Genomic DNA, 288,358 nt, shown 5'->3' with positions numbered 1-288,358 from the left:
ACCAGTCCTCTATGCTCGTGTCCAAAATTCAGTCTTACCAGCTCTACACGAGCATTCACTTGCGGAATAATGTGAAGCAACTGGCGGACTTGGTCGATCAGCTCCCTTCGGAGCAGGCCAAGCCTTTTCAGCAGATGGTCAGGCAGCTGAAGGCGTATTGTAAATTCCTGTCCAGGGGTGCTTACGACTCTTTTGATGTGATGTCCAGAGCCGCTGCTCAAGGTATAGTGATGCGCAGACTCTCATGGCTGCATGCCTCTGACCTGGAAAATCGAATCCAGCAGCGGCTTACGGATGTTCCTTGCCAGGGGGATAATATTTTCGGCGAGAAGGTCGAGCAGGTGGTTGAGCAGTTGCACCAGCGGGAAACTGCACTCAACAAACTCTCCCACCGGGCGCCTTCAGCATCTACCTCATCAGGTAGATGTTTTTCCGGGGAAGGAGGAATGCTCCCTGTACTTCTCATAAGCATAGGTACAATCCACCTTCCCGCCAACCTGCTCAGGCTCAACCCCAGCGCGCTCGTTCACGTCAACAGCGTGCGCCTCGACAGGCCCCTGCAGCTCCCCAGCAAAAGCAAGGGGCGGGCTTTTGACAGGCTCCAGGCGAGCATAGCCGCAATCAAAGTGTCCGTGCCGGACGATCTACCGGTCGGGGGGAGGTTAACATTTTTTCACCAAAGGTGGCCTCTTGTAACCTCCGATCGGTGGGGTCTTCAAATAGTCCAGTGGGGATACTCCCTCAATTTGATCTCCAAACCTCCAAATTGCCCACCGGGAGCTCAGTCCTTCAGCTTCCAGCACAGGCAGGTATTTGCAGAGGAACTCTCCGTTCTTCTCAGCACCAATGCGGTCGAGCCCGTGCCACCGGGGCAAGAAGGGCTGGGATTCTATTCCAGGTACTTCCTTGTGCAAAAGAAAACAGGGGAGATGCGTCCCATCCTAGACCTAAGGGCCCTGAACATATATCTGATTCGAGAAAAGTTCAGGATGCTTTCCCTGGCACCCTTCTTCCCATGATTCAGAAAAACGACTGGCTATGCTCCCTGGACTTAAAGGATGCTTATACACACATCCCGATACTGCCAGCTCACAGGCAGTATCTTCGATTCTGTCTGGGAACACAGCACTTTCAGTATTGTGTACTGCCCTTTGTGGTCGCCTCAGCTGTCCAATCAAATTATCCAAATTCAGACAGACAACCAGGTTGCCATGTACTATGTCAACAAGCAGGGGGCACTAGATCTCGCCCCCTGTGTCGGGAAGCTGCTCAGATGTGGCTTTGGGCTCACCGTCACGGCATGTTTCTCCAGGCCACCTATCTGGCAGGCGTAAACAGTGTGGCCGACAGGTTGAGCAGGATAATGCAACCTCACGAGTGGTCTCTCAACAGGGCAGTTGTCCACAAGATCTTCCGAGTGTGGGGCACCCCCTCGGTGGATCTCTTTGCCACTCGGATCAATCACAAGGTCCCTCAGTTCTGTTCCAGACTTCAGGCCCCCGACAGGCTAGCCTCAGATGCCTTTCTCCTACATTGGGGGTCAGGCTTTCTGTATGCGTATCCTCCCATACATCTTTCACAGAGGCTTTGAAGCAGGTAGATTTAGAGAGGCTTTCCTTCCCAGGAGATGATTTATCTATCAGTAGGTTTAGGACACAATTCAGTCCCCAGTATCATGTGATGTATATCGAGGGATTCTAAATGATGCATGAGGTCATTCCAAAATAAAATTTCAGTCAGGCATATCTGTATATGCATTACACAGGATTTTATTTTCCCCTTACACAACTTCCCATAAAGGATAATGAATTTGCCTATGGGAATCTCACTTGCCTCCCCAGTTTGAAAGCTGTCCATTTGCAAAAGAAATTAATCCACGCGTGCTTCCTTACACCCGGATGAGGTGCCAAACACATAACCCACCCACCTGCTCAGCTTAGCATATTCTGTAGCATCCATGTGAGTCTCCTGTAAGTTAGCTATATCAGCTCTCTGGTTGCATAATGCTCTTAGGATTTTGTTAGGCTTAACTGGAGATTGCAGCTTGTATATCTTTCCATGTTACACACTTCAAACTCTTTATCATCCATGTCCCACTTCAGAGCAATTGGCTTAACCCATGATGGGCAGAGATTCCCCAACCTAGAAACCCCTCTCTGATTTGCATTTACACATCCCTCCCCCTGCTTCTCTGTTGCTCCATCACTCCCCCACAATCTCACATATTCCCTCTTTGCCTTGTGGTCATTAGGGCTCTCTCCCAACCCCCCCCCCCCCCCCCCCCCCCCGGATTTCATTCCAGTGCTGTAACCCCTCATTGCCTTTACAATCTCCTATCTCAAAGATTCCCCATCCTGCTGACACTAACTTAGTTCCCACACAAGCACCCTCGCACACAGCTCTCCCACTAACTCATATACTCTCAGCCCACTAGACATCTTAGTGCCTCCAGTCTTCCTGTGGAAGGTTCAAAAGTCATTTTATTTGATATACCACCTATATAATAAGTCTAAGCAATTTAAAATATCATGATAAAATAAGGGAATCAAGTAGACAATATGAAACAGCGTAAACAAAACAGTAAAACAATGGGGCACTAGGCAGAGCTAAAAATAACAGCATATTCTGAGAAGGAATGATGGGGAAAAGCTAGAACAAGGGGGAAGTAAGATATCTCAATTGGGAAATGAAGGCCATTCTGTAAGGAAATGAAAATTGGTGGAGGAAACAATTGTAAGCTTTAAGCAAGGCTTTAAATTTGGTGAAGGAGCTCTGTAAATAAGGTGTGGGGAAGAGGAGGTTCCAGAGAAAAAGGTGCTGAGACACACTAAAACAAGAGTTTTGGATAGTATAAAGATGGCGAAAGGATGGGATAATTTTTCTGGAAAGAACAAAGAATTCTAATGGGACAGTGGAATGAGATGGTTAGCTAAAGAATGCTGGAGAACCTAAGAACTGAATCTTCTGACTTAATGATAGATTTTTAAAGGGTATTCTATATGCAGAGGGGAGCCTGTGCTCTCCTAAGAAGAGAAGTTATGTGATCAAACATCTTGTGGCCATCAAGTTCAGAATTCAGCTATTATAACTACAAGTTCTTGTCTGATAACTTTCACACTTAAACACCCTCCTCCCCAGTCCCGTCCAATCTTAACCAATACACTTAGGAATCTTCAGGCTATTGACCCTTCTACTCTGTCCTCCAATGTTTCAAAGCTCTTCTCTACCACTATGTTATCCGTTAATGAGGTTGTCTCTTCCTATAATACTATTCTCTCCTCTGCTCTGGATACTCTCGTTCCTCTCATTCCCCGTTCTGTAAAACGTACCAAACCCCAACCTTGGCTGACCTCTAGAATCCACTACCTACGTTCCTGTGCCCGCTCTGCCGAACGCCTTTGGCTGAAATCCCGTGCCCATGCTGACTTCATACATTTCAAATTCTTGCTGACCTCCTTCCAGTCTGCTCTTTTACTTGCCAAACAGGACTATTACATCCAGTTGACTAATTCTCTTGGCTCAAACCCTCGTCGTCTCTTTGCCACACTGAACTCTCTCCTCAAAGTGCCTTCACCTCCAACCCCCCCCCCCCCCCCCCCTTCACTTTCTCCCCAGACTCTGGCTGAGTTCTTTCATGATAAGGTTCACAAGATTAAACTTGAATTCTCAACCAGGTCACCTCCACCTCTCCTTCCCTTAGTCCATTCTCTCAACCCTCCAACCCCTGCCTCCTTTTCTTCCTTTTCTGAAGTCACTGAAGAGGAAACTACACTTCCATATCATCAAGCAGATCAATCCATAGACTGGTGGGTTGTGTCCATCTACCAGCAGGTGGAGATAGAGAGCAATCTTTTGCCTCTCTATATGTGGTCATGTGCTACCAGGAAATCCTCAGTATTCTCTCTATCTAGCAGGTGCGTAGTCACACGCAGCAGCTCTGGCTTGGTCTCCATGCCTATTAGGCTTTGTTGAGTACCTGGGGTTGAGGGCTCTTCATGAGCAAGTGCAAACCTGGTGGTGCCAGGTCCCTCCTTTTCTCCCCCCTCCCGCTGGCTCTGTTAAAAACAAAACATAACAATCTTGAAGCAGAAAAGATTTTACTTGCAGCTGCTCACTGGGATCGGCTGTCTCTGAAGGACCTGATGTTGAAAGCGGGCTTTTTGGTGGCAGTCGCTTCAGCCAGGAGGGTTTCCGAGCTCCAGGCGCTCTCGTGTAGAGAGCCGTTCCTGCGGTTCACGGAGGCAGGAGTGTCTATTCGCCCAGTGCCTTCCTTCCTGCCCAAGATTGTTTCTCGCTTCCATGTGAATCAGCAGCTTTGTCCACCCTCCTTCCTTAGGGAGGATTATCCAAAGGAGTATCGTTCTCTCAGATGCCTGGATGTTAGACGAGTTATCAGATACTTAGAAGTGACCAACGATTTCCGGAAGTCGGATCACCTGTTCGTGCTGTTCGCGGGCCCCCGTACAGGTCTGCAGGCATCTAAACCTACCGTGGCACATTGGGTCAAGGAAACGATTGCGGCGGCTTATGTGGCCGCAGGGAAGGTGCCGCCTATCCAGCTGAAGGCTCATTCTACTAGAGCACAGGCGGCTTCGATGGCAGAGTCCAGGTCCGTTTCCTTGGAGGAGATTTGCGATTTGCAGATTGGCGACTTGGGTGTGGGCTCATACCTTTTCATGGCATTATCACTTGGGCGTGGCAGCACGGGCCGAGGCCCAGTTTGGAGCTTCAGTGTTGTGTTCTGGGATTTCCATGTCCCGCCCTGGGTGAGTACTGTTTGGGTACATCCCACCAGTCTATGGATTGATATGCTTGATGATATGGAAGGTAAAATTATGTATCATACCTGATAATTTTCTTTCCATTAATCATAGCAGATCAATCCATAGTCCCTCCCAGATATCTGTACTGTTTGTTCTAGTTCAGTTATATTTCAGGTTCAAGTTTAGACTTCAGTTCCTGTTCACGAGGACTTCGAGTTCAAGTTCTTCCACTTGGATTTCCCTGGAGTTGGGAAGACTTTGTGTTACAGTGAGCTGCTGCTTCTTTCCCCCCGTTTCGATGGTGGTTGGATTCATAACTAAATTATGCCAGTGCTCCCTCCTGCTTCGTGCGGTAGTAGGGTAGCTTTGTTTCCCTCTCGCTTTGGCGGTGATGGGTTAAGCCAGCTCCTCCCGCGGTTGCAGGACATGCCAGTTCCCTCCGCGTCGGAGGGTGTGGGTGGCCCCCCCCCCCCCCCCCCCGCTTCGGCAGTGGTTGGGTGGCGGAGTGTCCCTTTGTGGGTGTAATTCTCTGTTTGGTGATTCCTGAGGATGGAGCTTTGATATCGACTATACTGAGGATTTCCTGGTAGCACATGACCACATATAGAGAGGCAAAAGATTGCTCTTTATCTCCACCTGCTGGTAGATGGACACAACCCACCAGTCTATGGATTGATCTGCTATGATTAATGGAAAGAAAATTATCAGGTATGATACATAATTTTACCATCTTCTTTCCTCCTCGAAACTAACTACCTGTTCCTCTGATCCTATTCCCACCCATCTACTTAACACTATCTCTCCTCCCTTTTATCTGTCATATCCTCAATCTTTCACTGTCCACTGCGACTGTTCGTGATGCCTTCAAACATGCCGTAGTCACACCACTCCTTAAAAAAACCTTCATTGGACCCTACCTGTGCTTCTTCCAACTATCGCCCCATCTCCCTCCTCCCTTTCCTATCCAAGATACTTGAACGTGTGCTGTTCACCGCCGTTGCCTTGACTTTCTTTCATCTCAAGCTATTCTTGATCCACTTCAATCTGGCTTTCGCCCCCTTCATTCAACTGAAACAACGCTTGCTAAAGTCTCCAATGATCTGTTCCTACCCAGATCCAAAGGTCTCTATTCTATCCTCATCCTTCTCGATCTATCTGCTGCTTTTGACACTTGATCACAGCCTACTCCTTGATACACTGTCCTCACTTGGATTTCAGGGCTCTGTTCTTTCCTGGTTTTCTTCTTATCTCTCCCAGCGTACCTTTAGTGTATACTCTAGTGGATCCTCTTCTACTTCTATCCCACTGTCAGTTGGTGTACCTCAGGGATCTGTCCTGGGACCTCTTCTCTTCTCCATCTATACTTCTTCCCTTGGTACTCTGATCTCATCCCATGGTTTTCAGTATCATCTTTACGCTGAAGACTCCCAGATCTACCTCTCCACACCAGAAATCTCAGCTGAAATCCAGTCCAAAGTATCAGCCTGCCTGTCTGACATTGTTGCCTGGATGTCTCAGCACCATCTGAAACTAAACATGACCAAGACTGAGCTGCTTATCTTTCCCCCTAAACCAACCTCTCCTCCTCCCTCATTCTCTATTTCTGTGGATAACACTCTCATCCTTCCTATCTCATCAGCTCGTAACCTTGGGGTCATCTTCGACTCCTCCCTCTCCTTCTCTGCACATATTCAACAGACTGCTAAAACCTGTCGTTTCTTTCTCTATAATATCAGCAAAATTCGCCCTTTCCTTTCTGAGCACACTACCAGAACCCTCATCCACACTCTTATTACATCTCGCTTAGACTATTGCAACTTGCTTCTCACAGGTCTCCCACTTAGCCATCTCTCTCCTTCAATCTGTTCAAAATTCTGCTGCATGACTAATATTCCGCCAGGGTCGTTATGTTCATATTAGCCCTCTCCTCAAGTCACTTCACTGGCTTCCTATCCGCAAACTCCTCTTATTGACCTATAAGTGCATTCAATCTGCAGCTCCTCAGTACCTCTCCACTCTCATCTCTCCCTACATTCCTCCCAGGGAACTCTGTTCACTGGGTAAATCTCTCGTATCTGCACCCTTCTCCTCCACTGCTAACTCCAGACTCTGTTCCTTTTATCTTGCTGCACCATATGCCTAGAATAGACTTCCTGAGCCAGTACGTCAAGCTCCATCTCTGACTGTCTTCAAATCTAAGCTAAAAGCCCACCTTTTTGATGCTGCTTTTAACTCCTAACCCTTGTTCACTTGTTCAGAACCCTTATTTTATCATCCTCAGTTTAATATTCCCTTATCTCTTGTTTGTCCTGTTTGTCTGTCCTAATTAGATTGTAAGCTCTGTCAAGCAGGGACTGTCTCTTCGTGTTCAAGTGTACAGCGCTGCATACGTCTAGTAGCGCTATAGAAATGATAAGTAGTAGTAGTAGTCTGTACACCTTGGTATTTGGAAGTCCAGTGAGAAGAAGATGAACTTAGTGATGACTAGGGCCAAAAGTAGTGTGTGAAACAATACAAGCTCCAATGAAGTGTGAAACAATTTAATTTTAAGTGTAAAGAAACAAGATGACATTACCTGTGAGATATGAAGATGAAAGGAGAGATCTTTCAGGAGTGATTACTGTGACCCTCTGCTTGGGACTAACCATCTAGCGTGCCAACATTTTCCCTGCTTGTCTGCAAAGAAAGCAAAACCTGTAATGGAGTTTTTCTGTAGACTGCAGAGAAGTGCAACCCCACTCATCTACCCTCCTTCCTTGGAGGAGAGAGAGAGAGAATTTTTAAATGCTGAAGCTAGGGTTAAAAAAATATCTTGCCAACCACTGCTTTTGAAAAATGACCTCTTTATTCCTGGAATGACCAATTTAATCATCTTTGAGGTTTTTTTTTTTTTATATAAGCAAAAAGACACAAAAAATTAACCTTCTGGACTTTGAAACAGTCATAGGAAAGCCAACAAAGGTTAGGCACACCAGCAGAAAAAGTTCAGCTCATAATGCCAGTGTTTTGGTGACTTTTTAATTTGACTAGACTTTATTTTTTGCTTTTTATTTTACTATTATTATTATTAACATTTGTATAGTGCTACCAGACGCACGCAGCGCTGAACACCTGACACAGAGAGACAGTCCCTGCTCAATAGAGCTTACAATCTAAAACATATACAGACAAACAAAACAATTAAGGGCGAGGGAAGTACTGGGTGAGAAGGAACAAGGGGAGGTAATTGAGTAGTGGTTAGGAGCCAAAAGCAGTGATGATAAGGTGGGTTTTCAGCATAGACTTGAAAACAGGTAGAGATGGAGCTAGACGTATAGGCTCAGGAAGTCTATTCCAGGCATAAGGTGCCGCGAGGGAAAAGGAACGAAGCCTGGAGTTAGCAGTGGAGGAGAAGAGGGATGACAAGAGAGATTTGTCCAGTGAGCAGAGTTCACGGGGAGGAATGCAGGGAGAGATGAGAGTGGAGAGGTAATGAGGTGCTGCAGAATGGATGCATTTTAATTCCCTTCTTGTTGGCTGTGATTGTCACCTAGGACATAAATTTGGTTAGATGACCCAGTGATTAAAAAAAAAAAGGCAGTAGAACCTAATTGGTCAATATTCAGCCAACAGAAGTCGTTTTTTTTTTTTTTTTTTTTTTTATGCTGACCGTCTCGCCAGCTAAATTAGCCTAGTTGTCCTGTGGAGCCTCTCCTGGCCATTTAAATCTCTTTGAGTATCATGCCCAATGTGTTAAAAAATGACTTAACAGGAAAAGGGGATTATGGATTTGATATAGTGCCTATCTGTGGTACAGCCAAAGTGGTTTACATACTGTATTAAACAATTTCTCTTTCCGTTGTTCCTTTCCTTACTTGTTTCCTTTCTCATCCTCAGGCCCAGAAGATTGCTGAGCATCGGAGAAAGTATGAACGAAAACGAGAAGAGAAGGAGATACAGGATCGGATGGAAAGAATGAAAAAGGCTCGAGAGGAACATGAAAAAGCTCAGAGGGTTTGTTTTTGTTTTTACACAAAACATACCATTTATTTTCATGTGACTGCTCACTTAGTGCTTCACATTTATGGCATAAAATAAACTTTCACTCTACCCTTTAACCAATATCCTCATTACAGACTAAAAGCAAAATGCCTTTGTATCGCTCCGTGGTGCATCCGTACCTTGAGTATTGTTTTCAATTCTGGTCGTCGTATCTCAAAAAAAGATATAGCGGAATTAGAAAAGGTTCAAAGAAGAGCGACCAAAATGATAAAAGGGATGGAACTCCTCTCGTATAAGGAAAGGATAAAGAGGTTGGGGCTCTTCAGCTTGGAAAAGAGACGAAGGGAGATATGATTGAGGTGTACAAAATCCTGAGTGGTGTAGAACGAGTAGAAGTAAATCGATTTTTTTTAACTCGCTGCAAAGGTACAAAGACTAGGGGACACTCGAGGAAGTTACATGGAAATACTTTAAAAAAAATAGGAGGAAATATTTTTTCACTCAACAAATAGTTAAGCTCTCAAACTCTTTGCCGGAGGATATGGTAACAGCAGTTGGTATATCTGGGTTTAAAAAAGGATTGGACAAATTCCTGGAGGAAAAGTCCATAGTCTGCTTGAGAAAGACAAGGGAAGCAACTGCTTGCCCTGAGATTTGTAGTATGGAGTGTTGCCATACTTGTGACCTGGCTCGGCCACTCTTTGGAAAATAGGATACTGGGCTAGATGGACCATTGGTCTGACCCAGCATGGCTACACTTTTCTTATGACAAGTCGGCCAACCCAGCTCATACAAATCCAGTTATTCTGCTCCCTTCCCAAGCCTCACAATGTTCAGTAGTCATATGCCTCTTTTGACCATGTGGGACCTACCAATTTGATTTCTCCCAGCTAGCATTAAAAAGTAAAAGACCTGTTTGAAAGCCATGTCTTCACCTTTTTCTTAATTGAGAGGAAGCATCCCTGTCATATCATCTCTGGTAGTATATTCCACATTTTAGAGGTGAATACTGAAAGAAGTTTGTCTAATGGAAGAACAATCTAATAGACTGGAGATCTGGCTTGCTTACTCTCTGCTGTGAGAAACAGTGCTCTTACATATAATTTGTACTGGATTGAGAATTCCAGGTTTAAAAAGTCTTATGTTTCACTCTTTATAAGACTCTTTAAACCAGGAATTCTCAATCGAGTCCTTAGGATACACAACTTACCAGGTGGGTCTTCAGGGTAGCTACAATGAATATGCATGACACAGGTTTGTTTACCCCACCTCCCTTATATACAAATCTCGTGTGTATATGTATTGTGGCTCTCCTGAAAACACAATTGACTTGGTTGATAATGGCTTTAACTGAGACCTTTGTTCAGACAGCAGCCAATCTAGAACCTGAAAAATATGAACAACAGTAACTTTTCATCCAGAAATATGGCCACAGTATTCTGGATTAAATGAAGCTTGTGTATTTGTTCAAAAAGGTAATCTGTTTTATCGATGAATGCAAAACAGATGGCAGATCCCAGATCTTCCATAGAAATTATAAGTTAGTTAATGTCATCCTAATTCCGAACATCTGCATTCTGTTGTAAGAGTAACTGTTTAATAATTGGGATTATAAAACTAAAATGCAGATCGAAGAACAAGAGGTCCAACCCCTGTGGAATTCTACATTTCAAATCTAACTGACTTGATCTATTCCCCCCCTCCCCCCCCCCCCCCAAATGTGCTCAAGTCAGTCCTTCAAAAATAACAACACAAATCCTTGATGGTGCCTCCTGCTCACAAGACCTGCAATTGTTCAACATTATCCTTGGTTGCTTGCTTCTTTTCCTCTCCTTTACTGGTCCTTTTCGTACTTCCCGAAACCACTATGCACTACAGTCATACATGGCCTTTTCGTTCATTTTATTACCTCATCATCTCTCTTGTCCTCTTCCTCCCTCCTTTCTTTCTGCCTTCAACACTTCATCCCTTCCATTGTACCTTCCCCATGCTATCTGAACTCATCTCACCTTTGTCGCCTTCATCGCCACTCTTCTCCTACTCTCCTCCGTACTCTCTTACTCCTTCTTCTTCTCTGTGTTGGAGATATCAATCCCAATCCTGGTCCCCCCCACCAATCCTCATCCTATTTGTGCAGGTCACACCGTGACCTCTCCAGTCTCATCTCTATTCCTCTCCTTCCCCCCTCTTCTTTGCCCTTCTCATGCGCCCTATGGAATGCCCGCTCCATCTGCAACAAACTTTCCTTTATCCACAACCTTTTTATCACTCGTAGCCTCCTTCTGCTCGCAATAACTGAAACTTGGCTCTGCCCTGATGACTCTGCTTCAGTCGCAGCCCTCTGCCATGGTGGTTATCTCTTCTCCCATACTTCTCGCCCTATTGGCCGCGGTGGTGGTGTTGGTCTATTACTCTCACCCTCTTCCAAATGTCAATCTCTTCTACCACCTCAGTCTCTCTGTTTTTCTTCCTTTGAAGTCCACTCTGTCCGCCTATTCACTCCTCTGCCTCTTCGAATTGCAGTTATTTATCATCCCCCTAATAAATCCCTTTCATCCTTTCTCAGCGACTTTGACACTTGGCTTTCCTTCTTTCATGATCCTTCCTCCCCCTCCCTCATCCTTGGCGACTTTAACATTCATGCTGATGATCCCCCCAACTCTTCCGTATCCCAGTTCCTCACCTTAACATCCTCCTTCAATCTTCAACTATGCTCCACTTCCCCTACCCACCAAAATGGTCACTATCTTGATCTTATCTTCTATAACTGCTCTCCCTCCAATTCCTTTACCTCAGATCCTCCCCTCTCTGACCATCATCTAATAACCATCACACTTAAACTTCTTCCCGTCCAATCTTAACCAATTTATCTAGGAACTTCCAGGCCATTGACCCTACTACCCTATCCTCCAATGTCTCAAACCTCTTCTCTACCACTGCACCATCCAAATCTGTCAATGATGCCGGCTCTTCCTACAATACTATTCTATCCTCTGCCTTAGACACTCTTGCGCCTCTCATGCCCCGTCCTATAAGACGTACCAAACCCCAGCCCTGGCTGACCCCTAAAATCCGCTACCTACGTTCCTGTACCTGTTCCGCCGAACGCCTCTAGCTGAAATCTCGTCCCTTGCTGACTTCACACAATTCAAGTTCATGTTGACCTCCTTCCAATCTGCGCTCTTGCTTGCCAAACAGGACTACTACCTCCAGCTGACTGATTCTCTCTGCTCAAACCCTCGACTTCTCTTCGCCACACTAAACTCTCTCCTCAAGGTGCCTCCACCCCCAAGTCCCCCCTCACTATCTCCCCAGACCCTAGCTGAGTTCTTCCACAACAAGGTTCAGAAGAAAATCCTCGAATTCTCTACCAAACCACCCCACCTGTCCCTCCCCTTGTCCCTCCCCTTGTCCATTCTCCTATTTCCTCAACCCCTCCGTTCTTTTCCTCCTTTCCTGAAGTCACTAATGAAGAAACATCACATCTCTCCTCCTCCTCAAAATGAACTATCTGTTCCTCTGATCCCATTCCTACCCACCTTCTTAACACCATCTCTCCTACTCTCACCCCTTTTATCTGTCATATCCTCAATCTCTCTCTCCACTGCGACCGTTCCTGATGCCTTCAAACATGCTGTGGTCACACCGCTCCTGAAGAAGCCTTCACTTGACCCTACCTGTCCTTCCAACTATCAACCCATCTCCCTCCTCCCCTTCCTTTCCAAATTACTTGAACGCGCGCTGTTCACCGCCGCTGCCTTGACTTTCTCTCATCTCAAAGCTGTTCTTGACCCACTCCAATCTGGCTTTCGCCCTCTTCATTCAACTGAAACTGCACTTAAGTTTCCAACGACCTGTCCCTGACCAATTCCAAAGGTCTCTATTCTATCCTCATCCTTCTCGATCTATCCGCCGCTTTTGACACTGTTGATCACAACCTACTCCTTGATACGCTGTCTTCATTTGGATTCCAGGGCTCTGTTCTTTCCTGGTTCTCCTCCTACCTCTAGCTTCGCACCTTTAGTGTACACTCTGGTGATCCTCTTCCACTTCTATCCCTCTACCAGTCAGTGTGCCTCAGGGTTCTGTTCTTGGTCCTCTCCTGTTCTCGATCTACACTTCTTCCCTTGGCTCTCTGATATCATCCCATGGCTTTCAATAACCATCTCTATGCTGATGACTCCCAAATCTACCTTTCTACCCCCAAAATCTCAACCAGCATCCAGACCAATGTTTCAGCCTGCCTATCTGATATCGCTGCCTGGATGTCTCAACGTCATCTGAAACTTAACATGGTCAAAACCGAGCTTCTTATCTTTCCCCCTAAACCTACCTCTCCTCTCCCCCCCTTTCTGTAGATAACACTATCATTCTTCCTGTCTCATCAGCTCGTAACCTTGGGGTCATCTTTGACTCCTCTCTCTCCTTCTCTGCTCACATTCAGCAGATTGCCAAAACCTGTCGTTTCTTTCTGTATAACATCCGCAAAAGCCGTCCCTTCATCTCTGAGCACTCTACCAGAACCCTTATCCACACTCTTATCACCTCTCGTCTTGATTATTGTAACCTGCTTCTCACTGGCCTCCCTCTTAGCCATCTCTCTCCTCTTCAATCAGTCCAAAACTGTGCTGCGCGACTCATTTTCCACCAAAGTCACTATGCTCACATTAGCGCTCTCCTTAAGTCACTTCACTGGCTCCCTATCCGTTTCCGCATTCAATTCAAACTTCTCTTATTGACCTATAAGTGCATTCACTTTGCTGCTCCCCAATACCTCTCCACTCTTGTCTCTCCCTACGCCCCCCCTCGGGTACTCCGTTCTGTAGATAAATCTCTCTTATCTGTCTCCTTCTCCTCTACTGCTGATTCCAGACTCCGTTCCTTTTATCTTGCTGCACCTCACTCCTGGAACAGACTACCCGAGCCTGTACGTCTAGCCCCGTCTTTGGCCGTTTTCAAGTTCAAACTTAAAGCCCACCTTTTATCTACTTGTTAGATGTAATCAGAACGGTTTGTCAGTTCTACATTTGTTACTTTGTGAGCCACATTGAACTTGAATTCTGTTTGAGATAATGTGGGATATAAATGTCATAAATAAAATAATCAGTGCATTTGTTTTTGCATTTCAGTTCTTTTGGCCTAATCTATGTTCTGTTGAATTTAGCAGATTTGATATTGAAACAGGCTAGTTGGGATACAGGAGCAACACAACTGAGGAGCAGTTTAGACATGAAAGGAAAGCATTAGGAGAGTTCCTTGCAGGCAAGAGATTTCCCACAGCAAAGGACAAGAATTCTGGCAGCGACAAACACATGGCACTTATAGCTTTTAAGATCCAGCTGAAAGGATCAAATGGCCAGGTTTTTTTTTTTTTTTTAATTGGAAAAGCTCCTAAGCTTCATGAAATTATCTGGTGGGCAGACTCTGTAATACTTATGGGCTCAGTGTGGGTTAGAGCAAGGTGCTTTCCTGTTCAGGAAAGTCTTGTCATTTGAAGATCACATGTATACGAGTTTGTTCGAGGTTGATACTCACAATGATGCTGCCTTCATAGCTGCAATGAAAGATACTTAGGAAAAGCTCTTTCCTGCCATAATCGTATTAAGATTCTCTCTTCAGAAAACATCAATTGGAGGTGAATAAATTACTCTTTATCTTGATTTCTTTTAGGAAGAAGAAGCTAGACGACAGGCAGATGGAGCTCAGTTTGGAGGATTTCCAGGTGCGTACGTCCATTTCATTTTGTTTTAGGTTTTGTTTCATTTGTTTTTCAGTGCTGTCAAAGTATTACAGCAATGTTAGTGAGATATTTATTGGTAATGGATATCAAAAACATCAAGCACTCCTTAAACAGATCCACTTGGGTAGGAGAAAGGGCAACAAATTAAATTGGGTGGAGTCTGAGCTACAGTATAAGGGTTCTTCAGGGAGTATTATCTTTGTCCTAAATTTAATTTCTTAGTACAAAACCTAGATTGTAAGTCCATTAGGGATAGAGAATATACCTGCATATATCGTGTATGGCCTCAGAGCTACATCTAATAGCTCTGTAGAGCTACATCTAATAGCTCTGTAGAAATAAGGAGTATTAGTAGTAAAAAGGTTTTTTTGGTGGTATTTATTTTTGAGTATCTTGTGAATTGATTTTAGCTGTCTGGAATTATACTAACATAGTCACATGATGGAAAGGGAAATGGGACTTGATATACCGCCTTTCTGAGGGTTTTGCAACTACATTCAAAACGGTTTACATATATTAAGGTACTTATTTTGTACCATGGGCAATGGAGGGTTAAGTGACTTGCCCAGAGTAACAAGGAGCTGCAGTGGGAATCGAACTCAGTTCCTCAGGATCAAAGTCCACTGCACTAACCACTAGGTCACTCCTCCACTAGGCTACTCCACTCCACTACTCCTCCACAAGGAAGAGCCGTGCATTCAAAATTGCAATAAACAGAAAGTAATTGAATGTATTCATAATTCTCCGAGGACAAGCAGGCTGCTTGTTCTCACTGATGGGTGACGTCCACGGCAGCCCCTCCAATCGGAATCTTCACTAGCAAAAGCCTTTGCTAACCCTCGCGCGCCGATGCGCACCGCGCATGCGCGGCCGTCTTCCCGCCCGAAACTGGCTCGTGCCGGCCAGTCTTCTTTTCTCCGCGCTCGGTACGGTTGTGTTTTGCCGTTCGTGCCCCGAAAAGTCGACCTCGCGCGTCGTTTTCGACTCGTTTCCGTGAGAAACTTTGAAAATTGTTTCGGAAAGACCTCTTTTGGTTTTTCCCTTCCTGTACTTCGAGTTTTTTTTTTCGCCCCGGTAAGTTTTCTTTCGTCGTCGGGGTAGGCCTTAATTAGGCCCCGGTCGAAATTTCCTTCTTGCTATTTTTCTGGTGCCAAATTTCGCCATTTCGACTTTTGATCTCGCCGGCGTGATTTTTCCGCCCATGACATCGAAGCCTTCCAGCGGCTTCAAGAAGTGCACCCAGTGCGCCCGGGTAATCTCGCTCACTGACAGGCACGCGTCGTGTCTTCAGTGTCTGGGGGCTGGGCACCGCCCTCAGGCCTGTAGTCTGTGTTCCCTTTTACAAAAGCGGACTCAGGTAGCGAGGTTAGCCCAGTGGAACATTTTGTTCTCGGGCTCTTCGTCGGCATCGGCACCGGGGGTATCGAGTGCATCGACGTCTTCAGCGTCCAGACCTTCATCCTCGGCTGCCAGTGCATCGAGGCATCAGCCCTCTGCATCGGCGCTGAGACATCGGACGACTGTATCGACGTCGGTGGTACCGGGACCTCGTCTGCTGATGTCGTCGGACGGTGGTGCTTCGTCTGGAGTGCAGGTGAGGGCTGTCCATTCCCCTGCTGGTGGCGGTGAGCCTTCGGGTGGGTCTCCCCCTACCCTGAGGGCTCCTGCGGTACAGCCCCCCCGAGACCGACCTTCTTCGGTCTCGGCCCCGAGGAAGCGACGGCTGGATTCTACGTCCTCCTCGTCTGTGCCGGGAAGCTCCGGTGACATGCTTCGTTCCAAGAAGTCGAAGAAGCATCGTCATCGGTCCCCTTCCCGTGTCGGCACCGAGAGCTCTGGGTCGCCGAGGGAGTCGGCACCCAGCAGGCATCGGCACCGAGAGGACCGCTCACCCTCTGTTCAGGAGGTGTCGATGCGCTCCACTCTGGACAGCCCGGAACAGCCTCCACGCCCGGAACAGGTTCTGACGTCGACGCCTGCATCGACCTCCATGCCTTTCTCTGCAGCCGCTCTGAACGAGAGCCTCCGGGCCGTTCTCCCAGAGATTCTGGGAGAGCTGTTGCGCCCTAACCCTCCGGTACCGGCGGTGCTTGCGCCACCGGTACCGTCGAGCGTGGCGCCGGCTGGCCCATTGCCCGAGGTGAGGTCTCCGGCGTCGGTGCCGCGTGCGGTACCGGCTGCCGCCGCCTCCCAGGAAGGCTCCCCGACTACGTCGGCGGAGGGAGCTTAGCCGATGCGGGCCAGGGAGTCTACCTCTCGACGCCCCCATCGTGGACGTGGCTCCACAGAGTCGAGTCGGGCGAGGTTGCAGACACAGGTCCGTGAACTTGTGTCTGACACCTAGGGTGAGGCCTCGTGGGAAGAGGAAGAAGACCCCAGATATTTCTCTGACGAGGAGTCTGAAGGTCTTCCTTCCGATCCCACTCCCTCTCCTAAGAGACAGCTTTCTCCTCCCGAGAGTCTGTCTTTTGCTTCCTTTGTCCGGGAGATGTCTACGGCCATCCCCTTCCCGGTGGTTGTGGAGGACGAGCCCAGGGCTGAAATGTTTGAGCTCCTGGACTACCCTTCTCCACCTAAGGAAGCGTCCACTGTACCCATGCACCATGTCCTAAAAAAGATATTGCTGGCGAACTGGACCAAGCCTTTAACTAACCCCCACATTCCCAAGAAGATCGAGTCCCAGTACCGGATCCATGGGGACCCAGAGCTGATGCGCACTCAGTTGACTCACGACTCTGGAGTTGTGGATTTGGCCCTAAAGAAGGCCAAGAGTTCTAGGGAGCATGCTTCGGCGCCCCCGGGCAAGGACTCTAGAACCTTGGACTCCTTTGGGAGGAAGGCCTACCATTCTTCTATGCTCGTGGCCAAAATTCAGTCTTACCAGCTCTACACGAGCATACACATGCGGAACAATGTGCGGCAGTTGGCGGGCTTGGTGGATGCGCTCCCCCCTGAGCAAGCCAAGCCATTTCAGGAGGTGGTCAGGCAGCTGAAGGCGTGCAGAAAATTCCTGGCCAGAGGGGTGTATGACACCTTTGATGTTGCGTCCAGGGCCGCTGCTCAAGGTGTGGTGATGCGCAGGCTCTCATGGCTGCGTGCCTCCGACCTGGAGAATAGAATCCAGCAGCGGATTGCGGACTTACCTTGCCGTGCGGATAATATTTTTGGAGAGAAAGTCGAACAGGTGGTAGAGCAGCTCCACCAGCGGGACACCGCATTCGACAAGTTCTCCCGCCGGCAGCCTTCAGCCTCTATCTCTACAGGTAGAAGATTTTTTGGGGGAAGGAAGACTGTTCCCTACTCTTCTGGCAAGCGTAGGTACAATCCTCCTTCTCGACAGCCTGCGGCCCAGGCTAAGCCCCAGCGCGCTCGCTCTCGTCAGCAGCGTGCGCCTCAGCAAGGCCCCTCGGCTCCCCAGCAAAAGCAAGGGGCGAGCTTTTGACTGGCTCCAGCAGAGCATAGCCGACATCCAAGTGTCAGTGCCGGGTGACCTGCCAGTCGGAGGGAGGTTGAAAGCTTTTCACCAAAGGTGGCCTCTCATAACCTCCGATCAGTGGGTTCTCCAAATAGTCCAGCAGGGATACACCCTCAATTTGGCCTCAGAACCTCCAAATTGTCCACCGGGAGCTCAGTCTTACAGCTTCCAGCACAAGCAGGTACTTGCAGAGGAACTCTCCGCCCTTCTCAGCGCCAATGCGGTTGAGCTCGTGCCATCCGGGCAAGAAGGGCTGGGATTCTATTCCAGGTACTTCCTTGTGGAAAAGAAAACGGGGGGGATGCGTCCCATCCTAGACCTAAGGGCCCTGAACAAATATCTGGTCAAAGAAAAGTTCAGGATGCTTTCCCTGGGCACCCTTCTTCCCATGATTCAGGAAAACGATTGGCTATGCTCTCTGGACTTAAAGGATGCCTACACACACATCCCGATACTGCCAGCTCACAGACAGTATCTGCGATTTCAGCTGGGAACACGTCACTTCCAGTACTGTGTGCTACCCTTTGGGCTCGCCTCTGCGCCCAGGGTGTTCACAAAGTGCTTGGCTGTAGTAGCAGCGGCACTTCGCAGGCTGGGGGTGCACGTGTTCCCATATCTCGACGATTGGCTGGTGAAGAACACATCCGAGGCAGGAGCCCTGCAGTCCATGCAAATGACTATTCGCCTCCTGGAGCTACTGGGGTTTGTGATAAATTATCCAAAGTCCCATCTTCTCCCAGTGCAGAAACTCGAATTCATAGGAGCTCTGCTGGATTCTCGGACGGCTCGCGCCTATCTCCCAGAGGCGAGAGCCAACAACTTGTTGTCCCTCGTCTCGCGGGTGCGAGCGTCACAGCAGATCACAGCTCGGCAGATGTTGAGATTGCTGGGCCACATGGCCTCCACAGTCCATGTGACTCCCATGGCCCGTCTTCACATGAGATCTGCTCAATGGACCCTAGCTTCCCAGTGGTTTCAGGCTGCTGGGGATCTAGAAGACGTGATCCACCTGTCCACGAGTTTTCTCAAATCCCTGTATTGGTGGACGATTTGGTCCAATTTGACTCTGGGACGTCCTTTCCATATTCCTCAGCCACAAAAAGTGCTGACCACGGATGCGTCTCTCCTGGGATGGGGAGCTCATGTCGATGGGCTTCACACCCAAGGAAGCTGGTCCCTCCAGGAACGCGATCTGCAGATCAATCTTCTGGAGTTACGAGCGATCTGGAACGCTCTGAAGGCTTTCAGAGATCAACTGTCCCACCAAATTATTCAAATTCAGACAGACAACCAGGTTGCCATGTACTACGTCAACAAGCAGGGGGGCACCGGATCTCGCCCCCTGTGTCAGGAAGCCGTCAGCATGTGGCTCTGGGCTCGCCGTCACGGCATGGTGCTCCAAGCCACATATCTGGCAGGCGTAAACAACAGTCTGGCCGACAGGTTGAGCAGGATTATGCAACCTCACGAGTGGTCGCTCAATTCCCGTGTAGTGCGACAGATCTTCCAGGTGTGGGGCACCCCCTTGGTAGACCTCTTCGCATCTCGAGCCAACCACAAAGTCCCTCAGTTCTGTTCCAGGCTTCAGGCCCACGGCAGACTGGCATCGGATGCCTTCCTCCTGGATTGGGGGGAGGGCCTGCTGTATGCTTATCCTCCCATACCTCTGGTGGGGAAGACTTTGTTGAAACTCAAGCAAGACCGAGGCACCATGATTCTGATTGCTCCTTTTTGGCCGCGTCAGATCTGGTTCCCTCTTCTTCTGGAGTTGTTCTCAAAAGAACCGTGGAGATTGGAGTGTTTTCCGACCCTCATCACGCAGGACGAAGGGGCGCTTCTGCATCCCAACCTCCGGTCCCTGGCTCTCACGGCCTGGATGTTGAGAGCGTAGACTTTGCCTCTTCGGGTCTGTCAGAGGGTGTCTCCTGCGTCTTGCTTGCTTCCAGGAAAGATTCCACTAAGAGGAGTTACTTCTTTCTGTGGAGGAGGTTTGCCGTCTGGTGTGACAGCAAGGCCCTAGATCCTCGCTCTTGTCCTACACAGACCCTGCTTGAGTACCTTCTGCACTTGTCTGAGTCCGGTCTCAAGACCAACTCTGTAAGGGTTCACCTTAGTGCAATCAGTGCATACCATTACCGTGTGGAAGGTAAGCCGATCTCGGGACAGCCTTTAGTTGTTCGCTTTATGAGAGGTTTGCTTTTGTCAAAGCCCCCTGTCAAGCCTCCTACAGTGTCATGGGATCTCAATGTCGTTCTCACCCAGCTGATGAAGCCTCCTTTTGAGCCACTGAATTCCTGCCATCTGAAGTACTTGACCTGGAAGGTCATTTTCTTGGTGGCTGTTACTTCAGCTCGTAGAGTCAGTGAGCTTCAGGCCCTGGTAGCCCAGGCCCCTTACACCAAATTTCATCATAACAGAGTAGTCCTCCGCACTCACCCTAAGTTCTTGCCAAAGGTTGTGTCGGAGTTCCATCTTAACCAGTCAGTTGTCTTGCCAACATTCTTTCCCCGTCCTCATTCCTGCCCTGCTGAACGTCAGCTGCACACATTGGACTGCAAGAGAGCATTGGCCTTCTACCTGGAGCGGACACAGCCCAACAGACAGTCCGCCCAATTGTTTGTTTCTTTTGATACCAATAGGAGGGGAGTGGCTGTAGGGAAACGCACCATATCCAATTGGCTAGCAGATTGCATTTCCTTCACTTACGCCCAGGCTGGGCTGGCTCTTGAGGGTCATGTCACGGCTCATAATGTTAGAGCCATGGCAGCGTCGGTAGCCCACTTGAAGTCAGCTACCATTGAAGAGATTTGCAAAGCTGCGACCGTGGTCATCTGTCCACACATTCACATCTCATTACTGCCTGCAGCAGGATACCCGACGCGACAGTCGGTTCAGGCAGTCAGTTCTTCAGAACCTGTTTAGGCTTTAGGATCCAACTCCACCCCCCGAGGGCCCTGTTTGTTCTGTTCCAGGCTGCACTCTCAGTTAGTTGGTAAATTTTTTAGGTCAATCTCAGTTATGTCCTCGCCGTTGCGAGGCCCAATTGACCATGGTTGTTGTTTTGAGTGAGCCTGGGGGCTAGGGATACCCCATCAGTGAGAACAAGCAGCCTGCTTGTCCTCGGAGAAAGCGAATGCTACATACCTGTAGAAGGTATTCTCCGAGGACAGCAGGCTGATTGTTCTCACAAACCCGCCCGCCTCCCCTTTGGAGTTGTGTCTTCCCTTCTCTTTGTCTTGCTACATATGAGACTGGCCGGCACGAGCTGGTTTCGGGCGGGAAGACGGCCGCACATGCGCGGTGCGCATCGGCGCGCGAGGGCTAGCAAAGGCTTTTGCTAGTGAAGATTCCGATTGGAGGGGCTGCCGTGGACGTCACCCATCAGTGAGAACAATCAGCCTGCTGTCCTCGGAGAATACCTTCTACAGGTATGTAGCATTCGCTTTCAGTGTGTTAGTCCTAATACGGGACCAACTGTTCTGTAATTTTGGTCATTGCACAGCATTTAATGCGAACTGCATCCAATTCCTTCATATTCTTTTATGACCTTGGTAGACCTTTTTTTATAGTGATCTCGTGAAAATACACATCTGCATGTTTTCTCCATGCACATATGATTTGAGTCAGTCCCACTGGGAGGAGGAGTGGGGACTAGAGCAGCAGAGAAATTTGACATACACCGTGCTTAAACTAAAAAGGGCTATGCAGCCTTATGCCTGCGTGTGGCTGGTACCACCCAAGATCATGTACTGTGAAGCCACTGGATAAGGAGGGTAGATCCTATTCTCCGAGGACATGCAGGCTGCTTGTTCTCACATGTGGGTTGACGTCTGCGGCCCAGGAATCGAAATTTTGCAAACAAAATAAAAGGTTTTGCCAGAGAGTTCTGGTGTGCGAGTCGCGGACGACTTCCCGCCCGTCGCATGAGTGTCCTTCAGTTCTTTTTTTTCTCCGCGGTAAGGTGCGGCAGTTTTTTCTCTGTTCAGGCCCAGGAAGAGAACTTCTCTACGCGACTTAGTTTTGCTTTATTTTTGTTGTTCTTTTTTCAATATTAATATATATATATATATATATATATATATATATATATATATATATAATTCCTGTAGTTTCCTTGTTTCTTTTTGCCACCTTTAAAGTTTCGGCGAGGTCGGCCTTTGGGCCGCACGATCGGGTTTACTCCCTTTTGTGCCTTCTCTTTTTGGCACAATTGCGTCATTTGATTTTGCCGAGGCTGTTTTTCCTTCCATGTCATTGAAGACACCCAGCGGCTTAAAACGTTGTACTCTCAAGTACCGATACCCATGCCTGGTGTATCCAGTGCCTTGGGCCCAACCATAGCCCAGCCGCTTATAGTCTGTATCTTTGTATGAAGAAACTGACCCAGGCATCTCGAGAAGCCCAATGAGAAAAGCTTTTGGGGGCTTTGTCCGGTCCTTCGACATTAGTACCGAGGTCATCGACGTCGACAGGAGCATCAACATCAGGAGTAAAGGTAATGGCTGCTCAGAGACCAGTTCATGGTGGGAGCAGTGAGGCGGACCCGGCCCCGAGGAGGCATGAGGATTCCACGTCTTCCTCATCGGTAGCGAGGAGTCTCGATGATGGATGTCGAGCGAAGGCGAAGAAGCACCGTCCTCGTTCTCTTTCAGCAACACATGGTATTTGGAGCTCCGGGGCGACGAGAGAGTCGGCACCCGAGAAGCGTCGACGCCGAGAGGATTGCTCCCCCTCGATACAGGAGGTGCCGATGCGTCGGTCTCCTAGCAGCCCGGTACCTGCTCCCGAGCCTCCACGGATTCTGACACCATCTGGTCCACCGACCCCGTAGCCTTCTCCGATGGCGGCTCTCGACAAGCGCATCCGGGCCTTGTTTCCAGAACTTCTGGAGGGACTGCTGCATCAGTCATCTTCGGTGTCGGGAGTGCTTGCACCTTTTCTACCATCTGCTTCAGCGGTGTCTGGCCCTTTACCTGTGGTGAGGTCCCATCGACCTCAGCTGCCACCCAGGTCGACTCCCCTTTGACGTCGGTGGAGGGAGCTTCAACACAGTTGGACCGGGCATCGGCCTCTCGACATCGCCACAGAGGACATCGTTCCTCGGCGTCGAAGCACCTTAACTCAGGTTTTATCTGACACTGAGCAGGAGCGTTCGTGGGAGTCAGATGAGGATCCCAGGTACTTCTCTTTTGATGAGTCCTTTGGGATTCCCTCTGATCCTTCCCCTCCACTAGAAAGGAGACTATCTCCACCGGAGTGTCTGTCCTTCTTCTCTTTTGTCTGCGAAATGGCTATGGCTATTCCTTTCCCTGTGGAGATTGAGGATGTGCCCAGGACTGAGATGCTCAAGGTCCTGGATTATTCTTCTCCACCTAAAGAGGCTGTGACAGTTCCTCTGCATAAGGTACTGAAGGAAGTCCTTACGCGAAACTGGTCAGCCCCTCTGTCTGGCCCCTGTGGTCCTGAAAAAAGCTGCATCCCAGTATTGAATCCATGGTGAACCTGGGTTGATGAGGTCTCAGTTACCCCACAATTCCATGGTGGTGGACTCCATCCTCAAGAGAGCCAGGAGTACTAGAGACTATGCTTTGGCGCCCCCAGGCAGAGAAGCTAGGACTCTTGATTCTTTTGGGAGGAAGACGTATCAGGCCGCTATGCTTGCTGCCAAGATCCAGTCATACCAGCTCTTCATGAGCGTCCACTTGCAGGACTCGATACGTCAACTGTCCAGCTTGGTTGATGCACTCCCTACGGAGCTGGCCGAGCCTTTTCGCCAGGTGGTCAGGCAGCAGAAGGCATGTCGCAAGTTCCTGGCCAGAGGTACTTTTGACATGGCATCCAGGATTGCTGCTCAAGGTATAGTGATGCGCATACTCTCATGGCTGCGTGTCTGTGACCTGGATCATTCTGTCCCGCAGCGGATGGCAGATGTCCCTTGCTGGGGGGACAACCTTTTTGGAGAAAAAGTAGAGGATCTTGTTGATCAGATCAAGAAGCATAATGATGCTATGGATTCTCTCTCCCACCGGGTGCCTTCTGCTACTGCCTCCTCATCTAGGAGTTTTTTGGGGGGAAGAGGAGTGCTCCCTGTTCCTATTCTAGGCGTAGGTACACTCCTGCTTCTCAGCAGCCTGCCCAGGCTCAGCCCCAGCGTGCTCATTCTCGTCAACAGCGTGCGTCTAAGGCCCTTATACTGCTCCCCAGCAAAAGCAAGGGATGGGCTTTTGACTGGCTCCAGTTAAGCATAGCCTCAATAAAAGTATCCGTGCCAGACGACTTGCCGGTTGGAGGGAGGTTTATATTTTTTCACCAAATGTGGCCTCTTATAACCTCCAACCGGTGGGTTCTTCAAATAGTCCGGTTAGGATACACCCTCAATCTGGAATCCAAACCTCCAAATTGCCCACCGGGAGCTCATTCTTACAGCTCCCAGCACAAGCAGGTACTTGCAGAAGAACTCTCCGCCCGTCTAAAGGCCAGTGCGGTTGAACCCGTTCCACCAGGGGCAGAAGGGCTAGGATTCTATTCTAGGTACTTCCTTGTGCAGAAAAAGGCAGGGGGGGTGCGTCCCATCGTAGACCTAAGGGGCCTGAACAAATTTCTGGTTCGAGAAAAGTTCAGAATGGTTTCTCTGGGCACCCTTTTTCCCATGATTCTAGAGAACGATTGGCTATGCTCTCTGGACTTAAAGGATGCTTACACACACATCTCGATACTTCCACCTCACAGGAAGTATCTTCGATTTCGGCTGGGAACACAGCACTTTCAGTACTGTGTACTGCCCTTTGGTCTGGCGTACAGTAGGTCTTGGGGGTTGAAGAGGGCTTCTACAGTTCAGGGGAGAGGGAGAGCTAGGGGACACAGCATAAAGTTTTAGCCAAAATTGCACCAACATTTTCAGCTAAACCTAAACAAGGCCAAATGCGAATTTCAGGCCAGTTTCGGTGCAAAAACCAAAACTGTCAGTATCTAGCACAGGAGCCTTCTTATAGTGCCCACGCTTCCAAACTGCCTGCACAGAACTAAATACACCCTCTGAGGCCCTTGCAAAGACTAAGATCTTCCTCTGCCATTGTCACGTGGAAGAAGGTCTGCAACTGTCACAAAACGCCTAGCACCCACCTGGGACTAACTCTGTGGCCACCTAAAGGGTATATCCCAGCACTGCTCAGGCCTGCCTTTATGCCAAAAAAATCTGGGAATGTGAGACCAAATCCTGAGAGTTTTGAAGAGATTTTTTTTTAATGGTAAAATTTCTGGGGAACACGTGGACTCTGAGCATGATGGACATGCACAGATTGAGCTCCGTCTCCTGCGTCAAAACTTTCCTTTACCATGCATGTAAACCCCCGCTTTGTTCAATATATTACTATTGCTGGCATCTTCAAACATCATGGCTTCCTCCAAAAGCAACAAACAGGATTCACAGCCCACAGGTCAAGGAATTAAGTGCTCGAAAAACAAGCTGCCATCGCCATGCAAGTCTAAGCCTGAAGCCAGGGAGGATCTTTTGCTGAACTCACTCATGCATGAACTCCTGCAAATTCTCTTCAAGGACAATACGGAATCCTTTGCAGAACTAAAATCTGAAGTATTAACTATCGAACAACAAAGCGCAGCCCATTCCTCTCACCTTGATATATCTGAAAATAGGCTCGATGCACACGATTCTCAGTTGCAGGCCATTACCAAAACCACATGAAAGAAACAAAACCTAGAAAGAGACCTCGAGGATCTCAACAATCGTTCCAGGCGCAACAATATTAAAATTTTGGGATTACCTGAAAAATGCGAAGGCAATGATGCAATTTCTTTAAAGATGGCTTACCAAAACGCTACAACTTTTTTTTCAAGACTGATAAAATTCGAATGAGCTCATAGAACGCCATCTTCTCTGTCTACTGGAGCCACGAGGCCTTGCCCGATCACCATGCATCTTCTCCAATACCAGCATGCAATGCAAATACTTCAAATTGCCAAAGCTAAAGCTTTTTTAAAATTTGAAGGCCAGAATATTCTGATAGTGTCAGAATAAATTCTTGGCATATATATCTAAAATGTCACCTGACATCTTTCTACAATAAACATATGTTAACTCTAAACATACACATTTATTGAAATACCCCTCATCACTAGTAGAGGAGTGTGGTAGCCGTGTTAGTCCACTCTTAAGGTTATCAATAGAAATCAAACAAAATAAAACATGGAAAAGAAAATAAGATGATACCTTTTTTATTGGACATAACTTAATACATTTCTTGATTAGCTTTCGAAGGTCGCCCTTCTTCCTCAGATCGGAAATAAGCAAATGTGCTAGCTGACAGTGTATATAAGTGAAAACATTCGAGCATTACTATGACAGTCTGACAGGGTGGGAGGATGGGGGTGGGTAGGAGATATGCATAGGGACATCAAAGCATATCATTGATATTCTAACAGGATGGGTGTGGATAGGTGAGGGGAGGGTGATCAACAGAGACATACAGCTTAATGGTTTATAATGGGCTAGTGACTTCACAGTGAGAATCCTGAAAGGTAACTTTAAAACCATACAAGAACGTAAGACCTTTGAAGTCAGAATGATTGAATACTTTAACACCCAACAGAAAGGACTTAACAAGGATCTGGGGTTCCTAGCCCATAAAGCTGTATGTCTCTGTTGATCACCCTCCCCTCACCTATCCACACCCATCCTTTTAGAATATCAATGATATGCTTTGATGTCCCCATGCATACCTCCTACCCACCCCCATCCTCCCACTCTGTCAGACTGTCATAGTAATGCTCGAATGTTTTCACTTATATACACTGTCAGCTAGCACATTTGCTTATTTCCGATCTGAGGAAGAAGGGCGACCTTCGAAAGCTAATCAAGAAATGTATTAAGTTATGTCCAATAAAAAAGGTATCATCTTATTTTCTTTCCCATGTTTTATTTTGTTTGATTTCTATTGATAACCCTCATCACTAGAAATTGCTTCCCCAGCCTTGGGGGGGGGGGGGGGGTGGTACTGCTATTTTCACTAGATTAGCACTATCGCTTCCTGTTATCTCTTCTGTTCACAAAGCAGAGGGCAGATGGTCATATATGGAAACAAAAGTTGGCTCCTCTGTATAATTCTGTGCTGTATTTATGCTCCTAATTGTGATTCTCCGCTATTTTTTTTACTAATATAGCTGAAACCCTTACCCCCTTTTTACCTTCTTCCTTCATACTCGGCGGAGATTTTAATCTAGTTTTAGATTCCATTGTGGATAGACAGTCACAATGTGCTGCACCTTCTTCTAAGAGCAGACCAGTTAAAAAAAAGTATAGTTCAATCTTTGGAATTACATGATACATTACATCCATGTAAAAATGACTATACTTTCTTCTCTGCACCTCATAAATCCCATTCAAGAATAGACTATTTTTTAGTATCCCAAGACATTGTATCTACCACTGAATCAGCTGATATCCTATCGACCACCATCTCGGACCATGCACCTTATCGATTTGATTTTTTTTCTCCATCTGGATTAGAAATCTTTGAGCTTAGAGATTTATTTCAAAATTGATTGGTGTACCAGGATTTCAAAAGGCTATATCAAAAGGGATCTTGTTGCTTTTTTAATAAACCTTCAGACACATCTACATTAATTTGGTGGGATGCCCTAAAATCATATATATGAGGTGTTATCATCGGGTTCACCTCTTAGTGGCATAAGTTAAACAACACTAATTTGATTCATCTAGAATCTGAAATCAGAAACTTAGGAATACAATATGCTTCTAACCACAATTATAGGACATTTCAAGCACTATGTACTTGGAGATCTGAATACAATGGTATGTTTAACAAATTATCTTCACATCAAGCTATCTCTTTAGGCACCCTGTATTATTCAGAAAACAATGATTGGACGGCTACTAACTTCATATTTAAAAGGTAAGACACAGAAATCACATTCAAACCGTCAAAAATCCTCAATCTCAAATTATAACAGACCACATTGATGAAAGTTAAAAACAAATTTCCAATATTTTTATTCTTCACTATATTCATCTGAAATACATTCCCACGATGAGAATATTTCAGTTTCTTAAAAAGCTTCCCATACCACAACTTACACCATCTCAAATTAAGAAATTGGAGGACCCTATACACCTTCCCGTGAAGGTCCAGATGGATTTTCTGCTGAATATTATAAAACCTTATCTACCCAATTAGCACCACTATTGCTACAATTCTCTACTCACATAGTGGATAATGACACAGTCGGTAGTACATTCACTGAAGCAAAGATAGTAGTTCTGCTCAAACCAGGTAGAGAGCCCACATTAGTACCCAATTATAGGCCCATATCATTAATTAACCTAGACATCTATGCAAAAATCCTCGCCAACAGATTGGCCCCTGTTATGCCCACTATCATTCACCCTGATCAATGTGGATTTATGTCTAGCAGAGCCACCAGTGACAATGCACGCCTGTTTTGCAATATTTTTCTTTTGGTGTACAAATCATCGGACAGATTTGTTGCATTGGATTTGGAAAAAGCATTTGATCGGGTTGAATGGAGATATCTTTTTCTTACACTTGGATTTGAGCCCAAGGTTATCAAAACGGTTTATTTATTATAGCAATGTCTTAAGGCATTTATTTTAGTGAACAATAAAACATCACAATATTTTTTGCTTTCTAGAGGAAAAAAAGACAGGGTTGTGTTGTCCCCTCTTGCTGATCTTATTTAATAGTAGTAAAAAAAAGGCCCGTTTCTGACACAAATGAAACGGGCGCTAGCAAGGTTTTCCTCGGCTCCCCTGCAGCCGCCCATGTCCAGCGACCCTCCTCTCCCCCTGCAGCCACCCATGTCCAGCGACCCTCCTCTCTCCCCTGCCCCCCCTCCTGCCACCCATGTCCAGTGACCCTCCTCTCTCCCCTGCCCCCCCTCCAGCCACCCATGTCCAGCGACCCTCCTCTCTCCCCTGCCCCCCCTCCAGTCACCCATGTCCAGCGACCCTCCTCTGGACATGGATCAGCTGTGAGGCATGTGTCCCCCGCCCCCGGGTTCTGAAGTTAACATCATAATGGCTACGGTGATGTCAGTCTGATCTACGGAGCCTAGCAGACCATCTCGGAATGAGCCGCGTTCCCAGGCAGCAAGTCAGAACGTTGGAGGTGAGAATTATTATATAGGATAGCCATAGAACCTTTAGCTATAGCATCACGATCTAATGGCTCTATTAAAGGAATCACTGTGGAGGATTGTGAAGTTAAACTATCCTTATACACAGATGATCTGCTGATATACACCACAATCCCCTCCGTTCCCTGTGTTTATTCTATAATTGACAAATTCTTATTAATAAGGTACAAAATTAGCTGGGGAAAAAATGAATGTTTGCCTTTACATGATATGTGTTCCACCCAAGATTTGTCACATTTTCAATTTAAGATCCATCTATTTCATATTAAGTATTTAGACATATATTTATTCAGAACTATCCTGGACATTATTCAGACAAACACAGATTTCCTTATACAGAATTTAAAATTGTCCATAGCTAAATGGTCCCCTCTCCATCTTAGCTGGTAGGGCAGATTAGAGGCAATAAAAATGACAGCCCCCAGAATTAACTATTTACGTAGCATTCCACCAATTCCATTACCTCAATCCTTTTTCAGAACTTTGAATTCTTTACTTTCTCGCTTCTTAGGAATTCCAAACCTGCTAGGATTTCTAGCATGGACCCTTAAATTACCAAAAAAACAAAGGAAGAGTCAACTTTCCTGATTATGCTTTATACCACAACTCTTACATTTCTCTCCTAAGGTTATTGCTGGTGTAACACTGGTCACAAATTTGACACTCCCATCTGACTCAAAATTGAAGCCAATTTGAACAACCCTTACCCATTGCACATACTAGCCAATACTTCCCCTAAGAATTTCACCATACCTATCTCTTCTACACCCATTGTAATTGCAACCAGGAGGACATTCTGTTATTTGTCCAAGTCCATACCAAAAACAGGTAATACTAGTGAGGATATAGTTCTCCGAGGACAAGCTTGTTCTCGCATGTGGGTGACGTCCATGGCAGCCCCAGGTCCGGAAAATCTTCCTAGCAACAAAGGTTGCTAAAAAGCCTTCAAGCGTGCAGGTGCAGTCGGCTTCCCGCCCGTCGCGCGAGAGTCCCGCTTCAGTCTTCTTTTTTCCGCGGTTAGGATCGGCTGTTTCGCAGTTGCTATGTGCCCCAGAAAAGAGCCTTCATTTTTCAACGTTTTTTTTCTCCGATTCCCTTCGTCTTCGGCTCGCGTTTGTGCTGTGTCTTCGAAAAAAGAAAAAAAAAAGTTTGTTTTCCTTTATTTCTTAGTTTTTCTCCATTTAAGTTTCCTTTTGTTTGCGTGTGCGGCCTGTTTGGCCACCCGTACGGGTTTTCCATTTTTTGTGTGCCCTTCTTTTGTCACCATCGCGAGTTTTGATTTCGCCACCGCTATTTTCTGTCGATGACATCGAGGATCGCCAGCGGCTTGAAGAAGTGCACTCGGTGCAACTGGGCAATCTCAGGCACCGACTCTGACACGTGGTTTATCCAGTGCCTTGGGGCCGATCATTGCCCCAATGCTTATATATTGTGTCTTAGCCTTAAAAAGCGGACGCAAGCATCGAGACAAGCTCAACGGGAACGTCTGTTTGGAGCTTTGCCCGCTACTTCGGTGTCGATGTTGACAGCGGTACCGAGATCGGCGGCAGTGTCGCTGTCGGCACCGGAGAGTGCATCGACGTAAGCAGCGCAGGTAATGGCTGTCCAGAGACCATCACATGCTGGCAGTAGTGAACCATCGAGTGGGTCTCCACCTGCCTCGAGGGCTCCTGCTGTACAGGCCCATCGGGACCGACCTCTTTCGGACCTGACCCCGAGGAGATGTGTGGATTCCACGTCCTCCTCGTCGGTACCGAAGGGTACCGGTGACGTGCCTCGAGAGAAGGCGAAGAAGCACCGTCATCGGTCCCCTTCTCGTCACAGTACCGAGTGCTCCGGGGTGGCGAGGGATTCGGCACCCGGGAAGCATCGAAGCCGGGAGGACCGCTTACCCTCCGTACAAGAGGTGTCGATGTGCCTGTCTCCAGACAGCCCAGTACCGCGTCCTCGGCAGATCCTGGCTTCGACTCTTGCACCGATCCCAGTCTTTCTCGATAGACACTCTTGACGAGCGCCTCCGAGCCATTCTTCCAGGGATCCTGGAAGGGCTGCTGAGACCGTCTGTTCCAGTACCGGCGGTGCTTGCGCCTACGGTACCGTCGATGGATGTGGCGGCTGGCTTCGATGTCGGTGCCGCTTGCGGCATCGGCCTCAGCTGCCACCCAAGTTCACTCCCCGTCGACATCGATGGAGGGAGCTTCATTGCCGCCAACACGGGAGTCAGCTTCTCGGCATCGCCATCGGGGCCATAGCTCCTCGGCGTTGAGACGGGCTCGGCTTCAGATCACATCACTTCCCCATCTCCCCCATATGCATGACTAATTTATTCTGCTGTACATAGAGAACACCAGTTACAGGTAAGCTACTTTGTTTTCTAATGTTATCTTTTTTTCTTCATCTTGGCTTCATTTACCTTGTAACTTGCTTCCTTTTATCTTGTTCTGCAGAGCCTTTCTGGCAAATGGTCAGCTGTCATTACAAAGCTGTCCTTCATGAAAATTTGAATGATTCCACTTCATGCACATCAGTGTCCATTTGCTCATCTGCTTGCAGCACTGTTCTCTGACCAAAGGAACAGTGTCCAGCTGCCTTAATACTGCTTTGATCAGCCACAGACTAGAAATCATAAAAGCCTTGGGTTTTAGGTTGTTAAACTTCTATTACCTTCTTTCTAGAAGTTTGAATCAGGAATCAACTCAGTCTCCTCCTATGCTAGCAAAATGTAGAAAGCAAGGGACCAACGTTCTTGGCTCCATAAGTGTTTCCTTAAATACTTATTCTTGTCTTTCTGCAGGTGGTTTTCCTGGTGGAATGGGAGGAATGCCTGGCATGGGAGGGATGCCTGGGCTCAACGAGATACTCAGTAACCCTGAAGTTCTTGCAGCCATGCAGGTAAAACCTTGGAACAGATGTCTAGAAGTGATTTTGCGTAGAAGGTTTAATCCTCCTTTAGCAGTGATGGTTAAATCATGTCTCTGGGGTTGGGTGACAGGGCATTAACTCCCATATTTGGTAGCATTTAATTCCAACAAAAGGCCAACAAAAGACCCTCCTTTTCTCCCAGGACAAGCAGGCTTATGTTCTCACAAGGGGGTAGACGATCCGCGTCGCCCAGGGTCGGCATGATAGCCAGCAAAGAAGTTTGCAAGAGCCTTCTGGAGCGTGAGGGGCGTCCCAGTGCGCATGTAAACAGTGCTTTCCCATCCGGTGCGACAGTGCCTCTAGTTCTTTTTTTTCTCCGCGTGAGTAACGGCGGTGTTTTTCTCGTCGCTCCTCACACGCACCCGGGAAAGAGCCTTTTTGTGCCTCAGTGCTATTTTTTATTTATTTTTTTTGTTTAAAACAAAAAATTCCCTTATTTCTTAGTTTTTCTGGCCAGCATTAGTTTCCTTTCTTTTTCCGGTGCGGGCCGTTTTTCAGGCCTGCTCGGACGGGTCTCTCTCCTTTTTTGTGCCTTTTTCTTTTTTTTTAGGCACAATCGCGACTTTTGGTTTTGCTGAAGCAATTTTTCCTTCTATGTCATCGAAGACTCCCAGTGGCTTCAAGTGTTGTAGTCTGTGCAACCGGACCATCTCGGGTACTGATGCACACTCTTGGTGTATTCAGTGTCTTGGATAGCCCGGCAAATTGTGTCCTTTGGAGGACCCAAATTTCCTGAGAAGCTCAACATGAGAAACATTTTGGAGCTTGATCCGGTTCTTCGGCATCGAGGGCGGCTGCGTCGATGTAGAAGGAAGCATCGACATCGGGAGTTGAGGTAGAAATGGCTGCTGAGAGATAGAGACACTGGGAGCAGTGAGGCTGCATCGAGGCCTCCTTCTGTACAGGCTCCCTGGGGTCGTCCATTGTCAGACCCAACCCCGAGGAGACATGAGGATTCGACGTCGTCCTTGTTGGCACCGAGGAACTTGGATGAGGTGCATCGGTCAACGGCCAAGAAGCACTGACACCAATCTCCTTCAAAGCACGGTGCTGGGAGCTCTGGTACACCGAGGGACTCCACTCCTGAGAAGTGTCGACACCAGGAAGATCGCTTCCTCTCCATTCAAGAGGTGCCGATGCATATCTCTCCCAGCAGCCAAGATCCTGCTCCCGCATCCCGATAGATTCGCAACCTGAGCTCCAACCAGCCCCTCAGCCTTTACCGATGGCAGCTCTCGATGAGTGTATCCAGGCCTTGCTTCCAAAGCTTCTGGAAGGATTGATGCAGCAATGTGCATCGGCATGGGAGGTTCCTGCCATGCCTTCTGCTGTGGCCCTGCCTGGCCCCCAGCCCACTGTGCCAGTTTCGATTGCCACCCAGGCCAGTACTCCGACGTCAGTGGAGGAAGCTCCACCAGAGTTGAAGCGGGAGCCTGCTCCTCGATGCTGTTCTTGAGGGCAAGGGTTCTCAATGTCGAGGTGGTCTCGGACATCCCTGAGGGAAGTACTGTCTGATACTGAAGAACAGCGCTTGTGGGAATCGGAGGAGGATCCCAGGTACTTCTCCGATGAGCCCTATGGGATCCCTTCTGAGCCTTCCCCTCCACCTGAGAGGAGACCGTTTCCACCGGAGAGCCTCTTGTTCACCTCTTTCATTCGGGAAATGGCTGAGGTCATTCCCCGTAGAAGTGGAGGATGATCCCAGGGCCAAGATGCTCAAGGTCCTGGACTACACCTCCCCTCCTAAGGAGGCAGTGAGGGCTCCTCTCCACGAGGTACTCAAGGAAGTCCTCGTTAGGAACTGGTGTCCCTTTTCTCTGTACGTCCCTGTGGTCCCTAAGAAAATTGATACCCAATATTGGATCCACAGGGAACCTGGGTTGGTGAGGTCTCAGTTACCCCACGGCTCCATGGTGTTGGATGCTGCTCTCAAAGCCAGGAGTTCTAGGGACTATGTCTCAGCTCCCCAAGGCAGAGAAGCTATAACCCTGTACTCTTTTGGGAGAAAGATGTATCAGGCCTCTATGCTCATTGTCCGTATTCAGTCTTACCAGCTCTTCACGAGTGTTTACTTGTGGAACTTGGTGAGGCAGCTGTCTGATTTGGGTGATTCGCTCCAGAGCAGGCTGAGCCTTTTCGCCAGTTCTTCAAGCAGCAGAAGGTGTGTCGCAAGTTCTTGGCCAGGGGCACTTTATGACACTTTTGACGTAGCATCCAGAATCTCTGCTCAAGGTATAGCAATGTGCTGACTCTCATGGCTGCGTGTTTCTGATCTGGAACATTCGGTCCAGCAGCAGATGGCGGATGCTCCTTGCCGGGGGGGATAATCTTTTCAGATTAAGAAACACACCGAGGCTATGTCCTCTCTCCCGCCAGATGTCTTCTGCAGCTACCTCCTCATCCAGGAGGTTTTTTGGTAAGTCGCGGAGTGCCACCTATTCCTATTCTAGGCGTAAGTACACCCCTGCTGCTCGCCAGCCTGCACAGGCTCAGCCCCATATCGCTTGTTCTCGTCAACAGCGTGCACTCGGGGCCCCTGCTACTCCCCAGCAAAAGCAAGGGACGAGCTTTTGACTGGCTTCAGCTGCGCATAGCCACTATCAAAGTGTCCGTTCCGGACGACTTGCCAATCGGGGGATATAAGAAATAGGTTTCAGATAACCTGAGAACCTATACAAAGAAAGAACTTCAAAAACAAATTTGTGAAGCAAGTCTTAATTAATTTATTATTTCAAAATACAGTCTTGCAAGAATGGGTGTCTCTTATGGTAAGCAGGCACACACATCCTTTAACTTTTACAGCTTATATTCCTTTCCCTTGTAACATAGGTTTCTGCCCCTAAATTCTTCATTGGATATTGATTTCATATCTATAACCTATTACATTAGTTCTACACATCGTATGTCAACCTCCACCCCTCATTGGCGTTCCTCTTTTTCTTCTGAAAACTTTCCATAGTTAGAGTCTCTGTTTCTGGTGTTACCTTTGCATGTGTCCATCCAGTGGTAACTTTTGGACCATGTTTGGGTGAAGTTGGGGTGGTCGTTGGGAGGTGCCTTGCCCCGTGGGGGTCAATGGGTGTTTCCGCTGGAATTGTACAAAGATTTAGGATTTCAAGACCGCCGTTTAACATGCTGGAAGGCATACAAGGCCCACAATGCGCTTCATGAGGCGGATCCGGTATTGTACTGGGAAGCTGCAAAGACGGTTTTGAGGGGAGAGATCATAAGTTACTCTCATTATGTGAGGAAAATGAGGGACAGAGAAATTCTGAGGCTAAGTTTGCAACTATGTAAGGCCCGGCAGCAGTGGGGGGCATGCCCATCGCCTGAATGACACCAACAACTCCTTGATCTTCAGGCAGCGCTGAATTCTCTCATCCACTAAAGAGCCCTTAAATTGCAGGTGTATTATAGATATGTTATATCATCATGGCAGTAAAACAGGGAGGTTGTTGGCCCGTTTGATTCATTTGAAAGGGGGCCCCCAAAAAGTCTTTACTCTCCGGGGGGGGGGGGGGGGGATTAGAGGCCTCGCAGATGAGGCTATAAGTGATATTTTTTATAATTACTATCGGCGACTTTATGCCTCGCCTCCAGAGGAGGGACTCCCCAGATCTTTATATATAGAGAGTTTGATCTTGCCTTCAATTGATCAAGCTGATCGCGAGGTTTTAAGCGAGCCTATACAAGAGAATAAGGTGGCTTTAGCTATTGCCCGTAGCCCCCTGCTGAAAGCCCCTGGGCCAGATGGCTTTAGGGCAGAATTTTATAAGCCAAAGGATGGGAGAGGTGGTACCCCCCCCCCTTACTTGCTTGTTCAATAAGATTGTGGAGTTAGAGGCCATGCCAGAATCCTTGGATATGGCTCACATCATTGTTTTGCCTAAGCCAGATCGGGACCCCATGCTCCCGGAATCATATCGTCCAATTTAGCTTCTGAATTATGAAGCTAAGCTATTGGCAAAAATCATGGCTAATCATTTGGCGCGAGTTTTGCCCAGTATTATTCATGAAGTGCAGGTGGGCTTTGTACAAGGGCGATCAGTGGCTAAAAATATTCACAAAATACTCACGACGTTGGAATATAGGCGTCAGAAAGAGATGCAATCCATTCTAGTTAGTTTTGATGCAGAAAAAGCTTTTGATAGGGTGCATAGAGATTTTATTTTCGCATCGCTGGAAACTTGTGGGTTTATTGGGTGCTTCATCTCAGTCATAAAGGCGCTGTACTCGTCGCCTAAGGCAGGTGTGTTGGTGAATGGGCATATCTCCCAGGAATTTCCGGTGCTCAGGGGTACTAGGCAGGGGTGTCTCTGTCGCCTCTCCTGTTTGTGTTGACATTGGATCCCCTTATTAAGGACATTATGGCGAATCCTGAGATTAGGGGTATTCAGGTGGGTTCTTGTTTTAAATTGGCAGCGTTTGCTAATGACCTTTTGGTTCATATAGCAAATCCGAAGGGGTCCCTTGCCACCCTGCTGGATTTCATATTAATTTTGACAAATCGGAGGCTCTGCCATCTTCGCCGCAGCTTCAGAGAGTTGGGGGGAGGGAGTTTCCATTAAAGTGGGCGGGAGATTCCTTTAAGTACTTAGGTATTCGTTTAGCAATGGATGTTGCATCCCTGTACCGGCTCAATATTGGAATACTCATGGACAATACCAAACGGTGTTTAGAGGCGTGGAAAGATCTCCCTCTGTCCCTGTTAGGGCAGGTGAACTTAATAAAGATGGTTCAGTTTCCATGGTGGTTGTATGTTCTCCAATCGTTGTTGCTTAGGATTACAAAAAGAGACCTGAGGGGCCTGTGTCAGCTTTTTAGCGGTTTTTGTTGGAGGGGGGAAAAGCCCCAAAATGTGCCTTTCAGTCCTGATGGGGGGCATGGGTCTCCCCAACTTACTGTCACCCACCTGTTCTGCGAACAACACACAGTTCAATTATCCCTTTGATATGTAGTCGCGTGAGCCGAGGTTTACTGTGTGCAGCTCACAAAAAGGCGAAATGAACATAAACAAACATCATCCTGAGAAAGATGTTACCGGATGAATGCATTAAAAATAAGTATTAATTTCTATGAATAGAATCAATTTGATTTACATCAAATTCAAAACCACACACTTTAGTAAAAAAATAAATATATTATTTATTTTAGTGCAAATTAAGGATTATATTGCACTTGCTAATTTATAACCATTAGTAAAAGTTAAATGTTATCAATGTTTCAGTATCCTACTGGATCTAGTTATCACACTCTAAACTATTTTTCTTTTCAGTAAGAATAAACAGAATTATTTCTAATCACAAATAAGAATTACCCAACTACTGACACGTTTTGCATAAATTTTCCTAATATAACTATTTTAGATTTTTTTCTTTCCTCAAGATTCTCAGTCCCTTAAGATAAGTATGTAAATGCAGTGCCAATGCAACGTGTCTCTCTCTCTCTGTCCAGAGTCCAGTTATCCTTATTTTTCCTGTAGTACTTAGCTGGATTCCTGCTTTCTTGACCTTGGGATCAATTCTTCTTTCTTGGTTGACTTTACTTTGGTCTTCTTCCTAAACCTTAAGAAATAAAAGGAGAGATTCTGCCTCCCTGCAGTGTATGTACTCTAATATTAGCCTGCCTGCAACAGGAACCTAAACTGTAATCTAAAATAAGCAAAATAAATTAAAATAAAGTCTCTGAGTCTGATTTCCTAACTTGACATAATACACATTTATTTCTTTTCCCTGACTAGGAAAGAGCAGTTGCTGAAATTGCAGTTCATCACTGATCATGTCATGTCATTCACACACACACAGTCAAACTGAATTCACTCAGCTCTAAGAGGTTCTATTTCAGTTAAGCCTTTACTTTTACCCTTCTACATCCAATGTTTTTCTACTTGGCAGAATAAAATATCTTTAAATAGGATTCCAACTATCTTTCAGCTTAAATAATACCAATATCCCAATTAAAGCCTATGAAGCAGCAGCTTTCCTTTTTAAAGAACTAAATCAAAACTGCTTAACTCACAGTACAAACCTCTTATACCTTTAGTACTCCCAATCAGTATATTCCCAGTCAGTCTTTTATTATTACTCTCAATGTTTGTCAGCTATTCCTTCCTCACAGACCTCTCACACACAGACACACTTAAGCAGGTCTTCTCTCATGGAAATCTTCTGTTGCTCTCTGTAACTGTCACCAAGCACAAACAGTAACAGGAGTAGTGCAGCCAATCAGGCATCTCTATTTGAGACCATATTTCCATACAGAAATTCCATCAGGTATTTTAGGATAAAAACAATATATAAACCCTTCGTTTTGGACTCAAACTTCACAATTTAGGTCATAGCCATGGCCTAATGTTTATTCTCTAAAACTTCCCAAGAAAATTGAACCTTAAATACCCAAACTAGAATCCTTCAAAAATGGACTCATTTGCATGAATTCTAAACTTCAAAAACCTTATAGCTAATAAGTAAAAGTTTCCAGCATCTGAACTCTAATCTTGAAATGCATGTAATCCCCTTTTAAAATATATTTTCAGTATTTTTCAACTTGCCAGTGTCAGTGCAGGTCTCCGTTGACACTACTGTGCGTGCGTCCCAGAGCCTCCTTCAGCTCCCAGATGCCAGGTACTAAATAAATAAAAAATTCTTCCACTGGTTACATTACAACAATACAACCAGGCGTGCTTATTACGTCACTTGGGGGACTGGTGTGGTCGGACACAGATTTTTACACCTACAGAATTAGAAAGTGAATATTTTGCACCCTATAGATTTTTTTCATTGCTCAACTTGTCTAAGGCACAAACGCCTCCTCATTTGAAAGGAAGCATGCTATTAAGGCCGTTGCAGGAAGTGTGGTGTTTTCTAGTGGAGCAACTGGGAGCTAATCCGGCTGTGTCTGATCTACTCACTCTCAGGGGTAATGAGTTTTTTCAGCCAGGCATGGATAATCCGATTTTGGTTGAGTGGGAAAGGAGGGGTATTTATAATTTGGAACACGTTTTGGAAAGAGAGGGAGGGTTGATCTTCTTTGAAAGGTTACAAGAACAAGTGGGACATCTGTGGGGTAACCGATTTGCCTATGCGCAACTTAAACATTACGTTTCAACCTTGGATAAGACGCAGTTGGCGATGCATTTAGGTGCTCAGCTCCGGGAGTTTTTTCAAGGGATTGAGATTAGAGGCCTGTCGGTTTCGAGTCTTCGCAAGGTCCTGATGAAGGATATCCCTGAAAGAGACTTTTCTTGGTTGAGGGCTAGTTGGGAAGAGGATCTGGGGATGCCATTGGGGGATTGGGATGTCGCTGCTACGTTACGGCGGATCCTTTCGCTCATTACAGAGGCGAGGCTTAGAGAATGTGGATTCCAGGTAATTATGCATACCTATTGGACTAAAGTTAATATTGCGCACGTGGTGGGCAATGGGGAGTTGGGCTGCCCTAAATGTAATCATCAGAGACATACTTATTTTCATGCTTTTTGGCTCTGCCCTAAAATCAAACCCTTCTGGGGGAGGATTAAGGGTTTGTTAGAGCATATGCTGGTCTGCCACCTTCAAGGGACAGTGGAACAATTTTTATTAGACAAGCTGGGTGCATTTCGTCCCCTGGGTAAATTTAGCATCCTGCTGTGTCGCAAGTTTAGTTTGGTGGCCAAAAAAGTAATCTTGCAATATTGGACATCAGCAGACTCCCCAGCATTTTGGCACTGGCGGAATCAGATTCATCTTCTGGCCACTTGGGAGGCCAAGGAGGCTTGTGGGTCCCATAAACGTAAACAATTTTTTTTAAGCTTTGGAATCCCTATTTGCAGCAGTTGAGTCCACAGGGATGAAGTTTCCTTATTAATAATTTATAAAGTTAGAAAATGATAGTTACAGCTCTTCCGAGTCGCTCATTGTAATAGGAGGTGGGAAGATTGGGTTAAGGAGGTGGGATGGAGGTGGTGAGAGGGAAGGGAAGGAGGAGGGGAGAGGGGAACTGGGTTACACTGAGTTGATAATACCATTTTCTTGTTACTATGCAGATCATTGGCTGGTTGTAACGGCTCCTGTTGTTCCTTGGGAGGGATACAGGAATCAGGTCCCTTCGAGACAAGGGAGTTGTGCGTTATTGGGGAGGGAAGTTTCAGTTTAGAAGGTTGGTTAGTTGGGGGGAGGTTGGGGTGTGTATCGCTCTTTGGACGGGGGGGGGGGGGGTGTGGATAGGGGTAGGGGGCAGAAAAAGTAAAACGTTGATGGAGTATTTTCTTGCTATTACTATGTTGGTGTATTTTAACGGGTTGTTTCCTGAGATTATTGTCAGTTTGCCCTGATGTACCATCAATAAAAGTGTTGAACTATAAAAATCCTCTTCCCCTCTTACCTCTTTGTTCCTTAATGTCTATTTTCTTCTTAACTACTTCATTTAGAGTATTCATCATTATTGTAGCCTTATGCTTTTGTTTTCTTCTTCCCTCCTCACAATCACCTTCCGTGCCTCTGTAAGAAGAGTCTCTATAGATTCCTCATTCCATCCCTCAATCTTCTGCAATTTCTTTTGAATAGCGGGCTAGGATTTAGTCACAAGATGTATTTTCAGGAGACCCTGTCCCATAAGATCTTCTGAGGTCAGCCCTGAGTATTGTCTCATTCTCTCCCTTAATCTTTAGAGAAAGGCAGATGGGGTTTCATCCTTTTCCTGATGGACCACAAAAGCCTTTGTTATATTCTGATATTTAGGAACTGCCTCTTTTATTCCTGCTATTATCAGGTTTCTGAGATCTGACACCTTTACGATCGCCCTTGTTATTATTCCATCCTGGATCTATATTAGGGTTTTTCTGCTCTACAGGTACATTCCCTCCCCCTTTCTCCTCCGGGGGGATGTTCTCATTCCCATATTTTCAAGGCAGCGGTTCTTATCATAGGCCTTTCTTCCCCTGTAAAGAGGATTCCTAATATGGACATCAGCTCTTCCCATGTATATATATTTGGTCCCAGGAATTGATCAAACTGTTCTGCTAGACCTGCCGGGTCATTTAATAGGGGCTTCATTTCTTTTTTAAAGTTTCTTACTTCCCAACTTGTGAGAGGACTACTTACATACCCTACAGTATTCCCCATGGGCACCTCCCTCAAGGGGAACATATTCTCCTTGTCCTTCTTAATGCTTAATTTTGAGGCAAGAGGGAAACTGTCTAGGTCTCTTTTTAGCCAATCCACTTCATTCATCCGTGGTTTATGTGCTACTGATTGGTGAGGTGCTTTACTAATGGGTGTAATTGACCCGGAAGCCTCGGGCTGTTCTTTTTCTAATACCGGTTCTGTGGCGGGCTGTCCAACTTGAACTAGAGCATTGGGTTCAATATGCTGTTCCAAAGAGTCAGGGACATAGGGTGGGGGTACGATTTCTAAGGGGTTCCATTTATTGGGGGGGGGGGGGGGGGAGGTTATATCTAGCTCCTCATCCTTCTTCCCTTCCCTTTGTCTTAAGTGGCATTAGTACTTCTACATTCCCCACCAAACATGAGGCATATTCTGACTCTTCTTTAGAGGGTGGTTCCTTGCTGCTAACATATAAATTAAGAGCCTGACATATCCAGCTTTCCTGTGTTCCATATTTGGGCCAGAAGACGGCTGGAGGCAAAATACTCCATTTTTGGCCATTCAGAACATCAGTAGTGAATAATTTTCTTCCTGTCCTTATCTTTTGTACAAGATACATCATTCCAATATTTTAACATTCTCCCTAAGGGACTATTTGGAGGAATGTCTGAGGGCAAGGATTCCACCTTCCCTTTTCCTTTATCCCTGGCTAGCCTATTTCCCATTGTGAATACCCAGAAGTCTTTCAGCTTTCAACTCGCACTTCGTCCCATCTCCGGCCGTTCTCATAGAGGAACGGAACCGCGGACCAGAACTCTACACTCGCTTCATGTCTATGACACGTCTCACTTCATACATCTGCTTTCACAATTCCAGCTACCAAGGTAGTACTTTTATTAGTCAGTTTTTCCTTACCTTGGTCCATGCACGCAGTTCCCTGGCGGGTGTGCCTACTTTAAATCTATGCCTTGATTCACCAATTCTAATGTCTCAGGACCATGTGTCAGTCAGGACCTCGATCCCTCGCTACAGACCTAGGGACTATTGAAATCAATAGGACGCGTCTTCCCGAGGTCAGCAGCCAGCCACCGATGCCTCTGATTATGCCATCCCGGATGAGCCCCCAAGCTGTAAGAAATAGGTTCCAGATAACCGGAGAACCGATAGAAAGAAAGAACTTCAAAAACAAATTGGTGATGCAAGTCTTAATTTGTTATTTCAAAATTCTTGCAAGAATGGGTGTCTCTTATGGTAAGCAGGCACACACATTCCTTAATTCTTACAATTTATATTCCTTTCCCATGTAACATAGGTTTCTGCCCTTAAATTTTTCATTGGATATTGATTTCATATCTATAACCAATTACATTAGTTCTACACATCGTATGTCAACCTCCACCCCTCATTGGCGTTCCCCTTTTTCTTCTGAAAACTTTCCATAGTTAGAGTCTCTCTTTCTGGTGTTATCTTTGCATGTGTCCATCCAGTGGTAACTTTCATGCTTGGCTTACATTTTCTTATCTCAGCCTTCAGACCTTTGTGTCTTAAGGCCTTACATAAATTTCTGCATCATTAGTTTCAGGCATGGTAGACTGCATCCTCCCCCCCCCCCCGCCTACTGGTTATAGCTTATCTTGCTTTTCACATTGCCTGCTAGCTAGCAACACTCTGTCTTTCAAACTTCCATTCCTTCTGTTAGTATTTTAAAGCAACCTAAAATGTTATATTAATCCTTTATTTCTATGTATTAATGTGGTGGTCCTTATTAGAAAGGGCCTGCAATATTAGTATACACACACTCGTACACAAGTATAGTTACACCGCTTATCTGCAAAGGTTTCCTTTCTACAAGGGCATAAGCTATGTATTTTACTTCTGTAATTTTGTTAATGAAAAAGCAATTCTCTTGTGGACAATTCAATCAAATTTCATGGTAGGACTACTTTTCTAAATTCCGCCTCCTCAGACACTGTTGACATATGCATCCAACCTTGGCTTTTGTGAGTGAAAGTGTAGCCTAGTGATTAGTGCAGCGGACTTTGATGTTGGTGAACTGGGTTCGATACCCACTGCAGCTCATTGTGACTCTGGGCAAGTCACTTAACCCTCCATTGCCCCAGGTACAAATAAGTACCTGTACATACTATTTAAACCGCTTTGAATGTAGTTGCAAAAAACACAGAAAGGCAGTATATGAAGTCCCATTTCACAGCCCGGCATAGGAGCCGACTCCGTGGGTGCTCGAGCACCCCCAATATTTCACCCACCGGAAGTTCATTCCTTCCCTCCCTTCGAGTTCCAGGCCCCCTCCCTCCGAATTTTAAGTCATCTACAGTGGTGGAAATAAGTATTTGATCCCTTGCTGATTTTGTAAGTTTGCCCACTGACAAAGACATGAGCAGCCCATAATTGAAGGGTAGGTTATTGGTAACAGTGAGAGATAGCACATCACAAATTAAATCCGGAAAATCACATTGTGGAAAGTATATGAATTTATTTGCATTCTGCAGAGGGAAATAAGTATTTGATCCCCCACCAACCAGTAAGAGATCTGGCCCCTACAGACCAGGTAGATGCTCCAAATCAACTCGTTACCTGCATGACAGACAGCTGTCGGCAATGGTCACCTGTATGAAAGACACCTGTCCACAGACTCAGTGAATCAGTCAGACTCTAACCTCTACAAAATGGCCAAGAGCAAGGAGCTGTCTAAGGATGTCAGGGACAAGATCATACACCTGCACAAGGCTGGAATGGGCTACAAAACCATCAGTAAGACGCTGGGCGAGAAGGAGACAACTGTTGGTGCCATAGTAAGAAAATGGAAGAAGTACAAAATGACTGTCAATCGACAAAGATCTGGGGCTCCACGCAAAATCTCACCTCGTGGGGTATCCTTGATCATGAGGAAGGTTAGAAATCAGCCTACAACTACAAGGGGGGAACTTGTCAATGATCTCAAGGCAGCTGGGACCACTGTCACCACGAAAACCATTGGTAACACATTACAACATAACGGATTGCAATCCTGCAGTGCCCGCAAGGTCCCCCTGCTCCGGAAGGCACATGTGACGGCCCGTCTGAAGTTTGCCAGTGAACACCTGGATGATGCCGAGAGTGATTGGGAGAAGGTGCTGTGGTCAGATGAGACAAAAATTGAGCTCTTTGGCATGAACTCAACTCGCCGTGTTTGGAGGAAGAGAAATGCTGCCTATGACCCAAAGAACACCGTCCCCACTGTCAAGCATGGAGGTGGAAATGTTATGTTTTGGGGGTGTTTCTCTGCTAAGGGCACAGGACTACTTCACCGCATCAATGGGAGAATGGATGGGGCCATGTACCGTACAATTCTGAGTGACAACCTCCTTCCCTCCGCCAGGGCCTTAAAAATGGGTCGTGGCTGGGTCTTCCAGCACGACAATGACCCAAAACATACAGCCAAGGCAACAAAGGAGTGGCTCAGGAAGAAGCACATTAGGGTCATGGAGTGGCCTAGCCAGTCACCAGACCTTAATCCCATTGAAAACTTATGGAGGGAGCTGAAGCTGCGAGTTGCCAAGCGACAGCCCAGAACTCTTAATGATTTAGAGATGATCTGCAAAGAGGAGTGGACCAAAATTCCTCCTGACATGTGTGCAAACCTCATCATCAACTACAGAAGACGTCTGACCGCTGTGCTTGCCAACAAGGGTTTTGCCACCAAGTATTAGGTCTTGTTTGCCAGAGGGATTAAATACTTATTTCCCTCTGCAGAATGCAAATAAATTCATATACTTTCCACAATGTGATTTTCCGGATTTAATTTGTGATGTGCTATCTCTCACTGTTACCAATAACCTACCCTTCAATTATGGGCTGCTCATGTCTTTGTCAGTGGGCAAACTTACAAAATCAGCAAGGGATCAAATACTTATTTCCACCACTGTATCTTACTTCGTCAGGGTTATGGCGGCAGCAGCGGTAAAAAGCGTGCAGGCTCGCTTAGTTCAGTTTTCCTTTCTCTCAGCTCTGGTCCCGCCTTCATTTCCTGTTTACGCAAGGGCGGGACCAGAGCTGAGAGAGAGAAGGGAAAACTGAACTAAGCGAGCCTGCATGCTTTTTACCGCTGCTGCTGCCGCCGTAACCCCGACGAGGTAAGATAGATTACTTTTAAAATTCGGAGGGAGGGGGTCTGGAGAAAGGGAGGGATGACGACTCTGGAACTGGGAGGGAGGGAGGGAGGGGGAGGGAAAGGAGGGGGGCCTGGAACTCGAAGGGAGGGAGGAGGGCCTGGAACTCGGAGGGATGGGGGGAGGGAGGGGGGACAAGGGAGAATGCATGTAAAAAAATTTCAGCTCCCCCAATCATTTTGAAAAGTTGGCTCCTATGCACCCCGGGGACTTGGTCTGCTCAGAAAACAGATCTTCATATCAACCTCCTTGAGCTGAGGGCCATTTGGAACACCCTAAAGTCTTTCAGAGATCGGCTACAGAACCAAATTATTCTCATTCAAGCGGACAATCAGTTTGCAGTGTACAGCATAAACAAGCAGAGGGTACCAGTTTCTACCCCTTGTGTCAGGAAGCAGTGGGAATGTGGCAGTGGACCCTCTTTCACAGAATGGTACTTTGAGCCACTTACCTACTAGGAAAGCACAACTGCCTGTTGCACTGACTGAGCAGGGTTCTGCAAACCGCATGAGTGGTCCTTCTACTTGGGCATAGCCTGCAAGATCTTCCAAGCATGGAGCACCCCCTTGATGGATCTTTTTGCCATTCATCTCAACAACAAAGTCCCCCAGTTCTGTTCCCAGCTCAGATAAAATGGTGGACTAGCATTAGATGCCTTTATCCTACATTGGGAGAAGGTAGTTCTGTATGCATATTCTCAGATACCTCTCATAGAGAAGACTTTGCTGAAACTCGAGCAAGACTAGGGCGCTATGATCCTAATTGCACCTTATTGGCTGAGGCAGATCTGGTTTCCTCTTCTGGAGTTGTACTCCAAACGTCCATGGACGTTGAGAGCACAGAATTTATGTCCATGGACGTTGAGAGCACAGAATTTATATCCTTGGACTTGCTTGAGTGTCCCGCATCTTTCTGGCTACCAGGAAAGACTCCACTAAACGATGGATTTACCTTGAACAGAATATGTTAGGTGCACGTCTTTTGAAGCATCTTATTTGGTTGTCTCACAAGTATCTCTTTTTGCCACCGGACCTGTGTCCCTTGATTCTCTCCACCCTTCACTGTTGGGATTTCCTGTTTGTTAATTCTAGAGCTATCTTATCGCATCACACACCCATTGCAGGAAACCCTTTGTTCCCTCCGGGGGTTGGTGCTGGAGTTTTTGTCTCGCTGGGCACGCTTGGGACACCTGGGGGTCAGCTTTTTGATGATGAAGACTGTATATCTTTTCAATCTTTAGCAGCCACGTATCAGCTCTCGCCCTCTGACCAATATGCTTACGTTCAGCTGTAGCACTTTTTGACTAGCCCCACTATTTGATCTTGTATTGTGAGAGACAATTCCTACTTGGAAGATTTATGTGAAGATTCAAGGAGTACTAAAGGCCTCATTACCTGCCTATATTTGCACTTGAGTAACATAAATCAGTCCCATTGTATCACCTTCACAGGACTAATTGGGAGCGGGAACTGGGGGTAGTTATATCTCTTGATGATTGGCTTACTATGGAAAAAGCTTTATTGAAGACATCTATTGCTGTGCCTATTATGGAAAATTCTATTAAGGTGTTTTACCGTTGGTATCTCACCCCAGTTAGACTGCACCACATGTTTCAGGCTGCTTCGCCTTACTGTTGGCACGGCTGCCTAGAGAAGGGTCCCATGGTTCACCTTTGGTGGACCTGTCCTAAGGTACGAGCTTACTGGAAGGCGGTTGAGGCCCGTTTGCAAGGTTGGCTGGGTTACAGTGTTCAGTGGCACCCTGCTGTGTTTTTGTTTGTTAGAAAGCCGCAGGGGCTCACTCGTAGCCAGTCAAGTGGCTCGCCTGAACTTGGCTAAGCACTGGAAGCATGTGTCAGTTCCTCCATTGGTGCGGTGGATTTCCAAACTATGGTATGTCTGTGATATGGAACGTTTGACTGAGACTAAGAGACGAGCTCAAGCAAGGTGGGAGGAAATTTGGGCTCCATTCTAACTGATCTCTGGTTTGTATATTGTATTTTGTTTGGGGGGGGGGGGTCTTTTATTTTGATGAGTGCTAGCTGCTGTCTATGTATTGTCTTCATCCACGGGTTAGGGAGATGGAGGGTGTGGGGTGGGGAATATCTTCCAAAGGTCTGCTGCACAGTCTGGTTTGTTTCATTATATATTGATCTGATTTTCAAAAAGACAGGAAAATTGTCAGTCTTAGTCAGTTTGTTGGAGTGATTGGACACTGTACTTTGTTCTTGTGGTTCTATTGGTTCTTGTTCTTAGAAATTTGTGTCTGATTTCTCAATAAACTTCGTATAACGATTAATTGCTCACCCCTTGTTTTTTCTCGTATTCCCAAACAAGAGAATTTGGAGACCATTTTATGCTGAAATGTATGTCTTTTAACTTCATTTGTCTTTTCTCGGGAGCTACTAAGTTAATAATTGCTACACTAAATCAGACCAAAGGTCCATCAAGCACAATATACTGTTTCTAACAATGGCCACTCCAAGTCAGAAGTAACCTAGCAGGATTTGAAAAAAATAAGCCTTTTCTACACCTAGCCATAAGGTAAATACAAAATAAAGTCATAATAAAAGCCCGTGCTGCCTCTGATGTACTTTATAAATTTAAGTGCGAGTTGTTAAACGGGGGGGGGGGGGGGACTTAGTAAGTGGTGGTGAGCTACTTTTTCTGTTTGAAACCACCTAGAATGTCAAATATGTAAAGAGAACAAAGTTCAGATGACCCCTTCACCTGCAATCTAGTTTCTTGAGTATTGATTGAACCTGGATTTTGAGATCATGTGCTAGTACCCTGTATAAGCTTTCATTGAGTTTTTGCTCACTTGTTTTGGTTTTGTTTCTCTGTGGCAGGATCCAGAAGTTATGGCAGCATTCCAGGATGTGGCACAGAATCCTGCTAACCTGTCAAAGTACCAGAACAATCCCAAGATAATGAACCTGATCAGTAAACTCTCCGGCAGCTTTGGCCATCAAGGATAGAGTGGACAAGGACAGAAGCCTATGAAGATGAGCTGGGATGTTGATAGCCAATAGAGATATTGCAATAACAAGGAGAGCCCATAGTACCTCTGACTGTTTAGAGAAAAGCAATAGGGTGTTCTGTGGAAATGCTGTGCATCTGAATCCTATATTGTGGTGACTAATTTTTGATTATTCAGTATGATTAAAACAATTATAATCATATGAATTGTCCCCTTCTGAAATGGTACTCTACCCTGTTAAGTGTTAGAGTAATCAAAAGGCATCTGCATCTTATACATAAAACATATGAACCTAATTAAAGATTTTAAAAAGTATCCCCTCCCCCTCATTTTATTTAAATTAGCCATAAACTGGTATATTAGGTTTCTTTGCCTCCAGTGAAGTACATTTTCATTTTGCTTGTGGAATTCAGACTCTAAAAGGATTTGGAAGGTTATACATTAGCATAAAGATGCCCATGCTTAAAAAATATGTAGGCCTGAATTTAGAAATACATGTAAATGAAAAGATTTAGATTGTTTCTTCTGTACATACTTAGAGAAACCTGCTAGGGTGAACTAAATGAGAAAAGCAAAGCTATGAAGTGGGTCTGATAATTTGAGGCACTCATCCTCTCTGCCACCTTTGCATGTTTCACATTTTAAGCTGTCTGTAATAGGTAAGATTGCATTCACAGCTGGTGTTGACAATGTCTTTAACACAAACTGATTTAGTTTGAGAGGTCCCCTGCTATGCCCCAAACAACTGTGCTTATTCTTTGTAAGAGGCCCTATTAGCAAAAGAAGAAACTTGTGTACAGAAAAGCATGAAAGGTGCTAAATATAAACTCATCCTTGTCCCCCAGTTACTGTCTTGAGCCTAGGCATTAAGCTTCTTTATGTTCACAGAGCAGATATACCTTCCACTTGCATTACATCCTTGTCTTGTCCCCTGAAATATAGCTAGATTACTAAGTAATCCACAAGGCCATGCTGTCTTCCCTGGCTGTGCTATAATGTTGTATAAGTATACCAGAAAAGCAGCTTATATAGAGCAGCATTGTGCAATTGTGGTTACACCATTAATTTCCCCTGTATTAGAGTTATTGAAGATGGAGTAAATACAATGTTATGCAAGCACTAACATTTTTGAGTTCTAACAGGTTTTACCCATAGCAATTCCACATTATATAATTCGTACATCTCTTTACATCTGTGATTAAACAACATTCAAATTTATTTCACTGCCCAAAGTATAATTCTTTTCAGGACTTAGCATTGTTCCACTTCTTTTGTCTTTACAGAGTAACAGGGGTGAGGGGCAGGGAGAGTGGATATGAACTGTCCAGAGTGGCAGGACCCCAGGGGTAGGATATTAACTCATTCTTCAAAAACATGCACACACCTGCTAAACCAGGCCAGATAAGTGGGTTATGTTCTATCAGCAGATGGAGGCAGAGAATCTGGAACTTATCAGTATTCTCTGCCTCCAGGAGATGGGAGCAACATGGACTAGTACATCACATTTTTTGTTGTAATTCCCATGGGCATCGTGTATGGCCTGTAGCCATCAGATTGAGTCCCAGTCACTGGTATGAGGTCTCAGGAATCAGTCTGCAGAAATATATAGCAATTGAAATTTTAGTCCAATTCTGCCCCAAAGCCCCATCACTTGGCTTGGTTAGGTTTAAGGGTCCTCTAGGATACTTTCTAGTAGGGTGAGCACCTCTTCTACCTACCTTGATTTATGTTTGTTAGAATTTACTGAATCTTTTTTTTTTTAACATGTAAAAGTGGTGTACATCATGAAAATAAAATTAGGAAAGGAATACCATTAATTTAGAGGAAAACTTATATTCATCCTATTGTAAACCAAAATGTACTGATCACCTGTCTTCCATGGAAGCTAAAATGTTATTAATAAAATACCTCAGCAAAAAAATGAATCTTAAGGTAATTACATTTGCTGATCACACAGTTATTCAAAGTTGTTAAATTGCAAGAGGAGCCTGGGCAAATGGCAGATGACTTTTAATGTGAGCAAGTGCAAAGTGATGCATGTGGGAAAGAGGAACCCAAACCATGATGCAAGGTTCCAAATTAGGAGTCACCGCCCAGGAAAATAATCTAGGTGTTGTCATTGATATGTTGAAACCCTCTGCTCAATGTGCAGTGGCGGCTAAGAAAGCAAGTAGAATGTTAGGTGGTATTAGGAAAGGAATGAAAAACAAAACTGAGTGTGTTATAATGCCTTTGTATCGCTCCATGGTGTGACCGCACCTTGAGTACTGTGTGCAGTTCTGGTCACCTCACCTCAAAAAAAGATATAGTGGAATTATAAAAGGTACTACTACTACTATTAAACATTTCTATAGCGCTACCAGACTTACGCAGCGCTGTACAGAGAAGGGCAACAAAAATAATAAAAGGGGATGGATGACTTCCCTATGAGGAATGGCTAAAATGGCTAGGGCTTTTCAGCTTGGAGAAGATACGACTGAAGGGAGATATGAGGTATATAAAATACTGAGTGGAGTGGAACGGGTAGATGTGAATCGCTTATTTACTCTTTCCAAAAATATTAGGACTAGGGGCCATGCAAAGAAGCTAGTGAGTAGTACATTTAAAACAAATCAAAGAAAATATTTCTTCACTCAACAAGTAGTTAAACTCTGGAATTTGTTGCCAGAGAATGTGGTAAAAGCAGTTAGCAGAGTTTTAAAAAGGTTTGAATAATTTCCTAAAAGAAAAGTCCATAAGCTATTATTAAGATGGACTTGGGAAAATCCACTGTATATTCTAGGATCTTGCCAGGTCCTTGTGACCTGGATTGACCGCTGTTGGAAACAGGTTTGATGGACCTTTGGTTTGTCTCAGTACGGCAGTTCTTTTTTTTTTTTTAATAGCTTTTATTGAAGGAAGAAAAAAAATACCACTTCATACAGCATATCATAATTCACTGTAAACATAACATCAACTGTGTACAAAGAATCGTACTACCAAAATGAGCCATCTAGCAGTAATCCATACTATTCTATAAATTACCCCTACCCCACCCCATCCATGCTCCCTAACCCTCTTATGTAAGAAGGAGGGAAGAGTCCGGACAGGAGGACCACTTCACATAACTATCCCACACTTTATGATAAGATACCAATTGACCAGGTCGCATGGCCGTCAATTTAGACGTCAAATGTATAGAGTCCAATCTCCACAACTGCTTCCAGTCCTGGGAGGGTAGTTTGCTTCCATGTCGCAGCTAACACCATTTTGCTAGCCACCAAAACAAAAGTTATGAAATTATGTATAGGTGGTGGCATCCCCCTTGCTTTCACAGAGCAGACAGATGTGAAGCGTTTGTTTACACTTTCAAACAACAACAAAACCAGGGGACACAAGATGAAGCTAGAATATGGTAGATTTAAAACAAATAGGAGAAAGTTTTTCTTTACTCAGCATGTAGTTAGACTCTGGAACTCGTTGCCAGAAAATGTAGTGACAGCAGCTGGCCTTATGAAATTTAAAGGTGGTTTGGACCGATTCATGAGGGAAAAGTCCATTGAACATTATTAATTTTTTTTTTGGAGGGGGGGGGGGGTTGCTGGGTTCTTGAAGCCTGGATTGACCGCTGTCGGAGACAGGATGCTGGGCTTGATGGACCCTTGGTCTTTTCCTAGTATGGCGGTGCTTATGTAAAAGACAATATTCCATCTTCAGGGGGTATGTAAGCTGAATAAGGCTTTGAACCAGTTGCAAAATATTAGACCAATATTCCTGGACTATAGGACAAGTCCTCCAAATATGATACATATCACTCTCAGATCCACATTGCCGCTGACACAGATGGAAACATTTTATGCAAGCGTTGGGGTGTATAATACCAGTTATAGAGGATCTTCTAGCCATTTATGGCAGTTCTTATGTTAAATTTCTTTAGAGATAGTGCAGATCTAATGGTTAACACAAGATTATTTGAGACAAAAGGGACCATGAAATAAAAAGCACTCTTTCATATAGCTTTGTAAAAGGCCTGTTTTGGATTCGGCATGATTAGTTAAGTTAACCAAATATTGTGGGAGACCAGTATGAACTGCTTTGAGGCAAAGTAAATTGAATTCATAAGTACATAAGTAATGCCACACTGGGAAAAGACCAAGGGTCCATCGAGCCCAGCATCCTGTCCACGACAGCGGCCAATATAATTTTCAAATGAGTGAAGTAATGTGGTCATTGTCAGACTCGTGAGTCCTTATACAGAGTAACACCTGGAGAAATCCTGGTTCTGACTCTGCGGTCGGGCGACCCTGAAACATCACCTGTGATGACTGCCGTTTCCCAGAGGTTGAGCCCCTAGGTGCGGGCGGCTGACAGGACCAGAGAACAGGGGCTGAGAGGCAGAGAAGGATGGGTTTGGATCCAACAGGCGCCCTGAGGGCAAGCAGCAGGCACAGAGAGTAGTCAGAAACATGCTGGGTCAAAAGGCAGGGAGCAGGCACAGAGTAGTCAGGAACACGCTGGGTCAAAAAGCAGGCAGCAGGCACAGAGAGTAGGAACACGCTGGGTCAAAAGGCAGACAGCAGGCACAGAGAGCAGTCAGGAACTCGCTGGGTCAAAAGGCAGGCAAACGGCCAAAACACAGTGGAGTAAGCAAAACCTACCAGAGTAGAAGCCAAAGCATGGAGTCCAGGAAGAGCTCGGCTGATAAAGTGCTTGCGTCTGATAGCAGGAACTAGCAGGAGAAGGCGCACAGCCATAGGATAAGAGCAGGAGGAGGAGAAAAACCAGGAGACCAATAGGAGAGAAGCAAGGGAAGACAGGAAAACCAAACAAAGAATGTTCCCACAAGAACTCAGCCAGCACACACAGCTGACAGGGAAAGGGAAGCCAGGCAGAGAGAGAGAGCAGACACTGCTGCATGGAAACAAAGCAATCAAGGAAAGGAGCCTGCAACCACCGTCTCACTGAACAAACCCAGAGAAGGACTACACAGAGCTCAGGGCAGTGCCAGTCAAGTGTGCGTGTCGACGCTGCTTGCGTTGAGGTAGGGGACATGACAGTCATGAATATAGCATGGGTGAAGCAGTATTTTGGAGTCTTTTCTGTATTGGGAATACCAGCATAGGTGACATTATAGGAGTCCAATCATGAACCAACAAAGGCATGGAACAGGGTATGCAATGAATTGAAATCAAGAATACCCCAAACCAATTTTAATTTACAGAGGACAAAAAACTTGGACTTCAAAACTGAAGAAATATGGATTGAAAACATTAAATTGGTCAACAAGCTTTGTTTTTTTTTTTCCTCTGAGGTGGCAGTATTTTTGCTGCTATTTATTTTTTCTTCCCGTGCAACTGCCACAGGCAGAAGTAGGTTCCCTTTAGCTGAAGGACTGGTATAGAGTTGCTGAGGCCACCATGGCAGTGAGGGATTACTGCTTCAAGCATCATCAATTATCCAGAGACAGCTTTGGAGCTGAACACATCCCCGCCTCATTGACAGACCATTGGAGTGCCAATGATGAACGGCAGGTCCTGTACGGAATCCTCACAGAGGGAGAGCTGTTCCCCAGCATGAAACAGAAGAATGATCAGTTTGTTCCATAAGGAGGAACTAGTTTTGCTTGTTGCCCTAGAGATGGTGTTCTTGCCCTAAGAGACCCTATGCCAGAGAAGGCTTGGAGAGATGGGAGCTATTTTGGACCTTCCACTTCACAAAGCTCTGAGAAAGCTGGTCCTCTCGAAGTAGGATCCCCCAGAGGTTATTTGATAGAACTTGCCCATAATCCAGAACCTAATCCCTGCCTTTGAACAGGATCTGTTGCTGATGTGGTGGTTACAGCTGTCATTCAGAAGGCCAAGAGGCATAGTCACCAAATTTTCAAACTATTTTAGGGCGCTAAACACAAATTACCTTTCTCTGGACAAATTTAAAGCACTTGCTCAATATTGTGGGGTGCTCAGCACCCACAGAACTGGAACTTATGGGTGAGGGGGGTCTAGCAGTGAAGGATTTTCTGGATGAAAAGTGGGTAAATTGCCTGCAGCTTGGTAAGGTGAATCTAGCAATCTTCCGAAAGTCTAGAAATAAGGCCAGTTAGGATCTGGAGCTGCCTTTTCGGATGTCATTTGACCTTGTTTACATTAGTTTACACTCTAGCCTTGGTAAGAGTAATACAGATGTAGTTATGGTTTCATAACTAGTTTGCAGACTTAGATGTATTTTCAAAGCACTTGGACTACAAAGTTCCATAGGTTACTATGGAGCTCATTTTCAAAAGAGAAAAATGTCCAAAAAGTGGCATAAATCTGCATTTGGACATTTTTCTCACAAACACGTCCCCTCTAGAACAGAACCTCATTTCAAAGAAAACAGATTATAGCCTCTCTCTGACCTCTGAAATAGTTTCTTCTAAAGGAAAAATTCAACATGAACTTCACAAATATCCTTTCAGGTTTCAGTCTAAGAGCCTAGCTTTCGGAGACATCAGCAATGCCTACATACCTATATTTATTTATTTATAGCATTTATATCCCACAAATGGGTAGTTGTACATACCAAAATGGATGTCCTATGAGACACTCTTCTTCTACAATCTTCTACAGGACCTGAGGAGGCTTACATTTTTCATAATTAAAAAAAAAAGTCTGCCATCAAGGGAATTAACATTTATAGGGACTTTGACTGCATCCTGTCTGTCATATCCTTTTGATTGTAGAGGTAAGGATCACATAATGATGACGCTTGGTTATAGGGAGTCAACATTGCAACAGTATCCTTTATGCATCTCATCCTCTCTTGAAGAATCAGTTGTCTTCCAGTAACCTCACAGGTGCACTCTTAATATCCTTTCAAAAGACTGGCATTATTCCACCAACCTCATTTCCAGTATGTGCATGACAACAAGTGCATCCAGCTAACTCATTTTTGAGGCAGACATATTTAAGATGTTTGGTTTGTTTGAATGAGAAATTATTCCATATCAGGCAGTTAGTGAGCTATTTCTAATATCAAGACTTCTACTACCTAACCACAAAGCAAGACTCTGCTATTACAGACTGGCAGGCAAGTCCCTGTAAATTATAATCAACAAGCAAGGTGGTATTTTATTTGTCATTTGTATCCCACATTTACTCAATACAAGTTCAATGTGGCTCACATTATAACAAAACTGAATTGAAATTATGTAGAACATTTTATAACAGACTCTAATAACATTCTTTATACAATCAATATAAATGGAAAAACTATATTGATTAGGATAGAATGTGGATGATGATGAGTGTAGGAACTTGTAGAATTAGATATTGGATTGGTTGTCTATGTTATTGATGATTAGAAACATGAGAGGATGATGGCCGATAAAAGCCACATGGCCCATCTAGTCTGCCCATAACCACTCTTCCTTTTCCTAAATGATCCCAAGTGCTTGTCCCATGCTTTTTAAATTCTGACACAGTCCTCGTCTCCACGAGCTCCACCGGGAGGCCATTCCACGCTTCCACCACCCTTTCCGTGAACGAATACTTTCTTAGATTCCTCCTAAGCCTATTACTTTATCACATTCCCCCTCATTCCAGAGTTTTCCTTCATTTGAAATAGGCTCACTTCTTGTACATTAATGCTCCTGAGATATTTAAACATCTCCTCTCTTTCAGTGTATACATGTTGAGGTTCATAAGCCTGTCCCTATATGTTTTATGTCCAAGACCGCTTACCAATTTTGTAGCTGTCCTCTGGATCGACTCCATCTTGTTTATATCCTTTAGGTGCGGTCTCCAGAATTGCACACAGTACTCTAAATGGGGCCTCACCAGAGACTTATTCAAGGGCACTATCACCTCTTTCTCCTGCTGGTCATCCCTCTCCTTGTACACCCAAGCATCCTTCTGGTTATGACTGTCGCTTTTTCCACCTGTTTGGAAACTTTAAGGTCATCACACACAATCGCCCCCAAGTCCCCGCTCTTCCTTTCTACACAGAAGCACTTCACCCTCTATATTGTACCATTCCCTCGGTTTCTTTGATCCAAGTGCATGACCCTGCATTTTTTAGCATTAAATCTTAGTTGCCAAATATTGGACCATTCCTCAAGCTTCGTTAGGTCCTTCCTCATGTCGTCCACACCTTCCGGGGTGTCCACCCTGTTGCAGAGTTTGATATCAGACAAACCTTACTAGACAACCCTTCCACAATATCACTCACAAAGATGTTAAAAAGAGCCAGCCCTAGGACCGATCCTATCTTAAGAGCAAGCTCCATTTAACATTACCCTCTGTCTCCTGGTCAACCAATTTTTAACTCAGTCAGTTACTCTAGGTCCCATACCAAGGGTACTCAGTTTATTTATGAGTCACTTGAGCGGAACCATGTCAAAGGCTTTGCTGAAATTTAAGTACACTACATCTAGCGCATCTCCCACATCCAACTGTTTGGTCACCAAGTCAAAGAAATCAATCAGACTTGTCTGACATGATCTGCCTCTAGTGAAGCCATGCTGACTCGGGTCCTGCATTCCATTCAATTCGAGAAACCTCACAATCCTCTGCTTTAAAAGCATTTCCATTAGTTTACTCACCACCGAGGTCAGACTGACTGGTCTGTAATTCCCAACCTCCTCCTTACTTCCATGCTTGTCAAAAGGACCACATCCGCCCTTCTGAGTCCCCTGGACCACTCCAGACCTAAGGAAGCATTGAAGAGGTCCGTCAGCGGAGCCGCCAGAACTTCTCCTAGTTCCTTGAGCACCCTCTGATGTATCCCATCAGGCCCCATCACTTTGTCTACTTTTATTTTAGCTAGCTCCTCAAGAACACAGTCCTCTGAGAACAGGTCTTGGTCTACCATACATCCATACCCATTTGCATTTGTTTTCTGCGGTCCTACCCCGGGCCTTTCATCCATGAACACAGAACAGAAATAGTTAAGCAGTTCAGCATTATCCTTATCAGCTTCCACATATTCCTCCCCCTCAACTTTGAGCCTCACAATGCTCAAAGTTGAGCAATAGTACTTCTGTTGCTTACATATCTGAAAAATATCTTATCACCCAATTGTACTATATTAGCTATCTTTTCTTCCATTTGCCTCTTCGCTTTCCTGACAGCTTTTCCACCTTCTCTTAGCTTATCTAGGTATTCTCACCTATCCTCTTCTTTCTGAGTCATCTTATAATGTATGATGGCTAACCTCCTTTCCCTTTTCGACTACTACTGAGAACCAGTGGCCTTCTTTTCCTCTTCCTTTATGTAATTTATTAACATAAAGGTTAGTTGCCTTTAAAATAGCTCCTCTCAGTCTTGTCCACTGCTGTTCTACTTCCTTCAGCTGTTCCCATCCTTATGAAATCCAGGACCTTCAATCTTGAATAAGCCCTTTCCTCTTTGTTAATATTGAACCACACCATTCGGTGATCACTAGGTATCAAATGGTCCCCCACCATAACATCGGAAATATTTTCTCCGTTTGAAAGCACAAGGTCCAGAATAGCTCCATCCCACATTGATTCCGTTACCCACTACTGTAACAATTCTTCCTGTAGGGAATCCCAAGATCCCTTTGCTCCTGGATGACCCAGCAGCAGGGACGCCCCAATCGACATCTAGCATATTAAAATCACCTATCAGTAGTACTTCCCCTTTCCTAGTTATCTTGTGGATGTCTTCAAATTAAGTCTGTCCATTTCTTCTGTGAAGGAGACCTGTATATTACTCCGATGTAAATACATTTTCCTTTCCCTTTTTTCCAGTTTAACCCACAGTACTTCTTCCATACCCCATGTGTCCTGCAGTTCTGTCACTGTAATATTATTCTTAGCATATAATGCCACTCCCCCACCCTTTTTTCCTACCCTGTCCATCCTGAATAGATTATAGCCAGGTATAGCTATATCTCAGTCATGGTTCTCTGAACCACGTCTCCGTGAACGCCACTAAATCCAAGTCTACTTCTATCATTGTATCCTCTAGATCTAGAAGTTTGTTCCCCATACTACAGGCATTGGTATACAAGCTCTCCAGTGGCCTAATGGTTAGTGCAGTGGGCTTTGATCCTGGCAACCTGAGTTTGATTCTCACTGCAGCTCCTTGTGACCTTGGGCAAGTCACTTAATCCTCCATTGCCCCAGCTAGAAAAAAAACCCCCAAAATTTTAGATTGTGAGCCCTCTAGGCACAAAGTATATAATGTGTACAGCGCTGCATACGTCCAGTAGCACTATAGAAATGATTAGTAGTAGTAGTTTTTTCTCTTCTCCAGGGGCATTCGATGTCCTACCTTCCTGAGCTCAACAGGAGATGGAGTTGGAGGGTTGATCTTACAGGATCTGGTGGCCTGAGTCCAGCGGTGCTCTTGTCAAGAGCTTCTTTTCCTTTGCTGGAAGTCCCCAGTGTTTCAATGTGCCTCTCTGTGATGAATTTCTGGTTGTCACAGATGTTTCTTAGTCTTGCCACCTCCTCTCTTAGTTCTTGTACTTCTTTCATGAGGGATTCAATGTGCATACATTTATCACATTAAACCAGACTCTTGCCTTGGTCCAAGCATTCAGTCTGGACAGAGGCAGAAGCTGTAATGAGCGCTGCAACTTTAGGAGCTCATTTCTTTGCCATACTTCAAGTGTAGGAGCTGTTTTACTTGTAGATAAAGGATATAAAAAATGGCCAATCAAAGGTCCAACCCTATTTTTCCCCACCCATGTTCTGTGGGATATAGGAAGCAGGTAGTTTAATGTAAGATCTAACAACTTGTTCAGATTTACTCTGGGGTGAAATTCAATGTCCTTTCAGGGTATAGGATTTATTTTTCCTCCCCTGATTTCGTGTTTGGTTATAGGCCTAATTCAAGGAATAATCTTACAGAGTAGAGACCCAGGATAACCTGATCTCAATCTACGGGTAACAACTGACAATGATTTTCTGATTCTCTTTCCAATACTGCTACTGTTAACAGTTCCAGAAGGGCCAGCTCCCTATAGTGGATATATAAACAGTAAGACTTTGTTCCTTTTTGAAGTGGGGGCAAGGGAAAAGCCTCTAGTAAGTTGATGAACAAGTTTAAGGGGAAGATAAGGTAAAATGTCCTTTTATTAGTGGTATATAGAGTGTAACAAACTAGTGGATATCTTAACAGAGATCCTTTTAATTTAAAGCAGGATGAACCTATCAGGGTTTTTAGTTGTTTGCACAATCCAAGGTAACCATCAATATGATGTATTTGTTTAAGTAGGGTATTCTATCTCTTAGTACATTGATGCTGAATCCAGCAGTATGAATTGTTTTATATTTGATTTTGTTGCATTGAGGGAAGAATAGGATAAGAGAGTCTTTAGAAGTTTTCTTATTGCCACATATTGGTAACTCTACAAGGTTCTGCATATACGATGGAGCTAGACCATATATTATTTGGTAGATGAATACACATAATTTGAATGTGACATGAGTGTGTATTGGAAGCCCCAGATTAAGTAGGAGTGGGGTCGCTTTGGAGTAGCATGCAGCTCTCATCACAAGGCATACCAGTGTATTCAAGGCAGTTTGTAATTTATTTATTAGTGAGGTTTTAATACTGCATAAATGGCATTACAGTAGTCAAATTTAGATAGTACTAGTGATTGAGTTAGGGATCTAAAGACTGAATTTGGGAAGTATGAATTTGGAAAGTATGGTCTTAACCTCTTTAGTTTCCACAGTGATTTGAAGACACTGGACCCTATTTTTGGATACTTGTGGTTCAAATGGTAATTGTTGACCAATTGTTATTCCAAGGATCTTCATGCTAGATTCCAGTGGATAAGTTATGTTGTCCATAGTGAATGTATTTAGATTTGTTGGGTTGTGGGGATTTGTTATTATTAAAAACTTGTTTTTCTCTCTGTTAAACTTCTACTTGACGTTGTTTGTCAAGGTTTCCATTAGATCTAAATCGTTTTTGATTTAGGTAGGATTTCTTCAATGTCTTTAACAAAAGGGATGTAAATTGTGATATCACCTGTCTACATAACTTATCTACTTATTTCTATAGCACTACTAGACGTATGCAGCGCTGTACACTTGAACATGAAGAGACAGTCCCTGCTCGACAGAGCTTACAATCTAATTAGGACAAAGAGGACAAATAAGAGATAAGGGCATATTAAAGTGAGGATGATAAAAATAACAGTTCTGAACAAGTGAATAAGGGTTAGGAGTTAAAAGCAGCATCAAAAAGATGTGCTTTTAGCTTAGATTTGAAGACCAGAGATGGAGCTTGACATACCGGCTCAGGAAGTCTATTCCAGGCATATGGTGCAGCAAGATAAAAGGAACAGAGTCTGGAGTTAGCAGTGGAGAAGGGTGCAGTGAACGGAGCTCCCGGGGAGGAGTGTAGGGAGAGATGAGAGTGGAGAGGTACTGAAGAGCTGCAGAGTGAATGCACTTATAAGTCAATAAGAGGAGTTTGAACTGTATGCGGAAACGGATAGGGAGCCAGTGAAGTGACTTGAGGAGAGGGCTAATATGAGCATAGTGACATTGGCAGAATATTAGTCATGCAGCAGAATTTTGAACAGATTGAAGAGAAGAGAGATGGCTAAGTGGGAGACCTGTGAGAAGCAAGTTGCAATAGTCTAAGCGAGAGGTGATAAAAGAACAGAATATTTGATTCAAGTATATTGCCTAAAGGTCCCATCATTATATTAAATAACATGGGAGAAAGAGGAGAGCCTTGTGGCACATCACAATTTGGAGACCAAGGGGCGGAAATATGGCCTGATTGTTTTACTTGATAGTATCTTGAAACAATAAATCCTTTGAACCACTGAAGTACATTGCTGCTTATTCCAAAGTGCTGTAGAAGGTTAAGTAGTTTGTCATGGTTGACTGTGTCAAAAGCACTGCACATGTCAAATTGCAGAATGATGATTTTTATACCCTTACTTAGCTCTACTCTAAAATTTGCTAGAAGCATAGTTAGAACTGTCTCAGTGCTGTAAGTAGATCTGAATTCAGATGGACAGACATGTAGGATTGAGAATGAAGTAAGGTAAGTCCATAGGTTGTTCAGCAACTAGTCCTTCCATTACCTTCACCAGTATTGGGACTGAGGCAACAGGCTTGTAGTTTGACACCTCACTCATGCTGGATTGTGGGTTTTTAGGAATGAGAGTTAAAATTATTTTACATTTGTGGAGGGGATGAGGCCTTGAGAAATCATATGAGATATATTTGACTGAAGACTCTATGAATAAATCTGATACTGATTTTAGAAGTTAGCTTGGGCATGAGTCAAGTATACATTGTGAGTTGGCATATTTATGTAAACAATATTTGACTGAGTTTAGTGATGGTTGTGATAAAAAAAAAAAAAGTCATATTCTATCTGCTGGCACTTGATTAACTGACATAGTGAGGGTATAGAGAGAAATATGTTATTGAAGTTTTGGGATCTTGTAACTCCTTTCTGATTTTCATGATTTTCTTTGCAAAATAATTTGCTAATTGTTCAGTGGATGGAGCTAGATCACAGCTAATTGTTAAAAGGCATGGGTTCTCTGTCCTTAGAGAGAGCACAGGTTTTGGCAGTACTCTCCATAAATCTTTTTAAGGATCAGTCCATGTATCAAAATCAGTGGACAAACTCTGTTGAGTGTTACACCTGTACGGATGGTCCCTGGAAAAGGGTGTACTGATCAAACCCTTCTCCAAAAATTAGATACTAAATGGATGTTTTTGCCTCCAACCTCAACTACAAACTTGTGTTCTGTTCTAGAGGACAGATTGGGAAGTTTTTCAACTCTCAGAAATTTACTTTGCTTGTTCAAGCTTTATTACTCTTGAAATTGGACTATTGCAACTATGCAGACTGTTCTAAACCAGTGCTGAAGAAGTTTCAGATTATTCAGTAGGCTGCAGTTAGGCTTGTATTTTCTACTTGAACATATGATCATGTAACACCTCTTCTGGTCTGCTTGCCGGATGAGGCCAGAAAAGTATGTTGGCTTTTAACATTTAGCATGGACTAGCTCCACAACATATGAAAGACCTTTTACAGCCATCTATTAGGATCACTGATTATGGCCTTAGGAACCAGTTAAAATTAAATCCACTAAAGTATTAATGTCCTCTTTTTCTTATCAGGCCACATCATTTGGGAATTATCTTCCTCTTACAGTGAGACAAATAACTGATTACCTCATTTTTAGGAAGGCAGTAAAATCAGTTTTATTTAAATAATATCTTTTAACTACATCTTAAATTGCTCATTAATATGTATTTTCCACCCTCTTTCAACTTGCTGTCCGCATTGAGTTGTACAGGTACTATGTGGACTACAAAATGATTGTGGTAGAGCACTAGCAAAGCATATGATGGCCCATGATGCACTAACTGTACAAGGGCATGGGCGTAATTCCCAGATAATTACTTAAGGACTATAGGAACCAGTGGCGTAGCCAGACCTGAGATTTTGGGTGGGCCCAGAGTTAATATGGGTGGGCACGCACTGTCTATATAAGTATGAGTAGTGTCTCTTGGGATCCTACAAAATAATGCCTTAGAATTCACTTGATGATGGATTTCTAAGTAGTCTGCCCAACAGCTGCCCTGCATCAGTATAACCACATACATACTTAATGGAAAATTTGATATTTTTAAATATAATTACATTATCCCACAATCTCTCCACTGCAAAATGCTATACACAAACTTGTGCAAAAACACACTCATATCCTTACTAAACCATAACAGCACTAATTCCAAGGACAGGATGAGCTACAACCTTATGCTTGAAAAGGCAGAACTGTAATTACACCAGGCTCTAAAACACCAATACACTACCTCGTGAAAAAAAAGCAAAACAAAATGGGCTGCAAATACTACACGCTAGCAGAATACTGCACCTTGATCACACATGAAAAACACATGACACAACAGACATGACAGGAGGAACTAGAAAGCAAAATATATGAAGGCAAAATACTGAACTGGAAAGTTAACTCAAGAAGTCAGACTCAGCATGCAGCAATACCAGAAAAATTGAAACTTACATGCAAAATATCACAGATGCACATTTCCAAAAGCAGACATATTCCAATTAATAAATTCTGAATAAAATACTTTTTTCTACCTTTGTTGTCTGATCTATTCGCTTTGGTCCCAGTGTCTTCTGTTTTATGCAGTGTCTTCTTTCCATTTGATATTTTTCTCTTACCATGTCCACCATCCTCCTGTGTCCTTATGTGTCCTGTCTACCATCTGTAGTCAAAAGCAATTCACCTTCCGTTCTGCAGCTATAAAACTTCCCTACCATTTAAATGTTGCAATGTAAATCAAATGCAATATAAAACCAAAATATAAGATCACACTGTACCATATTATTATACTAGTGGCAGGAGGCTCTCTCATTTAGATATTTACTGTACCAACTGTGATTTTGAACTAGGCTTGCACCAGCTGCAAAACAGAAAGGTTGTGAGCGCAGTAAGTTGTGTACTGCTAGCAACAGAAAGGGGTTTATCAACCTACAGTGGCGTACCAAGGGGGGGGCGGTGGGGGCGGTCCGCCCCGGGTGCCAGTGGGTGGGGGGTGCTCCACTCCCGCCGCCTCCCGTGGCCGTTCCTGCGGCGCCACACATTTAAAAAATCGGCGAAGCAGCGTCGCAGGCAGCGCCTCGTGCCCTGCTTGTAAAAAAAAAAAAATCAAATCTCCTTCCCCTCCTCGTCTTGACGTCGACTCGAGCCTTCCAATCAATTTGATTGGAAGGCCCGAGTCGACGTCAAGACGAGGAGAAGGAAGGAGATTTGATTTTTTTTTACAAGCAGGGCACGAGGCGCTGCCTGCGACGCTGCTTCGCCGGTTTTAATGGGACTGAGGTGGGGAAGGAGAGGGGCGAAAGGGACTCAGGTGGGGGTGTTCAGAGGGGAGAAGGGGACTGGGATGGGGGTCTCAGACAGGGGAGGGAAGAAGGGGACTGTGGTGGGGGTCTCAGACAGGAGAAGGGGAGGGGAGAAGGGGACTGGGGTGGGGGTGTTCAGAGGGGAGAAGGGGGCTGGAACTGGGGGCTGAAAAAAGGGGCAGAGAGAGGGGACAGATCCTAGATGGAAGGGGGAGCGAGAGGGAGGGCAGACCCTGGATGGATGGGAGAGGGAGGGCAAATGGTGGATTGAAGGGGCAGAGAGAAAGGGCAGGCAGTGGATGGAAGGGACGGCAGAGAGGGCAGACACTGGATGGCAGAGAGAGAGAGAGAGAGAGAGAGTGAAGACAGATGCTGGATGGAAGGAAGACAGTGAAAAGAAGATGAGGAAAGCAGAAACCAGAGACAACAAACTGTAAATAAAATATATTTTTTTATTTTTTTTGCTTTAGGATAAAGTATTGTAGATGTGTTAAATGTTTATAATAGAACATGTAAATAAGGTAATCTTTTTATTGGACTAATTTTAATACATTTTGACTAACTTTCGGAGAACAAAACCCCCTTCCTCAGGTCAGGATAGGATACTGTAACAGCACTATACTGTACTGACCCGAGGACGGAGGTTTTGGCCTCTGAAAGCTAAATGTATTAGTCCAATAAAATGGTATTATTTTACTTTCTATATTTGTTTTATTTCTATTTGTTAATTTGTAAAGTGGTGATTGGTACTTGTTAGGTTTTATTTTTCAAATTTACATCTGCTGTCTTTATATTTTGCACAGTACTAGGGGACAGTTTCTGTTTCTGTGGTGTTGCATTGTATGCAGAGTCTGGCATTGGGGGTTCAGTTTAATTTTTGTCTAAATAGAAAGTTTATGATTACTTATTCTATAGTGGATTAGGGTGTATCTGTATTTGTGAAAAAGACACGGCTTTCAGTTGGCATTGACTGTGCAGGATCTACGATCTGTACTATTCTGTCTGGTTTTGTTTTACAATAGGTGAATTGATGTTCTAGTGCTCAATGTAGTGTTTAAGATGCTTTCCTTTTCCTTGTGTGACTCGTAGAAATGACTGCTTATGGTATGGTAGAATTGCTCTATAGGTCCTGAGTGTTTTGTATTCTCGGCATGCCTAGTACTGGATTTGGGGGGGGGGGGGGGGGGGGGGGTGTTAAAAAATGACCGGCCCTGGTTGTCAACTACCCTAGGTATGCCACTGTCAACCTGTGATGTGTACTCCTGATAATCCCTAACTCAAGGAAGGGATACATAAGTAGAAGGCCTGCTTAATACCAAAGCTGCACAGACTTATTTTTTTTGCCAAAGAGAAGGAGTCAACAACAGAGCCTACAAGAAGGCAGCAGGAGATACATGTTGGGGGAGCTATTTTGCACTTTCTCTGCTCCTTACCTGAGCCTTGTGTATGACGGTGCTGACCCCTCAGCCTCACTATCATTGCTATGGGTGTACTATTAGACTCTACTCCCCCTCCCCCTCCCCCCCCCCCCCCCAATTTAATTTAATGGGGTTATTTTGCACTGGACTCAGCAACCCCTCCCCCAAAAGGAGAAAAAAACAGAACAAAAAACAAAATCAGAAAGATGGCTGGCAGCAAAGAGAAGGGCGTGCAGAGCAGGGTCAAAATGAGAAGAGAGAATAAGACACAGAGAGGGAAGTTTGGAAGGCAATAGGACATGAGAGACTAGGGCAACAGAGGAGAACAGGAGTGAGAAAAGAGGTGAAGGAGTGAGTCTGAGAAGAGAATGGACTTGGGAAGAGAGAGATGGTGGTGAGGAGAGTGAAGGGGGATAGTAGGGATAAATAAGAGAGCACAGGAGGAGGGATGGCTGGGGGAGGGTAAGCATGAGAGGAGCGGGGTTATCACCCGGCAAAACAGTGGCTAGGGGAAGAAAGAAGGGGAAGAAGGGTATTAAATGGGACCTGCGTGACGATGATGACTTAGTCTTCTTGCCCGCAGCGGCGAGCGGGCGGGCGTAAAAGCAGGAAGCAGCCAGGCCCGATTCCGTCCTTCGCTTCCTGCCCTCTCTCCTCGCCATCCCGCCTTCCTCTGATGTCATTTCCTTTCGGGCGGGCGGGACACTGAGAGGGCAGGAAGCGAAGGACGGAATCAAGCCTGGCTACTTCCTGCTTTTACGCCTGCCCGCTCGCCGCTGCGAGCAAGAAGACTAAGTAATCATCGTTGTCGTCGTGGAAGGTCGCAAACAACTGGATGGGCCTGGGCCCACCCGTAGCTACGCCCCTGACAGGAACTAATTCTAAAGTACCATACTGTCCTAAACATATAGGTTTTATTTTCTTTTAGAGCTCTTCTTGCAGAAACCTATATTGCTAGAGATTGTTTTGGTTTAGGTGTATTTACCCCTCCGAATATAGTGGATCACCCACTAATACTTAGGAAGAAATAAACCACCAAGGCTGCATCAGTTTGCTCTTTCTTAAATATCTCATCATGTATTTGTACAATTAACTGATCAGTGATATCTCACTAGGAGTACAGAATATTGCTATATAAAATTGCCTCTATATCTAAGACGCCAAAGTATATACAAGCAATGAAATGCTTTTATTTTACTATTCTCCAAATTTATGTACAATCACATAATTATGGGAATACCATACCACAGATACACATGGGTGTTTTCTGGGTCTGAGTCTCTGATGCCAATGCCAATTAGTGGATATAAAAGACTCAAAGTTACTTATGAGAAAGCAATTGGGTTACTTGCCAATTCAGTTACAATTAATTGGTTTCTCATGAGGGAGCAGCTCTATGGCTGTCTCTCTGGCTTGAAGTAGGAAGTACACTCATTTTTATATGCCCATTCAGGATACAAGTAATATGACAGTAATCACACCTTATTGGATCTATGCTAATATAATGGTTAACACTGATTGGTTATGGAAATCTAAACCGCAAGTTCTTTCAAATTCCGGTCCGCTCATCCTATTGTTTCCTGTCTTTTACAGGCAGCTCCTTGTGACTCTGGGCAAGTCACTTAACCCTCCATTGCCCCATGTAAGCCGCATTGAGCCTGCCATGAGTGGGAAAGCGTGGGGTACAAATGTAACAAAAATAAAAAATAAAAATTTGTGTTTTTGTCACGTATCACTAACCACATGTTCCCCAAATTGGCTTGGTACAGCTGGGTACAACTGTCATTTCTGGGCAGCTTCACTAAACTCTTCCCACCTGCCAGTTTAATTGCCTCAGACTGTCACAATCCTTGTCTTGCGACAACTGATTCACTTTCAGAGTCAGACCTGGTATTATGATTTTAAGGCCTAGCTGTCAGCTTCAAAACCAGTTGACCTGTTTTTCACAGCAGCCATTTTCTACAAGATTTTTCCAGAATTGATTACACAGAACCAAGGAAAACTTTCTTCCCAAACTTTGGGGCTTAGCAGTGACAGTGTGTATGAGATTGGAAGATCTGTTTCCTGGGCTGACCAAGCACCTTGAGTGTGAAGCCCATCTAAATGAGATCCCCACCCTAGATGGGACACAGCTATCAGCACCTTCATGGGCTGTGGAATTTGGAATAGGAGTCTCAGAGTCAAATAGGATCAAATTGTCCACCAGAGTAGGGACTGAACCAGTCCTTGCCAAACTCGGATGACATCCTTTAAGTGCCTCATGGCCTGACACCACTGTGAAGCTAGAGTCCATTGGGCAGTTCACATGTGAAGATGTGCCATGGGTGTCACATAAACAGTACAGGCCATGTGGCCAAACAACCTCAACGTCTGCCGGGCTGTGACCTGCCGCGCTGTTTGCACTCGAGTGGCAAAGGCGACAACAGCATCTGCCATTACCATACAGGGAAAAGCCCGAGCTGGCTGTGTGTCTAGCAGGGCTCCAATGAACTCCAATTGCTGGACAGGGAGCAGATGGGACTTGAGGTATTTCAAAACAAACCCTAGTAGCTAACACCCAAGCAGTCCTCAGTACATAAGAACATAAGAGTAGCCATACTGGGTCAGACCAATGGTCCATCTAGCCCAGTATCCTGTTTTCCAAAGTGGCGAAGCCAGGTCACAAGTACCTGGCAGAACCCCAAGTCGTGGCAACACTCCATACTACAAATCCCAGGGCAAGCAGTTGTTTCTGTCTCAAGAGCAGACTATGAACTTTTCCTCCAGGAATTTGTCCAAACCTTTTTTAAACCCAGATACGCTAACCGCTGTTACCACCTCCTTCGGCAAACAGTTACAGAGCTTAACTATTCGTTGAGTGAAAAATATTTCCTATTTGTTTTAAAAGTATTTCCATGTAATATCCTTGAGTGTCCCCTAGTCTTTGTACTGTTGGAACGAATAAAAAAATCGATTTACTTCTACACCACTCAGGATTTTGTAGACCCCAATCATATCTCCCCTCATCCGTCTCTTTTCCAAGCTGAAGCGCCCTAACCTCTTTAACCTTTCCTCATACGAGAGGAGTTCCATCCCCTTTATCATTTAGTCACTCTTCTTTGAACCTTTTCTAATTCCGCTATATATTTTTTGAGATGTCTGAATGCAATATTCAAGGTGCAGACGCACCATGGAGCAAGGGCATTATAGTATTTTTGGTCTTATTCACCATCCCTTTCCTAGTAATTCCTAGCATTCTGTTTGCTTTTTTGGCCGCTGTCACACACTGAGCAGAAGATTTCAGCGTATTATCTACAATGACATGGAAAAATTAATTCTTACCTGGTAATTTTCTTTCCATTAGTCCCAACAGATCAATCCAGAGACTTGTGGGCTGTGTCCCTCTACCAGCAGGTGGAGATAGAGAGAACCTCAGAGGTTTGCTATATGTTGACCTGTGCAGCCAGGTGAACCTCAGTATGAACGATACCAAAGCAGTGGAATGGAAACAATAGAAAACTCTCCTGACATTGTCAGACAAATTGCCCAACATGCTTCCACCACTTCTATATTTATTTATTTTATTATCAAACGAAGGAACATTCAGAACGGAACCTGAAAAAAACTAACCAACCGCAACAAAACCGCAGATAGTAAACCCAGGGGGGGCCTCTGGATTGATCTGTTGGGACTAATGGAAAGAAAATTATCAGGTAAGAATTAATTTTTCCTTCCATTGTGTCCTACAGATCAAGCCAGAGACTTGTGGGATGTACCCAAGCAGTCCTCAAGTAGGGAGGGACACCCCCAACCCGGCACTTTACCACGTCCAAGGTGGAGGCCATGGAATCTAGAACTTGTACATAGTTCCATGCCCGCGGGTTCGCAGTTTGAAACGGCGCTCAAAAACTGAGCCTGTAACTGCTGTGCTCGAGCTGAAGGAAGACAAACTATCCCTGTTCTGGTATCGAAGCACACCCCCAAGTATTCCAGCGTTTGGGAAGATGTTAGGCTGCACTTCGGCAAGTTGATCACCCAACCAAGCAACGGGAGCAACCCACTTTGTCGATTGCCCGCTGACTCCCAGTCGTCTAGACAGGGATGGACCTGAATCCCTTCCTTCCTGAGATAGGCCGCCACTACTACCAGGACCTTGGAAAAGGTCTGAGGCGCTGTGGCTAGGCCGAAAGGCATCGCTTTAAATTGAAAATGATGACCGAGTACTGCAAAGTGAAGAAAGCGCCTGTGGGGAGGCCAGATTGGAATGTGTAAATAGGCCTCTGAGATCGAGAGAGGTAAAAATCTCTCCTGGCTGTACCGCTGCGATCACCGATAGGAGGGTTTCCATGCGAAAGAGCCGAATCCGTAAGGACCTGTTGATGCACTTGAAATCTAAGACAGGTCGCCAAGAACCGCCCTTTTTTGGCACCACAAAAGAAATTGAGTATCGACCGCACCGTCTTTCTGCTGGGGGGTACGGGCTGGACGGCACCCAGCCGTTGTAAGTTGAGGAGGGTATGTCGAACGGCCCACACCTTGGCAGGACATTTGCAAGGAGATTCCAGAAAAGAGTCTACTATCGGACGAGCCAATTCCAACTTGTAGCCATCTCTGATAACCTCCAAGACCCATTTGTCGGATGTTACCTTGGTCCACTCCACCAGGAATAAGGACAGTCTGCCCCCAATAACCGGCTGGATATGGACCAGGGCCCCATCATTGGGCGGACCTGGCTGCGGGCTGGTTTCTGTTACCGGAAAGGAAGGCCCGCCTGTCACCTCGAAAGGGCTGAGGCCTCTGAGAAGACCTTGCTGTCTGAAAAGAGGCCCCACAACCTGGACGGTAACGCTGTGTATCCCTAAACTTAGGTCTAGGTCCCGCTGGTCGTACAAACTTGGACCTGTCCTCCGGGAGGTGCTGGCCCTTAGAGTCAACGAGGTCCTTCACAATCTGTTCTAAGTTTGTCCCAAACAAAAGCTTTCCCCTAAAAGGAAGCCTTGCTAAACGTGACTTAGAGGCCACGTCTGCAGCCCAATGCTGCAACCACAGCCAGCGACACGCGGTGACCACTAGGGAAACCTCCTTTCCCGAAGCCCTCAAAAGATCATAAAGATCCACAAGGAAGGCTAAACCGGACTCCAAGGCTGGCAAAACAGCCACGAGATCTTCCGGGGAGGAGGTTTTCTGTAACTATGATAAGCATGCCCGCGCTGCATAGGAGCCACAAACTGAGGCCTGCAGGGAAAGGGCTGCTACTTCAAAGGACAGCTTCAAGCAAGTCTCCAACCTATGATCCTGAGGGTCCTTGAGCGCCGTGCCACCCTCCACAGGGAGAGTGGTTTTCTTAGTGACCACTGTGATTAAGTAATCCACCGTAGGGACCTTCAGCAAGTCACAGTCAGGAGCAGGTAGCGCGTAAAGATGCGACATAGCTCTAAGAAACCTTAAGCCCATTGTCCAGCGTATCCCACTGCGCCAAAATAAGGACTTTCATGGCCTCATACACATGAAAGGTACGAGGCGGGCATTTGGTGCCAGACATAATAGGGGGCACCGGACCTGTTCCCTCTGACAATTCAGGGGGGAAATGGCCAAAACCTCAAAAGCTCTAACAATCAGGGAGGGAAGCTCTTCCCTGCAAAAAAGGCGGGCAGCCGTTGGATCATCTCCCTCCTCAGAGGGCAGGGTGACCTCATCTGCCAAATCCAAAGATTCTGAGGGAGAGCCCGGAGACAAAACTGGACCATCTATGTCAGATAGCTCATTGGGATCCAAAATCTCCACCCGAGGACGTTTCGGCAAGAAAGACTGAGAGGCTGCAGCAACTGAAGTTTGCTGAGGAAGAGATGGGGCTGCCTGAAGAGAAGCTCCTGACTTCTTCAAAAGAAAGGCATTGTGCATTAATAAAACAAAATCCGGGGAAAAAGGAACTGCTTCCCTCCATCGGAGCTTTTGCCACAGAAGCACGCTGCGCCTCTTGTCTATCAGCTGCCATGTGCGGAGCGGGTCGCACCTGAGGAAAAAATGGCGCCCAACGATCGCTGCACTAACTGCCCTGAGGAAACCACCAAAACTATCCCCTACGCTTCCAACTCACCGTCGCGCTGAACACTCACTGCGGGCTGACGGCAGCAGGACTCACACTCCCTGATGCTGCTCTCCGGCCCCCATACTGGGAGCAGCGCTTAGCTGCCTCAGAAGGCACTGACATGCTCCACAAACACCTGCCCCAAAACTGACTCGGCAGAACATCTAGTTCCTCCATATGATTAAACAAAAACAAGGTCTCATACTTTTTTTTTTATAGTCAGGAGAGAAAGGAAACACCCGGGCAACGGAGGAACGGTAGGGGGAGACCAGAAGGGACCTGGCACCACCAGGTGTACACCACAAGCTGCAAACAGCTACTCAACCCCTGTCTGTGCTAAACTAGGCCCAAAGGACACCAGTAGCCAGATCAAACCAGAGCTGCACAGATGTCCCTCCACCTGCTAGATAGAGAGAATACTGAGGTTCAGCTGGCTGCACAGGTCCACATATAGCAAACCTCGGAGGTTCTCTCTATCTCCACCTGTTGGTAGAGGGACACAACCCAGTCTCTGGATTGATCTGTGGGACGCCATGGAACCAGTTCTTTTTCTTGAGCACTGACCCCCAAGGTGGACCCTAGCATCAGGTAACTGATTTGGATTATTCTTTCCAATGTGCATCACCTTGCATTTGTCCACATTAAATTTCAACTGCCATTTAGTACATAAGTAATGCTACACTGGGAAAAGACCAAGGGTCCATCGAGCCCAGCATCCTGTCCACGACAGCGGCCAATCCAGGCCAAGGGCACCTGGCAAGCTTCCCAAACATACATTCTATACATGTTATTCCCGGAATTGTGGATTTTTCCCAAGCCCATTTAGTAGCGGTTTATGGACTTGTCCTTTAGGAAACCGTCTAACCCCCTTTTAAACTCTGCCAAGCTAACCTCTTTCACCACGTTCTCTGGCAACGAATTCCAGAGTTTAATTACGCGTTGGGTGAAGAAAAATTTTCTCTGATTTGTTTTAAATTTACTACACTGTAGTTTCATCGCATGCCCCCTAGTCCTAGTATTTTTGGAAAGTGTGAACAGACGCTTCACATCCACCTGTTCCACTCCACTCATTATTTTATATACCTCTATCATGTCTCCCCTCAGCCATCTCTTCTCCAAGCTGAAAAGCCCTAGCCTCCTTAGACTTTCTTCATAGGGAAGTCGTCCCATCCCCGCTATCATTTTAGTTGCCCTTCGCTGCACCTTTTCCAATTCCACTCTATCTTTCTTGAGATGTGGCGACCAGAATTGAACACAATACTCAAGGTGCGGTCGCACCATGGAGCGATATATTGGCATTATAACATCCTCACACCTGTTTTCCATACCTTTCCTAATAATACCCAACATTCTATTCGCTTTCCAAGCCGCAGCAGCACACTGAGCAGAAGGTTTCAGTGTATTATCGACGACGACACCCAGATCCCTTTCTTGGTCCGTAACTCCTAATGTGGAACCTTGCATGACGTAGCTATAATTCGGGTTCTTTTTTTCCCACATGCATCACCTTGCACTTGCTCACATTAAACGTCATCTGCCATTTAGCCTCCCAGTCTCGTAAGATCCTTCTGTAATTTTTCACAATCCTGTCGCGAGTTAACGGCTTTGAATAACTTTGTGTCATCAGCAAATTTAATTACCTCGCTAGTTACTCCCATCTCTAAATCATTTATAAATATATTAAAAAGCAGCGGTCCTAGCACAGACCCCCGAGAAACCCCACTAACAACCCTTCTCCATTGTGAATACTGCCCATTTAATCCCACTCTCTGTTTCCTATCCTTCAACCAGTTTTTAATCCACAAGGTAAAATTATGTATCATACCTGATAATTTTCTTTCCATTAATCATAGCTGATCAATCCATAGACTGGTGGGTTGTGTCCATCTACCAGCAGGTGGAGATAGAGAGCAATCCTTTTGCCTCCTTATATGTGGTCATGTGCTGCCGGAAACTCCTCAGTATGTCGATATCCAAGCTCCATCCGCAGGACTCAGCACTTAGAGAATTACACCCACGAAGGGACACTCTGCCCAGCTCACCACCGCCGAAACGGGGGAGGGGAATTAACCCAGCTCATCCCCACACAAGTGGGGGAGGGGAATCCGTCCAGCTCATCCCCGCGGAGCGGGGGAGGGACACCACACCCGCCGATGCGGGGGGATCTGGCTTATCCTGCAACCGCAACCGCGGGAGGAGCTGACTGACCCTAACACCGCCGAAGCGGGAGGGATACAAAACTGCCCTACTGCCGCACGAAGCGGGAGGGAGCGCCGGCAGAATTTAAGTCTCAATCCAGCCCCGTAAAACGGAGGGGAGAGGAATGCAGCAGCTCACTGTAACACAAATTCGTCTCAACTCTGAAGAATTCATTGAAAAACTTGAACACGAAGTCCTCCTGAACAGGAACTGAAGACTAAACTTGAACCTGAAATGCAACCAGAATATAAACAGTACAGATATCTGGGAGGGGCTATGGATTGATCAGCTATGATTAATGGAAAGAAAATTATCAGGTATGATACATAATTTTACCTTCCATATCATCATGCTGATCAATCCATAGACTGGTGGGATGTACCGAAGCAGTACTCACCCAGGGCGGGACATAGAAATCCCTGACCGCAACACTGAAGCTCCAAACCGGGCCTCCGCCTGAGCAGCCACAGTCAAGCGGTAATGCCTGGAGAAGGTATGGGCCGAAGCCCAAGTTGCCGCCTTGCAAATCTCTTCCAAGGAGACGGACCCGGCCTCTGCCATCGAGGCCGCCTGAGCTCTAGTGGAGTGAGCCTTCAGCTGGATAGGCGGCACCTTCCCCGCGGCCACATAAGCCGCTGCAATGGCTTCCTTGACCCATCTTGCCACTGTAGGCTTAGCAGCCTGCAGACCTTTACGAGGACCTGCAAACAGGACAAACAGATGATCCGATTTCCGGAAATCATTGGTCACTTCCAAGTATCTGATGATGACACGTCTCACATCCAGATATTTGAGAGCAGAGTATTCCTCTGGGTAGTCGTCCCTACGAAAGGAAGGGAGACAGAGCTGCTGATTCACATGGAAGCGAGAAACAATCTTGGGCAGGAAGGAAGGCACTGTGCGAATAGTCACTCCTGCCTCAGTGAACTGCAGAAAAGGCTCTCTACATGAGAGCGCCTGGAGCTCGGAAACTCTTCTGGCTGAAGTGATAGCCACCAAAAAGACTGCTTTCAACGTCAGGTCTTTCAGAGATGCCCTCGACAAGGGTTCAAAAGGCGGCTTCTGCAAGGCTCTTAGCACCAGGTTGAGATTCCACGCAGGCACCACTGAGTGCAGAGGAGGGCGCAGGTGATTAACTCCCTTGAGAAAGCGCACCACATCTGGCTGCGAAGCCAGGGAAACACCCTTCAGGCGGCCCCTGAAGCAAGTCAGAGCCGCTACCTGGACTTTAAGGGAACTGAGCGACAGGCCTTTCTCCAGACCTTCTTGCAGGAACACCAACACTGAAGAAATTGGAGCAGTGAAGGGAGAAAGTGAGCCTGCTTCACACCACGCTGCAAAGATACGTCAAACCCTGGCATAAGCAGTAGAAGTAGAGCGCTTCCTCGCTCTCAGCATAGTGGCGATGACCTTGTCTGAGAAGCCCTTCTTTCTCAGACGCTGCCGCTCAATAGCCAGGCCGTAAGAGGGATCCTCCATCACCACGAGACCCTGATGTAACAGGCCCTGCTCCACTGGCAGCCGCAGAGGATCGTCGACTGAGAGCCTGATCAAGTCCGCATACCAGGGACGTCTGGGCCAGTCCGGACCCACCAGGATTATCCGGCCCGGATGCTTTGCCACCCGGTCTAGCACCCTGCCCAACATGGGCCAGGGCGGGAACACATAGAGAAGCTCTTGTGTCGGCCACTGTTGGAGAAGAGCATCTACTCCCAGGGATCGAGGGTCCCGTCCTCTGCTGAAAAAATGCGGCACTTGGCAATTGGCCGATGACGCCATCAGATCTAGGCTCGGCTGGCCCCAGCGCTTCGTGATGTCCAAGAACGCCTGAGCAGATAGCTGCCACTCTCCGGGCTCCAAAGTATGGCGACTGAGAAAGTCCGCCTTGACATTCATGACTCCGGCAATGTGGGCCGCTGACAGCTGTTCCAGGTTCGCTTCCGCCCACTGGCATAGATTCATGGCCTCCTTGGCTAGAGGGGCGCTCTTGGTACCTCCCTGGCGGTTGACATAGGCCACAGCCTTGGCATTGTCCGACAGGACCCGTACTGGCTTCAACGCCAGTACCGGGATGAACTCCAAAAGCGCCAACCGAATGGCTCTGAGTTCCAGGAGGTTGATAGACCACTTTGCCTCTGCAGGAGACCAGAGCCCCTGCGCTGTCCTTCCCAAGCAGTGGGCTCCCCAGCCCGACAAAGAGGCGTCCGTCGTGACGACAATCCACTCCGGGGTCACCAGAGGCATTCCTGCAGACAACTTGTCTGTCTGCATCCACCAGCTCAGCGCCTTGCGCACTGCTGGGTCCAAGGGAAGGCGCACAGCATAATCCTCCGACATCGGAGTCCAGCACTGCAGCAGAGAGTGTTGTAGTGGTCTCATATGAGCCCTGGCCCAGGGCACTACTTCCATCGTGGCCGTCATAGAGCCCAACAGCTGCACATAGTCCCAAGCCCGAAGAGGAGAGGCTACTAGGAACTGGTCCACCTGAGCCTGAAGCTTGACAATCCGATTGTCTGGCAGGAACACTCTGCCCACTTGGGTGTCGAATCGAACTCCCAGATACTCCAGGGACTGAGTCGGGCGCAGCTGGCTCTTCTCCCAGTTGATGATCCACCCCAGGGAGCTCAAAAGAGTAACCACCCGGTCCACAGCTTTGCCGCACTCTGCATAAGAGGGGGCTCGGATCAACCAGTCGTCCAGATAAGGATGGACTTGTACTCCTTCCTTTCGCAGGAAGGCCGCGATGACCACCATTACTTTGGAGAAGGTCCGTGGAGCAGTAGCCAACCCAAAAGGGAGGGCTCTGAACTGGAAGTGTCGGCCCAGGACTGCAAAACGCAGAAAGCGTTGATGAGGAGGCCAGATGGGAATATGCAGGTACGCTTCCCTGATGTCCAAGGAAGCCAAGAACTCTCCTGCTTTCACTGCCGCTATAACAGAGCGGAGAGTCTCCATGCGAAAGTGCCGCACTTTCAAGGCCCGATTGACCCCTTTGAGGTCGAGGATAGGCCAGACAGAACCTCCTTTCTTTGGTACCACAAAGTAAATGGAGTAACGTCCCTTGCCAGTCTGATTTTCTGGCACCAGAACGACCGCACCCAGGCGGATCAGGTTGCCCAAGGTCTGCTGCACTGCCACAGCTTTGACCGGAGACTTGCAGGGAGAGAGTACAAACCCGTCTCTTAAGGGTCGGCAGAACTCTAACTTGTAGCCGTCTCTGATGACTTCCAGCACCCAAGCGTCTGAAGTTACTTTGGTCCACTCGCCCAGAAACGAGGACAGGCGTCCTCCAATCTGCACTGGGCCATGGACCAGGACCCCGTCATTGGGTACGAGACCCTGGGGGAGGACCGGAGGGCGTACCTCCGGGACGGCGGTCTCTGCGAAAGGAATGCTGCTTGGGGGAGAAGTTCCTTTTGAAGGAAGAGGGGGCAGAGGAGCCCGACTTGCCCGGGCGGTACCGACGGGCTTCTTGAAACCGTCCTCTGGAGATACCGGGGCGAGCACTGGCCCGAGCCCTGACCTCTGGTAACCTCTTGCCCTTAGACGTGCCGAGATCGGTCACGATTTTATCCAGCTCGACCCCAAAGAGCAGCTTGCCTTTAAAAGGCAACTTAGCCAGGCGGGACTTAGAGGCGTGGTCCGCAGACCAATGTTTCAGCCAAAGCCAGCGCCGCGCAGAGACTGTCTGAGCCATGCCTTTAGCCGAGGCTCTCAAGACATCATACAGTAAGTCTGCCAAATAAGCCAAGCCCGATTCCAGGGCCGGCCAGTCAGCCCTCAAGGAAGGATCCGAGGGGGAAGCCCGCTGCACCATCGTCAGGCACGCCCTGGCCACATAGGAGCCGCAAACTGAGGCCTGCAAACTTAAGGCAGCCGCCTCGAAGGACGACCTTAAAGCCGCTTCCAATCTTCTGTCTTGGGCGTCCTTTAGGGCCGTGCCACCTTACACCGACAACGCCGTCTTCTTAGTCACCGCAGTGATTAAAGAATCCACGGTAGGCCAAAGAAAGGCCTCACGTTCACTTTCAGGCAAAGGATAGAGGCGGGACATTGCCCTAGCCACTTTGAGGCTCGCTTCCGGGACATCCCATTGAGCCGAAATTAAGTTGTGCATGGCATCATGCACGTGGAAGGTTCTAGGTGGGCGCTTCGTCCCCAGCATAATGGCAGAGCCAACAGGGGCTGAGGGAGAGACGTCCTCTGGCGAGGAAATCTTCAAAATGCTCATGGCCTGCAGTAACAGGTTGGGCAAATCCTCTGAGCGAAAGATCCGCGCTGCAGAGGGGTCATCCGCTCCATCCGAGCGGGCATCCGTCTCCTCCAAGGAATCCCCAAAGGACCGTTGGGAGAACTCAGATACGCTGCCCTCATCTACATCAGAGGAAACAGCGTCCTCTAAGGCCTGGGAATCCACCCGAGGGCGTTTACTTCCGGGGGCCTCAACCCCGTTATCGGACAAGGGAGAAGGGGCAGCGTTTGGCATAAGGAAAGCCTGATGCAGCAGCAAAATAAACTCGGGGGAGAAACCCCCCAGACTGTGTATTTCAGCAGCCTGGGCCACAGCCCTAGACGCATCCTCAACCGGCGCTCGCAAGAGCGGGGGAGCAACATGCTGTGCATCCAAGATGGCGTCCGGCGCGACACTCCGCGAAGGAGCCGCGCGGGAAGAACGGCGCTTAACTTTAGCCGCTTTTTTGCCGTCGCCCAAATCAAGGGCGGCCATGGCATGAACGTCTCCCAGCTCAAGGGCGGCCCAAGAAGAAGCCGTCCGAGCAGAGTGGCTGGCCAAGATGGCGGAGGCGAGCAGCGGGGGATGGGCGTTTATGGCGGGAAAAACCGCCGCGCCGGAGGAAGACCCGGGACACTGACCGGCCTCCAAACTGACACCCAACAAGGGCGAATCAGACTTTAAGACCCCCGCATCCCCGCTAGAAGCGCACACGCGGTCCGGGGAGCAATTCTTCGCGCCCTCGCCCTCCGACGCCATAGGCCACGTGGAGATCAATCGGGGAACCCCCTGCCCGCTATAAAAAGGTAAAAATTACCTGCTTCTCGCTCCGAGCTGTAACGACCTGGTGTCCCAGTGAGTAGCTGCAATAAACGTTTAAATAAATGTTGAAATAAACGCCCTTAAGGACGTCCAAAATTTTTTTTTTTTTTTTTTAATGGAGCCAGCGGGAGGGGGGAGAAAAGGAGGGACCTGGCACCACCAGGTTTGCACTTGCTCAAGAAGAGCCCTCAACGCCAGGCACTCAACAAAACCTAAAAATTAGGCTTGGAGGCCTAGCCAGAGCTGCTGCTGTGTGTGACCACCACCTGCTGAGATAGAGAACATACTGAGGAGTTTCCGGCAGCACATGACCACATATAGGGAGGCAAAAGGATTGCTCTCTATCTCCACCTGCTGGTAGATGGACACAACCCACCAGTCTATGGATTGATCAGCATGATGATATGGAATAGGACTTTTCCTCCTATCCCATGATCCTCCAATTTCCTATGTAGCCTTTCATGAGGTACCTTGTCAAACACCTTTTGAAAATCCAGATACACAATATCAACCGGCTACCCTTTGTCCACATGTTTGTTTACTCCTTCAAAGAACTGAAGTAAATTGGTCATGCAAGATTTCCCCACACAAAAGCCGTGCTGACTCGGTCTCAGTAATCCATGTTCTTGGATGTGCTCTGTAATTTTGTTTTTAATAATAGCCTCTACCATTTTCCCCTGCACCAACGTCAGACTCACCGGTCTATAATTTCCCGGATCTCCCCTGGAACCTTTTTTTAAAAATGGGTGTTACATTGGCCACCGTCCAATCTTCCGGTACCATGCTCGATTTTAAGGATAAATTGCATATCACTAGCAGTAGCTCCGCAAGCTCATTTTCAGTTCTATCAATTTCCTAAGGTCTCCCTGCAATATTTCACAGTCCACACGTGTTTTAACAACTTTGAATTGTATCATTCACAAATTTAATCACCTCACTCGTCATTCCGATTTCCATATAATTTATAAATATGTTAAATAGAACCGGTCTCTGTACAGATCCCTGCGGCACACCACTGTTCACTCTCCTCCATTGACAGAAATGACCATTTAACCCTACCCTCTGTTTTTTTGTCCAATAACCAATTCCTAACCCACATCAGAACCTGGCCTCCTATCCCATGCCTCTTTTTCTCAGTATGGACTCCTGAGCACCAACCTGTGATATGCTCTTCACCAGTCGTTAAGAATCTCCCAGTCTGCATAGCGACGCTGCGACTATGGCAAGACACTTGGTGAAAACCCTGGGAGCCGACATGAGGCCAAAAGGCAACATGTGATACTGGAAGTGAGGTGCCCCCTGCCAAAATGGAAGATACTTCCTGTGAGCTGGAAGTATCAGGAATTGTGTATAAACATAGCCAATTGTTTTCCTGAAGCATGGGAAGCAGGGTGCCCAGGGCAACCATCCTGAACTTTTCTTTGACCAGAACGGAGAAAAGTTTTCTTCACTCAATGTGTAATTATACTCTGGAGTTCATTGCCAGAGAATGTGGTAAAGGAGGTTAGCTTAGTGGGGTTTAAAACAGGTCTGGACGGCTTCCTAAAGGAAAAGTCCATGGACCATTATTAAATTGAGGTGGAGAAAATCCACTGCTTATTTCTGGGATAAGCAGCATAAAATGTATTGAACTTTTTTGGGATCTTGCCAGGTATTTGTGACCTGGATTTGCCACTGTTGGAAACAGGATGCTGGGCTTGATGGACCTTTGGTCTGTCCCAGTGTGGCAATACTTATGTACTTAACTTTGTTCAGGCCCCTTAGGTCTAAGATGGGACGCATCTCCTGTTTTCTTTTGCACAGTGAAGTACCTGGAATAGAATCCCTTCCCTTCTTCCCCTGGCAGCACAAGTTCGACCGCATAGGCATTGAAAAGGGTGGAGAGTTCCTCTGCAAGTACTTGCTTGTGCTGAGAGCTGAAGTGATGTGTTCTCACTGGGCCATCTGGTGGTCTCTGCAGCCAATGCAGGGTATAATGGTGTAATCAAGACAGACTGAAGTACCCACCGATTGGTGGTTACAAGGGTCTACCTTCCTTGGTAAAGCTTCAGCCTCCTCCAACCACCAAATTGTCCAAGATGGTCACTTTTACAGCAGCTATGCTCTGCTGGCACAAGTCAAACATTCGCCACCTGCTGTGACTGGGGAGCCAACTGGCACTTAGTTGCACGCTGTTAACAAGAACAAGCATACTGGGGCTCAGCCTGGCAGAAGGAAGGGGTGTACCTACACCTCTGCAAGTAATAAGTACTCTTCTTTCACTTGCCAAAAAACCACCTAGCGGAGGCAGGTGTAGAAAGCGCCCAGCGGGAGACAATGAATGGCATCGGTGTATTTCTTGAAGAACTTATCTACCTCCTCCCCCTTCTCTTCTAAAAGATTATGCTCCCCCGGCAAATGGCATCTGCCAATCTCTGCTGGACCCCCTAAACACAGCCCTATGAGTCTGTGCATCGCTATACTCTGGGCAGAGATCCTAATGGTTAGTGCAAATCCCATTACCTTTACTCTTAGATTTTGAGACCATTAGGGACAAAAAAGTACCTGCAAAGTAAATGTAAACTGCTTTGAGTGTATCTACAGAAAGGTGGTATATCAGATGTGGCATAAACAAGAGTCAAACTTTAGTCAGACTTACCACTGCCGGCTGCCCCCTCCCCCCCCCCCCCTAAGTCTTACCCCAGCTGAGAAAGTGTCAGGACTGATAATCTGGCCCACACTCTCCAGTAAACCTCTTTCCTTCCCCCCCCCCCCCTTTTTTTTAAATTTATTAATTTATGTTTAATGTTGTTGTGCTGGAAAAGGAGAGTTCCACTGCAAATGGGGGACAGGTAAAGTGAAAGCAGAAGTAAATTTGTGGGGCACCAGAGACAGAGAACTGGACCAGGAGCAAAGCACTCAGAATGAGAGGCTGAAAAATGTGTCCACCTGCTGGAAGTAGAAAATACTGAGAAGCTGGACTGGATACCAAGAAAGCAATATCTCAGCTCAGTTTTCAGTTCTCTCTCCCCACCTGCTGGCGGACAGATACAACTATCCCACAGGTTCTGTAATAGTAGGAAGCTATGTAATGGAAAATCAAGAATGAAAGAGAAAAAAAAAAGTCCCAATACTAGTTAAGAGTAGGATAGAGAAGCTTAGATCATCAACTATTCAAAGTGTGTGTGAAGTGGATGGGTAATAATTGCCTTGCAAGCATATTGAATGGGAGGAGTGGTGTGAATTGTGAGAGTGGAATTTAAGTCAGAGAGAAAGGGCACAGCGGTGTGTGTATGGAAGGCTAAGCAAGAAATAATGGTATTGCTCATAGTAGATGGAAATGTGGGTGATTCTACCATACCCCTCCCTCACCATTCAAGCTCTTGTGGCAATTCAGGGTGGTGGGTGGTTACGTGATACGTGTGTCTGTCTTGCTTGTTTTCATTTACCAATGACATGGGCAATGTTTCAAACAAATGCCCAATCCCTAGTGGCAGCACTATTAGAACTGTGATGTGTAGAGTGCCTCAAGGCTCGGCTCTGTCCGGGATATTGTTTAATTAATTAATTACATTTGTACCCCGCGCTTTCCCACAAATGGCAGGTTCAATGCGGCTTACCTAGTAACAATAAGAAGAATTACAAATCGTAAGAAGAGTATCCAATTAGTAACAACCGTAGTATTAATGGGGTTAACAGATGAGTAAATTGAACATAGTAGGAATTAGGTGTAGAAATAAATGGAACATAGGAGGAATGGTGTAGAAGGGAATGGGCGTAAGGAGGTAAGCGAAGGAAGATGGAGAAGAATAAATGAAGAGGAAAAGATTAGGGATAGCAATAAGGATAATGGGAAACATGGTCAATATAAACAATCGTTGGTAAGGATCATGTGAACATACTTTGGTTAGTTGAATTGTTTGGGTAGGCTTTCTTGAATAAATGGGTCTTCAATGCTTTTCTAAAGGGCAAAAGGCCATTGATTTTTCAGATTGGTCTTGGTAGAGCGTTCCAAAGCTGGCTACCCAAAAAGGAAAAATTGGATGCATAGAAGGATTTGTACTTAATACCTATGCAGTTGGGAAGGTGCAAATTAAGGTAAGTAAGGGAAGATGTCAAACTGTTTCTGGTTGGGAGGTCGACAAGGTTATTCATGTAGATAGAGGCTTTTTCGTGTAGTATCTTGTAAATCATTGTGTGAATTTTAAAATTAATCCTTTCACTGACGGGGAGCCACTGAAGCTTCTCTTGAAGAGGTATTGCGCTATCGAATCTAGGTCCTCAGCTTTTCAGCTTTCTTCTCCAGATCTTCCAGATCCTTTTTCACAGGCTTCAGGTACATTTCAAGTTTCTCCTTGTATTCCTGCGCAGCCTCCTCTATAGGGATCACAGTGTGAGATTTGTGATCTCTGGACCCTGTACAAATAAGGCAGATAATTTTCTGATCCTCTTCACAAAATAGCTTCAGTTTCTCTTCATGCTTTTCACACAGGTTATTTTTGGTTCTCATTGAACTCTGAGGTTTTTTTGCTATTTCTGTCATATCTCCCAGCAGTTTGTTTTTTTCTGAGACTCTTCTGCCTGGATCTTTTTCTGCACTGTGGACAGGGTAAGTTTGTGTCTCTCCCCTCCCAGCTCTGAGTGATACAGGAGCGACAGAAGTTGTGTCTGCAGCCTGTCATCACCGGATCTTTAAAATAATCCAGACAGATCGAACAAAAAGCTTGATCTCGGAGACTCATAGCTGGGTTTGTAGCAGCAGCCATGATTCCTACAGGAAATGAAAGCAGGAATTCAGTTTCGGTTTCACATCTGAAAACAAAGGGAGTGTCTGGATGGAAAAGGGACTTTGTGTAATTTGAAGACACCAGGGCTGTCTGCCCTCCTTCTTGTCTCCTAGTTCCTCCCTTTTTTTCCCAGTTACAGAGATCTAGGCAGTGCTGTGCTGGAGCCGTAAATTTTTTTTAACATCTTGCGAACCGTATCCGGTAAACGAGGTAAGCATGGCAGGAGGGTGCCACAAGCCGTTTACCTCACCTCCCACCACTGGATCTCTCACTCGCTTTGTGTCACTGAGGCCATGCTATGATTTGAGAGCCAAACCCTCAAGAAAGGAGCCTTGTCAGGAGAAGAGTCTAACTTCTAATGTATATATGGCTCCAGTTTGTAGGGTATTAAAGGAGATTGGTGTGACATACCGCATTTACGCGGATGACATACAATTCTTTTTCCCACTGACGGAACCGGTGCCTGGTATGTTTACTCAGTTAAAAGCAATTCTTAAAGGAATACATCATTAGGTGTTTCAGAAGTCTCTTTCCTAATATGTAAAAAAACAGAAATATTGCTAGTGACTACTGAACCAGCAGTGTCTGTTCCATCTGAGGTTGTAATATCTGATGTTTTGATTTCTGTATCTTTTACCGTTAAAAAAATTGGGTGTACTGTTTGATACTGCATTGTCCTTTTCCTTTCAAATTCACTCTGTGGTGAAAAGATTATATTATAAGCTGTGTTTACTTAGTAAATTAAACCCAATTTCGCAAAAAGATGTTCATAGGGTGCTACAGAGTTTGGTATTGGTTGGTTTGGACTACTGCTGTATGTATACAGGCATTGCAGGTAGTGATGAACTCAACAGTATGTTTGTTATATGGACTGTCAAAATATGAACATGTTACACGCTGTTGTCAGACCTTGTTAACCATGCAAGACAGAATCAAATATAAGCTGCTGCTGATGGTTCTTTATTGTGTGCATCATGACTCATCTCACTACTTATCACATTGTCTTCATCTACATTGACCAAAGCGGATGTTTCAATCAGACAACACTTGTTAACAGGTCTGGATTTTCAATTATTTTGGTTAGAGAATACAAGGTGTATCATTTATGTTGCTGGACCGACAGCGTGGAACAAATTACCCAGAACTCTCAGGACACAGAATAATTCAGGGTTGTTTAAGAGACTGCTGAAGCAGCATTTGTTGGCACAAGTTAAACAGTGATCTAGGCAACTGATGAACATAATAAGGCAATCTGTTTAGTTGTAGTATCTTTATTGAGTGTGTACTGTAATATTTTATTATGTATGTTTGATTTGTACACCACTCTGGATAAGGGCGGTATATAAATGTTAATAAATGAAATAAAACAATCCAGCCACACAGCAGAGCTGCAGCCTTTGCTATCATGCACACTGCTGTCTACTGCACCTGACCGCAATAAATGCACACTCCAGCTGCCCACACCCACACCAATTCCTTAAGAATTTATTCATGTCCTTTTCTAAAAACCAACCCAAAATTTAATATGCAATACAATCTTCCCCTATCTCAAACAATTTAAAACTCAAAACAAATATCTATATCATTGCCTCTACAAATTATTCCACTACATACATACATATAAAAATATGCTCCTGGGAATATCCATATCATTGCCTCTACAAATTATTCCTATATTATATATATATATATATATATATATATATAGGGAACTCTGCACAGCTCAGACCTTGCGCCAAATTCCCCCACCCCACAGAATGCACAAAATTCTGTTTGTTGTTGGAGTCAGGTTCCCCCCTCCACTTCCTCCTGAGATTACATGGTAGGAGGAAGTGAACCACTGAACATGGTGTCACTTCCTCCTCCAGCTTAGACCAGACTGTGGAGGTTGCGCAATTCAAATAAGCATATGGAGTCAAGGCTGGAGGAGAAAGTGACCTGATGTGCAGCAGTTCACATCCTCTTCCTGCCACACCATGGAGGTTTAAATTGACAGGACGTGCTAAATAGTAGTAGTAGGAGGAGGAGCAGGAGGTGGCATGCTTGGCCCATTATCTAGCCTAAAGACAGAAAGTGTATTTGAGTGTATCAAGATGGCAGTGGCTGCTGCTGTAGCATAGGGAAGCATTTAAACCTCCTTGGGTGTAGACAGCTTCTGCTTTGGCATATGATGCTGTCTTCTGTCAATTAAACCTCTTTGCGCTGCATGATCTCTCTGGGGGGGGGGGGGGTGATGGGGAGAGCCAGTTCCTGGAGTACAATAAAGGGGAGGGGAGACAATGGTGCATGTGCCATTGGGGAAAGTGGAAGAGACTGGAGCTTGAAGAGGGAAATAAGAAGAAATTTTGGGCCTTACAAAGGGGCAATCTGTCCGAACACGCTATAAATAAACAGCATAGAATTTAGCAGAATTCCCCTAGCACTGTGTATACAAAAACGTCTACATTTAAACCTAGACATCTAAGAATATTGGTGGCCAAACAATAGTAGCGTAACCTACTGTTGTAGGTCAAGGCTTTACAAGCACAATGATAAAAACATTTAAACAGTGAAACAAAAACTGTAGTTCAAAATATGTTTCCCAAAAGCTAGGGATCTTTACTTTTCAAGTTAAGCCAAGACATTAACTAATACTGGGCCTACAGGCAGCATGCCTTCAAACACTCCCTACAACAGACCTTGCCTGTCCCAGTATTACCAGCAAATTTTCCTTAAAAGGTTAGGAGGGGAGATCATCATCGGCGAGGTCTCTAATACATCAGACCAAATATTTGCAAGTGCCTATTCGTGGGACCCATGGGAGTTGGAGTTAATATGTTGCTTCCCCATACTGTTAATTCATTCCGAAAGTCAGTTAAACCCAGTCCTTCCCGATTTCGATTAAAGGAACTTCAATAGTACAACTGCAGCAAGAGGAAAACTGCCTTCTCACTAGACAGAGTGGCTAGGGGAAAAGACTGGCCAAGGATGCTTGCCCTATTCCAGCTCCGTAGTTATCTTCCATCAAGACTTTGCAGAAAGAACTGCGTTTTGTACGTTTTCAAAAAACAGAGATACTCAGCCGCCTGCTAATCACCATTTCCCCCCGGGATTAAAACTTTGAAAACATGAAACATCTCTGAATTACAATAGCTCATTACGCTCCAAGGTTCCAAAGAACTCAGCCCCACTACTTTCCTTCTGAAAAGCAGCAACAGCAGCGCCTTGTTAGTTCCTCCTCCTCCCCCTTTACGTACGAGCTGGATCGGTTCTTGGACAACGCGACCCAGAAGGAGGAATACGTGCGGAACAAGCAGCGATTTCAGCTTTGTGGCTCATTCAAAGTACTTTCTCAACTCCCCCGCCTCAGCCGCCATGGCCTCTTCAGAGCGCCACCTGTCGGGACAGTCCGTGCCGTCCTCCTCGCGTTCTTCTAGCTTCTCGTAGACGCTGTCATTGCGCGGCAGGTCTCCAGCCCGGCGGGGCAGCACGTGCACATGGACGTGCGGGACGGTCTGACCAGCCTCAGGCCCGTCCTGCAGGGAGATAGTGAGCGAAGTGCCGCCGAAGTGACGCTCCATTACGCAGGCCACGCGCTGCGCGGTGCCGAACAAATCCGCCACTTCCGGTGGGCTGAGGTCGCGGAAACGAGGAGCTGGGCGCAGTGGACAAACCAACACGTGTCCGGGCAGCACCGGTCGCCGGTTTACCAGCGCGAACGACAGCTCTGTCCGTAGGAAAACCACTGAGGGCTTGATGAGGTGCGGCCCAAAGCGGAACAACATGCCGGCTTCAGTCCGCAGATCCGACGCGCTGCTCTGAGGTCTCATTGGTAGTACACAAGCTATTCCCTCTGACCCCAATACTACTTCCTGTACCGCACAGACGCAGTACTTCCCAGCCGGCACTTTGAAATCTGTGGCGAGGGCCCGCGGCCAAGGAAGTTTATTAAGACTTCCTTGGAAGGGACTACCCTCCACGATCACTCCTGTTTGACTTCAGCGCTCGCTCCTTTTGGAGGGACTTTTTCACAGCAGCTTGGCCGACTCAACCGTTACTGGCCAAACAAACGGCAGTCTGACTGAGTCTAGCAACCGTGACGTCAGACGTAGGGTATTCCAAGTGTCACCATACTTGCAGTTCTCTGATTGGCTAAGTGTCTGGTGGGTGGCTGCCCAATTCATCCAACCTCCTTGGCTTGGCTGTGTCATCGTGGGTGTTCTTCTGAGTCAACTGATGTGTAGCAGACAGTCGTGGTTGCTGCTGTTTTGCCGAATGAGTTGGAAATGGAGCAGACAACGCTTTGGGATGTGGTGTCTTACGGAAGCTTGGTGCATGCTGTGTCCGGGGCCGTGGTGAGCAGCGGGAGGAGGAAACGGTGGGCATGGGGTGGACCAAGCGCGCAGATTGGGAGAGTGCGTGCGTTCAGGTGGGTGGGTGGGTGGGGAGTCGGATCTACAGGAGAGAAGCTTATGCCCCGTGTTTGGTTTGTTTTCTTCTCTTCTATTTTTGCATTTTCATCACAGAACTTCGTGGTATTTGCCGTTTTCTGTTTGAACGGAGATTTCAAAACCAGGATTTGTCTAAAATTTTCCTGGTGCACTCGAGCAAAGTAGCCGTGTTAGTCTTCGTTTAAATGTAAAATATAGAAAACAAAATAAGTTACTTGACTAATAATACATTTTTTATTAGCTTTTGAAGGTAACCCTTCTTCTTCAGATCAGAAATAAGCAAATGTTGAGAAATACCAGAATATAAAAGTGTAACTCAAAATTGGTTACTAAGGTTCTTTCCCTATGCATTAATGCAAGTTATTTACCACCGGTCACATTTGTTAGTCTTCTTTTAAAGGTAAAATATAGAAAACAAAATAAGTTACTTGACTAATAATACATTTTTTATTAGCTTTTGAAGGTAACCCTTCTTCTTCAGATCAGAAATAAGCAAATGTTGAGAAATACCAGAATATAAAAGTGTAACTCAAAATTGGTTACTAAGGTTCTTTCCCTATGCATTAATGCAAGTTATTTACCACCGGTCACATTTGTTAGTCTTCTTTTAAAGGTAAAGTATAGAAAACAAAATAAGTTACTTGACTAATAATACATTTTTTATTAGCTTTTGAAGGTAACCCTGCTTCTTCAGATCAGAAATAAGCAAATGTTCAGAAATACCAGAATATAAAAGTGTAACTCAAAACTGGTTACTAAGGTTCTTTCCCTATGCATTAATGCAAGTTATTTACCACCAGTCCCATTAAAGATGTTAGCATGGCAGCACAAGTTAACATTTGACAGGTTTTGGACAGACTGCCAGAAGTTGCTAGATTGGAGCACATTTCAGTACAGTTTAAGTTTAAATCAAATTAATACTTTACATTTTTTTAAAATGTATTTTGGTGCTCATTTTCAAAGCATATAGATTTACAGAGTTCCATAGGTTGTATTTTCAAAGCACTTAGACTTACAAAGTTACATAGAGACATATTTTGAAAGCACTTAGACTTACAAAATTCTATAATAATCTGTGGAACTTTGTAAGTCTAAGTGCTTTCAAAATGAGCCTCCTAGTAACCTGTGGAACTTTGTAAGGCTAAGCATTTTGAAAATGAGTCTCTTTATGTAATGTCAAAGGGCTGTGTGACATTTTAATAATCCAGTTTTATTCTCAAGTATAGAGAGATGTGGTAGCCATGTTAGTCCACTTTTAAGGGTAATCAATAGAAATAAAATAAAATAAAACATAGATTCAGTCAGGATTTTGAGGTGTCTCCAGTTTTCACCCTTCATATATATAAAAAAATCCATTATTCACAGCTAAGCCACAAGATACCACTGTACCTGCTCAGATCCAGAGGACAGATATAGACTCCTCAAAATCCTGACTGAATCCTTCAAACAAAAAGGCTACAACTCCAAAATAATTTCCAAGAATGTTGCCTCCTCCCTCAAAACACCCAGGGTAAGTCTGCTACAGTTCAAGGAAAAGAAAGCTACAGACAGAACTACTACTTATCATTTCTATAGCGCTACTAGACATACGCAGCTCACTTGTAGTGACATACAACCCAGAACTAGAAAAACTGAGAAAAGTCATAAAAGATCTTCAGCCACTGCTCCAGGAGGATTAATTATTGAAAGAGATATTCCCATTCCCACCAGTGCTGGCCTTCCGACAGCCACCCAACTTAAAACACAAACTATTGAGAAGCAAGCTCTTGATAGAAACTCAAAAAGAAGAGAATGGCACACATCCTTGCAATATATGCAGCTGAAAACTATATCAAATCATTTCACAGGATCCCACAGTCATTCACAAAGGAAAAATATTCAACATATAGGAATCTTTCACATGCTCATCTTCCAATGTGCTATATATCATTCAGTGTAAAAAATGCAACGAAGGCTACTACATTGGAGAAACAAGTCAGATGCTGAAGAAGAGATTTAATTTATATAGACACCATATGAAAAATGCTAGTACCGATGCATGTGGGAAAGAGGAACCCGAATTATAGCTACGTCATGCAAGGTTCCACGTTAGGAGTCACGGACCAAGAAAGGGATCTAGGTCTTTGATAATACATTGAAACCTTCTGCTCAATGTGCTGCTGCGGCTAAGAAAGCAAATAGAATGTTAGGTATTATTAGGAAAGGAATGGAAAACAAAAATGAGGATGTTATAATGCCTTTGTATTGCTCCATGGTGCGACCGCACCTCGAATATTGTGTTCAATTCTGGTCGCCGCATCTCAAAAAAGATATAGTGAAATTAGAAAAGGTGCAGAGAAGGGCGACGAAAATGATAATGGGGATGGGACAACTTCCCTGTGAGGAAAGGCTAAAGCGGTTAGGGCTCTTCAGCTTGGAGAAAAGGTGGCTGAGGGGAGATATGATAGAGGTCTATAAAATAATGAGTGGAGTTGAACGGGTAGATGTGAAGCGTCTGTTCACGCTTTCCAAAAATACTAGGACTAGAGGGCATGCGATGAAGCTACAATGTAGTAAATTTAAAACGAATCGGAGAAAATTTTTCTTCACTCAACGTGTAATTAAACTCTGGAATTCGTTGCCAGAGAATGTGGTAAAGGCGGTTAGCTTAGCGGAGTTTGAAAAAGGTTTGGGCGGCTTCCTAAAGGAAAAGTCCATAGACCATTATTAAATGAACTTGGGGAAAATCTACTATTTCTGGGATAAGCAGTATAAAATGTTTTGTACATTTTTGGGATCTTGTCGGGTATTTGTGACCTGGATTGAGCACTGTTGGAAACAGGATGCTGGCCTCGATGGACCTTTGGTCTTTCCCAGTATGGCAATACTTATGTACTTATGTAATAAAGATGTCACGCCTGTGGGGCAGCACTTTACAAAACCAGAACACTCTACCAGTGATTTCATGGTAAGAACCCTGAAAGGGAACTTTAAAACAATACAGGAACGTAAGACCTTTGAAGTCAGAATGATTAAATATTTTGACACCCCCAGACAGAACTTAACAAAGATCTGGGGTTTCTAGCCCATTATAAACCATAAAATTGTACTGCTTTGTCACCCTCCTGTCTCCATGCATCCCTGTCTCTCATCCACCCGACTCTTCCTGTCTCTTACCTATCCACCCCCATTCCTGTTAGACTGTCACTGAAATCCTTTGATGTTTACTTATATATATTGTCATCTACCAACATTTGCTTATTTCCGATCTGACGAAGAAGGGCAACCTTCGAAAGCTAATCAAGAAATGTATTGTTATGTCCAATAAAAAAGGTATAATCTTTTCTGTGTTTTATTTTTGTTTTATTTCTATTGATTACCTTTAAAAGTGGACTAACATGGCTACCACACCTCTCTATGCCGATGAAGAAAGTGGACCCAGATATTTTCCTTATCCCAGGAACTATAATATTGGGTGGAGGCTGGGCACTGAGGCTTTTTCTTTTTCTCTTTAAAAGAAGACCTTGCACTCTATAATTTAGTATTTTTTGAAGTACTTTGCAGTATATTACAAGAGAGATTATTTAGTTCTGTTGTTGAGATACTGTCTTGTCCTCTTATTTATCGGTGTGATTACTGATAAGAGGATTATGGCTTCCCCTACATGGCAAAGCTGGTTGAGTTTTACATCCATAGCCATAGTAGCATAAACCAATTTTGCCATTGCTTAACATGTGGAACTGTGGCCTCTTTCTAATGAAGTAGGATCACCCGTTGAGCTAAAAGAAAAAAATAGTGGACACTATCTTATTAGGTCTGTATTACAGTTCAGCAGAATAATCAAACAGAAACATCTGCAGTGAGAAAAGTAACGACCTGTCCAAAGTAAAACCAGCCTTCTGTGCGACATCCTTCCAAAACTGTTGCACAGCAGGACAAGTTCAAAACTGATGACCCAGAGAGGCAGTAGAGGCTCCACATTTCAAACAGTTATCAGTCATAGCTATTCCCATCAAACGGGATCGTTTCAGGGAAATAAAAGCTCAATGAATAAATTTGTATAGTTGCTCGCAATAAGGTATGTAAGTTAATTTTGACAGGGGCTTACTAACAAGGCCTTGCAGTAAATCCTCAGAGATGGGGACTCCCAAGTCTACTCCAAGCAGCTGTCCATCTCTGATAACTCAGCTAGGGCTGACTTGCTTGCAGTACTTTGTAAATAAAAGGAAATTCCATTATGTTCATTCCCACTATTCCAGGACAAGTGGGTAGTTATGTCTATCGACCAGCAGGTGATGATAGAAAATACAGAACTGAACACCACTACATAGCTCCCTGCTAGCAGCTCAGCTCCTCAGTATCTTCTATCTCCAGCAGGTGGATGGACAGACTTCCTCTGTCTCTGGTTTTGAGGCCTTGCTCCTGGTCCAGTTGTCAACTGGTTCCCAGTTGAGCAGACATACCTGGTGGTGCTGGGTCCCTGTCGTGCCTTCCTCCTGGGGTGTTCTGCACCTTTTCCCTGTTTGTCCTCTGTGTGAGAGCCTGCTCAGCAACCAGTCTACTCAGAAGATGAGGAGTCGCAGGCAACACAGTGAGTTTGGCAGGCCGGTGCTGCTGCCATGCCCTGCTCTGAAAGGGGGGGTGACTGTGTCCCTGGGTAGTGTGGACCCAGGGTGGTGGGTCCTTTCTGCTGTGCTTCAGGCCGTGGGACATCAATGGGAGCACTGCGTGTCGGTGCTACAAACACAAAACAAAACATGGAGGAAGTGGAGGAGCAGTTTAATGAACCAGGGGAGCCTGGTTGAAATCTCACAACTGCTCCTTGAGGTCTTTGGCAGATACTAACAGACTGTGTTTCCTCCGAAGACAGAAAACTGCAATCTACCTGAATGTAAAAAAAAAAAAAAATATATATATATATCTATATATATTTGCTTGTTTGTGCTGTGCTCCGGTTAAAAAAAAAGTGGTTGTGTAGCACGGTGCGCCATGTGTTTTCCCACACAGGGGCAGTCTCTGGCCATGGCAACCCCCGCTTAGTGTGCAACCTGCTGCCCGTCTTGCAGTGAGCGGTGTTCCTCCTTGGGCCGCTGCACGATGTGCAGTCCAGTTCCCAAGTGGAGGAGCTGATTTGGGGCTTGCACATACAGGGCGCGCTCAGTCACAGTGGCACGTTTCTTTCGGCTCCGGTCCCCGGTGCAGGACCTTGGTGCTTCGCCTCAGAAGGAGGCAGGAATGGTGGCCATTTTGGTTTTTTTGCGCAGGCAGCCTTGTAGGTGAGGGTCCCTTCGGGGGGGAGGGGGGGTCAGGGCCAGCCCTTTGTCTGCTCTACAGGGCCTTGGGCTGGTGCTAGGAGCCTCTTTTCCAGCAGGCCTGGCAGCTCCGGGGAGAGAGAGGAGGTGGGGATCTCCCTGCCTGTTCCCTGATTTCAGAGGTACTTGCAGCGCTCCCTTGGGGAGTTTCCGGAAGGTAGTCAGGCGGCTAGCCTTATGAAGAGCCTCAGGGGCCCATCCAGGGTATTTTCCCATTCACCTGGACATTCAGGTCCTGCTTGCCACAATGTGGAGTGCATCTGACAGGCCTACTGGTTGGGAGGACCGTGGCCCGTCCTTTTTCTCTGGTGCTAGAGGGAGGAGATGTTCCTTTACCTAAGTTGGACTCGGTGTTTGCAATCACCTAGAGTACTACCTTCCTGGTGGTTGGCGGCCTTGTCTTGAGGGATCTGCTAGATAGGAAGCCGAAATGGGCTTTACAGCACACCTTGAGGTGACTGCTTTGGAGCTGCAGGCTTCTATTTGTAGCCCCTTGGTGGCACAGGCCTGTTTACAGAGGCATCAGCAGCCCTTTTCCCGGGGCAGTCCCTGGCTGCCTGGATGGAGGCGGGCTTAGCCTGTTTGATGGCCACTGTGTATGTCATTCTTAGTTTTTCAGCCACAGGCATGTCACTGATGCTCTCCGTGAGGCGTCCGTTCTGGCTGCGGGCACGGGTGGCCATTGCCACTTCAAAGGCCTGCGTGGTCAGGTTACCCTTTTGAGGCACATTTCTCTTTGGGAATGACCTCAGAAATTTGGTTCAGGAGCTGGGTGAGCGGGCCCCAACGTCCTCCAGAAGACGTTCCTTGTTCCTCTGATTGCCTTGCGGGCTCAGCAGATGCCCTGTTTCGTGACAGCTCCATGTGTAGGTCTGATCATCAGACCTTTGGCCAGAGGGCTCAGTTTCGGGCCCGGCCATCTTCCTTCCAGGGAACGGAGAGCCGGCAGGGCACTGAGAGTGAGTGGCTGCTGTTTCCTGGCAACCTCAATGTAGCCAGGCCGGATGGTCCCTCCGGGCCTACAGGGGGCTGCTTCAGGCCTTTCGGGATGTATGGTCTACCTTTTCCTCAGCTCTGGCACTGGTTATTCTGGGTGATGGCTTCCAGTTGGAGTTCTCCCCTCCGTTACAGTCTCCTTGTCGGCGGGCCTCTGGCAGCTCAGAGCAGAAGCTCAGTTGAGGTGCTGCTGGCCCTTCGGGTCATTGCTCCCATCCCTCCCACTGAGCGCTGTTCTCTTCCTATTTTGGGGTTCCCAGGAAGATGGGAGCAGTGCAACCCAATCAGGATCTCTAGGGGTCCACTGGTGTCTGTTTTTGGATGGTGACCCTGAGGTCTGTGCTCCCATCCGTTCAGAGAGAGAGTTGTCTCTGCTCTTGAGGCCAGGGAGGCGTAATTACCTTCCCCTCTTGGGGCTGCTTCTGCAGTTCTTTTCCAGTTCCGGTCCTGACCATTTGGTCTCCTCATGGACCCGGGGACCTTTTCCTAGGTCGTGCGTGTAGCGGTCTTTCTGCAGAGACTTAGGTTTCTTTTCCTTCTGAACTTGGACAGCTGACTAATCCGAGCCTCCTCTTCCCAAGCCTGTGTAGAGGCTCCTTCAACAATGGTTCGCCTCCTGTTTTGTTTTTTCTTTTCTGGTTTGGGAGTTCAATTTCAGTGGGGGCTGCTGGCGCCAGCACACCAACTTGGAGCATCTAGATGTTCTTTTTGATTCTCTGTGAGCTTGAGTGTTTCTCACAGAGGGACAGCACTTTAACTTAGTGCACTGGATTATTCGCTTCTGCTTCGTTCCCAGCTTCGGAGTTTTGTGCAGCTCCTTGGTTCTGTGATGACGGCCCTGGAAGTGGTACCATACCCTCTGATGCGGCCAATTTGTAGGGCCCAGTTCAGCTCCTGGTCTCTGATTTCAGAGGGTTACAGCCCCTGGCTTCTTTGCCCCTGGTGGTCGGACAGACCTGAGGTGGTTGCAGCTTCACCAGTCGTTGACCCTAGGGATGCCCTCTCTGCTCCTGCCTTGGGAAGTGGGGTCTATGGTTGACAGTTTCTTGGGCTGGGGGGCCTTTTGCGGGGGTCCCCTGGCACGGCTCTTGGTTTCCAGTAGAGGCGTATTGGCCCTCTATCCTCTGGAGCTGTTAGTGGTGCGCTGAGCTCTGGAGGCTTTTGCCTTGCTATTGGGAATGCTTACGGCCTGGCCCTTGAGAGGGCTCGGCTGAGGAAGAAGGATTATTGGATTCAGTCCTGGCTTTCCTGCTGCAGGCTAGGAAGCGCTCTTCTTCCTTGGCGCCTGCCAGTACTTTGCTTCCTCCCTGGGCCATTTCCTGGCATTTTTGCGGGAGGGAGTACCAAGGGCTAGCGCTGGGTTCCTTGTGCATTCCAGTGGCAGCCCTGGCTTGCTTTCAGGGTCGTTGGCAGACCTCTTCTTTAGCAGCTCTTCCGGTTGTGATTCGTTTTCACAGAGGTGTGGGTCGCTTACTCTGCCCTTTGCGTGCCTTTTCTGAATGGGATTTTATGCTGGTCCTTTGGGTGCTGCAGCACTCTCCATTTGTGACCCGTCACTAGGTGATCCTGATAGTTCTCACGTAGAACTCGGTGTTATTGGGGTGCTTCCGTTGGCCTGTTGCTTCTTGCAACTTCAGGCTTTTTCTTAGGCCCTTTCTCCGTCTTTGTTTTGGTGGTGGGGGTCTCGTTTCAAGCAGTACCATCCTTCTTGCCCGAGTGCTTGTTGGTTTCTTTTTATTTAGTCTATATGCCTCTTGCAGGCTTCTGGACTTTTACATCTTCCTCAGTCGAGCCCTCTCAAGGGCCAGACCGTAAGCATTCCCAACAGCGGGGCAAAATTTGTATATAATTTAAAAATAAAGTAGCCAAATAGTACTTTTCTGAAAAAATAGGGAAAGGTAGACCAGATATCTACTATAATAAAACGCAGCCTCAACGTTCTGAGGACACTGACGTCACTGAAGTCACTCACACACCGGTTTGTGGTTTCATGGTGGTGAAGCCACCACACCATCTTCATGCCCTGCCTTCGCGTCACACGTGATGACGTCGAGGGCGGAACATGAAAACAAATTAACGCACGGGGAGCAGTACTCCTCCCCTTCCAAGAAATCCCAGCCGCCGCTGACGTCCACATGAACCCCGCCCCTTTCGACACATAGCCCCGCCCATGGTAACAAACGCTTAACCTCACCAACCTCCCTCCCTTCCTGTCACCTCCCCTCCCCTTACGCGTGTCTCCCTGGTGGTCTAGAGGTACCTGTTCCATCGGCCCAGGAAAGAAACAGCCCCCTCTTTCCTCCCGTAGCGGTGGCTTCCTTGCTGCAGCATGGTGTGGGAGTCCGGCTCTCGGCGTTTTAAAATGGCCGCCGAGAGTTCAAGCTGCCTCGCGAGACTTCAACTCTCGGCGGCCATTTTGAAACGCCGAGAGCCCGACTCCCACACCATGCAGCAAGGAAGCCACCGCTACGGGAGGAAAGAGGGGGCTCTTTCTTTCCTGGGCCGACGGAACAGGTACCGGAAGGGGAGGAGAAGGGAGTCCCGTGCCCGCTAGCGCCCGTTTCATCGGCACCAGAAATGGGCCATTTTTACTAGTATATATATATTAAAAAAAACTATATTGGATAATGGAACACCTAGTCCAGAAGAATTAATAGAAACAACAATCGCACTAACCTCTACAAACTGTTTAATGCAACACTTAGGAGAAAATAAAAAATGTAAGAAATACAATAAAAGGGACGGCAATAAATCGCAATGATTATGAAGGAATTATCTCCAGTGGAGACAGAAGAAAAAAGAATGTGCAGCAGATAGAAACTGGTCAAACGTTTCATCTATTCAGACAAAAGTATTCAAGAATTTATTGCTAAAATACTCCCAATGCCAATTAGATACCTGTGCAATCTATTTACTGAAAAACCCCTCAGAAAGTTATCTCGCTCTAAGAATGACATGGATAAAAGAATCCTTAAATACAGGCTCTTTTCCAAGACAACTTGGCAAAGTTATACTTACCCCACCCCAAAAAATCAGAAAGGAGACCTAGGAGATGTCACCAACTATAGACTGGTGGCTTCAATACCATTACATGTCAAAATCTTAGAAGGTATAGTCGCAGAACAATTAACAAATTTTCTGGAACACAACAATCTTATTTCATCAAAACCAATCTGGTTTCCAAATTCAGTACTGATGCAATTTGACCTCTCTAGTGCCATAAGATACTCCTGGAAATCTTAGAATCCCTAGGAATTAATGGTGTAGTTTTGGAATGGATAAGAGGTTTTCTCACCCTCAGATCTTAGTGTGAAATTGGGTGGAACCCTGTCATAGGATTGGACAGCACACACTGGGATGCCACAGGGAACCCCCTGTCATCAATCCTTTTCAATGTCCTGATGTCCACCCTGAGTTTCTATATGGAGAGGAATGGAATTAACTGCTTCTCCTACGCAGACAACATAACACTGTATTTTCCCTTTCATAAAGACAAAGGTGATGTTAACACACTGGTCAACCATGTTCTGATGCTGGTTGACAAATGGGCATCAGGTGTATCTTAAACTGAATTGTGACAAAACAAAGATTTTAGTAATCACAGCATCCACCATAGATGTGTCAAACAACTACACTTCAATGGAATACCACTGAAAATAGGGATAACGATTGACATATACCTAACCTTTGGTAAACAATGTCATCAAATGATTAAAAAAGCCTTCAGTGTACTAAAAAAAACCTCAAAAGAATACGTCATTGCTTGAGCCACATAATTTTAGACTATTGGTACAATCTCTCATTCTTGCACAAATTGATTATTGCAGTGTATTATATGTAGGCTGTTCAACATCAATTAGAAAAAAGATACAGACAGTACAGAATGTTGCAGCTAGACTGATCTTTTCTAAATCAAAGTACGAGAGTTTAACACCTTTGTACATCACATCACATTACACTGGCTACTGTTTGAAGCGAGAGGGATTTTTAAACTCTGCACTATGATACACTCATTTCTACATGGCAAAATGCCAGATTCTCTAAACCATTGTATAATACTACTCGAAAAGAGACTGAGAAGAATGAAAGGAGCTAGTATTTTCTTCAACAAAAGGTGTCAGATTTAAGAAAGTACACTCAACAACCTTATCCTGTCTATCAGCAAAATGGTGGAACGGTATACCAGTGACAATAAGATCAATATCAGAGTACGGAATTTTCCGTAAACAGTTGAAGACTCATCTATTCAGAAAATACATGGTAGACAATGGGGGATAATGTGTACAGCACCCCAATACTCCCCAACTACAACCATTATGACCCTAAAATGTAACAATGTTTTTCTTTTCGAAATGTGTTGATTGTGAAATGTAACACTGTACTTGATCTCTTAATGTAATTTGCGCTCAAATCAGGGAATCTTGCGACTAATAAGAAGTAAAGTAAATCTTAAGCTATGTGTTCAACCACATACAGAGTAATGTAGAATAAACATGCCCACGTTCTAAACCATGTTGAACAAGCGGAGTCTGCAACCTATTGTGCTTTAAACAGCTTTTGTGTTCTGTCATGCGTGTCTTAAAAAGACGAGTGGTCTGTCCTATCTATATATTTATTTATTTTAGGACTGTGCATCGATTAAATTTTTCAATCGCACGATTAATCACATGGTCCAAGTGTAAAATAAATGTAGCATGTACACATAGTTGTTTACATTTTTTATTGATCCTAAACATTCAACCAATAACTTTGATTCCAGTTTCCTTAAAAGAACACAATTTCTTCAAGCATGTGAAAGGCAATTCTATAAGCTTCTACGTAGACGTGCGTCAATTAAGCACGAAAAGTGGCTGCCTTGAATATGTTTTTTCTGGATTTAGCTGGCATCTTTCTCAGTAGTAGCTGTAGGTGAGATACTTTCAGGTACACTAGGTATTTCCCTGTCCCCTGGTGGATTAGAATCAAATTTTGTTTGTTTTTGTCCCCAATCATTTTTATTGGGATACCATTGGGAACAATGAACACCACAACCAATGAAACATAAGATCCATACTGGGTCAAACCAATGATCCATCTAGTCCAGTATCCTGTTTCCAACAGTGGCCAAGCCAGGTCACAATTACTTGGCAGCAGTGGTGTAGCAAGGGCGGGGCGGTGGGGGCGGTCCACCCCGGGTGTCCGTGGGTGGGGGGTGCTCCATCGCGTCTCTTCTCCTGCCACCGCCTGCCTTTTTCTTTCTTTTTTTTTTTAAAAATCCATGCAGCCACGCAGGCAGCGCTTCGCATCTGCCCTGCCTGTGCTGTGAAAGAAGTAAATCGCCAGCGCTGGCTTCGGGCCTTCCCTCGATGTCCCGCCCTCTTGTGAGGTAACTTCTTATTTCCTCGAGGGCGGGACATCGAGGGAAGGCCCGCCGCCAGCGCTGGCGATTTACTTCTTTCACAGCACACACACGGCAGACGCGAAGTGCTGCCTGCGTGGCTGCACGGATTTAAAAAAAAAAGAAAAAGGCAGGCAGTGGCAGGAGAAGAGGGCTCTGTGACTCTCAATGGAGGGGGACGGGACTGGGTCAGGGGGGGAGCTCAGAGGGGAGAAGGGGATTGGAGAGGGGTGGGGGAGTTCAGCGGGGATTGGGGAGGGTGGGGGAGCTTAGAAGGGTACTCAGAGGGGAAAAGGGGATTGGGGAGGGGTGCTCAGAGGGGAGAATGGGGATTGGGGAGGGGTGGGGGTGCTCAGAGGGGATTGGGGAGGGTGGGGGAGCTCAGAAGGGTACTCAGAGGTGAGAAGGGGATTGGGGAGGGGTGGGGGAGTTCAGAGGAGGGATGCTCAGGTGAGAAGGGGATTGGGGAGGGTGCTCAGAGGGGAGAATGGGGATCGGGGAGGGGTGGGGGTGCTCAGAGGGGATAAGGGGACTGGGGAGGGAAGTGCTCATGGGAGAAGGGGTCTGGAACTGGGGGCTGAAAAGGGGCAGGGGCTGAAACTGTGGGGACTGGGGGCTTTAAAGGGGACAGGGAGAACTGGCTGGGGCTGAAGCTCGGGACTGGTGAGAGAAAAGGGCTGGGGTTCCCTTCTCCACCACTGCCAACTCCAGACTTCGCGCCTTCTGTCTCGCTGCACCCTACACCTGGAATAAACTTCCTGAGCCCCTACGTCTTGCCCCATCCTTGGCCACCTTTAAATCTAGACTGAAAGCCCACCTCTTTAACATTGCTTGTGACTCGTAACCACTTGTAACCACTCGCCTCCACCTACCCTCCTCTCTTCCTTCCCGTTCACATTAATTGATTTGATTTGCTTACTTTATTTATTTTTTGTCTATTAGATTGTAAGCTCTTTGAGCAGGGACTGTCTTTCTTCTATGTTTGTGCAGCGCTGCGTATGCCTTGTAGCGCTATAGAAATGCTAAATAGTAGTAGTAGTAATAGTAGGGTTGAAACTAGGGGCTGAAAAGGGGACAGGGAGAAGTGGCTGGGGGCTGAAGCCCAGGACTGATGGGAGAAAAGGGCTGGGGACTGGTGGGATAGTGGGGCTGAAAAGGGTGGCAGGTGGGAGATGTGGGCTGGAATTGGAATTAGGTGCAGGTGGAAAGAGGGGGCAGCGAGAGGGGACAGACCCTGGATGGAAGGGGGGGGGAGCGTGAGGGAGGGCAGACCCTGGATGGAGGGCAGACGGATCGAAGGGGCAGAGAGAAAGGGCAGATGGTGGGTGGAAGGGGGAGAGAGAAAGAGGGCAGATGGTGGATGGATGGGGCAGAGAGAGAGGGCAGACACTGGATGGAAGGGACATTAGAGAGGGCAGACACTGGATTTCAGAGAGAGAGCTAAATGTATTAGTCCAATAAAATGGTATTTTATTTTCTATATTTTATTTCTATTTGTTAATTTGTAAAGTGGTGATCAGATTTGTTAGTTTTTTCAAATTTACATCCACTGTCTTTATATTTTGCACAGTACTAGGGGACATTTTCTGTTTCTGTGGTGTTGCATTGTATGCAGAGTCTGGCATCGGGGGTTCAGTTTAATTTTTGTCTAAATAGAAAGTTTATGATTACTTATTCTATAGTGGATTAGGGTGTATCTGTGTTTGTGAAAAAGGCATGGCTTTCGGTTGGCATTGACTGTGCAGGATCGACGATCTGTACTAATCTGTCTGTTTTCGTTTTACAATAGGTGAATTGATGTTCTAGTGCTCACTGTAGCGTTTAAGATGCTTGTGTGACTTGTAGAAATGACTGCTTATGGTATGGTAGAATTGCACTATAGGTCCTGAGTGTTTTGTATTCTCGATATGCCTAGTACTGGATTTGGGGGGAGGGGGATGTTAAAAAATGACCGGCCCCGGGTGTCAACTACCCTAGCTACATCACTGTCTGGCAGAAACCCAAATCATGGCATCGTTACCAATCCCAGGGCAAACAGTTGCTTCCCCATGTCTGTCTCAATAGCAGACTATGGACTTTTCTACCAGCATCTCCCTTCTCCCGTTCTCTCTCCTGGCACCATCTCCAGTTGTGATCACCACAAGCCCAGCAGAGACTGGTATTGCTACCATTTTCTCCCTTCCCTGCTATGACCACCATTTCCTTCTTTAATTCTTCCATTCCTCCTCTCTCTCCTGCTGCATCCCTTCTGCCCTGCCCACATCTCTTTTTTTCTTTCGCCCACTGTGGTCGGCCCCCCCATCCGCATCGCTGTTTCTCCCGCAGTGATCTGCACCACCCCCCCTATCACTCTATTTCAGGGTCTCAACTGGCAGCTTCTCACGGTGCAGGCTTCTTCTCCCTGCCTTACCCAAAGCCTCTGTATGCCCACATCTCTCTTCTTTTTTTTTTCCTCTTTCTCCCGCCACAGTCGGCGGCAAGTCGGCCCACCCCCACCCCTTTCTCTCTCACCTGGTAGCTCCTCACAGCACTGGCACGGATTCAGCAGCTCCTCCTTGTGCTTCCTTGCAGCGACTCCTCCCTGCCTCACCCAAAGCCTCTATAACAGAAAGTTCCATCACCTCTGACAGAGCTTCCTGTTACAGAGAGAGGCTTGGGGCACGCAGAAAACAGGGGGTCTACCGGAGCGTTGGTCCCGGAAGAAAACAAAAAACAGGAGAGAGACTTGGCTAAGTGATCTTTGAACTCGCGTTAAAAATGTTAACACATTAATCGCATTATTAACGTGTTAAATGTTCAGCCCTAAGATAGATATACATACACACACATACATACAGATAGACATGGACAGACCACTGCAACAAAATCAGTCTTACAAGTAGTTGTATGCTTCAAAGAAAATCTTCTGTTGGAAACAGGATCAATAAACCAAGCATCTAGTTCCAGGGTAATATCACAGACTAAGCATTCATTACATTTGCTGTGGTTGTCAGAAGGGACCTGCCTACTTACATTGGGTAGGCTTAATAATTCCTTCAAATTACTAATCCATCTGTAGGCAACCCTTAGAAATCCTTCCTGGAGAACAGGATGCAATGCAAAAACTTGCCAGTGTTTTCTAATGATGCCTACTACTTTCTCAATGTTAGAAGAGTGACTCAGTACACAAGTAAGAGCTTGCTGGAAATCATCTTAACTCTGCTCATATAATTATTAGATCCCTGTTTTGAAATCTTGCTCACTTATAAGCATTGTTCACAATTGAGGATACCCTCTATCGAATAAACACTCTGTGAAATTTTGTGCTTGATTTTTAAATTGTTACTTCAGAACATTCTCATTGGTAACTTAGAAATTGAGAAAACGGAAAACTGTGCTTTATTGTGTGTGTGTGTGTGGTGGTGGGGGGGGCTGGCTGCTGGAAAAAGGCATGGAAGGTTTTCCTATCTGTAGATTTCCTGAAAATGGTGGTATAAAAACAATTACAGTGGAACCCTGATATAATGTGCCCTGCAATAATACAAATCCATATATAACGTGATCCTATATTGGCTTCCCCCCCCTTTTTTTTTTTCTTTCTTTCTTTTTTTTTTTTACATACAGCTCCTTTTGCAACAGATCCATTTTGGTTCAGTTGTGTTCATATTCTATTGATCCTGCTATAATGCGACCCTGCATTTTATGCAATTATATTTTATGGATCTCAATCATAGCGTGATATCAGGGTTCCACTGTATCTTTAGTTATTAAACACATCCAGGAAGGAAAGCTGGTATGCATGATAGATAATGCTGAATTGAATTTTGTGGTGACAAGTGAATTTTCTGGTGACAAATCTTTAACCAAGTTTTAGTGCCTGTCCATGACACAGAAATATCAATAAAATGTAACCAGTTCCAGACACGCACTGAAAAAGGGTTCGTTTAGACTTATGTATTTTCAAAGTGTTGTATGAACAAATTGACTGTCAAGCAGGCCATTGTTGCTCCCATGGAAACCTTAAAAAAAACCTGATATTGAAAACAATTTTTCTGCATTGACAGAGCCATTAGTTCCACAATAAAGTTAGTAGGAACTCTTCTGTTACAATCAGTTTGCTGAAGAGATCTCATAATTACTGATATTGCCTCAGACAGGAATTACATTGTATGAGGATTTCACATCCAATGTAACAAGGTAGGTGGCCTTAGAAACCTTAATGATCTCTTACAACTTTACATAAGAATATAAGCATTGCCATACTGGGACAGACTGAAGGTCCATGAAGCCCAGTGTTCTGTGTCCAATCGTGGCCAATCGAGGTCACAAGTACCTGGCAAGTCTTTCAAGAAATTATCCAAACCTTTATTAAATCCTGCAAAGCTAACTGGTTTTACCGCATTCTCTGGCAGTGAATTCCAGAGTTTAATTACATGTTGAGTGAATAAAATATTTCTCCTGTTTGTTTTAAATGTACTACTTCGTAGCTTCATTGCGTGCGCCCTAGTCCTAGTATTTTTGTAAAGAGTAAACGTGATTCACGCCTATCCATTTCACTTCACTCATCTTTTGTCATAAAATGTGTTGAATCTTGCAAGTGAGAAAAACCCATAGCAACCAAAGGCCACAAGAAAAAATTGGCATAGACTGAGAGGGCCTCCAGCACAAAACCCTTGCTGGAAACAATCGGCCTACCAGGAGGGTTAATTTTAAAGTTTTATTTTATAAATTTTAGGCAGAATGTAAAAAAACTGGCACTGTGTTCAAGAATTGAAATTTGTGTTTAGTCAAATATCCTCTGTCAATGCCATACTCGATTATTTCTTTGATTTGTCAACATTGGAATGGGGTCAGAACTTAGTTCTATATAGTCTGTAGATATATATAGTTGACTGTCAACGTCTCTCTCATAGTCATCCAAATTTAGAATTATCAATAGCTCCACCTTTGTCTGCGTGGCAGATCTTACTGTCCAGGTTATTGCATAAACTTTGTAATGCCTTTCTTGCTGTTATAGTGCAGTTGGATAGTTGAAGAAGTTTCTTATGAGAGAAATGCTTCAAATCTCTTGATACTAATTTTTTAAATGTGCTCAAACCCAGAACAGGTGGAACCCATCGCAAACATTTCTGACAGTCAAGCTGTCTCTGTTTCTGTCGGATGATGAAAAAATATTCTTTCAAATCTAATGTACGGAAAAATCTCTCAATGTCTATTCTTGTCTCAAGAATGAATATGTTGGACTGGTACAAAGGACAATACCGGTAACGGAATTCAAACATGCGTGGGATAAACATAAAGGAATCCTGTTCAGAAGGAAGGGATCCTCAGAAGCTTAGCCGAGATTGGGTGGCAGTATAGTGCTGTATGAGTCTGGTAGCGCCTTGGAAATGTTGAGTAGTAGTAGTAGAGCTGGTGGGGGGAGGTGGGGCTGGTGGTTGGGAGGCGGGGCTAGTGCTGGGCAGACTTATACAGTCTGTGCCCTGACAATGGCAGATACAAATCAAAGTAAGGTGTACACAAAGCGTAGCACATATGAGTTTATCTTGGGCAGACTGGATGGACCGTGCAGGTCTTTTTCTGCCGTCATCTACTATGTTATGTTACTATGTTATGGTAATTCATTCTTCATCAGCCTATTCTAGATAAATTAATTACTGCTATTTCTTCTCTGTCTGTGGATTGTCCTGCGATCGTGTAATAATTGCCCATTCATTTTGTTTGACAAAGTTGTGAATTACAACTGCCACTTTTTGCAGGCTCCCTGACCCTGTGCCATTTTCAGTGGCTTGTAACTGCTACTTTCTGAAGCAGAGATTTTCATCCCAGTCCTTGGGGCACACCCAGCCAGTTGCGGTTTTCAGAATATCCCCATGGTTTCAATGGGGATATCCTGAAAACCGTGACTGGCTGGGTAACTAGGTTGAAAACCTCTGCTGTGAAGATGATCTCCCTCCTTCCGCCCCCCCCCCCCCCCCCCCCCCCCCACGGTCTCTGCCTTTTTGAGAACATAGTAACATGGTAGATATCAGCAGGTAGAGGCTGAAATGGCCCATCTTGTCTGCCTTGGTAAGATGTTCAGGGTTGTAACTGCTGCTTTCTATAGGTTACCTGCCCACATTGTTTTTGAAATGCAAGAAAGTTATTTTGCTACTATTCTCAGTGTAAGTATCCAATTCCTGGTTCCCATCATCTTGCTATTAAAGGAACTTCTTTGTTTATCTCATGTCTTTTTGCGGGTCATCACAGTTTTTGTCCCTTTTTCTCCACTGGTGGGTGTTAAGAAGCATCCACTATGCTTTCGGTGAAGAAATATTTCTCTGCTAAGGGGTGCACATTTTATTCTAAGGAATTCTTACAGATATGAGTAACAGAGATGGATGTACTAAGCAGTACATGTGCAGTGAATGGAATCGTTGGCAATTCTGCCTCAGTGTTGTGTCATAAATGTAAATGGGGTTTCACCTTGAGTATTGCATTCAATTTTGGTTGCCGTATCTCAAGAAAGGATATAGCGGAATTAGAAAGGTTCAAAGAGCGACCAAAATGATAAAGGGAATGGAACTCCTCTCATATGAGAAAAGACTAAAGAGGTTAGGTCTCTTCAACTTCAAAAAGAGATGGCTGAGGAGGGATATGATTGAGGGATATGATTGAGGTCTACAAAATCCTGAGTGATGTAGAACGAGTAAAAGTGGTTTGAAATTTTTTTTCAGTCTTTTCAAAAGTACAAAGACCAGGGGGACACTCAATTAAATTAGATGGAAGTACTTTTAAAACAAATAGGAGGAATTCCTTAGTGCATGCAGCAGATGAATCCAATAACTGGTGGGTTGTGTCCATCTACCAGCAGGTGGAGATAGAGATTACTAACTGGATGACCAGCCCCTACATCAGGCAGTATATCTCCAGCAGGTGGTGGACGACTTCTCACCAGCTCCTGGATTCTTCATGAGTGGGGCTACTCCTGGGCTGTTTTTAGCCAGTCAAGTCTGGGGTGATTGACCACTTGGAACCATCCTTAGCGGCATACTTGCCTGGGTCCCTGCCACACTCCGTGTCCCCTAGCCTCCCATTGTGTTTTTTTTTCTGGCTGTTTCCTTCCTCAACAATTGGGGGAAAAAAGTATAGAGCTGGGGAAGAGCAGGAACAGGACACACTTTGAATTTCTCTGAGAGTTTCCCCTGCAGGGTGCCTTTGAGGTGTCCGCGTTGGCTCTCCAGGCCTCGATTTGTAGCTCATACGTGGCCAGGACATGCCTCAGTTGGCTTCAACAGGCTCTGGAGTCGGGACCATGATGCGGGGTCAACATTGGGGTCACGGACAGGATCCATGAGACCTTGTCTTCTGGAAACTTGTTACCATCCTGGTCATCCTGCAATGACTTTTCAGTGTCCCCGGTTTCAACAGCGCTCTTCCTTTCAAGGGGATAAATAGCCAGTGGCTGCCTCCATGTGTCCAGGAGCTGCAGGTCGCTCTTCCCAATGATGGGGCGCTGGTCCACGCTCCTGTCTTTTATGAAGAGTGGGCCAAGATCACCTCGGACCAATGGGTGCTGGATGTTATCAAAGATGGCTACAGGCTAGAATTTGCTTCACCCATGGGCGAGGCATTTTTGGAGTGTCGTGCCACCGCCTCCAAAAGGACGGCGGTCAAGGCCACACTGTGCTCCTTCTTAGATCTTAGAGCAGTGGTGCCAGTGCCACCCCCTGAGACACGTGCGGGGCAGTATTTCATTTATTTCATGGTGCCTTGGAAAGGAGGATCCTTTCATTCTAACCTTGATCTCCGCAAAGTGAATCAATTCTTGAAAATCCAACATTTTCGCATGGAAACACTGCGGTCCGTCGTTGCAGCGGTTCAACCAGGAGAGTTTCTGATGACATTGGATCTCAAGGAGGCTTACCTCCATATTCCTATTTGGCCTCCGCACCAGTGCTTCCTGCGTTTTTCCATCCTAGGATGCCCTTTCCAGTTTTGGGCCCTGCCTTTTGGCCTGATTGCTGCCCCCCGCATCTTTTCCAAGGTTATGGTTGTGGTAGCCTTTCTTCAGAAGGAAGGAATCAGAGTCCATCCCTACATGGATGACTGGTTGATTCGAGCAGACTTGATGTAGGAGAGTTGCAGGGCCACCAACTGGGTCATTGCTCTGCTGCAGTCTTTAGGCTGGGTAATCAACTTTCACAAGAGTCAACTATTGCCGTCTCAGACTTTGGACTACCTGTGGGCTCAATTCGACACACCTGTGTCTTCTTGCTACAGGAGCGGAGGGACAGACTCTGTTCTCAGATTTCCAATCTGCTGCAGCTGTCAAGTCCCCAAGCCTGGGACTACATTCAGGTGTTGGATTCCATGGCTGCGACCTTGGACGTGGTACCATGGGCAAGGGCACACATGAGTCTCTTAGGATTATCAGCGCCGTCTTCCGTGGTTTTTCCAGGCCTGGTGCAGTATGGACTGGTAGCTTCAGGACCTCCATTTGTTGGAATGACACTTGCCAGTGCTAAGGTTTCTGGCACTCCCCTACAGCCTATTAGTTGGTGCCCCCTACTACTACTACTATAAATAATTTCTATAGCGCTACCAGTCATATGCAGTGCTTCACAATTTAACATGAAGAAAAAGAAAAAAAAGACAGTCCCTGCTCAAAAGAGCTTCCAATCTAAATCAGGACAGACAGACAGGACAAACATCCAGCATCTCCTTTCTCCTCCTAACCCCTCCCCTCCCTGTCTAACATCTTATCTCTCCCCTCCTTTCAGTGAGAGCAATACAAACTCCTCCACTACCAGACACCTGCCCCCAGAACATTTTTTATAGGAAAAATGGTACTGGTACTCATTATGGATAGCCTTAGGGGCGGGATCACTATGGCTCTGCCCCTACAGTAGCCACATCCCTTTTACCAGCCATGGCGGATATAAACAGGCATCACTGAAAATATTACACTAGTATAGGAGAAGAAAAATAACTTGTGATTTTTTTTCAATATAAATAATTTCTGTAAGGTGTTACAGCTCCAGTATACCCAAAATGACACAAACCAAATTAGTATACAGACCAGGAATTAGGAGAACAGTCTTGCCAAATCTGAAACACAATATGTTATCAAAATTTCAGAACCTAACAAACAGATCCCTGTTCAGACACTTGGCTTTGCAGTCACACATGCAGAGCAGAGATAGCCCCTCTTCAAATCCTTCAAAAATTAACCTGAAATCCTAAGAAGCTAGACTCCTCATGCAGCACTATACCAGAAAAACAGAAAGAAACATGTTTCCTCCTATACATTGCAAAACAAGACAGCAGATGTAAATTCTCAAATTGGATATATTCCAAACACTAAAATGAAAATTTTCGACCTTTGTTGTCTGATGACTTTGTTTTTCTGATCATGTTGATCCCAGTCTCTGATTCTGCTGCTGTCTGTCTGTTCTCCTTCCGTTTCTAGGGCTTCTTTCACTTCTGCCGCTTTGACTTTGAGGTAAAACAGATTTAAAGGCAGGGTGGCAGGAACAAAAAGGGGGCTGTCTTGGGAGCTGAGGGTGGGCATGTGGATAGTGGGGTCTGTGGCTGGGGCTGGAACTGTTAGCGTGGCACCCTCCAGAGGTTGGCGCCCCCTGCCAATCTTACTGCACTTATCGAGTTGTGCCGGCCCTACCACTTTCATCTCCGTAGTGGGTGGTCGTGGTGACGGATGCCAGCCTGACAGATTGAGGGGGGCTCATTGCCTTCACTGCTATGCGCTGGAGACTTGGACCGCAATGGAGACAACTTGGCTGATCAACCGCCTGGAGCTGCATGCAGGCCTGAATGCCTTGCATGCATTTCAGGATCTGCTGACAGGGAGGTCCGAGTATTTTCAGATATCCTTACTTTCTAACTCTTCCTGCTTTCTTACACTTCTATATGTTACATCTTTGCTTTACCCTTCGCTATCACCTATAATGTTCTATTATGTATTGTGTTGACATTGTAAATAGTATACCATGCCGTACTTTGTATTGTTTTTGAATATTTTTTTCTGCTATAATTGTCTATTGCTCATGCTTGATCTATTCTTATTGTACACCGCCTTGAGTGAATTCCTTCAAAAAGGCGGTAAATAAATCCTAATAAATAAACACGATGGCTGTGGCTTACATCAGTCGCCAGGGCGGCACTCAGAGTCATGCTCTTGTTGCCGAAGCAAGTCGGCTACTCGAATGGGCGGAAGTCCACCTTCAGTGTCTGTTAGCAGCACACGTGGGGCAAAGCAGTGTTCAAGCGGATTTTCTCAGCCGTCATACCCTGGAGCCAGCAGAATGGGAGCTGTCTAAGGAGGCATTTCGTCTGATCTGCCAGAGATGGGGCATGCCACAGATGGATCTACTGGCGACCCAGGTGAATTCCAAGGTGCCTGCCTTCTTCAGCAGAACAAGGGAGTCCAGGTCCGCCAGGCTGGACGTGCTTCTCTAGCCCTGGCTCAAGTCGGCGCTTCTGTACGTCTTTCCTCCGTGGTCCTTTATTGGCCAGGTCCTGCTCAGAATCGGGCAGTACCCAGGAATGGTCAGTCTGGTGGCTCCGGATTGGCCTTGACGTCCTTGGTATGCGGACTTGGTTTGGCTTCTGGTGGAACTACCCCTGCATCTTGCGGCCCACCCAACCTTCTTCATCAGGGGCCGATTCAGAGAGGATCCCTACTGCTTTGGTCTTATGGCCTGGCTCTTGAGTGGGCGCGTTTGAGAAAAAAAGGCTATTCAGATGTGGTGATAGCTACCTTGTTGCAGGCCAGGAAGCAATCCACCTTGATGGCATATGCCTGTTTTTTTGGCACACCTTTGTCACGTGGTTTGAGGCTTGAGTGTGGTTACCTCTGCAGGCATCAGTATCCCAACTCTTGGCCTTCTTGCAAAACGGGTTTCAGAAGGGATTGGCCTATAATTCCCTTTGAGTGCAGGTTGCAGCCTTATCCTGTTTTCATGGCCGACTGTCAGGTTCGGCCCTGGCATCTTATCCGGATGTGGTTCATTTTTTCGAGTTGTGATTCACCTGTGTCTCCTGTTGTGTCAGCCATGTCTGACCTGGAGCCTTAATTTAGTCCTTCGTGCTTTACAAGGACCGCCTTTTGACTCCTTGCGGAGGGCTTAAAGGCGATGTTTTTGGTGGCGATGGTGTCTGTGCTTAGGGTTTTGAAGAGCCAAGCCCTATCGTGTCAGGATCCTTTTTTGCAGTTTTTGGAGTCTGGAGTCACCTTGCGGACAGTGCCTTCCTTTTTATCGAAAGTCATCTTGGCTTTTCACCCCAATCAACCTCTTTTTCTATCATCCTTTTGGGAGGAGGATTATCCAGTGGATTTTGGGAAACTTCAACTCTTAGATGTTCCCTGGGTCCCTTTCCACTATTTGCAGATGTCTAATGATTTTCGACGGTCGGATCACCTGTTTGTTCTTCTTTCAGGTGCCCGACGGGGTGATACTGCTTCGAAAGGATCAAGGGTATGATTTCTTCGGCCTACCTTTTGAGTGGCTATGTTGCGCTGGAGCCATTGTGTGCCCATTCTTCTAGGGCACAATCAGCTTCATGGGCAGAAACATCGGTTCTGTCTCTGGATGAGATCTGCCGAGTGGCTACTTGGGCTTCTTTACATTCTTTTTATCATCATTATAGAGTGGATGTGGCTGCCATGTCAGACGCTTCCTTTGGAGTGGCGGTGTTGGTAAGGGGGGCGACAGCTTCCCTTCCTCCTGAAGGATTGCTTTGGTACATCCCACCAGTTACTGGATTCATCTGCTGCATACTCTAAGGAAGGTAAAATTATGTCTTTCCTGATCATTTTCTTTCCTTTAGCCGCAGCCGATGAATCCAGGACCCCTCCTGTTTTTTTTTCTGTTGCATTTTATTCTTTATTGTGAGTCTTGTTCCTTTTCTGCTTAGGTTAAAAAAAAGTAACAAAAAAAAGGAGCGTTTCGACAGTTTATGGTATCATAGATTTGGCAGTCTGCCGCATATTACAGTACAATATAGTTGCTGTGGTTCTTCATTGGTGAGGAAGATTTTCTGGTTTGTTGCCGGGTTCTGCTTTGTGATACAATATATACTGGCTGATGGAGGGGCTGGCCGTCCAGTATCACTCACTTCAGTTATAAATATCTTATCTCCACCTGCTGGTAGACGGACACAACCCCACATCTGCTGCAGCTAAAGGAAAGAAAATTGTCAGGTAAGACATAATTTTACCATATGCTTTCACTCAAAGAATAGTTAAGCTCTGGAACTCACTGCCAGAGGATGTGGTAACAGCGGTTATTGTATCAGGGTTTTAAAAAGGTTTAGACAAGTTCCTGGAGGAAAAGTCCATAGTCTGTTATTCAGATTGACATGGGGAAGCCACTGTTTGCCCTGGCATTAGCAGAATATAATGTTGCTAGTAATTGGGTTTCTGTAAGGTATTGGCATTAGTAGCATAGAATGTTGCTAGTAATTGGGTTTCTGTAAGGTACTTGTGACCTGGATTGGCCACTGCTGGAAGCAGGATATTGGGCTGGATGGACCATTGGTCTGAACCAGTATGGCTGTTCTTATGTTCTTATCTGCAGATTAACCAGATGTCCCATCAGCATGTGTTGCATGATCTCAGTGGAGTGGAGGAGTAGCCTAATGATTACAGCACGGACTGAGAACCAGGGAGTTCGTTGTGACCTTGGGCAAGTCACTTAACCCTCCGTTTCCTCAGGTATAAACTTAAATTATGAGCCCACTGGGACAGGAAAATACCTACTATATCTAAATGTAACTTGTCTTGAGCTACAACTGAAAAAGGTATTAGCTAAATCCCATGTTTCAAGTTCTGAGCCAGTACATCTATTTGTTTTTGCAATCCTTTCAGGGCGGTGTGACAGCAATGACAGTGTTTTATCCTTTGGACACAGCCAGACTTCGACTCCAAGGTAAAGATTTGGATGTTTTCCCTTCCCACCTCTTCTCTTTCTTTTGCAATGCAAATGGTCGTACTTGGATTGGCCATGTAAGTTGCCTGCATATAGTCATAAACCTTAGTAGCCTATATTAGTGCAGTAAATTAGGCTTTGTTAGTGAAGGACTGGCCTAGTGATTAGAGCAGTGGGCTGAGAAATTGAAAGGCCAGAGTTCAAATCCCACTGCTATTCATTGTGTTATTGGGCAAGTCACCTTACTTTACCTGGGATGGAAGCTATTACTGGAAACATGCAAGCCAATCCAAGTCATCTTGTCTGCCATCAGCTACTATGTTTACATTGTCAAATGTTAATTTCTCAGATACTTTATTACATACAATTGCCTGTACTTGTTCTGGCTAACGTGAGCAGGGAATAGTATCTGACTTGTAGTCTAAAAATATGTACGTGCTGCTTTCATACTCATATAATTTCTATTAGATTAGACTTAGGTCTGCCTGAGCACATTGGGCCTCAGGTGTTCTGTGTGTTCTGTCAGTTGCAACAGTTTCCATCTCTTTCCTTTTGGCACCAAAGTATTGAAGATCTTTGAATGTGACTTTCCACATCTTCTTTGGTCTCCTTTCTCTTCCCATCTGGTGTCCATTGCATTGTGATTTTGGGATGTCAGTAATTGTGGAGCCTTATGATATGTCTAGCCAGCAGGACCTTTTACGCAGCTACAATATCTTGGAGCCTCCATGAGTCACGTCTTTGGATCTTCTCATTGGTAATAGTCATGATAGGTGATACCGAGAATTCTTTTCAGGTACCACTGGTGGAGTACATTCAGATTTCTTTTTGCTATCTTTATAGTAATTTTCTATGTTGTACAGGCATGAATTGTAGTTAGCAGGACAATAGCCTTACTGAGCTTAATTTTTATCATTGTGATTGTTGTCCTTATTTGAGTCACCCACTGAAATACTGATGCTGCCATGATAAGTGAAGTTGTTTATGTCTTTGACAGATTGTCAGTTCATGGTTATTCATTGTACAGGCTGCACCACCCGCTTTCATGATCTTGGTCTTTTCGTCACTGATTCTCAGTCCAGTCTCTGGTCAATTCCTGTAGAGAAAAGATAGTTATATTACACTTTAATAACATGTGCCACCAATATCCATATTCTCACTGACCCAGTTTGTTGCATTAGACAACATTTTCAGCATGAACTGATAATTCATATAAGTAAAAGCCCTTGGGTAAGTATAACCTTAAACATTTGCATAGAACTGGAGGGGGGGGGGGGGGGGCGGACATGCAACATCTGGATAATGAGTGTGCTAGCATGGGCCCATTATAGGGGAAATAATGTCACGGATCTAAAGGCAGTCTTAGAAGAGATGGACTTGGATTTAGTGGCACACTTGAATCATGACTGGGATATAACAATACCAGGTTTCAGGAAGGACAGGGTAGGAAGAAAGGTTGAAGGAGAAACACTGCATGTAAAAAAATTCAACTGATGGGCTTAGGGGTTAAGGAGGAGATGTGGGCTCATCTGGAAAGAGGGCATAGAACATCTGTTACACTGTTGTGATACATAAACCTCCATTGCAAGCAAAATAAAGATTTAATAAAAGGCATTCACAAAATTGCTATGAAAGGGGAAATGCTATTAGTTGATTTCAATCTGCCCGATGTTAACTGGGGATATCCTGGCAGTGGTGACATCTAGAACAGTGGTTCTTAAACCTTTCCTGAAGGACCACCAGCAATTTGGGTTTTCAGGGAATCCCTAATGAATATACATTATATGCATCTACTGAGTCTGCCTTGGAAGTCCCTGGCTGAAGACGTCCAGGAAGAACTGTCGGCAGCTTTCTCATTGGAGTCGCAACAGAAAGTGCCCCTTTCCTTTCATCACAGGCATATCAGAGACACAATGCCAGAACCAAATTACAAAAAGCTGGAGACTGACTGGCAACAAGACTTGAAGGTTAGCATATCGACAGAAATAATTAAGACATATATCTTGTCCATCTGAAGGCGCTCGGTCTGGGTGGCACATTGGGAACAACAGTATAAATTTGCTTTCCGTCTTTATATACCACCACGGAGAGCCTTTTACATGGGACTCTCGCCCTGGGGAGAGTGCCTCAAGTGTGGGTCGGGTGGTGCTACACTAGGCCATATGTTCTGGTCCTGCATAGGAATCTACAACTTTTGGAAAGAATTGATACAATATATATCCAAGTTATGGCAGACCAAGTGGAAATGTGAACCGACCTTGTTATTTGGCCAATTAAAACTCAGACATCCGATCCCAAAAGGATACAAAAACTTCATCAGTAAAGCCATTGTGGTTGCCAGGCAGGCCATCTTGAAAGAATGGCTGATGTACAACTACCCCACAGTGACACAGTGGCGAACACAGATGATACACTTGTTGCGTATGGAACGAATTGGAATCAAGGACATGGACTCGAGTGCAGGGGAAGAACTGCAGCGGATATGGTCCCCTTTCTGGAACACTTTATCACCACCAGCCAGGAGCTACTTATTGAACTTATAATGCTTTCAGAAACTTTAGAAATAGGACGGGGGAGGGGGGAAGGAGGAGGGGGAGAGGGAAAGATGGGGCTTAAGGGGGGTAGTTAAGGAAAGGGAGGGAAGAGGGTGTTGTTGGGAAGGGGGGGGAATTGAAATATTGTTGGTACACATTTAACACTATGTCACGGTACAAAGGTGATGTTACATTTTCAAAGTAATTATTATGATTTGTAAAATACGACTTTATGCTGTGTATTACCAATAAAAAGTTATTGAAATATAACATCTATTGAGTAAATTCTTTCTCCTAGTTATATGCTTTATATCACCAAATAATTATTCACTGTTATCTTTACAAAATTCATTTTATTAATCCTCTAAACATATAAAACTTCTCACAATTTAATCATGCACTCCTCTCATTCACACCTAAAATCAAAAAATAATTTTTTGAAAAATAATAATACAATCCCTCTTTCCCTGGAGTTTTTACGCTCTGTCTTGATGACATAAACTTATAGGAGCTTAATAAACTCCCTAATATTTTTCACATTAATTTGTCCATATAAAAGATTGTTATCCACGATTCCTCGTCCTTGTAATATTCTTTACCAACAATTCCCATGCTATATATTCATACGATTTCTCATTACAAACTCCAGCTGTTGAGAGTGTATTATCTCACTGTTTGTTATATTGTCATCCATGGGCTTCGTAAAGCTCCTTCACATGTGTTGAGACATTCATCGTAATTTCACTTAACTGCACCAACTTCAATATTCTTGTTTATCAATTTCTATATTACTATGGTAACATCAAGTCTAGATTACTGTAATGCACTCTGCACCAGTTCCAATTGATTCAGAATGCTGCAGCAAGACTAATAGAAGGTTGTTAGCAACATGACCACATCGTACCATTTTTGCAAAAACTTCACTTGCTACCATTACAGTACAGCAATGCGCCGGGGAGGTGGAGGTAATGTGCGGGGGGGGGGGGGGGGGGGGGTGCACAGCAGCGATCCGCCCCGGGTGGTAGCCAATCTAGGAACACCACTGGGGTGGAGAACATTTAAGAGCTGGTCTGTACAGAATGCCTGAGCCACTTTTAAGCAGAAAAGAAACTTTGCCTGTTTGGGAGTGATAAATACAAATATTAGCCCCTAAGGCATGAAGTTTAATTATTAACTCCCTATGTTGAGTAGTGCTGGGTGTACAGGTGGGCTCTTTTATTTCCCCCATTTTCTTTCTCTGTTTTTTTTAGAGGAATGGGGTTGGAGTGGGTAGGCTTCTGTGTGGCACTCCAATCAGTATACTATGTTCTATTATGTATTATATTAGCATTGTAAGTAGTATACTATGCCATACATTGTATTGTTATTTAAATGTTTTTACTGCTGATATTGTCTGTTGCTCATGTTTCAGTTATTCTTATTGTACACCGCCTTGAGTGAATTCCTTCAAAAAGACGGTAAATAAATCCTAATAATAAATAAATATTATGTAAAGAAGTAGAACAACATACCAAGCACTTCTTGTGTTGAGATTATCATCCCCCAACCCCTCCTTTTTCTGTTTTTATTTGTGTTATTTTAGCTTAGTATGTAAACTGCCCAGACCTGATTGTCCAGAAAGGGCAGTAAAACACATTTTAATAAATATAAAACAAATGAACAGGTAACACCAGTAGTCAATATAATAAACAATAAAACAACAGATAGCATAAACAGCCAGGAGTTCATGGGCGTCCTCCACATTGATGGGACGCCGGTCTGCTCGTTGATTCCTACAGTAAGGGGTCGTCTTTCCCTCTTCTTCGAGAAGTGGACCAAGATTTCTTTGGTTCAGTGGATCCTGGACCTGATCAGAGAAGGCTACCGATTGGAATTCGGTGCCCCGGTGAGAGATGCTTTTATGGAGTCCCGATGCGGCACTGCCGTCAAACAGGCGGCGGTAGAGGAGACTTTGCAAGTCTTGCTGCACCTCGGAGCGGTTGTTGCGGTGCCTCCCGCCGAACGTGGCTGTGGTCGCTACTCTATTTTGTGGCCCCTTGTAAGGCAGGTCTTTCAGACCGGTCCTTGACTTACGAAGAGTCAACAAGGCCTTAAGAGTGCAAATCTTTCGCATGGAAACCCTGTGCTCTGTCATTTTGGCAGTACAGCCAGGAGAGTTTCTCACGTCTCTGGACCTCAAGGAAGCGTATTTGCCAATGCCTATTTGGCCTCAGCATCAGCGGTTTCTTCGGTTTGCGGTTTGGGGCCAACATTTCCAGTTTCGGGCCTTGCCTTTCGGCCTAGCCAGAGCTCCCCTTGCCTTTTCCAGGATGATGGTGGTGGTAGCTGCCTTTCTCAGGTGAGAGGGTGTCGGAGTTCACCCGTATCTCGACGACTGGCTCATCAGGGCGGATTCGGCAGACGAGAGTCGTCTCGCCATGACCAGAGTGATAACGGTTCTTAAGACTCTGGGCTGGGTGATCTATTTGCCCAAAAGTCACCTGACCCCTTCTCAGTCTCTCAAGTATTTGGGGGTCTGGTTCGACACGCCCTCGGGGTTCATCTTCCTCCCCGACCACAGGCGATGCAAGCTGCAGAATCAGGTCAGTCTGCTCCTGCGGATGCCTCGCTCTCGAGCTTGGGACTTTCTTCAGCTCCTGGGGTCGTTGATGGCCACCATGAAGGTGCTGGGTGAGAGCTCACTTGAGGCCGCTGCAGATTGCTCTGCTACAGCATGGTCTCCAATTTCCCAGGAATACCAATGTAGACTAACATAGCTCCCTGCGAACTGGCACAGTATGGATTGGTGGCTCTCCGACTGGAGGCTGCGACTGGGAAGGCCGCTCGCGCTTCCTTCTTGGTGCCTGGTGATAACGGATGCCAGCCTTTCGGGCTGGGGAGCTCATATTCAGGGAAGCTATGCTCAGGGTCAGTGGACATCCGTGGAAGCGGGGTGGGAACTGAGAGTGATATTCCAGCCACTTCTAGCCCTCCACAAGACTCTGGAGGGGCTTCCTGTTCGAGTTCTGTCAGATAACTAGACAGCAGTGGCCTACATCAATCGTCAGGGCTGCACTCTATGCAGGGCCCTGCCCGCGGAGGCCGCTCAGATTTTCCAATGGGCGAGCTCCTTTTGCTTCTGCTCTCTGCAGCTCTCATAGCAGGTCTGAGCAACCTGCAAGCCGATTTCCTCAGCAGGCATCAAATCGACCCGGCGGAATGGGAACTGGCAGAAGAAGTTTTTCTTCAGATTTGTGCCAAATGGGGGACTCCCGATGGGAGCTAATGGCGTCAAGTGCAAACGCCAAAGTCCCTTGCTTTTTCAGCAGAAGGAGAGTTACTTGCTCGGTGGGGTTGGATGCACTGGCTCAGCCCTGGCCCTCGGGCCTCCAGGATGTGTTCCTGCCATGGCCCTTGATCAGGCGAGTCCTCCTGCAGATTCGGCTACACCGAGGATTGGTGATTCGCATCACTCCGGATTGGCCAAGGCGTATGTGGTTCGCGGATTTCCGTTGGATGCTGGTGGAGGTTCCACTTTCTTTGTCTCTGGTGCCGAACCTGTTGGTTCAGAGTCCAGTCACTATGGAGGATCCCTTCCGATTTGGTCTTACTTTCTGGCTCTTGAGAGAGCGCAATTGAGAGTCAAGGGCTACTCTAACAAGGTCATCTCCATTCTCTCGCAGGCCCGCAAGCGGTCTACCTCCGCAGCTTACGCTCAGATCTGGCGCAAGTTTGAGGCGTGGTGTATTTCAAAAGCGGTCATGTCACGTCTGTGGCCGTGCCCCCTCTCAGACTCACCTTATTTCCTGTGGTCAGCTTCTGAGCTGGCTTCTGTCTGTTTTTTGTGAGTTCTGTCTCTGTCTCTGTGTGCTGGCTGCATTAGATTGTCTGTGTGTTGTCACCTGTTCCAGATTTCAGCCCAGTCCAGTCTGGATCTTCCAGGCTGCCAGACCTGCTTGTTTTGTTTGTAACTGCACAGCACCCTTAGTGCATTTTCCATCTCACAGATAGGCTGCAGAGAATACCTTCTCCTGCTTTAGACTTAGCCTGGCCTCAGAATGACATCCTATAGTATATCTCCTATCAAACTGAGCTCTCTTTTTCATCAAGCACTGCCATTTCCTCCCCTCACCCTCCCCACTGACAGTTTGAACTTCGTGGGTGTGGCTTGGATCTCTTTCAGGGAGAGAAAACTAACAACTTATAGCAGCAGCTTCAGAGAGCATTTTCCATCTCACAGATAGGCTGCAGAGAATACCTTCTCCTGCTTTAGACTTAGCCTGGCCTCAGAATGACATCCTATAGTATATCTCCTATCAAACTGAGCTCTCTTTTTCATCAAGCACTGCCATTTCCTCCCCTCACCCTCCCCACTGACAGTTTGAACTTCGTGGGTGTGGCTTGGATCTCTTTCAGGGAGAGAAAACTAACAACTTATAGCAGCAGCTTCAGAGAGCATTTTCCATCTCACAGATAGGCTGCAGAGAATACCTTCTCCTGCTTTAGACTTAGCCTGGCCTCAGAATGACATCCTATAGTATATCTCCTATCAAACTGAGCTCTCTTTTTCATCAAGCACTGCCATTTCCTCCCCTCACCCTCCCCACTGACAGTTTGAACTTCGTGGGTGTGGCTTGGATCTCTTTCAGGGAGAGAAAACTAACAACTTATAGCAGCAGCTTCAGAGAGCATTTTCCATCTCACAGATAGGCTGCAGAGAATACCTTCTCCTGCTTTAGACTTAATCCCACCCACCCCTAGAGTGACATGTCTTATATAACCTCCCTATCAACCCACTCATTACTTTACCTCACCCATTTCTATTCTTCTATCACCTTCTCCCACTACTCCAACCAGAGTTACACCTAATCACACTGACCACCCTTCAACATCTTCTGTCCTTCTGTGACTGTTCTCTTGTGCTTGACTGCTTAAATATTTTAAATTTAAATGCTTTACTTTTTGTCTATTAGATTGTAAGCTCTTTGAGCAGGGACTGTCTTTCTTCTGTGTTTGTACAGCGCTGCGTACACTTTGTAGCGCTCTAGAAATGTTAAATAGTAGTAGTAGTAGTAGTAGTTGCCTGGTGATTGCAGCAGCTTGAGCTTCAGCTGCTGCTGGGCTTATTAGCCATTTTGAAACTCTCTGCTTTGCCTTTGCATTGCGTCTATGGCCCTGGTATGTTGGTGCTTTTGCACTTCAGCCTGAGTTTGTTTCCTTGCTCTAGTTCTTGCCTGAAGTCTTGCCTGTTCTAGTTAGTCTATGTTTAGTTTAGGGTATTGCTTGTTTACTGTATTGCTTATTTCCCAGTCTTGTGTCTTGTTTGTATGTCTTTGTCTAGTACTGGGTTTATCTGTGTTTGTTCCCTGCTTCAGTGGCTGCTTGCAGCTTTCAGTTCAGACTCCTGTCTAGCTGTGTTTGTTCCCTGTTTCAGTGGCTGCTCGCAGCTTTCAGTCCTGTCCTTTAGCCTATCCTTTCCCTGCCTTGCTGTCCCTGTGCTGCCTAGCTGTTATCCAGTCCTGCCCTGTCCAGTAAGTCCTGCAGGCCACCTGAAGCCTGGAGCTCAACTCTTGGTGAAAAGTGGCCAGGTGCAGGTGAAGCCTAACTGTTTGTCAGAGATCTGCCCTGTCTCTAGCATGGGGTGGTTTTGCCTGCCACTGCCGTTCCTTGGCAGTGGCCCAAGGGCTCACAAACCCAGTTTCCAGCTTTGAAAACGTGACAGGTCATGCCCACGCTGGCTACAGTCTCGTCAGTCCTGGACTTTTTGCAGGACAGCTTACAAAAAGGCCTGGCTTACAATTCCCTGCGGGTTCATGTGGCAGCGTTGGCATGCCTCCAAGGGAAAGTCTCTGACTTGTCCCTTGCTGCTCATTCGGACTTTGTCCGATTTCTCAGAGGGGCGCTTTGGCTCCGTCCTCCTGTGCGGTCGTCGTGTCCGGCCTGGAACCTGGGGCTGGTGTTTAACACTCTTCAGTGTTTGCCTTTCAAGCCGCTTCTGTGAGCTTCTGAGAAGGATGTGACTTTCAAGAAAGTCTTTTTGTGGCCATGACATCGGCTAGACGCGCATCTGAGCTTCAGGAGCTTTCCTGTCGGGCTCCTTTTCTACAGTGCTCGAAGTCCGGGATAATGGTACGTGCAGTGCCTGCCTTCCTGCCTAAGGTGGTTCCAGCGTTTCACCTGAACCAGCCCATTTTTCTACCTTCCTTTTCTAGGGAGGACTTCCGGACCCTTTGGGCAATTGTGTCTTTTGGATGTCCACAGGGCTCCTTGGCTGTATTTACAGATTTCAAATGACTTCAGGACTTCTGATCACCTTTTTGTATTGTTGACAGGTCCTCGATGCGGGTGTTCGGTGTCCTAGGCCACTATAGCCCGTTGGCTCAGGGAAGTCATTCTTTCTGCATATCTGATTTCAGGTCGGTCTCCGCCTGAAGCGTTTAAAGCGCATTCCTCGAGAGCGATTTCCTCCTCATGGGCTGTAACGGGTGTCCTTTCTCTTCAAGAGATCTGTCGTGCGGCTGCTTGGGCTTCTCAGCTCTCGTTTGTACGGCATTACAGACTGGATGTGGCAGCGAAGCAGGACGCGCATTTTGGAGTGCAGGTGCTTGCTCGCAGAGTTGCCTGTTCCCACCCTGGATTCATCTGCTGTTGATGACAAGGAAGGGAAAATTAGGTTCTTACCTTGGTAATTTTCTTTCCTTTAGTCACAGCAGATGAATCCATGATCCCTCCCTGTCTGACTTTGTTTTTGTTGTTCAGATTCTTCTTGCAGATATTGTATCGCATCGGGAGGAGTTGAAGATCAGTGCTCAGAATTTCTACATGCTGTTGCAGGAGGTTGAGAACGTCCCTCCTTTGTTGGTTTGGCTCCGGTTCTGGGGTGTTTGTTCACTGTGAGGAAAGTTTACGTTATTTTACCTTTCTTTCTCACTCTGCTTTGGAAGTTTCATATACTGAAGGCAGAAGGGGCTAGCTGTCCAAGGTCACGGTGGTTTTTCAGTGTTCTCTATCTCCACCTGCTGGTCGGCGGATATAACCCATCAGTTAATGGATTCATCTGCTGTGACTAAAGGAAAGAAAATTACCAAGATAAGAACCTAATTTTTTCTTGTTTGCTTTGTATATGTTAGGAACCTTAAAAATTAAGGACACTTATCTCAGTTTTGATATGCTGCACTTTGGTTTCCTCAACAGAGCGCCTCCGTTTCACAACTGCTTCCTCAGGAGACAAACCACCAGCCGTTCGCATTTTGTTTCCTTCCCAGAATAAAACAAATATATAAAATCTAGAGCTACATATGCATTTTCTTCAGAATTTACTGCAGCATTTATTTCTACCTGGTAATATTCCTTCAGGTCTGTTTCAGCTTCTTAGACAACTGTTAAGATGGCCAGATCCAAAGGTCTCTATTCTATACTCATCCTTCTCGATCTATCTGCTGCTTTTGACACTATTGATCACAGCCTACTTCTTGATACGCTGTCCTCGCTTGGATTTCAGGGCTCTGTTCTTTCCTGGTTTTCTTCTTATCTCTCCCAGCATACCTTTAGCGTATACTCTAGTGGATCCTCCTCTACTTCTATCCCACTGTTAGTTAGTGTACCTCAGAGATCTGTCCTGGAACCTCTTCTTTTTTCCATCTGTACTTCTTCCCTTGGTACTCTGATCTCATCCCATGGTTTTCAGTATCATCTTTACGCTGATGACTCCCAGATCTACCTCTCCACACCAGAAATCTCAGGAGGAATCCAGGCCAAAGTATCAGCCTGCCTGTCTGACATTGCTGCCTGGATGTCTCAGCGCCATCTGAAACTAAACATGACCAAGACTAAGCTTCTCATCTTTCCCCCTAATCCAACCTCTCCTCCTCCCCCATTCTCTATTTCTGTGGATAACCCTCATCCTTCCTGTCTCATCAGCTCGTAACCTTGGGATCATCTTCGACTCCTCCATCTCCTTCTCTGTACATATTGAGCAGACTGCTAAAACCTGTCGTTTCTTTCTCTATAATATCAGCAAAATTCGCCCTTTCCTTTCTGAGCATACTACCAGAACCCTCATCCACACTGTTATCACCTCTCGCTTAGACTATTGCAACTTGCTTCTTACAGGTCTCCCACTTAGCCATCTCTCTCCTCTTCAATCTGTTCAAAATTCTGCTGCACGACTAATATTCCGCCAGTGTCGTTATGCTCCTATTAGCACTCTCCTCAAGTCACTTCACTGGCTTCCTATCCGTTTCCGCATACAGTTCAAACTCCTCTTATTGACCTATAAGTGCATTCACTCTGCAGCTCCTCAGTACCTCTCCACTCTCATCTCTCCCTACATTCCTCCCCTGGAACTCAGTTCACTGGGTAAATCTCTCTTATCTGCACCCTTCTCCTCCACTGCTAACTCCAGACTCCGTTCCTTTTATCTTGCTGCAACATATGCCTGGAATAGACTTCCTGAGCCGGTACGTCAAGCTCCATCTCCGTCCGTCTTCAAATGTAAGGTAAAAGCCCACCTTTTTGATGCTGCTTTTAACTCCTAACCCTTATTCACTTTGTTCAGAACCCTTATTTTATCATCCTCACTACAGACAGACAGAACAAACAAGAGAAAAGGGAATACCCTTTTCTCTTGTTTGTTCTGTCTGTCTGTCCTAATTAGATTGTAAGCTCTGTCAAGCAGGGACTGTCTCTTCATGTTCAAGTGTACAGCGCTACGTACATCTAGTAGCGCTTAGAAATGATTAGTAGTAGTAGTAGACTTTTAAAAAAATTAGACGCCATTAAATTTTAGCCAATTTCCAACCAGCTTACTCATTTTAGAGAGGCAAACAATAGCCTTCTGCGTGTTTATTTACATAATTGATTACCTCGTTTACAAAAATGCCTTCCATATCTAAATTTTATTATTGAGTCCTTTTAGGTTAATCGATTGCAATTTATATATCTATTTTTGTTCTAATTGTAACAATTTGCGGCCCCTGTCTCCACCTCGGATCGTGCTTACAACTTGATCAATGACTACACATTTATAGTCCAAAAAAGTATGTTGTTTTTCTATATTGTGCAGAACTACTGAGGCTTCTTTTTTTTGATGTGAGAAATTGTGTTTATGTTCACTTAACCGCTGTCTCAATGCCCTAGTGGTCTTCCCCACATAAATCTTCAAGCAGGGGCAAATCAGAATATACATTACGTGATTGCTGTTGCAATCCATGTGTCCTTTGATGGTATAACTTTTATTGTCAATTGAGTTCGTAAAATCTTTTCTCCGAGGACAAGCAGGCTGCTTGTTCTCACTGATGGGTGACGTCCACGGCAGCCCCCTCCAATTGGAAACTTCACTAGCAAAGGCCTTTGCTAGTCCTCACGCGCCCATGCGCACCGCACATGCGTGGCCGTCTTCCCGGCCGAACCGGCTCGTGTTCGTCAGTCTTCTTTTGTCCGCACTTGGGACGGTCGTGTTTTGCCGCCGTTTCATGCCCCTCAAGTTGACCCTCGCGCGTCTTCGCGATTTTCGTAAAAAAAAAAAAAGAGACCTTTCGGTCTTTGTCCCTTCCCGTGTGTCCAGTTTGTTTCCCCGGCGTAAGTTTCCTTTCGCTTTCGGGGTAGGCCTGTTTCATGGCCTCGGTACGGGTTTTTTCTCTCTCCCTTATTTTTGGTGCCCTTCGTCGCCATCACGAATTTTGATTTCGCCGGTGTGATTTTTCCGCCCATGTCATCGAAGTCTCCCAGCGGCTTCAAGAAGTGCACCCAGTGCGCCCGGGTAATCTCGCTCACTGATAGGCACGCTTCGTGTCTTCAGTGTCTGGGGGCTGGGCACCGCCCGCAGGCCTGTAGTCTTTGTGCTCTTTTACAGAAGAGGACTCAGGTAGCAAGATTGGCCCAGTGGAACGTGTTGTTCTCGGGCTCTTCGTCGACAACAGCACCGGAGGCATTGAGTGCATCGAAGTCGACAGCATCGAAGTCTTCGACCTCTGCATCGACGGCATCGAGGTTTTGACCCTCTGCATCGTCGGTACCGAGACATCGGAAGGCTGCGTCGGTGGTACCGGGACCTCCGCTGTTGCTGATGTCGTCGGACGGTGGTGCTTCGACTGGAGTGCAGGTGAGGGCTGTCCATTCCCCTGCTGGTGGCGGTGAGCCTTTGGGTGGGTCTCCTCCTGCCCTGAGGGCTCCTGCGGTACAGCCCCCCCGAGACCGACCTTCTTCGGCCTCGGCCCCGAGGAAGCGACGGCTAGATTCTACGTCCTCCTCGTCGGTACTGGGAAGCTCCGGTGACATGCTTCGTTTGAAGAAATCAAAGAAGCATCGACACCGGTCTCCTTCCCTTATCGGTACCGAGAGCTCTGGGTCGCCGAGGGAGTCGGCACCCAGTAGGCATCGGCACCGGGAGGATCGCTCACCCTCTGTTCAGGAGGTGTCGATGCGCTCCACCTTGGACAGCCCGGAACCGCCTCCACGCCCAGAACAGACTCTGACCTCGACGCCTGCATCGGCTTCCATGTCTTTCTCCACAGCCGCTCTGCACGAGAGTCTCCGGGCCGTTCTCCCAGAGATCCTGGGAGACCTGTTGCGCCCTTCCCCTCTGGTACCGGGGGTGCCTGCTCCACCGGTACCGTCGAGTGAGGCGCCGGCTGGCCCTTTGCCCGGGGTGAGGTCTCCGACATCGGTACCGCTTGCAGTACCGGTTGCCGCCGCCTCCCAGGAAGACTCCCCGACGACGTCGGTGGAGGGAGCTTCGCCGGTGCTGGCGAGGGAGTCTACCTCTCGACGCTCCCACCGTGGCCGTGTTTCCACGGAGTCGAGTCGGGCACGGCTTCAGACACAGGTTCATGAACTTGTGTCTGATACCGATGGTGAGGCCTCGTGGGAGGAGGAGGAGGACATCAGATATTTCTCTGACGAGGAGTCTGATGGCCTTCCTTCTGATCCCACTCCCTCCCCTGAAAGGCAGCTTTCTCCTCCCGAGAGTCTGTCTTTTGCGGCCTTTGTCCGGGAGATGTCTACGGCCATCCCCTTCCCGGTGGTTGTGGAGGATGAGCCCAGGGCTGAAATGTTTGAGCTCTTGGACTATCCTTCTCCACATAAGGAAGCGTCCACAGTACCCATGCATCATGTCCTAAAAAAGACATTGCTGGCGAACTGGACCAAGCCTTTAACTAACCCCCACATTCCCAAGAAGATCGAGTCCCAGTACCGGATCCATGGGGACCCAGAGCTGATGCGCACTCAGTTGCCTCACGACTCTGGGGTGGTGGATCTGGCCCTAAAGAAGGCTAAGAGTTCTAGGGAGCATGCTTCGGCGCCCCCGGGCAAGGACTCTAGAACCTTAGACTCCTTTGGGAGGAAGGCCTACCATTCTTCAATGCTCGTAGCCAAGATTCAGTCCTACCAGCTCTACACGAGCATTCACATGCGGAACAATGTGCGGCAGTTGGCGGGCTTGGTGGACAAGCTCCCTTCTGAGCAAGCCAAGCCGTTTCAGGAGGTGGTCAGGCAGCTGAAGGTGTGTAGAAAATTCCTGGCCAGAGGGGTATATGATACCTTTGATGTTGCGTCCAGGGCCGCTGCTCAAGGTGTGGTGATGCGCAGACTCTCATGGCTGCGTGCCTCCGACCTGGAGAATAGAATCCAGCAGCGGATTGCGGACTCCCCTTGCCGAGCGGACAACATTTTTGGAGAAAAAGTCGAACAGGTGGTAGAGCAGCTCCACCAGCGGGATAACGCTTTCGACAAATTCTCCCGCCGGCAGCCTTCAGCATCTACCTCTTCAGGTAGACGTTTTTATGGGGGAAGGAGGACTGTTCCCTACTCTTCTGGTAAGCGTAGGTACAATCCTCCTTCTCGACAGCTTGTGGCCCAGGCTAAGCCCCAGCGCGCTCGCTCTCGTCAGCAGCGTGCGCCTCAGCAAGGCCCCACAGCTCCCCAGTAAAAGCAGGGGGCGAGCTTTTGACTGGCTCCAGAAGAGCATAGCCGATGTCAAAGTGTCTGTGCCGGGCGATCTGCCGGTCGGGGGGAGGTTGAAAGTTTTTCACCAAAGGTGGCCTCTCATAACCTCCGACCAGTGGGTCCTCCAAATAGTCCGGCAAGGATACACCTTCAATTTGGCCTCGAAACCTCCAAATTGCCCACCGGGAGCTCAATCCTTCAGCTTCCAGCACAAGCAGGTACTTGCAGAGGAACTCTCCGCTCTTCTCAGCGCCAATGCGGTCGAGCCCGTGCCATCCGGGCAAGAAGGGCTGGGATTCTATTCCAGGTACTTCCTTGTGGAAAAGAAAACAGGGGGGATGCGTCCCATCCTAGACCTAAGGGCCCTGAACAAATATCTGGTCAAGGAAAAGTTCCGGATGCTTTCCCTGGGCACCCTCCTCCCATGATTCAGCAAAACGATTGGCTATGCTCTCTGGATTTAAAGGATGCTTATACACACATCCCGTTACTGCCAGCCCACAGACAGTATCTTCCATTTCGTCTGGGATCACGTCACGTCCAGTACTGTGTGCTACCCTTTGGGCTCGCCTCTGCGCCCAGAGTATTCACGAAGTGCCTAGCTGTGGTAGCAGCAGCGCTTCGCAGGCTCGGAGTGCACGTGTTCCCTTATCTCGACGATTGGCTGGTGAAGAACACATCCGAGGCAGGAGCTCTACAGTCCATGCAGATGACTATTCGCCTCCTGGAGCTACTGGGGTTTGTGATAAATTATCCAAAGTCCCACCTTCTCCCAGTACAGAGACTCGAATTCATAGGAGCTCTGCTGGATTCTCGGACGGCTCGGGCCTATCTCCCGGAGACGAGGGCCAACAATCTGCTGTCCCTCGTCTCCCGGGTACGAGCCTCCCAGCAGATCACAGCTCGGCAGATGTTGAGATTGCTTGGCCACATGGCCTCCACAGTCCATGTGACTCCCATGGCACGCCTTCACATGCGATTTGCTCAATGGACCCTAGCTTCCCAGTGGTTTCAGGCTGCTGGGGATCTAGAGGACGTGATCCACCTGTCCACGAGTTTTCTCAAATCCCTGTATTGGTGGACGATTTGGACCAATTTGACTTTGGGACGCCCCTTCCAAATTCCTCAGCCACAAAAGGTGCTGACTACGGATGTGTCTCTCCTCGGGTGGGGAGCTCATGTCGATGGACTTCACACCCAAGGAAGCTCGTCCCTCCAGGAACGCGATCTGCAGATCAATCTCCTGGAGTTACGAGCGATCTGGAACGCTCTGAAGGCTTTCAGAGATCGGCTGTCCCATCAAATTATCCAAATTCAGACAGACAACCAGGTTGCCATGTATTACATCAACAAGCAGGGGGGCACCGGATCTCGCCCCCTGTGTCAGGAAGCCGTCAGCATGTGGCTCTGGGCTCGCCGTTACGGCATGTGGCTCCAAGCCACATATCTGGCAGGCGTAAACAACTGTCTGGCCGACAGGTTGAGCAGGATTATGCAACCTCACGAGTGGTCGCTCAACTCCAGAGTGGTGCGCCAGATCTTCCAGGTGTGGGGCACCCCCTTGGCCAACCACAAGGTCCCTCAGTTCTGTTCCAGACTTCAGGCCCACGGTCGACTGGCATCGGATGCCTTCCTCCTGGACTGGGGGGAAGGTCTGCTGTATGCTTATCCTCCCATACCTCTGGTGGGGAAGACTTTGTTGAAACTCAAGCAAGACCGGGGCACCATGATTCTGATTGCTCCCTTTTGGCTGCGTCAGATCTGGTTCTCTCTTCTTCTGGAGTTGTCCTCCGAAGAACCCTGGAGATTGGAGTGTTTTCCGACCCTCATTACACAGGACGAAGGGGCACTTCTGCATCCCAGCCTCCGGTCTCTGGCTCTCACGGCCTGGATGTTGAGAGCGTAGACTTTGCCTCTTTGGGTCTGTCGGAGGGTGTCTCCCGTGTCTTGCTTGCTTCCAGGAAAGATTCCACTAAGAGGAGTTACTTCTTTTTATGGAGGAGGTTTGCCGTCTGGTGTGACAGCAAGGCCTTAGATCCTCGCTCCTGTCTTACACAGACCCTGCTTGAATACCTTCTGCACTTGTCTGAGTCTGGTCTCAAGACCAACTCTGTAAGGGTTCACCTTAGCGCAATCAGTGCATACCATTTCCGTGTGGAAGGTAAGCCGATCTCAGGACAGCCTTTAGTTGTTCGCTTCATGAGAGGTTTGCTTTTGTCAAAGCCCCCCGTCAAACCTCCTACAGTGTCATGGGATCTTAATGTCGTTCTCACCCAGCTGATGAAACCTCCTTTTGAGCCACAGAACTCATGCTATCTGAAGTACTTGACCTGGAAGGTCATTTTCTTGGTGGCAGTTACTTCAGCTCGTAGAGTCAGTGAGCTTCAGGCCCTGGTAGCCCAGGCCCCTTACACCAAATTTCATCATAACAGAGTAGTCCTCCGCACTCACCCTAAGTTCTTGCCGAAGGTAGTGTCGGAGTTCCATCTGAACCAGTCAATTGTCTTGCCAACATTTTTTCCCCGTCCTCATTCCTGCCCTGCTGTATGTCAGCTGCATACATTGGACTGCAAAAGAGCATTGGCCTTCTATCTGGAGCGGACACAGCCCAACAGACAGTCCGCCCTATTGTTTGTTTCTTTTGATCCCAACAGGAGGGGAGTGGCTGTGGGGAAACGCACCATATCCAGTTGGCTAGCAGATTGCATTTCCTTCACTTACGCCCAGGCTGGGCTGGCTCTTGAGGGTCATGTCACGGCTCACAATGTCAGAGCCATGGCTGCGTCAGTGGCCCACTTGAAGTCAGCCACTATTGAAGAGATCTGCAAAGCTGCGACGTGGTCATCTGTCCACACATTCACATCTCATTACTGCCTGCAGCAGGATACCCGAAGCGACAGTTGTTTCGGGCAGTCAGTGCTTCAGAATCTGTTCGGGGTTTAGAATCCAACTCCACCCCCCTAGGCCCATGTTTTATTCTGTTCTGGGCTACACTCTCTGTTAGTTGGATAAGTGTTTAGGTCAATCTCAGTTATGTCCTCACCGTTGCGAGGCCCAATTGACCATGTTTGTTGTTTTGAGTGAGCCTGGGGGCTAGGGATACCCCATCAGTGAGAACAAGCAGCCTGCTTGTCCTCGGAGAAAGCGAATGCTACATACCTGTAGAAGGTATTCTCCGAGGACAGCAAGCTGATTGTTCTCACAAACCCGCCCGTCTCCCCTTTGGAGTTGTGTCTTCCCTTGTCTTTGTCTTGGTACATACGGGACTGACGAACACGAGCTGGTTCGGGCGGGAAGACGGCCGCGCATGCGCGTGCGCATGGGCGCACGAGGACTAGCAAAGGCCTTTGCTAGTGAAGTTTCCGATTGGAGGGGGCTGCCGTGGACGTCACCCATCAGTGAGAACAATCAGCCTGCTGTCCTCGGAGAATACCTTCTACAGGTATGTAGCATTCGCTTTATAGTCAACATGCTGGAGCAAAACGAGCAGGATCCACAGATCTTGCGACCTCTGGTTTCTTCACTTAGGGGCCTTTTTACAAAGTCGCGCTGAAAAATGGCCTGTGGTAGTGTAGATGCATGTTTTGGGCAAGCGCAGAATCATTTTTCAGTGCTCCTGTAAAAAATGCCTTAACATTTTTGCCAAAAATGGACGTGTGGCAAAATGAAAATTGCCGTGCGTTCATTTTGGGTCTGAGACCTTACCGCAGGCATTGACCTAGCAGTAAAGTCTCACGCGGTAACCGGGCAATAATGACCTACGTGCGTCACATGCCACTTGATGCACGTCCAATACGCACATCTGAAAATGAAAAATATATTTTGGATGCACCCTAAAATGAAACTACCGCAAGAGCCACGTGGTAGCCGGGCGGTAACTCCATTTTGGAGTTCATAGACACTTACACAGCATAGTAAAAGGGGCCCCTTAGCATTTTACTAGGACATACACTTTGTAAGATCTCTCTAATGTTCTTTCTCCGAGAGTATGCTATTCTTAATTGATGATCCTTAAAGACTGGATGGGTCTGAATTATTCTCCAGTGTTGTTTAATTATCTTCATTGTTTGTGGTACACCCTGTGTATTTTGCTATACAAGTTTGTATATCTTTAGTATCTTTCATTTTTCTATTAGAATTGAACAAGGGTTCCCTGTGATTGTGCTTCACTCTTGTGTATGCATGTTTCAAAATCCTATCAGGATAACCTCTCATCCTGAGCTTGGAAGTAAGGAGTTGAGATTGATTTTTAAAGCTGTCCTGATGAGTGCAAATTATCCAAAATCTGAGATATTGTGAAAATGGTAAGCTTTGTTAGACCGCTATTGGATGGCTACCCTGATAATGCAATAGTGAATTGCGGTCAGTTTCCTATACACTTCTGTTGTAAATTGGTTGTTGATCTTGCGTTACCATTACATTTAAGAAATTAATTTGCTCCTTTAAATATTGCAAAGTAAATTGTATATTCTTATCACATTGATTTAACCACAAATGGAAGTCTTGGAGATGCTGTTCATTTCCCATCCACAGTACAAATATGCCATCTATATACCTGTACCAAGCATAGATAAATTGTGACCATCGGTTTTTATTGACCCATTTATTCTCAAAGCGTGTCATGTACAGACACTCTATAGATGAAGCGAATGTGGCTCCCATTGCAACCCCTCGTTTTTGCAGGAAAAATTTTTTGTTGAATACAAAAAAGTTCTTAGTTAGAGCTATGTTTGGTATTGTGTTCAGAAATGATGTAGGAACTTGTTGGGGTCTAGGTCTAGAATCCAAACTGTGCTTTAAACCTTGCAAACAGTCTCGTTGAGGCAAAGAAGCATACAAGGCTACTGTGTCAAATGTGGCTATTAAAAAGGGGAAATCATGAGTAGGTATTTCATTTATACGTTTTAGAAATTGTGTGGTGTCCTTAATGTATGATCTACTTTCTTTTACCAATGGTTGTAAAAAAAACAATCTACATATTGAGATAAAGGCTCCAAAATTGAATTGTTGGAAGCCACTGTTGAGTAATTCTCATGACCTCTGGTCCCTAAGTGACTCAGCTCATCTTAGCAGTTAGTTAAATAAGCCACCTCTTTGGTCAAACCAGTCATGTTGACTTTCTGTTCATTGTTTTTAAATGAGGGATCTTTCTGGCTACAGTGGTTTTGAATATTTACTTGTTTGATTCCAGTGGACGAGAAGCGGAAATCCAAATCAACGTTGACTGTTCTGACTGAGATTGTTAGAGAAGAAGGGTTGTAAGTATCAGTTTCATACTTGAATGCATACAGTAAACAGACAACAGTAGAACATTCTGAGCATTCTTGACCCTTCCCATGCATAGTGATCTCCTCATTCCCTTTAGTTTTGGGGGTTTATGTAGTATTAGGGGATAAGGGAACTTGGGAGGTGGATTTGGGGAATAACTTTGAGGGATATGAGTAGTTAGATTAGTTTTGAGGAGTGAATCTAGTTATAGAAAGGTAGTATTGCAAGTGCTGTGTTTCACTGTATCTAAGTTTTTGTGCTGCAGAAGCTGAAACTTGTTTTCATAGAAATGCGTACAGCCAATTTTTTTTGGGACCTTATTTCTCTGGATCCCCTAGTTCTCTCTGTCACATTTTTTAACAGATTTTTCCCCCATGCCAAATTTAATCCCGTTCTGTTAGATTTTGTGAGAGTTATTTTGCCTTCATACACAGAAACATAGAAACATGATGGCAGATAAAGGCCAAATTGCCCATCCAGCTTACCCATCCACAGCATCCACTATCTCATCCTCTCCCTAAGCAATCCCACGTGCCTGTCCCACGCTTTCTTGAATTCAGATATAGTCCTTGTCTCCACTGGTAGGCTATTCTATGCATTCACCCTTTCTCGACCCCTTATGTATAATTCTTTCCAACTTTGAATGGGTTGGAAAGAACAAGCATGAATTAACACTTTGTAATGAAATAGCCTTAAAATAATCTAGAAATGGGAATAACGAGTGAGGTGATTACATTTGCTGATATACAAAGTTATTCAAAGTTATTAAATCACAAGAGGATTGTGAAACATTCAAGAAGACCATGCTCCCATGCGCATCCAATGGCAGATGACATTGAGGGCCTCTTTTACAAAGCCACGCTGCTGATTCTCGTTCCAGCAAATGAGAGGAAGCCCATTCAATTCCTATGAGCTTCTGTTCATTTGCCGCACGGGAATCGCTAGCGTGGCTTTGTAAAAGATGCCCTTAATTTGAGCAAGTGCAAAGTGATGCATGTAGGGAAGGGGAACCCAAACTATAGCTACATGATGCAAGATTTCACATTAGGAATCACTGCCCAGGAAAAGGATTTAGGAGTTGTCATTGAAACCCTCTGCTCAGTGTGCTATGGTGGCTAAGAAAACACATAGAATGTTAGGAATTATTTGACAAGGAATGAAGAACAAAACTGAGATTATTAATAATGCCTTTGTATCTTTCCATGGAGCAACGCTACCTTGACAATTGTATGCAGGTTTTTGGTCACTGCATCTCAAAAAAGATATAGCAGAATTAGAAAAGATGCAGGAAAGGACAATGAAAAATAGAGGGCATAGGATAAATTCCCAATGAGGAAAAGCTACGGATGCTGGGGCCCTTCAGCTTATTGAGGATACAGCTGAGTGGACATATGATAGAGGTCTATAAAATATGGAGTGGAATGGATAGACGCAAATTGCTTATTTACTCTTTCCAAAAATACAATGGTTGGGGGGCATACAATGAGCTTACTAAGTAGTAAAATTAAAATAAATTGGAGAAAATATTTCATCACTCACCTTATAATTTAAACTGTGGAGTTTCATTATCAGAGAATGTGGTAAAAGCAGGGTTTAAAAGTGGTTTGGATGGGAGGACATCCACACATTACGGATCAGTTGCCAATTGTGGGTAACCCAGTTTTCACGGCGGGGCTGGACAACCCAGCCTTTGGTAGCTGGCGAGGGTTGGGTATTACGCGCTTGGAACATTTGCTATCAGAAAACGGGCAGATAATAACATTTGACGATCTTCAGGAAAAGGTGGGGACTACATGGGGCAACAGATTCGCTTATGCACAGATCACGCACTATATGAAATCTCTGGATCAGACAACCCTGAAGGGGAGGATGGGTGAGACAATTCGAGGTTTCCTTGAGGAATTGAGGACTGAGAGGTATTCGGTCTCCGGTCTGTACGGAGCCCTGATTCGGCGTAGACCTAAAAGACAATATGACAGCCTTAAAAACAAATGGGAACGGGACTTGGGATCCTCATTAGCATCTTGGGATGTGGCAGCTACTCTGAAGGGCATTCGTACATTGGTACAGGATGAAAGACTGAGGGAATGTGGATATAGAGTGGTCCTTCGGGGTTACATGTCTAAAGCACAGCTGGCTCATGTGTTGGGGCCGGGCAGTTCAGCATGTTCCAAATGTGGCGGGGGTCCCAGCTCATACTACCACGCACTATGGCAATGCCCCAAGGTGCGGGCGTTTTGGCAAAGAGTAAAGGGGTTTTTGATTAGACTGGGAAATAAGATTCAAGGCACGGAAAGGCAGTTTCTGCTAGATCAACCAAGAGCTTTTGCCCCGTTAAGTGCCCCCGCTATAAAGTTATGTAGGAAGCTGAGTTTGGTAGCTCGAAAGTGCATTATGCAATATTGGATTTTACCGGATGAGCCGGCCTACTGGCATTGGCGAAACCAGGTGCACCTTCTGGCTTCCTGGGAGGCCAGGGACTCAAAACAATCTCCCAAACGTAGAGCACAATTTATCCAGATCTGGATGCCGTACTTGCAAATTCTTAGCCCAAGAGGGCGCAGCTTGCTTCTTAATGCCTGATACATTTAATGGGAAGCGGAGGGGACGTGCAGGTAGTTGTAGCAGGAGACAGAATAGGAGCATTGGATGCTTGCTGGGGGGGGGGGGGGGGAACTGGAATCAAGTTGGGAGGTTTGGATCGATGGAGGCTTGTGTGATAAGGTGGAGGTCAAGGACTTGATGAGAAGTCAAATGGCAGAGCTCCATGGATGTGTTCTGATTTTTTTTTGGGGGGCTAAAGAGGCGATTGGTTCGATAGCGTCTGGGGCGCAAGGCTGGGGGGTTCCTAGCAAAAGGAGATAAGAGTGGGCAAGGTGGCAACTTATTTGGTTAAATTAGCATCCTCCAGCAACACAAGGGAATAGGGGTGGGGGGGAGGGGGGAGGGGGGAGGAGGGCTGAATAAGAATAATAATAACTTCACATTGTTGAAATAACAGGCGGTTTAAGCACTATAAGTTTTAAATGTTTTGTTATACTGCACTTAAGATTGGCTGTATTATAATTAATCAGTTGTCAACAGTTGAACATTTAGTAGAAGGGGGAGGGTTAAATGTAAAAGCTTGATGACTAACAATAAGAATGTATGTCAGTGGTGTCCCTGTTAAACATGCTATAAATATGGTGCAGTAAGTTGTATTGTCCAACTTGTCATCAATAAAAATCGTTGAAACATAAAAGTGGTTTGGACAGTTTCTTAATAGATTATAATGATTATCATACAGCTTGGTTTGATAATAGCAGCTAAAGCGGAGGGCAGCCACACAAAGAGTCATGGATTTCAAACATTCTGACTTTAGTAAAATGGGGGAATTCCTGAAGAAAGAGCTGACAGGATGGGAGGACATAGGAGAAATGGAAAGATAGTGTTCCAGGCTTTAAGAAGCTCTAAAAATGGTTACTGACCTTTACGTAAGGAGAGTAAATAAAAGCAAAAGAAAAAGGAAACTGATAATAGCTCTTCAAACAAGTAGCTGAGAAAATTAAGTCAAAAGAGTTGGCATTCATGAAATACAGAAAAGAATACCAGATGAAACTAAAAGAAGCAAAGAGATGGGAAAGGTTCTGTGGGATTGGAGGAGCAAATGTGGTCCCTCTTCACAAAAGTGGAGGCAGAAGAAGGAGGAAACTACAACCTGGTAAGTCTCACTTCAGCCATTGGAAAAGTAATGGAAGCGCTGCTAAAGGAAATGATAGTGAATTTCTTAGAATTCAGTGGGTTACAAGATCTGATGTAACATGGTTTTACCAAAGGTAAATTGTGCCAAACAAATCTGATTGAATTCTTTGACTGGGTGACCAGAGAACTGGATTGAGGACATGCGCTAGATGTAATCTACTTGGATTTCAGAAAAGCTTTTGACACGGGTCCTCGTAGGTGGTTCTTGAATAAACTCAACAGGCTGAAGTTAGAACCCAAAGTGGTGAACTGGATTAGAAACTGGTTGACAGACCGATATCAGAGGGTGGTTTTTAATGGAGTTCACTCGGAAGAAGGAAAAGTGCGTAGTAGAGTGTCTCAAGCATTGGTGCTGGGACTGATTATTTCTGAGCGACATTGCCAAAGGGTTAGAAGGTAAGATTTGTCTTTTTGCAGATGATACCAAGATTTGCAACAGAGTAGACATCTCGAAGGGAGTGAACAACGTGAAAAGGGATCTGTAAAATTTAGAAGAAGGTCTAATGTTTGGCAATTTAATTTAACGCAAGGAAGTGCAGAGCGATGCACTTGGGATGTAGAAATCCAATGGAGTTGTATGTGCTAGGAGGTGAGAGTCTGATATGCACAGACAGGGAGAGGGACCTCGGGGTAATAGTGTCTGAGGATCTGAAGATGATGAAACAGTATGATAAGGCGGTGGCCCTAGCCAGAAGGATGCTAAACTGCATAGAGAGAGGTATAACCAGCAGAGGAAAGAAGGCGTTGATGCCCCTGTACAAGTCATTAGTGTAGCCTCAGTATTGTGTTCAGTTTTGGAGGCCATATCTTGCTAAGGACGTAACAAGAAGCAGTTCAAAGGTGTGAAAAATGGTAAGGGGCTTATGCCAGAAGGCGTATGAGAAGAGACTGGAAGACCTGAATGTGTATACCATAGAGGAAAGGAGGAATAAGGTAGATATGATACAGATATTTAAATACTTGAAAGATAATACTACAGAAACAAATCTTTCCCAAAGAAGGGGAAATGATAAAACTAGAGGATAGGAATTGAGGTTGTGGGGGTGGTAGACTTAGGATTAATGTCAGGAAATTCTTTTTCATGGAGAGGATGGTCAGTGCCTTGAATTCCCTCCCAAGGGAGGTGATGAAGACAAAAATGGTAATGGAATTCAAAAATACATGGGTTGAACACAGAGGATCCCTAATTAGAAAATGGATGGTATAAGAAACAAAACTTAAATGACTGTTTATATGTTGATGTGTCAACTGATGCTTATATGGCGACTCCGGCTGTGAAGAGCCAAGGCCAGTGCTGGACAGACTTTTACAGTCTATTATGTTCCTTTGTCTCTAAAATCAATTCCTTTGGGAGGTAACTGTTAACATAAAAGATTCGAATAGCAGTTTCTAGAATATCAGTTTCCAGATTCTCAGCATCTGGAAGAGTCTGTATTTGTGCATATACAGCATCATTGGCATCTGGAGTAGTTTGCATATGAGCATACACTGTTATCATTATTTTCACCATCAAGGTCAGCTAGCAAAGGGTCATACAGCGCATAAGCAGTTTCAATAAGCCATTACACTAGGCTTCTAATACAAGGTATCACACAACAGCCAAGAAGTATAAATACAGCAATAACGATTATCATTGTGGTTAAGCTAGATAATATGAAAGTTTTCCATTTCCCAAAAACATTATCCATCCACCCTGTCCAGGTGGTGTCTACACCAGAATTCTCATCAAGTTCATCAGCTAAGGTAGTGTAGTGAGAATAACAAAGTTTTTCATAGCACGGTGAACAATGTATGAGTAATTGGCATCAACAGTACATAAAATAGCTTGTGATGTAAGGAGATAATTCAGAAATAAAAATTTTGAAAAGTCCATAATGTGTGGCTTTTCAATGTAAGCAGCTAGAAAGCAGGGTATTCAAAGTCACTTAAAATTTTGTTGATTTGATAAGTAGACAATCTTGGCATCAGAGAAATTTATAAGTCAGTGTAGGTTCTGGTATTGTGAAGCAGCAGTCTGTATACTGTTGGGAAGCTCACACAGGCAGGCATCATATTGCATCTAGAAGACTTCCACTTAGAGGGCCTCATGGTTTCCAGCAAGTTAAATAGGCCATATAATAGTTGTCCAATTCATCAGTAACATGTCATTAACTTAAGGGTGTTCTCAGATTTCATTCTTTGCATAGTGTGTATATGTAGGATATAATAAAAATCAATAGCCATACTGGTCTGACCAAAAAAGGATGTCAGAAGTAATATACATGTCCCTGTACAAACATTTCTACTTAGATTCAGTTTACATGTACATATTTTCAGTTCTCATTACAAATAGACTTTCTCATTTGTTTAAACATTTCTGTAACTTTCAACATAAAATTTCCAAACTTAAATGGGAGAATGCTTATAAGTTCTGCACAATTGTAGTATTCTATAAAGTTCAAGACATCATTTTAAATCTTTATCGTTGGACTATTACAAATAAAAGCATTAGATAGTTACAGTACATTTATGGAAAATAAATTAGGCAAAATAAAGTTCTATATTTGTAGTAAGAAAACTAATTCATAGCTTGCATAACAAAGAAGATTAGGTCATCAAGTAGTTAGGAGCACAGTTTCTCCATTTATACTAAACAAAGGTAATAAAGAATACAGAAAAAAGGGGGGAAATAGTTTAACATGACAGCTGTTTACAATTACCATTAAAAATTGTATAAATGTTATTTTGAAGCATCCCTCTTGTTTCTGAAATAATATGGTGAAAGAGAAGGCAATTTTAAGCAAATTGGGGCAAACTAGGCAGTTGCCTAGAAAGGTTCTATCTTTGTTCTGGGACAGTATAAAACATTTTCTTTCAAGGTACACAAAATATCTTAACTTATTAATCTAAACATTCATCTAGATTCACTTTTCCTGTGGGGTAATTTCTCTGGAATCTCAGTTACCTGAGGTACAGTGACACAGATATATATATTTATCATAAGAGTGATGAACTAAACAGATTGAGTAAATCAGGAGACAAAAGTTTAGCAGGACTGTGTTAAATCCTGTGTTGATGAATCTCACTTGCAAAATACAGCTGATTGCCCAGGGATAGTAGGGAGGAATAGAATGCAAACACATGGGAACAATAAAACTGCATCACAAAGTTTAAAGTGTTAAAGTATGTAGCCTGTAGACATAACAGAAAAATATAAGCAGAAACCTTACAGTAAATCTCACAGTTAATGTAAAATTCATCCTTATATGAAAACATACTAATCAGAATCTAAAATGTGGATGTTAAGTTTTGAAACCAATATAAGAAAAATCAACTTTAAAAAAGGGAAAATCCTAATGAGGCAGACAAAAGCTGTATCCTTGACTGACCTTTACAAAGATTCACATAGATCAGGCAAGGAATAAAGCACATATGTCTGTACAATCAAGATGGGGCAAAGATATCTTCCAAATAAGAGTTATCTTTAAGGAAAAGTTTATTCTTAAAGAAAAAGAGGGACCCTAATTCTGTACTGAATGTGAAAACATTGCACGTTAACTGTAACTAATACATTAAAAATATTGATAAAAGACAAAATATAAGTAGTTAACATATTTACTGTGGAATGCAGAAAATAAATCTTTCGTTATAGTGCATACGCAAACAAAAATGATCACTTATACTGATTGCATGTAAGGGGTAACATAAAGACAGACTAACAAATGAAAGACTAAGAATTAAGAGGTTGTAAATCAGATCATGCTATTGGAATTCAGTACTGGGCATAACCTTTAAATTAAACATGGTGTTATTCACAATTATGTACGATAAATTACCAAAACAATGTCCTAGGGCAAGAAGTACTTCTTATGTGCATAAATTAATAAGAGATAGCTACTCCAGAAGTAGGAAGAATGTACAATGGTACTGTTTAAATGCTCCATTGAGATTCTGTATCTCTGCAGCTGATCAGAAATCTTGGTGGAGTGCATTGAAATAATTTAAAAAGAAAGAAAATATTTCTTTATATTCCACTGGTCTAGCTGTGTCATAGGACACACATGTACATGTTTTATTCATAGTAAATATCCAGAAGGTAAAACTGTAGAATTTTTAGCAGGGAAACAAAATTGTTATCTAGAAATCATATACACAAAAGAAAACACTGAAATAAAATTGTATCTAATAAATATTAGATTTAAGACAATAGAAATAAAACTGTAGGGCAAACTTAGAGATGTGCTCAGTTAATTGCTTTGGGCTTAGGACAAAAAGTAATTTAATTCTTATCAGTAGTGCTGGAATGCTCACACAGAGGATATAATATGAGATAAAACTGGAAAAACCTGTTCAAATAGTGCTTCTCAAACAGAAGTACAGTTTCTAGCATTGAATTGAAGACAAAGGAATGTTGCTAAGTAAACATGACAAACAGAGACCTATAATTTATTTAGATCAAGCCATTCAGTCCATAACAAAGGAAGTGTTTAAAAGAAAGATGCTGCCTACAACTAAAATCAAATATATCCCCAGTTACAGTGCTTTAGAGCCATGAAATCAAACATTTAAAAAACAAGGATGTAGAGAAGTCTCTTGTGGCCACCAAGAATCCTCTCTAGCAATCCAAGAATCCTCTCTAGCAATCCTGTGCCCTTTTTCTTTTTATAAAGCACTGTAGCCTTAGCAATCCAATGAGTCAGAGCAGAAAAAGGAAGCATGGTTAGGAACAAAGAAAATTCAAAGAATGAGATTTGAACAGAATTCAAGTTACATAAAAATATTTTCCCTAATAGAATAGCAATTATTTAATTACGAATTTTTGTGAAATATGAGTGCTCCTTATCTCCGATCAGGATCCATTTATTAATTGCTTATAAATGTTTAATGCGGAATTTACCCTTTTATGTGTCTCATTGTATTTAATCAGTTGGCGTAATAAATTTTGATCAAAGGATTTAGTTAGCTGCCCATGTATTTTCATCATGAGTTATCCACGAATGCACTTCACGGAACACATCAACCGTAGTTGGGTTTTTTTTTGTTTTTTTTTACTTTCAACAGTTTTTTATTGATGTTTCAACAATTTCAATACAACCTTTAACTCCAACATGCAGCATATTATAGAATACATCAGAAATACAGTGGTATAACATTCGTTATCATCATCAATATTTTAATGTTATTATCCCTCCTTCCCCAACCCATTCCTCTGTACTCTCCAGCCTAACCTCCTTTTTCCTTAAGGTAGCCAACAGAAATGCAAACATAATATCCACGCTACCTCTCATTGTGTTCAATTCTAGAAATCCTTCAGTTACCTTTCCTACTCCACCTTCCCTCCCTCCCTACCTTATCAATATGCTTCCCCCATTTGCTCTCGCTGAATATAACAATACTCTTCTATAATACATATATCCATTCTTCTAGCTAGCTCAGATTTAGTTGCATCCCAACATTACAATAGACCATCAACACCCTCCTCCCCCCTCCCTCATCTTATTCCTAACCTCCCCTTGATGTATGCTTGACCCTCACCATTTCACTCCCTTTTCCCTGTCGTATTCCATGTCAACCTATTCATGACATAACTGCGTGCCCTGGGGGAAATACTATTAATATAGCACTGCCACACAATCAGAAATCTTCCTTGACTCTTCGGTGATTGTTTTGCCCCTCTAGATTCCCACATCATAAATTGATGAAATTTATTCCTCCAATACCAATAGGAGGGCGGTACATCCGAAAGCCAATGATTGAGAATGCATTTTTCCCCAGTATGCAGGCTTTATTTAATATCATTTGCTCTCCTGTTACCCACTCCCCACTGCTCTGCACCACTGAACATCATTCTTTCAAATGTTAACCCAACCGTATGCCCCAGTATCGTACTGAGAAATTGCATTACTCTTTGCCTGAACAGTTTTATGTATCTGCACGTCCACATGCTATGCATGAACGTGGCTCCTTCTTGGCTGCACTTTTGGCATCTATCCTCCTCTACTACTCCTGCGTGAAATGCCCTCCTCTGTAAAAGTTGGCTCTGTGTACCGCTCTGAACTGCACTATGTACTATTTTTGATATCCCCATCACTGCCCTTCGTACAAGTGTCTCAGGAATTTGTTTATGTGTATCCTTGCTCCAGCGTGCTGCTACTTCACCTAGCTCCCTCGGTGCCTGCTCTTTCTCCATGGCCCTGCAAAACCAGGCAACTGAAACTTGCCCTACAGCATCACCCTCTAGAAACTCCCTCAATCGCCGCCCAAAACTACACGTCAGGCTCTCCGGCGATAGGCTCTGTACATAATGGAGAGTTGATTGTACACCAAACATGCCATTGCCCCCCCCCCCCCCCGGCAGACGTTCAGAAAGTCCTCTGCCGAGATCAGTGTTCCATTCTCCTGAATGAAACTTTCCAGCAGTGTTATTCCCCTATCTTTTAACCTACGGTAAACAACATTATCACCACCCAGCTGAAAATCACCATTGCCGTTCAATGGCAGTAGTACACTACTGGTCGAATCCTGCCCCCACCCAAGGAGCAACTCTCTCCACACATGCCTAATGGCCCTAGCATAACTCCTTTTGACCCTCTCGGTAGCTTTTTCCATGATACATGTAATAAGTAATTCACGTTCCATGGGTAGAAAGTATGTTCCTTTCCATAACCATATCCGTATGTTGTGTTGGTCCCCAAAATCCAATCTCTTAAATGGCATAACAGACAGCCTGCATGTCTGGGAGCCCCAATCCTCCGTGCCTTTGCGCCCCCACCAAATGCTGCCATTTCATCTTAGATTTTTTACCTGCCCAGCAAAATGCCACCACCAGTCTCCTGAGCGCCAGCAGATCTTTGCGCAGTAGCCTGATCGGGAGCGCATGTAATAGATAAAGCCATCTCAGAAACACTATCATACGGTATGTGTGTACTCTACCCATCAAGGACAGAGGCAAGGACGACCATTTGTAAATTGGTCCTTTGTGTCCTTTAACAGCTGTGCTATATTCAAGTCATAAAGCCTACCAGTATCCATCGCTAATTTAGTTCCTAAATATCTAAACTCCCCTGGTACCCATCGCAGTGGGAAGCTAGACCCCCATTCCCTCTTAAGTTCTTCTGTACTAGCTAAAGTTTCTCATTTGAGAAGATTTAATTTAAAACCAGAATAATCCCTATATTCTTGAAGGGCTTTCCATCAGGTGTGGGAGGACCTATGAGGCTCTGTAACAATACTAGCAAATCGTCCGCAAACGCCACGTCTTAAGGGTAACTCTCTTATTTGGACACCCTAATAATCGACATTCCCTTGTATCTCTCTCAGAGAGGGTCAACTGTAGTGTTTTTATTTGCAAGGACATTAAATGAGTTTGCAGTTTCTGTATCTGTTTGGTCTGTTTCTAGTTATACGGTGGAGACACCGGCGGAGCTGTAGCTTCCAATGGAATCGGGTAAAGATTTAGATTCTAATTTTTTTTTGCTCCAACCAGAATCCATTTATTTGTGGCTTGTAGGTGTTTAATACGAGATTTACCTTTCTAATGGTTTTCATTATAATCAATTAATGTCTTTAAAGTGGGCGGATCAAAATATCCGAGCACGGGCCAACAAAAATCAGTTTGTTTTTTGTTCCATTTTACCACTTATTGGCATTTAACCTACCCTCTGTTTCCTGTCAAATAACCAATTCCAAACAGTACTGAGATATGAACATGTGGACTGAATACCATATTGCAGCTCTGCATATTTCTTCTATGGAGGCTGATCTCAAGTGAGCTACCAACACAGCTAGAGTTGGTAGCTCACTTGAGATCAGCCTTCATAGAGGATATTTGAAGAGCTGCAGTATGATCTTCAGCCCACACAGTCACATCTCAGTACTGTTTGCAACAGAACTCCAGATGCAACAGTCAGTTTGGTCAGGCATGCCTTCAGAATCTATTTGGGGTCAGGAATCTGTATATGCCTTCCTATGCTTGGCCTGTTCCTAAGGGCTAGGCCAAAGGCCTGTACTTTGCTCAGTTTGGTTCTCACATGTAATATACAGTACTGCTTTTTCAGGAGCTGAGAGCAGACACTTCAGGGATACACATTTTACTGACTTTGCTGGAGCTGAGATTAGGCTTTTCATATAAACTGGATATAATGATGTAACCTTGGTGAACAACAGACTGAGGGCACAGTGAGACTAGAAATGTTTCAGATTTGGGGTGAGGGGACAATAAGGGTATGTTCTATGTAATTTTTTGCTCTGTGACTAACTGCACGCTATACTGATAACTGACTAGCCAATAGCTACTGATTGTGCACATGCATGCACATCAGGAGAGACCGATAGAATACATGACCAATCCATATATGGTATAAGGCTACCTAATGGTTCTGGTTTATGGGAAATCACATGATTTGGGAGAAACAGAACTTGTAACAGTATATATGTGATGTCCCGGGGCAGTATTAGCTGAGCAGACCTTGTCTTTCAGGATGTGCACTGCTGATTGGCAACCTGCTCCAGGGAGAGAACTATTTTGTATTTTTGGCTCTGTGAGATACTAATAAAGGTAATTTACTGGCTGCGCCTAATTGAGTCTAAGTTCTCTTTCTTATTATTTTCCTGCGCTTCCCCACTTCCTGTGAGGGCTAAGAAACGGGAGGAAGTAACGCAAATCCAATTCCACCTCTCTAGGCCTATTTCTTTCTGTACCAAGCTGCTTAAGAAAACAACAACAACAAAACCAAAACAAGAGGAATTTGCAGAACTTCATAGGCTCTGCGTGTTGCAGGCCTTTTTATTCTCTATTTTTTGGTTTAAAACACGAATAGTCAGGAATTCCCATTGCTAAGAATATTGTATCTTGTTTTTTCTTGAAGAAAACACTCACCTGTAGCAGGTGTTCTCTGAGGGCAGCAAGATGGATAGTCTTATATACCCATCCACCTCCCCATGAGTTGAATTCTATAAGCTATACATATTAGGCTAACCAGGTCCTGCATGATAATGGCAGGTGGGAAGAGTGTGCATGCATGGTGCAACGCTTCCAAAAGCTTATAGAAAGTAAGCTGAGGTGCATTCCAGCACTGGGTCTGTCGGATTTGTCATGCCACTGGTAAGAATATCCATAAGTACATAAGTGTTGCCATGCTGGGACAGAAAGAAGGTCCATCAAGCCAGTATCCTGTTTCCAACAGTGGCCAATCCAGGTCACAAGTACCTGGTAAGATCCTAAACAGTACAATACTTTGATGCTACTTATCCCAGAAATAAGCAGTGGATTTTCCCAAGTCCATTTCAATAATGGCTTATGGACGTTTCTTTTAGGAAGTTATCCAAACCTTTTTTAAACCCCACTAAGCTAACTGCTTTTACCACATTCTCTGGCAATGAATTCCAGAGTTTAATTACACGTTGAATGAAGAATCATTTCTCCGATTGGTTCTAAATTTTCTACTTTGTAGCTTCATTGCGTGCCCCCTAGTCCTAGTATTTTTGGAAAGAATAAACAAGCGATTCATGTCTACCTGTCCCACTCCACTCAGTATTTTATAGACCTCTATCATATCTCCCCTCAGCTATCTTTTCTCCAAGCTGAAGAACCCAAGCTGTTTCAGCCTTTCCTCATAGGGAAGTTGTCCTATTCCCTTTATCATTTTCGTTGCCCTTCTCTGTACCTTTTCTAATTCCCCTATTTCTTTTTTGAGATGCAGAGACCAGAATTGCACACAGTATTCAAGGTGCAGTCGCACCATGGAGCAATACAAAAACGTTATAACATCCTTTTTTTATTTTCCATTCCTTCCCTAATAATACCTAATATTCTATTTGCTTTCTTTGCTGTCCTTCAGAGGGTTTCAAAGTATCATCAACGATGATTCTTAGATCCTTTTCCTGGTCGGTGACTCTTAACGTGGAACCTTGCTTCACATAGCTATAGTTCGGGTTCCTGTTTCCCACATGCATCACTTTGCACTTGCTCACATTAAACGTCATCTGCCATTTGGATGCCCAGTTTCGTAAGGTCGTCTTGCAATTTTTCACAATCCTCTTGTGATTAACAACTTTGAATAACTTTGTGTCGTCAGCAAATGTAATTACCTCGCTAGTTATTCCCATATCTAGATCATTTATAAATATGTTAAAAAGTAGCTGTCCCAACACAGAACCCTGCGGAACCCCACTATCTACCCTTCTCCATTGAGAATACTTACCATTTGACCCTACTCTGTTTTCTATCCTTTAACCAGTTTTTAATCCACAATAGAACACTACCTCCTATCCCATGACTTTCCAATTTCCTCTGGAGTCTTTCATGAGGTACTTTGTGAAATGCCTTTTGAAAATCCAGATACACAATATTGATCGGCTCACCTTTATCCACATGTTTGTTCACTCCTTCAAAGAAATGTAATAGATTGGTGAGGCAAGATTTCCCTTCACTAAATCCATGTTGGTTTTGTCTCATTAATCCATGCTTCTGAATATGCTCTGTAATTTTGTTCTTTATAGTATTCTCTACCATTTTGCCCGGCACTGACATTAGGCTCACCAGTCTAATTTCCCAGATCACCTCTGGAACCCTTTTTAAAAATCAGCGTTACGTTGGTCACCCTCCAATCTTCCTGTACCAAGCCTGATTTTAAAGATAAATTACATATTACTAACAATAGTTCTGCAGATTCATTTTTCAGTTCAATCAGTATTCTCGGATATATAGCATCTGGTCCTGGCGATTTGCTACTCTTCAATTTGTCAAATTGCCCCATTACATCTTCCAGGTTTACAGAGATTTGATTCAGTTTCTCTGACTCGTCCTTTTCTCCTTTACACATGGAATTTCAATCCATAGGGATTCCATAGGGATTCCAAGATGTTTTTCATGTCCTGCAGAATTTTTAATCTGTTCGATTCAAGGCCCTCCTTAACATACAGTGCTACCCCACCACCACTTCGATCCACCCTATCACTGCAATATAATTTGTATCCTGGAATGACAGTTTCCTACTGGTTATCCTCCTTTCACCAGGTCTCAGAAATGCCTATTATATCTATTTTTTCATTTAGTACAATATATTCTCCCATTTTGTTTCTTAGGCTTCTTGCATTTGCATATAGATATTTCAGACTATGTTTGTTATTCCTATTTACATCTTACTCAGCAGTTGACAGTGATAATGTGCACTCTTGAATATCTGTCTGTTTTTATTTTAAGACTCCTGGTCTACTGTGCTCTCAGTTGCAACCTCACTGTTGGATGCCCTATCTTCCCTGTTTTGGAGATATCTTTGAAAGAATCCTTATTCCAAATCATGTGCTTTTGAGCAACTGTCGGCCTTCCCCCAGTTTCGATTTTAAAAGTTGCTCTATCTCCTTTTTAAATGCTGATGCCATCAGTCTGGTCCCACCCTGGTTAAGGTGAAGCTCATCCTTTTGTAATAGGCTCCACCTTCCCCAGAATGTTGCACAGTTCCTAACAAATCTAAAACCCTCCTCCCTGCATCAATGTCTCATCCACGCATTGAGACTCTGGAGCTCTGCCTGTCACTTGGGCCCTGCGTGTGGAATGGGGATCATTTCTAAAAATGCTACCCTGGAGGATCTGGATTTCAGCTTTCTACCTAGAAGCCTAAATTTGGCTTCTAGAACCTTCCTTCCACATTTTCCTATGTCATTGGTACCTACATGTACCAAGACAGCCGGCTCCTCCCCAGCACTATCTAAAATCCTATCTAAGTGACGCGTGAGATCTGCCACCTTCGCACCAGGCAGACAAGTCAGCAGACGATCCTCACATCCACCAGCCACCCAGCTATCTACATGCCTAATAATCGAATCACCAACTACAACAGCCGTCCTAACCCTTCCCTCCTGGGCAGAAGCTTCTGGAGACACATCATTGGTATGAGAGGAAATTGCATCCCTTAGAGGGCTGGTCCTGACCACAGGATTCTTTCCAACTTCACCAGGGTGATGCTGTCCATTTAGGAGGCCTCCCTCCTCCAAGGCAGCATAGGGGCTGCCAGACTGAAGGTGGGACTTCTCTACAACCTCCCTGTAGACCTCCTCTATGTACCTCTCTTTCTCCCTCAGCTCTTCTGCTACCCTAGCCTCAAAAGAATGGACTCATTCTCTGAGAGTTGGAAGCTGTTTGCATCAAGCACACACATGTAACCTCTCACCAACTGGGAGATAATCATACATGTGACAGTGCTAAAGACTAGATAGCACCCCTCTCGCTGTTGGACTGTTGTCTGCATCTTAGTATTATAGAGTTGTTTAATTAAAACTTCTTCAGGTACTGGGATATTAGATGAATATAAAGAGCTTTAAGATTATATGGTATAATGTTTAATTTATTTAGTGTTTGCTTCCCAGAAACTAATTAAATGTAATTAAAACTAATAAAGATGTAATTAAAACTCTAATGAAAACACTCCTCTTGTCATCCCGATTAGAATAATGACTATAAATGAAGAGTTGTGCTAGGAGTGGGTGGGAGCTGGGAGGGGGTGGAAATGAAGACTGAACTAAGTCCTGCTGTGCCTGTTATTGGCTATCTGTTAATGCTGTGGTACAAAGTTCAAGTTTTAAAACTAGGGAGAAAAGGGTATAGAGACTAGTTGATAAAGTTTGCTTTTTCTTTTCTTTTTTTTTTCTGCCTATCAATAACCTACAATTCCTCCTTTAACCCCCAATCTTTAAGTTCCCAAAGCACAGAGCAAAATAATGTTCTCTTACCAGAGGAATGTCTTCTCTCAGAACTTCCTGCTGTCTTAAGAGAACATCTGCTACAGGTGAGTACATTTGTTTTCATGCTTGTGGGATCTGTGTCTGACATGACCTTCTTTGCCTTCCCATTTTGTATAGCTTGGCTCTGTACCGTGGATGGTTCCCTGTCATCTCCTCCATCTGCTGCTCCAATTTTGTTTATTTCTACACCTTCAACAGCCTGAAGGCCATCTGGATCAAAGGTCGACAGTCCAACACTGGGAAGGACCTTACCTTTGGAATGATAGCAGGTAAGAAGATCTGAGAATTGGTGATCTGGCAGAAATATTCTGGGTTTTCCCCATGCACCTGGCTGTAAGTAGGGGGCTAAGACAAGCATTTCCTGGTACTTATTGGCTAAATGTTACCCCCATCTTTGCTAGGTTGACCTTCTTTAATTACAGTATATGTAAGGTACAGTTGTACTAGCTTATTTCAAACTGCCTCATGTCATGTAATAGACAGTTTCAGTTGATTGGTATTTTCATTACGTCAAGAGATCTATTTCTGCTCAGGAGGGGAAAAAAGGTGGAATTTCCGTGCTTGCTTTTGAGCCATATGTTTTCTGTCAGCAAGCAGGACTGAGTTGAGCACACAAATGGGTGATATCTTCCAGCAGCACTGATACAGAACAGCTTTCCCAGAACTGAGACCTACTGTAAAATGGCCCTTCCCATGAGCAGTGGTCTCCTTAATCCCTCAGGTTTTCTTTCTACTCTGATGAATGGACATGAAAACAAAGATCTCTTGTATTGAAGAGGTTCTCCCCTTCTGCTTGTGTTGGACATTTGTTTTTCACCATCTTTCTGCTAAGAGAGAAAACAGTTAAATAATTATAGATGTTTTGGGTTTGCTTTCTCCTACCATTTGCTAGAGACTTAGAACTAACTACCTGACTAGTTACACTACTGACGTATCCTGTGTAGCCTGTTGACTAGTCTGTATTTCTCAGTCTCCAGCAGATGGTGTGAGTTATTCTAAGTAGCTGGGAATGGTTGGTAAGCCGATGCAGTGGTTGGGGGAGGGGGGGCGTCAATAGTTTTCACATTTTATTTAGGTAAGATCCTTCTTGATTAAAAATAAATAAGTAATAAACCAAAATCCAAATGTAAGGCACTGTTAAAAACTGGGGCTTGGTACAATTAGCTTTTCCCAGCATCCCGGAAGGATGTTACACCCAGTGGACATGGGTTCCTCCCCTTTCTCTATCCCTGCCACCTCTTTTACCCTTCTTGAGATTTTTGTGAGTTTGCTATATGTGCCTCCACCTCAATTCCCTTCTGTAGGGAAGCTTTTGAGTGCCATCTAGAAGTCTTAGCTAGCCGGTAAGAAGAAGATGTAAAAAAAGAAACGGAGCAGGGTGGCACCCTCAGCAGGGGTACTCAGGATTGTTTGTGCTTTGTTCATTGCTACTCCAGCATTCTCTCTGGGGTGTACTCTGGATGCGCTTGGGCCTACACGGTGCATGGCTGCTCAGGCTGACAAGCATCACTCTTGTGCTTTGTATGTTTACAATCAGCAGGAAATGTTGGGCTATACAGAAAAACAATGTGCATGAGAAGTTGCAGGGTTACTTTTTCACCCTGGGGCTGAGACAGAACCATAGGGGACAAGCATTCTCCCAAGTTTGTCCTTTTCATGTACAAGGCATTTTGTTTAAAGAAAGGGGATCCTCAGAGCTAGAGGACACCCAACAGAGAGAGGATCCTCAGGAGGGGCCCTCAGGGACCAAAAAATTACAGATAGTGCTAGCAGAAGATCATATAGAGGGAGGGTCACTGGAGTTCTTGGAGGTGAGAAGCTAGGAGAGTGGTTCCTGGAACAGGATGAATGGATAGGGAGTGAGTTAGTCTCTGTCATTATCCAGCTTCTCCAGACCTTAAAAGTTTCAGACATAGTGCCCAAGAAGTTGGCTCCTTAGAAGATTCACTTCTGGCAGGGATAAGGAAGCCAGCATGAGCCTTTCCAATTCCCAAGGCTATTAACGAGATGTCTGCAGAACAGGACATGCTAATACAGCTTGAAAGTGGTTTGTTCCATCTTGAGACTGACCCAGTTCTGAAAAAGGAGAAGGCGATGTTGAAAATTCTGAAGGTAAATACTGGTGGTGACCAAGAAGAGTACCATTTCAGTGGAAGGTGGTGTGGCGCTTACGGATTCTCAGGATAGGAAGATGAAAGTTTGACATGGCTTTGCAGGCTGCAGTTTGTGAAGGTTTGGTAGCTAGATCTGGGTTTAGGTGGTCAGAGCAATTACTGGAGGACCAAGAGGAAGTCAAGGTGTAGTCTATTACCGTTAGATTGTAAGCTCTCTTGAGCAGGGACTGTCCCTCCCCGTGTTTAAACTTGTACAGCGCTGCGTAACCCTGGCAGCGCTATAGAAATGCTAAGTAGTAGTAGTAGTCTTCGGAGGTTAGGTTGGAGATGGTTTTGGCATTCTTAGCAGATACCACATATAATCTAATTATGACATCTTCTAAATCCAGTGGGTCTTATGGTTGTGGCCTGGTGTTTTGTTTGATTAAAAAACTGGGTAATGGATGTAGTTTCAAGGCTTAGCTCAGTAAGCTTCCTTTTAAGGGCAAGTTATTGTTTGGCAAAGATCTGGATAAACTAGTATAGAGTCTATCTGAGTTTAAGGTAACTAGACTTCCAGAGGACTGAGGTTGGTCAGTGAGAGAACAGTCAGTCAGGAGTTGCTTCAAGGAAGCTGAATGTTTATGGACCAGGCAGAGTGAGGAGATCCTTTTGAGGCAGGGGGGTCCATAAGAGCACAGTTCTTCAGGGTGGTCATGGAGTAAGTAAAGCGACTACATATGCAGGGATAGTGTCCACAAGAGTTTACAATGAGGTGTTAGACATATCCTCCAGTTCTGCCAGTTTGGAAGTCCACCTGACGCAGTTTTACCCAGGAGTACGTTTTCATAACTTCAGATCAGTGGGTACGTGCTTGAATTCATCCGATCCCTGCTCCATGGATTTCTGGAGTCTCCTTATTGGTCTCCACATAAACTGGTGGTAGTTAGGAAGACTCTAGATTGGCTAATCACGTTAAAAGCAGTTATTCTGGTTTCACTTCTGAGCAAGAAGTAGGCAGATGCTCCCATCTATTTTGTCATACCGAAGAAGGAAGAAACATTTTCAGCCCATCCTGGATCCCAAGAGGGTAAACAGCCCTAAAGGTGCCAAGTTTTCATATGGAGGCCTTAAGGTCCATAATAGTGATGGTACAGCAAAGAGAATTTTTTACCTTTAGCAAACTTATGAAGGTTTACTTGCATATTCCAATCTGAGTCAGTCTCCAGTGGTTTCTCAGGTTCATGGTCCTAGGACAACACTTTAAACTTTGTGCAATGCCCAGAACCTTCTCAAAGATTATTATAGTGATGGTGACCTTAAATTGGAGAGGGCTGTTAGTCCACCTGTATTTCAGCGATTGCCTGATACAGGCAAAGTTGTATCAGAAAAGCCAGGAAGCCACAGTGCAGGTCATCTATTTTGTAGAAAAATTAGGTTGGGTTCTTAATACAGACAAAAGCAATTCCATTACAAATGCTAGAGTATCTGGGAGTTCTTGACACATGATGAGGAAAGATATTTTTGATTGCAGAAAAGGTTCGGAGGTTGTTTCAGCAGATCCCTGAGCCAAAGTATCAGACCGACAGCCCTAGGATTACCTGTAAATTCTGGACTTGATGGCAGTGGCCATAGGCTTAGTGCTGTGGGCAAGAGCGCACATGTGTCCTTTGCAGAAAGCAATTCTTAATTGCTGGTCCCCTTGTGGTTAGGATTGGAATCAGGTGTTGCCATTGAGGGGAGATGCAATGTAAAGTCTTTCCTGGTGGCTGCAGAAATGCAGAGTGCTGAAGGAAATGGATTTGAAAACTCTGCCTGTGGATGGTGGGTAGAACAGATGCCATCTGGAATTGCTGTGAAGCCCTGTGTCAAGGTCAGTAGCACAGAATTATTGTTGCATATGGAATTATCTGGCCCATAAATAGGTTAGAGGCTTGAGGATGAAACTGGCATTTGCTACCCTTTGTCTCAGAGTTTTGAGAGAAGGCAGTAAGGCATTGTTGTTGGACACTGCCACGGTGGTAGTTTATGTGAATCAACAGGGAGGAACAAGAGCTATGGAGTGGCACAAGAGATGGGAGAGGTGATGAGATGGGGAGAGAGCAACCTAAGGCCAGCATGCTGTTGCCAGGGTTCAGAAGTGTTTCGGATTTCTCAGCAGGCACAAGTTGGTTTTCAGAGATGGAATCTGCTACCAGGATATTTGCAGATATTGTCAATCGCAGGTAACTCCCAATAATAGATCTAATAGTGGTCCAGAGATAACACAAAAGGTGCCCAACTACTACTACTACTACTAACTAACATTTCTAAAGCGCTACTAGGGTTACGCAGCGCTGTACAATTTAACATAGAAGGACAGTCCCTGCTCAAAGAGCTTACAATCTAAAAGACAAGAGAACAATCTAAAGACAAGTGAACAATCTAGAGGACGAGTGAACAGTTAATCTGATAGGGTGGATAGATTGGGGCATTCTATATTTCTCGAGCGGTTAGGCGCCGAAGGCAGCATTGAAGAGGTGAGTTTTAAGCAGAGATTTGAAGATGGGTAGGGAGGGGGCATGGCGTATGGGTAAAGGAAGATTGTTCCAGGCATAGGGTGAGGCAAGGCAGAATGAGCGGAGCCTGGAGTTGGCAGTGGTGGAGAAGGGTACTGAGAGAAGGGCTTTGTCCTGTGAGCAGAGGTTACGGGCGGGAACATAGGGGGAGATGAGGGTGGAGAGGTAGTGAGGAGCCGCAGACTGAGTGCATTTGTAGGTAAGGAGGAGGAGCTTGAATTGTATGCGATATCTGATAGGAAGCCAATGAAGTGATTTGAGGAGAGGGGTGATATGAGCATATCGTTTTGGCGAATATAAGACGTGCAGCAGCGTTCTGAACGGATTGAAGGGGGGGGATAGATAGCTGAGTGGGAGGCCGCTGAGGAGTAAGTTGCAGTAATCAAGGCGAGAGGTAATGAGAGTGTGGACTAGAGTTCTGGTGTGTGCGTCAGAGAGGAAAGGGCGAATTTTGCTGATGCTGAAGAGAAGAAGCGACAGGTCTTGGCACTCTGTTGGATATGCGCAGAGAAGGAGAGGGAGGAGTCGAAGATGACTCCGAGGTTGCGGGCAGATGGGGACGGGGGAGGATGAGGGTGTTATCAACTGAGATAGAGAGTGGAGGAAGAGGAGAAGTGGGTTTAGGAGGAAAGACGAGGAGCTCGGTCTTGGACATGTTCAGCTTCAGGTGGCGGTTGGACTTCCATGCCGCAATGTCGGATAACAGGCCGATACCTTTGGCCTGGGTCTTCGCGGTGATGTCAGGTGTGGAGAGGTATAGCTGGGTGTCATCAGCATAAAGATAATACTACTACTACTTCAGTCATAGAAAGAATCCGTTTTCTGTCGACATAGATACACAGATCCAGCCTTGCGCCATCGTAACAAGGCGAGCATCATCTCAAAGACATCGACGGCGCACACTTGAGGAAAGAAGTTTTGCCTAATCACAGCTTGTTTTAGTTTGCTAGCTGCACATTTTTAGAAGACCTCGTGTCAAATCCAGATTGTTTCAATAAACTTTTGCTCTGAACTTTTTTGAGTCCAGTAGAAGTTTTTTGGCATCATCCATCTTGTCTCCTTCGCTGTGACTTTGTTCTTTGTGTTTGCTTTTTTGAAAATGTACATCTTCTTTTTTTTTTTTTTTTTAATGTTTCAATCATTTTTATTGATAATAGGTAAATGAAACAGTGTACAATTTTGCTCAGTTCTTTTAAGAAAGTAACATATTAATAACTCTTCTAACAAAAGATATGCTTCCAACATATTCTATCCCACCCCCCTTTCTCAAACCCTTTCTCCACCCCTCTCCCACCCCTATAAACCTACTTTACAAATCACAGGTATTCAAGTCTTCTTGTCTTCCTACACAGTCTCTCAATTTAGAATTCTACTTCTTGCTGCTGGTTGTAAGGTATCCCAGAAATTCACCCAGGTTTTTTCCAACTTTCTGCCCTCCACAGAGGAAAGATCTGTAATTCCACATCGTTCCAATTTCAAAAGCTCGATCATGTGTGTCCTCCAGGCCCCCAAAGAGGGGCCCCCGCTCTCTCTCCAGTTCAGCAGGATGGTCTTTTTTCCAACCAACTCCGCTCTGTGAAGAAAGGAGTTTAGACCTGGAGGGGCAGACCCTGCACACTCGTATCTTCCAAAAAGTAGCCATGGTTGTCTCTGTACAGTGCTGCAGCCCCAATACCGTTTGGTTTCAGCTAAGATTTGAGACCAAAATCTCACAACCCGAGGGCAAGACCAGAACATGTGCCCAAGTCCTGCTGAGGTCTGGTCACAGCGAGGGCAGGCTCCAGTGCCCCCAAACCCCGCCTTGGACGCTCTGGCTGGTGAAATGTAGAGCCGCAGCGCGAACTTATATTGTAATTCCCAGTATCGGGTATATACAGAGGTGCGTAAAGCAAAGGACAAAAAGGTCTGCAATATCTCGTCCGATACTTCCGCTGCCAAGTCTGTCGCCCATTTCTTCGCTCTGCCTCGATAGTCAATGTCCTCTGTGGAGTCTTGAAGGTATTGTGGTGAAACCTCAGAGGTGCTGTGCTCTGAGCCCCCAGTGTCAGTGCTGTGTTCAACATATCTTGCACGTCCTCACTCAGGTTAGTCCATCCTAATTTTACTATATGTTTAAATATATTTTATTGAAGAGACAACTTCCATTTTGCAACTAACACAGAAAAATAGAACAATTACCTTTGCTCTCCAAGAACATTTTACATTTTTCTTCCCTCCCTTCCTCCCCACTCCCCCCCCAAAGTCTCCAACAGTTTTATTGATGGTACTTCAGAAAGAACATTTCCAAGTAACAAATGGAGATAAGACATACAGTACAAATGTGTGTGCGACTCTCGTAGAATAGAACAATCTACCATCAAACATTTCCCCCAGCATTCTCCTCCCCCCTCCCAAAAGTCCCTCATAAACTGCTTTTCACATTGTATTGAAATCCATGTATGACCCTCTAACATAACACTATATTGCAATGCTGCATCACAAACATAAATAGTGGAACCTTCAACTATCACAGCAGTATTTAAAGGTCACTGCTCTAGCAGAGTGCCTGAACTCTGATGACACTCCACCCTAATTAAGTAACCGTCTATTAACCCCCCCCCCCCCCCCATGACCCTGTCCAAACCCTCACTATTAATGCAATTTCCCAATTTCTGTGTCCTCACTCTTCCTGACTGTGCACCAAACCAACAATAATCCAAAAAAAAAAAAAAAACAACACACACATCTCTTCCTATCAGAGCTTGTTAAATATTAAACTGCGAGCTTTATGTGACAAGGATTGTATATAGGGTTCCACACCGCCAAAAATGCTTTTCGCCTTCTGGGGGAAGACCCAACCCCCCTGCGCTCCAACAATAAAAGTTCATGTAATTTGTTCCTCCAATGCCAGTAATCTGGTGGGGACTCACTCGTCCAAGCGCCCATTATGAGCTTCTTCCCGACCAGACTGGCCTTGCGAATGAGCTGCCGGGTCCCTCTACCATGAAGTCGAAATACTTCATACTTATCCAATAATACCCCCTGTGGTGAGAATGGTATCCGTAGCTTCACCAGAGACTCTAGATAGAGAAATATCTGCTTCCAAAATGCCTGAATCTTATGGCAGGCCCAAAGGGAATGCACTAGCGTACCCTCCCCCTGCTCACATTTCGCACAAAGCGGATCTGCAACCCCCCCAAATTTGAATAATTGACTTTGGCCATATACGCCCTGTATGTTATACGGTACTGACACTCCCGAAGACCTGCATTAACCGACAACTGGGGAATACGAGCTATCAATTTAGGGAAATCTAATTGCAAGTTTGGTTGTCCCAAATCTACTCCCCATCTTTGGCGAATAGCCTCCGTATTCCTCTGTCCCTCCTGCACCCCTATAGCTTTCTGCAGGCCCGATACCGACAACCTATCTCCGGGGACTATCCCAAAAAAGGCCCTAATTCTACGCCCATGCCCACTTTCCAGCTTACTTTGGTTCAGAGACCGTACGTAGTGAGTCAATTGATGATATGCGAATAGGTGATTCATACAAATACCTACTCCTAAGGCTCCTAATGATAGGATCTTCCCCCTTGTATCCAGAACGTGCTCAAGCCTCGTGATCCCCAAATCCGCCCATTTGCGAAATATTTTATTTTCAGACCCTGGGGCAAATTGTGGGTTGTCCTGCAGTGGCAGTAGGTCTGATACATCTGCCTCCAAGCCCCATATCCTATTCAAGTCCCTCCAAACCTCCCGCAAGGGGCCCAATAGCACACTATTTCGCATGTATATCGGAATTGCTCTCCTCTCGCAATGCAATAAGTAATGTGGATGACACGGTTTAAAAAACTCATATTCCATATCCCGTGGTGTATAGTCCTGCCTCCCCATTAGCCAGTCCCCTAAGTGGCGCAGCAGACAAGCTTGGTTGTATCTGCGGATATTAGGAAGTCCCATACCTCCCTCCCTCCATGAGCCCATGAGTAAGTTCAAAGGAAGTTTCGGTTTAGCATCTCTCCATACAAACCTCCTCAGGTACCTATAGAGCTGACTTAGGTCTTTACGCCGAAGCCACAGGGGTAGTACCTGGAATGTGTATAGCCACCTCGGGAATTCAGCCATTCGAAACAAATGTATCCGCCCATGTAACGTAAGCGGTAATGTCCCCCACAAGCTCAATCGACTCTTTAGCTTATCTAACAGATGATTGAAATTCAGTTGGTATAACAGGGACGTTCTCATAGAGACTCTCACTCCTAAATAAGGAAGAAAATCCGAAGCCCACTTGAGCGGGAATCCAGCTCCCCACTCTGTCTTCACACTTGTGTGAGCTGTCAATGCCAAAGATTTAGAATAATTGATTTTGAGCCCTGCAAAATCGCCGTACTCCTGAAACAATTCCAACAGAGCTCTCAACGATCGAGCGGGGTGTGTTAGATGTACTAATATGTCGTCCACGAACGCGGAAACCTTGAACGATGAAGTGCCCCATGTCACCCCTCCACTTCTGGGTGGTTCTCAATTTCCCTGATCAAAGGGTCCAGAGCTAACACAAACAGCAGTGGGGACAATGGACACCCCTGCCGGGTGCCTCTTCTGATCTGAAACCGTGCCGAGTTCTCCCCGTTGACCCACATGTAAGCCTGTGGGTTAGAATAGAGCGCACCCACTGCCCTACGAAAGTACCCGTCCACTCCGACTCTTTCCATAACCGTGAACATGAAATTCCATATCACCCGATCAAAGGCCTTCTCTGCGTCAAAACTGACCAACAGGGAAGGCCTTTCCGCCTCTCCACAATCTCCAGGGATGCCAATAGTGCCCTAACATTGCTCCCCACCGACCTGCCTTTCACAAATCCCACCTGTGGGGGCGCAATCAAGTCTGGCAATACTCGTGACAGCCTGTTGGCTAAGATCTTAGCATAAATTTTGACATCACAATTTAGTAGAGATATGGGCCTATACGACTCTACCTCAGACCCATCTTTCCCAGGCTTCAATAACACTATTACTTTTGCTACGTTCAAGGCATCTGACATTGCCCCAGAAGTTGCCATGTCATTATAAAGATTTAACAGAGGGATTGTCACCTGGTCTTGGACTAACTTGTAATATGCTATGGTATATCCATCAGGCCCCGGTGCCTTTTGTATATTACTCTGCTGGAGCGCCAGCATCAGCTCACCCTCTGTAATTGGACCATTTAAATACAACTTCTGGGATTCTGACACCCGAGGTAAGGCCTGGTTAGTCAAGTACAGCATACTGTCTTCCATTGTGTCTAGTGGCTCCCTGTACAATTTCTCATAATACCGTTTGAAACATTCTGCAATGTCCTTAGATTTTCTGCGAAGCTGGCCACCTTCATCTTTTACCTCTAAAATTCCCTGGGTACCTCTTTTCCCCCGCACCAATCTCCCTAGCAGTGCCCCAGCTTTGTTACCATGGATGAAAAATTGATATTGATAATACTTATGAGACTTAACAGCCCTCTGATGGAGTAATTCATTCAGTGCTTTCTGAGTGGCTAAGAGAGCTCCCTTCTCCCCAGGTGTCATACGTGTCCCACATCTAATCCTCTGTGAACGGACCTCCTTTTCCAGTCTGATGATCTCTTTATCCCTCATCTTCTTGACTCTAGCCCTGTAAGCAATTATCTCTCCCCGTATCACCGCTTTTGATGTTTCCCAATATAAACTAGGTTGGTTTTGATGTTGCTTATTGTGAGTTGCATATTCCTTCCATTTGTCATTTACATATGCTTTAAATTGGGGGTCCCAAAATAGCTCAAAGGGGAATCTCCAACCTCCCCCTCCTCTCCCAGACCCTGTAGCTGGAACCAGATGATTGAGTGATCCGATACCTCGCACGGCCCTATCTCCGCTACTAGTACTTTTGAAAATAGAGTTCTCGAGATGAAGAAGTAATCTATACGCGATTGCGTAAGATGTGCTCTAGATGTATGAGTATAGTCCCTTACATTCGGGTGTAGCACTCTCCATACATCAATCAAATCCAATGTGGAGCAGAGAAAGGGTAAGCCCCCCACCCCTGGGCTCTGACCTGAAGCCGAGGGACCTGTTTTATCCATCTGAACATCATACACCAGATTAAAATCTCCTCCCAGGATCACATTTCCCCCTTGATAGGGACCCAACAGCTCAATGAGGGATCGGTGGAACTTACGGTCATACACATTGGGTGCGTACACATTACATAGAATATACATAGATTGCCCCAATTCCACTTCAACTAGTACATATCTGCCCTCGGAGTCCCGCTTGACTCGTTTTACCCGAGCCTGTAGGCCTTTCCGGATTAATATCAAGACCCCCCCCTTTTTTACCTACCGCTGGGGATCCTATTGCCTGTTCCACCCATCCCTGCTGAAATTTATTGTGCTCCTGAGTTGTCAAATGTGTCTCCTGCAACAAAGCAAGATCTGCTTTGTGCCGCCGCAGGGCCTGCAGCACCTTGGTGCGTTTAATGGGTGAGGATATCCCCCCCACGTTCCAGGAAATTAATTTAACTGATACCATCGGTCAGTAGGACTCCTGTGCTATATATAGATTGTTGAACTCTCCCTGTGAGACCGCACCCCCCAGCCCCTGGGTGCAACCTCCATCCACCATTCCATTGGAAACAGAACATTTTACATCTTTCAACCTTTGCTGCTCGGAAGGAAGAATTACAATAAGAAAAAAACATAACAAACCATACTAGACACAGAAAATATTTAGGCACATACTTATACTCCCCCCCCCCTCTTCCCCAACCCCTCTTCATTAGTAACTGTGTCCTCACTGAGAACTGGTCACGCCCCCTGCCCCTCCCCTCACCCGGCGACATCTCCTTACAGTATAACTTTTAATAACTCAACTTTGGAGAAAGTTTTCAAATTATAAGCATCTAGCTTTCTAACTTGCCCTCATGCCCACCAGTAATTGACACCTTCAGTGCACTGTCCTCTGCTGCTCCTGGTGGGTTTTCTCAGTGATCTTCCCCCTGTGACTTGTGTTCCTCTCTGCATAGATCTTTCCCCGCCGGGCGCTGACCCGGCAGATTGCCAGATACCTCTCCGTCACCGCTCTCCTGCTCGTGAACTTCCATTCGGTTCACAAATTGCTTCGCCTCCACAGGGGATGTGAAAAAGTGTGGCTTGCCTTCAAACTGGATGCGCAGCTTGGCGGGAAATAGTAATGCAAATCGTGCTTGCTTCTCGTAGAGCTGCTTGCAGACCTCCGTAAACTGTCTGCGCTGGGCCGCCACCGCTGCTGAAAAATCTTGGAAACAAAGTACTGTAGAAGCTTCATACTGGATCTTGCCCCGCGAGCGCCATGTATGTAAAATATCCTGCTTGTGGGTATAATTCAGGACTCTGCATATTACAATTCGTGGTCTCTCTTTCCCTTGTCTGGTACTGCCCAGCCGGTGTGCCCGCTCAATCTTCAAACAGTTTTCCAGCTCTTTCAAATTCAAAGCTTTAGGCAGCCATTTCTCCAAAAACTGCCTGAGATCCACTTCCCTAATGGACTCAGGCAATCCCACAAACCTTAAATTATTACGGCGTGAGCGGTTCTCTACGTCTTCAAGCTTGGACTCTAGGCTTTCCAGTCTTTTTAACATCTGTTTCTGTTGGCTTTCATGCTGCATACTTTGGTCTTCCATATCAGAAAGGCGCTGCTGAAAGCCTGACATGTCAGTTTTTAAGCCTTCTATTTTTCCGTCCAGCTGCTCAATTTGGTCTGAGATCCGTTGCAATTTCTTGTCCACCGATACCTCCAAAAGGCTCGATACTTCCCCTGCAATCTCTGTCGCCCATATCGAGCTCAGCGATTCACCCGAGGAGCCTGCGTCCGCCATTTTGCCATCTCCCACACGGCTCCTCGCTCCTTCCTTGCGGCTCGATTTTGACGCCATTCCAGCCCGTTTGCAGCGGCGATTTCGATAGATTTTGTTGTAGGGGAGTTCCCACTGCTTTAGCGGCAGTTTCGCTGAGTTTTCCCCCGATTTTGATGTCGCTACGGGTCGATGTTATCTGGGGATCCGCGGAGCTGCTACGTGCGGCGTCTTCCCCTTAGCCTAGCATCACGTGACCCCTAATTTTACTATATAATGCTGGATCTGCAAGTGTGCAAATTGGTCCGTCCCAGGCAGATTAAATTCTCTTTGCAACTCCTGGAAGGGCCGCACTTTACCTTCATCTGTCAGCAGCTGGCATAGATAATGAATCCCTTTCTGTTGCCAACAGGCAAATACCACTGAGGATGATCCTTCCGGGAAATCCGGGTTGTGAAACAGAGGTAAAAAGGGTGTTGCCTGGTGGTTAGGGTGGTGGACTTTGGTCCTGAGGAACTGAGTTCGATTCCCGGCACAGGCAGCTCCTTGTGACTCTGGGCAAGTCACTTAACCCTCCATTGCCCGCCGCATTGAGCCTGCCATGAGTGGGAAAGCGCGAGGTACAAATGTAACAAAAATTAAAAAAAAAATTTAAACCAATGTCTTTTGCAAAGCCACTTCCAAGCTGCTCTTGCTGACAGAACTAACGGATTGTGTCCAAGCTTGGTTATGACTCCCTTGCCAGATACATGCAACCACCACCCCAGATGCACCGTGGGAGAGAGTGCCTGCTCCAATTGTGTGTTCGAAAATTCCTGATGCCCTGTTAGCCAATCTCTGATGTGCCTCATCGAGCATGTTATTGTCAAGTATCTTATATTAAGTAGACCCATCCCACCGTGGTCCTTCGGTTTGTATATTACATGCAGAGGGAGCCGAGGCTTTTGCCCTCTCCACAGAAACACCTGTATCAATTTATTAAGTGCCAGCTCCTCTCTCTTTCTTAAGTATAAGGGCAGCATCTGGAACAGATAGAGCCATTTGGGGACTATCATCATGTTAACTAGTCCTATGCGACCTGTTAAAGAGAGTGGACATGTGCCCCAAAAATGTAACAAACGCCTTGTTTCCGTCAGAGCTGTATTCTGGTACCATGCTATCTGTATTCTGGGATGAATACCATCTGGTCCAGGCGATTTGCTACTCTTCAGTTTGTCAAATTATTCCATTACATCTGTCACGACTGTGACTGTATTCCATGCCTGCGCTTACCTTGCCTCTGGGGGACCAGGTCTTATGGTTGCGGTGGACTGTTTTTTCGGTTTCCCTGGTAGCTTCCAGGTCCCATTCCGGTCCTGATGTTCCAGCTCTCCCGACTTGCCTTGGTTGTTCTGCTGCCCAGCCTCACCGGTGACATAATCTGTAATTGCCTTTATTAAGCACCTGGGAACTTTCAGGCTTTGCCTTGGCAGCAGATTTCTTCAGATTTGCTTTTGTCTGAGAGTGTTTGTTGCTGCTCTAGCTCTGCTAGTATCTGCTTTGTGTGTCCTTAGCTTTAGTTTCTTCTGTTTGTTTTTGCCTTGTGTGTCTTTAACTTTAGTTCCCTGCTGCTGTATCTGGTCTGCCTAGCTTCAGTTCCTTCTGTTTGTTGCTGTTTTGCTTATTGTCAGTTCTAGTTTCCCTCCTGCTGTTTCAGCCCTGTGTGTTCCTTGCTGCTGTATCTGCTCTGCCTAGCTTCAGTTCCTTACTGTTTGTCGCTGTTTTGCTCATTGTCAGTTCTAGTTTCCCTCCTGCTGTTTCAGCCTTGTGTGTCTTTAACTTTAGTTCCTTGCTGCTGTATCTGCTCTGCCTAGCTCCAGTTCCTTGTTGTGTCCCTGATCTGTCTTCTGCTATAGTTCCCTGCCTGCTTGTTCCACCCTGGTTGTCCTTAGCCCTTCCCCATTCATGTCTGCCTTGCCAAGTACTTCAATCTGGTCCCAGTTCAGTCAAGCCAAGTCCGCTCCAGCTTGTGGTTCCAGTCCAGTCAAGCCAAGTCCGCTCCAGCTTGTGGTTCCAGTCCAGCCAAGCCAAGTCCGCTGCAGCTTGTGGTTCCAGTCCAGTCAAGCCAAGTCCGCTCCAGCTTGTGGTTTCAGTCTGGTCAAGCCAAGTCCGCTCCGGCTTTGGGTTCCAGACCGGCCAAGCGAAGTCTGTTCTAGTTTGTGGTTCCTGTCCAGTCTGTTGGTGTAGTCCACGCTTCCTTGTGGGGAGGTCTTGTCGGCAGGGGCGTGACAACATCTTCCATGTTTTATAGAGATTTCATTCAGTTTCTCTGACTTGTTAGCTTTTTTTTTTTTAATTTTTAGAAGTCTTTATTAAGTATTGAGAAATACAATAATTGAAACAAGTATAATTCTCAACTTACTAGGAAATCTCAATAAGACAATTTTAACAACAAAAACAAATTTCTAACATTTTTAGAAGAATTTTTAAGGAGAAACCCCCCTTTAACACCCAAGCCCCCACCCCTATGAGGTCCAAACCTCCCCTTAAACCTCACCCCCACCTCCCCATTCTAAACCCCTGTTCCCATCCCACCCACGTCCAATTAACAAGAGCAATTGGTCAAAAAAGGTTCCCAAATGGCTTCCCACTTAGTAAGGGTGTGACAATGAGTCGCCCAAATTTTCTCCATTTCACAAATGTACCAGAGTTTATTCAACCAATGGACAAGGGAGGGAACTAAAGGAGATTTCCACTGAGAAGCCAAAGTCACCCTGGCAGCCGACACTGCATCTCTCACCAACAAGACTTGGGATTTTGTGAGCCCTAGAGGCGTCTTAGGAAATAGAAAAAATTCTGGAGCCCATTTAATAGGTTTCTCTAACCATCTCTGAAGCTTAAATTGAATGGCTCTCCAGTAAGCACGTATCTTAGCACAAGACCACCAAATATGGCCCATCGTACCTCTCTACCCACACCCCGCCAGCACATAGAAGAAGCAGAGGGAAACATGTGGTGTAAAAGAGCCGGAGTAAGATACCATCTATATAATAATTTGACCACATTTTCTTGAAGGGAACAGATATCGACACTTTCAATAAGGCTCTTTCCAAGAGATTCCAGTCGTCACCCCCAATTTCAACCCCCAGCTCCCGATGCCAACATAAGCGTAACAATTGGGGATGTAATTTTGTCCTCTGATATTTATATAAACAAGATACAAGCCCCTTTGTACCTCTGCAGTCCTCACAGAAATCGTCAAAAAAAGAATCCTCCCGCAGTACCCTGGCCTTCAGTTCCGGAGAGGAAAGGAAATGCCGCAGCTGAGTGTAGGCATAGACCTCATTTGGAAGGACAGGGTATTTCTCCGCAAGTGCAGAAAAAGACAACAACCTGTCATCCTCAAAAAACTGACCCCATGTAGCAAGCCCAAATGAGGCCCAACGAATGAAGGGCCCTGTTACAAGACTAGGAGGAAAAAGGGGATTATTGGGGACAATTTAGACAAAAGAAAATTAGGCATAGCAACCAAACCATCCCAATAGCTAAAAGTAGTAAAAACTGAAGGGCAAATATCCTCTTGTAAATTGCTGTGTTTACGTGGAAGCCACATTAAGAAACAAAGTGGACAAGACTCAACAGAAGCTTGTTATAAATGGATCCAAAGTTTTTGAGGTTTAGCTTGATACCATTCCAGCGCGGCCCGCGCCTGAGCAGCTCTATAGTACCATTACACGTTAGGGACCCCCAAATCTCTCTTTTTCTGATCCTGAAAAAGAAGAGAATGTGGTAAGCGTGAACATTTGTTACACCAAATGAAGCGAAAAAAATGATCCTGAACACCAGACAAAAAACCCCTAGCTAGACGAATAGGAAGAACCTGAAGGAGATACATCAGAGGGAGATATTCATCTTTAGGGTAGCAATTCTACCAAACCAGGATAACTCAGAAGATCCCCAACACTCCAGGTCCTTATAAAGATCCCTCAGAAGGTGTCAGACTTGTGAGTTCTTGTATCAAGTAGAGCGCTGCTGAGCCCGGTACTCAGACCAGGTTCTGCTTGGCAGCCAGACAACCCCGGGTTTCACCTGCGCTGACCGCCGTTCCCCAGAGGTTGAGCCCCTAGGTGCGGGCGGCCTGCAGGACTTACGGGACGGAGCTGGAAACGGGGTGTTGAACATATCCCCACATGTGAGAATAAGCAGCCTCGGAGAAAGCAAAGATACTTACCTGTAGCAGGTATTCTCCGAGGACAACAGGTTGATTAAGATGATGGTTAATGGAATTCATTCGGATGAGGGAAAGGTGAGTAGTGGAGTGCCTCCGGGATCGGTGCTGGGGCCGATTTTGTTCAGTATATTTGTGAGTGACAGGGCCTAAGGGTTAGAAGGTAAAATTTGCCTTTTTGCAGATGATACCAAGATTTGTAACAGAGTGGACACCCCGGAGGCAGTGGAAAACATGAAAAAGCATCTGCAGAAGAATGGTCTAATGGCAATTAAAATTCAATGCAAAATGATGCACTTAGGGAGTAGAAATCCATGGGAGACATATGTGTTAGACATTGAGAGTCTGATATGTACAGGCATGGAGAGGGATCTTGGGGTGATTGTATCTGAGGATCTGAAGGCGACGAAACAGTGTGACAAGGCAGTGGGCGTAGCCAGAAGGTTGCTAGGCTGTATAGAGAGAGGTGTGACCAGCAGAAGAAAGGAGATGTTGATGCCCCTGTACAAGTCATTGGTGAGGCCCCACCTGGAGTATTGTGTTCAGTTTTGGAGGCCATATCTTGCTAAGGATGTAAAAAGAATTGAAGCGTTGCAAAGAAAAGCAACAAAAGTGGTATGGGATTTGCGTTACAAGACGTATGAGGAGAGACTTGCTGACCTGAACATGTATACCCTGGAGGAAAGGAGAAACAGGGGTGATATGATACAGACGTTCAAATATTTGAAAGGTATTAATCCGCAAATGAACCTTTTCCAGAGACGGGAAGGCGGTAGAACTAGAGGACATGAAATGAGGTTGAAGGGGGGCAGACTCAAGAAAAATCTCAGAAAGTATTTTTTCACGGAGAGAGTGGTGGATATTTGGAATGCCCTCCCGAGGGAGGTGGAGGAGAAGAAAACGGTAACGGAATTCAAAAATGTGTGGGATAATCATAAAGGAATCCTGTTCAGAAGGAATGTATCATCAGAAGCTTAGCGGAGATTGGGTGGCAGCACCGGTGTTTAGGAGGCGGGGCTAGTGCTGGGCAGACTTCTGTGGTCTGTGCCCTGAAAATGGCAGATACAAATCAAGGTCAGGTATACACATAAAGTAGCATATATGAGTTTATCATGTTGGGCAGACAGGTCTTTTTCTGCCGTCACCTACTATATTACTATCCAGCTCATTTTCGAAAGAGAATGGTGCCCATCTTTTGACACAAATCGGGAAATGGACGCCCTTTTCTAAGGGGTGCCAGAATTGGCATAATCGAAAGCCGATTTTGGGCATCCCCAACTGCTTTCCGTCGCCGGGACAGCCGAAGTTCCCAGGGTCGTGCCGGAAGGGTAGCGAAGGCAGGACAGGGTCGTGCCGATAATGGGAAAAAATGGGCGTCCCTGGCGAGAATTTGGTCCGCTTTTTTTTGGTCCCTTTTTTTTTAGGTCCAAGTCACAAAAAAGGGACCAAACTGCCCAGATGACCACCAGAGGGAATCGGGGATGACCTCCCCTGACTCCCCCAGTGGTCACGAACCCCCTCCCACCCTAAAAAAAAAAAAAACACTTTAAAAACTTTTTTTGCCAGCCTCAAATGTCATACTCAGGTCCATCGCAGCAATATACAGGTCCCTGGAGCAGTTTTAGTGGGTGCAGTGGACTTCAGGCAGGCGGACCCAGGCTCATCCCCCCCCCACCTGTTACACTTGTGGTGGAAAATGGAAGCCCTTCAAAACCCACCCGAAACCCACTGTACCCACATGTAGGTGCCCCCCTTCACTCCTTAGGGTTATGGTAGTGGTGTATAGTTTTGGGGGGGGGGGGGTTGGGGGGCTCAGCACCTGGGACCAATTTGCCAAGTCCACTGTAGTGCCCCCTAGGGTGCCCGGTTGGTTCCCTGGCATGTGAGGGGGACCAGTGCACTATGAATCCTGGCCCCTCCCATGACCAAATGCCTTGGATTTGTTTTTGAGATGAGCGCCATCGGTTTCCATTATGGGGGAAAACCGAGGGCGCCCATCTCTAAATCTGGCTATCTCAGCATTTAGGTCGAGATTTGGGCGCCCACAACCGTATTTTCGAAACAAAAGATGGACACCCATCTCGTTTGAAAATACGGTTGGCCCCGCCCCGTCCTCGGAGATGGGCACCCTTAGCGATGGGCGTCCCCGTTCGAAAATGCCCCTCTATGTATCAGCCAGGCAGGCAGCAGGTCACGAGAGTAACACAGGTACAGGCAAAGTCAGTAGGTAAGCAGCAGGCAAGAGAGTAATCAAGGCAGCAGGCAAGAGAGTAATCCAGGCACCGGTAAAGTCAATAGGCAGGCAGCAGGTCAAGAGAGTAATCCAGGTACAGGCAAAGTCAGCAATGAGGGGCAAAGTAGAGAAGAAGCAAACTACTACTACTACTACTACTTATCATTTCTATAGCGCTACTAGACGTACGCAGCGCTGTACACTTGAATATGAAGAGACAGTCCCTGCTCGACAGAGCTACTGAGCAAGTAACACCTACCAAAGTAGAAGCCGAAGCATGGAGTCCAGGAAGAGCTCAGCTGATAAAGTGCTGGCGTCTGATATCAACAGGGACCGGCAGGGAGAAGGAGCACAGCCATAGGACAAGAGCCAGGGGAAGGAGGAACTGGAAGACCAATAGGATAGAAGCAAGGGAAGCCAGGCAGAGAGAGAGCAGGCCCAGGTGCATGGAAGCAAAGCAATCAAGGAGCCTGCAGCCAAAGAAGAACTACACACATATGGCTCAGGGCTGTGCCAGTCAAGTGTGTGTGTCAACGGGACCTCGCGCAGCCCGAGGACATGACAGAAGGGGGGGATAATTAGCTGCAAACAAATCGGTGAATAATGGTGTTAACATAACACCCAAGTATTTAATTCCTCAAGTTACCCATCAAAATGAAAAGGACTGCTGGACGGAAGCCAAAACCTGTGAAGGAATTCCAATTGCCAAAGCCTTTGACTTACTCATATTAAGTTTAAAGCCCGAAACCAAAGAGTAGGTATTCAAGATCTGCAGAAGTTTAGGCAAAGAAATTTGGGCTTGGTCAAGGAAAGAGGAATGTCATCTGCAAATAAAGCCAATTTAAATTCCCGACCATCTACAGTAATACCCGAAACATTTGGATCAGAGCGCACAGCTATAGCGAGAGGCTCCATTACTAGAGCAAATAACATAGGAGAAAGAGACAGCCCTGACGAGTACCCCTAGTCAGTGAAAACATGGAAGAGTTATCACCATTCACCCGAACACAAGCTCGGGGAGAGGCATACAAAGCTTGACTCCATCCACAAAATCCAGAACCAAATCCAAAGCCCTCCAGCATCCTCTTCATAAAGGGCCAATGGAGCCTGTCAAACACCTTCTCAGCATCTAACCCAATAAGGCAAACCGAGAGCTTATCTGTCCTGGTTACATGCAACTTGTTAATCATATGACTACTACTACTACTATAAATCACTTCTATAGCGCTACCAGTCATTCGCAGCGCATATGACAAACATTATCCATGGCCTGTCGATGGGAAACAAAGCCTACCTGGTCTGGATGAACCAGGTCAGGTAACACCAGGGCAACCCGATTAGAGAGAACCTTAGCTAGTATTTTAACATCAGAGTTAAGAACCAGATATAGGCCAGTAAGAAGTGCATTCAGTTTTATCTTTACATGGCTTAGGAATCAAAGCAATCCACTTCTCCATCATAGAAGGAGGGAGAGCCTCACCCGAGAATACTCCATTAAGAAGCTCAGCCAGAATGGGGGCCAATCCCCCCATAAAAGGTTTATAGAAATTAGGCAGACCATCTAAACCTGGTGATTTTCCTGTGGGGAGATCCCTGATAATCCTGCGGACCTCCTCGGCCAAAACAGGTCTGTCCAACATGGCCCTCTGTGCTTCTGTCAGGTGAGGTAGCAGATTAGCATAAAGATATTCCTCAATGCCCTCTGGTCTAATTGAAGAATTGGAAGTATATAAGTCTTGATAAAAATCTTTGAAACGCTGACGAATCAGACATGATTGAGTCAATGGGTTACCATGGCCATCCCCTACTTTAAGGATCGCGCGGTCTGCTTGTTGTTGGCGCAATTTAAGGGCCAAGGAATGACCCAGTTTGTTACTATGCACATATTGATACTGTTGTTGTTGAGCTCTCTAAAATTGTAACTGCTCTGTATAGATAAGATCCAACCGCAGCCGAAGAGCCTGGATTTCGCATAATGTAGAAGCAAAGCGAGTAACCTTATGCTTCTCCTGTAACCGATCAAGTTGAGAATGACACTTATCTACCACCAATTGCTGGGATCTGGCACGGGCACTAGCCCTTTGTAGAAAATAGCCCCTAGTGACTGCCTTAAGGGCGTCCCAGACAATCCCCAGGGAAGGTCCAGAGTCCAAATTAATCTCCAAGTATTCCCTAAGTAAAGATCTATAACCCCCATGGATATTGTCATCCTGTAAGAAGCTAGTATTTAAGGTCCATCTCCGATCCCTCCCTTCTTCACTAAAAGAAGGAATCTGAGCCCAAACGGGCATGATCACAGATCGTGATGGGTCCAATATCTGAAGTACATCCAGCATGTGCCAAGGAGATATCGACTAAGATGTAATCAATCCGAGAATAAGTGTCGTGAGAAAAGGAATAAAATGGATAATTACAAGACATCGGGTGTAATACCCGCCACGAATCACAAACTCCAAGGTCATGAGCAAAGTTCACCAATGCCCTAGAAACCCCAGCAACCGAGGCCGAAGCATCACCTGACCTCTCTAATGTTGGGTGAAAAGTAGCATTGAAGTCCACACCCACCACAGTCTTACCATAGGGACAGGATGAAAAAACTTTACTAAGCCTGATAAAAAATCTGTCCTGTGAATCATTGGGGGCATATACAGAAGACAGCATAAAGGTCATATTATCCAGAAGCAAATTCAAAATAATATACCTACCCTCAGGGTCTCTCTTAATCTTCTCTACCTGTATCTGCAATGAGGAATGAATCAAAACAGCAACCCCTTGCTTCTTGGAGGCATCGGCCGCCGAGGCACAAAAGACATGGGGGTAACAGGGATGCGACAGGAATCTCATGTTCCCTTTTAAAATGTGTTTCTTGCAGAAATACCACATGTGGATTAAAGTACCTTACATCTTTGAATAACTTTTGACACTTTTGAGGCGAGTTCAAACCCTTAATATTATAGGACAAAAACTTTAAATCCATGTATAGAGAAAATCAGTTAAGCAAAAGTCAAAGACATTGAAAACCATAAGAACCCATCAAAACCAATACAACATTCAAGATCCTCCCTACCAGAAAGTAACCTCCACCTCTCCCACCCCACACCCACCATCGACCACCAGACAGAAGTCAACCAAGACAACTGAGTGGGAAATCAGGAGTAAGCCCCCCCCCACACCGGTGCCCAGAAGCCAACTCAGATCCTCTCCTACTTCCCCTCCCCCACATACACGCATATATCTAATCTGCCAAGCTGAAAGAGAGAGAAAAAAAAAACAATCCCTATACACACACATCCCCCCACCTCCCCTATCCCACAGCCCCCTCTCACAAACCAGCCAACCTTAAATCTTATAGCAAAAGTTCTCTTTAAACTCTAGGCAAACCAGTGCAATGGTCAATGGACAAAACAAGTCAATAGGGTTAAATCAAGTACGAACCGCAAGTTTTTTTTGTTCGCTTTATGGGTAAATCACGTCTCCCACAATCACACACATAACCACTCTGCCATATAAAGGGGAAAAAAACCCACTCTCCACACACACACCACACCCCTCCCCTTCCCCACAACCAAATCTCACAAACCATCCAGCCTTAAATCTTATATCCAAAGTTCCCTTCAGACTCCAATCGATCCACAGCATTAGTCAAATGTCCAAATAAAGTCAACAGAAGCAAATCAGGTAAGAACAGCAGGTTTCCTCGCTTTATGGGCAACTCGCTTCCCGTTGTGGAAGGGGCAAGGTCTACAGGCAGTGCTGCTTGAAATACCAAACCAGAGTCATGCAGAATCTTCCAAGCCTCAGTGAAATGGCGAACACGATGCAATTTCCCTTTAATTGTAAAACAGAGTGCAAAAGGAAAAGCCCAGCGGTATGACATTTTTTCCTTAACCAAAATATCCAGAGCAGGTTTCATGGCTTGCCTCTGAGCCAAAGTAAACAACGATAAGTCTTGATAAACCCCGACTTTGGCCTCGTTATAGTCCACCGAGGACGTCAGCCGGGCACGCTGCAGCAAAGCGTGCTATGATATCCCGAGGATGATTATCCGCCGGTTTCCCCAATGCTCTATGCGCTCTCTCAATCACACACTCACTTGGATCCAAATCCGTGCCAGCGAGCTTATCACAAATTGTACCCATCCTCTGAATCACCTGGTTCTGGTATTCCGTGAAAGCGGAGATTATTTCGGCATCCCCAATTCTCCAAGTCTTCGACCTTGTACTGGAGATCCTCGTAATGAGCCAGCGCTTGAGAAAGTTGAGAATCAGCGGTATTCATCTGCTCCGTATGATTGTCCATACGCGCCTCCAAGTCCTCCACACGGCCCCCCAATTCACGGAGGTCAGTACTAATGGCATCCATGCACTCTAAGATTTCTTCTTTGGAGGATTTAATCTCGGCACGTATTGCATCCAAACATTTGGTTAAGTTATTTGAGAGCCCCTTTTAGAGCGGGCATGTCGCGCTTCTGCCTGGGACAGGGCCGAATCGGAATCAAAGTGGGAAAAACGTGCGGGCGACACATGGCATTACAGGCCCTTACCTGATTGCCTAACAGAATGGTGCTCACCCTCCTTCCAAGCCAACGATGTAGCCTTGCTCATTTTGAATTAGCCTTCTCAGTGTCAAAAGTAATGAGGGGAGACCAGAAGCGGGCTGGATGGTGGCAGATTTTGCTATTAGAGGTAGGAAAGTGCAGGAGCTAAGAACTCAAGCGGCCATCCAGCACCGTGACATCACTTCCTCCCTTTGACTTGTTAGCTTTGAATATCTTTTATGGCACCGGTATCCAGTGGCATTCCTAGGGGGGCGGACACCCGGGGCGGCGCCGCGCCCCCCCCCCCCCCGATGCAACGAGGACCCCCCCCCGGCGAAAGACACCCCCCGCGAAAGAGCCCCCCCGGGTGCATGCCGCTGGGGGGGGGGGTGATGCAGCGCGCGCCTGCTGCGAGTTTACTAACTTTGCTCGTTCGCAGCAGCTCCCATGCCCCGGAACAGGAATTAACCTGTTCCGGGGCAGAGGGAGCTGCTGCGAACGAGAGAAGTTAGTGAACTCACGCAGCAGGCGCGCGCCGCGGCACCCCCCAACGGCGTGCACCCGGGGCGGACCGCCCCCCCCCCCCCCTGGTACGCCACTGCCGGTATCTCTCCCAAATCTATCTCAGTGAAGACCTAAACAAAGAATTCATTTGATCTCTCTGCTATAGCTTTGTCTTCCCTGAGTGCCCCTTTTACCCTTAGGTCATCTAGATGTCCAACTGATTCTTTTGCCGGCTTCTTGCTTTTAATGTACCTAAAAAAAAAAGTTTTTACTGTGTGTCTCTTGCCTCCAACTCAATCTGTTTTTCAAAGTCCCTTTTTGCCTTCCTTATCAGTGCTTTGCATTTGACTTGCCATTTCTTATCCTATTTCTTATTATTTTCAGTCGGATCCTTCTTTCATTTTCTGAAAGATTTTCTTTTAGCTCTAAATAGCTTCCTTCACCCCACTTTTTAACCACGCCCACTGTCGTTTGGTCTTCCTTCCTCCATTTTTAATACATGGAATATATTTGGTCTGGGCTTCCAGGATGGTATTTTTGAACAGCATCCATGCCTGATGCAAATTTTTGACTCTTTCCATCTATTCTATCTACCTCATCATTTAGTGCTATATACTCTAACTCTCCTATCTTATCTTTAGGCTTCTAGCATTTGTACACAGGCACTTCAAATTGTGTTTGTCCTTTGATCTACAAGCTGCTTAGAAGTTGAAGTGGATAATGTGAATCCTTATCCTGCTCTCTCATTAAGCACACCTGGCTTTCTTTCAGCATCGTTGAACCCTCTCTACTGGGATTCCCTAAATATCCTTTTTCAATAGTATCCTTCAAAGATACTCCACACCGAGTCATGCCCCACCTCCCCATTCTAGTTTAAAAGCTGCTCTATCTCCTAAGTTAGCGCCAGCAGCCTGGTTCCATCCCGGTTAAGGTGGAGCCCATCCTTTCGGAACAGTCTCTCCCTTTCCCAGAATGTGGCCCAGTTCCAAACAAATCTGAATCCCTCATCCCTGCTCCATCATCTCAATCACACATTGAGACTTCAGCTTTGCCTTTTGGGTCCTGCATGTGGAATGGGGAGCGTCTCTGAAAATGCTACCCTGGAGGATCTGGACTTCAGCTTTCTACCTAGAAGCCTAAAATTGGCTTCCAGATCCTCCCTCCCACATTTTCATATGTCATTGGTACCCACATGTACCAAGACAACCGGATCCTCCCCAGCACTATCTAAGATCCTGTCTAGGTGACGCGTGAAGTCTGCCACTTTTGCACCAGGCAAGCAAGTGACCAGGCAATCCTCACGTCCACCAGCAACCCAGCTATCTACATGCCTAATGATCAAAAATCACCAACTACAACAGCTGTCCTAACCCTTCCCTCCTGGGCAGAAGTTCTGGGAGACATATCCTCGGTGCGAGAGGATAGTGCGTCCCCTGATGGACAGGTCCTGGCTAAAGGAGTACTTCCTACTTCACCAAGGTTATGCTCTTCTAGGAGAGCTCCCTCCTCCAAGGCAGCACAGGGTCAGTTGAGGATCTGTCCATGTACATCTGAGGTGAAGGATTCTGCTGGCATGTACCATCTGTGTTGGAATCTGTAACAGTCCAGCTTGTTCCAGTTTCCCAGTAGTGGGTATTTTGGTATATAAGTTGAGAAATAGTCTGACAGTGAGTCATATGTCAGATTTAATGTCAATACATTTATTGTGAAAAGAATTTAAAAAATTGGGATGAATAGCAAACATCTTAGATGAATAGAAAACATAGGTTGTCTACAGATACAACCAAAACTCAACCAAAGCATTCTGCGAAAATCAATTTGCCATTTGGAATTTACAGTAAAGAATATTGTATGTTTTAATATTATTTGTAAATTGGTTGCTGCCTACACATATTTGTACCAATAAAATGTATACATATCTACGGGTTTGGTGTTTTTTTTTTTTTTTTTTGGGGGGGGGGGGGGGGGGAGAGAGAGCCCATTGTTAAACATTTAACAGCACACCACTGCTCGCAGGCTTCTTCAAACCAGATAAATCATTTTTTATCCAGCCCTTACTTCCCGTGAACCACCAAAGGCTAAGGTAAAAAAAAAAGTGGGTTTTAAGGTCAACCTTAAATTTTTTGAAAGAGACCTGTGAATAGAGCCATTCCAGAAGAATGGAGCCAACAATTGGAAGATACTTTTTCTAGTAGATTTCCAATATGCATGGGAGGGGCTTGGAAGAAACAACTTGAGTCATTTAAAGGAACGCAGAGGAAGATGGAATGAACCTTAAAGCAATTTTTAATAGATTCTTTCCTTTTTAGGTTGAATGTTTGTTTTATTTCCTGTTTCACTATGAGAGTTTGATATTCTTTCAGCTAGTAATGAATATCAAACTCTGGTGACATTGATAGAGGGTGAGGCTGTAACAGAGAGTTCTTACGTTGGTGGCAGGGATTGTGGAACTTTTATAAATGTATCCTCAGTCTAGTTTAAGAAGTTGCTAGTATATTGCAGTATAGCCCTTTCTCCCTTAATATGAATCAGTATTCTGTAGGGAACATAAAGGCAGAACAGTGAATTCACTTAGAAGTAAGTGAAGGGGTGGAATCCAGCCTGTTTGCATCATGTGCTCCTCTCTCTCTCTCTGTCTCTCTCTGTCTCTCTCAGGTGTGGTGAATGTGTTCGTAACCACACCGCTCTGGGTGGTAAATACCCGACTGAAGCTGCAGGGAGCCAAATTTCGAAATGATGACATTATACCAACCAACTACAAGGGAATTCTTGGTAAGTCTGAAATTTTGGAATCTTTTAATCTGTGAAGAGACAGAAGATTGGAATGACATCCATTTGGCTGGTGTAAGATAGCAGATTCTCAAAAAAGATCCATGCTATTTATAAACACAGATAACTTGCATTTGGAATTATTTGAAATTTGTCCCTTTGGATAAGAATGCTTTGTGAACTTGTATGTCAATGTTTCATCTACTGTTTCTGGGAAAACTGATTTAATAAAAAAAATTGTTTGTACTCAATAACTAGAATTCTTTGAATTTATAGTTTGTGTCCATAAGTTTTCTGGAGTGGCCTTAGCATTTGATTTAGTTTGGAGAAAGGAAGAGACATTGTTCTCATACTGTTAGATCTATCAGCAGTCTTTGATACATTCAATCATCAATTATTACTGCAAAGTTATGTAACTTAGGCCTTGCTGATAGGATTTTTACCTGGTTTTCCTCATGTTTGTTGAAGAGATTTTCATTGGTTCAATGGGATGGCCAACAATCTGAGCCACTTCCATTTTCCTAACAATCTTTCACCAAGGATTGGTATTATCCCCTTTATTATTTAATCTTGGGACTTTGGTTATCTTATTGAAATATGCAGATTGTTTTTTCATATTCATTCACTTTGGCTTGAGTGTGGGGAGATCCAAATGGCGACTGTCTTTATTGAATGATTATTTGAATCCTCTTTCTTCTTGGTTTAAGAAAATGGATCTTAATGACATTTCATTAAATTTATGTATTTTCCATAGTAAACATCCACTGGTCCCCTCCCCCCTTTATTGAAGGTTACTGTTTACAAGAAAAATCAGTCATTAAAAATTTGGGAGTGTTAATGAATAGAAATCTAATGTTTACAATTCAGGTATCATCAATTGTAAAGAATTCATTAGCCAAGTTGTGACTTTTGAGATGACTTTGTGCTTTGTTAGAGTCTCAGGACTTTAGCTATTTTTGTTTATGAATATAATAGTATTTACTGGGGTCTTCCTAATATTATCTGCATAGATTACAATTGGTCCAGAATACAGCGGCTCATTTATTGAAAGATATGCATTTTACAGACCGTGTTGCAGTGGCTGCCAGTTGAATATCATATACAATTTAAGGTTTTGTGTCTGTTTTTTCTTGCTTTAAACCAGTCTGTCCCACTGTTGACGTCTGTTAACTAAGTATGAGCCTTGTAGGGAGCTTCACTCTTTCAAAAAGCCTTTATGGCTGTTTCATTTGTTTTGAACATTTTGCATCTTTTTTTTTTTGACATTGGATAAGGTGAGATCTAATGTTTTGGGGAGGATGGTTGTAGACTGGCAATGTGTAACAGTGTATTGAATTTTTCTTTTTGCAACATGCTTTTTGAGCTTTTTGGTTAGGTGTACTATCAAGTCAAGTCAAGTGCTGAAACATTTTGCTATGTCAAATATGGCTTGAGTTAGGGCTCTAATTCATGGGCTTTGATTTATCAACAAATCACGTTGATGATGTGATAGTTTGAACTTGTGGTTTTAAGATTTTTCCCGTTACGTGTATTTTTTTTCATTGCATTCTTGTTCTTGCATTCCTTTATCCAAGGAGAGCTCTGGGATCCAAATAGTGAAAATTGAGTAAAGCTGACATGGGCCGGATTGCTCTTTCCCAGAAGATCGCAGTAGACCAGCAGGGAGTAGTACAATAGATCCAAGGGGACCTATAGGGGGTGCGGACCTTCTCGGGGGGGGGGGAGGGGGGATTGGGCCTCTTGGGGGAATCTATTATTGTTAGGGGACCCGGGGGGGGGGGCGCTGCTTGATAATGGGGGTTCAAATCGGGGATGGAGGATATAGGAGGGCCCCTTATGCAAGTCCTTGCTGAATATTGGCAAAGACCTGCATAAGTGCCAATGCCCAGCACATGTCTGGTCATACCTGGATATTCAATGTCAGTGCTTGGACATGGCCTGGCATTGAATATCCAGGACTAATTTAACTGGTAACAGCATTAACAAAACAAATGCTGTTCACCATCAGCTGAATATTGATGGGAAAAGAATTATTTCCCTTTTGAGAGAAGTCCGGCTCTGGTTGTGGCTTGGTTTCAATATCCACCCCTTGCATAGTAAAAGAAGTTGTTCATCACAGTAAAAGTTATTGATGTCCTTGCATTCATTTGAGCAGATGTTAGTATCTGTTCTTCTCCTGCTTCTCCTCAGATGCGTTCCATCAGATAATACGAAGTGAAGGACTCCTAGCTCTCTGGAATGGTACATTCCCCTCTCTGTTGCTCGTTTTCAACCCCGCCATCCAGTTCATGTTCTACGAGGGGCTGAAACGGCAGCTCCTGAAGAGGCAGGCGCAGGTGAGATGCAGTGGCAGGGCACAAGCTGCCTGCTAAAACTACCATGAATTTCAGATCAAGGCATTATCTGACTTTTATGGCTAATACATTCTGTGTCAGCTGATTTAAAGATGCAGCAGTCTCACAGGGATACAGGTACAAATTTTATTTCAGCTGATCCAAAAGAACAGCGTGCACATAAGAATACAGCAGATCTGAGGAAGCATTGGGGAAAATGGAAATCCCTACCCTTTTTTATTAATTGAAAAAAAAAAAAGGTAGTGGTTTATTTTGAAAAGCCAATAAGAATGCAAATTTTCAATAATAGTGAAAATAACTGTGGATGGGACCTAGCAGAATCCCATACTGCAGGCTGTTATGAAAATGATTATGGAGCTTATTTAGAATTATAAAGCTTGATCAATATGTTTCCAAACTTTTTCAGAGATAATAAGGGTGCAGGTACCTACAGATCCGAAGGTCTTCTTACTGCAATGGCAACCTCCCGACTTCCCTGATTCCCAGTTTAAAGTATTATCAGTGGGTGTAGCAATAGCACGTAGAGAGGTGGCAAGACTTTGGACTACTGTAGACCTTCCATTTACGGCCCACATCAAGCCAAAGAGATGAGATGGAGTTCCTTTCTGGCATGGTACCAACTGCTACTTCTTGATTTGAACATTCTGCCTTTTGAAGGGAATGGTTAAGATTCTTGACAATTAGGGCTAGATTCTATATATGGCACCAAAAAAGCGCTATTCTGTAAGCTGCACTTAAAGTTAGGCGTGGTTTATAGAATAGCACTTATGCTTAGGAATTGCACGTAACTTTAGGCACGTCTGTTTGCACCAGCTGAAATGTGGTACAAATGTACATTTCTAAATTAGATGCCTAACCCTCCCTTATTCTGTAACAACGCACGTAAATGCTAGGAATGCCCCCGTTTCGCCCATGCCCCTCCCATTTCCAATCGCATATAAAATTTAGACACATAAAGTTCAATTAAATTTGATGCCAATAATTGCTTGTTAGCCAATTATTGGCACTAATTGACTTGTTCAATTAAATTGTATGCGCAAATTGGACATGCACCAAAATTTGCGTGCACAATTTTTAGTGGCTTTTATAGAATTAAGGGGTTAATGTATAGGTTCTTGCAGAGACTTCTTGGAAATATAACATTATTGAATGAGATTGTTGTTAGCATGAGCTATTGTACTCTTGATGGTATTTTTCCCTCTGTAACTTGGAGGTGGGGGTTTACGATGGGAAGAGGGAAGTATTGTTTTTGTACACAATAAAAATGTTCAATACAGTTCAAATTAAAGTATTTATATGTATATAGATAGATAGATTGATTCAGTGGAGGAGTAGTCTAATGGTTAATACAAGGATTCTCAACCTAGTCCTCAGGGCACATCTAGTCAGTCAGGTTTTTAGGATAAATATGTGTGAAATAGATTTTCATGCATTGCCTCCATTGTATGCAAATCTATCTCATACATATTCTTTGTAGATATCCTGAAAACCTGACTAGGTGGGTGTGCCCCAAGGTTGAGAACCCCTGGGTTAATGCAATGATCTGAGTACCTGGGGAGCTAGGTTCGATTCCCGCTGCAGCTGGGTGTGACCCTGGGCACGTCACTTGACTCTCCATTGCCCCAGGTACAAAACTTTAGATTGTGCGCCCACTAGGGACTCGCATATATGTAAACCGCTTTGGTTGTACCACAGAAATATGGTATATTAAATCCATGGCCCTTTATCCACTTTACATTAATAAAACTGACTGGAAAGAGGTGGATGGCGGAGGTATGAGAGTCTCTTGCTTTGTCAATAAACTTGTGAGCTTCACCTCAAAATTTGTTTTCTGAAGTTTGGGCTTTGCCTGGGCTTTTTTTTTTTTTATTGAAAATCACATTATCCTTTACAATTATAGTATTTTCTCCTAACTCAGCTCATTGGAATGGAAAGTTGAATCCCAGTGGGATTTTGTTCTGCATAAGGTTTGCTGTAGCCAGTCAGTACACATGATCTGCTTTCATTTCCATTTGTCTTCCTTTGTTTTCACAGCTCTCCTCATTTCAAATATTTGTTATTGGTGCAGTTGCTAAGGCCATCGCTACCATTGTGACGTACCCCTTGCAGACAGTGCAGTCCATTCTCAGGGTGAGAGTGATGGAGATCTCCAGGGTGGTGTGCTGGTTGGTAGCTCCAGGTTGGGAGCTGTAGTTCAGTGGTCGTGCTCAAGGTTGGTATTCATTGAGTAAATAACTCTGTCATTTGCTTTTCTCTTGCAGTTTGGACATTACAGAGTAAATCCAGAAAACCAGACTCAAGGGAGTCTCCAATATGTACTGTACCTCCTCCGTCAGAGAGTCAGGTAAGCTACACACATCTTTTCCTCACTGTTTTAACATCATGCTTAACCTCTGCTTCCTTTTATGTTTTAACCTGCAAAAGATTTGCAATCCGATCAGTACTTCTTGAAGTACAGCATTTGTGTCTACCCAGGCAGTCTCTCTTTTCCCCATCATCTTCTCCCCTTTTCTTTTTCAACTTCTTTCATCTCTCTGTTGTTGCCACCGGAATAGTGGCCTGTTTCCTCTGCTACCATAGCATCAGGCTGCCTGCTTGCATTCTGCCATTGTAGTTTCCAGCCTTGTCATATGGCCCACAACACAGTCCAGTGCTGTTACTGTGCTTCTCACACGTCATTGCTGTGGCCCTGACATTCTTCAGCATGGCCTGATTCAACCATTGCAGTGTCTCAAAACAGCAGTTCTAGTCACTTTGTGTAGTGACATATGCACCACAACCCCATGAATCAGTTGTCGTGTGTGCAGACCTTTCCTCATGTGTACATTTGCCAGAAGGAAAAACACTGGATATTATTATTATGTAACAGGGTGCATGTGTGCTGTTCTCAGCGTCCACAAGCAGATTAGGTTTTCATGGTATTCCCTGGTGAATATGCATGAGAGATCTGAATGCACATTACCGCCACTGTATTCAGATCTGTTTCATACTTATTCATTAAGGATATCCTGATAACATGACCTGTTGTGAGCCTTGATGACATAAGATCTGCTGACACATTTAGCAGTGGCAGCTGTGCGTTAATTACGTGGTTATAAATTCAGAGTATAGACCTGGGATTTGCAGCAGTGGTAACATCATTTTATTTAGTGTTTTTTTTTTTTTTTAAAGCAGGTTTAATCTTTGGTTTTAACAGCAAGTGAGTTCAGGTGGCAGCTACAATTCCCAACCTCCTCCTTCCACTTTATGTAGAGAGGGACCACATCTGCCCTTCCCCAATTCTCTGGGACCACTCCCAACTCTAAAGAAACATTGGAAAGGTCAGACAGCCGAGCCACCAGAACTTCCTAAGTTCCTTTATTACCCTCTGATGTATTCCTATCTGGCCCTATCCCTTTGTCTCTGCCCTTCTCTCTGCCCTATCCCTTTGTCTGGCCCTATCCCTTAGTTTAGTTAGCTTCTCATGAACACAGTCCTCTGTAAATCGTTCAAGGTGTACCACACTTCCATTCCTATTTCTGTTTGTCTTTTGCGGTCCTACTCCTGGTCCTTCTGTGAAATATTTCTGTTCACAGGAGTAGGACTGCAGAAGACAAACACAAGGTTTGTCTCTTTGTGGATGATACCAAAATCTGCAATAGGGTAGACACCCCTGATGGTGAGGATAACATGAGGAGGGATCTAGTGAAGCTTGAAGAATGGTTTATAATTTAGCAGCTAAGATTCAATGCTAAAAAATGTAGACATGCTTTTGGACTGCCAAACCCAAGGGAGCAGTACAGTTTTGAGGGGTGAAGTACTTCTCTGCATGAAAGAGGAGTGGTACTTGGGGGTGATTGTATCTGATGATCTTAAGGTGGCCAAATGTAATGATCTTAAGGTGGCCAAACATGTAGAAAAGGTGATGATAAGAGCCAGAAGGATGTTTGGGTGCATAGGGAGAGGAATAGTCAACAGGAAAGGGAAGGTGATAGTGCCTCTATATGAATCCATGAGATCCCATTTGGACAATTCTGAAAACTGCATCTTCAAGAAGACATAAACAGGATGGAGGAGGTCCAGGGGGCTACTACTAAAATGCGTTATGAATTGTATGAGGACAGACTTTGGAAGAAAGTCAATATACTTTGGAAGAAAGACAGGAGAGAGGAGATATGATAGAAACATTTAAATACCTATATAGCATAAACAGGAAGCGAATGTCTTTCAATTGAAAGGAATCTCTGAAATGAGGCATAGGATGAAAGTGAAAAGGGATAGACTCGGAAGTAATCTAAGGAAATGCTTCTTTCTCTGGAGGACAAGCAGGCTTCTATCTTATAACTAGGTGACACCAATCTGCGTTGCACTGTCCGGCATTTTGCCAAAGCTAAAAAGATAGCTTTGTGAAGTGCGAGTGTCTTCCCATCACGTGAACACGATCTTCTCAGTTCTCTTTTTTCCACAGAGGAAAAGGTGCTTTTTTTTTTTTTTTTTTTTTACCTCTCCTCACTCACCCAGTTGTTTGAGAGCTGTTTAGTGCCTTCCAGCTATTTTTCTACTCTTCTCTTGTGGCTCATTTAATTGCGCCTCTTTCAACCTGTCCTTTTAATTTCCTTAGTTTTATTTTGCCCGGGTTTTTCTTATTTTGTCGTCATCGGGCCATTTTTTAGGCCCTGATTTGGTTGGGTTTTTCCCTTTCTTTTTTCTGTGCCTTGCCCCTTTTTCAGGCACTAGAGTCGTTTAATTTAGCCAACAAAGTTTTTCCGTCCATGTCCACGAAGATTACCCAGTGCAGTCAGACTGTCTTGAGAAAGGACACCCATTCTTGGTGTCTGCAGTGTATTGGGGCCCGACCATAGCCCTGATAGCTGTGTTCTCTGTCTTTGTATGAAGGACCCAGGTTTTCCGAGAGGCTCAACGAGAGGATTTTTGGAGCCAAGTCTGGTTCCTTGATGTCGGCATCGGGGTTGGAGGCATCGACATCAAGGATCGCAACAGTATCAGGAGCATCAGTAAGCATGGCTGCTTCTAGACCCTTAGACACTGGGAGCAATGAGGCGTCGAGTGGGTCTCCACCTATCTCGAAGCCTCCTGCTATACAGACTCCCGGGACCGTCTATCGTTGGACCCAACCCTGAGGCTACGTGAGGATTTGACATCGTCCCTATCAGTACCGAGGAGCCTCGGTGACATGCTTCGGGTGAATGCCAAGAAGAATTGTCATCGGTCACCTTGACAAATGATGTCGGGAGCTCCGGGGCGTCGAAGGATTCGGCACCCGAGAAGCATCGGCACTGAGAGGATCACTCCCCCTCTATACAGGAGGTGCCAATGCACCTGTCTCCAAGCAGCCAAGGTCCCGCTCCTGTGTCGACCCCAGCAGTTCTGCAACCTGCGCCTCAGCCAGCACCCCAGTTTTTTCCGGTGTCGGCCCTCGATGAGTGCATCCGGTCCTTGCTCCCTGAGCTGCTGGATGGCCTTATGCGTCGGTGTGCATCGGTACCAGGGGTTCTTGTGCCTACCCTACCTCCTGCTGCGGTTCCACCTAGCCCTCAGCTTGCGGTTTGGCCGCCGGCGCCGCTTGCGGCTCTGGTGTCGACTGCCACCCAAGTGGCGCACCCCTTCGACAGTGGAGGAAGCTTCACCAGAGTCGAGATGGGAGTCAACTTCTCGATGCCTTTCTCAAGGATATGGTTCCTCGGCACTGAAGCAGGTTCGGTCTTGGCAATCCCATAGGGAGATACTGTCTGACATCGAGGAGGAGCGCTCATGGGATTCAGAGGAGGATCCCAGATACTTTTCCTCAGATGAGTCTTATGGGATTCCTTCTGAATCCTCCCCACCACCGGAGAGCCTTTCATTTCCATCTTTTGTTAAGGAAATGGCTGAGGCCATTCCCTTTCCTTTGGAAGTAGAGGATGAGCCCAGGGCCAAGATGCTCAAGGTCCTGGACTATACATCTCCTCCTAAGGAAGCTGTGACTGCAGCTCTCCATGAGGTACTCAAGGAAGTCCTGGTTAGGAACTGGGAGTCCCTGGTGGAATCCACGCTCAAAAGAGTAAGGAGTGCTAGGGCTATGCCTCAGCGCTCCCAGGCAGAGAAACTAGAACCATGGATTCTCTTGGAAGGAAGATGTGCCAGGCTTTGATGCTCATCTCCCATATACAATCCTTCCAGTTCTTCACGAGCATCTACTTGCGAATCTCGGTGTGACAGCTATTGGACTTAGTAGATGCTCTCCCTCCGGAGCCTTTTCACCAGTTGGTCAAGCAGTAGAAGGCATGTCGAAAGTTCTTGACCAGGGACACTTACAACACTTTTGATGTTGCATTGAGGATCTCTGCTCAAAGTATAGCAATGGCTACATGTTTCTGACTTAAAACACTTGTTCAGCAGCGGTTGGTGGATGCCTCTTGCCGGAGGGATAACCTTTTTGGAGAGAAGGTTGAGGAGGTCACTGACCAAATCAAGAAGCATACTGATACAATCTCTTCTCTCTCCCGCTGGGCGCCTTCTGTATCTACCTCCTCAGCTAGGAGGGTTTTTGGCAAGCCAAGGAGCGGTTCCTACTACTATTCTAGGCATAGGTACATTCCTTTGGCTCACCAGCCTTCTCAGGCTCAGCCCCAGCACGTTCATTCACGTCAACAGCGTGTGCCTAAGGCCCCTGCTGCTCCCCAGTCAAAGCAAGGAACAAGCTTTTGACTGGCTCCAGCAGAGCATAGCCACAGTAAAAATGTCTGTCCCGGACGACTTGCCAGTCAGGGGGAGGCTAAATATTTTTTCACCAAAGGTGGCCTCTTATAACCTCTGACCGGTGGGTTCTTCAAATAGTCCATCTCGGATATACCCTCAATTGGCATCTCAAACCTTCAAATTGCCCACCAGGAGCTAATTCATTCAGCTCTCAACACAGGCAGGTATTTGAAGAGGAACTCTCTGCCCTTCTAAAGGCCCATGCGGTCAAACCTGTTCCACCAGGTGAAGAAGGGCAGGGATTCTATTCCAAGTACTTCCTTGTGCAAAAGAAGACAGGGGGGATGCTTCCCGTCTTAGACCTAAGGGCCCTGAACAAATTTCTAGTCCGAGAAAAGTTCACGATGGTTTCCCTGGGTACCCTTCTACCAATGATTCAGAAAAACGATTGGCTATTCCTTTTGGACTAGGATGCATATACTCACATCCTGATACTTCCAGCCCATTGGAAGTGTCTTCGATTTCGGCTGGGAACACATCATCACTTTCAGTATCACGTGTTGCCTTTTGGCCTCGTGTCGGCTCCCAGGGTCCTCACCAAGTGTCTAGCAGTAGTTGCAGCATCGCTATTCAGACTTGGGGAGTAAATTTGTTCCTGTATCTCGACGATTGGCTTGTCTCTCTGGCGTCCAAAGATTGTGCCTCTCAGCAGGTCATAGCTCGGCAGATGTTGAGATTGTTGGGCCACATGGCTTCCACCGTGTACGTTACACCCATGACACGTCTTCATATGAGATCAGCTAAGTGAACCCTGGCTTCTCAGTGGTATCAAGCCACGGGGAGTCTAGAAGATGTCATCCAAGTATCCCTAGAGCTTGTACGCTCTCTTCAGTGGTGGACAATTTGACCCAATTCGACTCTGGGACTTCCATTACAAATTCCTCAGCCACAAAATTTGCTGATGACAGGTGCATCTCTCCTGGCATGGGGGGCTCATATAGATGGCATCACACTCAAGGAGCTTGGTCCTCCCAGGAAATGAATCTTCAGATCAACCTCCTGAAGCTTCGGGCATTCTGGAATGCTCTAAAGGCTTTCAGAGATCAGCTATCTTATCAAATTGTTCTCATTCAAACAGACAATCAGGTTGCAATGTATTACACCAACAAGCAGGGGGGGTTGGGTGGCACTGGATCACTCTCTCTATGTCAGGAGGCCGTCTGGATGTGGCATTGGGCTCGCCAACACAGCATGTTCCTTCGAGCCACTTATCTGGCAGGCGCAAACAATACCCTGGCCAACAGGCTGAGCAGGATAATGCAACCACATGAGTGGTCTGTCAATATGGGCATAGCCCGCAAGATCTTCCAAGCATGGGCACGCCCTTGGTGGATCTTTTTGCCACTCAGATCAACCACAAGGTCCCTCGGTTCTGTTGCAGGCTTCAGGCCCATGACAGACTAGCGTGAGATACCTTCCTCCTCAATTGGGGGACAGGTCTTCTGTATGCATATTCTCCGATACCTCTAGTGGAAAAACCTTTGTTGAAACTCAAGCATGGCCATGGCAGATACGATTCCCTCATCTTCTGGAATTATCCTCCAAAGAATCATGGAGATTGGAGTGTTTTCTGACCCTCATCACACAGAACGGGGGGGAGTCGCTTCTACATCCTAATCTCCAGTTTCTGGCTCTCACAGCTTGGATGTTGAGAGCCTAGAATTCACTTCCTTGGGTCTTTCGGAGGGTGTCTCCCGAGTCTTGCTGGTTTCCAGGAAAGATTCCACTAAGAGCTGTTATTCTTTTTAAATGGAGGAGGTTTGCCGTCTGGTGTGAGAGCAAGGCCCTAGATCCTCTTACTTGCCCTACACAGACCCTGCTTGAATACTTTCTACACTTGTCAGAGTCTGGTCTCAAGACCAACTCTGCAAGGGTTCACCCTAGTGCAATTAGTGCTTATCATCACCATGTAGGAGGTAAGCCCATCTCTGGACAGCCTTGAGTTTTTCGCTTCATGAGAGGTTTGGTTTTGTCAAAGCCCCCTGTCAAACCTCCACCAGTGTAATGGGATCTCAATGTTGTTCTCACCCAGCTGATGAAAGCTCTTTTTTGAGCCATTGAATTCCTGCCATCTGAAGTACTCAACCTGGAAGGTGGTTTTCTTGGTGGCTGTTAACTTTAACTCGTCAGTCAGTGAGCTTCAGGCCTTAGTAGATGGATGCACCTTATACTAAGTTTCATCATAACAGAGTAGTCCTCCACTCGCACCGTAAGTTCCTGCCAAAGGTGATGTTGGAGTTCCATCTCAACCAGTCAGTTGTCTTGCCAGCATTCTTTCCCTGACCTCATGCCCATCCTGGCGAAAGCAGCTTGCACACCTTGGATTGCAAGAGAGCATTGGCCTACTACATGGAGCAGACAAGGCCCCACAGACATCTGCCCAGCTTTTTTTTTTTTTTAATCTTTTTATTAAAGCTTTTAACAGATAGACTCATACGTATTATATGCAACATTATTATAACACCTATTCAATGAGTGAGTAACAATCAACAAAGGTTCCCCTCCCTCCCTCCTCCCCTCCCCCCCTGAATATCAGATCCCCAAGTCCAATAGAGGGTCGGTGAGTTTAAGTACCTGGGCAAATCTTTCACAGAATCGGAACAATCAGTTTGGGGGCATCCAGATCTATCCCTCCCTGGAGTCTCCACGTTCTATAGCGTTCCCAATGCTGGTTGAACTTTTTTATATGTCCCGAGCGCATGGCTGTCATTTTTGACATTTGATAGAGATAATCCATCACTTTTATTATTGGCGGTGCCAGTGAGTTTTTCCATGCAGCCACCAATGCAATTTTTCCAGCTACCAGCCATGTCGATGTTAGCCTATGATCTGACACTCGAACTCTCGGTGGGCGAAGGTGCAGCAAACAAACCTCCGGTTTGGCAGGATACCGTACCCCAGTCACTTGTGCAAATTGATCTAGCAATTCCGACCAATAGGTCTGAATCTTTGGGCAGGACCACCATATATGGAGCATGTCTCCCACCTCTGCACATCCCCTCCAACATCGATCAGATCCCTTCCCATACATTTTTACCAGTCTCTTGGGCATATACTACCATTGATATAATATTTTATAATCATTCTCAATCATAGAACTAGAGACAGAGACCCGTAACATGTGTTCTAATGCTTTTTCCCATTGTGTGTATTCTATCTTTATTTGTAGGTCCCTCTCCCAACGCTGGAGATAGTGCAATATTGGTTCTTGATCATCAAGCAAGGCCCTATAGAGTCGAGAGACACACCCCCTGTGGCCCCCTGTTTTCACTGCTTTTTCTAGATCTGTCTCCTCTAGGGATAACTCTGTTTTAGCTCTTCTGTTAATATAATCTTTAATGCGATTATAGTGGAACAGGTGATATGAGGGTAGATCCTGCAGCTCTGTAAATGGTATCATTTGTCCCTCTTCCCAAAGTTGACCCAAGGTGCCTAGCCCCCTCTTCTCCCAATGGCTGTAAAGTGGGTTATCTATCCCCATCGGACAACCGGGGGCCGTTTTTACTGCCATCTGTTGAAAGTATGTTCTATTGGGGAAACGGCTCTTCCGTATAGTCAGCCATGTCCGTAGGGGATATTGCACTGCTATTGGGGCTTTCTTGATGTAGGCCTGGACATGGCCTCTAGGCATCCATAATATATAGCTTAAGTCCTGCAGACCCATCCAATATTGCTCCATCTGAAGCCAAGGTTTGACACTACCAGCACTCCACTCCGCCAGCACGCGCAACTGCGCCGCTTGATGGTACAGGTGAAAATTTGGAACCCCCATACCCCCCCCTGTTTTTTTTGATTGATACAGAATAGCTGCCCGTACTCGCGGCAGCTTGCGTTGCCATATATAAGCAAATATTTTTCGGTTAAGATGGCAAAAGAACCCTGTAGGTACTGGCAGTGGCAAAGCCAAGAACAAGTATAAAAGCTTAGGCAAGATCATCATTTTGATGGCTGCCACCCGGCCCAGCCAAGACAACTCCAAACCTTCCCACCTATCCAATTCTTGGAAGAGCTCTTTCAATTTCGTGGGAAATTAGCCTGATGGAGACCCTCCAAGGTAGGTGTTAACTGAATACCTAGATATCTGAGAGACTTGGCAACCCACTTCACCGGAAACTGTTTTTGGAGAGAAATCCTCTCCGCTGGTTGTAACCCCAGGCCCAATGCCTCTGATTTGCTCATATTTACCTTGAACCCGGATATCCTGCCATATTGGCTCAAGCCACGCATTACCTGAGGCAGGGATTCATTCGGGTTAGTCAATGTCAGGAGAATATCATCCGTGAACAGCATAACTTTGTGCATTGTTCGTCCCATTGTTAAGCCATGTATGTGCGGGTGTTAGCGTAGATATTGGGCCAGTGGTTCTATTGTCAAAGCGAACAATAATGGTGATAGTGCATATCCCTGGCGAGTCCCCTGCTCCAGTGCTATTGGGTCTGAGCTAATCCCATTGATTTTCAAGACAGCCAGCGGGTTAGCGTATAATAGGCGGAGCCATGAAATAAATCGCCCGTAAAACCCATATGGTCTAACACCGCAAACATGAAATCCCAATTAACCCGATCAAACGCCTTTTCGGCATCTAGGGATAATAACAATGTAGGTTGTCGGGTGTTGACTGCTTCTTGAATCAAGTGGAGTGCCCTTCTAACATTGTCAACAGCTTGCCGCCCTGTGATAAAACCCGCTTGGTCCACCTGTACTAATTTTGGCATGAGCTTTTGCAGTCTCTTGGCAAGTATTTTGGTAAAAATCTTATAATCAATCCAGTAGTGATATCGGACGGTAGGAGCTACAGTATTGTGGGTCTTTCCCTGGTTTTGGTAAGACTACTACGTTGGCTACCCTCCAAGTGTGCGATAATTCATCCTGGAGCTCTAGCTCATTAAAAGCCCGAACCAGTAGAGGAATTAGTAGTTTACTATAACATTTATAAAATTTGTTCATAAACCCATCGGGTCCTGGGGCTTTGCCATTCGGCAAGTCTCTGATAGCCCATTGTACCTCTTCCGGCGTAATGGGCGCTAACACCATCTCCCTATCAGTTTGCGATACTGTAGGAAGCGCCGCTTGCCTAAGATATTCCCGGGTCTCTTGAGAGTCGGCGGCCTCCTCAGCTTGATACAATGCTTTATAAAAATTAGTAAAGACCGTCTTAATGTTCTCACGGGTATTGTATAAATTCCCCTCTGTATCTCGAACAGCAGTTTAGCTGGCAGATTACATTTCCTTCACTTATGCCCAGGCTGGGCTGGCCTTGGAGCATCATGTCACAGCTCATAATGTCAGAGCCATGGCCGTGTCGGTAGCCCACTTGAGGTCAGTTTCCATTGAAGAAATTTGCAAGACTGCAACATGGTCTTCAGTCCACACATTCACATCACATCACACTACTGCCTTGAGCAGGATACCTGATGTTACAGTCGGTTTGGTTAGACAGTGTTGCATAATCTGTTTGGTATCTAGAATCCAACTCCACCCTCCTAGGCCCATTTTATTCTGTTTCAGGCTGCACTCTCATTCAGATTGTATATAGTTTTCAGGTTAATCTGTTTTATGTCCTCGCTATTGTGAGAAGATAGAAGCCTGCTTGTCCTCGAAAAAAGCAAAGATACTTACCTGTAGCAGGTATTCTCCGAGGACAGCAGGCTTCATATTCTCACAGTCCCTCCCACCTCCCCTTGGAGTTGTCTCCTTGGTTATTTTTACATTATTTTTTTGCTTTAGTATTAAACTGAGGAGACCGCGCTCATGCGACGGGCGGGAAGGCGCTTGCATGGTCGAGCGTGGCTCATGCTCCACAAAGCTCTCTTTTTAGCTTTGGCAAAATGCCGAACCGAGCGACGTGGATCGGCGTCTCCCACTTGTAAGTATATATGAAGCCCCCCACCCCCCGCCCAGGATCGGGACATGCGAGGATGTCCAAATCAAAACTATTTGGACGTCGGTCTCTCTCAGCCAATCACAGCGCTTTAGCTGATACCAGTGACAGCTAAACGCGCTGTGATTGGCTGAGAGAGACCAGGAGGGAGGGATGTCCAAATAGTTTTGGACTAAAGTACTGAAAATAGTCTTTGAATGTGCTACACCTGATCTTTGGTCTTCCCACCTCTGGGTGTCTATTGCATTGTAATTTTGGGCTGTGAGTAATTATGCAGCCTTGTAATATGTCCAGCCAGCAAGACACCGCTCAGCTACCATATCTTGGAGCCTCTACGAGTCAGGACCTCCTCATTGGTAATACGGTCATGATAGATGATACCAAGAATTCTTCTTGGCACTGCTGATGGAATACATTCAGTTGTTGTGCTATCTTTGTAGTAATTTTCTATGTTTTGTGGGCATAGATTACAGTTTGCTGGACAATAGTTTTACTGAGCTTAATTTATCTTACTGTTAATTGAATGGTCTTACGGACAAGTGGGCTAACCCTCAATTTTTCTGATTTGCAACTGTGATTTATTTTCTCCCTTCCTTAGCCCTCACAGGGAGGGGAAAACACGAAAAATAATAAGAAAGAGAACTTAGGCTCAGTTAGGCGCAATCAATTATTATCTTTATTGATATCTCACAGAGCCAAATACAAAAAAATAGTTCTCTCCCTGGAGCAAGTTGTCAGTCAGCAGTGCACATCCTGAAAAACAAGGTCTGCTCAGCTCACACCTCTCCCTGCTATCACATAAATACTGTCATAAGTTTCGCTTCTCCCAAATCATGTGATTTCCCCTAAACTAGAGTCAGAAAGTAGCCTATGCTATATATGAGTATATCAGTCTCTCCTGACGTTGTGGGCACATGCACCCTTAGTGGCCATTGGCTAATCAGTTATCTATTCTGCGTGCAGAGCGTGTACTTATTCACAGGACAGAGACCAATACCTTTGTGTCCTCTCTCTCCCCACAAATGCAACATACTGGTAGGTTTCACTGTGTCCTCAGTCTGTTAGCAACTGCCAAGGTTACATCCACCTTATATGAAAAACATACTCAGCTGCAAACAAATGTTATGAAGTGTCAGTTCTCAGCTCCTGAGAAAGCAATGATTGTTACACAAGATGCTGAGTTAGTAGGCTAACATGTGAGAACCAAACTGACAGTACAGGTCTTAAGCCTAGCCCTTAGTAACAGGCCAAGCATAGGAAGGCATATACACAACTTTTGAATCTAGTGCATCAAGACACCAGTATTTACGTGTGGACAAGTGACTAAGCTAAAAGCCAATGAATTTTGCAGATTTTTGCATGTGATCAAATAGGCTAGCCCTACTGGCCACATGGACTACTGGGCCAGCCACCTCAGGTGTGAAAAATGGGTTAGCCCACTTGCCCCTAAGACCATTCAGTTGTTGTTGCCCATTTTAGATTGTAAGCTCTTCTGAGCAGGGACTGTCTCTCTATGTTGGATGTTCATCGCTGCGTGCGTCTGGTAGCGCTATACAAATGTTAATAATAATATTTGACCCACATGCTGAAATACTGATGCTGCCTTGCCAAGCCTATAACTGACGTAATGCTGCTAAGATAAGTGAGGCTGTCCACACCTTTGACAGGTAGTTAGTTCATGGTTATTCATGTACACCAGCTTGCATGATTTCAATGCTTATTCTAAGTCGCTTCTTCCCAGCAGACTTCTCCAACCTGGTGGTCAGTCTCTGCAGACTCTCTTTCTACATTTATCTAGTATTGTGAGCATTACTGTTAGGTTCATTATTTTAGTCGGTACTCAGTGCTGACTGACCATCATTTGCAATTTTAAGCCTTCTCTGACTAGCTTTGCCTGTATGTTGGTACCCTTTCTCAAACAATTCAGCCCATTTGGGCAACACAGAGATCATCCCTGGAAAAACTGTTTGGTGAAAACTGATACCTCTTCTCCCTGCACCAGATATATAACCATCTGTTGATTCTCTGTCCCCTTGTTTCAATCTGGGTACTAATAGGACATCCATGAACATGATCATGATTCCTGCCTTTTCCACTCTAGCTAGGTCTCGCTTGGCTTTTACCTCCTTTTTCATCTGCTGATATTTGAGGTTGTGACAGCAACATCTTCTGTTCTTTCAAAAGCGTGTTCTGACAGACATGGTACTGGCAAATAGAATCCAGAATTTTACAGGTTTCTCTTATGTTGAAGCATTTACATACATAGTAGTGTTTGTTGTAAAATTGCACATATCCTGGTGTGGTGTGGGAAGGTGTAGGTCAGAGAAAAACCACACGGAGTGTGGAGGTGCACTTGATCCCCACAGAACAAAAAAGCGAAAACAAAAAAAGGGGTGGGGAAAATAGGCTCTATTCAAACAATGGGGCAGACGTATAAATTAGATAAAACAATGATTTTTATTGTGAATAGGTGACTCAACACAGCCGTGTTTCGGCGCCGTAGCGCCTTTCTCAGGAGTCTTCCGGAACTGTTTCAATCTTTGGGGTGATTGGCACACTGGGGAAAAAACACTAGGGGATACACAGTCCTTTCTTCCAAAGGAGTATTCAATGGTTAGATGGGTAACACTCAGGAAGATAATGGCATAAAGAAATGCACAGTTCCTCCTTGAGAGTGAGCGAGTGGCGATGCAAAAATCTCAAGAATATTTGCACAGGATTGTAGTCCCTGTGTGACAGACAGTCCCTTCTTGTCCCCTCCCAGCCCCAAGCCTGTAATTTTTTTAAGTGTTTTTTGTTTTAACTTGTAAACATTCTTTTATATATATACTAGTAAAAAAGGCCCGTTTCTGTGAGAAATAAAACGGGCGCTAGCAAGGTTTTCCTGGGAGTGTATGTTTGAGAAAGTGTGCGAGAGATGGAGTGTGTGTGTCAGAGAGAGAATGAGAGAGAGAGAGAGAGAGAGAGAAAGTGTGTGTTAGTGTTTGTGTGTGAGAGAGAGTGTGTGTGATGAAACAGGTGGTAGCAAGTGTGTGTGTTTGTGAGAGAGAGAGAGTGTGTGGGAATGAGAGTGTGTGCCAGGGTGCCCCCCTCCCCCAAGGTGGCCCCCTTCCCTCCCTCTTCCCTGCCTGCCAGATGCAAGTGTGTTTTTGTGACAGACAGAGTGAGTGTGTGCGAGCGTGTTTGTGAGAGACAGTGTGTTTGTGAGAGAGTGGGTGTGTGCGTGTGGGAATGAGAGTGTGTGCCAGTGCCTGCGTGTCTGGCAGCCTGCCTGCCAAGGGGCTTCCATCCCTCTGCCTCTCTCCCCCCTTGTACTCCTCCTGCAGCCTTCCCTGCCACTTGATCAGCGTTATTCAATACTCCTCTCCCTGCCTGGTAGCACTGAGATGTCCTGCGTGCCTGGCTGCCAAGGGGCCTCCCCCCCTCTGCCTGTCTCCCCAGCTCGTACTGGTCCTGCACCCCTCCGTGCCACTTCATCGGCGTTATTCACGACTTCTCCCCCTGCCTGCTAGCAGTGACCTGTTTTACCTCCTGCTCGTCCGGCCTTCTGTTGGTTGTTTTTTGGAGGGTGTGAGCGTGGGAATCGCGGCAGTGTCGTCAGCTGTTTTGTTTGGACGGCAGGGTTGGGAGGGCGCAGGACCGCAGCGTGGGTCGTCAGCTGTTTTGACGGCAGGGTCAGGAGGGCGCAGGACGCCAGCTTCAGGAGGGCGCAGGTGGCGCATAAAATTTTGGAGGGCAGCAGCGTGGGGATCGCAGTGGATCAGCTGGTCTGATGGCATCCTCCCCGTGTAGGTCGGTGTTTGCCGCTGTGCGTCGGGGGGGGTGGAGGGTCTGCGTAGGTCGCTGTTTGTCGGTGTGCGTCGGGCGTGGGGGGGGGTGAAGCGTTGGACGGCGGTGGAACTGGGGATTAGTTGAGTGTCATAGCCCCGCCCTCGACGTCATCACGTTCAGACGCGAGGGCGGGACAGACAGTCATGGTGAATTTTTGGTCTCTGCTACCTCAAAAACGGAAGTGGCAGCTTCATTTAGAACGTTGGGGTTGCGAATTATGTGCGGAAGGGGCGTGGCTGAGGGCAGGTCTATGAGTGAGAGTGAGTGGTGCATGAGTGAGAGTGAGTGTCCCTGCCACAGTGAGCTTCAGAATGTTTCAGGTGAGATTTATTTATATAGACTAGTAAAAAAGGCCCATTTCCGAAACCAATGAAACGGGCGCTAGCATGTGGCTTTTTTTGTGTGTGTGTGTATGTGTCACAGAGTTATTTTGTGTGTGTGTGTGAGTGTGTGAGGGTGCGGTGTGTGTGCAGGTTGTTGATGTGTGTCGTCTTTTTGTTTTGTTTTTTACTTGGGGGTTAGGGGATGTGCTGTGCTGGTAAAGTGGTTTGGATTGGTGTGTGGCTTTGAGGGTGTGTTTCTGTTGTATTGTGTGTGTGTGGTTTTGTCTGTCAAGGAGGTTTGTGGAGGGGGGGTCTTTCTGTTGTTGAAATGTAAATGTGGTTGTAGGGGGGTCAGCCTTTGCTGAGTGTTGTTTTTTTTTTCCAGGTTTTTTTTTTTTGTGTTGTGCTGAGGCAGCAGTGTTGTTTTAGATGGGTGGAAGGTAGAGGAGCACGTTCTTTGTCTGTCGGTATTTTTTGGCCATTTCAGGGCTGCTGTAGGGGAATGCTGGAAGAGAAATGTGCTGTTGGAAGCAGCGCCATCTTCTTCTATTGGGCTGGGGTTCTGGGCATCCTGGAGGTGGGTGATGGCTTGCCTGAGGACGGGGATGGTTGTTTTAAGTTGGCGGAAGGGAGAAGAGCACGGTCTCGGGCTGGGGGGGGGTGATCTGGTATGTTTGGTCCATTTCAGGCCAGCTGCAGGGGAATGCTGGAACATTTTTGCGCTGCAGGAATCAGCACCGTCTTTTTCCGGGTGCTCGGGGAATCCCCGAGGTGGGAGACAGCTTGCCTGAGGCTGGGGATGGTTGGGCACGTCCTTGTCCGCTTCGGCAAAAGGGGAAGAGGAAGGGGGTGGGGAGTTACCTGCAGCCGCCTGAGAAACCATGTTTTCTTTTTTTGTTTTGTATTATTAGTTTGCATTTCTGTTGAAGAAAGAGTGGATGCCTTTCGAATGATGGAGGTGGTGCGTCAGTGTGCGGTTGTTTCGTTAGTTTGGCAGCCAGTCTCCAGCAATTCCTAGGCAGGGAAGGAGTACTCCTCCCTCTTCCTTGGTCGCTGTTTGCTGCTGGCTGGGTCGCGGGTAATCCTTCCAGCTGGGCCGCAGCTTGTCCTGTTCGCCCACGTCCCAGATGATGACGGGCACGTTGTTTTCCGGCTCCTCCGACTCCATGTCAAGCGATCCCAAATATAGTCTGTGCTATAGGTCCTCTGGCACTCTTCAGTACTGGCATTAGACATTTAAAAATTTCTCCCCCCCCCCCCCCCCCCCCCCGGTCTATTTTTGCACATACCCACAGCAGGAATATTCTTCTCTCGTTCCAGCGGTGGTTCTGTGCTCTCCGTGCTGCACAGATAATGAGCCATTCTGGGGAATGCTCCTCCCTTATTGTCACGTAGTTTCCTCTGATTGGTCCATCTTACGTTGCCTAGTGTTGCCTGGGAACGGTGTTGTGATGGTCCTTTGTGTTTCAGAATGTTGAGGGTGTTTTTTCTGATTGGTCCGTCATGCGAGGGCGGGGCAGAGAGACATGATCAGTGTTGTGGCTTCACCACCATGAATCCATGAACCCTTCAGGGAGTGACTGAGTGACTTCAGAACGTTGTCTTCAGAACGTTGAGGGTGAGTTTTATTATAGTAGATATATAGATGAGTGAATGTGCATATTTATAGGTTCCCTGGAAAGGAAGGAAGGCAAAGAGGGATAGCATGTGGCCTCACAAGATCTGAGGTTATGCAATAAGGTGGGAACATAAGATGTGCCACTCTGAGATGGGACCCCTGTAAGTGTCAGATGATTTATGACACACTTCCTATCTTAGGCAGGCAGTCTGGGTCAGTCTGGGTCTCTAGGAAGTAACACCCAGCAGATCAGTATGGAGAGATTAATTCCCTGCTGCTCACTCCCTGATGTTTTATGATTTGCCAGTTTGTTGTGTTTGCTGATTTTGAATTCTTTTGAAGATAAGGTAACTAATAAATTGGTAAATAATAAATGCAATTAACCTATTAATCTTGACCACATCCTCTAGCAACAACATTCACAGCATAATTGGGCAAGCTAAAGGATAATTTTCCCTCTCCCTTTCTCTTTCATAACAGATGTCTGGGATTATTTGGTCTCTGCAAAGGACTTGAAGCAAAGCTCTTACAAACTGTCCTCACCGCTGCACTCATGTTCCTAGTATATGAGAAACTGACAGCTGTCGTTGCCTGGTTGATGGGAGGAGTGCAGATGTCGAAGCGCTGAGAAAGGCTGGGAGGGCACTTGGAAATGACAATCTTCATTAAAGGAGGAGGAAAGAAGAATGTAGACCTGTTTCCTATTCCTCCTCAGCTGCTCAAAGAGCTCTGCACAGAAGGGGATCACAGTGACTGTCACTCCTTTACTTGCTGACACCAGAATGAAGCTGGCATTTTAAAACTGTCATGACTTTGTAGATTGTTTTTAATTGAGATAATCCAAATCAAAAGAAAATCCATAACTTGCTATAAATGTTTGGAGTTATTTGAGGGGTGGAAGGCTTTGAAAAATTGCATTTCATAAAATGGGAAGTGAAAAACCGAGCCAGGGGTGGACTGATCATTCGGGCAACTTGCCCGCCACAGCACATTGCAGCCCTCTGTGGACCTACCTTGAAGGACCTGGTGGTCTAGTGGCCTCTGCAGGGTAGGAAGGAATCCCACTCTTCCTGCCCATTGCTGCGTCTCTTCTTGTTTTAAAAATGACTGCTGAGGCCCGTGAGACTTCTGCTATAAGTCTCAGCAGCCATTTTGAAAAATACAGGAGCGATAGCGGGCAGGAAAGAGTGGGGTTCTTTCCTGCCTCTGATGAATCCACTAGAATACTAGGCCCTTCAAGGTAGGACTGGTGGTGGTGGGGCAGTGGCCGGGGGGAGGGCCCAATGACTTTTATTGCCCGGGGGCCCCAACCACTTTCAGTCCACCCCCTGAACCGAGCCTTCTGATAGATCCAGCATCACCCTGGCACCTTGTGGTGTTCTGACCTCATCACATTGAAGACATCGCTATACCAAAAACATGCATGAAAGATATTAAAGCAACATTTCGTAATTTTGATTATTTTGATATGATTTTCCATTTTTGGACATAAATGAGAGAATCCTCCTCTGGCCTGCACAAGGTCTTTTTTCCAGGGCTTCTGGATCAGTTCTTTGAGAGCTTGGGAAGGGATCTTCCAGCTTGTGCCAAACTCTTCCTTTATGTAGTGGCACAGGGGAGGGGACCCTTGCTCCATGCCAAGTTTCTGTTCCCAGGGATAGGGAGTAGCTCCTACCAGCCCATACTTCATTTCCTTTTCCATTGGTGCAGGGACTAGATCCTGCGGCCTGTACTCAGTTTTTTTCTTTTGGGTCCACAGGGAAGAGTCTCTTCTTGGTCCATACTTGGTCTTCTGGAGCTACAGGAAGAAAATCTTCCCTTCCTTCCCCAACCCTCTTTTGTGGAGAGATTAATTTCTCCCTGGTACATACAAGCTTATTAAATCTTTCCTTCCCTCCCCAACCCATAATGGAGGTAATTCTTTGGTGCCTCGAGGGCAGGCGATAGGAGCCTTTTCTACAACAGCACCTAAGTGCCTAGATTCAATTATAGAATACTAGTATAACCTGATATAGAAGCACTTAACATTTAAGCACTCAAACTTAACTAGCTCTAGAAGTAATGTTAAGTACAAGCATCTATGCGACTGTGATGTATGTAAGTTAGTGTTCTGTAAATTATACGCAGAAGCGGGAGCCCCGCCTGTGACCTGCCATGCTTCCTCGTGTGTACTCAATGACGTTCCTTGGTTGGTGCCGCTATGCGCCCCCCCCCCCCCCCCCCCCCCGTGTATTGTTACCTGCCGAGCTGCTGGGAGCAGCTGCGCGGCTATCAGCTCCGCTGGTTCCCTGCTCCCTCTGCACCGGATCAGGAAGTAACAGCAGAAGGAGCAGGGAACCAGCGGAGCCGACAGTCGTGCGGCTGCTCCCTGCACCCCTCCTGCAGTATGCACAGTATGCAGACCACCGCCCCCGCCCTCGGTATGCCACTGTGTGTACTCTCTTGTAATTATGTGTTATGTAAGTTAAATATGTATTAGTAGAATAACGTTTAGGTGACATGCTGGCATATATGTGTGTAAGTGCACACACACACACGCGCACACATATGCTAATATTCTAAACATTTATGTAAGTAACACTGGCATAAATGGTGGCACCTGGTTTGTAGAAGTGCCCTGAATGTGGCTTCTTTTTCAGGGATAGAAGGATTAATTTCTTTTTGGCCCACACTGGGTCTTTTCTAGTCATTTAGGGGTAGCTTTCCTCTGTCTCATACTTGACCTTCTCCTAGGGTGCAAAGAATAGCTCTGTAGCCCATACTGATACAAGTTTTGTGGAAAACTGTCAGTTTTCTCTTTTTAGAATTGACCTTTGCTACTCAGTTAGGAATTGATAGAATGTTTGCATCTGCACAAAGTAGGTGAGTTTGCTGTTAACAGGCTCACATGTTTTAAGTTGCAGTAACTTCCACATACAGTGTACCCTTTTTGAACTTAGTTACTGATTTTTTTTCTAATACTTACAAAGCCAAGAAGGTTTGTGATTTGCAGTAATATGCACAGAGAATCAGAGGAACTGGGTTTGATTCCCACTGCAGCTTCTTGTAACTCTGGGCAAGTCATTTAACCCTCCATTGCCCCAGGTACAAAATAAGTACCTGTATATAATATGTAAACCGCTTTGCTTGTAACCACAGAAAGGTGGTAAATCAAATCCCTTTCCCTATTAAAAAAAAAAAGATTTTTTTTTTTTTTTTTTACAAATCTTCCTCCTGTATGAAATTATCCTGCTCCAAGGGGAAGGAGTGGGTCACCAGCTGAGGGGGGCTTTGGAAGCAGAAGACCTCCTGAGTTGTTTTTCGTTCCTTTGTTGTAGCTGTTAGGCATAGATGTTGCTGTGGGGTGGGAATTTTTTTTATTATTTCAAATCCTTTTTATTTTAATATAAGTATACATAAAGGGAAAGAACAATCCATACAGCTCAAAAGATGTATAAAGTTTCTTAAAAAGATTTACAAACATGGACTACAAACACCAATTTCATGAGTGAATGAAAGTATATAAAGAGGCTCATTTTCGAAACAGAAAAACGTCCAAAAAATGGCATAACAGGCAGACAAACGTATTTCTCACAGAAAAACGTCTTTAGCACACAATCAAACCAATTAAAAAAACCCGCCTAAGTCTGCTAGCCGCCAAAAACAAAAACGTTCCCAGAGAGGGTGTTTTGTGGGTGTGACCTGGACAGTGTTATGTGATGAACGTTTATTGACGATAGCAAAATGACTTTCCAGGGTTAGAAAGAAAAATGCCTGGAATTAGACCTGCTTTAAAAGCATCTAGGGTAAGTGAATGAGTTCTTAGTGCTGCATCAATATGTGTCTGGATTGTTTGTTGGTGTTTGTTGGTGGTGGAGGAGTGAGTGTTTTGGGCAGTTGGTGTGTGTGTCGCAACTGTATGCTGGTGAGATTGTTGGTGCTTATGAGGTTCAGTGGGTGGAGGTGGCCACAGTGGTGGTTTTGGGGTCAGTGGGTTGCACCTGTGGTGGTGAAATATTTGCATGGCAATCATTGATGTGCTGTATTCTGTGGTGGCTCGAGCCTTGCTGGAGATGGATGAGAGTTTGGAGGAGAGGCCCTGGAAGAGAGATCCCTATCAAAGAGTCTTCAGGTCCCACACCTGCTTCACTGACTAGGAATGCCATACTAGGTTTCGCTTTGACAGGGCTGCCATACAGCACCTCTGTGACCAGCTACAACACCTCCAGCTCAGCACATACAGGAATAATCTTGTGTCAGTCCACCTAAAGGGCACTGCCTCCCTCGCCTTTCTGGTCATCGACACCTTCTAGACAGTGCTAGCAGTCAATGTAGGCCTCATCCAGCCCGCCATCTCCAACTGTCTTGCCCATTTCCTTGATGCCTTCCACACACATATTACCTTCCCCACTACCACCTAGGTACTCCAGAACAACATGGCTCAGTTCTGTATCATAGACCACTTCCCCTTGGTCATAGGTGCCATAGACTGCACACACGTCGCTCTCAGACCCCTCCCCAGGCACATGAGAAGACCTTCAGGAATAGACAATCATTTCACTCCATGAACATGCAGGTTATGTGTGATGAGAAACTCTATATCAATGTGTTCCACTCAAAAACTAACGAGAACAAATCTCCACACAGTAAAAAAAACTGTTTAAGATCTACAAAATAGGAAGGAAAAGCCTCAAAGAGCTCCAAGCCAAAAGCGACATATACAGCTGAAAAGATAAATCTAATCTGCTCTTCATCATCGGCAAAAGCCTTTCAATCCATATAATGTCCAAAGAAAATAACACCCAAACGGTTTCAAAAATAGATAGTGCAGTAACGAAAGTGTATCCTTGTAAACATCATACTTATCTCAATGGACTTCTTGTGAGCCAGCTTCACATCCGCATGAGTTCCCCCAGGACCAGCGATGACCAGCATTTTGCGCTGCTGCTTCAGGGTCCACGAAACTGGGGTTCTCTTAACAGTGCTAAATATTCAGCTGCTGGCATCCATTTTGATTTTTGTAGTTGGTTGTGTGTGTGATGCCCAGGGGGAGATTGTGGATGTGTGTGCCCGCTACCCAGGCTTTACCCATGATGCCTACATGCTTCAGAATTCAGGAATCTATTGTAGTTTTGACTGAGGGGAAATCACCAGCAGTTGGCTCCTAGGTAAGAAGTACAGGGATTCCCATACCCTCTCCCTCCTAACCTTCAGCACACTCACTCCCTCTAGATGACCCCACAACCATTACCCCACCTCCACAAGGTGATCATAAGGGGACATCAGCAGACAAGATAAGGGAGCAGTGGTGAGATGTGTACCAGGAAGCATTTATTTGAAGTCCACTGCAGTGCCCCAGTGCTATCCTGGGATGTCTGTGTGGCCAGTCTACTAAGAATGCTGGCTCTTCCTCATCCCAATGGCTTGATTTTGTGCGTTTTTCATTTGGATGTTTTTTTTTTCCAAAAAATGGACCAAAATGCACAGAGCAGAAAAACATCTAGCAAATGGTGGCCATTAAAAAAAAAAAAAAAAAAAAAGAAGATGTTTTTCTATTTTGAAGATGGATATATTCCCCAGTTGAATTTTGGATGTTTTTAGCCAAACATCCAAAGTTGGACTTAGACATGATATCGAAAATGCCTCTCCATGTGTCTTCAGCAAATTCAATTACCTCACTAGTTATTCCCATCTCTAGATCATTTATAAATATGTTAAAAAGCAGCAGTCCCAACACATATTCCTGGGGAACCCTGCTATCTATTCTTCTCCATTGAGAATACTGACCATTTAACCCTACTCTCTGTTTTCTATCTTTTAACCAGTTTTTAATCCACAATAGAACATTTTCTCCTATCCCATGACTTTCTGATTTTCTCAGGAGTTATTCATAAGATACTTTGTCAAATGCCTTGTGAAAATCCAGGTACACAATATTGGTCAACTGACCTTTATCCACATGTCTATTCACCCCTTCAAAGTCTTAGCTCTGCACCTGCGAATGATGTCTGTGCCACCAACACCTGCCACAGTTGCAGGTCCAACTGTGGCCAGCACCTCTCTCTTCAGGGCTATAATGGTCACATTACTTTCTGAGAAGATCTTTCCTCCAGGCTTTACTCGTCAGATCCCTCCACATTTTCTTGAGGTCCTCCAAATCATGATTTTGATGATGGATGGTGTTGAGGTGCTGGGAGATGTGGAGCCAGATTGCCAATTTAGCATTGGCATTCACCTTTGATGCTGCAGTACCATATAGGTCATCATAATTTGCAATCAATTCCCGCATCAGTTCAGCTGGGCTAAAGTTTGACAATCGGAGGTTGGGTCTCTGAGCCATATTGAACATGCCTGCTATTATGGCACTCAAGAGTGTTTGTATAAGAAAGTGCCTAATTGGTCACTCTCTGCACCCATAAGTGGCACTGTCATGTGCAAATAAGTTGAACCTATTGCGTGGCTATTTCCACGTAAAAACATTTTGAAATTTTTGGCACTGAAAAACAGGGGGTGTACCATAAAAATTACCAAAAATGTAAAATTTTTGGCACAAAAAAGCAGGTTCAGCATATTGTGTGGAATGTGATGGTGCCTAATATCAGTGCCAATTTGTGCACCCACTATAAACAGCGCTCAAGTGCAGCCGACTTTGTCTTTAGGACTCAAAATTATGTTTGCGTGCTGTACTGTACTATTGGCAGTTGACTATTTCCCACACTCATTTTTTCAGCGCTGAATCAGTTTCCTGCTTGATAATGGTATAGGTGGTATTTTTGCTTGATGTCTGCTACTATTGAAGATCCCTTTCCTATGAGGAAATGGTGGTTTAGTACATATAAGTAATGCCACACTGGGATAAGACCAAGGGTCCATCGAGCCCAGCATCCTGTCCACGACAGCGGCCAATCCAGGCCAAGGGCACCTGGCAAGCTTCCCAAACTTACAAACATTCTATACATGTTATTCCTGGAATTATGGATTTTTCCCAAGTCCATTTAGTAGTGGTTTATGGACTTGTCCTTTAGGAAACCGTCTAACCCCTTTTAAAACTCTGCCAAGTTAACCGCCTTCACCACGTTCTCCGGCAACAAATTCCAGAGTTTAATTATGCGTTGGGTGAAGAAAACTTTTCTCCAATTTTAAATTTACTACACTGTAGTTTCATTGCATGCCCCCTAGTCCTAGTATTTTTGGAAAGCGTGAACAGACGCTTCACATCTACCTGTTCCACTCCACTCATTATTTTATATACCTCTGTTGTTAGATGTTAGGGCTATGAGGTATTTATTTGCAAGCCATATCTTTTGCTTGGAAAGAACAATCAAACACAGACAATTGTCTGGGATAATCTTTATTGCGGCCATAAGTTTCTAGAACTAGGGGAGCTTCCTTGTCCCAGCTGTAATGACATCGCAATTGTGCTGGAAGCTATAGGGTTATAGAGTGGAGCATCCCAAGGTTATATGAGAGGCCTTCAACAGGGCCTGTTCCCCTTCCTACTGTTGTCTCAGAACTTGACTTACCATGTTGTTCCAGGTATAGCACTTTGTTGTGCTTGCTCCTTTCCGTGGCTTTCTGCTGACTCTATCTCAGCTGCAGGTGGAGGTGAGTAGTAGACTTAGCTATCTCTACCATATGTTCTCATCTTTTGTGGCACAGAGGTTCATAGTTCAGAAACACAGAACTGCCAAGTTACCCATTCCAGGAGGGAGACTTTTTGGCCAGTCCTGGATTTCTGTTAACCTCATCCTGGTGCATTATGGAACCTGCAGCACTGATTTCAATGGATAGAATCATGGACTACAAATACTACATTGCTTTGGTATGTAATTTAAAACCTGGACTGGCCAAAAAGTCTCACTTCTGGAATGGGTAACTTAGCAGCTCTGGAAATATGCTCACAGTTGTGGAGCAGAGGGTGTGTATGTGTGGGCTCAGAGGCTCCCAGGAGGGCTGTTATGGGAATTGTACAGTATAATACAATAAGTGCTTCTACCCCGCAAAGTCCCATATAAGTTCAATGTTGTTTACAAGTTAAAGAAGCTGGACATTACCAGGAAAACTACAGTTGTCTGATAATTGTATATTGATAGTGCATTATTAAAATGATTGATTACTACTACTATTTATCATTTCTATAGCGCTACAAGGCATACGCAGCGCTGTACACCATACACAAAAAAGACAGTCCCTGCTCAAAGAGCTTACAATCTAGATGAAAAGATAAGTTTTAAGAGCCCTTCTAAAGGTATTGTTGAGTCATTTTCCTTATACTCAATGATAAAGAATGCCACCAGTAGGTGGATTGTAATGAAAACAAACCTTTGAATAAGCCTATGTATCAGTAGAGGAAGCCTATTTGATAAAGCCCTGTTCTTATCAGGGGCGTAGCCAGACAACAGATTTTGGGTGGGCCTAGGCAAGAATTGGGTGGGCACCAAGTGTTCTCCCCCCCTCCCCTCCAAAAAACAATTCTCTCGGCTGGTGGGAAAACACTTCTTTCCACCTTGGCAGCAGGCAAGCACTGAAAACTGAGCATGCGCAAATGCTGTGAAGAATAGCATTTTCGTTACCATCAGGGGGAAATCTTCAGCTGGCGGAGTTTGGGATTCCTACCAGCTACCACTAAACGTATGCTACTGTTGGGTGGGCCTGAGCCACCTGTGGCTACGCCACTGGTTCTTATAGGTAGGACTAACAAAGCTTGCCAAATACTCTGGGGGAAAAAACATTAAGAATAAGAAAAGTAATGGTACACAGTTTAAAAATAATGCAGGCTTTAACAAGGAGCCAGTGCAGGCTCAGTTGCAATGGAGAAGCTGATTCAGACCTGGATGATGTAAATTTCAGCTGAGCCACAGTATTTTGCAGCATCTGCAGTTTTTTAATCAATCCTTCAGTAAGTCCTACAAATATCGCATTATAATAATTAGTGTGAGATAATAGTAATGTTTGGACGACATGTCTGAAGGCAGTGAAGTTAAGACTGGGTCTGATCCTTTTTAGGTTCCTCACTATGTAAAATACCATATCACTGATTTAATATGTGGTTCATCAAAAATTACACCAAGAATTTTCAATTGGCTGTCTAGAGTAAACGTAATGTCATTTAGCATTAAAGTTATTTCCAAAAAGGTTTGAAAGTTTAGAAATAACTAATGAGAAAACAATTTAGTTTTCTCATTATTTGGATTTTAATTTAAAGGCTGCATTCCATCCCAGGAACAGTATCTATTCCCTTCTTGATTTTTTGGGGGGGAAGATATCAGGTGTGGAGGGGCAGTTTTGATATGACATCTAAGTCCAACTTTGGATGTTTTGCTCAAAATGTCCATAATCTGAATCGCAAATATAACCATTTTCGAAACAGCAAAATGTCTTATCTTTTTTTTTTTCTTTTTCGAAAATGGCCATATGCAAGATGTTTTTGTGCTCTGTGCATTTATCTTTTTGGTCCATTAAAAAAAAAAACATCCAAGTGAAAATGCACAAAATCAAACCATTGGAATAGAGGAGGAGCCAACATTCTTAGTAGACTGGTCACACAGATATCCCAGCAGAGCAGTGTGGCACCCTAGGGGGCACTGCAGTGAACTTCACCTAAAAGCTCCCAGATACATCTCACTGTTGCTCCCTTATATTGTATAGTGAGTCCTCCAAAACCTACTATACACCACTACAATAGCTCTTATATCTGCAGGTGTCAACTATATGTAGGTACAGCAGGTTTTTGGTGGGTTTTGGAGGGCTGACACTTTCCACCACATAACAGATTGATTATGGGCCTGGGTCCCCTTCCCCATAGTGCACTGCACTGACCAGTAGGCTACGCCAGGGACTTGCTTCCTGCTTTAATAGAACTGGCCATAACATTTGAGACTGGTATGTTCTGTTTCTTTTACATCTTTAGTGGGTGAGAGGGGTGTCAGTGACCACTGGGAGAGTAAGGAGGTCATGCCTTTTTTTCCTCCTGTGCTCATCTGGTCATTTAGGGCATTTATTTTTGTTTCGTTTTTTAGTTTAGTGTAGACATTATTAAAACAGGTTTAGCTGAAAACGTCTTAATTTTTATCCTGTAATTTTTCGTTTTGTTCCATTATGGCTGAAAAACATCTAGGTCTTAGAAATGCACAAATCCCACCCTTAACACATTCCTGACATGCCCCCTTGAGATTTGGATGCACTGCAGACGAACTGCTTAGAAAAACATCTGGCAAATTGGGTTTGAAAATACCAATTTGGTATTTGCTTTATGCCACTTTTTAGACATTTTTCTCTTTCGAAAATGAGCCCCGTTGTTTCAACAAAATGTATGAACTATTACATCATCAGAATAGAAATAGGTTTTAAATCTTGATATGGAGAGCTGAATAGCTAACTGTGACCTTAAAACATTGAATAAAATAGGGGAAAAGGGAGAACCCTATGGGACACCACATTCCAATATCCATACGAAGGAAAAAATTTTTGCCTTTTTGACTTGATAAGATCTATATATTAAAAAAAAAGAAACCTTTGAGCGCCATACTACCTTATGTCATAATCAGTAAATTCAATAAAATTTCAGATCTACCAAATCAAAAAGCTGCTAACGTGTCAAATTGCATGATTAATATCCTATGACCTATGTTTATTTCCTGCCTGGCAACAGACAGTAATGAAGTTAATATGGTTTCAGTGCTGAAATGACTTAGGAATCCCAACTGAGAACTAGGAAGAATACTATGAGTTTCCAAAAACTCCATTAATTGCTTTTTGCCACTATATTTTCCATATGTACCTGCTCTACTTCTTTGGCTATGCTTAACCTAGTCAGGTGCTGGTAATTAAATGAAAACTCACTCTAAAATAAATTAAAAGCTTTATTCAGGTACCAAATTGAAAAGAAACGCAATGCAAGAATTAATGGTAGAGAAATTGAAAAGAAAGGAAAGGAACAAACTTAAAGCAGTTCAAACACATTTATAACTCTCAGCAGTCTTGGTTTAAGCTTAAATTGTATTTCTATCACTATCAGGCCAGTGGCATAGCCAGACCTGACATTTTGGCTGGGCCCAGAGCTAATATGGGTGGGCACTATATATATATATATATATATATATATATATATATATATATATATATATAGGGTTACCATATGGCTCCAGAAAAAGGAGGGCGGATTGAGCCAGCCGGGTTTTACTTCCATTGGTTTAAAGCAATGGAAGTAAAACCCGGCTGGCTCAATTACTTCCATTGAAAGCAATGGAAGTAAAACCCGGCTGGCTCAATCCGTCCTCCTTTTTCTGGAGCCATATGGTAACCCTATATATATATAGGCATGAGTAGTGTGCCCTACTTCTAGCATTTTTCCTCTCTCTCCCTCCGTTCATCCAGCATTTCTCCTGTTTCTCTCTCCATCTGACCAACCAGGGTCTCCCCCTTACTCCCCTTCCTTCTCCCCAACAGCTTGTCTCTCCCCTGCCCTTTTCCATGGCCTCTCTTTCTCCCACCATCTTTCCACTCATCTTTCTCTCTGTACCCCTCTTCTATCCAGCATCCCAACTCTTCTTTCTTTCCATCCAGCTTCTCCCCTTTCTATCTCTCTCCCTTCCACCAACATCTTCCTTCGCTCTCCACCTTCTGTCCAGTCACAAACTGAACAGCTCAAGGCCACAGTGGGGCAAAGAGCTGAGGCGGTGGAGACGTACGTCGAGGTTTTATTCTAGTGAAATATGCGGTTTCACAGTGCCGAGGCCTTATAGTCTGCTCCGAATGAGGTGGCACTGGTCCGTACCATCCTTCTCTCCCTCAGCAACCGGGCCCTGTCGCCTCTCTCGCGATCCTACCTGACTCCACGCTGCCCTGCAGACGCTCGGCTCCTGGCACTCTCCATCTCCCGTTGCTAAGCACTTGGCTGCTCGCCCTTCTCTCTCCCAAAACCTGCCGCATTCAAACTGAAGGCAACTACAGATACAGTCCTGTTCGGATCCTAGCAACCGCACCCTGCAGCAACAGCACGCACCATTGGCCAGGAGCGGAGCCATGAAGTGTCAAAGGTGATTGGCTACTGCACGAACACAGCGTTTGTGTATGAGGGTTTCTAGGCTATTACTGAACCCCTCCTCGTTACAGTGAGGTGAGCATGCTTGAAAGAAGAGAGTAGGGTTTTTTTTCTGTTGGATCATGGATGGGTGGGCCTGAAGGGAAAGTGGCTGGGCTGGGGCCCGTCCAGGCCCGCCCGTGGCTATGCCCCTGGCAGGTACCGGGCTGCTAAGAGACCGACGTATCGGCACCTTCTGTATGGAGGGGGAACGATCCTCTCAATGCCAACACTTCTTGGGTGCCAAATCCCTCGATGTCCCTGAGCTTCCGGCACCGTGTGTTGAAGGAGATCAGTGACGATGCTTCTTCGCCTTCGTTCGATGCCCATCACCGAGACTCCTCAGTACCGACGAGGACGACGTGGAATCCTCACGTCTCCTCGGGTCCCATAGCAGGAGTCCTCGAGGCAGGTGGAGACCCACTCGATGCCTTACTGCTCCCAGCGTGACTTGGTCTCAGCAGCCGTTACCTCTGCTCCAGACGTCAATGCTTCCCTTGATGTTGATGTCAACGCTGCCGACCTCAGTACTGACGTCGATGCCGACATCGAAGGACCAGACCCTGCCCCAAAATGTTTCTCTCGTTGGGCTTCTCAAGCTACTTGGGTCCGTTTCTTCATATGAAGACACAGATTACAAGTAGCTGGGCTATGGTCGGGCCTAAGGCACTGGATACACCAGGAATGGGTATTGGTACCTGAGATGGTCCGGTTGCACCGAGTAGAAAGTTTGAAGCCACTGGGTGTCCTCGATGACATGGAAGGAAAATGGCTTTGGCGAAATTAAAGGATTCGATTGTGCCAAAATAAAAGGGGCACAAAAAAGGGAAGAAACCCGATAAAAAAGAAAACTTTAACTTTGGATAAAAAGACTAAGGAAGTATAAAAAGGGAAATCGTAAGACTTTTTGTTTTTTTAAACAAAGAAGAAAACCAACACGTAAACGCAAAAAATACGCAATACTGTTTCCCGGGCCAAACAAGGAGCACAGGAAGAAACCTGCCCCACCTCGTTGTGGAAAAAAGAAAACTGAGGTACGCACTGTGGCGGGCGGGAAGTCAGTCCACGTATGCGAGGGTGCACGCTGCACGTGCGCCAGAAGACTCCAGCAAAACTTTTTTTTTTGCTGTGGTAAAACGCTGGTTCCCGGGCCGATGCGGACGTCGACCCACGTGCGAGAATAAGCAGCCTGCTTGTCCTTGGAGAATATTAAAGCACCTTTCTGACCTCATGTGCACCTTTCTTTAAATTAGTCACCTTATTTTCTAACTCCTCTTACTCTCTTGCCTATCTATATGTTCCATCTTTGCTTATACCCTACACTGTCTATTAAAAAGTTCTATTATATTTTGTGTTGACATTGTAAGTAGTATACTATGCCATACTTTGTATTGTAATTTGAATATTTTTACTGCTGTAATTGACTATTGCTTATGTTTCATTTATTCTTACTGTACAGCGCCTTGAGTAAATTCTTTCAAAAAGGTGATAAATAAATCCTAATAAATAAATAAACTTTCTAGGATGCATTGTGAGTGAGAACATTTCTTCAATAAGGAAGCAGTAGGTGTAAGTATAATAGACTGAAATGAGTTGATAATAAATTGAAACCCTCTGCTCAGTGTGCAGTAGCAGCAGCAGCAGCAGCAAAGAAAGCAAATAAAATGTTAGGAATTATTAGGAAATGGTTACTGCATCTCAAAATAGATATAGTGGAATTAGAAAAGGTAAAGGGAAGGGTGACAAATATGAAAAGGGGATGGGATGATTTCCCTATGAGGAAAGGCTAAAGTGGCTAGGGCTCTTCAGCTTGGAATAGAGATGGCTGAGGGGAGATATGATAGACGTCTATAAAATACTGAGTGGAATGGAACGAGTAGATGTGAATCGCTTGTTTACACTTTCCAAAAATGCTAGGACTAGGGGACACACGATGAAGCTACTATGCAGTAAATCGAAAACAAATCTGAAAAAATATTTATTCACTGTTTAAACTGGAATTTGTTGCAAAGAATGTGGTAAAAGCAGTTAGCTCTGCAGGGTTTAAAAAAGGGTTGGCTACTTTCCTAAAAGAAAAGTGCATAAGTCATTATTAAGATGGACTTGGAAAATCCACTGCTTGTTTCTAGGATAAGCAGCATAAAATCTGTTTTGTTGTTTTGGGATCTTGCCAGGTTCTTGTGACCTGGATTGGCCACTGTTGAAAGCAGGATACTAGGCTTGATGAACATCCGGTCTGTTCCAGTATGGCATCACTTACTGCAGCTGGAACAGGACCCAGAGGCTTCAGGAGATTGGCAGGAGAAACCTTTGCATCAGCATGGGCACAGAAGCTGCTATGAGTGTTCGTAATAAGCAGCTTGGCAGCACAAAGCATGTGCAGAACAGCCTGTTACTGAGCATGTGTTTGGGGATCCCCACAAGCTATAGTAAAGGTACGCCACTGTTGGGTGGGCCTCTGCCACCCCAGCCTACCCTTGCTACGCATGGGATAAACACAAAGGAATCTTGTATAGAAGGCGTGGAACCAAACAAGCTTAGCGGTGATTAGATGGCAACACCAGTAATTGGGAAGTGAAGCCAATGCTGGACAGACCTCTACAGTCTGTGCCCTGATCGTAGCTGGACAGATTCAACTTTCATAACTGGAGAACAAGGCCAGTGCTGGACAGACTTCTATGGTCTGTGCCCTGAAAATGGCAAGGACAAATCAAGATCAAGTATATGTATCATACCTTAAATTATGAGTTTACCTTGTTTGGCAGACTGGATGGACCGTACAGGTCTTTATTTCTCGTCATCTACTATGTTACTATGTTACTGTGCTGCACAGGCAGAACCTTAGCCATCTCTACATGTGTAAAGCAGTGTGACACTTATTTTATTTAATATTTATTAGGATTTATTTACTGCCTTTTTGAAGGAATTCACTCAAGGCGGTTTACAGTAAGAATAGATCAAACATGAGCAATAGGCAATTACAGCAGTAAAAAATATTCAAATAACAATACAAAGTATGGCATAGAGAGGCATAGTTTTATTAAACACGTGTGCTTCAAAAACTGCTCACGTGTATTTAAAACCTATAATCACAAACAATACTATATTATATCTTTCATACTCATTCACTCCTTTATAGTGCCTGTATAAAGAATTTATAACAATTGGGATTTATATACATTACTTTCTTAAGTATCATTGTATCACATAATATATTTTGTGATTGACAATACGAGTTCTCCAGCAGCTCTATTGAGTCCCTAATTGTACAATATAAGCAATAGAGAGGCATAATCAAATGGGGACGACCATCTCTAAGGGCATCCATCTCTAAGGACATTTCGGCGAAGGGGTGAGGAAACCCATATTATCGAAACAAGATGGACGTCCATCTTTTGTTTCGATAATACGGTCGGGGATGCCCAAATCTCAACATTTAGGTCGACCTTAGAGATGATCGACCTAAATGTTGAGATGGTCGACCTTAAAGATGGTCATCCCTGGTTTTCGGCCATAAGGGAAACCGAGGACACCCATCTCAAAAACGACCAAATCCAAGCCCTTTGGTCATGGGAGGAGCCAGAATTCGTAGTGCACTGGTCCTCCTCACATGCCAGGACACCAACCGGGCAACCTAGGGGGCACTGCAGTGGACTTCAGAAATTGCTCCCAGGTACATAGCTCCCTTACCTTGGGTGCTGAGCCCCCCAACCCCCCTAAAACCCACTCCCCACAACTGTACACCACTACCATAGCCCTTAGGGATGAAGGGGGGCACCTACATGTGGGTACAGTGGGTTTCAGGTGGGTTTTGGAGGGCTCACATTTACCACCACAAGTGTAACAGGTGGAGGGGGGATGGGCCTGGGTCCACCTGCCTGAAGTGCACAGCACCCACTAAAAAATGCTCCAGGGACCTGTATACTGCTGTGATGGAGCTGGGTATGACATTTGAGGCTGGCATAGAGGCTGGAAAAAATGTTTAATTTTATTTTTTTTAGGGTGGGAGGGGGTTGGTGACTACTGGGGGAGTAAGGGGAGGTCATCCCCGATTCCCTCTGGTGGTCATCTGGTCAGTTTGGGCACCTTTTCGAGGCTTGGTCGTGAAAAAAAGGGACCAAGTAATGTCGACCAAATGCTCGTGAGGGACACCCTTCTGTTTTTCCATTATCGGCCGAGGATGCCCATCTCTTAACTATGCCTCTATCCCGCCTTTGGTACACTGCCGACATGCCCCCAAGAACTTTGGTCGTCCCCGCGACAGAAAGCAGTTGAGGACGCAAAAAAAAATCGGCTTTCGATTATGCCGATTTGGGCGACCTCGGGAGAAGGACGCCCATCTCCCGATTTGTGTCAGAAGATGGGCGTCCTTCCCTTTCGAAAATAAGCAAGATAGTATACTACTTACAATGTCAACACAATACGTAATAGAACATTATAATTGATAGTGAAGGGTAAAGCAAAGATGTAACATATAGATAGGTAAGAAAGTAGGATTTAAAGAAAGTTGCACATGCGATCAGAGAGATGGTTAAATATTATCTCAGCGAGGGTTGGAGTCGGTCTGAGAAATCTCACTCTTCAGGGCAGTAAATCTCTCTTTTTGGAATGGTCCACCCATGTCTTCTCTGCAAAATAATTTTGACAAATGCTTGAATATAATTTCGGGAATCTTACATCATTCAGGATTATATTAGCTTCATCATTTGCCTTTATGTTTATATGGACATAGGTATGCTGGATGCACAGTAAGAAATCTGAAATGCGTAACATATGTGATTTGATCTATCACTAAGTCTGGGCACCTATTTAATCCATTTGAAAGCCTAATAAAAATGAAAATACACTCATATTACCCCCACAGAATATCTTCAGCCATTTTCATTACTTGATATGTCCATACGTTATCAGCTGTGTGAGGGGAATTAGCTATGGCCTCTACAGTACATACCTGGGGTCTGATGCAACATTATACTGAAAATGAAGCTGACTGACACACAGGGAGATCTTTGGATTATTTATTTATGTATTTATTGACATTTGTATCCTGCATTATCCCAAGCATGCTCAGGTTCAATGTGGCTTACATACAACTTAACATTTACAGAATGAATTTACAAACAACTCTCACTGCAATATAGAATAGAACAGGTATACAATTACAAAAATTATATATTTGGAGGGAAATAGAACAATGAGTGGAATAAGTATAAATTTTGCTGATGACTGAACTAACAAAGTTACAATTATTGACTGATTTCCTTTAGTGAGAATTTTTTGTAGAGGAATGTCTAACATTTTGCGGAAACTCGCATAGTTATTTGTGAATCTGATATGTTTTGGAAGCACTTAGTGCCTTGGTAGGAGAACCCAGCCACAAGGACCGAGATAGTACATGCTCTATTCAATGTGGAAACTCAAACTAATAAAACCTTTCTTACTGAGGGAAACTTTTCGAAATCTAATAAATCAATGGTCCTTAGTCATGGAGATTACTGTAACGGAATCTATGCGGGATGTAAAGAACAACTCACAAAAAAACTCCAGACCGCCCAAAACACAGCAGCCAGACTGATATATGGTAAAACACGATTCGAAAGTGCTAAACCCCTTCGAGAAAAACTGCACTGGCTCCCAATCAAAGAACGGATCATCTTCAAAATCTGCACTTTGGTCCACAAAATTATCTACGGGGTAGTCCCAGGATACATGATAGACCTCATAGATCTACCTACCAGAAACAGATTCAGATCATCACGATCATACCTAAACCTACATTACCCAAATTGCAAAGGACTTAAATACAAAACAGCTTCTGCATCCAGCTTCTCCTACATAAGCGCACAACTATGGAATAGTCTCCCAAAAGCTGTGAAAACAATCCATGACCACCTAAACTTCAGGAAATCACTAAAAACCAACCTCTTCAAAAAGGCCTATCCCACCGATCTAACGTAAATCCCCACACCCAGCAATACAGCATTACCAATGATCGTACTGGACAAACTAAAATCTTTATTCCCTTCGACCCTCATGACGCCTGACTCACACCTACCTCATTTGACCACAATATAACCTTGTATTTGTTATCAACCGAATTGGCATACGCCTTTACGGTACTAGCCTGCTTATAATTGAAAGAGAAAAACGTCTATATTGCGACCCAAATTGAGAGATGGGCATCTTTCTCCCGTGGGCGCCCAAATCGGTATAATCGAAAGCCGATTTTGGGCGTTTCCAACTGCAATCCGTCACGGAAACGGGTAAAGTTGACGGGGGCGTGTCGGAGGTGTGGTGAAGGCGGAACTGGGGCACGGTTATCTGCCGAGGAGAGATGGGCGTCTTTAGCTGATAATCGAAAAAAAAGGCGTTCTTACCACGATTTTGGGTCACTTTTTGTGGACCCTTTTTTTTCACAAACAAGTCCCAAAAAAGTGCCCCAACTGACCAGATGACCACTGGAGGGAATCGGGGATGACCTCCCCGGACTCCCCCAGTGGTCACTAACCCCCTCCCACCAAAAAACCCCCACTTTAAAAACTTTTTTTCCAGCCTCTATGCCAGCCTCAAATTCCGTACCCACCTCCATGACAGCAGAATGTGTTCTATCCTCTGACAGCCTTTCCCTGGTTCTGATGTGGCTCTTGGGTGAGTGTGACACCTTTTCTGTTATGCGCACTGCAGAGTCACATCAGCAATGCATTGTGGTGGGTGTAGGGTATTGGGCTCCATGATTCCACTAGCTTGTGGCAAATGCTCAAGATGTTGGTAGTTGGTAGGCTCTACTCCCTTGGTGCTTTTCCCCCTGCTTACTGGGTCAGAGTGTGCCCTGTTTTGTTTCTGGTAGTCCATGAGGTAGTGGCCATTTTTGAAAGCCAGTTTTAGATCCCTTTCACGTGTTAGTCACGTTACAGAACTTAGTTCTTACCTTGAATGTGGCTCAAAGAGGGCATTGTGCACCACTCTGCCAGCTCGGACCTACTGCTAATCTCAGTACCAGGGAGACTCGTTGCCAGTGGGGCACAACCTCTGATCTGCAGTTAATTGTGAGCAAGCGTGCTTATTCCAATAAAGGACGTTTTCGGAGAGATTAGTCTTCAGGTGTCAACTGGTGTGCCAAGGTTATATAGCAGCAACAAGTCCTAGATGCCTGCGTGTATGCAGGTCCCTGGAGCACTTTTAGTGGGTACCGCAGTGCACTTCAGCCAGGTGGACCCAGGCCCATCCCCCCTATCTGTAACACTTATGCTGGTAAATGGGAGGTCTCCAAAACCCACTGTACCCACATGTAGGTGCCCCCTTCACCCCTAAGAGCTATGGTAGTGTTGAAAAATTTGTGGGTAGTGGGTTTTGGGGGGAGGGGGGTTGGGTGCTCAGCACCCGTGGTAAGGGAGCTATGCATGTGGGAGCGTTGTCTGAAGTCCACCGCACTGACCTCTAGGGTACCCAGTTGGTGTCCTGGCATGTCAGGGTGACGAGTGTACTACGAATCGTGGCCCCTCCCACGACCAAATGGCTCGGATTAGGACTTTTTTGAGCTGGGTGTTTTTAGTTTCCATTATCGCTAAAAAAAACAAACGCCCATCTGAAAAACATCCATTTTTTTCGAAAATACGGTCTGTCCCGACTCTTCACATACCCGTTTTCGGACATAGACGCCCATGGAGATAGGTGTTCGTGTTCGATTATGCCCCTCCACGTAAGCCACATTGAGCCTGCAAATAGGTAGGAAAATGTGGGGTACAAAAATAAATAAGCACACTTCATCCTATAATAAAACGCACCTCCAACATTCCGAAGCTGAATGCATGGCTGAGGCATTCCTGCTCTCTGTATCCATTTCCTGAATTGACATCATGTACTTCTGGGTTCGTCACAAGCAGAAGTGACCAACCACACAAGGTTTCTTGGCTTCAGAATGTTGGAGGTGCATTCTATTAAATAGGATTGGTCAGTTCCTTGAAGCATAGCCAGAGCTCAGCGTCCTGCACAGTAACGCTCAGACACCAGAGAGAGAGAGGGGGGGGGGCCTGACACCAGAGAGGGGGGGAGGTATCTCTGTCACACACACACTCTCTCACACACTCACTCTCTCTCACAGTCAATGTCTTTCTCTCTCTCACTCTCACACACTGTCTCTCACACACTCTATGTCTCACACTGTATCACATTCACTCTCTATGTGTCACACAGTCACTCACACACTCTCTTGGTCTCATACACTCAGTCTCACAGAGAGTCTGTGTCTCACATATACTCTCTCTCTCGCACACACTGTATCTGTGTGAAACACACTCTCTCTCTCACACTGTGTCTCACATATGCACTTGGCTGCACACACTCTCTCTCTCACAGACACACTCGCACCCAGACTCACTCTCTCTCTCTCACACACACACACACACTCGCACATTCACTCTCGCTCTCACACACAGTCACTCTCACATACACTCTCTCAAACATATACACTCCGAGGAAAACCTTGCTAGCGCCCATTTCATTTGTGTCAGAAACAGGCCTTTTTTACTAGTTTTACATAAGGAATCAAATCTGTTTTTTTCCCCTTTCCCCTGCAATCCTTAATCTGATAGGTAGATGGCAGCCTAATCCCTTTCCTCTAGATAGCTTGCAAATATCCTTGCAACAGTGACTTAGAGTGAGATTTTGATAGCATGCTTCCCAGTATCTTCCAGGAGTTGTAAGATTTAATATTCTGTATTTTGATTGCTTAGAATGCTAGTGCCGTTGTCTATCTATGATTGATCAATACCAGCTCCGGTGGAGACTAGCCCAGAATTCACTAGAACCCTCCAGGCTTGGGAGTATAGAGGAAGCAAGTCTGTGCCAAGGCCCATCTGGGTGGGTTTCTCTACATGCAGGGGGGGGCATCTTCTAGGGTATTTGGTTAGTTATTATTATTTTTTTAATCTCAGCAGCCCGGGCTGTCTGCAATGTTGAGCTTCAATGACATTTTTTCCAGATATATAGGGGTCCTTTTACAAAGGTGTGGGAAAAATGGCCATAGTACATCCTTATGTAGGCCTTTCTCACGTCCTACGGCCATTCATCCTGCAACCAGAAAATGACTGATTGCCAGTTTCTATTCCGTTTCTACTGTGGCCATGAAATTGCCATCTCTTATTTTCTTTTCATGCTGTGTGCAAATGTGAGCAACTGAACTATGCAGCATAGAGAATGACACGGGGACAGGGCCTGCGGTAACCACGGGGATGGGGACAGAACCCGCAGGTATGGGGAGGACAAGGGGACAGATCCCACAGGGACTGGGCAGGGATGGTAACAGATCCCATGGTAACGGGGACACACTTTGTCCCCGTGTCATTTTCTACTTTGAAGCCTGTTAATAAACTGGACTGTTATTTATGTTGGAGTGATGTGGATGATGATATTTAGATTTTTTGGAAAAACAAGCAAACATGCTGGTCACAGCTAGCAAAATTTGCATGGGGGGTCCTGTACATTCTGCTACCAGCACATCTTCTAAGAAGACATTTTCTATAGTAGGAAGGACTATGGAAGACAGGAGAGCTAGACGGAATCCTGAGATTTATCCACAGATTAAAAAATCAAAACAATGCTTCATTAAGCATATTTCTCCCCCTATAGGGCATGCAGAACAGGTTGTATTTTGAACCCCTGGACATTTTAGCAGGGTGGATTAGGGTTCATTGGAGTAGTACAAGTCAGCTATTGTTGGGGTTGGAAAGGTAGAGTGTGGTGGTGGTGGAGGGGGGGAGGGTTATTATAGCTGCTCATTGTTGTTATTGTTTTCTATTTGCAATGTATACACAACAGTTGCACAGCAAATTGTTTGTTTTTATACTTTAATAAAAAGATTTATATATAAAATCATAAGTGTTCGAGGCTTCTGCAGATGAGGACAGAGCCCATGGGGAAGGGGAGGGGACGGAGACAGGGCCTGTGGGGATAGGACAGGGACAGAGACTGAACCTACAGGGATGGGGTGGGGACGGAGACAGAACTCACGGGGACGGGCCCGTGTCATTCTCTAATGCAGCAACTGAAAAAGAAAATGATACAAGTGCACTTACCTCCAAATTAGAAGGTGCTAAGGGTTCCTGTGTTAAGCACGCGTAAGCCAGTTAGCGTGTAATAATATCAGCACGCTAAACAGTTTACGCTTTAACATCCATTCTCTGATTATGACACACCCCCAGCCAAAAAAAAAAAAAAAAAGAAAATTAGCACACCATTACTGCATGCTAATGACAAAACAAACACAGGACACTGCACCGTGTCCTGTGTTACCCCATTTTTGCTGCATTAAGCATGCATTAATGCCTCACGCAGCTCAGTAAAAGGGCCTCTTAGTTAACTTTTTAAGTTTTAGTTTTGCAGTATAATTATTTTACAAACCAAAGCGGTTGTCAGTGCAGATAAATGTTAAGGAAAATAAAATACAAACTAAGAAGCAAACTTTAAAGTGACTGTGTTTGAGCCAGTGATGTCGCCCGCTGATGGCCGCTTCAGTCGGAGGCTCCATGCAAGCCTTTCCATAGAGCATTCTCCTCATTAATCTTGGTGAGAGTGTTGTTTGGTTGTGTAGCAAGGCATCAGGTGACACAGGGTGATGTCCTGTAAATGAACCGGAGAGATTAAGCACTACTTTTTGGCAACTGGGAAAGAGGAGAATGGATGGTCATGTGGAACAGCTAGTATGGCTGATGCATCAGGGTCTCAGGAACTAGTAACTCTAAATCAGATCTCTCTAGAACACCTGAAAGATCTAAAACATCCATTTCCAAATTGTCTTCTCCTTGTAATTAGGAATCCTTCTTCTTTTTAGTTGGTAGATAATATACAGATGTAAATGGAGGAACATTAGCAGCAGGAATCTCCAATATTTCCAATAAATATAATCTCAACATTTCCCAAGGTAACACATATATGATGGGGTATATAGAACACTGCCCCTCACCTTAAAAAAAAATCCCTCTCTAACTAGTCTGGGCCACCTTGACAGTACTGATCCTGCCCCGTGAGGAATTGAGCCAGGAAGGGTGGAATTAATACCTGGGAGTTTAAAAGACAGGGCCAGGATGAGGGTAAGGAGACCCAGCGAAGGAAGAACTGAAGCCCAAGCATGTGACGTTACAGAATACATTTAGCTGCTATGCCCTGACTGAGGTAAGCCAACTTTGCTTCTTGTTAAGGCTTACAAATGTGCTGACATCTGGCTGGAGTCAGACCCCAGTTCTCAGAAGATCTGAGAACTGTGTTTTGGGCAGCCCCACCAGCCCCAGACTGCTTGGCCTACTAGCTAGTGGCCTATTTAAGACGGTTGCTAAGTAAGAAACTGTTGCATCTGATATTCCTGGCCTGTGAAGCAATAGGTCCCAAGACTCGGGTGAATAAAGCATTTATTTTCACATTTATATCTCATGTCTGGCTGAGTTATTCACAGGGCTACCCCATAACCGTGCCTGGGGTCTCTCAACATGGAAAATTCAAACATCTCAAAGTACAATGTCTAGTGTAATTTTCAAAGTTCTCTGCTTTCAAGTTCAAATTAGAAATATCCTTAATCAAAGAATCCTGTATTATCTGAGAGGATTCCAGCTTCTTCTCCAGAACTTCAACTCTTTGACACTTGATCAACTGCTTAGTCATTCTCAACTTTTTTTTCTCCAGCTGCATTATATCAGAAGATAAAAGTTGGATTTGTTACATCACTTTCCAAATTGCAACAAGGGTCATAGAGACTGGACAAGATAGCAGAGAAGCAGGAAGTTTTACCTCACCAAGCTGAACAGATAGATTGTCTGCCATTGGACCTGCCATAACTGCAGGCTGTCCCGGTCCAAAATGGCCTTTGGTATCACTTCCACCGAGGATGGCATCCACAAATACCTCCTGGCCTGCCTCCATCATACTGCTCTTTGTCCCACCATCCCCCTCCCTGCCATTACCACCCTGTCAATCATGGTCTCTTTAGGCTTGAGTCCATGGTTGTGAAGGTTGTGTGCGATGATCTGGGCTCAAGATGACATCATACCCAGAAGAGCCAACTGAGACTCTAGGGGGCTCATGAATCCCAAATCAGAAACTGGCATGTGGGCTAAAAACTGATCTATAGGGTTTTTTTTAGTATTCTCACCATAAAGTCATTAATGCAGTGCACTGGTCTTACAAAATGCTGTCCTACAGAAGTGTCACCCTGATAAGTACTGTGGCGTTTAATGTGGTGCCTATGTAAGTTTAGTCTTATCTTAAGCATCTGGCCTGTCTCTCCAACATAGCATTCTTCTTCACATTTCTTGAATTGACTAATATACACTACATTTGAAGATGAGCATGTGTAGGAGTCCCTTACGCTGAATGCTTTTCCATGTGAGTGACTGTGGAGTCCCTTCTTTCTACAGATCCACTCACACCTTACTCTGTCTTCGTATTTCAGCGTTGTTGCCCCTTACATAAGTACAGACCAAAGATCCATCAAGCCCAGCGTCCTGTTTCCAACAGTGGCCAGTCCAGATCAGAAATACCTGGCAAGATCCCATAAAAGTTCAATACATTTTATGCTGCTTATCCCAGAATAAGCTGTGGATTTTTCCCAAGTCATTTAAATAATGGTTTATGGACTTTTCTTTAGGAAGCCATCCAAACTTTTTAAAAACCCCGCTAAACTAACCGCCTTTACCACATTCTCTGGCAACGAATTCCAGAGTTTAATTACACGTTGAGTGAAGAAAACATTTCTCTGATTCATTTTAAATTTACTACTTTGTAGCTTCATCGCATGCCCCCTCGTCCTAGTATTTTTGGAGAGAGTAAACAAACGATTCACATCTATTCATTCCATTCCACTCATTATTTTATAGACCTCTATCATATCTCCTCTCAGCCATCTTTTCTCCAAGCTGAAGAGCCCTAGCCACTTCCGCCTTTCCTCATCTGGAAGTCGTCCCATCCCCTTTATCATTTTCGTTGCCCTTCTCTGTACCTTTTCTAATTCCACTATATCTTTTTTGAAATGCGGTGACCAGAATTGAACTCAATGTTCGAGGTGCGGTCACACCATGGACTGATACAAAGGCATTATAATGTTCTCATTTTTGTTTTCCATTCCTTTCCTAATAATACCTAACATTCTATTTGCTTTCTTAGCCGCCGCCGCCACACACTGAGCAGAGGGTATCAACGTGTCATCAACAGCGACGTCTAGACCCCTTTCTTGGTCAGTGACTCCTAATGTTGAACCTTGCATTAAGTAGCTATAATTCGAGTTCCTCTTTCCCACATGCATCATTTTGCACTTCCTCACATTAAATGGCATCTGCCATTTAGATGCCCAGTCTCGTAAGGTCCTCTTGTAATTTTTCACAATCCTCCCGCGATTTAACAACTTTGAATAACTTTGTGTCATCAGCAAAGTTAATTACCTCACTTTCATGAGGTACTTTGTCAAACACCTTTTGAAAATCCAGATAAATAATATCAACCAACTCACCTTTATCCACATGCTTGTTCCTTGTGGAATTCCATCCCCCTTAATCTTCATTATTTATTAGATTTAAATCTTTTCTTAAAACACATCTTTTCAAAATAGTATACCCACCCATTCAAAACCCACCCTTCTCTATCTCATTACAGCATCACTAGTAGTCTTGTCTCTTTTGCACTTCCTCCCCCTCCCTCTTTTGTATCTTATTTAATCAAATTTAATTTTACAGTATTAAAATTTTAATTTTCACTTAACCAATTTTAATATAATTATTTCCTTAACCGTATTCCCCTCCCCCCTTTTTTTGATTACTTGGAATGTAACTTAGGCCTGCTATTGTATTTTCCTTTTCCCTTTCCCCAAAAATCTTTGCTCATTTTAAACCACTTACTTCTTTTTCATATAAATTGCAGTATAGTAAATAAAGGTGAATTATATGTGTTGGTATAGTTAGCAGCTTGGTATATTGCAGGGATGTGTGCCACTCTTTTTTTTAGTTACTATTAGGAGTTTGCTTTTCACTAATTTTTGTTTCAGATTAGATGGTTGTCAGAGGGCCAGCATTGGTGAAGCTGGGAATATCGCTTTTAGTAATTCTTCCTCCTAGAGTAGTGGCTGTAGATCTTTTATGATTCTTCTCAGTTTTTCCGACTCTGAATTGTATGTCACTACAAGGGGGATTCTCTCAGTGACTTTCTTTTCTTTCTACTGCAATAAGATTTCCCAGGTTGTTTTGAGGAAAGAGGCAATCTTCTTGGAGATTATTTTGGGGTTGTAGCCTTTTTTTTTGTTTGAAGGATAAGGATTTTGAGGTATTTACCTCTGTCTCTTGGGCCAGAGCAGATACAATGGTAACATGTAGCTTTATAATGGACTTTTTGGTATGTGAAGGATGGAAGCTAGAATTGTAGCTACATCTGTCAGTTGGTTTCTTGTATATAGCCATTGCTGATAACATAACATAAGAACATAAACATTGGAAATCGGAATGATAAGTGAGGTGATTAAATTTGCACATGACACAAAACTATTCAAAGTTGTTAAAACATGTGCGGACTGTAAAATTTGCAGAAAGACCTTAGGAAATTGGAAGACTGGGCATCCAAATGGCAGATGAAATTTAATGTGGACAAATGCAAAGTGATGCACATTGGGAAGAAAAATCCAAATCATAGTTACCTGATGCTAGGGTCCACCTTGGGAGTCAGCACCCAAGAAAAAAATCTAGGTATGATTGTAGACAATAAGCTGAAATCTTCTACTTGGTGTGTGGTGGCAGCTAAAAAAGCAAATAGGATGCTAGGAATTATTAGGAAAGGGATGGTAAATGAGACCAAGAATACTACAATGCCTCTCTATCACTCCATAGTAAGACCTCACCTTGAGTATTGTGTTCAGTTCTGGTCACTGTATCTCAAAAAAGATATAGCAGAATTAGAAAAAGCTCAAAGAAGAGAGACCAAATTGATAAAGGAGATGGAACTCCTCTCATTTGAGGAAAGGCTAAAGAGTTTAGGGCTCTTCATCCTGGAAAAGAGAAGGCTGAGGGGGGATATGATTGAGGTCTACAAAATCCTGAGTGGTATAGAACGAACAGAAGTGAATCGATTTTTCACTCTTTTTAGAAAGTACAAAGACTAGGGGACACTCCATGACGTTACATGGAAATAATTTTAAAATAAATACATTTTTACTCAATGAATAGTAAAACTCTGGAACTCGTTGCCGGAGGATGTGGTAGTGGCGATTAGTGTATCTGGGTTTAAAAAAGGTTTGGATAAGTTCCTGGAGGAAATGTCCACAGTCTGCTATTGAGATAGACATGAGGAAATCACTGCTTGCCCTGGGATTGATAGCATGGAATATTGCTACTATTTGGGTTTCTGCCAGGTACTTGTGACCTGCATTGGCCACTGTTTGAAACAGGCTACCGAGTTAGATGGACCATTGATTTGACTCAGCATGGCTATTCTTATGTTCTTATAACAGACTGAAGGTCCATCAAGCCCAGTATCCTGTTCCAACAGTTGCCAATCCAGGTCACAAGTACCTGGCAAAATCCCAAAAGAGTAAAACATATTTGATGCTGCTTATCCTATAAATAGCAGTGGATTTTCTCAAGACCCTCTTAATAATGGCTTATAGACTTTTCTTTAAGAAAATTATCCAAACATTATTTAAATCCTGCTAAACTAACTGCTTTTGCAACATTTTCTGGTAATGAATTCCAGACTTTTATTTTACATTGAGTGAAGAAATATTTTCTCTGATTTATTTTAAATTTACTACTCAGTAGCTTCATTGCCTGCTCCCTAGTCTTTGTATTTTTGGAAAGAGTAAACAAGCAATTCACATCTACTCGTTCTACCCCACTCAGTATTTTATAGACCTCTATCATGTCTCCCTTCAGCCATCTCTTCTCCAAGCTGAAGAGCCCTAGCCACTTTAGCCTTTCCTCATAGGGAAGTTGTCCCATTCTCTTTATCATTTTTGTCACCCTTCTCTGTACCTTTTCTAATTCTACTATATATTTTTTGAGCTGTGGTGACCAGAACTGCACACAATATTCTAGGTATGGTCACACCATGGAACAATGCAAAGGCATTAAAATGTCCTCATTTTTGTTCTCCATTTCTTTACTAATAATTCCTCACATTCTATTTGCTTCCTTAGCTGCCGCTGCACACTGAGCAGAGGATTTCAACGTATCAGTGATGATACCTAGATCCTTTTCCTGGATGGTGGCTTCTAATATGGAACCCTGCATCATGTAGCTATAGTTTGCACTCCTTTTTCCTACATGCATCACTTTAAACTTGCTCACATTAAGGGTCATCTGCCATTTGGATGCGCAGGCTCCCAGTCTCATAGGTCCTCTTGCAATTTTTCACAATCCTCTTGCAATTTAACAACTTTGAATAACTTTCAGGCTTATTTTCAAAAGAGAAGGTCACCCATCTCTCGACACAAATCGCAAGATAGGCACATAAGCACTGCCACGCTGGGAAAAGACCAAAGGTCCATGAAGCCCAGCACTCTGTCTCTGACAGCGGCCAATCCAGGCCCCAAGAACCTGGCAAAAAACCCCAAATTTAATAAAGATCAATGGACGTTTCCTTCAGAAATCTGTCCAGACCCCCTTTAAACTCAGCAAGGCCAGCTGCTGTCACTACCTTCTCCGGCAATGAGTTCCAGAGTCTAACTACGCGCTGAGTAAAGAAAAACTTTCTCTGATTTGTTTTAAACCTACCACATTCTAATTTCATTTTCTGTCCCCTGGTTCTATTATTGTTAGAAAGCGTAAACAAACGCTTCACATCTGTCCGCTCTATCCCGCTCATTTTTTTGTAAACCTCTATCATATCACCTCTCAGCCGCCTTCTCTCCAGGCTAAAGAGTCCTAGCTGTCTTAACCTCTCCTCATAGGGTAGTCGTCCCATCCCTTTTATCATTTTTGTCGCCTGTCTCTGCACCTTCTCCAATTCCTTTATATCTTTTTTGAGATGAGGTGACCAGAACTGAACACAATACTCCAGGTGCGGTCGCACCATGGAGCGATATAACGGCATTATAACATACTCATGCTTGGTTTCCATCCCTTTTCTAATAATACTCAACATTCTGTTCGCCTTCTTAGCCGCCGCAGCACATTGAGCTGAAGATTTCAATGTCCTATCCACGATGACTCCCAGATCCTTTTCTTGGTCCGTAACTTCTAACGCGGAACCTTGCATAACATAGCTGTAATTCGGGTTCCTCCTTCCCACATGCATCACTTTGCACTTGTCAACGTTGAGTTTCATCTGCCATTTGGATGCCCAATCCTCCAGTCTCACGAGGTCTTCTTGTAATTTTTCACACTCCTCCTGCGACGAGACAACCCTGGATAATTTTGTGTCATCTGCAAATTTAATTACCTCACTAGTTACTCCCATCTCGAGGTCATTTATAAAGATGAGTGTCCTTCTCACAGGGTCACCCAAATCGGCATAATCAAAAGCCGATCTTGGGCATCCTCAACTGCTTTCCATTGCGGGGACGACCAAAGTTCATGGGGGTGTGTTGGAGGCGTAGCGAAGGTGGGACTGGGGCGTGCCTAACACATGGGCGCCTTCGACTGATAATGGAAAAAAGAAGGGCGTCCCTGACGAACACTTGGACGACTTTACCTGGTCCTTTTTTTCTTACGACCAAGTCACAAAAATGTGCCCTAAATGACCAGATGACCACCGAAGGGAATCGGGGATGACCTCCCCATACTCCCCCAGTGGTCACTAACCCCCTCCCACCCTCAAAAAAAAATTTTTTTAAATATTTTTTCCAGCCTCCATGCCAGCCTCAAATATCACACTCAGGTCCATCGCAGCAGTATGCAGGTCCCTGGAGCAGTTTTAGTGAGTGCAGTGCACTTCAGGCAGGCGGACCCAGGCCCACCCCCCCTACCTGTTACACTGGTGGTGGTAAATGTGAGCCCTTCAAAACCCACCAAAAACCCACTGTACCCACATGTAGGTGCCCCCCTTCACCCCTAAGGGCTATGGTAGTGGTGTACAGTTGTGGGGAGTGGGTTTTGGGGTTTTTTGGGGGGCTCAGCACCCAAGGTAAAGGAGCTATGCACCGGGAGCAATTTCTGAAGTCCACTGCAGTGCCCCCTAGGGTGCCCGGTTGGTGTCTTGGCATGTCAGGGGAACCAGTGCATTATGAATGCTGGCTCCTCCCACAACCAAATGGCTTGAATTTGGTCATTTCTGAGATGGGCGTCCTCGGTTTCCATTATCACCAAAAATCGGGGATGACCATCTCTAAGGTTGACCTAAATTTCACGATTTGGGCATCCTCGACCGTATTATCAAAACGAAAGGTGGACGCCCATCTTGTTTCGCTAATACGGGTTTCCCTGCCCCTTCGCCAGGACGTCCTGCGAGGACGTCCTCAGGAAAACTTGGGCGCCCCTTTCGATTATGCCCCTCCACGTATCATCACCAAATTTAATTACCTCACTAGTTATTCCCATCTCTAGATCATTTATAAATACGTTAAAAAGCAGCAGTCCCAGCACAGATCTCTGGGGAACCCCACAATCTACCCTTCTCAATGCTGACCATTTAAGTTGGACGTTTTTCTGGTTTGAAAATGGCTATGTTCATTACTGGATTTTTAGAATTGGGAACGCCTTTACGGTACTATGTAAGCCACACTGGGCCTGCAAATAGGTGGAAAATGTGGGATACAAATGTAATAAATAAAAAAACCCTACTCTCTGTTTTTTATCTTCTAACCAGTTCTTAATCTACAGTAGGATATTGCTTACTATGCCATGAATTTCTAATTTCCTCAGGAGTCATTCATGAGTAAGTGTCTAGAGAGAGGGTTGACATTTTCTGTGGAGTAGTCGGTTTTGAATTTTATTGAAGGTTGATATAAGAACTGTAAAATTTATCTTTAAAATTGAGCATGGTACCGGAAGATTGGAGGGTGGCCAATTTAATGCCGATATTTTAAAAAGGTTCCAGAGAGATCTGGGAAATTATAGACCGGTGAGCCTGATGTCGGTGCCGGGCAAAATAGTAGAGACTATTATAAAGAACAAAATTACAGAGCATATTCAAAAACATGGATTAATGAGGCAAAGCCAACAAGGATTTAGTGAAGGGAAATCTTGTCTCACCAATCTATTACATTTCTTTGAAGGGATGAACAAACATGTGGATAAAGATGAGCTAGTTGATATTGTGTTTCTGGATTTTCAAAAGGCGTTTGACAAAGTACCACATGAAAGACTCTAGAAGAAATTGGAGAATCATGGGATAGGAGGTAGTGTCCTATTGTGGATTAAAAACTGGTTAAAAGATAGAAAACAGAAAGTAGGGTTAAATGGTCAGTATTCTCAATGGAGAAGGGTAGATTAGTGGGGTTCCCCAGGGGTCTATGCTGGGACCGCTGCTTTTTTAACGTATTTATAAATGATCTAGAGATGGGAGTAACTAATGAGGTAATTAAATTTGCTGATGACACAAAGTTATTCAAAGTTGTTAAATCGGAAGAGGATTGTGAAAATTACAAGAGGACCTTACAAGACTGGGCATCTAAATGGCAGATGACGTTTAATGTGACCAAGAGCAAAGTGATGCATGTGGGAAAGAAGAACCCAAATTATAGCTATGTAATGCAAGGTTCCACGTTAGGAGTCACCGACCAAGAAAGAGATCTAGGCATCATCATTGATGATATGTTGAAACCCTCTGCTCAGTGTGCTGCGGCGGCTAAGAAAGCAAATAGAATGTTAAGTATTATTAGGAAAGGAATGGAAAACAAAAATGAGAACATTAAAATGCCTTTGTATCGGTCCATGGTGTGACCGCACCTCGAATATTGTGTTCAATTCTGATCGCCACATCTCAAAAAAGATATGGAGAGGCATTTTCGAAAGAAACGTCTAAGTTGGAATTTGGACATCTTTGTAAAACATCCAAATTTGGAAGTGGGGAAAAGGTCATTTTTCAAAAAAAGATTGACGTCCATCTTTCGTTTTGAAAATACCAAGGACGTCCTTGGATTTGGACATACTTAGATTTGGACGTCTTTGATTTTCGGCAATTTTCAAAACCAAAGACGTCCAAGTCTAAAATGTCCAAATGCAAGCCATTTGGAGGTGGGAGGAGCCAGCATTTGTAGTACATTGGTCCCCCTGACATGCTAGGACAGCAATCGGGCACGCTAGGGGGCACTGCAGTGGACTTCATAAAATGCTCCCAGGTACATAGCTCCCTTACCTTGTGTGCTGAGCCCCCCAAAACCCACTAAAATAATTCCTCCTTTCAGTTCCAGGATCAGCTGCTCCGTGAAGCAGTCATATAAGGTATTTAGAACTTTTATTTATTTATTGCATTTGTATCCCACCCTTTGGTAGGTTCAATGTGGCTTACATAGTACAAGAGAGACGATTACAAAATTTCAGTCTTAAATTTAGACACATTCATCTTGATTTGATCCATGACTCTATTTTTAGTGTTACAGGTCCTTCCCTCTGGAATAATTTACCTAGTTTCCTACATCCACGGCAGGGGTTCTCAACCCTTCACTCGGGACACAACCAGCCAGTCAGGTTTCCCAGACATCCACAATTACCTCCCTAGCAGTCTCTGATGGGACATTTTTTATCCAATGATATTAGGGAACTGAAATTTCCATTTTCACATTGCAAATTTTTACTAACCTGTATAATCTCCATTAGCTTTTCAGGCTGTTGCACCATTCTGATTAGGCAGATAGTAATATACCCCTACAGTTAAACTCATTCCCATTTCACATGGCATTTCTATCCTTAGGTAAGATTACTAGACATTACCAATTTCAGACTTGTGTCCTCGACTCTTCCCGATTGGCAACCTTTTGTATCCAGTTTTAGTAATGGAGCTAGCTAGACATGCCATATTTTGATTTGACATAGCCCTGCCTGCCTTCACCCACACAGTCCAGCATCTCCCCCTCTTGTTGCCAACCCCTCCCCTAAAACCTCTCTTTGTGGCTTCTTCACATTTGCTGTGGTGTCAACAGTACGATATGGGACCTCCTCTTAAGCACATTGCATGTCTCTGCCTGGTTCTACCCCTTATGATGTACATTTTCTGTTGCCATGGGGGCAGGTCCTAGCAGACATGCAGATCAAGAGATCTGCAGGATTGATACCATGACTCCACTTGCCCTCGAACTGAAGAACTGGTATGTAGCCCTGGAAGTGGAGGAGGTGAGAGCATCTCAGGGAGAGGAGGAACTGAAGCTCTAAATCCCCAAAGTTGCTGGATCAGTGACCACTAGGAGGCAAGAGATAGTGGTGGTTGGTGATTCCCTTCTGAGGGGTATGGAGGCATCCATCTGCAGACCAGACATGATGTCTCGGGAGGTGTGCTGTTTGTCAGGTGCCAAAATTCAAGATGTTACAGGGAGCTTGCTGAGACTCATCAAGCCTAATGACTATTATTTGATGCTGCTCATCCATGTTGCCACAAATGATATTGCTAGGTACCCCACTGGACGTATCAAAAGTGACGTCATGGCTTTGGGAGAGAAGGTAAAGCAGACAGGTGCACAGGCGGTGTTCTCGTTTATCTTTCCTGTTGAGGGTAAAGGCCAAGTCAGAGGAGCTCATATCCTGGAGATGAATATGTGGCTACACAGATGGTGTCGTCAAGAGAGTTTTGGCTTCCTGGGCCATGGGATGCTTTTCCAAAGGTTTCTGAGCAGAAATGGTGTCCATCTATCAAAGAAGGGAAGAAGTGTTTTCAGCAGTAGACTGGCTAGCCTACTGAAGAGGGCTTTAAACTAGAATCATTAGGGCTGGGTGATCAAAGCCCCCAGGTAAGTATAAGCTTCCAGGTAAGTGAAGCATTAAATACCTCTACATAAATGGGAACAAGGGGCATTTGGAAAGCAGTATATACTAATGCCCGTCGTATGGGAAATAAGGTTTTGGATCTAGAGGCCGTGATGGAAGAGGCTGATTTGCTTTAGTGGCAAAATCATGGAGACATGGTTCACAGAGAACCGTGACTGGGATATAGTTTATGCAGGGCTATAATCTGTTCAGGAACAACAGGGTAGGAAGAAAGAGAGAGGGACTGGCTTTAGATGATAAAGATAATATTAAAGCCACACAGGGTAAGGAAGAGGCACTGTGGGTCAGTCTGGAAAGAGGCATTGGAAAATGTATTTACATTGGTGTGATAATACAGGCCTCCTTCACAGACAGAAGAAATGGACAGAGATTTAATTGAAGACTTTCAAAATATAGCTGTGAAGGGGTCACGTGATACTGGTGGTTGAGTGAGGATGTGCTCTGGGAGTGCTCTCAGCAGCTAGAATAGAATTAGTAAAGGAATTTCTCCAGTCCCTTGAAAATTGTCTTACCTCATAGCTTGAAATCTGGGAAGGAGATGGAGTACAATTATCCAATCTACAAAACAACAAGCTCTCACCTAATAAAAAAAAAAAAACTCATGAAGGCATTCACTAAACACATAGAGGAAAAAGCCTCAGCAAGCTCAGACCTTTTTGTATTAGGTCTATAAACAGATTTGGTGCAATCATTGGCATAAAAAAACCCTCTTGTGTTTATATTTACATCTTTTTTCATATATATGTAAATGCAATCACTGGTGCATATCAAAGCTTATGTACTTAACTTCTCAAATTATATTCTGCCCATTACTTCTTCTGCACTCTTCAACAGCACCGTCTGCAGCAGACAGTGGCCAGCATTTCGTTGTACTGCGTCAGGGACATGTGGAACACTTTCAGACTTGCTCAATGAATGCTGCTCTGATAGCAGCCCTATGACAGCAGCAATGTTCACTGAGCAAGTTTGAAGAAGTACTATTGGGCCGCTAATTTACACATTATTTTTCTTTGGCAGCACGCCCATCCGGACCAATAATGGGTGGAACTAGAACAAATTCTGCTGCTCCCACTGGATATTTGGTTGCCTCCATTTTATACATCTACATAAGTATATAAGTATTGCCACACTGGGACAGACCAAAGGTCCATCAAGCCCAGCATCCTGTTTCCAACAGTGGCCAATCCAGGTTACAAATACCTGGCAAGATCTCAAAAAAGTTCAATACATTTTATGCTGCTCATAGGCGCCCCGTATAAGAGGCTTGGGGAGGCTAAGCCTCCCCAGCCCGCCACTGCCCCGCCCCCCCGCCACCCGCCATACCTTTAAATATTATATTTTTGCTGGAGTCGCGGGCAGCGCCGGCATTGAAGACATCAGCAGGCTCATCGCGCTTCCAGCAGCCTTCCCTCGCAAGTCGGATGATGGCTCCGCCCTCGTAGAAACAGGAAATACATCAGAAGAGGGCGGCGCCATCATCCGACTTGCGAGGGAAGGCTGCTGGAAGCGCGATGAGCCTGCTGATGTCTTCAATGCCGGCGCTGCCCGCGACTCCAGCAAAAATATAATATCTAAGGTACGGCGGGAGGGGGGGGCAGGAAGGAAACGAGGGCAGATGGGAGAGGAGAGGAGGGTTGCTGCACATGGTGGATGAAGGGGAGAGGAGAGGGCAGAGGAGAGGAGGGTTGCTGGACATGGGTGGATGAAGGGAAGGGGAGAGGAGGGTTGCTGCACATGGTGGATGAAGGGGAGAGGAGAGGGCAGGGGAGAGGAGAGGAGGGTTGCTGGACATGGGTGGATGGAGGGGAGGGAAGAGGAGGGTTGCTGCACATGGTGGATGAAGGGGAGAGGAGAGGGCAGGGGAGAGGAGGGTTGCTGGACATGGGTGGATGGAGGGGAGGAGAGAGGAGGGTTGCTGCACATGGTGGATGAAGGGGAGAGGAGAGGGAAGGGAGAGAGAAGAAATGCTGGACATGGATGGAGGCGAGGGAAGAGTGAGGAAAGAGATGAGATGAGGGAAAAGGAAGAGAGTAGAAAAACTGCACATGGATGAAGAAAATAGGCAAAAGCTGGATCCACTGGACAGTCAAGTTTGCGGAGGACCCAGCTTTTACTTATGGATGTAGGACAAGAAATGAAGAAGAAAGGCGGAAAGTAAACAAATAAATGGAAAGGAAGCCCTGGAAACGGAGTTAAGAGGACAGATAGCAGCAGAATCGGATACTGGGCCAGCACAATCAGAAAAACAAAGTCACCAGACAACAAAGGTAGAAAAGATCATTTTATTTTCATTATAGTGTTTAGAATATGTCCACTTTCAACATTAAAAGTTTATTTACTTATTTATGACATTTTATCCCACATTAAACATGAATTAGGATGTTTTGTGGCTCTACATGAGAATTGTGATATTATGATCCCTTGTTTCAATATTGTTGACGGTCTGCATTTTCTGTATGGGTGGTACAGTGGTGGAAATAAGTATTTGATCCCTTGCTGATTTTGTAAGTTTGCCCACTGACAAAGACATGAGCAGCCCATAATTGAAGGGTAGGTTATTGGTAACAGTGAGAGATAGCACATCACAAATTAAATCCGGAAAAGCACATCTATCTATCTACTTAACATTTCTATAGCGCTACAAGGCATATGCAGCGCTGTACACCATACACAGAAGACAGTAGCTGCTCAAAGAGCTTACAATCTAGATAAGACAGGTAAACAGACAGAACAATTAAAGTAAAGGGAATAACGAGAGATGAGGATAAAGGACAGGGTAAGTGAGTTAGGAGTCAAAAGCAGTGGTAAAGAGGTGGGTTTTGAGTTTGGACTTGAAAACGGCTAAAGACGGGGCTAGACGTACAGGCTCGGGAAGTCTATTCCAGGCATGAGGTGCGGCGAGATAAAAGGAACAGAGTCTTGAATTAGCATTAGAGGAGGAAGGGACGGATAAGAGAGATTTATCAACAGAACGGAGTACTCGAGGGGGAACGTAGGAGGAGACAAGAGTGGAGAGGTACTGGGGAGCGACAGAGTGAATAGCCATCTCTTATTTTGATCTGTTCCCTTCAGCTTTCCTTCATTTATTTTTCTGTCTCTTAATCTGCTCAGACTTCATTCATTCTTATGAATCAATCTTCCTTTTGTTTAAACTACATCTACCTACAGTTTTTCATCTCCATCAGCCCAACCATTCCATTCTTCATCCTATTATTCCTGTTTTTTTTTTTTTGCTAAATCTCCCTTCTTCCAGCACCTTCTCTTTCTATTTCCTCCCTTCAGTACAGCACCCTCTCTATATATTTTCACTCCTCTGACCAGTATATTCTCTCTCTTTCTCTTGCCCCCTTCTGTCCAGCATATCCTCCTTCCCTTATCTCAATCTAGCATCTCTCCCCATCACCGTACTCCCCCTTGTTTCCAGCATCCCTCCATGTCCCTCTCCCCTTCCATGTCAGCATCTCCCCATATCCCTATTCCTCCCATGTCAGCATCTCCCCATATCCCTATTCCTCCCATGTCCAGAATATCTGTTCCCAGCACCCCCCATCATTTTCTTACTCCCCCCATTTCTAGCATCTCCCATCTTTCTACTCTCCCCATGTTCAGCATCTCCCCTGTCTTCCTACTCCACACATGTCCACCATCCTCCAAAATCCCTTTTTTCCTCCCTACCTGATCTAGCATCATTTCTTCCCCCCTCCTCCAAGCCAGTATCTTCCTCTATCCCATCCCATTATATCCCTTCTCTTCCCCCATCCCAATTCAGCATCTCCATTCTGTCACCTTACTCCCCCCATGTCCACTATATCGCCTTCTCTCCCTCTTTGTTGTCTGGGAATGTTTTTCTAATCGGGCTGGTCTCAGTCTCTTTTCCACTTTCCTTATGTCAATCTTCGCCTAAATTATTTTCCAGGTTTGCCTTTCCATTTATTTTCTTTCCTTTTGCCTTCTCTATATCTGTCTGTGAGAAATATGAAACTATATTGCTTTTTCACTTAACAAAATTGTAAAAGTTAAATACATAGCTTATGTCCCCTTTAGAAGGGAAATCTTTGGCAGTTTGAAAGGACAGGATGTGCTGGCTAACAAACAATGTAAGAAGCAAGATAAACAGTAGGAGGTGGAGGAAGCCCAAGAGGCCTGAAACTGCTGATGCAGAAATGTATGTAAATTCTCAGGACATACAGTGGGGGAAATAAGTATTTGATCCCTTGCTGATTTTGTAAGTTTGCCCACTGACAAAGACATGAGCAGCCCATAATTGAAGGGTAGGTTATTGGTAACAGTGAGAGATAGCACATCACAAATTAAATCCGGAAAATCACATTGTGGAAAGTATATGAATTTATTTGCATTCTGCAGAGGGAAATAAGTATTTGATCCCCCACCAACCAGTAAGAGATCTGGCCCCTACAGACCAGGTAGATGCTCCAAATCAACTCGTTACCTGCATGACAGACAGCTGTCGGCAATGGTCACCTGTATGAAAGACACCTGTCCACAGACTCAGTGAATCAGTCAGACTCTAACCTCTACAAAATGGCCAAGAGCAAGGAGCTGTCTAAGGATGTCAGGGACAAGATCATACACCTGCACAAGGCTGGAATGGGCTACAAAACCATCAGTAAGACGCTGGGCGAGAAGGAGACAACTGTTGGTGCCATAGTAAGAAAATGGAAGAAGTACAAAATGACTGTCAATCGACAAAGATCTGTGGCTCCACGCAAAATCTCACCTCGTGGGGTATCCTTGATCATGAGGAAGGTTAGAAATCAGCCTACAACTACAAGGGGGGAACTTGTCAATGATCTCAAGGCAGCTGGGACCACTGTCACCACGAAAACCATTGGTAACACATTACGACATAACGGATTGCAATCCTGCAGTGCCCGCAAGGTCCCCCTGCTCCGGAAGGCACATGTGACGGCCCGTCTGAAGTTTGCCAGTGAACACCTGGATGATGCCGAGAGTGATTGGGAGAAGGTGCTGTGGTCAGATGAGACAAAAATTGAGCTCTTTGGCATGAACTCAACTCGCCGTGTTTGGAGGAAGAGAAATGCTGCCTATGACCCAAAGAACACCGTCCCCACTGTCAAGCATGGAGGTGGAAATGTTATGTTTTGGGGGTGTTTCTCTGCTAAGGGCACAGGACTACTTCACCGCATCAATGGGAGAATGGATGGGGCCATGTACCGTACAATTCTGAGTGACAACCTCCTTCCCTCCGCCAGGGCCTTAAAAATGGGTCGTGGCTGGGTCTTCCAGCACGACAATGACCCAAAACATACAGCCAAGGCAACAAAGGAGTGGCTCAGGAAGAAGCACATTAGGGTCATGGAGTGGCCTAGCCAGTCACCAGACCTTAATCCCATTGAAAACTTATGGAGGGAGCTGAAGCTGCGAGTTGCCAAGCGACAGCCCAGAACTCTTAATGATTTAGAGATGATCTGCAAAGAGGAGTGGACCAAAATTCCTCCTGACATGTGTGCAAACCTCATCATCAACTACAGAAGACGTCTGACCGCTGTGCTTGCCAACAAGGGTTTTGCCACCAAGTATTAGGTCTTGTTTGCCAGAGGGATTAAATACTTATTTCCCTCTGCAGAATGCAAATAAATTCATATACTTTCCACAATGTGATTTTCCGGATTTAATTTGTGATGTGCTATCTCTCACTGTTACCAATAACCTACCCTTCAATTATGGGCTGCTCATGTCTTTGTCAGTGGGCAAACTTACAAAATCAGCAAGGGATCAAATACTTATTTCCACCACTGTATATTGGTGTATTAGGTTCTGCCCAGTGTAATATTTATGGTACAGTAAGGTTCAGAGTGTGTTTTTGCACAAAGTTGTGCATAGTGTTTTGCAGTTGAGCGATTGTGGTTAGTATATGCTTTGAGCAACCACTTTATTCTTTGACATATGATACATAACTAATATCTAAATTTAATAAAAGGTATTAATTGTGACATTTATTTATTTTTTTTCTGTGTGATCAGACAATTATGGATTTAAGCTCCACCCCTGGCCCCACCCTAACCCCGCCCCCTTTAGCCTCCCCAAACAGTTGGGCCACCGACCGCCTATGATGCTGCTTATCCCAGAAATAGCAGTGGATTTTCCAAAATGAATTTAATAATGGTCTATGGACTTTTCCTTTTTTAAACCCGCTAAGCTAACCGCCTTTACCACATTCTTTGTCAACGAATTCCAGAGTTTAATTACACGTTGAGGGAAGAAACATTTTCTCAGATTCGTATTAAATTTACTACTTTGTAGCTTCATTGCATGCCCCCTAGTCCAAGTATTTTTGGAAAGAGTAAACAAACGATTCACGTCTACCCATTCCGCTCCACTCATTATTTTATAGACCTCTATCATATCTCCCCTCAGCCGTCTTTTCTTCAAGCTGAAGAGCCCTAGCCACTTCCGCCTTTCCTCATAGGGAAGTCGTCTCATCCCCTTTATCATTTTTGTTGCCCTTCTCTGTACCTTTTCTAATTCCATTATATCTTTTTTGAGATGCGGCAACCAGAACTGAACACAATATTCAAGGTGCGGTTACACCATGGACCGATACGAAGGCATTATAACATCCTCACTTTTGTTTTCCATTCCTTTCCTAATAATACCTAGGATTCTATTTGCTTTCTTAGCCGCCACAACACACTGAGCAGAGGGTTTCACCTTATCCTCAACAACGACGCCTAGATCCCTTTCTTGGTCGGTGACTCCTATCATGGAACCTTGCATTACGTAGCTATAGTTCAGTTTCCTCTTTCCCACATGCATCACTTTGCATTTGTTCATATTAAAAGTCATCTGCCATTTAGATGCCCAGTCTCCCAGTCTTGTAAGGTCCTCTTGTAATTTTTCCTCTCGCAATTTATGTCATCAGCAAATTTAATTACTTCACTAGTTACTCCCATCTCTAGATAATTTATAAATATATTAAAAAGCAGCGGTCCCAGCACAGAGCCCTATGGAACCCCACTATCTACTCTTCTCCATTGAGAATACTGACCTTTTAACCCTACTCTCTGTTCATATTAAGACAGTTCTGAAATCTTATCCAGTTTCTTGGTCTTTTTGGTGGGTGTGGAACAAGGTATTCACCTCTTGTCATCTGGATGTTGAATTCTCCTCACTGATGAATATATAGGGCAATTCCCTGTTCCCTACAGGACTTGAGAATCACAGAAGATTCATTGGTGGTTGGGAGGCGGGGATAGTGCTGAGCAGACTTATATACGGTCTGTGCCAGAGCTGGTGGTGGGAGGCGGAACTGGTGGTTGGGAGGCGGGGATAGTGCTGGGCAGACTTATACGGTCTGTGCCCTGAAGAACACAGGTACAAATCAAAGTAGGGTATACACAAAAAGTAGCACATATGAGTTATCTTGTTGGGCAGACTGGATGGACCGTGCAGGTCTTTTTCTGCCGTCATCTACTATGTTACCATGTTACAATTGGCTATTCTGTAATGTAAGAGGACCCATTATCAGAAAAGACAAACTTTACTTACCAATTGTAAATGTAAAACTTAAAGTGTCATGGTGTCATGTTACCTCAGGTTTCAATCCTCTTAATGGGTCTTTACACTTAAAAAAAAAAAGAACAAGAAGGAATTGGACTATGAATAATTGAATTAGAGTCAAAAGATGTTTGCAGAAAAAAAGATGTTACACCCTGTCTTGATTTATAATTATTTATTTATTAAACACTATATGCTATTAGGAAAATATTTTTAATTTTAAATTGTAATTAAATATTAAAAATATATTTTGGAATTAAACAATTCCCTAAACTTTTATTATATAAGACTGGAAATTTACTTTCCTTGTAACATTTGTAAATTCAGATAAATTTGTACATAAACCAAATTCTTTCATAAACTTTTCATTTTAATACAATTTTTTCTTAACACAACTTTATCTTCCAATTAGTTAAGAAGATTTCCTCAAATAAGGATTTTATCTATAAATCAGATGTTACCATTTGTCATTGATAACTTTACTCTTAGTATAAATAATACTGACTTCAAGGATTTCTTTTCTTGTTATCTTTAAATATTTCAAATGACTAAAGATTTAATCTTTAGTTCTGTAACTAATACAGGTAAGTATCTAAAATAATTTATTTCCAGGTAAGTATTTGGTTTGTTTGGACTGTAGAAATATACTGTAATTTATGCCCTACAAGGTCCAGCATGACCAGGTCTAAGTATCTGAAGTATTGAATAAAAATAGATGGGTTAAAGTTCCCATAATGTCAACAGTCTGGTAAGCCGTGGGCAATCATGTGCTGGAGAGATAAGCTATGCTGAATAGATAAGTGCTTAATAGCAAACAAAAGGATGGTGTGAAGAAATCTCTAGGGTATTGTGTGTAAGGAGATGGAGCAATCTAGGTGGTTAGAATGGAATGAGCCGAGTATGGGAAATGACAAATACATATGCTTATACAAGGGGGGGAAGCACATGTGGAGCAGGTGAGTGGAAAAGCAAGGTTCATGCAGTGATCATGCTGTGAAGCCAACCAATAACAATGGAGGAAAACTATAAACAAGAGTCTGGTAGGCTGGTTGGTGGAAGTTATGTTAACTGGGACATTTAATGGTATCAGTTTATTATTGAAATATGTAGCATGATATTTTGCTGGATCATATATAGCAATACAAAAATACAGCTTAAAAAATATATTTGAAGATGCAACTGGCTTTCATTCCAAAGCCCTCTTTTCCCTCCTTTTGGGGATCATTTAAAAGACATTTAAAAGACAAAAGGTACTGCTGACCTCACCTCCTCCTTTTAACAAAAGACTTCTCAAGTAAGAGACTGCCTCAAGGATAAATTGACTCTCTTCCTCTGATCAACACAACAAATAAGGCTGATCAACACAACAAATATCAAAGGTAACCAGTAGAGGCAAGGAGATAGGCAGGTGGGAAAGGTGTGAAATACAGCTACTAAAAACAAAGGACACCTGCTGGCTGCCCCAGACAAATCTTATCAGAATATCTATCACAGAAATTCAAGCAGGGAAAACCTTGCACTACAATAAACCATTTATCAGCAAAATCCAGACAGCAAGCCTTGTGATGTCATAAGACATGAGACCAAGATACCACAATGCTTTGCAAATGCCCAAGGGTCGTGTGCAAACCAGGAAACCAAGACAAAGATTCACATGGCATGTCTTCCTGCAGCTTGCAAGAGTATAAAAGATAGAAGCTGTTCCAGACAAGCAGATGCTTCCCTTCAACTGCAACACAGATTCTTCTCTACAGATTCTCTCTTCCTGGGACCTGGGACCTGTAGCCCACCTGCCTGCTATGAGGACCTCTTCTGCAAACATGTGCTTACCTCATGCTGTTCATACTATGTAACAAGGACTTGTAAGTAACATAACTTTTGATCTAGACCTGCTACTTTACTTTACTTAAGTACAGATTATCTGTAAAGATCTCTTAAAAGAACTATCTCTCGTTTGTGCTAGCCTTATATGATTGCATTAATCATATTGTAACTTAATAAACCTTTTTGAAGCTAAAAATATAGTCTCTTTGTGTTCTGAGTACATGCTTTCAAATCTTGCAGTACAGAATACTGCATTTCAACAGAGATATATACTTAATTTATTTAATTTATTGCAATTATCACCTTTGGTGATTGGTGGAGAAATTAATATCCTAAAACTTATAAATACAGAACCTGCTCTTAAATTATAAACAGTAGTGAGTGCCTTAGAGCAATATTCCCCAAGTAAATCATTTCTTGTAACATAGGACCTGAAGTGGTGAACTGGATTAGGAACTGGTTGACGGACAGACGCCAGAGGGTGGGGGTGAATGGAATTCGCTCGGAGGGAAAGGTGAGTAGTGGAGTGCCTCAGGGATCGGTGCTGGGGCCAATTCTGTTCAATATATTTGTGAGTGACATTGCCGAAGGGTTAGAAGGTAAAGTTTGCCTATTTGAGGATGATACTAAGATCTGTAACAGAGTGGACACCCGGGGGGAGTGGAAAACATGAAAAAGGATCTGAGGAAGCTAGAAGAATGGTCTAAGGTTTGGCAATTAAAATTCAATGTGAAGAAATGCAAAGTGATGCACTTAGGGAATAGAAATCCACGGGAGACGTATGTGTTAGGCGGGGAGAGTCTGATAGGTACGGGTGGAGAGAGGGATCTTGGAGTGATAGTATCTGAGGATTTGAAGGCGACGAATCAGTGTGACAAGGCGGTGGCCGTAGCTAGAAGGTTGTTAGGCTGTATAGAGAGAGGTGTGACCAGCAGAAGAAAGGGGGTGTTGATGCCCCTGTATAAGTCATTGGTGAGGCCCCACCTGGAGTATTGTGTTCAGTTTTGGAGGCCGTATCTTGTTAAGGATGTAAAAAGAATTGAAGCAGTGCAAAGAAAAGCTACGAGAATGGTATGGGATTTGCGTTACAAGACGTATGAGGAGAGACTTTCTGAACTAAACATGTATACTCTGGAGGAAAGGAGAAACAGGGGTGATATGATACAGACGTTCAAATATTTGAAAGGTATTAATCCGCAAACGAACCTTTTCCGGAGATGGGAAGATGGTAGAACGAAAGGACATGAAATGAGATTGAATGGGGGCAGACTCAAGAAAAATGTCAGGAAGTATTTTTTCACGGAGAGAGTAGTGGATGCTTGGAATGCCCTCCTGCGGGAGGTGGTGGAAATGAAAACGGTAACAGAATTCAAACATGCGTGGGATAAGCATAAAGGAATCCTGTGCTGAAGGAATGGATCCTCAGGAGCTTAGTCAAGATCGGGAGGGGGTCTGGTGGTTGGGAGGCGGGGATAGTGCTGGGCAGACTTATACGGTCTGTGCCAGAGCCGGTGGTGGGAAGCAGGACTGGTGGTTGGGAGGCAGGGATAGTGCTGGACAGACTTCTACGGTCTGTGCCAGAGCCAGTGGTTGGGAGGCAGGGCTGGTGGTTGGGAGGTGAGGATAGTGCTGGGAGGACTTATACGGTTTGTGCCCTGAAGAGCACAGGTACAAATCAAAGTAAGGTATACACAAAAAGCAACAAATATGAGTTATCTTGTTGGGCAGACTGGATGGACCGTGCAGGTCTTTTTTTGCCGTCATCTACTATGTTACTATGTTACTATGTCATGTGATATACTAACAGAGTCATGTGATATGGTCACATGCAAAAACAGGAATCTTGCTAGCACTTTTGCTCCAGGCTGGTAAATTCCTCCACAGGAACAATAGAAAGGAAAAAGACTATTTGTATGTATTATTATTATTACAGTTGTATCCCACATTATCCCACCTTTTGCAGGCTCAATGTGGCTTACAATTCATCGTGGATACTGGAAATAGTATACTACTTATGAATTGTAATTGGCAAAGCAGCAATTAGATGTCTATTTTACTATTTGTAATAAATAAGTTTCTATGATAATTTATGATTGGCTAATGGTGTATCTCTTTCTGTGTTCTTTAATCCAAATGATTTTATCCAAGGAGTAAATGTCTGAAAGTTTAGCCTTGCATCTTGCAGCCTGTCGGATAAGGGGGCATAGGTATAAGGTTAAACACAGCCAAGGAGTTTTTCTCTAAGCAAGGAGACCTTCTCTATGGCTGAAGTGTAGTCCCCTCCCCAGGGGCAGGGGTTGGGACTACAGGACTTTGTGTCTTTTCCTCAAGTAAGTCACCCTATTAAAAGTGTATTTTGCTCAGTTTTGTAATGTGATATTTATGTGTGCACTGCTGAATCAAACTTATTTGTCTTCAAACTTCTTATTTTCTCTTCAGCGTTGGGACCAGCCCTTCTTCTTCTTTGTTTTTCAGGTGATAATCTTCAGTACCTGTGACTATCTTTACAGAAAATAAAAGAAAGAAAACTATCTTCTTATCTATGTGTGTGTGAATTAGCTCTGTGCTCCTGTCAGGATCTGGAATCCTGCACTATGTAAAATCTAACTTTCAAAAATAAAATAATTGTATCAATCCCTCAACTATGTGTCCTGTACTATTCTTTACTTATAATCCCTATATTTAATCTATCCATTTTCTGTTGAACTGGATTCTTCAGAGAAATTCTTCTTCTCATTCAGCTTCCACACTCACCACATCTTCACTAAGGTTTAACCAGTAAGTTCAAATATCCAACTGGAAATAATATTTTCCTCAAAATATTTTTTTAATATTTATTTGAGGAACTACTTTCTATTACTGCTTCTCTAAAGTGAATCTAAAGAAAGTTAGAAATTTCACTTTCTTTACTTTAAATCAAATTCCTTCTAAGTACTTGAAGTGCTTTAAATAAGCATTACATTTTCTTCAATCTATAAAGAACTACTTTAACTATTACTGCTTCTTAAAGTGAATCTAAAGAAAGTTAGAAATTTCACTTTCTTTACTTTAAATCAAATTCCTTCTAAGTACTTTAAGTGCTTTAAATAAGCATTACATTTTCTTCAATCTATAAAGAAATCTATATCATATTTATATAAAATAGATTCTTTTTTACTCAATTAGAATCCTGAAGTATCTCTCAATGTTTTATGAGAGGACTTCACTAATAAAATGTCAGTTCAATTTCTTCCTCACACTGACAACCTTCAGAGACTTTACAGAAATTACAGAATTATACTCTTTTTAAATACAGAGAAGTTTATAAGTAATCTATATTAATTTCTCAACACATATTCAAAAATTTACTCTCAGCTTCTGAGAGAAAACCTTTTAATATACAGGAAAGAACCAAATTTTCCCCACTAAATTCTCTTCTTAAATACAAAATTAAGCTTTGTTGGTTCTTTTCTCTTTATAAATTTCAAATCTACTTTTGTTCAATTTTCCTCACATCAGTCACTCAGACAACTATAGGAGCCAGCTCTGTGGATGCTGTGGGTGCTTGAGCACCCCCAATATTGAGAAAATTCCTCGTATATGTCCAGGGAGGGGTTATTTCCATTGGGCTTAGCACCCCCAATAATTTTGAAAAGTTGATTCCTATATAATCCACACATAACCTCCTCCTTCTTTCCAGTTCAACTGTCTTTTCCCCAGAGGTTGTAAACAGTGTTGCCAGGTGGAAAAATTTTTTCCCACCCAATCCAGCACAAAACCCGCCCAAACTCAAACCCCGCCCCTGACACCCCCACCCCCGCGTCATCACCCCCGCCGTCATCAACCCCGCCCCCGCCGTCACCGGCCCCGCCTCCCCGTCACCGGCCCCGCCTCCCCCATCATCGGCCCCGCCTCCTACGTCATCGGTCCCGCCTCCTACGTCACTAACCCCGCCCAAAAACGTCACTAACCCCGCCCCCCGCGGCCGAAAAAGCCGCACAAAAAACCGCCCTGAAGCCCAAAAAACCGCAACCCGCCGCGGGCAAAAATTTCCCGCGGCGGGTCGCGGAAAACCGCCCACCTGGCAACACTGGTTGTAAACTTCTCCTTAGAAACAGGTTCTTGCTGTGAGCTGGGCAGCCAATCAGGTTCATGCCATAAGCTTCTATAGAGACAGCATACCTGCACAGATCCCTGCACAGCTCTTAACCTTTCAAATCATTAAAATTCCAATATTAAAGTCCCTTGTTTTTTAACCTTTAACCACATAAGTCAAATCGGAGCCATGCCCTAATCTATGTTATGTAAAAATTTGCATCTTTTCATACCCCAGGAACTCCCAAATAGAAGAACTCTCTAAAGTTACATTCTTTTGCATTCAGATGGAACTCAAAAACATCATAGCACATATCTATAAGATTCCCACACCTGAATTCTTTATTTGGAAACTTTTCAGACCCTTTTAAAATTCTTTAAATATTGATTTCAGTGGGTAGGTGTCCTTGCAGGTCTCCTTAGCCCTCACAGCACATGCGCTCGGATTTGTGCTGTTTTTAGAGCATTTGTGGCCTTTTCTGACCCCCTCACTTTCCCAACAACCTTTGGGGCTGTTTAATTAAAAATGCCATTCACGCGTGATTTGCGCATTTATGATTGTGTAATCATGTCTTGATTGCAGCAACATTTCAAAAACCCTAAAAAGGGTCAGAACAAGGTTTTTCCAACTATATTTAAATAAAATATTGGTGGTATAGTGTTTCCCGGGCTCCGGAGCCATTGGGAATTCCAAAACAACTGTGCATGTGTGTGTGATGTCACTGTGCATCACAGACACTACCCATGCCCAAGCAGCAATTCCCAGGGCACACCAAGGCCCAGTTCCACCAGGGACTTTTCTAAATGCCCCAACTAGCTTCCAATGTCTTTGAGGAGGTGCAGAACAATTGAACCCATGGTGGGACTGTGAGTACCATGACCCCCACCTGCAGGTGCTCCAGAAGCCTGCCCTAACTCTTTGCCCCCCCCCCTCCCCCCAGGTAAAAAAATAATTTTTAACCATAGGTCACAGTAACAATATGTTTGGAGTTATTGACTTCATATGGGAGGGTTGATTTTCTAAACAGAGCAGAAATTTTGAAGCAATGTGCTGTTGTGCTGTCCTGCCAAATCCTTTCTCACTGCTCCAGTTAGAGCATTTTCTATTCATGCACAAAAAAAGATTTCCTATGGGCTCTGACCCTGACTGAATCTATCCTTTGTAAAGATCATGCACCTAAAGGACTCATTGCCTTGTTTTATAAAGCTCTACTAACATATATGTGTGTAGCAGTGGCCTAATGGTTAGAGCACTGGCCTTGGCATTCAGAGGTGCCTGGTTCAATTCCCATTGCTGCTCCTTGTGATCTTGAGCAGGTCACTTAACTCTCTATTGCCTCAGGTACAAAATTAGATTGTGAGCCCTCCCAGGAAATAGCCAGTGAATGTAGCTTACCTTGAGCTACCACTGAAAAAGGTGTGAACAAAATCTAAATATATAGCCTTTTCCACATGATTGTGTTTCCTAGGTAGCTTTATGTTCTCAGACATATCCTACTTTGGGTGACAAAGAATGATTTACGGGTATTGCATCGAGCAGTAGCAAGGTTTTGTTGGAGGGGGAAAAAGTCCAAAACTAAACTGGAGCTCTTGTTTGGCAATTGGACTGGAGGTGGGTTGGGGGTTCCCAATATACAGAAATAGAATTTAGCATGCTTTTTATGACATCTTGGTGATTGGGTGCAGGGATCGGAGAACTTTACTCCTTGGAGCATAGAACAAGATGTATTTCTACCCTACCAACCTTATTATTTACTACATGCTACTACTGTTAAACTACCCCTGGAGCTTAGATATCACGTACTTCTGAAACCGATGCGTGATACTTGGCATACTCCTTTGACATTTGTCCATCAGGATTCTACCCACTCTGATTTCTTGCCCCTTCAGGGAAACTTGGAATTTACACCAGAGATGGATAATGTGGTATTCTGCTACTGGACTTCTCTGGGAATAGTATCCATGGCTGATCTCTTGACTCAGGAGGGGGTGATGAAACCTTTTGCTACATTATAGAAGAATCATGGTATACAAACTTCTGATATACTTACTTATTCATAAATCTTCCATTATGTCAATATGCTGTTAAAGGGTCATCTTGCAAGGGGCCTGACTGGTATCCTGGATGATTTCTTTGTCCCCTTGGGTCAGCTACAAGTCTTGGTGTCTTATCTTTATAAAATCATTGATAAGATCATACCAAAGAAGAACTTTGATCCTGTCATATGGAAATGAAATGAGGAGCTTGAGGTTTGTCTACAGGGGGATGACTTATTAATAACTACAAAACATATTCCATTTATGATACATAATGCTATTCACAGAGGGTGCCAATTTTGCATACTTACTAATCCTATTTTTCCTGGAAGTAAACCTGTTATGCTGGTTGTGCTGCTTCTTCTTTATATTCTAAATGCCCCTTGGTTCAGAGATATTGGAACAGATTATTATACTTTCTAGAGACATTATTGGAGAAAACCATCATTCCATCTTAGTTGGCCATTCTGTTTGGGAAACTAGAACATTGTGGAGCACTTACTCAGTTTGAATGCACTTTTCAATGCTTCTCTAGAAACAGGAGTAGTTCCAGAAAACTGGAGGAAGGCAAATGTGGTCCCTCTCCATAAAAGCAGAAGTAAGGAAAAGGTTGGGAACTACAGACCACTTCTGTGGTAAGTAAATAAGTTCTTGTTATCCAGTGGATTAGAGAACCCAAGGCAACATGGTTTTACTAGAGGCAAGTCTTGTCAGACAAATCTGATTAATTTCTTTGACTGGGTGATCAGAGAGCTGGATCAGGGAGGGAGCTAGATGTGGTGTATTCAGATTTTAGCAAAGCCTTTGACTCGGTTCCGCATAGATGACTAATAAATAAACTGATGATACCAAAATCTGCAATAAGATAGACATCCCAGATGGTATGGATAACATGAGGAAGGACCTAGTGAAACTTGACGGTCTGGAATTTGGCAGCTAAGATTTATTGCTAAAAAAATGCAGGGTCATGCATTTGGGCTGCAAAAACCTGAGGAAATGGTACAGCTTAGGGGATGAAGAACTTTTGTGCACCAAAGAGGAATGGGACTTAGATATGATTGTATGTGATGATCTTAAACAGACAGAAAAGGCAATGGCGAAAGCTAGAAGGATGCTTGGTTACATAGGGAGAGGAATGGCCAGTAGGAAAAAGGAGGTTATAATGCTTCTGTATAGGACTCTGGTGAGATCTCAGAATATTGTGTGAAGTTCTGGAGATCACACCTTCAAAAAGATATAAACAGGAGTCTGACCAGAAGGTGGCTGCTAAAATGGTCTGTGGTCTTTGTCATAAAGCATATAGGGACAGACTTAAAGATCTCATTATGTATACTTTGTTAATTGTACAGCGCTGCGCAACCCTGGTAGCATTTTAGAAATGTTAAATAGTAGTAGTACTAGTAGTAGTAGTACTTTGGAAGAAAGGTAGGAGAGGGGAGATGTGATACCTACATGGCATAAATGCACAGGAGGGGAGTCTTTTTTTCTGTTGAAAGGAAGCTCTAGAATGAGGAGGTATAGGATAAAGGTGAAAGGGGATAGACTCAGAAATAACCTGAGGAAATACTTCTTTATGGAAAGGGTGGTAAATTCATGGAACGACCACCCGGTGGAGGTGGTAGAGGAGGTGGTAGAGATGACAATTGTATCTGAATGTAAGAAAGCTCAGGACAAGTACATAGGATCTGTAAGGGAGTGAAAGGGAGAGTAGATGACATGGATGGGCAGACTGGATAGGCCATATGGTCTTTATCTGCCTTCATTTTCTATGTTGTGGAACATCTGCAAAATGCCACTATATATTTTAGTGCTGACACTGGAGCAAATTGGAAGGAGCCACAAGGGGAGGTTAGGTGGATGGTGGGGAAGGGATAGAATTAAAGATGTTGGAATGGAAGGGGGAGGAGGGAGAGGTGGAGATGGCTGAGCTTACTGGAAGGGCAAACGGATTGAGAGGTGGAGATGCTGGGCCACTGGGGAAGGAGATCAGAGGGAAGAGAGTGAGAATGAAAACGAAATGGAGAAAACGTGGGAATAAAATGCTGGAGAAAAAAAATGAAAAGTGTGAGAGAACTCATAAGGAGAAAGAGAGAGAAGGAATGGGAAGGAGCAGGAAAGGGGTAAGCATCTAGAAATATACATAGAGAAGGAAAAGTATTGAAAAATTGTCACGCCCCTCACCTATGTTCCGTGGTCTTCCGCAGTGTGTTCCGTGGTCTTCCGCAGCATTCCATACCAGAAGAATCTGTTCTACTTCCTGGATTGGATAACTCATTAGCACAAAATGTTTTGCGATCCAGTTCAAAAATTCAGAACCTGAATATATGTCTCACATAATATTCTAGGCTGAACAACTGGATTTGTCAGCTGATTTGACTTTTCATTGCAGAATTAATTCTATTATGTGGTACATATCAGCCAGCCTAAGACGTTGTTACTGGACCCTAAATATTTTGTGTTAAGCAAGTTACAGAAAGTAATTTTAAGATATAAAAGGAATAACTTATTTTTAGTAGATTATAACTTTTATGGTGGAAAATTGCCATTGAAAGGCCCACCCTGCCCAACCTTACCTGGGTGTTCCAGATTTGGAAATCAAAAATCTGGTGACCTTAGGAATGATAGTAGAGTTAAACATCTCAGATGGGCCTGCACTCTAAGGTCAATTGGGCTGTCTTTTGCCTGTGGGCTGCATGTTGGATGATTTTTGTACTTATTCATAGCCTGCTTATTGTTAGCAGTTCATTCAGGTAATTTGGAAACATAAATAGTTTTTTGCTCATTATTCAAGTGCACCTGATGTGTCTCAGCTTTTACTACATCTTCTCTGTCAGGATATTTTAGCTTCTATGCTTCTCCAGTATGCTTTGAAGATACCTCATGCCAAAACCTTAGTTTGTACCTTTTTTAGTTATAGCTTGAGGGTGAGTTACATTCAGATGCAGTAGGTATTTCCCTGTCCCTGAAAGGCTCCCTTTTAAAGTTTATACCCGGGGCAATGGAGGGTTATGTGACTTGTCCAAGATCACAACGTACTCCTGAATGTTTTCCCTGTGACCTTGTTTAAAAGCTGCTCGTTCTCCAGCTTGACATATTTGTTTCCATTGTTTTGCATTGCGCTTACATAAATCTCTGACCATGCCCTGGACATTCTGTCATTCTTGGGGAAGTCCAATTATTCTGAATTAGAATGCCTCTGCCTGTTTCTGGAGTCATTCTTTATCTTAGGCCTTCCACCATCACTTTTTTCTTTTTTAGAATATTTCTACAACATCACTGATGTTAATTTCATTTTGAGCCAGTCTTTACATTATTTACAGTTTTTACTGTATGTCTGCTGATTCTGTGAAGATGTCAGATCAGATTACTTGAAGCTCATTTCTGAGAGTGGCAATGTCTGATTTGGTGACCTGGGTCTTGGTTACCTATGGGCAACTGGTATTTTCATTATCAGGTATTATATCTGCCACCTACAACTCTCACGTAGAGTGACTGTGAGATTCTCTGCTGTATTTGGTAAATGCAGAACTGTACAGTGGTTAAGTGTTCATGCCAGCAGATTACTCGAAGTGGAAATCAAGAAGAGAAATGTGATATATAGCACAGGATTAAAGTAATTCATAAGTGGCTTATTATATGAGAGGTCTAGTGGCTGACCAGGGATATTCCTGCATCCTATTGCAGTAAATATTAGCATATTTGAGCTGAGTATCCTTTGAGAATAATCAGGCAGTTCTGAAGACTGTTAGGAAACCATCCCTTCAGGATACTTCCCTTCTCTGGCACATCTGCTTTACTGGTTTGTTTGTGTATATGTGTGTGTGTGTGCCTTTTTTCTTACAATTTTAATTGAAGATTTTTATTCATGTGTGTACATGTGATCTCCTGAACCACTCAACCTACAGGAACCAAAATTTCAGGATATGTGCATCTGCATAGATGCTAGAAACCAAAATATTTTCTTATTAATATGTGCAAAGGGGTTGATATTCAAAGTGATTTAACCAGCCAGAGATGAATCCCGGCCAGTTAAATCACCTGTTTGAGGCTAACTGCTAATTTTCAGTGGCACTTAACCAGTTAGTGCTACTGAAAATAACCAGTTAGCACCAAACTGAAAATCGGCTATTTTGGGGGCGTTCCAGGGGCAGAGTTGGCACTTCGCTGGTTAAGTGGAAGTATTCAGCACTTAACTGGCCAGGCTAACCACATAAAAGTCAGTCATATCTTTATGTAATAACCCATAGCTGGTTAAGGCTGAATATCACACTTAACCGTCTATGCGTCAGCCGGCTTCAGAAACCTGGAACTTTAATACCAGTGCCCGAACATGGCTCAGCATTGAATTTCTAGGTTTAGTGCTGGTGACAAACAACAAAACACTGATTGCCGGCTGAATATGAGGCCCAAAATATTTTATTTACTTTTTAGGGGGGGGGGGGGGGGGGGGGGGGGGAATCATACAAATTTCTGTGCAATTTTTTTACCTTATGCTTTTAGTTTTATTCACAGTCATTCATTTTCTATTTTTATCCTCTCAAATCAAATAACATTGTTTTTGTTCTGCTTTTAAGAAGCCATTTCATACCCTCTTTGTTCAGTGAGGAGCTTTAGAACAGACTGTTACATGCTATAAAGTGAATTTAGTGCAGGCCCTTCATTTTACTGACCCACTTTCACCCTTGTAGGCAGCTGAGGGTAAAACAAGCTACCTTGCAGCCCCCAATGTCTTGTACACTTTCCTATAGAGGTTTGGTGGGAGGGGAGAAAGCTGGAAGAGAGAAGAGAAGAGGGCAGGGCAAGGGTTCTGAAGAAAAATTGACCAGGTCGATCTTATTTCCATAAGACCCCCCTCCTCCCACCTTTGCTTTGTGTTGAATACTGTTTGTTCCCCAAACACCCGTTTCTGCCCAGGAAGTAGCTTGCGCTCGAGTCGAATGAGAATGCAAAGCTTCCGGAATGCATCCTTCACTAGGTAAGCTGAAGAAATGGATTCCTTCAGCCATCGAGTGATGGTCACCTTGGATGCAGCATAACCGCGTCTGGGCCAGACAAAAGCACAAAAGATGGTCAGAGCAACAAAATTCATTAGTGACCTGAAGGTAACAAAAAAGTGCACGACGAACATCCAAAAGTCGAAGAAGTGGAAAGTTCTCTGGAAAGTCCGACTTCCTAAAGGAGGGAAGAAAAAGTGGCTGATTCAAATGAAAGGCAGACACAACCTTAGGCAAAAAGGATGGAACCATCCGCAGAGTAACGCCAGACTCCAAAAACTGAAGAAAGGGCTCCCGACATGACAGGGTCTGAAGTTCAGAAACTCGGCATTGGACTGGCCTGCTATGTGAGCCGTTGAGAGACAGAGCAGATGAGTCTTCGCCCACTGAAGCAGGTGGAACGCCTCCAAGGCCAAACCCACACTCTGAGTGCCCCCCTGGTGGTTGATATAAGCCACCATTGAGGTGTTGTCCTGAGAGGACATGAACCGCCTGACCTTACAGGAGATCTTGAAAGGTCCTGAGGGGCAGCATCACTGCTCTCAGCTCCGACCAGTTGATGGACCACTTCGCCTCCATCTCCAACCAAAGACCCTGTGCCACTCGGTGAAGGCAATGTGCACCTCACCCCAAGAGACTGGCATCCATGACAAGCATCACCCACTGTGGGGACACTAACAGCATTTCCTTCTGGAGACTGCTGGGACAAAAGCCACCATGACATGCTCTCCCTCATGACAGGAAGCCATGGCAGGCAAAGGTGGTAATCCTGGGACACCGGAGACCAACGATGCAAGAGGGTCACACTGGAGTGGACGCATATGAGCTCTCGCCCACGGAATCAGAGACGCCGTCATTGACCCGAGCACTTGCACGTAATCCCAGACCCGCGGACGGGAGGAACACAACAGGCCGTGAACCTGAGAACAGAGCTTGAGTCTCCTGCTTTCTAGCAAGAAGACACGTCCCTGAGCATTATATCAAAAAGTACCCTTAGATACTCCAAGGTCTGCGAGGGCACTAGCCGGCTTTTGGGAAGATTGACAACCCAACCGAGGGACTGCAGGAACTCCAACACTCGCGAGGTTCAACAGTCTGGTTCAGAATCTGCTCGTATTACCAATCGTCGAGGTAGGGATGAACCTTGATGCCCTCCTTCTGAAGAAAGGCGGCCTCCACAACCATGACCTTGGAAAAGGTTCAAGGAGCAGTAGCCAGGCCAAAAGGCAGCACACAAACTGAAAGTGATGGCCTAAGACGGCAAACCTTAGAAAGCGCTGATGAGGAGGCCAGATAGGAATGTGTAAATAAGCCTCTTTTAAGTCCAGGGCCATGAGAAACTCCCCCAGCTGGACTGCCGCTATCACAGACCGAACAGTCTCCATGCGGAAATGACGTACCCCAAAACAGTCATTCACCTTTCACAAGTCGAGAATAGGCCTGAAGGAGCCCCCTTTTCGAGGAACCACGAAGTAAACGGAATAGTGTCCAGAGCGGACCTCGGCTTGCGGTACAGGAACCACTGCCCTGAGAGCCAACAAGTTCTGCAACGTGGCGTCCATAGCCGCTCTTCTGGCTAATATGGCACATCAGGATTCCAAAAAGGAATCTGCGACGGGAGATGCAAATTCTAGTCTGTATCCGTCTCTGAGATCTAAGACCCACTGGTCTGATGTAATTTTGGCCCAGTCTCCGTAAAAAAGGGTCAACTGACCCCCTATGGGCATGACTGGAGAGTGGACCCGCGCCCCATCATTGGGCAGCATGTCCCATGACTTGAGGTCTGGCAGAAGGACCTGAGGGTCGTTTGTCACTTCGAAAGGAAGAACGCTGTTGGAACTTAGAACGCTGAAAGGACGAACCACGACCAAGCCGATAACGGCAAGACTCACAAAAATGAGGCTTCGCAGAACCAGATCTCGAATCAGCCTTAGGCCTGTCCTCTGGGAGATGCTGAGATTTAGAGTAACCTAAATCCTTTACAATCTTTTCAAGATCTTCACCAAAAAGCAGTCTCCCATAAAAGGGAAGTCTCGTAAGTCGCTCTTTGGAAGCCAAATCAGCTGACCAGTGGCGCAACCACAGGAGACGATGAGCTGAAACTGTTTAGCAGATGCCCTAACCAAATCATAGAGAGCATCTGCAAGGTAGGCGAGAGCCGATTCCATAGGGGCAGAGGTAACTGAAACAGAAGCTGAATCCGGATCCTGTTCCAAACTCTGCTGAAACCAGGACATGCACGCTCTAGCAGCATAGGAGCTACAGATGGAAGCCTGCAATGCCAAAGCCACCACCTCAAAGGAACACTTAAGGGAGGCTTCGAGATGCCTATCCTGGACATCTTTAAGTGCAACAACCCCTTCCACAGGCAGAGTGGTCTTCTTAGTGGCCGCAGTCACTAAAGCATCCACTTTAGGTAAAGAGAAAGTATCCAAAGTAGCAGAAGCCACCAGATAGAGATGTGCCATAGCCCTAGCTACTTTTAATCCAGTCTCTGGATCCGACCACTGTGAAGAAATCAGTTCTTGAATGGATTAATGCATTGGAAAGGCTTTAGATGGCTTCCGCGTGCTCACCATCTTAACGTTGATTAGAGACCACCGTCTGCTCCTCCAGGTCTGAAATATTTACAGCAGCTAAGGCGTCATAGATCAGAGCAGGAATCTCATCCTAATGAAAAATTCTGACTGCCTTGGGATCATCCTGCTCAGCTGGCATAGGATCACCATCTTCTAGCTCATCAAGCTTAGAAGGGAACACTGAATCACCAGATCCCACCAAAATAGAAGGCGTAGGTGAAAGAGGACCCAAGACCCCTCCTGGGTAAGGGAGATAATTTCTGTGCTTAGGAGCAGAATCTACAAAAGGGCTCCAAAGAAGAAAGAGGAAGGGAAAGAGGAACAGCAGCAAAATCCTTTTTCATCAAATAAGCCTGATGCAGCAACAAAATAAAATCTGGGGAGAAATCCATGCCTGCAGGGCCACCACGAGGCATGCGGAACCTTCCGACGTGCGGGGACACTCCTCCAGAGTGTCACAACTCCATTCAGAGCCACGTCGGAGCAACGAGCCACACAAGAACCTGCTGCGGAATGGCGAGAGTCGCGGGAACATCTTTTAACCAATTCCGCCGCCATAATGCTCCAGTGCATCGCCGACGAACCGCCCACAGAACAAAAGTAAAAGGGGAGAAAACACTCACTGGGGCTACAAACCCAAGCAGAAAGGAAAAAAACCCTGCAAGGCTATTTTTTTTTTAACGCCGGTTGGCTGCTGCAGAGTTCTGAGGGTTTAAATTTTTTTTTATTTTTACAGCAGCTGAGACAAACGTCTAGGGAGATCACAGAGAGCAGGGGGTAAGGGGTAGGACAGGGGCCTGAAGAACATGTACGTCCTCAAGGTTGGCACCATCAGCCAGATACCCCCAAGCTCAAACTGGAACAAATGCCCAGGAGCACCCCAAGAGGAATCCATGAGCTGGAAGAAATCCGTCCACCACCTGCTGGAGATAGAGATATACTGGAGTGAGAGGGAGCTGGACGTCCAGGATCACTGCTTTCGCTTCAGTGTTATCTATCTCCACCTGCTGGTAGTGGCTACAACCCACCAGTTCCTGGATTCATCTGCTGCTGAGGCTAAGGAAGGTCACTTTTTACTGCAGCTTAGTAAAAGGACCCCTTAAATTATTATTGCATTCGCAACCAACATTGCATTGATTTCATCTATTGTAATTCACAATCATGCAGAATCAGGGCAGCAAGCTGCTACAGAGAAAAAAAAAAAGAGCTTTCCATACTCACGGTACTGTGTAAATTTGCCAAACAGTCTCTGCAGTGTGTGTATGTGTTGGGGAAGTGGGACTAAGAAGAAAGGGGATCTGGCAGACCTCATTCCCAGAACCAATGCCCCCTGGTGATCTTTCAGTGAAAGGGACAATAGAAAAAACTAGGGTAAGGCTTGTGAGCTAGCATGTGATCCAGCCATGGCTCATGCATTTCACCTGCATGTTACCTAGGAAATCTGCAGGGAGTAGGCACAGCTGGGCCTATAAGCATGTCCACTGTTCCATATTATCACTACAGCTGAAGGATCACCATGGGCACCAGCCCTGGGTAGCAGCTCCAGGGTGGAGGATTTGGACATGCCAGATCACATGCATTAGATATGTGTTACATGCAAATGAAGACTATCAGAAGTTCTCACATCCTTGAGTCATCTTATCATACATCAGAGCCTACAGGAGCAAGGTTGTTTAAGGAGTATCCAGCAGCCCCTATCAACTTGATGATTTCCCACTTCTGCTTACCAGGCCCATGTAAGAATAACCCATCAATCAGAGACTGTGGGTGAGATCTAGCCTATGGCAAGGCCCCAGGGGCACAAACTCTAGTCACATAAAGATAGGGGTGAGCTAGGGGAATGGGAAGTTCCTGTGCTGTGCTAGTGAGGCTTCTACATGAAGAGAGAGTTCTGTGCTCTGGCAGGGGAGGGGGGGAGAGGCTGGCCTTCTACAGCATCAATTGAGCCAGTGGCCAGTGACTGTCCTGGAGAACAGGGGTGCTGAGAAGGGCAGTAATGGGGGGGGGGGAGTGTGAGCGGGTGGTTGTAGGCTGAGAAGAGCTGGCAGAAAGAGCAGAGCATTACATGATGTGGCAGCATTGGGCGAGTGACCCTCACTGATGATCACATAAGCAGCAGTACAACAGCACAGTCACACTGCATAGCTGAGAAAGCAGGAAGCAATGTCTCACCTAAAAAAAATGCATTTTTTAAATTGACCACCATTTTTTTTAAATGGTCCATCCTTGGTTTCTGAGGTCTGGTTGGGCCTCCTTTGTGCTTGAGCCAGGACCAGGCAGCTGAAAGGAGGGTAGGAAAAGTGTATGGAGAAGTGTCATGGGGAGGGGGGGGGGGGGAGAGGGAGAAAAGGGGAGGACCCAGCAAGGATATATGCAAGTATTTTAATTTATAACCTAGGTAAGTATAAATACACCTTAGGTGGAGACATCAAAAATGAAACAAATTTACAAATACATCTGCTATGTTATGTTACTATCAGGCTTATTTTCAAAGTGATCGCCGGCCATTTTCCCACTTAAATCGGAAGATGGCCGCGATCCTCTCAAAAGCGGCGAAATCGGTATAAATCGAAAGCGGCTTTTTTGACAGCATTGCCGCTTTCCCGTCGCCTCGCCAGCGAAAGTTCAAGGGGTGTGTCGGCAGTGTAGCGAAGGTGGGCAGGCATGGGGCTGGCTTTTGCGGATAATGGAAAAAAAAAAGCGGCATTAAGCAGTATTTCGCTGGGTTTACTCGGTCCTTTTATTTTCACGACCAAGCCTCAAAAAGGTGCCCCAACTGACCAGAATGACCACCGGAGGGAAGGGGGATGGCCTCCCTGTAGTCCCCCAGTGGTCAACAACCCCCTCTCACAACTAAAAAATACAAATCAAACCTTTTAACCATCCTATATGCCAGCCTCAATGTCATATCCAGCTCCCTGACAGCAGTATGCAAGTTCCTGGAGTAGTTTTTAATGGGTGCAGTGCACTTCAGGCAGGCAGACCAGGTCCATCCACCCCCGACCTGTTCACTTGTCGTGATAGTGTTGAGCCCTCCAACCCCCCCCCCCAAAACCCACTGTATACACATGTAGGTGCCCCCCTTCACCCATAAGGGCTATATGGTAATGGTGTAGAGTTGTGGGGAGTGGGTTTTGGGGGGGATTTGGGGGGCTTAGCACCCAAGGTAAGGGAGCTATGCACCTGGAAGCTATTGTGCATTTTTAAAAACATTTTTAGAAGTGCCCCCTAGGGTGCCCTGGCATGTCAGGGGAACCAGTACACTACGAATGCTGGCTCCTCCCATGACCAAATGCCTTGGATTTTGCCGGGTTTGAGATGGCCGGCATTTTTTTCCATTATCGCTGAAAAACAAAACCGGCGATCTCAAACCCGGCGAACTCTGGCATTTGGCCGGGCTAAACCGTATTATTGAAAAAAAAGATGGCCGGCCATCTTTTTCGGTAATATGGTTCCGGCCAGCTGTTGCGCCGCTGCCAAAATAGATCGCCGGTGGACATTTGATTATGCTCCTCCACGTTACATCAAATTGTATGCAAAACCTAATATAAGAAAAAAAAAAGCTCCCTCCTCTCCTTCTGGTTCCTGATAGGGGGATTCTCCAACTCTTGGATCTCGGCTGGGGGAGGGGGACTCAAGTTTTGCTTTTAAGCCTGGAGTTTGAAATTAGGCCACTGTTGTAGAGTCAGAGGAGGCTTAGTACTTTATTTACATAGAAAGCAGACACTTCTGTAAACCATCTGATTCCCCTAGGCATAAAGATTAGATGCTGTCTCAGTTTTACTTTATTACAGTTGCTAATTATTTTTCCATCTAAAGGCAATCTGTATCATAAATTAGAAACAAAAAAAGATCTGGGAAAATTCCTACTACAGAGAAAGATAACAGCTGAAACTATTGTATGAAAAAAAGAGATGCTGTAACACTGCAGCTCAGCTACACAGGATTCAGTAGGAAAACACAGTTGAATGAGAAAATCTAAAACATCAAGAGGCTTCTGAGAGGTAGACAGTTTGTTACGGGTATGAAACTGAGACCTAAGTCAGTGCATATCAAACTTTCTATGGCCATGATCTTATTAACATGGCCACAGAAAGCACATGACACCTGCAGGTGCAGGTTGATGATGGTTCTATTTACAGCCTGCTGAGATTGCAATCCCAAATAGAAACCCTGCCATAAGTGTTCCATATTTTTACTATCATATTGTAATCAACAAAAATGTTTAAGCAAAAGAAGCAATGATATCTTGCAGTAGGTTCAAGTTCAACCATGTGTACAGTCCTCCCTTTCTTACAGGTAATTCATATCCCTGAAGGCATCTTAAGCTGATCAAGGTAGCCATGGAGTGCCATAAAGTTTAACAGTCAGTGTAATAAAGCTTCTTTTCTTACAGCAAGAGGTAGCAGGGCATGGAAGAGATACCAGGTCTCGCTCTTTGAAGTGGGTCACCTCACCGTGAAGGCTCTCACTCACACACCCTTTAAGCCCCTTTTCTTAGTTATTAGAACCTCAGTGCCAGTGCACTGATCCTGATCATTGCTTTCATGAAAGCCAAGTGGCCTAGTCAATGGGAAGAAATCGGAGTGCATCATCCTATTTACAGCATCCTCTTGCCCCAATTCCCGGTATCAGTGCCTGTGCTGGAAAAGCTATGCACAAACTTTTAGCCACTGAATGGACAGCAGTTTTCAGCTCAGAGAATTTGTCTGCGTCCTTTCAATGCTCAAAAGAAAGGCAAATATTTTATGCTGCTAATGATTAATTTCAACCCAATGGAAGATGGAAATATTTATACAAAAGAATCTGCTGACCGTCCTTTGTCTGTGGACAACACAACTCTCTGAAAATGTACCGAATTGGATGAAACTTGGTGTAACCCTAGCCTTATCAGTCCAAGCACCAGCTAGCTTGTCATGGGTCTGAGGCATCAGAGACCAGGGCCACAAAGAAAAAATTCACACTTTACCAAATTCTTAGTCCTCTGATGTACTGAGCTGGGTGTAGACCGGGGCCATATAAAAATCCAAAAGGCCTTAGGGTTATGAACAGGGGCTTTATTTATCTTTTACTCTTTTTCTTTACTAGTCTGTGAGTAAATGAAGTTCACTCTTACTCAAAGAAAATACTCCAGTCCAGAGAGTTATGCAAAAATAACCAAACATTCTGCAACAGGTAGTTCAATTCTTCCTTGAAGCAGTCAATTTATAATGCACTTAATGTCAGATGCAAATTATAATCCAGAGCAATTTAGGGATAAGGTGTATCTTCTCAAAGGCAATTTATAATCCTACAGTATGTATATAATTACAGCTCCTCCTGTCCATACCCACCCTTTCTGAGTGAAACAATCTAAGGTTGTGCCTGCAGCACTTGTGCAGCAAGCAGATCTTCCTTTGGATCAGACCTCCCTGTCTGTCCACACTCTCTTCCAAAGGAGTACCTCTCAGGGCTACCACCTTTGGTTCCGAACAGCTCTTCACTGTCCCTTCTCCCAGGCTGGGATGTCCTATTTCCCACCTGCAGCCTTCTCCCACTTCAAGATTAATGCTGGAATTTGCACAAACCACCCCTATGATCAGCCTTAAGTTTCTTGAACCCATCCAGGACTCCCTCTCTCCCCCAAGGGTCCCGGTGGGGTACGGCACCCAAAGACCTTGCGCATTTATTACCTCCTAACTCTTCCCACTGTCACTCAACAACCAAAACCATTTCCCTCTGTTATTCTGGACGTGAGCCCAGGCCAACGCCTAGCATAGGATTTTGGCCAAGGCCTAGGGTAGACTGAACAGGCCCTATGCACCACCCCAGCCACCAAGCCCCGCAGACACACAAAAGCTAACAGGCACCACCAGAAAATGGAGATAGAGGATTCAGGCGGGCCTCAGGGCCTATCGGGAACCCACTCGCACAGAGTCCAAGAAAGTGGGCCTCACGGCCGACCAGGAACCCATTCACATGCTGGGAGGGGAGAAAGAACAACTAAGGGTCCCCAAGGGACTGGAACACAAGCAGTACACTCAGTGCAGGGTAAGACACAAGGAAAAGGGTGAGAGATAGAAACCTCTAAAGGTATACACTAGGCTGTGCCACAGAGGGCGACAAGAATACAGGAAGCCCCAGAAGGGAACACTCTAGGCCAGTGATGGTGAACCTATGGCACGCGTGCCAGAGAGGGCACGCGAGCCCTCTCTGTTGGCACGCACGCCGCCGGTCGCCTCACCCGAGACTTTCAGCCGTCCCACCCACCCCCGGCGTCAAGCATTCCTTCCTCCCTCCCTCCCACCCGGCACCAGCCCGCCTCCGGCCTCCATCCCTCCCTCCGAACCTGAAGAAATTTAAAGTCTTCCCTTGTCCAAGTAGGCGGCGTCAGCATCTGCAGTAGCAGCGAAAAGCGTGCTGCTGATTCGGCGCGTCTTCAGCCTTCCGTCTCTCAAGTTCTCTGGTCCCGCCCTCATTTCCTGTTAGGGCGGGAACAGAGAGCTTGAGAGACGGAAGGCTGAAAACGCGCCGAACCAGCAGCATGCTTTTCGCTGCTACTGCTGATGCTGACGCCGCCTATTCGGACAAGGGAAGACTTTTAAATTTCTTCGGGTTCGGAGGGAGGGAGGGATGGTGGGCTGGTGCCGGGTGGGAGGGAGCCCTGGTGATTGGGTGGGAGGCCGGAAGCCCTGGTGCTTGGGTGGGAGGCCTGCCTGGTGCTTGGGTGGGTGCGTGGAAGGCCTGCCTGGTGCTTGGGAGGGAGGGCTGCCTGGTGCTTGGGTGGGTGTCCTGGTGCTTCGGTGGGAGTGCTGGGTGGGTGAATGGCCTGGTGCCTGGTGCTGGGTGGGAGGGAGGGAGGCTTGGGATGCTTGGGTGGCCTGGTGCTTGGGTGGGAGGCCTGGTGCTTGGGTGGGAATGCTGGGTGGGTGCATGGCTTGGGTGCTTGGGTGGGAGGCCTGGTGCTTGGGTGGGAGTGCTGGGTGGGTGCATGGCCTGGTGCTTGGGTGGGAGGGAGGGAGGCCTGGTGCTGGGTGGGTGGCCTGGTGCTTGGTGCGTGGCCAGGTGCTGGGTGGGAGGGAGGCCTGCCGCTGGAGGGCAGGGGAGAGAGGAGGGTGGCTGGACATGGGCGGCTGGAGGGGAGAGGAGAGTGGCTGGACATGGGCGACTGGAGGGGAGAGGAGGGTGGCTGGACATTTGTGGCTGGAGGGGAGGGTTGCTGGACATGGATGGAGGGCAGAAATGAAGAAGAAAGGAGGAAAGTAAAGAAATAATGAAAGGAAGCACTGAAACAGAGTAAGAGAACAGATAGAGAGCAGCAGAATCAGCGACTAGGACCAATATGGATAGAAAAACAAAATCACCAGACAACAAAGGTAGAAAAAATCATTTTATTTCATTTTAGTGTTTGGAATATGTGCAATTGAGAATTTACATCTGCTGTCCTTATTTTGCACTGGGTATACTGGAGTTGTAATAACTTACAGAAATGATTTATAATGAAAGAAAACCATGTTGTTTTTTTCTCCTATACTAGTATAATATTTTCAATGATGTCTGTTTATATGCACCATGGCTGGTGTAAGGGGGTGTGGCTATCATAGGGTGGAGTCATATGTGGTGATCCCGCCCATAATGAGTACTGGCACTTCGCAATGAGTAATTAGATTTTGGGTTGCTGTTTGGGCACTCGGTCTCTGAAAGGTTCGCCATCACTGCTCTAGGCTGTACCATACAGCACGCAAGGGAAAAAGGAACCAACTATAGCAGTGATGGCGAACCTTTCAGAGACCGAGTGCCCAAACAGCAACCCAAAATCGAATTATTTATCGCAAAGTGCCGGTACTCATTATGGGCGGGGTTACCACATGACTCCACCCCTATGATAGCCACACCCCCTACACCAGTCATGGCACATATAAACAGACATCACTGAAAATATTATACTAGTATAGAAGGAAAAAAATAACATGATTTTTTTCATTATAATCATTTCTGTAAGCTGTTACAGCTCCAGTATACCCAGTGCAAAATAAGACAGCAGATGTAAATTCTCAAATTGGACATATTCTAAACACTAAAATGAAAATAAAATGATTTTTTTCCTACCTTTGTTGTCTGGTGATTTTGTTTTTCTATCCATATTGGTCCAGTCTCTGATTCTGCTGCTCTCTATCTGTTCTCTTAACTCCGTTTCCAGGTCTTCCTTTCCATTTATTTCTTTACTTTCCTCCTTTCTTCTTCATTCTTGCCCTCCATCCATGTCCAGCCAACCCTCCTCTCCCCTCAAGCCACCCATGTCCAGCCACCCTCCTCTTCCCTCAAGCCACCCAAGTCCAGCCACCCTCCTCTCCCCCTGCCCTCCCTCCCAGCACCAGGCTGCCCTCCCTCCCAGCACCAGGCCGCCATCCCTCCCGGCACCCAGCAGCACCCAGCACCCAACATCAGGCCTCCCACCCACCCAGCAGAAGCACCCAGTAGCAGGCCTCCCTCCCACCCAGCACCAGGCCTGCTGCCCCTCCCTCCCAGCACCCAGCACCAGGCAGGCAGCTGCCCCCTCCCTCCCTCCCTCCCACCCAGCACCCAACATCAGGCCACCCAGCACCAGGCCTGCCGGCCTCCCTCCCACCCACCCAGCACCAGGCCTGCCGGCTCCCTCCCAGCACCAGGCCTGCCGCCCTCCCACCCAGCACCCAACATCAGGCAGGCAGCTGCCCTCCCTCCCTCCCACCCAGCACCCAACATCAGGCCACCCAGCACCAGGCCTGCCGGCCTCCCTCCCAGCACCCAGCACCAGGCCTGCCGCCCTCCCACCCACCCAGCACCCAACATTAGGCAGGCAGCTGCCCTCCCACCCACCCAGCACCAGGCCTGCCGGCCTCCCTCCCAGCACCAGGCCTGCCGCCCTCCCACCCACCACCCAACATCAGGCAGGCAGCTGCCCTCCCACCCACCCAGCACCAGGCCTGCCGCCCTCCCACCCACCCAGCACCCAACATCAGGCAGGCAGCTGCCCTCCCACCCACCCAGCACCAGGCCTGCCGGCCTCCCTCCCAGCACCAGGCCTGCCGCCCTCCCACCCAGCACCCAACATCAGGCAGGCAGCTGCCCTCCCTCCCTCCCACCCAGCACCCAACATCAGGCCACCCAGCACCAGGCCTGCCGGCCTCCCTCCCAGCACCCAGCACCAGGCCTGCCGCCCTCCCACCCAGCACCCAGCATCAGGCAGGCAGCTGCCCTCCCTCCCTCCCACCACCCAACATCAGGCCACCCAGCACCAGGCCTGCCGGCCTCCCTCCCAGCACCAGGCCTGCCGCCCTCCCACCCAGCACCCAACATCAGGCAGGCAGCTGCCCTCCCTCCCTCCCACCACCAGCCCTCCCTCCCACCCAGCACCCAACATCAGGCCACCCAGCACCAGGCCTGCCGGCCTCCCTCCCAGCACCCAGCACCAGGCCTGTCGCCCTCCCACCCAGCAGCAGCAGCACCAGGCCGCCCTCCCTCCCGGCACCCAGCAACACCCAGCCTCCCTCCCACCACCCAGCACCCAACATCAGGCCTCCCACCTACCCAGCAGAAGCATCCAGTAGCAGGCCCTCCCTCCCACCCAGCACCCCCCAGCACCAGGCCTGCTGCCTCCCTCCCAGCACCCAGCACCAGGCAGGCAGCTGCCCTCCCACCACCAGCCCTCCCTCCCACCCAGCACCCAACATCAGGCCACCCAGCACCAGGCCTGCCGGCCTCCCTCCCAGCACCCAGCACCAGGCCTGCCGCCCTCCCACCCAGCACCCAACATCAGGCCGCCCTCCCACCCAGCACCAGGCATCAGGCCGCCCTCCACCCAGCAGCAGCAGCAGCAGGCCCTCCCCACCCAGCACCAGGCCTGCCTCCCGCCCTCCCTCCAACCCAACAAGTATCAGGCCGCCCGCCCGCCCCGCCCGTCCGTCCTCCCTCCCTCCCAGCACCAGGAACCCCCCTCCTCCTGTGAAATTTTAAAAGCCTACCGTTCCTCGGGGTTAAAGCAGCGTGCAGCGCCAGCAGCGAAGAAGCGCGTGTTCTTCGCTCGGCGCACCTTCGGCCTTCCTTCGGTTTTCTCAAGCTCTGGTCCCGCCTATGAGGTGCTGGGTGGGAGGGCGGCCTGATGTTGGGTGCTGGGTGGGAGGGCGGCAGGCCTGGTGCTGGGAGGGAGGCCGGCAGGCCTGGTGCTGGGTCGCCTGATGTTGGGTGCTGGGTGGGAGGGCAGCTGCCTGCCTGGTGCTGGGAGGGAGGGCAGCAGGCCTGGTGCTGGGGGGTGCTGGGTGGGAGGGAGGCCTGCTACTGGGTGCTTCTGCTGGGTGGGTGGGAGGTTCCTGGTGCTGGGAGGGAGGGAGGGAGGGAGGACGGGCGGGCGGGCCTGATATTTGTTGGGTTGGAAAGGGCGGGAGGCGGCGAACTATTCGGAGGGAGGGAGCGTGGGCGGACCAGCGACAGACGCGCGTGCCAAGGGAGAGGGCTCTGCGTGCCCTCTCTGGCACGCGTGCCATAGTTTCGCCACCACTGAACTATAGGAATACACTCTAGGCTGAACCATTCAGCACTCAGGGAAAGGGGAAGCCACTCAAAGGAATACACTAGGCTTTGCCCCACAGCACTCAAGGGAACTAGGCTGCACCTTACAGCATACAAAGATACAGGAAGCCCTACAAGGACACACTAGGCTGTACCATACAGCGCACAAAGGAAAAGGAAAACTACTTATAAGAATACACAAAGCTGGACCCACAACACACAAGGGAAAAGGGAACAGTAAGCAAACAGAGGAAGCTGCCTTGACACACACAGACCAGAAAAGGAGCACTGCTCACCAGAGACAGGAGACGGATTCAGCAACAAAGAGAACTAAAACAAACAAACAGGAGCAATATACAAGGACAGGGGGACTGCCAAACGGAGGCAGAACCACAGGGAGCAGGGCAACAGCTCAGTACAACAAAGGGAACAGAGAGAGAGAGAAAACTAAACAAACAAACTGGAACAATACAAGGCACAAGCTTACCACAGACAGCACAACGTTTAGAGCAGCAGAAAGCAGACCAGATGTAGGGAAGTGAGGCAATCAAGCTCATGCTGGGAATACCCAGCACACACACACACACACACACACAGAATAAACAAGCACCGAGGAGAAAGGCTAAACTCCAAGCATCCAAGCACAGGCTGGCTTTAGCTGAGCAAACAAAGCAATCAACGCTAAAGCAAGGATTGCAGGGAAAGGCAGGCTAAAATAGATCAGGCTTCTGACATCTGCTGGCTCAGCCCCTGACAAGCCAATCAGGAGCGAGTCCCAAATGTTCCCCTGCCTATCCAGCAGAATCATAACACCCTCTGCAGCTTACCCAGGAACCCACACCCACAACTCAGAACCCTCCCCTCAGACTCTGGAGAGTTCTCTCACAATCTTTAGTAATCCCCATTATAATGGGGGATTACATTGGCATAAGGGAAAACCAGTAAAATGACCAAACGAGTTTGAAAGTACAGCCAAATTGGACTTGGGGTTTCAGAGGGACTTGGGGTTCTAGAGAAATAAGCCCTCTCCTCCCAAATGGCCTAATGCATTTCTGTGGGAGAAGGATTATCAGCTTCTGAAGCAAATGGAATGGGATGGAATTTGACATGAAAAAGCAAACAGTAAAATGGCACGTTGAGATTAAAAATGAGTCAATTGGACTGGAGGTTCCAGAGAAATAAGCCTCCCACAAATGACCCAATGCATTTCTTTGGGAATAGGAGGTCTAGATTCTGTCTCATAGAAACTTAAGTGAAATGTAGCAGTTAGTGAACAAGGCAAACCCCCAAACTGATCCTACCTCCCCAAACTACTCCTCCTTGCAACTGCCCCCACAGCCCAAAACGTACTCACCTGCAAGTACCCCACCACCCTACATACTGCCCCCACCAACAACCACCCCCTGCACAAACAGCTCCAGCCCCATGCCATATCCTCCAGATCTACCCCCTACAACTACTACACACATGTATACTGCTCCCAAATCTAAATAAATATACCCTGTAGCTGCCACATCACAACCAAAACTGTCTCCACGCATAACTCCTCCCTACAAACTGACTACTCTAAAGAAAATGACCCCCACCCTGCAAATTGCTTCATCTACAAGAACTACACCCAAAACAGTTGCATCATTCACAAACTACCCTATATCTAGACACTATTTTACGTGCAACTGACAAAACACCCCCACAGACTGTCCCACCACCCCACAAATTGCTCCACCCCAACAACTAGTCCTCCTCAGCTATTCCTATGTGCTCCAAACTGTTCCACCTCCTAAAACTTGCTGTAGGGGCTAGGCCCCTGTCCTATATAGCTATAAACAGAGCTTGGTAAACAGCCTCCTGCAATTCATAATTCAGATCCTTTTGCGATGCAATCACCTTGCAACCATTGCATCATTTTCTTCTTGTGCAGGGATGAGTGAGGACTCTGATCAAGTTCAAAGAGATGTTCCTGATTCCAAGAATTGTATCTTCGATGACGTAAAATGGACATTCTTGTGGTTTCTGAAATTAGAATGTCCAGAACAGAATGAATTGTTTACCTCATGTCTACTGCCCCTGGCAGAACCCAAATATAAGGGGCATCCCCGGGACCAAGATATCTGGTGCGTCCATCAGATCCGAGCTGTCATCGTCTTGTATTCCTGTCAGCTTGTAAACTCCACTGAACTCCTCTACTCATCTGTGCACTGCTGGGGCACTTCAGAGCTCTCCCGCCTTCCTGTTCACCTGCTGATTTGCACCTTCATCCCGAAGGAGAAGAAACTTGCTTCACTGCCAGGTTGTGTACAAGCTCTGTAGTGCTATTGAGGAATAAGCAGGTGGTTCTAATAGTGGGCTTAGCGAGTGTACATTTATTCTAAAACCATTTCTGGAAAGTGTTCACACAAAAACATTTAATGATCATTTTGTTTATAGCTTTTCTCTAAGCTACCTAGCTTTGTATATAATTCTTACATTCTGATTAACCTCCGGTTTATCTTTAGGTATTTCACTTGATTGTAAATAAATCATAATCTTTGGGTCTTGGGTCAGTTGCTTGTCAGTGTTCCCAGGAGCTAAGACTCAGGTACGCTTAATAAAAGAGATGTGATCCAGAAATCCTGATACAGAGTGCTACCATTACATATTCATATGTCACTTTTTATATAGTATTCACCAGGAGCACAGTATATCTGGTTTACTCCTACCTTGCAAGTGCCCCTACCTCTACTCATAGGCACTAACATTTCAAATAATTGGGAATGTCAAACACAGTATAATTTCCTCTTCCTGGACACAATGAAGGAACTTGCTGAATATTGGGGATGCTCAGCACCCATTTCTACTAATACTACTTCTTATTTCTATAGTGCTACTAGATGTATGCTGCAGAGCTGGTTAATATACCTCCGCTACCTCCCTCTCAGACATAATACATGGTCAGCGGCCCTCCATGGGGAGAATGGAGAGACAAGTCAGATTCATGGGGGGGGGGGGGGGGGGGGGGGGGGAAGGAATGAGTCCCATATAGGGGGACAGGGAGGGGAAGGGACCAGAAGGATGCAACACAATAAATATTGCAATCAGACCTAGCACATCAATACACCTATTAGGAAACTGAATTAGGAAACAAGAATTATTACAGAGGCTTAAACAGAAACTCCTTGCAAACAGACTACCTGGCCTCAGTCACAAAACCTAAACACAAATAGACCCTTGCCAGGTACAAAATGAGTGACCACAAACATAGGCGGTCGGTGGCCCAACTGTTTGGGGAGGCTAAAGGGGGCGGGCTTATGGGTGGTGCCAGGGGCAGGGCTTACATCCATAATTGTCTGATAACACACAGGAAAAATAAATAAATAAAAGTAAAATAGTCACCAATTAATACCTTTAACAATTCAACATCAGATCCTCCAAAATATATAAACCATGTCTGATGTTATGACAAACAAACTAAAATTAATTTAAAGTGTTGATGTCACCTTAGTATGGCCAACACACAATCTCTCCACTGCAAAACACTATACACAAACTTGTGCAAAAACACACTCAGAAACTTACCAATTCATAACAGCACTAATTCCAAGGACAGGATGAGCTACAATCTTATGCGTGGAAAGGCAGCATTGTAATTACACCAGGCTCTAAAACACCAATACACTACCTAGTGAAAAAAACAAAACCAAAAGGGCTGCAAATAATACACGCTAGCAGAATACTGCACCTTGACCACATATGAAAAACACATGACAACAGATATGACAAAAGGAACTAGAAATCAAAAGATATGAAGGCAAAATATTGAACTGGAAAACTACCTGAAGAAGTCAGACTCGGCATGCAGCAATACTAGAGAAATTGAAACTTACGTGCAAAATATCACAGATGCACATTTCCAAAAGCTGACATATTCCAATTAATACATTCTGAATAAAATACTTTTTTCTACCTTTGTTTTCTGAGCATTTAGTTTTTCTATTCGCGTTGGTCCCAGTGTGTTCTGTTTTATGGTGTCTTCTTTCCATTTGATATTCTTTCACTCACCATGTCCACCATCCTCCTGTGTCCTTATGCGTTCTGTCTAGCATCTGTGGCACCCTGTCCCTATCCTTCCTCCAGTTTGCAGCATCTGCCCTCAAAGCGTTCCAATCCAGTCCTTAAATTCAGCAGTTTCCCCCTCATCCATATTCAGCATTTCTCCTCACTCCCCTCCCCTCCATTCATCCATCCATGTCCAGCAACTCTTCTCTCTCCCCTGCCCTCCCCTCCATTCATCCATCCATCCATCCGTGTCCAGCAACTCTCCTCCTTCCCCTGCCCTCCATCCATATCTAGCAAATCTCCTCTCTCCCCTGGTCCTTCCATCCGTCCATCTAGCGACCTACGAGCGGACCAACTTCAGCAAACTATTGAAGACTCATCTCTTCGAAAAAATCTATCGAAAGGATCAAAACACGTGAAGTCCACGCACACTGTTAGTAATACATCAATACATTCTCATCTGTACTCTCATCCCCCGTAATTTTAACACACTTAAACCTTAATCTACAGGTAAAAATGCTATACCCGAACGTTTTCGCGCTATTGTTCTATAGTCCTATCAGTATCCGTTGTTCTTCCTTTGTTCCATTGTTCTGTTCCATTGTACTATTCCCCTTAACGATACGTAGACTCTGTTTTAAACTCAATGCCTCACAATGTAACCATAATCGAGCTGTAACAAATTGTACTTCCATCAATACAATGTATTGTAAGCCACACTGAGCCCGCAAATAGGTGGGAAAATGTGGGATACAAATGCAATAAATAAATCTCTTCCCCTGATCCCTCCATCCTTCCATTTCTAGCAATTCTCCTCTCTCCCCTGCCCTCCCCCTACATGTCCAGTGATTTATCTTCTCTCCCCTGTCCCGTCTACCCCCTCTCTCCTCATCCTTCCATCCGTTTTCCCTCTTTATCTCCCCTTCTGTCTTCCTCTTCCCTCTTTCTCTCCATATCCTTCCATTCGTCTACCCCCTCTCCCGATCCTGCCATCCAACGTCTACCCCCTCTCTCCCGATCCTTCCATCCATTTTTCCCTCTTTATCTCCCCCTCCCTTGTCTTCCTCTTCCCTCTTTCTCTCCATATCCTTCCATTCGTCTACCCCCTCTCCTGATCCTGCCATCCGTCTACCCCCCTCTCTCCCGATCCTTCCATCCATTTTCCCTCTTTATCGCCCCTCCCTTCTGTCTTCCACTTCCCTCTTTCTCTCCATATCCTTCCATTCGTCTACCCCCTCTCCCGATCCTGCCATCCAACGTCTACCCCCCTCTCTCCCCGATCCTTCCATCCAGTGTCTCTCTCTCTACCCATTCATCATGCCCCCCCTCTCTCCCCCATCCTTCAATGTTTCTCCTGCTGTTAGTTTCTCTCCCTACCCTTCCTTCCAGCGTCTTCCCTCTTTCAACCCCCCCCCCCCCACTTTCTCCTCATTTTCAGCAGCTTTTCCCTTTCTCCAGGACTCCAGCCCTTCTCCATGTCCCCTCCTTCTTTCCCCATCATACCTGCCTAGTGCCTCCCGCTCCCCCTTCCATCATGTATTAATTTGTTAGCCATTGCTGCTTCTCCTCTTCAGCAGCAGCGCCCCGACAAAAAAAAAAAAAGGTAACACGCGTTGCACGCCCCCAAAGCAGGAATCAGCTGCAACTGCATTGGAGCCCCCAGGAGCGTTGGGCAGGAACTGCACCGGAGAAATAATCACCTGACAGGGGCCGGCCCGCACACGAGAACTGCAACAGACCAACAGCTGGAACAAGCGCAGGGCTGTTCAGTAGCAGTTTTCCTTCACGCATGGGCTGTCTGCAACCGCTCCTCTCTGTCCCCGGAGCAGAGCAGGAAGTCAATGTCAACTTCCTGCTCCTCCAGGGGCAGAGAGAGAAGCGGCTGCAGTGCAGACAGCCCATGCTTGAAGGCTGCTAGGGCCCGCTGTTGCTTCTTTACATTTTTTGTTTTGTCGCGCGATTCGCGCTGAAGAGGAGACTTTCCCGCTTTGGCGGGAGTTGACCCGCCAAAGCGGGAGTCTCCCGACTTGGCAGGTCTGGGTCTGTGTTGGGTAAGCGGTGGGCCTCGGGCTTGGAGGGAAAGTGGCTACGTTTGGGGCGGGGAAGGTCACACAGCTGGGCGGGGAGGCTTAGCCTCCCCAAGCCTCTTATACGGGGCGCCTATGACCACAAACTTAAAATATGGATACGTAAACAAAAATTAAGCTTGAAGTCCAAGAAGCCACATCTCTACGCAGAAACCACAGGCTAGCAGAATACTATATCTTGGTCAAATCCACAAAACACAAACAGACCCTCAACAAATAGGAAAAAAAGGACCACGGATTAGTAAAATAAAGCTGAACAGACTAAAATGACCTTCAAGAAGTCAGACCATGCATACGCTAGAGAAAGGGAATAGAAATAACACTCTGCACTCTTCAAGCTATAAAGAAAGCAGTGTAAATTAAATTTACTGTAAAACTGGCATTTTCCATTCACTGAATTAAGAATACAGTTCTTCTTTCTACCTTTGTTATCTGGTTGTTTTGTTTTTTTTTCCTTATCTTGTTTGTCCCAGTCTCCAGTTTCTGCTTTCGTCTAGCTTTTCTTAACTTTCTTTACAAGATCTCTAGTCCATCTCCTGCTTCTTCTCTCCATTCCTGCCTTCTTCACTTCTTCTCTATCTATCTACTTAACATTTCTATAGCGCTACAAGGCATATGCAGCGCTGTACACCATACACAGAAGACAGTAGCTGCTCAAAGAGCTTACAATCTAGATAAGACAGGTAAACAGACAGAACAATTAAAGTAAAGGGAATAACGAGAGATGAGGATAAAGGATAGGGTAAGTGAGTTAGGAGTCAAAAGCAGTGGTAAAGAGGTGGGTTTTGAGTTTGGACTTGAAAACGGCTAAAGACGGGGCTAGACGTACAGGCTCGGGAAGTCTATTCCAGGCATGAGGTGCGGCGAGATAAAAGGAACAGAGTCTTGAATTAGCATTAGAGGAGGAAGGGACGGATAAGAGAGATTTATCAACAGAACGGAGTACTCGAGGGGGAACGTAGGAGGAGACAAGAGTGGAGAGGTACTGGGGAGCGGCAGAGTGAATAGCCATCTCTTATTTTGATCTGTTCCCTTCAGCTTTCCTTCATTTATTTTTCTGTCTCTTAATCTGCTCAGACTTCATTCATTCTTATGAATCAATCTTCCTTTTGTTTAAACTACATCTACCTACAGTTTTTCATCTCCATCAGCCCAACCATTCCATTCTTCATCCTATTATTCCTGTTTTTTTTTTTTTTTTTTGCTAAGTCTCCCTTCTTTCAGCACCTTCTCTTTCTATTTCCTCCCTTCAGTACAGCGCCCTCTCTATATATTTTCACTCCTCTGACCAGTATATTCTCTCTCTTTCTCTTGCCCCCTTCTGTCCAGCATATCCTTCTTCCCTTATCTCAATCTAGCATCTCTCCCCGTCACCGTACTCCCCTTTGTATCCAGCATCCCTCCATGTCCCTCTCCCCTTCCATGTCAGCATCTCCCCATATCCCTATTCCTCCCATGTCCAGAATATCTGTTCCCAGCACCCTCCATCATTTTCTTACTCCCCCCATTTCTAGCATCTCCCATCTTTCTACTCTCCCCATGTTTAGCATCTCCCCTGTCTTCCTACTCCACACATGTCCAGCATCCTCCAAAATCCTTTTTTTCCTCCCTACCTGATCTAGCATCATTTCTTCCCCCCTCCTCCAAGCCAGTATCTTCCTCTATCCCATCCCATTATATCCCTTCTCTTCCCCCATCCCAATTCAGCATCTCCATTCTGTCACCTTACTCCCCCCCATGTCCACTATATCGCCTTCTCTCCCTCTTTGTTGTCTGGGAATTTTTTTCTAATCGGGCTGGTCTCAGTCTCTTTTCCACTTTCCTTATGTCAATCTTCGCCTAAATTATTTTCCAGGTTTGCCTTTTCATTTCTTTTCTTTCCTTTTGTCTTCTTTATATCTGTCTGTGAGAAATATGTAAATATATTGCTTTTTCACTTAACAAAATTGTAAAAGTTAAATACATAGCTTATGTCCCCTTTAGAAGGGAAATCTTTGGCAGTTTGAAAGGACAGGATGTGCTGGCTAACAAACAATGTAAGAAGCAAGATAAACAGTAGGAGGAGGAGGAAGCCCAAGAGGCCTGAAACTGCTGATGCAGAAATGTATGTAAATTCTCAGGACATAAAGGTCTGAAGGCTGAGATAAGAACTAACAATGAATAGAGGCACCGTAACTATGTTCAATTTTCAGTTTTCAGAAGGAAAAAGGGGACTGACATACAATGTTTAGAACTAATGTAATAGGTTATAGATATGAAATCAATATCCAATAACGAATTCAGGGGTAGAAACCTATGTTACAAGCAAGAGGAATATAAACTGTAAGAATTAAGGGTTGGGTGTTCCTGCTTGCTATCAGAGACACCCATTCTTGCAAGAGTGTATTTAGAAATAATAAATTAAGACTTGCTTCACAAATTTTTTTTTTTTAGTTCTTTCTTTGTATAGGTTCTCAGGTTATCTGGGAGCCATTTCTAACATGTCTGGCTCTAATATTTGTTTTCATTTTTCTCTTTTCTATGTTTTTCTCTGCCCATTTAATTTTACCCTCATTCTCCCTTTCTTCCACCCACTAGTCAGTCTCCTCCTTTCATGTCTCATCTACCTACTGGTTTTCCCCATTTCCCTCTCATCCCCTTTCCAGCACTTCCACACCACATTTACCTAGGGCCAGATGCACTAAACTTAATGAGCCATTAATGAACAAGTATTAAAGACTTTTTTCCGACGATGGTAGCAGCTAACGAAAATGGAATGCAGATGAGCAAATTGTGTAGAAACCCTATTGTAATGAGATGCATTAACCTTTTCCAATTGCCTTAACGCTGGAAAATCTAATGAGAGGTCTGTACCTCTCATTGAGGATGCGCAGGATTGAAAAACTGCTACAAAAGTTAAAAAACAAATCGTGGAAAAAAAGTCAAGTGCTCGTCAGTGCAATAATAAAAACGTCTATTTTGGCCGCCTTCCCCCCCCTGCACTAATAAAAACGTCTTTTTTGGCAGTGCTTCACTAAGCTGAGAGACTTGGAAGTCCCTGAGCCAATCACAACGTGTTTAGCAGAGCTAAACGCGCTGTGTTTGCCTCAGAGACTTCCAGGTCTCTCAGCTGAGTGAAGCACTGCCAAAAAAGACGGTTTTATTATTGCAGGGGGGAATGATGGCCAAAATAGACATTTTTTTTGGATGGGCGTCCTCAACTGCACTGTCCTCTGTCGAGCCGCATCGGAGGGGGTGTGCAGCGCGGTGTCTTTGGGCGGCACAGGGAGGCGTATTTGGCATGCGCAGAGCAGCCAGCATAATGCTTGGCTGCTCTGCGCATGCTCCACCGCCACTGGCTGACTGTTTAATGACGGAATAGAGAATGCAAGTGAGCTACAACGAGCAGCTAATTTGCATTCCTATTCCTTGATGCATGCCCGTTCCTTACCGATTTGCTAAGGGAATCGGTAAGGAAAGGGCTTTAACGAGTCTTTAGTGCGTCTTGCCCCTAGTGAGAAAAAAAAGAACAAACAGGACTGGTACACATCTCTACATAGAAACCACAGGCTAGCAGAATGCCACACCTTTGTCAAATCCACAAAACATAAACAGATCCTCAACAAGTAGGAAAAAAGGACCATAGATTAGTAGTAACATAGAGCTGAACAGACTGAAATGAACCCTCAAGAAGTCAGACCATGCATACAGCAAGCACAGGAACAAAAACTAATGCACATTTCACAAAGCTGACATATTCTATAATACATTCAAAATAAAATACTTTTTATACCTTTCTTGTCTGTATTTTATTTTCCCATTCGCTTTGGTTCAAGTGTCTTATCTGCTTTTCTCAGTTTTTTTTCCTGTCCTTGCAGGGGGTCTCCTATTCATTCGACATTTATTGTCTCTCCATGTTCACCATCTATCTTCTATCTGCATCCCTAGCCATATGGTTCAGCATCCTCCCTCTGTGTCCCTATCCTTATCCTCCCCCATGTTCAGCATCTGTCCTCTCAGGAACCTCATCTCCCTCTCCCCCCCCCCCCATCACCATCTGCTAGAAGATAGGTAGGGAAGTTCAGGGGTTGGGGGGGGGGGAGAGAGGGGATGAGACAGCGATGCAGGACTTGGGGTAGGGGTTTGGGAAGGAAGCGGAAGAGGGGGAGAAGAAATAAAGAGCGCAGACTTGGGGCAAAACTTGCCATTTCTAAAAGCAGCCCTGTGTAGAAAGCCTGTGCACCTGACTCGACCAATGGAGCGAGAGGGAGAGAGATGCCAGACCATGGGGATTGGGATGGGGTATTCAGGGCCCTATAGTTTTTATCTGCCTACATTTTTCTATGTTTCTAACCATCCAGGTTTATAATTGCTTCTTAAACGTTCCAAATATTTGATTAATTTTGTTATTGATTCTACTCTGAAAAATATTTCAAGAATAAGACAGTTTTCTTATGGTTGCTATGTGTGTTGCCTAGTGAAATCTGTTGCCATGGGCAGGGCCAGATTACTTAGCACATACTTTCTGTCCACATATTTGGGGAGGGGGGGGAGCTGTAAGATGTGCTCAGGACTCAGGATTGTATTGCCAACTGTCTGACTTTTTTTTTTTTTTAGAAGTCAGCAGAATTTTACATTAATGTCCAGAAAGTGGATGGGTAATATGTGTGCACAGTTTTCTGAGTTTAAAACCTCTACCTGCAGCTCTTTAGTCTTTTTTTCTCTCCCCCCCCCCCCCAACCTCCTTCATATGAGTGAGTCTGCCCTGCCCGTTTCCATTGTGACTAGCAGTGGAGACTATATAAGCAGGTTCAGCCAATAGGAAGGCAATAGCAGTGGAGGACTGCTGCTGTAGTGTAGGCACAGGAAGTCAGGAGGTGTTTAAAGTTTCTGCATGTGATGGGGCAGAAGTGAAATTATCCCTCTCCAAAATACTCATTACATTTCTATGGGAGAAGCAATTCCAACAGCTGCAGTAAACTAATTCACAAGAGATGCAGTGGTGAGAAAAACAGCATCTGGATGTACCAGGTATCACTGAGTAAGTAGTTTGATAGATGTCCTCTGCTTTAACATTAGAAAGATAGTTTGGGGAGCAAATGAAAACAAAAGTGCCTGATCCAAGAAATGCTTTAATACTGTATTCCCAGCTCCTTTTCTGGGTACACTTACAGACCAGGGCCTTTCTTAGTTCAAGGGCTAGGTCCCACCTACTGTCTGCAAACCCTGGCATGGATTCTCTGACTGGAAAAAGATTCGTTATTTCAGGGCCCAAAGCATTTCAGTAAAAGTTTAAGGAGATACTTTACAGAAGATATGATATAAAGAGGAGAAGCGTTTTCTCATAGAGGAATCGTTCTAAGAAGTTAGGGCTTTTCAGCTTGGAAAAGAGATGCCTGAAAGGAGATATGGTAGAGGGCTATAAAATCCTGAGTGGAGTGATGTAGGTAAAAGTCAAGTTGGCTGTTTTACTCTTTCAAAAACTACAAAAACCAGGAGATATGCATTGAAGATACAAAGTAGTACAAATGAAACAAATTGGAGAAAATAATCTTCACTCAATATGTAATTAAACTGTAGAATTTATTACTAGAGAATGTGTAAAATCTGTTAGTGTAGCCGAGTTAAAAAAAAAAAAAAGGGGGGGGGGGGTTGTCAAGTTCCTATAAGGAAAGCCCATCAACCATGATTTAGATAGACCTTTCTGGATTCTGCCTGGTATTGTGACCTGGATTGACCACTGTTGGAAACAAGGTGTTGGGCCCCATAGATCTTTGGTCTGACCCAATATGGCAATTCTTATGTACTCGTAACAGGTTAAGTTGCTCCTTCAAACTATACAACATGCAGAATGTGGTTCTGATTGTTTCTTCCACAACCCTCTCTCTGATACTCTCCATCCCTTCCTTTGGACTTTGAGATTATTGATTTCTTAAGGATCCTTCTTGATGCTTGTTCGTCCCAGTGCCTGCCTCATGGGATCTTATAGACTCCTGTATTAACCATCAGTCAGGTAGCTTTTTCCTTTTCAGTGTATACACTTCCAATCCCTAGGGAGTTCTACTTCAGTGGACACAAGAAGCACCACCCCAAGAACTCTAATGTATAGTCATCTGTATCCACCACAGGAAACTAGAGCCAAGAGGCAGAATTCCTCCCTTTCTAGGTACAAAGACACTCAGGAACTGGAGACCAACTTCTTTCCTGCTGCTTTCCAGTAAAATGGTTCAGTCCACTCTGCATTTATTGCTCTAAATGCTGTCTCATGGGAGCATCATAAGATATAGTAAAAGTTCCAAAGACCCCTTTATGTTGGTGGTGGAATAGGCAAGCATGAGAGCTTTGCAAACAGAGAATAACAGGTATTTTATTCAGTAAGAATCATCTACTTCTACATTTGAATGTCTATATGTGCAAAGGGGTTCCGTGAACCATTTTCTAAGGTCATTTCTCCTTCCAGTGGAGAGCATATAGAAAGGTGAGTGAGGGTGTGTCTGGGTGGTTGAGGGAGGCATGGGAGTGAGTTAGCTTCTCTCATCTGTATCCTACTTCACTGTCACCTTTTTTTCTCTTCTTACCACTCTCCTCTGGCTGCCTCTTCACGTTATTGAGGTGCTGCTGTTGGATCGCTGCCCCACTTCACCTTTCCACAGTGGTCAGACTATATTTGGCTGGCACAGGGTGGAATCCTCTCTGGACTTTCAGACACAGTCACACTGATGCTCATGTACAAACAAAAAGGCAGATGAACAGACTAAAGGACATACTCAACAATAGATATTATCCCCTGAATTCTATATAGCGTGACTGAAATTGCACGTGCAAATCCGGTTGTATTCTAGATTTGCGCTTGCAATTTAATTACTTAAGCCAATCAGTGCTAATTGCCATTTAACAAGCAATTATTGATACTAATTGGCATTAATTAGAATTTATGCACACAACTTGCCAAGTATATTCTGTAAAGTGGTGTGCATAAATTCTAATGTGTACTGCCAAAAAGGGGGCATGGCCATGGGCGTGGAATGGGTGGACTGTGGGTGCAGGGTTATAGAATACACCTGCTGCGCGCCTAACTTAGGCGCTGTTATTTACACCAGTATTACTTGTTGTAAATGGATGCACCTAGAGTTAGGTGCAAGCAAGGCTGCTAGGCATATTCTATAAACCATTCCTCTATAAACTGTGCCTAAATCTAGGTATGGTTTATAGAATACGCCTAGGCGGAAAATTTTCGGCAATGATTTTTCAGGTGCCAGATATAGAATCCAGTCCTATTAGGTTGTGAGAACTATGCCTAATAAGGATGATGTGAATGATTTTTTTTAACTGCCAACAGCATTATAGAAACTATACAATATGGGTACTTATATTCCACAGTTACCGGTATAAGGTTCAATGCTGTTCAATAAAGAAGACTAGACATGTCTAGGAATAACATAAAGAGCAGAAAACGTAATATATGATTGAAGCACAATTATTCCTTCCCAAAGTAATTTTTACATCCAATTGACAAGTTCATCCATCAAATATGGTGAAATCTTCCAGGGTCGGGAACTTGAATAATAACCAGGTGTCCCATACATGTGCTAGGCTTAGTTGTACTTCAATATTTCAAGTCATTTAGAACCATAAATCACAACTGGAATCCATGTCTTCCTTAGCTCCTACAGCAGATGAATCCAGGAACTAGTGGGTAGTAGTAGTAGTAGTTGTATCCAGCTACCAGCAGGTGGAGATAGAGAAACTAAATTGAAGGGAGTCCTACCAGACGGCCAGCCCCTATGCCATTTAATATATCTCTATTTCCAGCAGGTGGTGGATGGATCTTTGGCATTGGGATTCTCCTGGTCTTTTAGCCAGTCACTTGACCTCCTTTAGAGGCATACTTGCTTGGCCAGGCCCTGCCTCACCCCACAAAATCGCCTTCTCCCAGTGCTTTCAGGCTTTGGTGGCTGCTCTGACAACTTCCTCACAATATTTAAAAAAACCCAAAACACTCTCTCAGAGTTCAGCTGGTACAATGCTATTTGGTTAGCTCAGCCTGTGCAGTATGGGGTTTCCATTTCTGGACAGAGTGCAGTATCAGTGAGTTTACTGGACCAGTGAGTCAATGAGCTTGTTGCAGGGAGGCTTTGTAGCTGAGCGGCACTGCGGGTGAGTGCGCTTTCCTTCCTTTGACCCATTTCCCTCCATTGAGCATTCCTGGCGCTTATGGCGGCAGAAACAGTTAAAAAATGTTCCTGCTGCAGGAATATTAAGCGCAGGGTGTTCCAAAGCGTTAGTGAGGGATACTGGTTCTCTTTTCCCCGATGCAGGCACCATTTTGGATTTTCCCATGGTGGCGACTTTGCTCGCTGCAGCTTGCACCTTCACTCTTAGCCCGCATTGCTGTGGAATCGACAGGAAAGGAGGATGGCAGTGCGGCTGGGGAGGGGGGGGGGGTCTTTTTTGGCATCTGGGACAGATCCTGCGGTTTTGGCAGGCCCAGCAGCATTGGGTGTGGTTTTTTTCCCCTGATTTAATACTACTTCATCAAGCATATCTGATAAAGTGGGCTGTTCCTCCCCCTCAGCCTGTGGTAGGGCTGGGGGTCTCAGGGAGTTCCGTGGGGGATTTGGGACAGGGTTTGATACCAGTCTCATGGGATCAGGCTCACAAGTGCAGACGCCTGGACTCTGGGTCTGACAGAGGTTCTGTAGGACCCCTGTCACTTGCCCCATCATTACAAGTATGTTCTGGGGGGCTCATTGAGGACCTCAGGCATGGAGGATTTGGAGAAGGGAGAAATCATTTTGGAGGAGCCGGATGATCCCACGGCGGTACGGATTTTTCATAGGGAAGAGTTGGCCTCCCAACCTTAGAGTGCCTTGGAAGTCCTGCATATAGAAGATCCTGAGGCACAGGCTGCTGCAGCAGTAAATGTGAGGATGGCTAGCACTAGAAAACCAGCCAGGGCTTTCCCTGTACACGGGGCCATCCAGGAGATCATCACGACTCGAAATTATACCAGATTTATTAGCCTTCAACAAAAAAGCGAACACATGCTGTTGGTATCGGACTGTCGGGTCCTCATTCAACTTCAAATAACACATCTCATCCATCAGTTGCCCCATAGCTTCCTGCCTATAATCGTACGTGTTTTGCATCACCATCTCCCCACCCTTATCTGCCCTCCTAATAATGATCGTATCATCATGTTGCAACTCATGCAGTGCCTCTTTATGCTCCCTCATTAAATTATGAAAACCTCTTCACAATGTACTCTCAGTGGCTTGTATATCATGTAACACTCACTGCTGAAAAGTCGCAAGAACCGGGTCAACTGGACCAGAAGGGTTCCAGCTTGAGGGTAACTGATACTCCTTTAAGAAAGGTTGTTCAGACTCACACATGCTTAAGCATGCTGGATCCGAAAAATGTAATTGTAAATGTAGTTTACGAAAAAACCTATACAAAGCCACCTGTACATTAAAGGAATCATAATACTGAGTGGGAACATAAGACAAACCCAACGCTGACACTTGTTCCTGTCAGTGGTAAGATGCTTGGATGACAAACTGAACACTATTGAAAGGTTTTCTTCGTTTGTCTTTTTGGCTGAACTACTGGTGCTACTGTCACTCCTTCGGACCGTTGACTTCCTGTCCCTAAAAAAGTTCCTGATTGATCCTGAACCTCATTAATGGAAGGTGCATTGGGGTGTACATGGGTTGCCAGTAATTTGTTATCTCCAAATGAATCACTGGACGAATTGATGAAAGACACCTGTTTGTTTCTACGTGCCCGTCTTGACTTTCTATTATGATCCATCCACAAATACATGAACCCTTTCGTGTAATCCTGCTCATCCCTTTTATACTTCGCTACTTTTTGAGATCTTATTTCTAGATGATATTTTTCTATAATTTGTTGGTGTTCTTTATACTTGTGCTCAAAACTCTCTACCAAATTACCCTACTTAATTTGTTCTAATTTTTCATTCAGTTCCTCCGAACTCTTAAACACTATAGTGTCTAATTTATCGATTGTGATGAGCATCAGGTCCAAAGAACAACTAGATATGTCATTCCACCTTGAAACATATGCCAGATCATCTAAAAATCATGGTTCTTTATATAAACACAAGTCCTGTGGAACTCTCTGTACATGCCAATGCTCAATCAAAGACATGACATGAAACTCGGTTCTAAATGTATTTCTGCAAATGGTGTATATCATTCCGATCTAAATGTGCCCCTCCCCTTGTTTCCCACTGGACAGCGGTGAGACACACCGTTCAAGATTTGAAATTTGTGGTGTTATACCAATTTGGACAGACTAGGGGTGGCAACATTCCTATGTTATTATTAAGGAAGGAACAACAACGATTAAGTTCTGCCTGGAATGTGGTCAGTCCACATGGCCTGAACAAGGAAGTACAATGGTTAAGTGTATAGGGGTGGAGCTACAGGTATTTGAACCGCTGAATATTCGGAGGCTGTATACACCCTTCACTAAATCCATGCTGGCTTTGTCTCATTAATCCATGCTTATGTATATATATGCTCAGTAATTTTGTTTTTTATAATAGTCTCTACCATTTTGCTCGGCACCGACATCAGGCTCACCAGTCTGTAATTTCCTGGATCACCTCTGGAACCCTTTTTAAAAATTGATTTTAACGATAAATTACATATTACTAACAATAGTTCTGCAAGTTCATTTTTCAATTCTATCAATACGCTGGGATGTATACCATCCGGTCCAGGTGATTCGCTACTCTTCAATTTGTCAAATTGCCCCATTACATCTTCCAGGTTTACAGAGATTTGATTCAGTTTCTCTGACTCGTCAGCACTGAATACCATTTCTGGCACCTGTATCTCTCCCACATCTTCCTTGGTGAAATGCTGTTATCAGTAATTATGTGTCATAGTCTGGCTGATCATGTTTGTAAATAAATTTCATCAAGCTGTTTTTGAACAGTCTGGTGGTCCAGTTTTTGATAAGGGATTGCAGAAGGATTCAATGCGGACTGTATTTCAGTGTGTGCCTTTATAGCAGATTGCACTCTACTCTAACAGTTGGCTAATCCATCATTCTTTTTGGTTACTTTGCCCTAGTACTTCAGTTAAGTTAGGTGAAGATGAGGTGTTCATTATTTTACAAAGGATAATGCCTCTTTTAGTGAGGGTATGTTATCGCCAGTAAAGAAAGCAGCAGTGCATCCTATTTTGAAGAAAGCAGAGGTAGACTCATCTGATGTGAATAATTATTGTCTAATCTCTTCCTTGGTTGAGTGATCTTGAGAGATTTGATGCTATTGTGGCATTTTTGGATATATCTGCGGCATTTGATTCAGTGGTTCATTGTTTTGTTGATAAAACTACTGGATTGTGGGATTGAGGATACAGTGCTACAGTGGTCCGAGATGTGTTTATACTGTATGAGCAAATGCAGCAGGTGTGAATCATCGATGAAACTTCTGATTGGTATTCCCTCGATAGGAGGGGTTCTGCAGAGGCTTGCACACTCTACTAGTAATAAGGCAGAGTGTGCGAGTATACGGAGCCAACCTTAATTTGGTGCAGTGCACCTGTGCACCCGCGTCCCGGTTGCGGGGGAAGAGGGGGAGTTATTGCAGAGGAGTGAGCCTGGGCTGTTGGAAGGGAGCATTTGTGCCAAAGCTGGGCTCCCTGCTGGGAAGGGAGGTGCTGGAACAAGGGGTGTAAAAGCCCACAAGTTGACTGGAAGAGTCCTCTTTGCCATGAGGACGCGATGGGGAGCATCCCAACCACTCTGTGTTTTGCTTGCTGCTTGCTTTCTATGCTATGCATGTTGCAGCTTGGTGGGCAGGAATACCCAAGCCTGGGTAATTGCAGCAGCACTATCCATCAAGGTATGGTTTGGTGCAGATGGGTTCACTGCACCTGGGTTGGATGTACCTTGCTGCTTGGCAGGTGCATCCTGGGTACAGCATTCAGCGCATTGGTCAGTCTTACTTATGGTGGCGGACTGGGTGCATTAGTTGTAGTTTTAAGAGCTTACAGTTTTGGCTTGGGTATCCTGTTTGGGCTGTTTGTGTTAAATACAGTCATATCTTTCTAATAAAGCTGCAGCCATGTTGTTCCCATATAATAAGTGTACGTGCTATTAATATGGGTTCTGGGTGGAAAAGGGAACTGGGTCAGGGTATCACGGTTGCCTATGTTATGCTTTTTATCATTTTATTTTCAGTCCCTTGGCATCGTTGTGAAAAACAGCGTGTGTGTGATAGATTTTTATGCAGATAATATTATGTTTTTCACTTGACAAGGAAACTCATGCATCTTTAAATTGTATAGGTGAGTGAATAAGATATATGCATGTTGGTTGCAGGATAATAGTTTGAGACTGCCTCTCAAAGTAGAAGGTGTATGTATAATTCTTGTTTATAATTTGTATTTCCAGGAAATATCCAGCTTCTTGTGAATTGTGATCTGCTTTGATCTGCGAGGTATTAGCAGAATACAAGCTATAATGTTAATGTTAAATTTGAGCAAAACTGATCTAATGGTTATTACTCATAAACAGGAGTCTGTTGCAGTCACTGGTTATAAGTGAGGACTGAAATAACCTATTTACGGATTAGAGATTCAGGTTTGACATTTAAATCTCAAGCTAAGATGGTGTTTCCTTTTATAACCTAAGATTACTCATTAGCCTGAAATCATTTTTAGCTGATAATGATTTTAGGACTACTGTACAACAGTTGATTTTGGGGTACCTGCTACTACTCTGAAACCACTAAAATGGAGTAGAATTGTAGCTAGACAGAGGACTTTTGATCATTTTACTTCCATTCTATTTTGGTTGCATTGGTTTCCAGTTATGTGTCCTGTGAAATTTAAAGTGATATGTTTATCTATGCCTTTGCTTCTTAAGTTTTTATTAGCTTTGTATGTACTTCTTGTACCTTGCACTCTTGGGACCATTTTAATTTAAATGTCTCTTCATTAAAGTCAGCACCTGGAATCAGGTGATGTCTATAGCTTTGCCATTTGGAGTAAAGTCTGAACTTGATTTAATGTGTTTCAGGAAACATCGGAAAGCATTCTGTTTTAGCTAGGCTTTCTGATGTTTTTGTAATTTAATTTAGAATTAAACAACTCAATCCAAGCCTGAATCAGGGCTCTGAACCAAAAGGTTTACCCAAAATTAGAATTTTTCTGCAAAAAAGGACAGCAGTCACAAAACCAGTGAAGTACAGGCAGAGACAGAAAACACAATTTAGTATCGAACACTTTTACTAAGGTGCGCTGAAAAATGGCTTGCGGTAGTGGGTTTTGGCCGCATACCAATCCATTTTTCAGTGTGCCTGTAAAAAAGGCCTTTTAAAACTTTTTGCTGAAAATGAACGTGCAGCAAAATGAAAATTGCTGTGCGTCCATTTTGGGTCTGAGACTTTACTGTCAGCCATTGACCTAGCGGTAAAGTCTTATGTGGTAACCGGTCAGTAATGACCTACATGCGCCAAATGCCACTTGGCGCGCATAGTGGATGTGCGCCAAAAATGAAATTGCTGCAAGGGCCATGCGGTAGCTGTGCGGTAACTCCATTTTGGTGCACATTGGGCGCGCATAGACACTTATGCAGTTTAGTAAAAGGGCCCCATAGTCTTATTTGTTTCTTCAGGAATTGGACTAGAACCTATGGTGTTAGTGAAAGTAGCAGGACTCCCAGTGAGAACGCTGTTAGAGAGTGAATTAACTAAATAGTTGTTAACTCGCAGTGTCTGCTTGATTGCTTCTTGTTGTGATCCACACTGAATTCTATGGGTAGATGCGAAATATAAGAAGTAAAGTAATAGATCACCATCTTTGACTGTTGTATTTAGCCTACTTGAGGCCTCTACTTCTACACCCTATACAGCGTCTATCTATATGAGGCCTCAGTGAAACAAGCTATCCATACCAAGTGTATATGATAATAGAAGTAGAGTTCCTTGAGGTGGTCACAGAGATTCAAGAGATTATACCAGTGATGGCACTAGCAAGCAAAAGAAGGGACAACACCCCAGTCATCATAGGTACTAATGCTAGCTTATTTGGACGATTAGCTCAGAAATGCCAGGAGATGGTGAGCCCTGACTATGCCAGTGTCCTAACCATCCATTCTCTGTGCAAGGAGGCCTGTGTGAAAGTAGGACAGTGCCTCTCTCATGGCCCCAAAGATGACTTGGCTCCAATGTGGTATCCTTCCCCAATCCACTGAAGTTGCTGCCTGAAACAGTAACCTCAGTTACTTGCCATATAGAGCTTACTTCAGCAGTGCGGACTTGGCTGCTTTACCTTGTGGTGGAAAATATGTAGTTCCTTGTCACTTGCAGCAGATGAATCCAGGAACTGGTGGGTTAAGTCCACCCACCAGCAGGTGGAGATAGAGATAAACAAACTAAAGGCAGTGATGCCAGACGGCCAGCCTCTTCCTCAGTTAGTATGTCTCTATCTCCAGAAGGTGGTGGACGGCTTTTTCTCCAGCTCCTGGATCCAAGGCTTCTGAGGGTGTTCCTGGGCCGGTGGCCAGTTTGAGCCAGGGGTGGCATCCCCTTTGGCAGCATACTCAGCTGCTGGGTCCCTGCTGCACCTCAAATTCCCTCTGAACAGGCTGTTGCTGTTCCTTTCCTTCCCTGTTTGATTTTTTGCCTCCTCACTATAAAAAAAAAAAAAAGAGAACCATAGAATTTATTTTAAAAAAAAAAAGAGAGAAACAGAGAAGCACAGGGAAGTGTATTTGTGCTGACAGCAGGTTGGGTTTCTGCTGTCTGAGTCCTGTTTTCTGTTGCCTGCTTGTCTGAGCCTGCCTCGAAGTGGAGTTGGAGAGTTTTCTTCTTCGGCTCAGCTGTCAGTTCCCGCGCTTTCCCAGTCCGGGGTAAGTCCTGCAGGGCTCCTATTTTTTGGGGGCGGCTAATGGCTGCTGAGGCGGTAAAACGTTGTTCCCGATATGGGAAACGGCGTTCGGCGGCGGGACTTTGCAGCGCGGGGTGTGCTGATTTGGTGGGACTCGACAGAGCGCTGGCCCCCCCCGAGAGCGTGATTTCCCGCCCGGAGCCTGGCGATTCTCGTGCCAGTTTGCGATCGATCGCGGAGCCAGCTCCGGTTCCAATTTTGGGCAAAGCTTCTTCTCAGCTGGTAGGGGAGTCGGGGGGTCGTCAGGCACTGTGGCCTGTGGTGCAGGGGGCTTGGCTGCGGCCTCTTTTGGTGCGGGGGAGGGTTTTTGCCAGAGTTTATGTTACTCCTCCATCAGGCCTTTTTGTTGAAGAGGGCCTTACCCCCCCCCCCCCCATGCTGCTGCGGCAGCTTCGGCCATTGATCCTCTCAAGGGGTCTGGGGGTACCCAAAAGATTTTGGGTTTTGCCCCAGAGGATTTCTTCTCCCTTAAAAATCCCAGGCTTTCTTTAGGGTCTGAGGAGGGGTCCTGCGTACAATCATCTGCAGCCCCCTCCGTGGTGGCGCTTTCGGAGCACATGGGGGTAAAGGACATGGAGGATGGTGTCCTCACTGACCAACCAGAGGACTCTTCCGCCGTGAGGATTTTCCATAAGGAGGAATTATCCTTTATCTCTCAGGCGCTGGAAGCCCTGAATATAGAAGACCCTGAGGTGGTGGCTTTTCAGGCGGTCAACCCCAAGATGGCTAGTACCAGGCAACCTTCCAAGGCCTTTCCGGTGCATGAAGCTATTGAAGAGTTGATTTCGGCCCAGTGGGTGGATCCGGATGGAGGGGCCTGAAAGTGGCCAGGGCTATGGCTGTATCCGGTATAAGCAGACTGTTTGGAGAAGTTTGTGCTACCTAGGGTGGATGCCCTGGTGATGGCGGTCACTAAGAAGACTACTCTTCCAGTGGAAGGTGGTGTGGCACTCAAGGATAGGCAAGACAGACAGCTAGAGGCCTCTTTAAAACGTGCTTTTGAGGTGGCCGCTTTGACACTTCAAGCTTCGATTTGTAGTTCTTATGCGGCTAGAGCTTGTCTCAGTTGGCTACATGGATTCGGTTTCGGAGTCTGATATGTCGGACACTCCTCAATTGTCTCTGATGGATATTGGGCTGGCATACTTGGCGGATGTCTTGTATGATTTGGTCCGAGCTTCGGTCAAGTTCATGGCTTTGGCTGTTTCCTCTCGACTTCTGCTGTTGCTCCGTCATTGGGCCGCTGCTATGGCCTCTAAGTTGCCTTTCCGAGGGAAATTGCTTTTTGGGGAAGACCTAGAAAAAATTGTTAAAGATTTGGGAGATTCCAAATCTCAGCGTCTCCCGGAGAATAGATCCAAGTCTTTGCCCAGGCAGGGACCTTTGAGGTCACGATTTAGGGAGTCGCGATGGTATTGCCCAGGACGGTCCAACGCAGCCTTCCAGTGTTCTCGTTTTGGGCAGCATTCTTCCTTTCGCAACGAGAAGCGTCAGGCTGGACCCCCCGCTTGTCAGGGAGCTCCGGCTCGATCCTCCCAATGATGGGGCACAGGTCCACTCGGGAAAAGAGCAGATCGGTGGTCGGCTTTCTCTATTTCTTCCAGAGTGGGCCAGAATTACTTCGGACCAGTGGGTCCTCGATGTAGTGTGAGAAGGCTACAAGCTAGAATTCTTCTCTCCCGTCACAGATTTTTTTCTGGAATCCCGCTGTTTATCGCGGGCCAAGAGGACAGCAGTTCTGCAGTGTTTGCGAGACCTGCTAAGGATAGGGGCTCGTGCCTGTTCTTCCTCTCGAAAGGCGTACAGGTCGGTACTCCATCTTCTTTGTGGTTCCAAAGAAAGGAGGAGCTTTTCGACCTATTCTCAAGCTCAGAAAGGTAAACCAGTTTTTGCGGGTTCGTCACTTCCGCATAGAGACGTTGAAGGCAGTTATTGCTGCTGTTCAACCAGGTGAATTTTTGACGGCTCTTGATTTGAGGGAAGCTTATCTCCACATTTCCATTTGGCAGCCCCATCAGCGATTTCTCTGATTTGCAGTACTCGATCAGCACTTCCAGTTTTGAGCCCTTCCTTTCGGGATGGCTACTGCCCCACACACTTTTTCCAAGGTCATGGTGGTGTTGGCGGCATTCCTATGGAAGGAGGGGATATGAGTGCATCCATCTCGACGACTGGCTGATTTGGGCGTCTACAGCAGAGGAGAGTCGAGTGGTCACCTACCAAGTGATTTCGGTGTTGCAATCCTTAGGTTCGGTGGTCAATCTGGACAAGAGTCATCTGGTTCCTACTCAGAGTCCGGAGTATCTGGGAGTGCAGTTCGATACGAAGTGGGGGAAGGTGTTTCTCCCCAAGGGGCGAAGGATCAAATTGCTTTCTCAGGTACGGACCTTGTTGAGTTGTCAAGCTCCACGAGTGTGGGATTATGTTCAGCTCCTCAGTTCCATGACGGCAACCTTGGGAGTCATTCCGTGGGCAAGGGCTCACATGTGGCCTCTTCAGATTTTCCTTTTGAGCAGATGGTCGCCGACGTCACTGGATTATCAACGGCGCCTCCCTTGGTCAAGCTAGGCCAGGGACAGTCTCGCGTGGTGGGTCTAGTTGACCAATTTGCAGAAGGGGGTTTCTCTGGCGCAGTGCTTTTTTAGTAGGAAAAAAGGTGCCGGTACTCATACCGTGCCAACCTTAAGGGCGGGGGGTCACTATCTATGGCTCCGTCCCCATAGTAGCCACACCCCCATATTAGCCACATCCATTTTACTAGCCATGGAGCATATAAAAATGTAGCATTGAAAATAGTACACAAGTCCCTAGGCCCAAAACAAGAACCCTGAAGACTGATTATAAACTAATAAAAATGTAGACAAAAAAATCAGCTACAACCTTATGCATGGAAAGGCAGCACTATAATTACACCGGGCTCTAAAACACCAGTACACAACCTAGTAAAACAAAAAAAAAAAAACCCCAAAAGGGCTGCAAATACTACACACTAGCAGAATACTGCATCTTGATTATGCATGAAAAACACATGACACAACCGATATGAAGGCAAAATACTGAACTGGAAAGTTACCTCAAGAAGTCAGACTGAGCATGCAGCAATACTAGAAAAATTGGATTGAAACTTGCATGCAAAATATCACAGATGCACATTTCCAAAAGCTGACATATTCCAATTAATAAATTCTGAATAAAAAATGTTTTCTACCTTTGCTGTCTGAGCATTTAGTTTTTCTATTAGCTTTGGTCCCAGTGTCTTCTGTTTTATGCAGTGTCTTCTTTCCATTTGATATTTTTTCTCTCACCATGTCCACCATCCTTCTGTGTCCTTATGCGTCCTGTCTACCATCTGTAGCCCTGTCCCTATCCTTCTCCAGTTTCAACATCTGCCCTCAAAGTGTTCCAATCCAGCCCTTAAATTCAGCAATTTCCCCTCCATCCATATCCAGCATTTCTCCTCAGTCCCTTCCCCTCCATCCATGTGCATCTACTTCTTCTGTCTT

The 288,358-nt window shown here is 45.2% G+C and overlaps 3 protein-coding genes across 9 annotated transcripts in view; 2 read left to right on the top strand and 1 right to left on the bottom strand.

Annotated features, from left to right (window-relative positions):
* ST13 (ST13 Hsp70 interacting protein) overlaps positions 1–49,675 on the top strand; it is a 201,386-nt gene extending 151,711 nt beyond the window's left edge. Inside the window, exons 9-12 of the mRNA XM_030203001.1 lie at positions 8,640–8,756; positions 14,415–14,466; positions 31,944–32,041; positions 48,172–49,675. Of these exons, the coding sequence (XP_030058861.1) occupies positions 8,640–8,756; positions 14,415–14,466; positions 31,944–32,041; positions 48,172–48,300 (396 nt within the window). The 3' untranslated portion in view covers positions 48,301–49,675. The remainder of the gene's footprint in view (positions 1–8,639; positions 8,757–14,414; positions 14,467–31,943; positions 32,042–48,171) is intronic.
* Positions 49,676–72,487: 22,812 nt separating this feature from the next.
* Positions 72,488–87,414, bottom strand: FHIT (fragile histidine triad diadenosine triphosphatase). Its single transcript, XM_030202980.1, has 2 exons — positions 84,630–87,414; positions 72,488–72,523 (listed from the first exon to the last, which is right to left on the bottom strand). Exon 1 carries the CDS (start codon positions 87,412–87,414, stop codon positions 86,965–86,967), a length of 450 nt encoding a protein of 149 aa, XP_030058840.1. The 3' UTR covers positions 72,488–72,523; positions 84,630–86,964.
* Positions 87,368–198,394, top strand: SLC25A17 (solute carrier family 25 member 17). 7 transcript variants are annotated; one of them, XM_030202945.1, is made up of 9 exons: positions 87,368–87,390; positions 112,592–112,652; positions 132,303–132,369; positions 148,958–149,109; positions 175,450–175,566; positions 177,754–177,899; positions 179,952–180,047; positions 180,179–180,261; positions 196,789–198,392. In XM_030202945.1, exons 2-9 carry the CDS (start codon positions 112,607–112,609, stop codon positions 196,934–196,936), a joined length of 855 nt encoding a protein of 284 aa, XP_030058805.1. In that variant the 5' UTR covers positions 87,368–87,390; positions 112,592–112,606; the 3' UTR covers positions 196,937–198,392. The 7 variants fall into 7 exon arrangements, with proteins under 7 accessions (XP_030058805.1, XP_030058811.1, XP_030058779.1 ...); XM_030202951.1 differs by lacking the exon at positions 87,368–87,390 and adding an exon at positions 87,399–87,461 and having other exon boundaries at positions 196,789–198,393; XM_030202919.1 differs by lacking the exon at positions 87,368–87,390 and adding an exon at positions 87,500–87,984 and having other exon boundaries at positions 196,789–198,391.
* The last annotated feature ends 89,964 nt before the right edge of the window (positions 198,395–288,358 follow it).

This window comes from Microcaecilia unicolor, chromosome 1 (genome assembly GCF_901765095.1).
Source record: "Microcaecilia unicolor chromosome 1, aMicUni1.1, whole genome shotgun sequence".
Taxonomy (NCBI): domain Eukaryota; kingdom Metazoa; phylum Chordata; class Amphibia; order Gymnophiona; family Siphonopidae; genus Microcaecilia; species Microcaecilia unicolor.
This window is presented reverse-complemented; position numbering and strand designations above follow the sequence as displayed.

Bases quoted from the DNA above. Each gene is read 5' to 3' on its own strand.
- FHIT (XM_030202980.1), bottom strand. From the start codon at position 87,414: ATGTTGTTCCGCTTTGGGCCGCACCTCATCAAGCCCTCAGTGGTTTTC.
- SLC25A17 (XM_030202919.1), top strand. From the start codon at position 87,916: ATGGAGCAGACAACGCTTTGGGATGTGGTGTCTTACGGAAGCTTGGTG. The intron at 175,567-177,753 runs GTAAGTCTGAAA...GCTTCTCCTCAG, and splicing joins CAACTACAAGGGAATTCTTG to ATGCGTTCCATCAGATAATA. The intron at 180,048-180,178 runs GTGAGAGTGATG...TTTCTCTTGCAG, and splicing joins CAGTGCAGTCCATTCTCAGG to TTTGGACATTACAGAGTAAA.